Source organism: Narcine bancroftii, chromosome 4 (assembly GCF_036971445.1).
Source record: "Narcine bancroftii isolate sNarBan1 chromosome 4, sNarBan1.hap1, whole genome shotgun sequence".
Classification (NCBI taxonomy): Eukaryota; Metazoa; Chordata; class Chondrichthyes; order Torpediniformes; family Narcinidae; genus Narcine; species Narcine bancroftii.
In genome coordinates, this window is record NC_091472.1 from 223,234,564 (window position 1) to 223,493,441 (window position 258,878).

The window sequence follows — 258,878 nt, forward strand, 5'->3', positions numbered from 1 at the left end:
TGTTTAAAATTTTTGCCTCTGTGCCGCACGTGGTCAGTGCCACCACGCAGCTGCCACGGATCTCTGCCGAGTGGGACTTAGAGGCCAAGGAGACCCTGTAACTCACTGACCTCACCGCAAGGGAGTAAAGCTGCACCATGTCAGGCTGGATGAAGGTCTCCATGCTCCTACAATTGAACAGGCAGCTCGTCTTCTGTCCATTTACCTCTATGTCCATCAATGATCTGGCGATCTTTGGCTGCTTTGGTCGAGCATGACTGAAGCCAGAGTGGCGTCGTTGTCTGATCCGTTGGACCGGCTCATGGTCTGGTAAGATGGAGGAGTCTAAGATGGCGACCCCCATGGCGCACACACGGTACTGTTGTTTGTAAGTAGTGACGTCATTCAAAATGGCAGCAGCCCCCACTGCCCGCACACGGCATTGCTTGGGTTAGAAGGTTGCTTGGATTGGCATGCCTTCACATAATGTCCCTTTCTCCTGCAGCTGGAGCAGACTGTGTCTTTCGCTGGACAGTACTTCCTGGGCACTTCTGCTGGCTGCAGATGTAGCACTTTGGGTGCTCATTGCTGCCAGCAGCCGTAGTCAGGTTGGGACATGGGCAGCCTGCAATCCTGCATTCCAAGAAAGCAGTGCCTACGTTCCCCACCCGACGGCCACATTATCGGTTTAGAAAGAGTCCACGATGCGGAGGGCTACTTCCAGATATGTACCAATCAAAATAGAGGAGGAAATAACAGATTCAGCAGAGAGCTATGTAATGATAAAGTGTCAGATATACTCAGAATTTTGGAATTTGCTCAATATATATGCACCTAACAATGAGGATCAAAAGTTTATGCAAGATTTTTTTTGAAGATTGCAGACACACAAGGAAATATTCTGATAGGAGGGGATTTTAACCTAAATTTGTATCCATTGTTGGATAAAAATGGACAAAAGACAAGAAAAAAGAATAAAGTAGCCAAAATAATGGTTAAATCAATGCAGGAAATGAAAGACGGATATATGGAGGAGGCAGCACCCAAAAGAGAAGGAATACTCATATTATTCGAGTAGGCATAAAACATACTTAAGGATTGATGTGTTTTTGTTGTCAGTCCATATTCAAGGGAGAGTTAGGAAAACTGAATATAAAGCTAGATTACTATCTGATCATTCACCCCTGTTATTAGCAATAGAACTGGAGGACATCCCATCAAGAACATATAGTTGGAGGTTAAACTCCATGCTATTTAAAAGGCAGGAATTTAGAGAGTTTATTGAATGCCAAATTAAAACATATTTTGAAATAAACACAGAATTGATGAAAGATAAATTTATACTATGGGACACAATGAAAGTTATGTGACTAAGATAAAAAGGGTTACAATTGGGAAATAGAGCAGCTGGAAAGGGAGATAGCAAGTGTAGAAAAGGAACTAGTGAAAAGGGACGATATAAAGAAAAAGAGAGAATTGGTGAACAAAAAAATATATAAAACATTACAAACGTACAAGGTGGAGAAGAACATAATGAAAACAAAGCAAAAGTATTACGAACTGGGAGAAAAAACACATAAAATATTAGCCTGGCAACTTAAAACAGAAGATGATAAAATAGAGGAATTTTTAGCTAAAATTGAACTGCTGAAATTGCAAGAAGAGGAACAAAACAAACTGATAAAACCATTTGAAATAGAGGAAATACAGGATATATTAAAAAAGCTGCCGAACAATAAAACACCAGGAGAGGATGGATTTCCAATAGAATTTTATAAAACATTTAAAGAGTTATTAATTCCACCCCTCCTGGAAGTAATGAATCAGGTAGAAGAAAAACAAAACTTGCCAGACTCATGTAAGACAGCAATAATTACAGTAATACCAAAGACGGGAAAGGATCCATTAACACCAGCATCATATAGACCAATATCTCTACTTAACTCAGATTATAAGATAATAGCAAAAGTATTAGCAAACAGATTTGCCAACTGTGTACCAAAAACAAGATCAAACTGGATTTATTAAGAAAAGACGAACAGCGGATAATGTCTGTAAACTTATTAATCTAATTCACGCAGCTCAAGGAAATAAAAAAACAATGGTGGCTGTTACTTTAGAGGCAGAAAAAGCCTTTGACAGAGTAGTGGAACTACTTATTTAAAGTATTACAGAAGTTTAATCTGCCAGAAAAATATATTAATTAGATTAAAGCATTATATAACGGACCGTTGGCAAAGGTAGTAGTAAATGGATATGTATCGAACCAATTCAAATTAAGTAGGTCAACTAGACAGGGATGTTCATTATCCCCCTCACTGTTCACTTTAGCAATAGAACCATTGGCAGAGCTGATAAGAATAGAAAATAAAATAAAAGGGTTAAAAATAAAGGAGGAGTATAAAATCAGTTTATTCGCAGTTGACATCGTAGTATACCTAACTGAACCAGAGATAGCAATAAAAGAATTACATAAGAAATTGAAGGAATATGGAGAAATATCGAGATACAAGGTCAACGCAAATAAAAGTGAAGTGATGGCAATGAGTAATGCGGATTATACAGAATTTAAAAAAGAATCACCATTTAAATGGCAAGCACAAACAATCCGATACCTTGGGATCAGGTTAGATAATAACTTAAGCCACTTGTACAAACTAGATTATCAGCCATTAATAAAGAAATTGCAGGAAGACTTAGAACATTGGAAAGAATTACCGCTAATGTTGATAGGGATGGTAAACTGCATTAAAATGAATGTCTTCCCAAGGATACAATACTTATTTCAAACGTTACCAATTATCTTAACAGAGAAATTCTTTGATGAACTAAAGAGAATAATAAGGAAATTATTGTGGAAAGGGCAGAAACCGAGGGTAGCATTAGATAAATTAGCAGAGAGGTATAATCAAGGTGGTTTACAGTTACCAAACTTTAGAAATTATTATAGAGCCGCACAAATAAGGTATTTATCAGATTTTTACCAGACAAGAGAAAAACCCAGACTGGACTAAGATAGAATTAGATAAAATAGGGGAGAAGGTATCGGAACATATACTTTATAAGTGGGATGAAAAGCTGGTGCAATATAAAAGCTCACCGGTATTGCATCATTTATTTAATATATGGAAGAAGATCCACGTAGAAAGGAAAAAAATGAATTACCAAATACCAAAATTATTATTGATGCAAAATCCACGAATCCCTTTTACAATAGATAACCTTTCCTTCAGAGAATGGGAGAGAAAAGGAATTAAAAGAATATAAAATTGTTTTTTGGGAAATAATTTATTAACATTTGAACAGTTGAAGGACAAATATGGAATAACTCACTGTACAATGTTTGCATATCATCAACTGAAAGCTTACTTAAAGGATAAATTGCGAAACAGATTGAGATTACCAGAAGGAAGCAGCTTTGAATATGTGATTACAGACACAATGATAATTAAAAGATTTATAATGAATATGTACATTAAGCTGCAAGATAAGGAAAATGATGAAATAAACTATAACCCTAAACAGAAGTGGGAAAAGGATTTAAACATAAAGATAAAAAATGAAGTATGGGAAAAGTTATGTTCTGGAACTATGAAGAATATAATAAACACAAGATTACGCATGATACAGTATAATTGGTTACACAGAGCGTATAATCACTCCTCAAAAATTAAAAGAATGGGATTTAACGTTATCGGATAGATGTTTTCGCTGTAAGAAGGAAACGGGAACAACAGTACATGCAATTTGGGCATGTACAAAATTGAATACATTTTGGGAAGAACTAAATCAAATATTAAATAAAATCACAAAAAGCAACATACCAAAAAATCCAGAGATCTTTCTTTTAAGTAACATAAGAAGTAAAGAATTAGGCCTCAAATTGGATAAAGTGCAAAAAAGATTCATTATGATAGCCTTTGCAGTTGCAAAAAAATGTATAATCTCAACTTGGAAAATGGTAGAGTGCCTGAGAATACAGCAATGGTACATGGAAATGAATAAATATATTCCATTGGAAAAAAATAACATATAATTTAAAAAATAAAGTCACATTGTTTGAACAAATTTGGGAACTGTACATGAAATATAACAGAGAGGGCTTGCCTCGGACCTCTATCCCCTAAAATGATAAGAAGACAAAACTATTTGATTTAGTGTGTAAAAGTAGATGACACATTTTTCTGTTTGTTTTTTCTTTGTGTGAAGTTGTTTCATTGAATTGTATATGTTGAATATTTATTGGCTTTGGAGGGGGTTGGGGAGGGAGGGAAGGGGGAAAAAGGGGAAAAATGCCACTGTGTATATTTAATAAGAAATGTTTGTACACATTTTGGTTGATATGGTTCACTGTGCGAAAAATAAAAAAAAATATAAAAAAAAGCTTTTGACAAGGTGCCACACATGAAGTTGCTTCACAAAATGAGAGCCAATGGAATTACAGGAAAGATACTAGGATGGGTAGAACATTGGCTGATCAGCAGGGAACAGAGAGTGGGAATAAGTGAACTCACTTTGGTTGGTGACCGGTTACCAGTGGTGTTGGGGGCCACTTCTTTTTATGTTGCATTTTAATGATTTGTATTGCAGAATAAATGGCTTTCTGGCGATGCTTGCAGATGACACAAAGATAGGTCAAAGGGCAGGTAGTGAGGAGAAGCTGCAGAGAGACTTGGATAGAATAGGTAAATGGACAAAGAAATGGGAAATGAACTACAATGTTGGAACGTGTACCATCGTGTACCACTTTGGTAGAAAGAATAAAAGGGAAGACTGCTATTTAGATGGATAGAAAATTCAAAATTATGAGGTGCAAAGGGACTTGGGAATCCTTGTGCAGGACACCCAGGTCCTCCAGGTTGAGTCGGTGCTGAAGAAGGTGAATTCGTATCTAGAGGGATAGGATATAAGAGCAGGGATGTGTTGTTGAGGCTTTGTAAACACTGGTGAGGCCTCACTTGGAGTATGGGGTACAGTTTTGGGCTCCTTATTTAGGAAAGGATGTACTGGCATTGGAGAGGGTTCAGAGAAGTTTTATAAGAATGATTCCTGGAATGAAGGGAATAGCATATGAGGAGCATTTAATGACTCTTGGGCAGTACTGTTTGGAGTTCAGAAGAATGAGGGGGACCTCATAGAAGCATTTTGAATATTGAAAAGCCTGGACTGAGTAGATGTGGCAGTTGTTTTCCATGGTAGGGGAGTCTAGGACAAGTTGGCACAACTTCTGGATTGAAGAGCCCCATTTAAAACAGATGCAGAGGGATTTATTTAGCCAGAGAATGATGAACCTTTGGAATTTGCTGCCATGGGAAGCTGTTGAGGCCAGGTCGTTGGGTGTATTTAAGGCAGAGATTGATAGCTGTCTGAATAGTCAAGGTATCAAAGGATATGGGGAGAAGGCAGTGGAATGGGGCTGAGTGGGAGAATGGATCAGCTCATGATGTAATGGTGGAGCGGAATCAACAGGCCGAATGGCCTACTTCTGCTCCTATATCTTATGGTCTTTTGAGCAGCATCAGGCAGAGATAGAGGGGTGGGGGGGGGGGGGTGATCGTGAAAGCCCTCCCACATTGTAATTCCATTGATACCAGAGTGCCTCATCCTTGGCACCATATCTCCTTGGCAGCTTACCCAACCCCTCAATGCTGTTTGTAAAGTGAGCTAGCCAGAATCAACACAGTCCCACCGTGGCATGCGTGGAATTTCAATTAATCATGTGGAATTGAAAGGAAACCGGTGAGAATGATGAAGCAAAAGGACTGTGGTTAAATGCCCATCTGCTTCACTGAAGGGATTGTGAAAGGGGAATTATGCTTGACCAATCAACGGTTCAAGGTTCCTTTTATTGTCACGTAATATACATGAGCTTTGGTCTGCCATAAGGCAAACAAAGAGCCGTCATGAGCATTGCCCAGCGCCCCTAACAATAGGAGAAAGAGAAGCAAAAGAGAGTCCCTTCAGAGACGCTGAGTGGATTTTCCTCCAGCGCTTCTGCAGCCACTCAGACTCCTGTTCAAACCATCGGCAATTTGAACTCTCCAATCCAATACAATCAGGAAGCCTTCAGCACCTGAGGCCCTTTGGGAGCCTTTCTTGCCCTCAGAATCCTCTCAAATCCCAGTTCTGATACCTGGTTTGCATGAGCCAGTCTCCAACCTTCCCCAGCCTTGAGTGGCTGAACCTTTGTGGGACTTCAGCGGCTGAACCCCTTGTTAGTTCATTGCCATAGTCACCTTCCCTGTAGGATTGTCCCAAGCTTCTCCTTCTCATCAGGGGGGGGGGGGAAATGGGGGGTGTTCACACCAATCCATTGCCCCCCAAGAATCTGCAACCTTTCGTGGTACACTGCCCAGCACAGATGCCACCACTTTGGCCGCAGACCCCGTGGCTGCAACCTTGACTGCATTCTTGATGTATTCTGCAGAGAGATAACAAATGTGAAGTGCTTGGACTTCAGAGTACTCCAAAAAGGTCCCATTTTAAAGATTAGTGTGCAAAATTGAGCACGTGGGATTGGGTGAAGACCACTGACAAAGGGAAGGGAACTACTTGGCTGACAGCAAGAACAGAGAGAGAATAGCGTAACAACTGTGTCGTAGTGTGAAATGAAGAACAAGAAAATGATCACACATATTTGAGTCGAGCCTTGACGTCACTCGGAACCACCCGAGCCAGTTCGATTGAGCCTCGGATGACAGACAATGACAAGTGAGCTACCAGATGGATCAGTATTGAGGCTCCAGTTACAAACTAATTACAATTATGTACTAATGATCTGATGAGGGAATTAAAAGTTTAATCTCCATGTTTGCCATGGGTGGAAAGGTGTGTCTTGCAGAGATTACAGAGAAGTTCCAGGTTGATTTGGATGTTGAGGGAGTGGGATGTGGAGTAACGCAAATAAATGTGAGTTTATTTACTTTGGTGATAATAACAGGAAGGCAACTTATTATTGATGGGTTTAGCCTTGCCCCAATTAAGGACATTCACTTGCGGACAATCTTCTTCCATAATTATTTCAGAACTAATTGAGTCACTGGCACCAATGTGCTCTCTTATTTTCACCTCAGTCCCTTGCCCTGGCATGTTTCCCAATGGAGGACCAGTGTTTTGCCCTCTCTAGTCTGGCCATCTACATATTGTTTGAGAAAACTTCCATAGACAAATTTAACAAATTTCACCTATCCAATCCCTTTGTATTGTCCAAGTCAATACGAGGTAAGTTAAAATCCACGACTATTATGACCTTGTTATTCCTGCAAAAGGTTAGTCAGTTGAGAGGAAATTATACAGACAATTGCTGTACTATATTAAGTTTAAAAGATGAGAAGTAATCTCACTAAAACAATCAAAATTCTTAGAAGGCCTAGCAGTGTAGATGTAGAATTGATATTTTGTCTGCTTAGTATTTAGAACAAGGGGTCACAGTCTTAAAATAAGGGGTTGTTCATTCAGGACAGGGATGATATATTTCTTCATCCAAAAGGGCTGTGTAGTTTCAAGGCTGAGACCGACAGATTTTTAAATATATTGGGGTTCGAGGGATATGGAGTGAATGCTGTGAACACATGAACAGGGATGAGGGTTGGCTGGTCAACTTCTTACATTCCTAGTGGGGGACAGGTTTCCAAAGCTGACCTATGATCTGGAGGAAGTGGAAAAGTTATTCAGTTTGAGAAATGTTCAGCCAGGGAAGGAGGGAGGACTAATTGATCTAGTCACCTGATTCTCATGCTGATTAGGATGGGACAAAAAGAGTTGATGGATTGGATGTCCATGGTGAAAATTAGGTGGTTGGGGTAAGTGGAAACAGTCAAAGTTGGAAACACGGTCATTGTAGGTATGTTTCTATTTGCTCATCATGACACTGGATCGAAGACCCTTTTTCTGTTCTGTAAGATTCTGTGTCTTTAAACTCTCTTCTGATATTTCATTCCATTAATCTTCTCGCTTTCACATCATGTGTGTGTGTGTGTGTGTGTGTGTGTGTGTGTGTGTGAGCATGCACACACACACACACACACACACACACACACACACAGATATAAAAAAATTAAAGGTTGATATTACATTTTTGCAAGAGACTTATTTAACTGAAAAATAACATCAAAAATTAAAAAGAGATTAGGTAGGTCAAGTGTTTGCTTCTTTTTTTAAATTCTAAATGTAGAGGTGTTTCAATTTTGGTTAATAAAAATGTATCATTTAGTTCAGAATCTGTATATAAATCATTTGGTAGTAAATTGTAAAATGTATTCAGATTCTTGGACATTTGTGATTATTTATGCACCAAATGTTGATGTTGAGATGTTTATTCAAGATGTTTTTCTTAATTTGGCACAGTCCTATGATCAAATTATGATTGGGGGTGATTTTAATTGTTGTTTAGATCCTTTAGTAGATAAATCTGGTAAAACGGTACCAAGAATAAAGATGGCTAAAGAATTAATACCTTTAATGAAAGAAGTGAATTTGGTTGATATATGGAGGAGATTAAGCCCGAAAGAGAGGGATTATTCATTTTATTCGACTCAATATGATATTTATTCTAGAATTGATTATTTTCTGTTACATGCTCAGTTATCAGATAATGTATTGGGTGAATATAAGTCTAGAATTCTGTCAGATCATTCACTTGTTTTATTGACATATACAAAAATGGGAAAAAATGAATTCTACATATTGTTGGAGATTTATTAGTAAAAAAAAATGAGGAATTTTGTAAATTTATTACTGAAGAAATACAAGAGTTTTTAGATATAGATAGACACTCTGTGGATAGTAAATTTGTATTATGGGACGCATTAAAAGCATATTTAAGAGGCCATATTATTAGTTTTAAGTCTAAACTTAAAAAGCAATAATTAGTTGATACAGATACATTAGAGAAAGAAAGAAATATTCTGGAAAAAGAAATCCATTTAATAAAGAGAAAAAAGTACAAATAACGAAGAAATTGGAATATATGACAAACTTCTAGAGGCTGTAATATACATGCTATCACTTCTGAGATTCTTTTTCCTGCGGCTGGGCAGAATTACACTTTTCGTCGGTGCAAAAGAAAAATCGGAGCAGCGAGGACAGAGCGTGGGCTGGGTGGTCTGGAGATGTTCTCGATGGTGGGGAGGGTTTTGCCTGTGATGGGCTGGGCTGAATCCACTACCTTTTGCAGGGCTTTGCACTCAGGGGAATTGGTGTCCCCTTATACAGACTCATACACACACAAGCAATGGATGACAGTCCTCACTCTGCCCACCCCTTCCATATTTGGCTGCTCTGATGCCTAATTGCCCAACCCCTCCCGCGCCTGCTCGGGGAACCAACTCTGCCAGTGATGAGTCCAACTTGAGGCCTTCTGGGTGCTGCTGGGAAGAGTAGCACCAGGGATGGTGGACGCATGGGGCCAGTCTCGACCCACCGCAGGTTGAAGCTGCCGTCCCACCGCTGACCGCACGGCGGCGCAGCCGCTGAGCATGCGCATTGTAGAAGTGGCCGAAGAGGGTGTTCAGGATGGCGTACGGGTGCCGAATCGGCCCGTCCATTCTCAACAGTGACCTGGCACGCCTGGGCACCGAGTGTCGCCGCATGCTGGACTGCGGGGCCGATTACCTGCACCTCGATGTGATGGACGGGTGAGGAGAGGCCTGGGACAGTGGGGGGCGGGGGGGGAATGCAATGATGGTGATGGTGGCGACTGCGGTGATGAGGACGGAGGTGGGAGGTTGAGAGGGTTGGAGAGGACAGTGGAGGGGATGGAGGTGGGGGTTGGAGAGGACAGAGGTGGGAGGTTGAGGGGGGTGGAGGGTTGATGGAGGTGAGAGGGTTGGAGAGGACGGAGGTAGGGGGTGGAGGGGACGGAGGTGGGAGGTTGTGAGGGTTGGAGAGGACAGAGGTGGAGAGGATGGAGGTGGAAGGTTGCAAGGGTTGGAGAGGACAGAGGTGGAGAGGATGGAGGTGGGAGGTTGCGAGGGTTGGAGAGGACAGTGGAGGGGATGGAGGTGGGGGTTGGAGAGGACAGAGGTGGGAGGTTGAGGGGGGGTGGAGGGTTGATGGAGGTGAGAGGGTTGGAGAGGACGGAGGTAGGGGGTGGAGGGGACGGAGGTGGGAGGTTGTGAGGGTTGGAGAGGACAGAGGTGGAGAGGATGGAGGTGGAAGGTTGCAAGGGTTGGAGAGGACAGAGGTGGAGAGGATGGAGGTGGGAGGTTGCGAGGGTTGGAGAGGACAGTGGAGGGGATGGAGGTGGGGGTTGGAGAGGACAGAGGTGGGAGGTTGAGGGGGGGTGGAGGGTTGATGGAGGTGAGAGGGTTGTAGAGGACGGAGGTAGGGGGTGGAGGGGACGGAGGTGGGAGGTTGAGGGGGTTGAAGAGGACGGAGGTGGGGGGTTGAGGGGATTATAGAAGATAGAGGTGGGGGTGGAGGGCTGTGGAGGGGGTGGAGAGGAAGGAGGTGGGGGTTTGAGGGGGGTTGGAGAGGGTGGAGGTGTGGGCTTGAGGGTACAGAAGGTGGGGGGTTGTGGGAGGTGGGGAGGACGGAGGTGGGGGTTTGAGGGGGATTGAAAAGACAGATGGGGTGTTGAGTGCGAAGGGGGTTTGACAGCGATGGGAAGGATTGAGGTTGGAGAGGATGGTGGTGAGGGGTTGAGGGCAGTGGAAGGGGGAGAGAGAGGGAGCAGCGGAGGGGGGGATAGGGCAATGGGGGGAGAGCGAGATCGGAAGGAGAGGTCATGGGGAGAGCAAGGTTGTGAGGGGGGAGGGAACGATTGTTAGGGCATAGGGAACAATTGGTGGGGGTGGGGGAGAGGGAATGCAGCAGAGGTGGGGAGATGGGAGGGGAGAGGTGGTGAGAAGTCATGGGTGAGGTAAATGGGTTGGGAGAGGGGCAGATGGAGAGAGAGAGGGAAGAGGGAGAAGTAAGAGGATGGAGAGTTGGGAGAGGTCAGAGGGGAGTGATGTTGGAGTTTAAAGTGCCAGTTGACACTCCCCACAATCATGGTGCCTGGTGATATTTTGTGTTTCACATTTGTTCCTTCGGTTTAGACTTGGCTATTGTTGATTTCAGTCACACTCTACAAAGCTTTTCTGTCAAGTCTGGAATTTCCAATCAAAATTGCACAATTCCTCACTTTGTCTGTCTTGCACCGTTTTCACTGAGGCCCAACCCTCAGGTAAATTATTTTAGACCAATCCTACAGAACTAGTGAAATGCCTTGCTAGAGTATTTGTCGCATCTATGGCATTTATATCAACCGTGTAGATCCTACCACTTCCAGAACTGGTCCCATTGCCAGGGATCAAAAGACCTCTAGGCTTTCATTTCATAAGTGCATTTATCTCTGCTGGTGTGGCCACACCTGCAGCAGTACCTTCCTGCTCTTAATTCAATCCCTTTGGCAATGAAGGCCAACATCCCATGTGCCACCTTGATTACCTGGTGCATCTACAAACTAATGTTTTGTGATTCACGTCCAAGCACGCCCATGTTGCTCAGCAATTTTGTGTCATTTAAATAACCATATAACCATTTACAGAGCGGAAACAGGCCATGTTGGCCTTTCGAGTCCGCACCGGTTCACTGATTTTGTGCGCCCTCTTCAGGCATTGGTCCCGGTAGATCTTCATTCAGTAACGATGGGCATGTGTGAACCTTGAGGTCGGCTCACGAGCTTGGGCCCAGCACAGCCTCAGAACTTTGGTAGGCGCTGTCCGAGGCTCGAGAACTGGAGTCACTTCTGGGGGGGAGTGGGGTGTTGACCAACGTCTAATTGCTGGAGATGAGGGTCCTCGGAAGAGGATGCACAAATCAGTATAGGACCATAGTTGTCGATTTCTAATTTTTCTTTCCAAATTGGATGATCTCACCTTTACCAACATTGTATGCCATCCCCACTCAATTAATTCATCTATATCTCTATGTGAACTCTGCCCTCAGCACAATTTGCTTTTCCACTCAATTCAGTGACATCAGCAAACTTACATATAGGACACTTGTTCCCTTCCACCAAATTAATTCTGTACAGTGAACAGTTGTGGGCCCCCTCCAATCCCATAATAGCCTTAACCGCTACCAACTAGAGAAACCATTCACTTATCCTAACCCTCAATCTTCTTTTGGTAAAATAAGGAAAGAGGAGCAGGTGTAGGCCTCCCGTCCTGTGAAGCCTGCTCCGCCATTCAACGTGATCATGGCTGACCGGATAATAGCCACCTACTTGGCTTTTCCACATATCCCTTGATTCCTTTACTATAGAAATCTCAATGAACAGCAGGCCTAGACTATGTCGGGTCGTTCTCCAGGTAGATCAGAACAGAGCAGAGGGTCAAGTCAAGGCGAGAGCATCATTAGTGGAATGGTTTCGTCTAAAGGCAAAATGAAATGGGTACAATGTCTCTGGGAGGTGCAGGTTTATGCATTTCATCACCAGATGCTCGAAGCATTTCATAATGGTGAAGGTCAGTGGCACAGGGTGGTAGACATTGAGGCCTGTTACTGTTACCCTCTTGGGTACCAGGATGACATGACTATCTTGAAACCTATGGAAGCGATGAACTGCTGCAGTGACATGTTGAAGATGTCTGTACGGACCACCATCAATTGGTCTGTGCAGTGTTTCAGTACCCAAACAGGCATGTTGTCTTTTGTGGGTTCACCTTGGATAGGGTTCTCTTCACCTTGCCCATAGCTATTGCCTGTTCATCATAGGGATACAGGGCTTTCTTCAGTGACATTCGGTTCTTCTCATTGAGCCTTGAATAGAAGATGTTCAGTCTATCTGGAAGGGAGGCGGCGTTGTCTTTAACTCTCAAGGTTAACTTGCAATCCCTAATAGTCTTGATCCCTCACCTCATGTTGTACAGCTGTCTAGATCTTCTCTGCGTACCCCTGCTTTGCACTTTCAGATTGCACAAGAATGATCTTAGTGCTGTCATATCCCGTGTCCTGAAGGCAGCATCATTAACCTGGACCTCTGCATCCACCTATGGTTTCTGGTTAGCCCTGGTTGTGAAGCATTTTATCTCGGTGACATCACTGAGGTCATGTACTCCTCTCAATGACCATTGAAAGTGGCTGCCTCCCAGAAAAAGCTCCAGTCCGTGGTCTCAAAGCAGTCCTATAGCACTCCTGTGCCCCCTCCCCATTTATGGTCATGTCCTGATCTTCCTGTAAACTGGCTTGGATCATTTTGTCAGTTAGCAGAACAGATATTGACCTGAATATCCAAGGTCAGGGCAAGGGACAGTCTTTTACGCACCAGGTATATTGGTGTACCCCCAATCCAGTGTGTTTTATCCTCTGGTGACGAAGTTGACATGCTGTTGAAATCGCGGTAAGACCGTTTTCAGGTTGGCGTGGTTAAAATCCTCAAAGAACCCCAGTAACTTAGTTAAATGTGACCTACCCTTCCTGAATCCATGCTGCGTTTGCGTGATGGAACCATTTCTATCCTGATTCTCACTTCTTCCTTCGTGATAGGTTCAAGCATTTTCTGACAATTATCTGGCCTATAGTTGGATCTATATCTTCTGTAATCTCTGATATCCCTTTCAGCTCCCTGGGGTGCATTCATTGAGACCAAGGGTTTATCTACCTTCAGGCTTATTAATTTTCCCAGCACTAATCTTTTAGTTCTCACTTCCCATTACTTCCTTAACATCACTCCTTGGAGCGTTTCAGATGCTTATCATCTTAAAATCAACTGTCCTCTATCACCATCCATTGGCCAGATCCATGGATTTTCATTCATTCGAAGATGTCAACTTCTCAGGCTGAGCTGGCATGTGAGCTGTGTTCTTGAGGTGGAGTCAAAAGAACATAAGAAATAGGAGCAGGAGTGGCCATCCGGCCTGTCAAGCCTGCTCCATCATTCAATGAGATCATGGCTGATCTGATGATAGATAGGTAGAGATGAACCTGTCTTTCCGCTTTATCCCTTAATTTCCCTATTATGTAACAACCTACCTAACCTTGTTTTAAATATTTACTGAGGTCACTTCCACTGCTTCAATGGGCAGCGAATTCCATAGATTCACCGCCTTCTTGGAAAAGTAGTTCCTCCTCATCTCCACCCTAAATCTGTTACCCTGAATCTTGAGGCTATATCCCCTAGTTCTAATCTCCCCCATCAGTGGAAACAACTTTCCTACCTCTGTCTTATTTATGCCTTTGATAATTTTATACTTTTCTATATGATCCCCTCTCATTTTTTCTAAATTTAAGCGAGTATAACCCCAGACAACTCAATCCCTCATTTCTGGATTCAACCTGGTGAACCTCCTTTGCACCATTTCCAAACCAGTACGTCCTTCCTCAAGTAAGGAGACCAGAACTGTATGCAGTACTTCAGATGTGGCCTCACCAGTACTTTGTACAGTTGCAGCATAACCTTTGGGTATGGGTAAACCCACTGTTGTTGGGCAGGGTGTTCCGGCATTTAGATTGCAATGGTGGTGGAATTACACTAGAACTCCAGGTCAGGGTGGTGAGCTGCTTGGGAGCAACTTCCAGATGGTGGTCTAGAACTTGTAGATGCTGCCTTTGTCCTTCATGGTCGTAGTGGTTTGAGGTTTGAGAGGTTTTGTCTAAAAAGTCCAGGTGAGTTGCTGCAGTGCATCCTGTAAATGGTGCAAACTGCTGTGTGTCGGTGGAGTGATTGGTGTGGATGGAGTTTCCCCCGGAGGGGCCGGTGGTCGACAGCTCTGATTTGGGACAGCAGTGTTTTAATGTTCTGATTCCAGGGTCATGATTGAATCTTCAGTTGTGGACTTTCTCCTACAGCCATTTTGTGCCTAATATCACCTTCGGTCACCCTGTAGTGGAATGTCTTCGGAAAGAACTTGGGCAAGAACCCTTCTTTGGTAAGCTTGCACTCGCAGTATCTCTGTGTGTGGTTGTATAAGATTGAAATGGTGGCAGAGAGAAATGTGGTTCAGTGTATTCCCACTGCAAACGATGGGTATTGTAACTACCCCCTCCATCCCCACCACCCTTAATCGATCAATTTATTGTACATAATTGCTCTGTTCATGTTGTGATGGTTTGGGTGTCTGGAGACCACCTGATTTCACTATTTGAAAAGTAGGCAGTGCTGTGCCAAGGAGGCTGCTGAGAGCTGAGCTTTCTTCCTCACAAGGTTTGATTTGACCTCTGACCTCTGCCATTTCCTGAGCCACAATCACTAATCAATAATTACAGGGCAGCTCCTTGGAAACTGTAAAGATGCCAAATTCAAAAATTCCCCTTGTGCATTTGGCCAAGATAAGTTTCCTCAGAAAGAACCAATAAAATAATGACTGCCACTGTAAGTTAAAGCCCACTAAGAACCCCAGAGTTGTTTGTTGGAATGTCACAACTCCTCCAATAGTCAACCAGCAGGAATTCTAAACATATTTCTCCTCTTCAACCTATGCATTTACAAGAAATTACAATAAAATCCCTGGTATCCGGAACTCAAGCAACCAGCAAAAAAAAAATCATGGAAAATAAATAGGTCAAATATGTTTGATTTCAAAATTAGTGGGCAGCTCATTGCAAATGTGAATTTCAACATTTGTTGGAAGTTGAGCACCTTGTTGGCAAGAGGGGCATAGCAAAGTCATTGCAGCATCACTGAATGGTTAACGTTCTTTTTCTAACCTGACTGCACATTGTTCAAGCAGAACCTTTCATTTATTTAATAAAAGTCAAATCTGTATTGGCGTCTGGTTTGCATTCATATTACAGGTGCTCCTCAAATCATGATGGGGTTGTGTTACGGCAAACCCATCATAAGTTGAAAAAACTGTTAGTCGGACCAGGATAAGCAGGGGAGCACCTGTGGTGCTTTTCTCAACAACCTCTGAAGCCTGTGTTTTGTGGAACAGGCCCTGTAGCAGTCCAGTTAACTGGATGATTCGATGTGCTGTTCTTGGAAAAATAATGGCTTTGAATTATTTGGAGTGGACTGAGTTGGGCCAGAGAGGTCAACCCACTGCCTTTGGCTACCCACATAATCAAAGGTTCAGGAAGACCAAGGCACACTCAACTTTTGCAAAGAACATTTCTATCGCTAATAAGTTTTGAATATGAAAACTAAATTCACACTTACTGTGCCATTATTACTGTCTGCTTGAATTGAGATTTTTTTTAAACACTTTATTTTAAAGTTTGCATACATGTACATATAATTTACATACACCCATCATTTTAATACGTTGTTACTGACTACAAAACCAAAATATACCCTGTCCCCTTAAAAACTAAAACCCTCACTAACCCCAGCCCCCAAAAAAATAAATAATTACATACATGTTAATAACATATAATAACATACTAAAGAAAGAAAAATAAAGAGAGTAATAAAAATGATGGATTGTACTAGGTAAGGCAGATCAGAGAGCACAGATGACCTAACAATCAAATATTTTCTTTACTATCTGGTTAGGTCATAGGGTACGGGAAGGAGGGAGACTAACCCACAGTTCCCATCTTATGGGCTCCATATTTGTAGGTATGTGTTATATGTATTTCTCAAATTAAAAGCAATTTTTTTTCCAATGGAGTGGATTTTTGTATTTCCGTAAGCAGCCCGGGTAGGAATCCGACTTCCAGGTAACAGCAATACATTTTCTTGCTGCTGCCAGTACTATTTTCACAAACTTCTGTTGTGTAGGTGAAAGGACTAGTTTAGGTGTAGTTCCCTCAACATTCCCTAACAAAAATAAATCGGGGTTTTGCGAATATGCAATATTAGTAATTTGTTCCAATAGTTTTGCCCAAAATGGTCTTACTTTTGGACACATCCATGTGGTGTGCAGAAAGGTACCTTTCTCTATACCACATCTAAAACATTTATTTGGTAAGTCAGATTTTTATTTTATGCAACTTGTACAGCGTGATTATAGAGTTGATGTAAAAAATTGTACTGTACTACTCTGTAATATACATTCATTGTGTTCAACATGCAATCTCTACACAAATCCATCCATAATTGCTCATCGATTGTAATATTAAGATCCTGTTCCCATTTCTATTTAGATTTGTATAGTCCCAGTTTGGATCTTGCTCTCTATAATAACAAGAACATTGCAGAGATAAATTTCTGTACTGGCCCTCGTCGAATAAGAGTTTCCACATTGCTACATGGCAGTAATAAACTTTCTGGTCCCAAGTTGTTCCTTAAAAATCGCTTTATTTGAAAATAGCAAAAAAGCATATTTCTAGATATTCCATATTTATCCTGCAATTGAATAAAAGACCTTGTTCATAATAGTCTTCTATATTCTTAATTCCTTTATCACACCACAATTTCAAAAAATTATTTTAATTTGGGAAAGGGTATCAAGTTATACTGGAACAGAGGGGTATATGATGATATTATATCCCCCCCTCCCCGTCCCAATTTCCCCAGATATCTTGACCCAGATATCTATTGAAGGTTTCAGTAAAGGTGTATCTTTAATTCCTGACATCAATCTTGAATTCCATTTATAAAAAAAACTTCTCTCCAATTTTCTCCATTTCTAGGTTGATCCATGTCAGACTAATTCCCTCTTCAAAGAAAGATGTAATAAAAAGCATTTGAGCTGATCTATAATAATTGTAAAAATTAGGCAGTTGCATTCTCCCTAATTTATATTTCCATGTTAATTTCTGCATAGATACTTTAGACATTTTACCCTTCCATAAAAATTTCTGAATCCATTTGTTTAGCTCTTTAAAAAAAAACTATTGAGGTACTGAAATAGGTAATGTTTGAAAGAGATATTGAATTCTTGGGAAAATATTCATCTTCATACAATTAACTCTTCCTATTAAAGTTTGTAGGTAGCATTATCCATTTCTTTAAATCCTCTTCAGCTTTATGGAGCATAGATAAATAATTCATTTTATACAGTTTCTTTAAATTATTGTCTGTTCTGATCCATAAATATTTAATCTCATTTTTTTGGCCACCTAAATTGAGTATTTCACTGGCAGGTTGTATAATCACCTTTTGTAAATGGTATATCTTCACTCTTGTCCCAGTTTATTTTTATAACCTGAAACTCTTTTCTATACTCTTCTAATCGGACATAGAGTTATCTCAAGGAGGAATCAGGCTCGGTCAAATATATCAATAAATCTCCTGCAAATAGACTAATTTTATGTTCCTCACTACCAACCCTGAATCCCTTAAACACATTCTGTCTAATCATCTCTGCAAGAGGTTCAATAGCCAGTACAAATAATCCTGGTGATAAGGGGCATCCTGTCTACTAGATCTCTGTAAATTGAAGTAAGTTGAGATTTGTCCATTAGTTAACACTTTTAAATCCAATTAATAAAAGAATGTCCCAAACCAAATTTGTCCAATACCTTATTTAATCTATCGAAGGCCTTTTCTGCTACAGCAACACTTAATTGTGTAAATAAGTAATACTTAACACTGAATTATCAGATGCTAGTCTCTTTTTAACAAAATCTGTCTGTTCGGCATAAATTAACTTCAGTAGCAATCTCTTTATCCTATTAGCCAAAACTTTTGCAACAATTTTATAAACCGCATTTAATAATATGTATAACGTCTATATGAAGCAGGCTTTAAGGGATCTCTGAATTTTTTTGGTATTATTATAATCGAGAAAGATTTAGGTGGTGTATGGATCAATAAAGCCTGTTGGATCATATCCATAAATAAAGGAAGAAATAAATCTTTAATCTCCTTATAAAATTTAGCTGGAAAACTGTCTTCTCCCAGTGCCTTATTGGCCTGTAATGTACTCATTGTTTTTTTTTAAATTTCTAACTGATTCATGGAGAATTCAGTTCTAATTGTTCTTCCAAAGATAACACAGGCAAATGTATTTGGGATGAATAGTCATTAATTTTATTGTTATCTTTTAAAGATTCTGAGCTATACAATTTTGAATACAAGTCCCAAAAGGAATTATTTATCTCTTGTGGTTTATAACTAATATGAGTAGGATTTTTCCGGATAGCATTTATAATTCTGGAAATTTGTTCCATTTTCAATTGCCACACTAGCACTTTGTGTGATCATTCACCTAATTCATAGTATCATTGTTTAGTTCTCATTATTGCTTTTTCTGTTCTATAAGTATGCAGAATATTGAAGTTTTTTTGTTAATTAATAACCACCTTCTATCCTCTGACCTTTGAGTATGCAAATCTCTTTCCATATCAGTTATCCCATGTTCATGTTTATCCAGTTCCTTCATATAGTTTTTCTTTATCTTGGAGGTAGACTTATAATTTGTTGCCTCAAATATGCTTTCAGTGCATCCCAAATCACAAATTTGTCAGTTACTGAATGTAAATTAATCTCACAAAACAATCAAATTTGCTCATGTACAAAGGCATTGAAATCCTCAATTAACTCAATCTATAGATTTTTTTTTCTTATCAGGCATTTCAATCTGTAACAATAAAGATGAATAGTCAGACAAAAGTCGCATTTTATAGTCTACCTTGAAACTGTGCTGAAAGTAAAAGTCTATTCTGGAATGTGAATCATGTTGATTTGAATAAAAAGAATAATTCCTATCAGTTGGATGCAGCCTCCGCCATGTATCTATTAACTTTAGATCTTTCATTAAAGTTATTGTGATTTTTTTTCTGCTCTGCTTCTATTAGTTCCTCTTGAATATCTATCTAATAACAGATCTAAACATAAATTAAAATCTCCTCCTACCACTATATTCTCATGAGGATTCCTGTATAAACCTCATCATCTGTATTAGGTGCATTGATATTCAAAAGAGTTCATAGTTCAGGATAGATTTAGCAATGAACCATAACAAACCTACCTGCTGGATCTGTCTCAACATGTTGAACGTCAATTGGAAGATTTTTGTTAAATAAAATTTCTACCCCCCCCCCCCGACTAATCACTTTTTAATATTAAATGCTCTTTTTCTGTCAAATGTGTTCCCTGAAAAAAGGCTACATTTGCAGCCATCTTTTTAATGTGCAAAAGTCTTTCCTTCCATTTAATAGTCCCATTAATCTAATTTATATGAAAATTTAAGAGTTTTATCGTCACTCATCACTGTGTATTTAACCTTTATTTCATCACCTTGTTCCGCAAACCTCCACCCGGCAGTTAAATAATTCTGCGTCCTCTGCCCACTTGACAATCAAAGAATGAAAAGGAAAAATATGAATAGAAAGTACATTGCTAAATATGATGCCATTTAACAGTATGTACAAAAAAGGAACACCCTCCCTACCCCGTTGCATTGCTAATCAAAGCAATACTAACAGCCTCCCTTGTGCAGGCATGATCAAAGTCACAGATATACACATGAATCAGCGATGGTCAGCACCCTCCTCCACCTCTCCCCACCCCCCTGAAAATCTTAATACATTTCTTTTATTACATATATGGGGAAAAAAACATTCATAATCATAGTTAAACTCCATCTCAATTTTATAGTCAACAGCGCACACACACAAAAAGCTTTGCTCTTCATCCTCAAGGCCTTCAGCCTGATTGCTGACTTGGCAAGTTTCCAACAAATTCCTCTGCCTCATCATGATTTTAAAAAATTCTGGTTTGTCCATTTGGGAGAAAAATCTTCGAGGTTGTTGGGTGTCGTAGAAAAGAATGATATCCTTTCTCCCACAGAGTCTTTTTCACAGGGTTGAATAGTTTCCTTCACTTTAAAACGTCTTCACTGGTATCTGGTTAAAGTAGAATTTTACTCCCCTGATTTCAAGCGGTCTTTGTCTTTGACAAGCTTTGCTGTGCAACTATTCTCAGTATCTCTTCTTCATCCTGATAATGCAGGAATTTTAACAGTACTGAATGTGGGTTTTGATGGGGGGTGGGGGGGGGGGGTGTGGTTTATGTCGAAGGGAGCTCTTTCAATTTCTCCCACAAAGTTTTGAAAAAATTGTGGCATATCTTGTTGTTCCACCCTTCTTTCAAACCCACAATCTTAATATCATTCCTCTACTGTAATTTTCCAGAACATCAATTTTTGGCACAGCTTTTGATTTAGAATAGTCAAGGCAGTCTCATTATTTTCCATACACCACATTCTTTCTTTAACTTGCTCCATATCTTCTTTCAATTTATTAACTTCATGTTTATTTTGATCAATATGTTGCTTTATAATGTTCATAACTTCAGTTATTTTATGTCTTTCATACTTCTAATCTCCTTAAATATATCCCCATTACTCACTTCCCTGGATATAGTCAATTCTGTATCTTCTGTGTCTGCTTCTCCCTGGTTGCTGTCAGAAGAGGAACTATCTGACTTCAGTGCTGATTTGGACGGACCTGGTTGACTTCCTCTTCAGCACCATCGTCCCGTTTCTCACCTTGCTGCAGCAGCGGAGGCTGCTCACCTATCTCTGGGGCAGCTGAAGCGCTAGTCCCTGGCTCTGGAGTCAGCTAGGTCTCATTGTCCATTTCTTCTTGTTCTCTTTACGTTGCACGGGTAAGTCAACAGTGATTTTTTTTTTCTCCCATGGTTCTGAGCAAGTGGAGATACTCAAAGTTTGTTTAAAGGAGTTTCATGTAAATTACATTGCTTTTAAGGTATCTTTTAAGCAGATTTTCAGGTGGGTCAGGATTTAATTCCACATCATCAAGTGACATCCACAAATTGAGTTGTGAAGGGAGGAAAGTTTAGGGGAGGCACCAGGGGTAAGTTTTTTTTTTAACCTAGAGAGGTGTGGGTGCCCGGAATGCCTTGCCAGGGGTGGTGGTGGAGACTGAAACATTATGGGCCTTTAAGAGACTCATTAACAAGCACATGGATGAGAGAAAAATAGAGGGTTACAAGGTAAGAAAGGTTTAGCATTTTTTTGGGTAGGAATATATAAGTTGGCATAACATCGAGGGCTGAAGGACTTGTTCTGTGCTCTTGTGTTCTATATGACCTATCTATAGACAATCTATCCACACCAGTCGTGGTATCCCTCAACCCAGTCTCAGTGGTGGAGCTGAAGTTTTAATCGGTGTCTTGGTGCTTCCAGGCTTGTCTGTTCCGGTAAAAGCACAAAAATGATGGAGGTACTCAGCAGGTCTTGCTGCTTCCACAGGAGGTAAAGATATATAATTGTTTCAGACCTGAGGCCTTCCTCAAGGTATGAATGAAAAGCAGGTAAGCGTCCGAATGAAAGGCTGCGGAGAAGGAAAGAAAGGGCGGGGGGAGGAGCACAGATCAACAGACAAATGTGTTAATTAGGCATGGATAGGAGGATGGGGAGAGGAAAGGTGAGAATGGATTGGGAGAGGGGCTGTGTTTGCCTCTGTGAATGTAGAGCTGGGGAAAAGGAAACAGGGAAAAGAAAAGAGAGAGAGAGAAAGACAGAACTAGAGAAAAAGAACCATGGATAGATGGGGATGGAGGAGCTAACTGAAATCTGGTCAATTAATGCCATCTGGTTGGAAGGTGCCCAAATGCATTATGAGCTGTTGTTTCTCCAATGTGTAGGTGGTTTCAGTCTGGCAGTTCATGAGACCATGGACAGATGTATCGGCAAGGGAATGGTTGGGAAATTGAAATGAGTGGATCTTTTGTAAACTAATTTTTTGAGAAAGGGCTCAGGCCTGCTAAGTTCCTCCAGCATTTCTGTGATTTTACTACAATCACAGCATTTGCAGACTTTTACCTTTCTCACCTTGTCTATTCCAGAGCACTCCTGGCTGGAATCCATGTTTCTCTCCCTAACCTTGAAGGCTTCCAGAACTTGACTACCAGTCAATGATTTGCAGCATGTCTTGTCTGCCCATCATCATGTTGGACCAATGTTGAGTCCTAGTTAAAATCTCAATCCCTTGTCAAGCACCTTCCAACTGCCTGATGATCTCGGATCCCTTCACTTCTCCAGTTTTGGCCTCCTGATTGTTCCAGGATTTAATGGCCGCTGTACTTCAGATGATAAGGCTCTAAGTCTATAGTCTCCACCCAGATGTTCTCTGTCTCTTCCAAATCAGAATTACTGCATTCCTAATATTTAAATTCTGTCATTTTCAGAATCAGTATTTATTGTCATGAACATGTGTCACAAAATTCATTGTTTTATGGCAGCATTTTGGGGCAAAATTGCTATAAATTACAGTTTTAAAAATTAGTACAAAAAGAAGAGAAAAGTGAGATTGTGCCTGTGGTTCAATGTCCATTCAGAAATCTGATGGCAGAGGGGAAGAAGCTGATTTTGCACCATTGTGTGTTTGTGTTCAGGCACCTGAACCTCCTTCCTGATGGTAGCAATGTGAAGGGGGGCAAGGCCTGGGTGGTGAGGGTCCTTGATGATAGAGGCTGGTGTCTTGAGACACCACCTCTTGTAGATGTCTTCAATGGAGTGAAGACTGGTGATGGCGCTGGTCGAGTTCGCAATCCTCCGTCATCGTTCCCTGTCCTGTGCATTGGCATCTCCATACTAGACAGTGATGCAACCAGTCAGAATGCTCTCCATGGTACATCTGTGGAAATTTACAAGAGTCTTTGGGGATATACCAAATCTGCACAAACTCCTCGCCAAGTATATAGCTGCTGATGAGCCTTCTTCATGATTGCCCGACATGGAGGCCCTAGGACAAATCCTCAGCGATGTTGACACCCAGGAATTTAAGTTCTTAACCCTAAGGACTGGTTTCTGTTCTCCTGATTTCCCCCTCCACAAACAGTTACTTAATTTTACTGACGTTGAGTACAAGGTTATTACAAGCTGATCTCTCTCACTCCTGTACATCCCTTGTGATTTTGCCAATGACACTGGTGTCCTCAGCAAATTTGTAGATGGGATTTGAATTGTGCCTCGCCACACAATCATGGATGTAGAGCAAGTAGAGCACTAGGCTATGCATGCATCCTTGACGTGCACCTGTGTTGATTTTCAGTGAAGAGGAGCCATCATCACCGTTTCACATTGACTGTGGTCTAACGACTAGAGACTCTTTCTGTCCTTGCAACATTCCTCAGAACCTACCTCTTTATTCCAGGTTTTGGTAGTCATCTTGTAATCTTTGATCCTGTGGAGTGTTTGCTATGTTTTGATATATTAAAGTTTCTGTATCAGTGGAACGTTGATATAGTGGAACCCCATTGTAACCTGATCGTTTGGGTCCAAAAAAAATCACATCGCGATAAAAACGGAGTCGTGCTAAATCGGGGTTTCAGTAAAAAAAAAACACAAATTAATTTTTAGTAACCCGACTGTCCCCGATCCCCAGAGCAGTCCGATGTCTGTCCAATGACTCATCGCATTATAATCCAGATTCGCGTTAAATCAGGGTTCCACTGTAATTACTTTCTTCATCCTCTGATAAGCTTGGTAGTTTCTGGAAAAGTTAAAAATGAAGCTGGTGATGATTGGAATGTGGTGGTACACCACCGGCCTACTGCAGGGGGCAACCTCTGTACCTGCAGGAGTGTAAGGGGACAGGACAACACCTGGCCGGCTGTCAATCAGTCGGCCTAAATGAATCAAGCTCCACCTGGTCGGGTGTCACTCACCCTCCGGGTTACAAGCCTGAGGCCTCACTCAGAGTGGCTGCAGACACAGCCAGCCTGGTTCTATGGAAGTCTTTGTGGATTAAAGCCTGTTGTACAGTCTTTATCTTTGTGTGTCTGATTCTGGCTAACAGTGCACCACATGGAATATTTCAAACTTTCTGCCTACAAAGGACAGAAAGTATGATGTTTCGGTCAGGATGAGCAGTTGTGTGTGAGGCTTGGGCAGCACATCTAAGCATAACGTCATGAATCAGTGTTGAAAATGGCAGCCATGTGATGTGGAAAATCAACAAATTGCGCCATTGTTATCTAACTGCAACAAAGATGGGGAAAAGTAGTCTTTCACCTGTTTAAACTTGACCCTCTGCCACTGGACCTGGCATGGTGTTCCACTACAGCTTGTTTTGTTGCTGCAACTTTGGCCAGCAGATTTTAAGAAATGTTTATCATCCTGTCACCAACAATTCTGTACAGGATTGCAAAGGATTTGTGGATTGGGTATTTTTCGACAACAGCTATAATTAGGATCAGCCACTTATTCTGCATAGTGTTTGAATTTATGTAAACACTCTAGATAAAATTTCTGTTGAACCTCAAGGTATTTTCAATGAAGAATACCATAAGATGAAGGGCAACACATTTAGTTCAGGACAGGTGTTTCAAGTTATGATCAGCAGCTGTGACACGTGTTCAACAGTTAATCTACTTAGTATCTTTCTCTTCCTTTGGGACTCCACTTAAAACCCAACGGTTGACTGTGTTTGTGGTGGGGTCCACACTGAGGTTTGTGGGCTTTTTACTTTGTGAAGTGTTATGCTTGTAAATAGTGCCTCCCATTTGCAGAGCAGTTATCTTCATTTGCATCTTTAAATGGCACAGTGATTGCGACAAACACTTGTGCTGGAAACTTACTGTGTCATTTGTTTTACAGACATGCACATGATGGTCTCAAAGCCAGAGCAGTGGGTGAAGCCAATGGCAGTTGCTGGAGCAAACCAATACACATTCCACCTGGAGGCTACAAACAACCCAGGGCCACTCATCAAGGACATACGAGAAAGTTGTATGAAGGTAACGTGATAGGAAATGTGACTTTTAGAATTGTATGGGGTCAGATATGTAAATCGCTGCTCTCCGGAGTATTTAATTCATGTGGCGATTCATTGTGTAAAACTTCTCTTCAACTGTGGAAAAGCAGTCACAAATCTGGGTCACGTTTCATACAAGCATTTGAGCTATGCCTGAGTAGAGCACTGACCAAAGTAAAGTACATGAGAGGAGTGTACAATACTGAGTTCAGTATGACAAGAAACAGGATATTAACAAAATACGAGGACATGCTGTGGAGTCTAGATCTCCCTGCCTCTCTCCCCACCATTTCATTCAGGTGCCTGCCTGCTTTTTGATCATGTGTTGACAAAGGCCCGAAATGTACATCTTTGCTACGTAAAGAACGCTGCATGACTCCAGCACTTCTGTGTATTGAAATTCCAAATTCCTTCGGGTTTTCTTGGATTCCCAAAAAGCCATTCATTACCCTAAATTTGCAACCTCCAGCTCTAGACTGCTCTACCACTGGGTAAAGCATCTTGCGATCTACTCAATGCCCCTCATAATTTTATATATCTCTATTGTCTCCCTTAACATCTCTTCTTAAAGGAAAGCAAACCCCAGCCAATCCAGTCTCTCATAATGTGTTCCCAAATTGTGGCCTGCCGGTGGGGGCCTCCCGGTATTACGGCGTGCTCGCAGGGGCCACCCCCAGAATCCCAACCTTGACCATTCCCACTGTGATATCTGCCTACACTAACTCCAATTTCCTGCATCAGTTTAATCCTCTCTATTCTTTCATGATCCAAGAATATGTCCTAATGCCTTTTAAGCATTTGTAATTGCCTTTAACAGGCATTTCATTCTAGATGCTCACCGCTCCCTATGTGCAAATATGGTCTTTAAATTTCTTCTATTTCCTGCCTGATGTGTACAGTGACAGAAGTTTTACAAGAGCACCATTTTTGATTGGCTCATCAAGAAGCATTTGTTCAAGTTTATTGTCACATGTGCAGAGGTCCAGTGAGAAAGTTCATTTTGTACAATCCAACAAGTCAACTTGTACGTAGTACAACAATAAAACCGGTAGAGTTGCAGGGAGTGCTCGGTTAGAGCAGAGCCATGGCAACATTGTTGTACTAGTGTGAGATTCGTTCAGGAGTCTGATCAGTGGGAAGAAACTGACCTTGAATCAGGCAGTGTGCAATCTCCTACTCACGAATCCTCATCCTGACGAGAGGCAGGAGAGTGTGGTGTTGGTGTGATGGGATGTAAAGGCAGCGGGAAGTGTGGATGGAGTCGCTGGAGGGTAGGGGATCTGGATTGTGTGATGGCTTGATCCGCCTTCGCACCTCTGCAGTCCCTGTGCTCGGTCGTGATGCATCATGAGAGATACTTTCATTGGTGCATCTGTAGAAGTTGTTGAGGGACACAGGTGACATTTTGAACGTTCTTAGCCTTCTAAGCAATTAGAGGCACTGGTGTGCCTACTTGACCATTGGCTGGACCAGCGTAGGTCACTGGAGATGTTGGGGAGGCCACTCTTTTTCAGTGTTCCCTCTAAGCCATGTGTGCACACACACACAAACCAGACTATGCATGTGCACAGCTTTGAGCGAACACTACTTCTCAAGAATTGTATCTTCTAATCTGAGGAAGGACATTCTTACTATTGAGGAAGTGCAGAGAAGGTTCACCAGAGTAATTCCTGGGATGGCAGGACTGACTGATGAAGGAAGACTGGATGGAATTTAGAAGAATGACAGACATAACATTCTGATAAGCCTAGATAGATTAGATGCAGGAAGAATACTCCAGATGTTGGGCAAGTCCAGAAGAAGACTGAGGTAAGGAGAAACATCTTCACTCAGAGAGGTGTGAACTTGTGGACCTCCCTACCACAGAAAGTTCCAACTCATTGTGCTGTCTGCTTCTACAGGTTTTCTTCCTTTATCAATGCATGGAGCTTAGGTGGTGAGCTGGATCATATCGTCATCTTATTGCATTTTTCCTCTTCAGGTTGGGCTGGCAATTAAACCAGGGACATCTGTGGAAGAGTTAGCCCCATGGGCAAATCAGATTGATATGGCTCTGGTAATGACGGTGGAGCCGGGGTTCGGAGGTCAAAAGTTCATGGGTGATATGATGCAGAAGGTAAATCTTCAGCCATTTTTCTGTTTTAAGTTATTTTGTGGCTTGCGATGCTGTATAAACCGTGAAGGACACTCTTGTTGCAAAACATGGACAAGCACCCTTCTGGCAGGATATGTTTATCATGCAGACATAGGAATTTAAGAGTAGGGACATTGATGCAACTTCACAGAACATTCGTTAGACTGCCCAAGGAGTATTGTGAGCAGTTTTGGTTGTTACAATACAGGGGAAGCCACATTTTTGGAAGGAGGAGAACAGTAATTTCCCAGTACATTGTTTGACCTGCTGAGTTTCTCCAACATTGTGTTTTTACTTCAACCACAGTGTCTGCAGATTTTTGTGTTTTACTTTTGTTTTCTGGGGGGAGACCTGTTAGATGTGCGCAAGATTGAGAGAGATAGATAGCGTGGACAGTCAAACTCTTATTTTCCATGGCAGGAATATTTATGCTGAAAGAAAGATTTTTAGAGGGGATTTGAGGGGTATGCTTTTTTAGAGTGACGATGGCACTGACAGGTGGTGATGGAATCAGATACTATCACTGTTTAAGAGGCATTTAGTCAACTAGGGTTTGTGCAGGTAAAAAGGTTAGCATGGCTGTGGTGGGCTGAAGGGATGTTTCGTATGACTTAGTGAACCAATTTAAGTTGAATTATTTCCATTGGACAAGTCTGGTAAAACTTGATCTGTCAGTTATAAGCTTTCCTACTTGGCTGTGGGTCAGTTTAGGGATATTTCTTACCGCCATCAGCTGATAATTTGTGAAATAGCTTTGGAACAAAATAAACTCTTTTTATTTTTGTTTCAGGTGCACTGGTTGAGGATGCAGTTTCCCTCTCTAGATATTGAAGTTGACGGAGGTGTAGGACCAGACACTATACATAAATGTGCAGAGGTACATAATCCATATATATTCATGTGCGATGGCATTAAATAAAGCCCATTGTTGTCCTCACTTCCCTTTGGCTACTCTGTCCTCTCCTGACCATGCTGGAATCATTATCCATTTGATATCACACACTTTCACTTTTTACATTAACCGAGAAAGTGAATTCATTGCATTATGTCTGAATCCAACTCCAGCCCATTTGTGAAGACCAAAATGCTGATTGCTAGCTTTTTAAGATTCATACATTAGAACTCCTTGAGTGCAGTCCCTCTCCATTTAAATCATGTTTTTGATTTCTTTCACTGAAGTGTGTGACCTCAGACTTCCTTACATTAACATGTTTTCCCACTATCCATCTGGTATCTTTCTCACATTGTATTCTTCCATCATTTTTTTACTGTCAGCTGTTCCTTTCTCCAGGTCAATAAAGTGAATTGTGTGCTCCCCTCTAAGATCCAATCTGACAAGGACCCATTTATTCCAACTCCATTCTTAATGCAACAGCCAGGTTTTAATACATTCGAACACAGCTCTGGGCATTTGGAAATTTAAATGCACTGCATCTATAGGTTTTGATTTAAATTCTCATTTTTTTTCCCTCAGGCCGGAGCGAACATGATTGTGTCCGGCAGTGCAGTTATGAAGAGTGATGACCCCAGATCGGTGATTAACCTGCTCCGAAATGTTTGTGTGGAAGCGATTCAGAAGCGCAGTCTGGACAGGTGAAAACTGATGAGTGCAACTACACCAAGCCTGTTGCTTGTGGTAAGTGTATGAATTTTCAAACACTTGATTTAATACTGTTCTCACAATGTGAAACTAGTTCCAGTCAGCAAATGTCTGCAACCACTTTGCTTCATGTTCCTGACCCTTAGTTTTTGCTGCCCTATGGAAAGATACTCTTCTTCAATTAATTCCTTCCTGAAAAGGATTGATTGTTAATATTTATAACAGCCTACTTAATTTACAATGATAACATTAAAGGTGCTTGAACTGGAATTTGAGCAGCTACTTTCTGAAGATTTATGGGAAAGAATTTTACAATGTCAAAACTTCAATTTCTGATTCATTTCAAGGTAGTGCATAAGGCACATAGGTTTGTTTTTTTTCCCCTCCAAGTATGGAAATGTTGAATTAATTTGAAGGTGCTTGATTGTTACATTCAAGGACAATGTATGTGACTTTTTCATGTTTTCTGAATATTATTTCAATTTTTTTGTGGAAAATTAATAAAAAGATTAAAAAAGGATAAATTAGTAGGGTAATTGTAGGATAAATAGTAAATAGTAGGATAAATTAGTAGCGATTGACAAGAAAGGTGGGAAGCTAGTCAAGAGGAAGGAAGCATACGTAAGAGATCATAGGAATTGTATGGTAGCCAGGAAGGACCTGGAGCTTGAAGGGGTCATGAGAAACCCATGGCCAGTTGAATCAAGGAAAGCCCTAAGGCGACAAACATGTTTGCCAAGAGTGAGGGCAGATTAGGAACAAAGAGGGGAGATCCTAAATGAATACTCACGAAATTCACAAGGGAGAAATTCACCTTAGTCAATGTGAGGTTAGCATAGAACAGATAAATGTGCTGGACTATGTTGACTTTAAAAAAGAGGAAGTGCTGGATTTTCTTAAAAATATTCAGATGGATAAGTCCTTGGGACCAGATGGGATATACCCCTCCTACTTTCAGAACTGAGGGAAGGGTTTTCTGGGGCATTGGCAATAATCTTGGCCTTCTCCAAGGCCACAGGAAGGTACTGGAGCATCGGAGAATGGCAAATGAAGTCCCCTTGTTTAAGTAGAAGAGAATTCTGGCAATATAGGCTAGTGAGTCTTGCTTCAAGGATGGGCAAACTATTGGAGAGGTTTTGTAGGAACAGAATTTACAAGCATATAGAGGAGCATAGCTTTGTAAAGGCCCTCCATAAGTCATGAGATCCAAGGAGCCGTGGCTGCTGAAGTGGCTTGCCTGCAGAAAGCAGCGGCAGATGGAAAAAATTTTGTTCGCGGGGATCTGTTATCAAACTCTACTCTTTGTGATGTTTATAAATGACTTGGAAAAAGAGAAGGGTCCTGACTGTGTCAGGACACAGTCTGGAGGAACAGAGGGATCCCTCAAAGTGGCCAGGATGATCAAGGTGAGTGGTATAATGCTGCAGCTCTATAAAACTCCGGTTAGACCACATTTGGTATTCAGTCATGACTGCATCATTTCACAAGGATGCAGAGGAAATTTATCAGGCTGTTTCCTGGAATGGAGGTGTGTTTTGAAGCAAGGTTGAGCAAGCTAGGGCTTCTTTCTTTGGAATGATGGAGGAGGAGAGGCATATCAGATTGAGGGGCTTAGATAGAGTAACAGTAACATCTGTTCAAAGTGAGTGGGGGAAAATTTAGAGATGTCAGAGGTAATTTATTTTTAAACACACGGTATGGTGGGTGCCTGAAGTGCATTGCTAGGAGTGGTGATGGAGACTGGTACAATCTATACATTTAAAAGAATGATAGGGAGTTATGGAAGGGTTAGCTTGATGTGGAGTAGGTTTATATTGTGGGCTGAAGGGTCTATACTGTAATGTCAATAATCTTTGGTAAATTGCAGGGAAAGTGCATTTTTAAAAAAAATCAGTGTAATTATCAGCCACTCCTGGGTACGCTGCAAACAGAATAATATGCCTTCCAGAAAGAATGGAATGTATCAGAATCAATTGTCCCACCCATAGAATAACTGCTGCACCTGACAGTAACGGCACAAAAATAGTCCTTGCTACAAAATTGAAAATCAACTTACAGGCAAAGGGTATAACTAAGTCATTGTCTCAAGTAAACATAAACCATGCCAGAAATACACAAGAGTGTGGTTTTGGATCCTGTGCTCAAGGTATTGAATACTGGACCACCACGTTACCCCTCTTTGAATTGCAGTCCCACTGCTGAGGATCGGAATGTTTTGTGCACAAGACAGGCCAATGAGAGATGTTTTAGCAAAATAATTTTACTTTTTAAAAATTAAACAAGGCAATTAGGTGTGAAAAGAAAATGAGCAGTTTTGGAACAATGTTAAAACATTTTCTTGTGATCTAACTATTAGGACCTCAGAGCCAGCTGCTGGTCAAATGATCTTGGGATACAGAATGTTTGGATGTTGCAGCCTGTTAATGCAGTCCATTTCCTTCAAATGCTAATGTCCAGAGATTTACAGCAATACTCCAGCAGTTGTAGGTCTGCAGTGATGTCAGCTTCAGAACATTTGTGAATTACTGATTTTTAGGTGTCAGTCAATACCATATGATGGTTTCTTGAAGTGAACAGCTTCTATTTAACACCTGATGGGGGGGGGGGGGGGAAATAAAGCATTAATTATATTTAATACTTAGAAGTTAAAAAGTAAACGACTCTTAAGTTCATTTTCACAAATGTAAAGTGAAGCAAGAAGTGGATAACTGGCCACAAATTCCCCTCAACAGGGTAATAGTGGGGATACAACTGGGTTGAGCTGAAATGATTTTTTCCCCCCAACAGAATTAAGCTGATATTACTTTCTTGAAATGTTAGAAGGCTGCCAATGGCCTTTAACTGTACATTAAAAATCAATCAAAAAGAAATAAATGTTTGCCTCATTTATTGCAGTCCATTTCAAAACTTGTGTAATGCCAATGTATAGTTTTAACACTGACACCACGAAATTAAAGTTAATCTGTAAACAAATAAACTGCATGTCCTACTTCCATAAATATTATGCTCAATAAATGAATGAATGTGTATCTTTTTTTTTCAGTGACTGATGGAGAGTTTGGAACTTCCCAAAGCACTTTGTCGTATCAAGGAATGGTTTAAGCTTTACTACCTTTGTCAATATTCAACAAGATACTCTGAAGAGGAAGCATTTGGCCGCATCTTACCGTTTTTGTACATTAATTTGGGCAGGATGAGCCGTCTTAGGCTACGAGAGATAAAGAACCGAACCATGATTCTGAGGTTTTCTTGCATCTTGTGCAACTTTCAATGGAACAAAGATTTGGCTAGAAAAATTGAAATATTTAAAAGGAAAATTACCTTGTGATAATCTTTAACTTTGTTTCTCAATAAACCCAGACTTAATGGCAACTATTGCTTTGCTCTGTTCTGTCCCCAGATTGAGAGTTTACATTTTGTTTCTCCAGCAGATAGCACTCCCTCTGAAGCTGCCCGGCCATTTTCTCTGAGTGAGTGTAACCTCGTGAGAGGCCTGAGACCTTGCTCAACTGGAGTCTCTTCCTCTGGAGGATTTAAGTGTTTTATTTCTTCACCACTCAACGGGAAACAATTCCATGGTAGAACAGCCTGCAATAAAATATAATTTTTACAGGAGAAAAATGTTTGATTTTTTTTCTATTGTGTCGGTCCACAATGTCTTTGCCAACGATCGCCAAATTAAATTAAAGCCTTGCTGCTTGCGTTTGATACGTGTGTGTAAATCATTATTCAATATAATGCTCACAAGGGCTTGCAATGCAAGGTTTCCATCTTTCATGTAACTTCCCAAAACTGGTGAAGCTGAAATACCGCTAGAACTAGTTTTTTTCAAACCATCAGATTTGGGCACATTAAGTCTTAACAATCTCACTGCCCCATTTATTTCCAGTGAAACCTGCACACCTCCACATTTACTGCAGTCAACCATTAGTTACACAGTACAGATGATGATACAAACATTACATTAATGGTCTATAAGAGTATCATTTTCTCACCTTTGCAGCAGGGTCTCCCTCTGTGTGTAAAACCTGCATCTCTTCATTATGTGCCAATTCAGAAAAGCAGCGTACTGAGTCGTAACGTTTTTCACTATCTGGAGGAGGTGGAAGGTGAGGATTCAAATGCTCGTCATTGTTCTTAATGAATGATGATAACCTGAAGGGAAATACTGAAGTGAAAAGCTGAATTCCTAACAATGAGAGGATTTTTAACATTGGAGGGAAATCCTAGCCATTTTCAGTGCAAGCTACTTTTTAATATTTATCAATTGAATATTGGGAATGAGTTTAACATTAAAATTATTAATGGCATGCTCCAAAGTAACAGGGTTAGCGATTCCCAGGAGTGGGAACAAACACCACCTTCCCAACTGATATTTTTCCACGACGACAAGTAAAAGGATACAATTACCCTAAGTTTTATTTACAATCATTCAAAACTAAAAGCATGTACGTCGGAAACATCTGCAGACTGAAGCACATAAAATCGAGTTGACTCTGCTGTTGTGTGACAGGCTGCAAAGCCTCACAATAACAACTGTAATCTGACTGATATTAGTCAAGGCATAGGAAGGCTTCCAACAGCAGTGTGCAGCGCAGGCCTGCTGACCTACACCACAACAATCTAACCTTCCCCTCCCTTACACAAGTCTTTTAAATCTCTATTGGACCACCCCCAGGCACTCAACACTCGATGTAAAAGAAAACTGGCCTCTGGCATCTCCCCTAAACCAGGATCATTGCAATGTTTACAAAACATTTGGATAGGTGCATGGATAGGAAAGGTTTAAAGCAGTGATTCTATGCCACAGGTGCTCTGTGATAAGGGATTACTTGAAGTGGTAAGTGAGTGGGGGGGAAGAAAAGGTTGAGAACCACTGTCTTAAACAAATGTCCTCTGATCTTTGCTACTGTCACCTTATCTTTGCCATTCATAATCTTAGATATCTGTATTAAGTCATCTTGCTTCAAAAGATATGTTCTCCAATCCAGGCAACATTCTGATCTCATCTACACCTGCTCTAAAGTCTCCACATTATTCTTGTAGTGAGGTGACCAGAGCAGAACACAATATCCAAGTGTAGTCTGATCAGTTTTATAGAGCTGCAACCTTCATAGCTCTTGAACTCAATCCCCAGCTAATTATGGCCAGCACCTCAGAATCCCTCTTCAACCTTGTCAAGAATGAAATAAGAGTAGTGTTTGGAGCACATTACAAGATAGGCCGAAGACAACATGGTTTCCTTAAGAGAAAATCTTGCTTGACAAACTTATTGGAATTTTATGAGGAAGTGAAAAGCCGGCTAGATAGGGGAAATGCAGTAGATATTGTGCATTTTTTGGCATTTAGCAAGGTGCCGCACATGAGACTACTTGACAAGAGTCCAAGTATAACAGAAAACACACTAAAGGTAGTATCTCAGTGGTGGAGATGTCGCCACGACTGATAAGTCGCGGCAACTCGGGTGACCAAAACATGGTTTGCGGTCTCACCAAGGCGATGTCTCTTTCAGTCGGGGCGACTGATGGAGACGTTGCGGAGATCTGCTGAAGACTGGAAAAAGTCTCCAGAAAAATCAAACCAGCAGAGACTCGAGTCGCCAGCAGATCTCCAGGCCAGTGAGATAGCCCCTTTACATGGGTAGAACACTGGCTGATTGGCAGGAAGCAGAGTCGAAATACAGGGATCATATTCTAGTTGGCTGCCTGTTACTGATGGTATGTTGTATGTTAATGATTTGGATTATGGAATCAATGACTTTCTGAATAAGCCTTCTATGGTCAAACACCTTACCAAATTTCAGATACACCACACCCACTGCCTTAGCTTCAATTTATTTTGCCATCTTGAAAACCAAAATTAAGCTTGTGAGGCATGACCTGCCTCTTACAAAGCTATGCCGACTATCCCTGAGAAGACTATGCACATCTCTCTAAATATTTCTGTCCCTAAGAATCCTCTCCAATACTTTTCTCACCACTAATACTCACTGGTCTATAATTTACGGTAAACACAGAGACTACATTTGCCATTCTCCAATCCTCCGATACGTCCTGTGGTCAGGAAGGACTCAAAGATGATTGACAGTGCCCCAGCAATCTCTTCCTTCGCCTCCTGTAAGTCACCTGGGATACATTCCATCCAGTCTCAGGGATTATCTATCTGAATATTTTAAAGAGGATCCAGCACTTCCTCTTTTTTAACCTCAACATGCTGTTCTACCCTGACCTCACTTTTTACCCAAGGTCCCTCTTCCCAGTGAACACTGAAGAAAAGTATTCATTTAGGAATAGACCTATACAGCACAGAAACAGGTCCTTCTGACCAAGTCACCAAACTGAGCTGGCCCTGTTTCTCCACAAATAGCCCATATCCATCCAAGTCTTTCCTATCCATACCCATCCAAATATTGGACTTGCTCTCCAACCTTCTTTCAATTGCATACCTCCCAGTGTGGAAAAAGTTGTCCCTCAGGTCCCTTTTCTATCTCTCCCCTCTTCCTCATAAACCTGCACCCCTGGGCTTTGAACACCCCTCCCCTTGAAAAAAAAGTCATACTCAGCTTCCTAAATTCCAGTGATAAAAGACCCAGCCTTTCCTCATGTCAAGCCCTCCAGGATTTAAAATGACCCTCCACAACTCCCATTCTGTATCCTCCACTGTAGCCAATTTAGCATTCTCTGTACATTGTCAAAAGTCTTGCCATGTCTATGTAGACCATATCCAGCACCCTTTCCTCATCAATTTTTTGATTACTGCATCAAAAAACACAATCAAATTCATCATCTGATGGATGAAGTTGAAAACTGGATGAGGAACCACTGTGATTTCAACGGAGGTGACTGGGTTTAATTGTATGTTCAGTTAACTGATGAGTCAGAGCAGTTGGCAGATGCTACTCCATTATGGGAAAGGAAAGAAACTAAGTGTTCCTACAGACCATTTAACAAGCACTGTAAAATAATCATGTACAGGAGAACAAGGGGCTTAGTGGTGCATTTCTGGACATTCACTGCCAAGGCTCACATGAAACTGGCCAACTGGTTGAAGGTACCAAGACTTGTAAAACCAGTAAGTTAAGAAATTTTACCAACTCATTATGAAAATAATTAGGTATAAACTGATAAATGTATTATGACAGATTAAAAAGTATGAATGACATTCTAATTGAACACTCAGCCCTTTTATATTACCAATACAAAATTCATAAAGAGACACTAAAGTTGAATTTGTTTGTTAAAATATGATTCTCCACACTCCACACCATTTGTTTCAATACTTGGGAGAGAGCGACACAATGGTGGTGGATTAGAACACCTGCCTGTTGCCCCTTCGATGACATCTGCTTTGCTCCCACAACAGCCACCTTGCCTGCTCCCTTACTTCGTGCTTTTTATGCCGTAAAGCAAACGCTTCATCTGAAGTGTCCTCCAACTGTAAGATAGACAATGACCGATAGAATTTAGCATCTTATTTCTAAGTAGATCCTATTAAAACACTTTTAGACATCAATCAAGCTAAACGTTTTGAAAACAGAAAATGTTGGCCAAGTCCAATGCTTATGGTAAGAAAGTCATGGTGCAACTTAAGAGTGTGCTGTGGCTGGGGAAGAGGTATTCCCATAGATACTGCTAGGACCATATCATCATTCTGTTTCCCACCCCTACCTACACTCATCATCTCAGCCCAAACTCGCATCCTCTTGCCTGTTGAGGGTATTTAATAAAGGTCAGAAGATTTGAAAAGTTGGTTTGCACTGGCCTGTGAGCCAGTACTTTTTTTAATTGTCAAATGGATTGCTTATCCATCATCAAATGATAGGAAACAAAATAAGATGTAGCAGTGAGCTGGAAACAAATTGAGAAGTGTGTCAGCACAAAACAAAATTGGTGCGTCAGATGAAAGCAATGAGTGGGTCAAATTGACAAGATAAATTTTAATATGCATGATTAATCATAGGGTTATTTCTAAACATCACAGTGTGAGTGCACAATCTGGTGTACACCTCAAACCTACCTCATTCTCTTGCAGGTGTTCTTTCTTGAGTGGTTGAAAGGCCATAATTCGCCAACTGTTGATGCAAAAGAAAACAGCTGATCAACTACATGGAAAACTGTAGTTCGTGATGCTTTTTCCAGCTCAGTGAAGAAACTTTCCAATAACCCACACTCTGGGTTATTCCCCCAATTTTTTTTCTATAAGTATGAATCCAACATAGGAAGTTACTATTAAAATTTAAATTTAGATATATAGCACAGTAACAGGCCATTTCGGCCCACGAGTCCATGCTGCCCAATTTACATCCAATTAATCTCCACCCCTGTTATGTTTCGAACAGTGGGAGAAAACTGGAGCCCCTGGGGAAAACCCACACAAACAAGGGGAGAATTACATAGCGTGGGATTTGAACCCAGGTCCCATTTGCTGACGATGTAAAGGGGTTCTAACCACTACACCAACTGTGCAGTCATACCAGCTCATTTACAAGATCCATGAACCAGTCTCATCTCACATTTCTCAGAATTGTATGTGATCTTTGACATTAAATTTGAATTTTGATTCTGTTCCCAGTTATTTTAAACCAGTATCCCTACCAATGGGATGTTTATCCCAGTCTTCCTTGAAAAATGACAATGTTGCAAATGCTGGAAAAATGAAGTAGAAAACACTGGGAACTTTAAGCAGGTCAGGGCATCATCATCAAACAGAAAGAATTTTGTTTCATGAATCTGTCACCAAAACTGCGAAAATTTTGAAATTAATATTTTTTAAGTTGCAGAGAAAGGCAGAGAGAAGAAAGGGATCGTTTGTGATGGGATGAAGAGCAAGAGAAACTAATGGAACATGTGTCAGCTGAGGGGGTTTTGTGAAGACCTGCTCTGCATCTCAGTTCCAACATGGATTTCCTCCTCATCCATCTCTTCAAAGAACATCTCCAGATATTAAAAGAATAGAAAATTGTTTTTCAGGAAATAGATTATTATCCTTTGAACAAATGAAAGATAAATACAATATAACTCAAGATACAGCACTGGCATATTACCAATTGAGATCCTACTTGAAGGATAAATTAGGAAGCAGTTTGAGTTTGCCAGAGGGAAGTAACTTTGAATATGTGATTACAGATACAATGATAATCAAAAGATTTATAACAAATATGTATATTAAACTGCAAGAAAAGGAGAATGAGGAAACAAATGGTAAAACTAAACAAAAATGGGAACAGGATTTAAATATAAAGATAAAAAAGGAAACATGGGAGAAGTTATGCTCTGGAACGATGAGAAATACAATAAATTTAATGCTGATAAGTGTGAGGTGCTTCATTTTGGTAAGAAGAATCAGAATAGGACATACGTGGTAAATGGGAGAGCATTGTGGAATACAGAAGAGCAGAAAGATTTAGGAGTAACGGTACATCGTTCCCTGAAGGTAGAAACTCACGTGAATAGGGTGGTGAAGAAGGCTTTTAGTATGCTGGCCTTTATCAATCATTGCATGGAATATAGGAGTTGGGAGGTGATGTTGAGATTGTATAAGACGTTGGTGCGGCCTAATTTGGAGTTCTGTGTGCTGTTCTGGTCGCCTAATTATAGGAAGGATATAAACAGAGTGGAGAGAGTGCAGAGAAGGTTTACCAGAATGTTACCTGGGTTTAAGCATCTAGAGTATAGGGAGAGATTGGACAGATTAGGTCTTTATTCTTTGGAGCGTAGAAGGTTGAGAGGGGATTTGATAGAAGTATTTAAGATTATAAAAGGGATAGACAGAGTGGATGTGGATAGACTATTTCCATTAAGAGGAGGAAAGATTAAAACAAGAGGACATGAGTTAAGAATTAAGGGGCAGAGGTTTAGAGGTAACATTAGGGGGAACTTCTTTACTCAGAGAGTGGTAGCCGTGTGGAATGATCTTCCGGGAGAAATAGTGGCGGCGGAGTCAATTGTATTATTTAAGAAAAGGTTGGACAGGTATATGGATGAGAAGAAGATGGAGGGTTATGGGCATTGTGCAGGGAGGTGGGACTAGAAAGGGGTGTTTGGTTCGGTGCGGACTAGAAGGGCCTAATGGCCTGTTTCCGTGCTGTAATTGTTATGTTATGTTATATCTGACACATCTTCAACACTTTCTATCGGCCAGTTCTGCCTTGATTTGTGTCATTTAGTCAGAACACTGACATTCCCTTTGTTTTCTCCATCAATGAGGCTGCTAAACAAGTTGGAACACATGGCATTATGGAAAATGTACTGGCATGGATAGAAGACTGGCTGACTGGTAGAAGGCAGAGTGGGAATAAAGGTGACCTTATCTAGCTGGCTGCCAGTGACCAGTGGTGTTCTGCAGGGATCGATGTTGGGTCCTCTATTCACAGTAATTTAACGATTTAGATGATGGAATTGATGGCCTTGTGGCCAAGAATATGAATGATACAAAGGTGGAGGGCAAGTTGTGTTGAGGAAGCAAGTAGTCTGCAGAGGGACTTGGACAGGTTGAGAAAATGGGCAAAGAAGCAACAGATGGAATACAGGGTTCCAAAGTGTATGGCCTCCACTTTGGTAGAAGGAATAAAGAAGTAGATTATTTTTTAAATGGAGAGAGAATTCAGAAAGTGGAGGTCCAAAGGGACTTGGGAGTCCTACTGTATGTAGGTTTCCCTGAAGGTTAACTTGCAGGTTGAGTCAGTGGTAAGGAAGGGAAATGCAATGGTAGCATTCATTTTGAGAAAACAAGAATATAAAAACAAGGTTGTCACGTTGAAGCTTTATAAGACATTATTAGTCAGACCACATTTAGAGTACAGCCTCTCCCCTACTCATGACATATGTGACTTACAACCATCCGTACATACGACCAAAAAAAAACTGTATACAGTATTTGTCACCAAACATAACTTCTATCATTCAGCCGACGGATCAAGGAGCGATCAGTGGAAATGTTACAGCATACTTGAGTGGATCAAGAATATCACAGCAGCATGGGAGGATGTGACTAAAAAATGCATGAATGGAATTTGGAAAAAATGTTTCAAACATTATGTATACACATTTAAAGGCTTCGATAAAGAGAATGCGTTTGATGAAATTAGAGAGAAAATTGTGAAACTCGCAAAAACCTGAATTAGAACTCGAAGTGGAAGAGTTATTAGATTTTGAATCAAAGGAATTGACCAATGAAGAGAAATAGAAGAAGAAAGATTTGTGGTGAAAGAGGAAAGAGGAAGAGAAAGAAAAGGAGAAGCCACAGAAGTGGTTCACTGTAAAGGGGTCGGCAAATGTGTTTTCACAAGTGAATAAAGCCCTTGTTGATTTGGAAAGCATGGACCAGAATGTCAAAAGATTCGTCAAGGTTGTTCGTCAAATTCAGGAAACTTTAAATTGGTATCATCAAATCAACGTGGGGAAAAAAGCAAACAATCCAAACAAATTTAAGCATATTCTTCAAACATGCGACTCCCCCCACAATCCCCTGCCCCTCAACCCACAGTCTTCATGACCCACAGCCAAGAACAAGAGTATTTATATATTGAATAGGATAAAAGAACCATTTCTGGAGATCTACGACCGCTGTCCCCAGTTATGGAGTGGTGCGCCCTGAAATCGGCCTGCGTGCATTTATTCCTGACACGGCCAAGTAAAGGGGATACAGCATTGGTTAAGGATCAGAAAGAAAAGTTCTAATAGAAAATTTTTTAAGTCTGGAGAGAACGCTGCAATGGAGTTCACAGTTGTTAGTGTTTAGACTATTGGTTTTTGAGGTATCTATTAAACTCTGAGATACACTAAACAGTTCTCATTGGCCACTCCCGGCCTGGGGCTCGGCTGCCAATGGTCAGGTTGTGCGGGCTGCCGGGGTTTGCCTGGCGACGGCGGCCTGTGTTCGGTGCTCGGGCAGCGGTGCGGGCAGGCCCGGTCTCGGCTGGCTGTCTCTCCCCGTGATGCGGCCGTTACCTCAGGCGGACTCAGGCAGGACCTCGGGCCTCCAGTTTACCTACCTCGGCTGCATCATTTCATCGGATGCAAGGATCGACAACAAGATAGACAACAGACTCGCCAAGGCAAATAGCGCCTTTGGAAGACTACACAAAAGAGTCTGGAAAAACAACCACCTGAAGAAACACACAAAGATCAGCGTGTTCAGAGCCGTTGTCATACCCACGCTCCTGTTCGGCTCCGAATCATGGGTCCTCTACCGGCATCACCTACGGCTCTTAGAACGCTTCCATCAGCGCTGTCTCCGCTCCATCCTCAACATTCATTGGAATGACTTCATCACCAACATCGACATACTTGAGCAGGCAGAGTCCGCAAGCATCGAATCCATGCTGCTGAAGACCCAACTGCGCTGGGCAGGTCATGTCTCCAGAATGGAGGACCATCGCCTTCCCAAGATCGTGTTATATGGCGAACTCTCCACTGGCCACCGAGACAGAGGTGCACCAAAGAAGAGGTACAAGGACTGCTTAAAGAAATCTCTTGGTGCCTGCCACATTGACCACCGCCAGTGGGCTGATATCGCCTCCAACCGTGCATCTTGGCGCCTCACAGTTCGGCGGGCAGCAACCTCCTTTGAAGAAGACCGCAGAGCCCACCTGACAAAAGACAAAGGAGGAAAAACCCAACACCCAACCCCAACCAACCAATTTTCCCTTGCAACCGCTGCAACCGTGTCTGCCTGTCCCGCATCGGACTTGCCAGTCACCAACAAGCCTGCAGCAGACGTGGACATACCTCTCCGTAAATCTTCGTCCGCGAAGGCAAGCCAAAGAAAAAAAAAGGATAAAAGGATGCTGTAGGAATACAACTTTTACATGCCATGCTAATATATCTCCGACTTGCATCTATTTTAAGATTCGACCGGTCAGTCAGAATGCAACTCGGATGTGTGTCAGGGAATGGCTGTAATGTGAGCAATTTTGAGCCCCATATCTAAGGAAGGATGTACTGAAGGGTCCAGAATGATCCCAGGGGTAAGATATATGGCTCATTGGAGTTTAGAAGAATGAAGAGTGGAATCTCATTGAAACATTCCAAATATTAAAACAACTAAATAGAGTGGATGTGGAGAAGACAAGCAATAGTGGGAGAGTCTACAACCAGAAAGCACAGACTAAGAATAAAAGAATGTCCTTTAGTATGGAGACGAGGAGAAATTTGTTCAGCCAGAGGATGGTAAATCTGTGGAATTCATTACAACATTATGAATGTGGAAGCCAAGTCATTGGGTATATATAAAGCAGAGATTGATAGGTTCTTGATTAGTAAGGGTGTCAAAGGTCATGGGGATAAGTCAGGAGAATAGGAGTGATGGTTAAAAAAAATACATCAGCTGGAACACAGAGGGCCTAATTCTGCTTCTACATCTTATGGCCAACAGTCTTTTCTCTGGAATTTAGAAAATTTGATTTCTAACCTTTCCTGGTGATGATATGAGAATTGTTCATCCACAGATGCTGTCCAACTGCAGAATTTCCAACATTCTCCATTTTATTAAAACTCTCCAGGATTTTGATTACTATGAAATCTTCCTTAAGCTTTGCTCTAAATAATGTGAATCTAAACGATCAAAACAATTAGACCCCAAATCTAATTTTCGTAGCAGATTGCAGAAGGCGGCCTGGATCACATTACACTCTGTGCCACATTCACATGTTTGTAAGCCACGCCAAATAACACTACACAGCCAAAATACCTCTGTAAGCTGTATATTCATGTCAAAGAGCCACATGTGGTTTGCGAGCCATGGTTTGACCAACCCTGGTCTAGGATAAAGGTGATGTCAAATGTTGACAATAATAATTAGAAAATTTAAATTCAATTAATACAATAAATTTTAAAAGGAGCTCATAGCTATGAAATTCATTGGGTTACCTATTTTGAGGCTAGTTATTCTAATGTGACTGCCAAATTTCTCTCAACTTCTCAACTGTTTCCTGCCTCGGGAATGCACCCACCATTTGATGAAACTTATTTATTTGTGAATATTAATCTTGGAATTGTAGTTCAGTTTTACTTGCTCTTGGTTTCTGGTCATCCTGAATTCAGGTTCTGGTATTTTATATTTTTTAAAGAGAATGCCAGCTTCCACTTCACAAATTAAATTCTGCACTTCCCAGCTTTGACTATCAGCCAATGACACACGGGATACACAACATTTAACAAGCAGCACTTGCAAATTAGTAGGAAAGTTGATTTAAACTTCCTGCACAGCCAAGGAGGTTCAGTGATATGCTTCTATCTTCACTGCAAAGATATAAAGCTTTTATGCAACTGCTCTGAATCATAATATTACACATTGACACTGCCCATAATAAAACTAAGAAAGAAAAGAACAATGGGTTATTGTAAAAATCTGGTCCAGAAATTTCTCTTCCTACTGAGTATGGTTATTTCTTTTATCATTCGTTGAAAATTGTGATCAAGAATAAAATTAATGAAAATCTTTAATGACTGTGCAAATGAATTGGAGTTGAACAATAATGCTCTTTACAATGCCCAGCTTCCTTATTGACCATTATTATTAAGTTGCATATGGTAGGTAATATTCTCTTATTTTTTTCATATTTAATTCTACTTCACAACATTAACCTAGGGTCCTTAGAAATCTGAAGTCAGAGACCATGTTCTGAATGCACAACTCTATAAACACTTGTGTGCTCCCTTAAAGCTGCTGCTCTTACAAAGAAAAATGTTCATGGGGGAAGAATCTGTACCTTGGTGTAATTATTTCCTTGTACTGGAGCTTCTCAATCTTGGAAGTGGCGACCAATGACATGGGCACTACGATGTTATCAATATCGTAACAACATTCACTCTGCTGCCTTTGACGTAAGGGAATCTGGAAGACACAATACATAGTCTTTTGTTATGAAGGCTTGAGATGGAGTCCACTCAATAACTTAAAGCAGAAATGTAAACAATGACTCCGGTTTTAGTATTAGAATTGAAAAATGTCCTGCCATTTTCTGATCTCCCAGATGTTTTCAGTTCTGTGGATACATGTGAACAGGATTAATTAAGGGTACCATTACATTGCACCTGTGAAACTAATATTCCAAGAAGTCTTTTGAATCTGTTTATATAAAACTATTTCACATCAGAGAAGCCAAAGGCCATCGATTCGCCATTACAGTAATCTCTGGAAATCATGAAGAGTGAGGAATGGGTTTCCATCTCATCACATGAGTCAAAACATTTTGTCATTTACTGTTTCAACACTAATGTATCAAGATGTACTTAGGATAGTGGGTGATGGGTTGGAAACCCATCATCACTCTTATGGCATCCAGAGATCACTGTATGAGTAAATCCATGGGCTTTACTTTCTCCGATGTGGATCCATTCAAGTAAAGCAACACCAAAGGCTTAGCTGACAGAGTGGGTTATGCAAATATCATAGTCACTGCAAACAGATTCAGAAAAATTCATACAACATCAAATTTCATGGGTTCGATGTAATTGCGCCCTCAATTAATCCCGTTCATGCGTACTCGTGTTACATTTTGAAGTTTATTAGTAGCTGGGTCCTTGATCGATATACAAATGAAGATAACCATCCAAAGCCATTCAACACCCTACTTCCCAGATGATATGAAAATAGTATTTTTAAACAAGGGGAAATTCAGACACTAATTTCATACAGTAGGAATAAATCAACACAATTACAAACTTTATCATAAAGAGGAAATGACAGTATCTGTCTGATGAAACCTCCTTCCACGCTGGCTGCTCTGAAATTACAGAACTAAGCATAACATTGACCACAGTAAATTACTTGTTATGTTCTTCCTCTCTCCCTCCACTACAGGGAACAATTCCATACGAACCCATTACAAACTGAACACCAGAGGTAGGTTTAGATTAATCTAATAAATGCTGAGCATGTCCATTTCATCTTACATCTTTCGACTGCGAAGGCGCTCTTTGGGACGGTGTTGATCTGGTTGTCCAGCTATCTGTTGGGCTGGAACACTGAGTTCGTTGAATAAGGTCTGATGTCTGCGTAATTTTCACTGAAGAACCAGGACATTCCTCAGAGTTCAGTAGAGCACAGTGTTTTTTATTTACAACTGAAATATAAAAATAAATTTGCTCAATTTTGTGGAGGACATAAAAAGTTGGCAAGATTCTACAAAGCAATTTAACAATTTAATCAATTTGGTTTCAGGAAGCACTATTCAAACCTTCGGTAATCTTCAGCCGTGATTTCTTTTGCTATTTAACCATTGGATCAAATTGGGAGGGCAATAAATGGTATAAAGCCTGCTGAAAGATCTGAACAAGACTGAAAGATTGGAATAACAATTTTGTTTGAGATGTTATGTATCTTGATAATTGCAAATGGACTGAGGGTCAAAATAATAAATGCAAAAAGTGGAAACTGTTCAAAGGAAAGAACATAAGAAAGGGATCGATGTGGGAATCCATAGTAGAAGATATCCATAAATTATTAGTGTGACCTGTATCATTGAAGATAAAAGTAAAACGGGTCTTCAGCAGATTAGCATTAGAATCACCAATTAATCTGCATTTTACAGATGTCAGCTCGTTCCACACTCTCACCTTTCTTTGAGTGAAGAAATTCCTCCAATGTTCCCCTTAAATATTTCACCTTCAACCCATGTTCTCTTGTCCTTGTCTCACCAAAACTCAGGCTTACATTTACTCTATCTACATCCCTCAAAATTTTGTACACCTCAACAAATCTCTAGGGAATAAAGTCCTAACCTATTCAACATTTCCCGATAATTCAGCTCAAGTCCCCGCAACATTCTTGTAAATTATCTCTGGATTCTTTTCAATCCTATTGATATCTTTCCTGTAGATAGGAGACCAAATCTGTACACAATACTGCAAATTTGGCCTCATCAATGTCTTATACAACTTCAACATAAAATCCTAACTCCTGTATTCAATAATACTGGAGAAACTCAACAGGTCAAACAGAATATAGCAAAGATAAAGATACATAACCAACATTTCGGGCTTGCACCCTTGATCACGTTGTAAGCAAAATGCAGGTAGGCACCTTTGACCTGCTGAGTTTCTCCAGCATTGCTTTTACTTCAATCACTATGAAGGCAGATTTTTGTGTTTTACTGCTCTATTCAATACTTTGATTTATAAAGGCCAATATACTTAAATCTTTCTTTACAACCCGATTACCTGTGCCTCAACTTCCATGGAATTATGTACCTACATTCCCAGATCCTTCTGTTCTATTGCACTCGTTTACTGTGTAAGTCTTACCCTGGTCCGTCATTCCCAAATGTAACACTTCACACTCGTCCACATTAAATTCCACCTGCCATTTCCAGTCCATTTTTCCAGTTGGTCCAGATCCCACTGCAAGCTTTGTCCACTACACCCCACAGAATTCATGCGTTATCTGTAAATTTGCTGCTCCAATTTACCACATTATTATCCAGATGTTAGCGAACTTTAAATAAATATTCATATAAAGATCCCCTAACAATGGTGTGAGGCTTAATAAAATATATTTGTGTGATGGTAAGGAAAATGTGTAAAATTCCTTTCTCTTCCTTGAACGTCAAGAGATTCTTTACATCAGGATATAGACAGGATGCAGAGATGGGTGGAGAAGAGAAGATGGAGTTCATCCAGATAAGAGTGAGGTGAAGCATTTTGGAAGGATAAACCAGAAGGCTGAGTCCAGGGTTAATGGTAGGTTACTTAAGAATGTGGATGAACAGAGGGACCTACCTCGGTGTCCAAATCCATGCATCCCTCAAGGTTACCACACAGGTTGATAGGATAATTAAGAAGGCTTATGGGATGTTGGGTTTCATTAATAGGAGATTAAGTTCAAGAGTAGAGAAGTCATGTTGCAACTCTACAAATCTCTGGTGAGACCACACTTAAGAGTATTGTGTTCAGTTCTGGTCACCTCATTATAGGAAGGATGTGGAAGCAATGGAGAGGGTGCAGAGGAGATTTACCAGGATGTTGGCAGGATTGGAAAATAAGTCTTATGAGACAAGGTTAGCAGATTTTTCTCTTTGGAGTGTAGAAGGATGAGAGAAGGTCTACAAGATTTCCCAGGGCAGGAAGACGTATACAAAGTGAAGTTTATGGGAGACATCAGAGGTAAGTTTGTTTTATACACAAGAGTTGAGAGTGCCTAGAATGCCTTGCCAGGGATGATGGAGGAGGCTGAGACATTAGGGGCATTTACAAAATGTTTAGACAGACACATGGATAGAATAAAAATAGAGGGTTATGGGGTAGGGAGGGTTTCATACTTTTTTTTTAAAGGAATATATGGGTCTGCACCTGTGTACAGGGAATGTGAAAAGATGGCTCTCACTTAGTGCTGAGCAAAAGTGTAAATCAACATTTCTCTATGGCTTGCATAGAGAAAGAGAGAGACAACAGAAAGCAAATCTAATTTTTTTTTCAAGCATCTGTTATTGTAAATAGCACTAAGTACTGTTAATTGGTTGGGGGAAATGTCACTCCCTCATTGTAGATTTGTAATTTAGGGAGGGTAGCTGATCATGTCAATTTGGGAGTTAGACCATCACTTGTGAACTCAATACATAATTCTGTAACATCTCCAGAGTGGATCCCAAGAAACAAGGGTCCTCCTCACCAGTAGTTTTTTCATTTGAATGCCTTCTTTTCCTTAATTCTCTGAGGGACTTCCTTGTTGCTTCTGCTGGTGTATGTAGCTCAGGGATAGAAGATGACTGGTTCCAGTGCTGCCCCAGTACCTCTGCACAGTGTTCTTTGTTAACTTTGCACCCTGAAGATTAATTCAACATAGATAAAGATTTTAGATTTGCATTAAAAGATAAGAAGCTATGACTTAAAATAAAATGACAAACTTTGCTGGCTGAAGTAATTTTACCATTCATTCTGAAATCTGTCTATTTTAAGTGCACACTCTTTGAAGATATCAACAGAGAGCTCAGCTCAGGCCTTCGGCCCATGAGTCTGTGCCGTACGTGATGTCCAACTCAAACTCTGCTGCATGCTAAAATAGGGGCGCTTCCAGAGTCACTGTAATGGCAGCACTGCCACAGACCTGTGGGGCAGCGAGGAGTAGAGATACAGCGCTCCCACAGGGTCCAACTGCCAGATCAACTGCCGCCAGCTCCGCACAGGTTATGAACGGCCTGTTAAAGGAGCCGATGGTAGTTTTATTTAAAATCCCGCGACCACAGGGTCTGCACCCCAGGTGGCAGCACCTCTGATTGGCAGCAGCCACAAGGAGTTGCAGATTCCAGAGGACTGGCACAAGGCATCGGAAAATGGGGAGACCATCCCTTGTCTAAGAAGGAGAAGCAGAAGAGACAACCCACGGGGACGTTGATCACAGCAGCGGACCAGTGAGGGGGTTCTGCGACTGAAAGATCCTCGCATGCAGCAGGCTGCTGGTGACTCTAGGCGGGGAACCCACAGAGGTTGTGGGCTGCTGGAGACTGCCGTTGGGAGACTCGCGCTGGGCTGCAGACTGCTGGAGACTGGCTCGAAACTGAGTAAAGGGGTACCAGGTATTGGAAACGGGAGGAGAGGGGATGCCAAAGACGCTGAAGGGTTCCTGACTGTGTCAGAGGTTCGGATCTGGAGCTCGGGTTGCCAATGGTTTGGACTGGACTCTGTGTGGCAGCAGAGGCTGTGGAAGTGCTGGAGGCAAATCTACGGACACTCAGTGACTCTGGGGAGGGGGATCTCTCTTTTGGTTCTCTTTCTCTGACTGTAAGAGGCAATTTCTGCCAATGGTGAATCTGTCTGCCTCACAGCAGGCAAAAGCAATTTCATGTAATACAACACTGTTTTATTACAGTGACAATAAATTTAATAGCTATCCTTCCATCTCCTCGTGTTCTGTTCATGTTATCAAATAAAATACATTTTAAAACTTCCTGCCATAGTTCATTTGTCTCTTCCTCATCTCATACCCTCCTGGAGACATACATCTTGGATTTAATGTCAGAGTACATGACATCACATACAACCCTGAGAATCTTTATCCTGCGGGCGAGGTAGAATTACCACTTATTGGTACTGCAAAAAACTGTACTCAATGTACACATAAAGAAATAAAAAATTAAACAAATACAGAGAAAAAAATCAGTATAGTTACTAAAATTAACAGTGCTGTTTACACATTCAATTCTGGGTGCAATCTTGGTTTTGAGATACAGTGTTCGTGGCTGACATAACAGGGGAAACATGCTTGGCAGTTGCACTGCACAAGTTCTCAGAACACTTCTTGATCCTCCATGAGTCTAGAGGTCCAGTACTAAAAGCTATCAACTCCATTCTTGTTACAATACAGTGGAGTTCTCTGTCAGGTCTTCCTAATAGATATCAATCAACGCTCTATATCAGAGGGCTGTCATGGTTAGATGAGCTATTCAACAATGAGGACATAATCGTTACTATGTGGAATACTGCTGGTGAAGACTGCATCTATGGCCCAGCTCCAAATGTTCCATAAGATTTAGGAGTAGAAACAGGTAATTCAGCCAATCGAGTCTGCCCCACCATTAGATAATGAAATTATCCATTTTCCCACTCAGTCCCATTGCCTGGCCTTTTCCCCATAACCTTTGATGCCCTGGCTAATCAAGAATCTTTGTCTTAAATATACCCAACGACATGAGCTCCACAACCACCCTTTAGTTGCATCAGTGTTCTAAGCGGATGCCCTTCAATCTTGAAGCTGGGCCCTCCTGTCCTTGAATCACCCACCGTGGGAAACGACCTTTTTACAATTATACTGTCCGCTCCTTTCAACATTCGATATGCTTCAAAGAGATCCACCCCCCCACCCTCCTACATTCCAATGAGAACAGACCAAGAGCCGTCAAATGCTCATCATATAACCCTTTCATTCCCGGAATCAATCTTTAAACCCTCTCCAGCATCAGAACATCCTATCTTAAATGTGGAGCTCAAAATTCCCTGTGAGGTCTCACCTGTGCCTTACAAAGCCTTAAAATCACATCCCTGCTCTCCCTGTTTCCTCAACACTGCCTGCTCTTCCCTCCTTTGTATGATCTGTAAACTTGGCCACAAAGCCATTCAATCCATAATCTAAATCATTAAAAATAGGTTAAAAAGTGTCCCCAACTCCAACCCCTGTGAAACACCACTATCAACCGACAGCCAACCAGAATATGACCCCCTGCATTCTGACTGCTTCCTGCCAATCAGTCAATGCTCTACCCACCCTAATATATTTCCTGTTATACCATGGGCACTGATCTTGTTTAAGTACCCCCATGGTAGCATATTGTCAAATGTCTTGAAAATCCAAATACTGAAATCCACTGCATTTCCCCATCTCGCCTGCTTGTCACTTCTTCAAAGAATTCCTTAGGTCTGTCAAACAAAATTTTCCCTTAAGGAAACTGTGCTAGCTTTGTCGCATCTTGTCATGTGCCTCCAAGTATTCCATAACCTCATCCTTGGCAATTAACTCCAACTTCTTCCCAACCATTGATGTCAGGCTACCGATCTATAATTATCCTTTCTGCTGCATTCTTTCCTTCTTGAATAGTGGGTGATGTTTGCAATTTTTCAGTCTATTGACTCCTGAAAGATGATTACCAAATTCTCCACTACTTCTTTCAGAACCTGAGGGTGTAATCCATCTGGTCTGGGAAACTTATCTGTCCTTAGACCATTACACTTTCTGAGCACCTTCTCCCTTGAATCAATAACAGCATTCATCTCCCTTCCCTGATACCCTTTGACATCTGGCACATAGCTAATGTCTTCCACAGACTGATGTAAAATACTCATTTGGTTCTTCTGCCACCTCTTGTCTCCAGTATCATTTTCTAGTGGTCCTATATCTACTCTCGCCTCTCTTTTACTCTTAATGTACTTGAAGTGTCCTCTGATATTATTTGCCAGCCTACTTTCATACTTCATCTTTTCCCTTCTTATGAGTATTTGTGTAACTTTCTGCAAGTTTTTGAAAACTTTCCAATCCTCTAATCTTCCCTCTAATGTTTGTTTCTTTGCATGCCCCTTTTTTTGCTTTTACGTTGGCTTTGACTTCCTTTGTCAGCCACAGTGACATTTTTCCATTTGAATATTTCCTCTTTTTTATTATGCATTTATCCTGAACCTTCCTCATTTCTTGCACAAACTCCATCCATTGCTGCTCTGTCGTCTTCTTGATTAATGCCCCCTTCCAATCTTCTTTGGGCAGTTCCTCTCAAGTTATACCTCACCAGCAGCAATTGAGAGATGCATAAGCAGATAGGTTCAATTTAACACAACATTTATTTATTAAATTAATAATTATAGAATTACCTCAATAAACTCTACATTAATAACAGATATTTATAAGGTGTATGAGGGGGGAAAAAAACACACAGTCCAATCCAAGCTCAAAATGCCCCAAAAGAAAACTCCCAGAACAAAACCTCATCAGTCACGTCAAGTTTGTTAGTCAAAAAGGAACAGCTGGCAGAGTCTGGTCTCCAGGCTTGGGTTTCCAGTTTGGTTGCACGCTGGTCTTTTAGTTGGATGTGGAGACAGATGGCCGTGATCACTGTAGACTTACAACTTTCCTGAATTTTGAAAATGACAACAATCACCTTTCATTTCTTCGTACGGGAATTTTCACCCAGTGACCTCCTAGTCACTACATGAGGTTCACACCTCATGGTTAACAAGTGACTTTCTGTCACACAAGCCTTCCCCTCTAAACACCCTGTCTTGGGTCATCAAGTGACTCCTGTCACACAAATTCCTCCTCTTGGAAGGGGACTGGGGAAGCCCAGGTCAGGGACACTCACTCTGGCTATCAGAGCAGTGCAAAGTGCTGTCAGGACAACAGTGCTAGCATCCACAGACAAAGTAGCTCAGTCTTTTTATTTTGACCATCCCTACCTTGTGGCACCAGGAGTAATCCAGATGTTACCACCTCTTCAGCCTCTTTCATAACTCGTTAAACTTACTCAAGAGAGCAGTAATGGTGAGTCACCTTGAATGTATTCACACAACAATAGCTTAGTAGGTACTCCCACAGATACATGATTTTAACTTAGTAATGTTGAAATTATGTTGGGCTTTTGGTAAGATCACAGCTGGAGCTCCATGCAGCTTTGGCCTCCGTACTTGCCATAAATGGAATTCAGCAAGGTTCACCAGATGGATTCTCAGGATGATGCCAGCACACCAAGGAGCAGTTAAGTAGGCAGGTATTGGAAAGGTGTAAAAATAAAAGGGTTGCTGTCATGGGAGACTTCAAGTCCCCTAATATTGATGGATTCCTCCTTGGTCAGATGGGGCAGGATTTGTCAGGTGTGTCCAAGAAGGATTCCTGACACAGGATGTGGACAGGCCATTGACAGAAAAGGCCGCACTATATCTAGGGCTGGATAGTGAACCAGGTCTGATGACAGATCTCTTGGTGGGCAAGCATTTCTGTGATAGTGACTAAAACTCTCAGATCTTTAGCATTGCCATGGACAAGGATAGGAGCAGATAATATAGGAAAGTGTGTATTTGGCATAGGGTTAATTATGATAGTATTTGATAGGAGCTTTGGAGCGCTCACTGGTAATAAATGTTCTCTGAGAACAACAGAAATGTTGTCATTTAGGGGCCATATGCAAGGGATTCTGGATATGTGTGGTATGATAAAGGAACTATGGTTGACAAGAGACATGGTACATGGGACAGTTTTTCAAGAGGAAGAGCCAGGAAAGAGCTTAGGAAAGGACAGGAGAACTAGAAGGGGTCATGAGAAGGCCTTGGAATGTTGGATTAAGGAAAGCCCCAAAAAGTTCTGGATGCAAGTGACAGGAAGTTGAGAGAACAATTCACAGATAAAGGTGTAAAGTTGTGCCTGCAGGTAGAAAAGGCAGGGGAGGTCCTTGAATACTTTGGTTCAATGTTCACTAGGGAGAGGGACCTTAATGAATGTAAGGTCAGCATAGAACAGGCAAATGTGCTGGATCATGTCATGGTTAAGAAAGAGGTAGCATTGGAGTTTCTGAAAAACATTAGTATAGAATGGCCTCCGGGGTCAGATGGATTCACCCAGGTGACGACAGAAAGCAAGGGAAGAGATTGCTGAGATGTTGCCGATGTGTCCTCCCTGACCATAGCAGTGGTACTAGAGAACTGGATGGCATAACAGAAGATGGCAAATATTTCGCTGTTCAAGAAGGTTAACAGGGTAACCCTGGGAATTATATATCAGTGAGTCTCATTGGAGAGGATTCTTAGGAACAGAATTTACGGGCATTTGGAGAAGCATCATCTTAGGGAAGAGTCAGCATGGCTTTGTCAGGAGATGGTCGTGCCTCACTAACCTAATTGAGTTTTTCAAGGTAATAAAATAAATTTTAGTAAGGCTTTTGACAAGGTAGCTCATGGCAGATTCATTCAGATGTCATAATGCATGGGATCCATGGAAACCTAGCTAAGTAGATTTGGAATTGGCTTGCCCACAGAAAGCAGAGGGTTATACTAGATGGCGTGTATTACACCTGGAGGTTGGTGACTCATGGTGTTCCATCGGGATCCGTTCTGGAACCACTACTCTTTGTGATTTTTATAAAAGAGTTGCATGAGGAAGTGGAGGAGTGTGAGTAAATTTACAAATGACACAAAGGTGGAAGTAATGTAGGTAGTGTAGAGAATAGTGTAGGTTACAATGGGATAGAGACAGGATGCAGAGGTGGGCAGAGAAGTGCCAGACAGAGTTCAATCCAGAAAAGTGTGGTGTTATACACTTTGCAAGATCCAACTTGAATAGGTGGTTAATGGCAGGATTCTTTGCAGTGTGGAGGAACAGTGAGATCTTGTGGTCCAGATCCAAGGATGCTGCACAGGTTGATAGGGTGGTTAAGGCAGCAAATGGTTAACTTCATTAGTCAGGGAGTTGAAATCAGAAGTTGCAAAGTAATGTTGCAGCTTTATATTTTGTTCAAATCTGTTCATCACGTTAAAGGAAGAATGTAAGAATGTAGAAGCTTTGGAGACAGTGCAGAGGAGATTTACCAGGATGCTGCCAGGAATAGAGAACATGTATTATGAGAAAAGTTTGAGCGAGTTAGGGCTTTTCTCTTTGGCAGATGGGAGGCAACTTAATAGAGGTGTATAGGATTATGAGAGGTATAATTCGAGTGACAGCCAGCAGCATTTTCCCAGGACAGCAATGGCAATACCAGAGGACATTTGCTTCAGGTGAATGTTTAGGGATATGTCAGAGGTAGTTTTGTTTTTAAAAAAAAGTGCTTGAAACATACTGCCGGGGATGGTGAGAGAGACTGATGCAATAGGGGCATTTAAAAGATTCTCTGGATGGAGAGTTGTTGGCTGTGAGGGAGGAAAAGGTTAAATTGATCATGGAAATTTTATATAGGCCAGCTGAAGGGCTTGTTCTCTGCTGTTTTATGACAGAAGTTAGGATGACTTTGTCAATGGCCTATCAGGATGTTGCGGATTTCCCCAAAGAAAAAGAGGTAATTCTCCCATAAAATGTGACAAAATCATGTTTTCCAAAACCAATGTTCCAGATTCTGAGGAAATTATTTTGACTAATAAATGCAGTTAGTTGTCTAATAATAATAAAATGCACAGTCCTGACAACATTTTGTTAATTTACAAGGCTATTCAAAATAATTACTTTTGGATTTTAATCAAATGTGTTATAGCCTGCACAGAATATTTCCAGTTGACTAATAATGTTAAAATATTGGAAGATCAAGGAGTGCTGATGCAAGGTGAATTGCTTAAAAGTTTGTAAAGCATGAACAAGCAGTGCAAATATTCAGGTGCAGTTCCCAAAAGTTCTGGAGAAACTCAGCAGGTCATGGAGCATCCATAGAAAGCAGAAGGCAGTTGATGTTTCAGGCCCTTCTCCTGAAGAAGGTCTCAGGCATGAATCAACTGCTTCATGCTTTCTATGGATGCCAAGTTACCTGCTGTGTTTCTCCAGCACCTTTGTGTGCTGCACTAGACCTCAGCATCTGCAGATTTCTTGTTTACCAGCTATCACAAAAATGATTCTCTCGCAAGTAAAAAAAAAATTAGTTACTACTTACCAAATGAATCTAAAATATCCTCATGTGGATGCCTTTTACATAAAGTATTGTTTGTTAAGGAACCCTTTATATTATTCATTTCTGGTGGAAAGGATTGATTGTTCCATTCTTCCTCATTCAATAAAGTTTGAAAGTGGAGAATAAGAGGCACATCTACATAAAAAAAAGTTACATCTTTAGCTCCAAATTAGTACCAGGTGGAAACTACACACAAACTTTCTCCTTTTTTTATTTAGACATACAGCACGGTAACAGGCCATTTCGGCCTATGAGTCTGTGCTGCTCAATTTATCCCCAATTAACCCACACCTCCAGTACGATTCGAACAGTGGGAGGAAACTGGAGCCTCCGGAAAAAATCCACACAGTCACGGGGTGAATGTACAAACTCCTTACAGACAGCACGAGATTTGAACCCTGGTCCAGTCCCAATCGCTGGCACTGTAAAGGGGTTGCGCTAACCGCTACACCAACCGTGCCCCCCTTTTGAAGTCTATAATTTTTCCACATGTGCATTCATTACTTAAAGCTTTTGGAAAAATAATGGGACAAATAAAGCAAAATTCGAACAATTGCAGTAGTACATAGTGTTATGCTAATATTGATTTTAGACTCCAATTCAAATGCACTGTATGGTTAAATGGAGAGATATTCATTTCTTACATACTTTTACCTTTGTATAACGAACAAAGGCCTTTAAGGCAATTACTAACCATAGAAAATATAGAAAATTGAAGTAGTCATTCATCTATTCCGCCATTCAATTTGATTATTCCTGATCACCCAAATTCTGTATCTTGTTCAAACCTTCTTGGCTTATTCCTTGATCACTCCAGCCATAGAAACAGAACCTTAACTCCTTCTTGAATCTATTTAATGATGCGGCTTTTGCTAGTTCAGTTTTCAAGAATTCCACAAGTTCACCACATTCTTCATCCTAGTCTTAAATGGATTGCTCCATATCCTTGGGCTGTGATATGTGGACTTCTGTTTTCTGACATTAGGAACATCTTTACTACATCTAGTTTGTCCAGTCCTATCAGGTTTCTATGATATATATCCCTATCTTTATTAAATTTTAGCCAGTATAAGCCTAATTGACTTAAGCTCTCTTCATCCATTAGATATGGCATCCCAGGAATCAGTGTGGTGAACCTTTGCTGAATTCCCTCACAGCAACAATATCCATCCTTCAATAAAGAGACTAAAACTCTAAGCAGTGTTCAATCAAGGTGTATATGTACTGCCATTATATAGTAAGACAGTAATTGACCAACTGCACAAACCCAGTGAGGCCCCTAACTCCTGTATTGAAATCTTCTTGCTATGAAAGCCAACATACTACTTGTCTATAAAACACAGAAATACTGGAGAAACTCAGAAGGTTTTGCAGCATCCATAAGAGGTAAAGATATATAAGTAACATCTCTACAATCACAGCATCTGCAGACTTCCATGTTTCACCTCATACTTGTCTATGTGTTTCCTCCTGTACTGTTAGGTCTGCTTTGTTCATGAATGAGTGAGACAAACACCAGGCTGAGTCGAAATCAGGGTTCTTTGTTCTTTATTACCGGATTGTAACACTTGCGACTAACAAAGTTAGTCGGAGAATGCATTCTGCCGTTATCAGCAGAATGGTGATTTTTTATACCCTTGGATACATGCTTAGAACATCATCATATCATTACTTGTCCAATGACTAAAACTGTTGCTATCCTTTCCCTGCTAGCTTCCTGCCTCTCAATCCATCAATGTCTCTCTTATCTTGTAAGTACAAGGATGCATTCTGTTACTCCTTAGTACTGGGTGACTCCTTCTCCGGTCCCATCTCATGATGTTTTACCTAACAGTACCTGTATGCTTACTTTCTTTGACTATTGCAGGATATCCAGCTCTTGGTCCATCACTTCCTTTACTAATCTTTTCTGTTTAGCTATAAATGATTTCCTGTTAATATCACATGATGCTGCATTAACAATTTATTTGCATGCTCCTTCAACCTATCAAAATCACATTAGAACTTTTCCACATCCTTATCAAGGCCATTTTCCCACCCTGCTTTAGCCATTCACAAATCGAAGAAATTGCACGTAGGACCCTCATCAAAATTACTAGCGCAATTCTCGTAAACAGCTGGAATCATTGTTCCAATCCCTTTGGTAGTCCACTAGTCACTGCCATTTAGTCAAAGATTCCCTGTTGGACAACTGGTTCTCCATTCACATCATTACCTTTCCCCCACCCAATCCCACGTACTTTTGATTGCTACCTGTTTATGTAGGACCTAGTCAACAGCTTTCTGAAAGTCCAAATATATCACATCCTCAGGTTCTTCTTCATGAAATTTCAGTAAATTAATGAAGAATCATTTCTCTTTCACAAATCTATAATGATATTGTCCGGCCTGGAAAATCTTTTTCAACGTTTTTATATTGTATAATGGATTCTAGAATTTTTCTGACTAAAGTAGGGTATAATACTTGCACTTTTTATAACCAAAGGCAAACTAGCAAACAAAATTATGTGTTTAGAGATAGCAAATTACTAATTCTATCACATTTATCTGACTGGTTCATATTAATAACCTTAGATGTACCTTGTCTGAAGTGTGATTTTAATTCTAGGCTACTTGTGAAGTTAGATCAATGTAGCATGAAGAGATAGAAAAAAAAATTGGAACACCTTTACTCCAGAGTTTAATTTCTATTTCTGGGTTACTGGTTAACACACTGCCTTAATTAATGCTTTTAAAAAAGATGGAAAAAGCTCAGAACTTTAAGAGAACCCAGGAACAATAATTCAAATGATTGTACTCTTGTACTCAATGCCAGAGCTAATGAATGCAAGCATACCATACATCTTTTTCACCATCCTGACTACCCATGTCACCTTTCATACTGTTTTACTAATCTACAACACTTCCACAGCACTGCCATTCACTGTGTACGTCCTGCCCTGGTTCAACTTTCCAAAATGCATCAGTTTGCGTCCAAGTTAAATTCCATATGCTGTTCCTCGCCCCACTTTCCCCATTTAATAATAAGCTAGTGTACCCTTAGATAACTTTACTGCCCACTGTGCAACCAATTCTGGTGTCATCTATAAACTTACTAATCATGCCAGGTACATCTTATCCAATTGATAAAGGGGACCAAGCACCTATCTCTGCGGCCTACCACTAGTCACAGACCTCCAATCTGATAAACAATCTTCCATGACTTCCCTCTACCATCCAATTTTAATTTAAATTGACTAGTTAACCCTGAACTGAACCTTCCAGACCCTCTGGAACTATGGCCAAGGAAGACAGAAAAATCTTTGACAGGACTACATCATGTCTACCCTTGCTTGCCACAACATCTATAGAACACATTTGTTTAGGCACCTTTATGTGCTTCAAGGCCACCAACTCAAGTAATACCGGTAAGTTTTGGGATAACACTGATCTTTTCTCTAAACTTGACAGCTTCCATGCCCTTCTCTATAGGAAATACAGATCGGAAGTCTGGTAAACACAGAAGCACCAAGGATTTGCTGAAGCAGTGCCTTAAGGATATTATTTTTCTTTTTTTTCCTCCGAAGTCAAATAAAGAAATTAAAAATTTGAGAATTATTTTCATTTCAGCAGTAAGAAGACAACAAAAATTAGACTTAAAGGGCATTTATTTTAATAATTTGAATAGGGATGAAATAGTTTAACTGAAACTTAAATCTGGAAAAAATAAACAATACTAAATGCAGATTACAATCCTTGTCAAGAAAGTGAACCTATAAATTAATTTCACATTAAGTAACCCAGTTGCAAATTTATGGTTTCATTGCTTCTGTAATTAGTAAATTTCTCTCGTACTATATTCTCTGCTCACATATTTAAACTGCTGGAATTGTTAGCCTAATTCTGCTCTTCTAAGAATCATTCAAAGCTGGGGAGGTCCCCAAATTTTTTAGACTAGCAACCCTTTCATAGAATATTTGATCCCTCATTGACCCCCAGGCATGGAATCCTGATGCTGGTCAGGGGGGTGGGGGAAGAGTGGCAGTGCTGGATGGGGGGGACTACTGGGTGGGGTAACAGCGCTGGACCAGGGGAGGGGAGGGGTGCTAACATAGGTACCTCAGCTACAAGCCCATCCGTTCTCCCGACACTCTGACCATGGATCCTCACCCCTGATGCCTGCCCATTTGAACCCCCAACCACAGATCCTTGCCCTGGCGCATGCCCATCCAAACTCTCGACTGCGGATCCTTGCCCTGACACCAAGCCATACGAACTCCCAACCATGGATCATTGCCCCCACTGCCCTCCGATCCGAAATCCCAACAGTGGATTCTTGCCCCAAAAGCCTGCCCATCCAAATTCCCAACCACAGATCCTCACCCGGATGCCATCTGAGTTACCAACACCCCAACCACGAACATACCACCTGGATCCAGCCATCCAATCTCCTGATGCCTTGGATCAACGTAGGTACTCCATGAAGTCAAAAGTATGACCCATGAAAAATGCCTACACCCCCCCTTTCCCCCAAAAAATGGTCCAAAAAAATTTGACGATTACACATGTATAAAATATAGAACATGTACCTCTTTTCATCCTCCCATTCGCTCTAAATTAATTCAAAGGCTGAAATCAAATACAACATGGCAGCCACCAAAGCCCCCCTCTCACGAGTGGTTGGTCAACACTGCCTTTGGCGCTATTTTCAATTGACCCCCCCCCCCACCACATTATCAACTCCCCATCGGCACTATTGACCCCCTGGTATTTATTGACCCCCTTGGGTTGATATCAACCACTTTGGTGACTCCCTAATTCAATGGAATGCCTTGAGTTTGAAAACAAAAGCCTTTCCCCTTTTTTGTTTAATACATAATTTACCCACAATAATTTATGAGACATGCTATGATAAAGCAGGTGACCCAAGCAATTTCATAAAAATTGGCGACAGTGTTACTGATCCTGATGAAGAGTTTCAGCTTGCAGCATTAACCATTTTTCTTCTCCCAGTGATGTTGCTTGACCTGCTGAGTTCCTCCAGCAGGTTGTGTTTGGCTTCAGATTCCAGCATCTGCCGTCTCCTGTGTGTTTAGTTTTAGTTCATCTCAGCCATGATGGTCAGACTGTATGTAGAAATGAGAGGCAGAAATACTGCATTGTTTCATATGTTCCCACAGAGCAAATCGTGATCACAGTTAGAGATGCAGAGGATTAGGGAAACAGCCAGGATTGCTGCTCCAGATTCTGACTGTGGTTCTTGCAAATAGCAGGTTATGCTCATGACTTCCTTCACACTTAATTAACCTGTGCTTATCTGAATGATGTCCCAGAGAGTTGCCAGCACTTGTGGTTCTGAACCACAGAGGCAGTTTTATTTTCAGTAGAAAAAGGGAACAATCAGAAATGTAACACAATATATAATTAAAATCATGTGTAAAAATTAGATATGCAAAAAAAACTAAAAAATGTTTCAGAAAGATAATCATACCACCATGAAGTGACAATACTGGATGAAAGCATGGGTCCAGAAGAGCTACTTGATCCTTCCATGTCAATGTCCTTGGGTCTATGTCACAATTTTTACAGCATACTGGCCAGCTACATTGACACTGCATAGCAGCAGCCTGAACCTGGAAAAACAATGCCTGTGTTAAAACAAATCAGTATATTTTGGCTTCACATATATATTGTCAACTGGAGATATTGCAAATTTAAACAAGCAACTACACAATCAAGCTATATCACGTCCTGCTATGTATACATCAAAACCTCGGACCGGAATACCTTGCAAAAGGGAGTGGACGCAGCCCAGTGTAGTACAGGCAAAACTCTCTCCACCATCAAGAAAATTAATGGAATATTGCTGTCGGAGAGCAGCAGCAATCATAAGGGATCCCCATCACCCAAGACGTGCTCTGTTCCTGCTGCTGCCATCAGGAAAGAGGTCTAGGTGCTACTAGACTCGCACCACCAGGTTCAAGAATAGTTGCTACTTCTCCACCATCAGACTCCTCCACAACAAACTCAATCAGAGACTCATTTAAGGACTCTCACTTTACACATTATTTATTATTGAATATTTATTTTCTGTATTAAACAGTCATTTTATTTAAATTTCTTTCTCTCTTTACATTTCTCTATTTTGTATATGTATCTTTTCTTGAGTAATTTTTTTGGACTACTGGTAAGTAGAAATGCTGCCTGGCCCGCAAAAAAAAGGTACTCTGAATATATATCTGAACTTCGAACTTAAGTTAACAGAAGGAATAAAATAATTAATCTGATGTATTAATGTCATTCCAATAACTCAGCAAAGTCTCATTGAATCTATCCATGTTCTATGGACATAAAACTGATGGTACCTCTGGACACCAATTTCCTGCAGCATTTTCCTTCCATAGTGCCCTTGATTCAGTTTTGCATGTTTGAAACAAAGACTGATTATGATGATCAGATAATCCCTACGTACTTAGTAGTTAATAAATTATTTTCACTACATTGAGAACAAGTTTTACAGCAACGTTCAGTGGAGTAAAATAGAGGATGCTTTGTTTTAGTGGTGTTAGTGGCAGGATAAAAGTGGCCAAAAAAAAGCAAAGCTTCAATAAAGATTCCTCACACTATATCGTGTTCATTTGAATAAGCAAAGAGCAGCCCTGGTTTAACATTTAATGCAAATACCAGCACTCACAGCAATGCAACAGTGCATTGGATAACCATCAACAGGAATGAAAACAAGTGGTATCAAGATATGGAAATTCATCCTTATATCAACATAATGGAACAATATCCAAAAATAAAAGCAAAATTTTGCAAGTATGAATTCAAAAGTCAGGAGGCAGGTAGCTGGGTGACTGTCAGGAGGGGAAAGGGGAATAGAGAGAAAGAGCAGAGTACCCCTGTGCCATTCCCATCAACAATAAGTATACCATTTAGGATACCAGGGACAGAGACTGGACCCTCAGCTCAGAAAGGAAGGAGGGAAAAGAGGAGAGCAGTCGTGATAGGGGATTCAATAGTAAGGGGGACAGATAATAGGTTGTGTGGGAGAGATCAAGAATACAGGATGGTCTGTTGCCTCCCTGGTGCCAGGGTCCGCAATATCTCGGATTGAGTTCTTGGTATTCTCAGGAGGGAAGGTGAGCAGTCAGATGTCGTGGTCCACGTAGGGACCGATGACATGGTTAGGAAGGATGAGGAGGTCCTACAAAGAGACTTTAGGGAATTAGGTACAAAGTTGAAGGACAGGACCTCCAAGGTTGAAATCTCAGGAGTGCTACCTGTGCCACGTGCTAGTGAGGCTAGAAATAGGAAGTTAATGCAGCTCAATACATGGCTATAAAGAGATGGTGCAGGAGGGAGGGCTTCATGTTTCTGGACAGTTGGGCTCTGTTCCAGGGAAGGTGGGATCTGGTTTGATGGGACAGCTTGCACCTGATCTGGAGGGGGACTAGCATCCTTGTGGGCGGGTTTGCTAACGTTGCTCCAGGGGTTTTAAACTAGATTTTCAGGGGCATGGGAACTTGAATTTTAGAACAGATAGTGAAGTGGAGGAGGATATTTATCATGCAAGGACTGCCTGTATAGACAAAAATCAAAGCTTTGTACGTGATAGAAATGTTCACAGGTTTATTTATTTCAAAGCAAGTAGTACTGTTGGAAAGGCAGACGATCTTAGGACGTGGATTCACGTGGATATTGCTGTTAGTGAGATTTGGTTGCAGGAGGAACAGGACAGCTCAATGTTCCTTGGTTCCATTTTTTCAGATGTGATAGAGGGGGAGAGATGAAAGGGGGAGGAGTGGCATTGCTAGTCAGGGAAAATATTGCAGCTATGCTTAGACAAGATAGCCCAGAGGACTCTTCTACAGAGGCCATATGGGTGGAGCTGAAGAATAGGAAAGGAGTGACCACATTCTTGGGGATATATTATAGACCATCCAATAGTCAGACAGAATTGGAGGAGCAAATTTGTAGAGAGGTAGCAGACCGATGTAAGATACAGAAAGCTGTGATAACAGGAGATTTTAACTTACCACATATTGACTGGGATTCACATACTGTAAAAGGGCAGGAAGGCTTGGAGTTTGTCAAATGTGTTTGGAAAATTTTTCTAAATGAATATATAGAGGTACCAACAAGAGAGGATGCAATACTCCATCTCCTATTAGGGAACGAGACAGGTCCAGGTGACAGAAGTATGTGTAGGCAAACATTTTGGGTTCAGTGAACATAATGTCATTAGTTTCAAGTTAATTATGGATAAGAATAGGTATGGGCCTTGAGTTGAGATTCTACATTGGAGAAAGGCCAATTTTGTGGAAATGATAAAGGATCTAGGAAGAGTGGATTGGGATAAGTTGTTTTCTGGCAAGGATGTGGAAGGCATTAAATGTTTTATAAATCTATTTATTTAAGGGAGTCTCGCTTCTTTTGAACAACTGTCAGTTAAATGTAGTTTACCAAGTACTCATTTTTTTCGTGAATTATTGATTAGAATTTTTTTCGATCACACTTACATACATTTCTTAAGAGTTTTGATAAGAATTTAATACATATAATTTTTAATTTGCAATCTTTTTACAGTGTTTCAATATCTAACATTTATGGCATGTTGTGTGAATAAGATGGGCTCCTTTAGATAAAATTTAAAAATCCTGGGAAATGGACCTACAGTTTTCAATCACTGAAGAAACTTGGAATGTAATTTTTAAGTTGGTTAATGCCTAAACTTTGTGCTCGCCACTCCCTCCTACAATTTTAAAATATATTTTTTATTTAATACTTCACTGGGAACCATGTCAATAACAACATATACAAATATCCATCATTAAAATAAACAGTGATATTTTCATTCCCCCCACCCCCTATAATGTGAAGAAATAAAAGACAGAAAGAAGAGAAATAATAAATAAAAGAACACAAAAGAAAGAAAAATAAATTCTTTGTCCAAAATTCCATATTTAAGTATTTTCGTACTTGTATCTTAATTATTTTAAGAGATGGAGGTCTGAAATCGGCGGTTTCTAATATACTCTATGTATGGTTCCCAAATCTGTTCAAATAAAGTATATTTGTCTTTTATATGGTAGATTTTTTTTTCCGATGAAATACACTTGTTCATTTCTATTGCTGTATTTTTAAGGTTACTTCCGTTTTCCAAGTTATCATTAGGCACTTTTTTGCTGCTGCAAGCGCAATCATAATAAATCTTTTTTGAGCCCTGTCTAATTTTAGACATAATTCTTTGTCTTTTATGTTGTTTAACAGTAAGATTTTTGGTATCCTATTTTTTGTAATTCTATTTAATATTAGGTTTAAATTCTCCCAAAAAACTTTCACTTTTGAACATACAATTTTGAACTATCTGTCCGATATTGTTGGATTCCATTCTTTTAAATTTTGAGGTGTAACATATAATCTATGTAGCCAATTATATTGTATCATACGAAACCGAGTATTTATTGTATTACTCATGGTTCCTGCTCATAGTTCCTTACATGTGTCATTCTTTATTAGTATATTTAAACCTTTTGCCCAACATTGTTTGGGTTTGTACATTGCTTCATCATTTTTCTTGTATTGCAATTTGCTGCACATGTTTGTAATAATTTTTTTTACGATCGCCGTGTCTGTAATTAAGTCTCCATAGCAGCTACACTCAGGTAATCTTAGGCTAGTTCCCAACTTTTCTTTTAAATAAGTTTTCAACTGATAGTATGAAAACATTATACCATATGATATTCCATATTTGTCTTTTAACTGTTCAAAAGTTAATAAATTATTTCCCAAAAAGCTATCTTTTATTCTTTTAATTCCTTTTCTAGCCCATTCCATAAAAAATAAATTGTCTATCATAAAAAGTATTAATGGGTTAGTAACATTTTTGGTATTTGATAATTTATCATCTTTCGCTCCAGATGTATTCTCTTCCATTATGATGTAGTATTGGTAGATTGTTGTGTTGCATCAGTTTCTCATCCCAATTATAGAGTAAATGTTCCGGGACCTTTTCTCCTAATTTATATAATTCTATCTTGAGCCAATCTGGTTTTTCTCCCATCTGATAAAATTCTGATAGATATCTTAAATGTGCTGCCCTGTAATAGTTTTTGAAATTTGGTAGCTGCAATCCTCATTATTTATACACCCATGTTAATTTTTCCAAAACCAGTCTTGATTTTTTACCCTTCCGTAAAAACTTTAAATTATTTAATTTCATAAAAAATTCCCATCAAGGGAATCGGTAGTGCTTGTAACAAATATTGTAGCTGTGGAAATACATTAATCTTGATGCAGTCTACTCTCCCTATTAAAGTTAATGGTAAATCTTTCCATTTCTCTAAATCTTCCTGTATTTTTTGTTATTAACGGTTGGTAGTTTATACAAATAATTTAAATTATTAACTATCCTGATACTAAAGTAACATATAGTCTGTGACTGCCATTTAAAAGGGGATTCCTTTTTACATTTTGTATAATCAACTTTGTTCATTGGCATCACTTCACCTTTATCAATATTAATCTTGTATCCTGATATCTCCCCATATTCTTTCAATTTCATATATATAACCTTTTTATTATTTATCTGGATCTGTTAAATCTACTAATTTGCAAATAAACTAATTTTAAATTCTTCCTCTTTTACTTTTGTTCCCTTTATCGAGAGGTTATTTTCTTATCAGCTCTGCCAATGCTTCTATAGCCAAAGCAAACAGGGAAGGTGATAATGGGCATCCCTGCCTAGTTGACCTACTCAATTTAAAGTGGTCTGAAACATATCCAATTGTTACCACTTTTGCCAAAGGATCATTATACAGTGCTCTAATCCAATTAATAAATTTTTTTATGGTAATTTGAATTTCTGTACTACTTTAAATAGATAATTCCATTCCACCCTGTGGAAAGCTTTCTCTGCATCTAGTTACTGCCACAGTTGGTGTTTTATTTATTTGTGCTGTATGGATTAAATTAATAAATTTACAGATATTATCTGCCGCTCTTCTATTTTTAACAAATCCTGTCTGATCCAGCTTCACTAATTTCGGTACACAGTTTGTCAATCTATTCGTTAATAATTTTGCTATTAATTTGTAATCTGTATTTAGTAAAGATATCCCCTATATGATGCCGGTGACAGTGGATCTTTTCCTGTTTTTGGAATTACTGTAATTATTGCCATTTTACATGAGTCAGGCAAATTCTGGGTCTCTTCCATCTGTTTCATTACCTCCAAGAGGGGCAGAATAGATTATTGAATACCTTATAAAATTCTGTAGGGAATCCATCTTCACTTGGCGTTTTATCTTGGCGCCTCACAGTTTGGCGGGCAGCAACCTCCTTTGAAGAAGACCGCAGAGCCCACCTCACTGACAAAAGGCAAAGGAGGAAAAACCCAACACCCAACCCCAACCAACCAATCTTCCCCTGCAGCCGCTGCAACCGTGTCTGCCTGTCCCGCATCGGACTTGTCAGCCACAAACGAGCCTGCAGCTGACGTGGACTTTTACCCCCTCCATAAATCTTCGTCCGCGAAGCCAGGCCAAAGAATGTCATTAATGTATCCTGTATTTCTGTAATTGTCAGGGGTCTTAGAAATTTATTTTGATCTTCCAATTGTAATTGGGATAATTCAATGTTTGATAAAAATTCATCTATTTTGTCATTCTTCCCTGGGTTTTCGGTTTGATACAATTGCTTATAGAATTTTTTTAAATTTCCATTAATCTCTAATGGGTTATACGAGATCTGTTTATCCTCCTTCCTTGTTGCTATGAGAGTTCTTGCTGCTTGTTCTCTTTTTAGTTGCCAAGCCAATATTTTGTGGAACTTCTCTCCTAATTCATAACATCTTTGCTTTGTTTTCATCATGTTTTTCTCCACTTTATATTCCCTCCCACAATTTAAAGTAGGGCTCACAAATCCAAAGTCAAAATATCTCGCTTTTATGCAGATCTATCTCCTCGTTGTGATAGATGCAACAATGGAGATGCTTCACTAATTCATATGTTTTGGACATATCCAACTCTTGGGAAATTCTGGAATGGAGTATTTTTAAAAGTTAATTTTAAGCCTAATCCTTTAATTGCCTTGTTTGGTATTGTTGGAGAGAGAGGCATAACTTTAACAGCATCGGATTTTTATGTATTAGCTTTTCTTTCTCCTATGGCTAGGCAGGCAGTGTTGCTCAGATGGAAGGACATTGCTCTGCCTACTCACACTCAATGCTTACGTGATATTATGTTATGCTTACATTTAGAGAAGATTCGATGCTCAATATCTGATTTGAATTTACATTTTCAAACATTTTGGGGATCCTTTTTGAATTACTTTCAAAATCTTTGATTTGGTATTAATGCAGAGGTGTTGGCTAATGAAGTAATTCATTACTGCAACAGGGATATTTTTTTCCTTTGTCAAACAGCTTCGGTTTTGGTAGTGGGATTAGATTTTCTTTCTTTAGAATAAAATTTTACTATAATTTGTTTGATTAAGAACGGGAGATGCTGTGGATGAAATAGTATGATCTGAGTGTAATGTATTCTGTACTCTTATTTTTTGACTTTTAATGTGTATTCTTATGTACTTTGTATTCTTTTATAATGTGGAATTTCAATAAAAATATTGAAAAAGAAAGTAAGTGGAAGACCTTCAAAGGTAAAATTTTGAGAGTGCGAAGTTTGCATGTTCCTATCAGGATTAAAAGCAAAGTTAACAGGCAGAGGGAACCTTGGTTTTCAAGGGATATTGGCTATCTGATTAATAAGGGTGGGGTGTATAGCAGGTATAGGCAACATGGAGCAAATTAGGTATTTGAAGAGTATGGAAAATACAAGAAAATATTTAAAGAGGAAATCAGGAAGGCAAAAAGAAGACATGAGGTTGCTTTGGCAAATAATGTGAAGGTAAACCCAAAGGGTTTCTACAAGTACTGTATATTAAAAGTAAAAGGATAGCAAGGGACAAAATTGGCCCCCTAGAAGATCAGAGTGGTCATCTACGTGTGGAGCCTCATATAATGGGGGAGATCTTAAAAGTTTTTTTTGCTTAATCAATATTTACTCAGGAAACTGGCATAGTGTACAAGGAAGGAAGTGAAACAAGTAGTAGTGTTATAGAGCATATAGAAATTAAAGAGGAGGTGCTTGCTGCCTTACAGCAAATAAAGGTAGATAAATCCCCTGGGCTTGACATGATATTCCCTTGGGCCTTGAGGAAGACTAGTGTAAAAATTGCAGGGGCCCTGGCAGACATATTTAAAATGTCCTTAGCCATGGATGAGGTGCCGGAGGATTGGAGGTTAATTCATGTTGTTCTGTTGTTTAAAAAAGGCACCAAAAGTACTAACAGAGAGCAGAGGACAGTGAGCAGGAGACTTCATGAAGATTTCTAACTCCCCCAATGTATTACTAATATAGATTAAATATGACAGGTGCTGAAAAGAATTCCAGCCCCAGTCTATCCGGCACCTTATTCAACAAAAAAGCATCCAATTTTACAGGTCAATGTGGACAAGGATTATATCAGCCCAAAGCTGTCCACTCTGTTACCTCCACTTGAGCCACCATAAAAAAGCAAAGGACTGTTACTGTGTGACAAGGCTATCAGCTGCTGACGTGACTTAGGAACTTGTTATGTAATTCAGACAAGGATAAAACTCTCATGACAGAAGTAGCTTAATCCACTCCAGGGAGCAACATTCTCAATGTAAATCAGTGTTTTTCAAACTGCCCCTCTAAATTCACATTCCACGTTAAGTAATCCCTTTGCCATAGGTACTCTGTGATTGGTAAGGGATTGCTTAAGGAGGTATGTGAACAGGAAGGGAAGGTTAAGAACCACTGCTCTAGGCCCAATTGTTTACTGAAATATTTTGCTTGAGAAAAATTGTCATTGGCCCATTTCCTTTGGAGTTAAGAAACCGTGAACATAACGAGTCAATTAGGTATGATTAAAACAGTGGCTTTCAAACCTTTTTCCTTCCACTCACATAATACCTTAAGTAATCCCTTACTAATCACAAAGCACTTATGGCATAGGGATTGCTTAAAGTGGAATGTGAGTTTAGGGGGATCAATTTGAAAACCACTGGTAAATCATTCTATCACTCTTACTAAAGCAATTCACTGCCTTGTTCAAGTATTTTTTTATACTGCCAGGACTGCTGGTTTGCTATGTTGCATAACTATACGTATAAAATGAGCAACAGTGAGAAAGGGAAGGGAGATGACATCTATGAATGTCTCTTTATGGGCAGGTTTCTCAAGGTAGAAGGAAACATGACCCCATTTTCTCCTTCATTAACAATCCTACACCTCTGTTTTATCACTGACTGTCAGCATCCCTTCTCTACAATATAAAAACCAAAACGAAACATTGCAAACCATTCTTCCACAAAAAATTGCAACTTTAATTAATCACACTGTAATGTGTTCCTCTTCCATGTACCCTTGCCTGCTCGAGGATTCCTTGGAAGGGCTGCCTCAGTCGTTAGAGGGATGATTTTAATGTGGGTGACTATATAGCTTAGAGGGCTCCTCTGAATAACAGGCAAGAAAGCATAATTTAATACTGCACCATCTCAGCATTGGTAGCAGCAGTGAGGGACTGGATAGCTAGTTGACAGGCTGATGAAGTGGAAACGATATGATCCGGGTGCAGGCTGATGGGACGAGGCTGAATAAATAGTTTTGCATTGATTAGATGGGCTAAAGAGCTTCTTTTGATGCTGTGGTTTCAGAGAGGACCAGATTTAAGACATACTATGTCCCACCTCAGTAATACTACAAATCCGCTGAAAATCTCCTTTCAGAACTTACATAGCCACAAGGCGAACTTGCATGACAGAAGTGTGACTTCTGCAACACCCAATTGGGTACTTTTGATGGAACTGCATAGGAAACAGTGCCATCAACCACTGCATCATAGCTGGGAACAAATGTTTGACAATGGAGTTGACATCTATATCCATGCTGGAACAAGTTGGTCCAAATTTTGCTCATTTGATGCCAGATTCCACATCATCACACATAACCTTTCATTCAGCCATTAGCTTTTTTTTTGGGGGGGGGGGGGCTGGCCTACTTAAATCATTCTTTCATACCACAGAGCATTCGCCTCCCATGATCTTTTTCGTACAGTTCCTACCTTGAGTAGGCTATGTCTAAGTTGCACTCTGAAATACATGCAGTGTCAGTATCTGTGCTTGTGTCTGAAAATTCAAAAGCAAGCAATGCTGTTTTTTCATTCTTGCTGCTTTTTTGTTCTACTGCCACCTACCTGATTGACCACACCACTAGTCACGGGCCTCCAACCTGAGTAACAATCCTTCACTACCACCAAACCAAATCTGTATTGATCCAATGTTATCTGACTTTCCAGAACAGTCTACCATGGAGGACCTTGTCAAATTCCTTGGTAAAATTTACATAGACAACATCTATCGCCCTACCCTTTTCAATCCTTTTCAAAATACTGAATCAAGTTTGTAAGACATAATTTCCCATGCATAAAGCTATGCTCACTATCCTGAACCAGTCCTTGCCCTTCCAAATGCTTGTAGATCCTGTCCATAATCCCCTCCAGTACCTTTCCCACCATTGATGTTACATTTACCAGCCTTTGATCCCTGAGGCCTTTTTTAAAATAAGATTGGATTTAAAAATTTCAGGTATTTTATTTAAAGTTGTGTATATTTATTGTTCACACAGGTACCTCAGTATGAATGCAATTATTGCCAAGCATTTCCACATGGAATTTGAACCGATATGCATTTAGCTCCAAATAGCAAATAATCTAGACTCAACAACCAAGTTCAATTAATTTGTGTGAGATTCCTGTAAGAATACTTTCCAGAGCTGACACAGTAAATAGTAAATATGTCCACATTGAGGAAACAAAGACTGACATAAAATAAATAACTATATCAAAATAACTTAAAGCAATAACTGATTCATTGTAAACATCCTAAGATTTTAATTTCCTTTACTGGTCCAGTTTCATTTCCTCTGCTGAGCCACTGTATTATATTTTCAGGATTATATTAAAATAATTCAAAAATAATGCTTAGTGTCACATTTAGGACAATGCTACCAAGGGAATTAAATTCTGATATAGATGGAGGCTACATTTGAATTTAAAGCCATCATGATGGTCAAGATGGCAGAAAGAGATTGCAATAATGAACAGAGGCTCTTCCATGTGGTGAAGTATAAAGGCATGTAGACGTAAACTACATCCAGAAATTGTTCGAACTTGCATATTCCTAAATAACAACTATGACTACAATTGAATAAACTATTTTCTGATTGTGAAAGACTTGAGCATTCAGAGAATGTGAAAATCCCTCCATAGATACAAATCCTCAGTCCTTATCATTTTGACTACCAACTGCAGGAAATTCTTATCATACTTCAGAAAATACATACATCTTTCTCAAGTTTAACGTTTTAATGCACATTATAGTTCTTGCTGCTAAAAAAAAGTCAGTCACAAAAATCACAACACAGGATTCCCTTGTCCTCCCACCAGCCTCCGAATCCAAAAAATTATCCTCCGGAAATTCTGGCACTTACAACAAGATCCCACTACCAGACACATCTTCCCCTCTCCTTTCTCCCTTCCATGCGACTCTCTCATGCACTCATCCCTCCCTACCAATTGCCACCCTGGCACTTACCCATGTGACTGCAGGAGATGCCACACTTGCGCCTCCATCTCCTCCCTCACCACAGTCCTGGGCCCCAAACAGACCTTTCAAGTAAAGCAACACTTCATTTGTGTATCTGCAGGATTGATTTACTGCATCCAGTTCTCCCTTTGTGTCATTCTCTAAATCAGAGAGACTGGACGCAGACTGGGAGATTGCTTTGCTGAGCACCCTCACTCTGTCTGCACCAGCGACAGGGTCCTTCCAGAGGCCAACTATTTCAATTCTGCATCCTACTCCCATACTTGTATGTCTATCCCTGGCCTCATGTACTGTCCCACCAAGACCACCCATAAATTGGAGGAACAACATCTGATTTTCCGCCTGGGCACTCTCCCACTGGATGGTATTAACATCAACTTTCCCTGTCTCTGCTAATCTACTCTCCTTTTCCTCTCCCTTCCCGCCTTCTTTCCCTCAGCTCTCCACCCCTTTCTCTCTCTATTCACTTAACCATCCCTCCTTCCCTTACTTGTTGCTGTGCCCTCCCTCCCTTCTCCACCTATTACTTCCTGCCTTTATTCCATGCTTCTCTCCATACCCCTCCTCCCATACCATTTTGTTTGGATACCTGCCGACATTTTTCGATACCTTGAGGAAGGGATCCAGCCCAAAATGTCAGTTATGTATTTTTATCTTTGCTATATAAAAGACACTGTTGAGTTTCTCCAGCACGGTCCTTTACAAAATTGTATCTGTATGGTTAAAATACACATTTTGCAGCAGTTGACCTCAAAAGAAGACAAGAATATCACAACACTTGGCCAACAGATGAATTCAAGTGCTCATCTAAACACTTCTGATGGTGTGTTCCAGGTATCTACCACTCTCTGGGTGTAAAAAAAAGTCCAACTCGGATCCCCTTTCAATCTCTTTTTTTTTAAATATCTATACCTGTTTTACTCAGCTCTGATAAGGAGAAAAGATTCCTGCAGTCTACCCCATCTGTACCCCACATAATTTTATATACATCAATCATGTCCCCTTGTAACCTCCTCTACTCCAGCACTATCTTGTCCATCCTAAAGTATGGGGACCAGATGAGGTCTGACCAATGTATTATAAGGTTCAAGCACAACCTCGCTGCTCTTGAATTCAATGCCTGACTAACAAAGGCATTGACTCACATGCCTTTTTAACCATCTTGTTCAAGGACTTTGGATAGGTTCACTAAGGACATTATCATTCATGATGTACATCTTAGCATCATTAGTACTCTTAATGTACATCACTTCTTATTTGTCCAGATTAATTCCAGCTATTTCCTCACCCATTTCACCAACACATCGATATCTCCATGTGGACTATTCTCCACAATGTCAGCAACTTCATCCATCTTCTTGTCATCTACAAACATACTGATCTTGCCCCCCAACATCCATTTCCAATTCATTCATGTACATTACAAACACCAAGGGCCCTTTGGATCTGCACTAGTCAGAATCCTCCAATCACAAAACAACCCTGTCTCCCACTACATACCTGACGAAGGCTCCAGACATAAAACATTGATTACTCTTTACTTTTTATGGATGCTGGGTGACCTAGTGAGTTTCTTCAGCGTGTTTAATGCACTTGTCTCCTACGACCAAGCCAATTTTGGATCTACTTTTCCCATGTCAGACCTTGTCAAAAGCCCTGCTGATGCCGACATAAGTTACTTCTGCTCATCAATGCTCTTTGTTACTTCCTCAAAAAATGTAATCAAATCGGTCAGATTTGGATCTTGAAAGATTCTGCTCTTTACTCTTGGTTTCAGCATCAAAACTAATAAGTCCACACATTAATTATATCATTAATCTCATCAAAGTGACAACCAATATCACACGAGTACATTGATTCTCAGCAATGGCATTTGACACCCTGAGATAATTTAGTTGACAAAAATATACAAATAAAAAAAGACTTGGCATGTTGGCTTCTATTATAAAGCAGGCATCCTCAGGATAGTCACGACTCCCAACAAGCAGTAGCCCATGACATGCTTTATTTGAGTGGCAAGTAGGAGGAGGTGTTACTGAATGCTAAGTGTTAACAAGTGGGGCTTTCATTAAAAAGTTTAGAGTTTGAATGAATGAAGGCTCACAGAGCGAATGAGACACTGATCTTTTTACTTCTAGATCCAGAATCTGTTTCAGCTCACTCCTGTATCTGTCCTTATTGTAGTGTTTACTTTTTACCGACTAATGAAAACCTCAAATAATTTAGCCTTGACACCTAAAATGGGAGGAATTCAAATTCTAAAATTGTTTTAATGAATACAAAATTCCTATTAAAAAAAAATTGGAAAGTTTGACCACAAATGAAAAACATATTCCTGCTACATTTAAGCAAACAAACTTACCTTTCTACTTGTATTATTAGCAAAAAAGAAAAGTCTGCGTTTATTGAGTGTTCGGAGAGGCCTAACTCTCGCTGATGTGTCATTCACAGAAAGAAGCTGTTGCTCCGTCCTCTTCAGCTGCCATTTCTTGAATAGGATTTCCTCAGAACCAAAACTGTTTGAAGAGACAGGTTTATCATCATCTAAAATACTAACAGCCATAGTTGCTTTTAAGTCTTCTTACTTAAAAGAAAATTATTTTATTTCTAATTTTTAAATCTATTTCAAAAGGATACAATAATTGCAAAACCCAGATTCTATGATTGGAGGTACAAGAAATCTCCGTATCAGGAATTCAAGCAACTGGCAGCCACAAGCAACCGTTTTTTTTTAAAAAAAGCAGAAAATAAACAGACAAAAATTACAAAAGTTTAAAATTGGCACCCCGAGAAGTCAGTTTGCCAATTGCGCAACACACAATCTCAAGCAACTGGAAATTTAATTTATCTGGCATCTACCAATCCCCCATAAGGTGCTGGATGCCAGGGGTTTTACTGTACAGATACTCCCTATCCATATATACAACTGAAAAAAAACACTGTAGAAATTAAAAATAAATAAATAAATAATATTTGCGAACATAAAAATTACGCTTGGACATATGCCCACTAGTGCTAATGGCTGCGTGTATACGACAGTGACTGTTAGACGATATCGCAGCATTGTGTACATCACTGCAATTCTCTCAGTTCTCAGGATAAAAGAATGCTGTACAGGTACAGTGGGCTGTCGTGAAAGCACGGGGCAGTGGGATCAGTATTGTGACTGATAGCAGGCCGTCGAAAGAGCGTGGTGCAGTGTGATCAGTGTGGTTACTGACAGTGGGCTGTCGGGAGAACACAGGGCAATAGGATCAGTGTGGTACTGATAGTGGGCTGTCAGGAGAGCGCAGGGCAGTGGGATCAGTGTGGGGACTGATAGGGTGGGGACTACATGCCATGCTAACATACTCCTGACTTCGGACCATTTCAAGATACGACTGATCAGCCAAACAGAATTCAGATGTCGTCGGGGAGGATCTGTACTTGTATCTTACAGAAATTGTAATTTTCATCCGATTATATTTATCACAGATGGCAAAACTAGTCTGATTCTCAACAGATGAATATTTGAAAGTAAGACATTTGAAGCATAACAGGACCAAACTGATGAGGGAAAGTTTAACATTTTGCAACATTTTGAACTTTTACAAATTATACACTATTTTTCCCATTGTCTGATGCAGACAATTAGGATTTACAAAGGTTACAGAAGTCTCGTGTGTCACCATGTTTCTGCCTACTGAAACATGCACTGTTGTCTGCTTACGTATTTCTGTTGCATTAGAATTTGTTAGATGAAAAATATTAAACTTCTAATAAATAATTTTTATAAACATGTTTTGCCTATCACATACAAGTCTTAAAACTTTAACTTTCACAATATCAAAACCAATAAAGAGGAACGTATGGGAGTAAAATGACATGCTACCCTCAAGCCCTGTTTGTTTAATTGATACTTGCTTTTATGGTTCAGTGTTAAGTAATAGTTTCTCAGGAAGTTTCTACATATTGCCACTAGCTAGATTAACATGTTCTGATTGTAGCCTGATAAGCCTGGAATAGTGAAGCAAAGACAAGAAGAATTGGCAATCTCCTTCTCTAACATTGGTTACTGTTCAGCATCAAAATGAGAACTTTTCAATTCACCAACTTTTGAAGTTGTTAGACTGGCTAACCATTTCACTACTTCTTAAAGACAACAAACCAAGATAAAAGGATAACTTTAAAAATAATCTTTTTATTTTGTTAAATATTTAAAATACTGAAGATGGGAAATTGCATGTAAATTTAAACAAAAACAGAAAATATTATTGACAACCCACATTCATAAAACTGGATTTTATCAGACCACTGTACTTATGGTTGAAAAAACACACAAAGGCTGGAGAAACTCGTGCCTTTATGTAGCAAAGGTGAAGATACATCACCAACGTTTCGGGCTTGAGACCTTACCTTCACCTTTGCTACATAAGGCACAAGTTTCTCCAGCCTTTGTGTGTTTTTTCACTTAACCATGGTGTCAACAGAATCCTGTGTTTTACCACTGTACTTATGGTTAGTGCATTGTTAAAAACTCTCAAACCTTATGCAACATAAGATTTTCAAAAAGTCACAGTAAAACAATCTTTTCAATATTTCAAGTTCTACACAGAAATTCCAAAGATGACAATGTAACAATGATGAATTGGCAACAGTTTCACCTCTGCTAACATTGGGTGTCATTATGCATTATATTATGAGATGCATTTCACATTTCTACTCACAATGGAAACTGACTGCAGGACAACATGACTTGCATCTGAACGCATGAGTGCATGTAAATATCTTCAGAATCAAATTTGTAGGTTTTTTGGTAAGGCGTCTTCTAATTTCCACCTTCCTATTCACATCACATGTGAAACATAAATTGTGTTCATGCCAATTTTTCTTTTAGTAACAGTCTGACCTCCCTGAGCCTGAGCATGAATTATTTCTGTTCTGTTTGAACTCTTTGTAGTACTGCTTGTCTTTCAGAAGTTCTATCATTAGGAGTAAATGGAAGAACTCAAATATTTGAAACGGCGATTAGATTTGTGCTGGGTAAACCATGATTTCTTTGTCATGGGTTGACTCCTGAAAAACATTATTAATATACTAAGAAATATACTAGGCACAATGAGAAATCTTCTGATCACATTATTCCAGCTCAGGACCAATCTGTAAAGGTACGATCACAACATAGAAGACCAAGGACTCACTCTGGGAGATCAAAAAGATGTAGATTAAAATACTTTAATTATTTTTTTTAATTCAGATCAAGGGGATACATGTTATATCTCAGACATGATTCCATTCAATACTGCATTAATCTTTTTCTCACATCATATTTTTCTTGTCAATTCATCAAATACTACATTGACAAGAAGAATATGGTACTCCAATTTGACATCAAAAACATTTATTAATCATCCATGATTCTGTTCTCATGTAGGAAATGCAAAATAAATTACCAATGTGATTTAAAGAGACAAAATAACATGTGCCCTACCTGCTGACAGAGGCATCAAGGTGGTTGCATGTCTTACGGGATACAGGAGAAGAAGCAGGAGATAAATTGAGTGGAGGAATCAAACTGTTGACTGATTCTGTTAACTGAGCACTCTGCAGGCAATTAATAAACAATCCTTTCAAATTTTGCCTCTCAGCACACAAAATGATGTATGTGAAGCAAACACCTAAACAGCAATTTTCTAGCTTAAACCATCCTTAACATATTTTGAATCAAAGATCATTTTACAAAACTCTTTATCTAACTTATTGATTTGTTTAATAGACTGACAAATTATAATAGAACATTCCTGGCAGTGCATGTAATCATCTGGTTCCACTTTAAACTATTAGACATTTCTTTCTACCTGTTTATCTATATTCCTTAGAAGAAGTGAAGGGCTGCTTGGTGACATTTTGAAATTGCAATCCAGGGTTGAATACATTATCTCTGCAGGAGTTTTATTATCCTCAGCTGCTACTAATAAAACTGCTGCTTCTGTCAACTGCATCTGCTGTTTAAGAATGTCTTTGGAAGGCCGCAAATCATCCAGGATTACCATCTCCTAGACAATGATTACAAAGAATGGCTGGAGTTAGAAAGCATTTGGTTTATCAAATAGCTTCAATAGTAAGTAAAGTTATTGATCTTTGAAAGATTATTTTGAAGTCTACACAAATTACAGGCACAAGCTTCTATTGTCTAAGGTGATCTTCAGTAAATGTGATCCCATAAAAAGTCAGACAGACAGGTTCAATCTAATTCTCAATCAACATAGACTTTTCAACATGATTATTGGGCAATCAAAATGAGAGAAAATCCTATTCGGTTTTATTCTTCATCTCAAGACATTGAAGTATGTCAACTACAGAACTGAAGTAGTTTACTCACAGGCCAGTGATAAAGCCTGGAATTTAACTGGTCTACACAGCTTGGAACCATGCCATTAGATGCAGTTTCCAATTAAACTACAACATCACACAATAAAAAAATGTATTAGCTACAGCCTTTAATTTTCAACTTCATATGAGCTAATCTGTTTGTCCTCTCTCTTCACAATATCCGTTCCTAAGCCATTAAATGGATCACTCTCTCTGGCAACTATCTAAAAATAGTGCTAACCTTGGTGTCAAATTGATTGAATGGTGAATTTCTGACTTAAACCTCACCCAACAATAAAACTGGCTGTTTTTATGTCAATAAGGCCAACTAAATTCATCCCTCAGGATATCATCAGATATTGAAATCCTCATCCCTGACTTTGATGACTCCAACACAATGCTCAGCAACTTTCCAAAGTTTCTGAGTAAATATGACATTGTTCAAAACTCTCCAGTTTACACAAACCAAGTCTAATCATTGGTATTGGTTATCCATTGTGCTGATGTTTACTGAACCATATTGGCTCCCAGTTAAGCGTCGAGTCATAGAAAGGCCTTCAGCCCAACTCATCGATGTCAAGATGGAATTCTGGGTTAGCTCCATATGTCTGCATTTGATTAAATGCTTCTAATCCCTTCCTTTAGGTATATTGATTGCTTCAATATTAAAATTGTCATCCTTGCTTCCAAATTCTTCTACGGTTACTAACTCTGTAATCTCTTCCAGCCTTAGATTTGAAGGTGACTTGTTTTTATCCCTAACTTCAATTACTTCAAAACTGGCAGGTGGGTCATGCCCATATGGTCTGGAAATCCCTCTTTCACCTCTTCTTTCCTTTAAAATGCAAAGTAATCTTCTAAAGTTAATGTTGAGAAAAAAGTAATGTGAAGAGAGCTTCATTCTACACCCAGCTATTATTATGTCTAGTGGCCTGATGCTATTCAAGATTACTAAATTTAACAAACCTGCAGAGAGTGACACAATGTCAAATGATTCATTGTGGATACAATCATGTTCTCAAACTGTACATCACATCAACGATTTTCTTTATATATGAAAATTAAACCATGATTTTGACTTGATCTCTACCTTGGTGGAACGCACGTGCCTGTAGATGTCACTCATGCGTCGTATCCTATACTCCAGCTCTGATATCTGTGCCTGAAGCCACGTCCACCGACTTGCAATTTTGGCTCGATCAACAGCCCATGCCCATTCAGATCTGTGCTTACTGTAAAAAGAGACAATTCTCTTATTTTGTTGTTATTGATATTTTGTAGCAAACTTCAAATAGCAGTGTTTTTCAAATTTTAATCTTTGTGCCAAATTTTATATCCATCCTATAAGATCATGTAGATTAACAAATACACATCTATTAAAAAACTATTCTCTTGTTAAAATATACTCATTCAGAAATTTGGTTAAAGTATATTCACATCTAAAGCATCATTTTTAGATGTGAATCTTTTGGTAAATTTCTGGATAAAATGAGTTTTTAGGATTCCTCATTTTAAAATGGCTATTTTTTTAATAAAGGCTTAAACAGTGTTGGCAATTACTAAAGATCAATACTTGAAAGACATACAGAGGAGAGACAGTTATTCTCAAACAGGCTGGGATACATCATTTTTTTTAACATTATTTTATTTAGTTTCATTTTGAGATACAGCATGGTAACAGGCCTTCTGGCCCACAGGCCCGAGCCACTCAATTATACTGATAGGACCAGATAACCTACTAATCCTATTCAACTTTGGAACATGGAAGGAAACTGGAGCACCTGGACAACATACAAACTCTTTACAAATAGCGGTGGATTTGAACTCAGGTCGTTGGCACTGTAATAGCATTGTGCTAACCGCTACACTAACCATGCCACCCTTGCTTTGCTAACTATTTGGTTTAAGTTCTTTTGTTACAAAATACATAGTACAGTGAGAAGGGTTCATCTGTAAAATAACCAAGAGATCTTCTCGAATTTTCATGTAACCATGTAAAGAGGACACTAAGATTACAATTAAAGATCAATTAGCCCAATGCAAGGGCAGCAATGTTAGCACTAATTATAGGCTGCAGGGAAGAAATTCTCTTTATGCCTGTTGGTTCACAATTTCACACTTTTAAGCCTTCTCCCCAACGAGAGAAGGATTCAAGATTCTTTTATTGTCATATAATAGAAAATGTAATATCACACAAAATTTCCTTTAGTTTACTGTAAGGCAGACAAAGATTCACCATCATTAGAAATTGCCTGGTCCCCTTACAAAGAGAAAGAGGAGCAAAATAGAATTCCATGATTTGCCTCCAGTGATCCTGCAGCCACACAAACCTTAGTCCAAACCATCAGCAACCTGAGCTCCAGATGGATCAGGAAGCCATCAGTGCTCCTGGCACCTTCTTGCATCTCAGATGAGAGACTGATGGGTCTCTCAGTGTGTTGGATGTATTTCCTCGGCAGTGGGAGGGGTAGCTCGTGCACAGAGGGGAAGGGAGTTTGTGCTATATTCTGAGCTGCATTTGCTATCTTCAGTAGTTTCTTTACAATTTTGAAGAGAGGAGCTCCCCTACTGTTCTGTGATGCATCCACAGGTCTTCCTTCATTGGTGAACCTATTGATCAAGGGGAAAACACTGAACTGCCTTAGTGACAAAGAAGTATAGGCAATGGTGCTTTTTTTTGACCATCATGTTAGCTTGCTTGTCTTAGGTCATTAAATATTTATTCCCAAGAACATGAAGCTATCTACTCTTTCAATTTCAGGGACACTAATGTGGATACTAGTGTGGACTCTGCCCCCACTCCTGGTCAATGATTTAGACATGCATACAACACGTTAACAGGCCACTTCCGCTCACAAGTCCATGCAGCCCCATTGACACCCAATTAACCTACACCCCCAGTAAGTTTCAAACAGTAAGATGAAGCCGGAGTCCCTGTGGGTAATCAACACAGACGTGAGGAGAACATACAAACTCCTTTGAACCCCGGTCCCAATCGCTAGCACTGTAAAGGCATTGCGCTAACCACTATGCCAACCATGATGACATTGAGAAAGAGGTTATCTCAGCAACATGCGCTAGTCTTTCTATCTGTTTCTTATATTCCATCTGCTGTTGAACTAAAACCATGTCTTTGACTTGAATCCACCTGAACAGAACATACAACATGTGCCTATAGATGTTGTTCACGTTTATAAACTATACTCCAACTCTGATATCTGGGCTATTCACAGACCACAGAAATGGACCCTTTGGCCCTCCAGCTTTTGACCTGACACTATAAATCCATTTGTCCAGATCAGGTATTTTTATCCTTCTACACCTTGCCCATTGAAGTGCCTATCTAAATGTCTCTTACATATAGTGAATGTATTTGATACCACTTCCTTCTCTAGCAAAGAATTCCTTTTTTTATATAACTTTATTTATTCGTTCAACAAAGTTATTACAATAAGAAAAATACATATTATGAATGATAATTTTTTAAAATTTATATATTAAAAAAGGGGAAAAAAGAAACCCGCCCCCTCCCCCCTCTCAGCTAGCTCTCTTTAGGAGAGCCAAAGAAAGAGAAAAGAAAACTGAAATATATTTACTAAAATCTAATCAAGGTAAATCTAAGTGTAAATATTCTAAATATAAAGACCACTTATTAAGAAAAAATAATCATGTAAAACGTAAATTTTTCCATTACCAAACAAATTTTCATCTAATTATGCCATCTATTAATATCAATCACATTAGCATTTTTCCACGTACTTGCTTTACATTTTTTTGCTACAGATAAAGCTAAATATACAAAAGCAATTTGAAATTTATCTAATCCCAAATCTTTCAAAGGCTTCAACTTACCCAACAAAAATATTGTCGGATCTAAAAGTATTTTAATCTTATACAAATGTTCCAAAAACAATTGAATTGCTTTCCAAAAAGATTGTATATGTTCTTTTTCTTTGGCTTGGCTTCGCGGACGAAGATTTATGGAGGGGGTAAAAAGTCCACGTCAGCTGCAGGCTCGTTTGTGGCTGACAAGTCCGATGCGGGACAGGCAGACACGATTGCAGCGGTTGCAGGGGAAAATTGGTTGGTTGGGGTTGGGTGTTGGGTTTTTCCTCCTTTGCCTTTTGTCAGTGAGGTGGGCTCTGCGGTCTTCTTCAAAGGAGGTTGCTGCCCGCCAAACTGTGAGGCGCCAAGATGCACGGTTTGAGGCGTTATCAGCCCACTGGCGGTGGTCAATGTGGCAGGCACCAAGAGATTTCTTTAGGCAGTCCTTGTACCTTTTCTTTGGTGCACCTCTGTCACGGTGGCCAGTGGAGAGCTCGCCATATAACACGATCTTGGGAAGGCGATGGTCCTCCATTCTGGAGACGTGACCCATCCAGCGCAGCTGGATCTTCAGCAGCGTGGACTCGATGCTGTCGACCTCTGCCATCTCGAGTACTTCGACGTTAGGGATGTAAGCGCTCCAATGGATGTTGAGGATGGAGCGGAGACAACGCTGGTGGAAGCGTTCTAGGAGCCGTAGGTGGTGCCGGTAGAGGACCCATGATTCGGAGCCGAACAGGAGTGTGGGTATGACAACGGCTCTGTATACGCTTATCTTTGTGAGGTTTTTCAGTTGGTTGTTTTTCCAGACTCTTTTGTGTAGTCTTCCAAAGGCGCTATTTGCCTTGGCAAGTCTGTTGTCTATCTCATTGTCGATCCTTGCATCTGATGAAATGGTGCAGCCGAGATAGGTAAACTGGTTGACCGTTTTGAGTTTTGTGTGCCCGATGGAGATGTGGGGGGGCTGGTAATCATGGTGGGGAGCTGGCTGATGGAGGACCTCAGTTTTCTTCAGGCTGACTTCCAGGCCAAACATTTTGGCAGTTTCCGCAAAGCAGGACGTCAAGCGCTGAAGAGCTGGCTCTGAATGGGCAACTAAAGCGGCATCGTCTGCAAAGAGTAGTTCACGGACAAGTTTCTCTTGTGTCTTGGTGTGAGCTTGCAGGCGCCTCAGATTGAAGAGACTGCCATCTGTGCGGTACCGGATGTAAACAGCGTCTTCATTGTTGGGGTCTTTCATGGCTTGGTTCAGCATCATGCTGAAGAAGATTGAAAAGAGGGTTGGTGCGAGAACACAGCCTTGCTTTACGCCATTGTTAATGGAGAAGGGTTCAGAGAGCTCATTGCTGTATCTGACCCGACCTTGTTGGTTTTCGTGCAGTTGGATAATCATGTTGAGGAACTTTGGGGGACATCCGATGCGCTCTAGTATTTGCCAAAGCCCTTTCTTGCTGACGGTGTCGAAGGCTTTGGTGAGGTCTTGGAGCTGTCTGAGGGCAAAGACCATGTCAGTAGTTCCTCTGTTTGCGCGAAAGCCGCACTGTGATTCTGGGAGAATATTCTCGGCGACACTAGGTATTATTCTATTTAGTAGAATCCTAGCGAAGATTTTGCCTGCAATGGAGAGCAACGTGATTCCCCTGTAGTTTGAGCAGTCTGATTTCTCGCCTTTGTTTTTGTACAGGGTGATGATGGTGGCATCACGAAGATCCTGAGGCAGTTTACCTTGGTCCCAACAAAGCTTGAAAAACTCATGCAGTTTGGCATGCAGAGTTTTGCCGCCAGCCTTCCAGACTTCTGGGGGGATTCCATCCATACCTGCTGCTTTGCCACTTTTCAGTTGTTCGATTGCCTTATATGTCTCATCCAGGGTGGGAACCTCATCCAGCTCTAGCCTTAGGGGCTGTTGAGGGAGCTGGAGCAGGGCGGAATCTTGGACTGAGCGGTTGGCACTGAAAAGAGATTGGAAGTGTTCTGACCATCGGTTGAGGATGGAGATCTTGTCGCTGAGGAGGACTTTGCCGTCTGAGCTGCGCAGCGGGCTTTGGACTTGGGGTGAGGGGCCGTACACAGCCTTTAGAGCCTCGTAGAAACCCCTGAAGTCGCCAATGTCCGCGCTGAGCTGTGTTCGTTTGGCGAGGCTAGTCCACCACTCATTTTGGATCTCCCGGAGTTTGCGCTGAAGATGGCTGCATGCGCGACGGAAGGCTTGTTTCTTCTCTGGACAGGACGGCTTTGTAAGGTGAGCCTGGTGGGCAGCTCGCTTCTTTGCCAGCAGCTCCTGGATTTCCTGGCTGTTTTCGTCAAACCAGTCCTTGTTTTTCCTGGAGGAGAAGCCCAGTACCTCTTCAGTGGATTGCAGTATGGTAGTCTTCAACTGATCCCAGAGGGTTTCAGGGGACGGGTCCATGAGGCGGGTTGCATCGTCGAGCTTTGCTTTGGGGTTTGCCTGGAAGTTTCCTCTCGCTTCGTCTGACTGCAGGTTTCCAACATTGAACCTCTTTCTGGGGGCTTTATTGTTCCTGGGCTTTGGCTTGAAGTGAAGGTTGAGCTTGCAGCGAACCAGCCGGTGGTCAGTGTGGCATTCTGCGCTAGGCATGACCCTGGTGTGGAGCACATCTCGTTTGTCACTTTCTCGCACCAGGATGTAGTCCAGGAGGTGCCAGTGCTTGGATCGGGGATGCATCCAGGTGGTCTTAAGGCTGTCCCTCTGCTGAAAAAGGGTGTTTGTAATGAAAAGCCGCTGTTCTGCGCAGAGCTCCAACAGGAGGCGCCCATTGTCGTTGCACTTGCCGACGCCATGCTTGCCCAGGATTCCTGGCCAGGTTTCTGAGTCTTTGCCGACACGAGCGTTGAAGTCGCCCAGGATGACAACCTTGTCGGCTGTAGGGGTGCGTTGGATGAGGTTGCGCAGGTCGGTGTAGAACTTGTCCTTTTCTGCTGGTTCCGCCTGGAGGGTTGGAGCATAGACACTGATGAGGGTGATGTGACGCTTGTTTTGAAGGGGGAGTCGCATGGACATGATTCGGTCCGAGAGGCCTGTCGGAAGGTTTTCGAGTTTGGAGGCAATGAAGCTCTTGACCATGAAGCCTACACCAGATAGGCGTCGTTCATCCGAAGGCTTGCCAGACCAGTAGAGTGTGTAGCCCACGCCGCGTTCTTGGAGGCTGCCTACATCTGCCAGGCGGACTTCACTGAGAGCGGCTATGTCGATGTCAAGTCTGAGGAGTTCATGTGCAATGAGGGCAGACCGACGTTCAGGTCGGTGGCTGTCAGCCTTGTCTAGCATGGTTCTGATGTTCCAGCATGCTAGCTTGAGTTTGTGAGCATCTTTTGAGGGGGAGGACGTGGAGGGGGAGGACGTGGAGGGGGAGGACGTGGAGGGGGAGGACGTGGAGGGGGAGGACGTGGAGGGGGAGGACGTGGAGGGGGAGGACGTGGAGGGGGAGGACGTGGAGGGGGAGGACGTGGAGGGGGAGGACGTGGAGGGGGAGGACGTGGAGGGGGAGGACGTGGAGGGGGAGGACGTGGAGGGGGAGGACGTGGAGGGGGAGGACGTGGAGGGGGAGGACGTGGAGGGGGAGGACGTGGAGGGGGAGGACGTGGAGGGGGAGGACGTGGAGGGGGAGGACGTGGAGGGGGAGGACGTGGAGGGGGAGGACGTGGACCTGTCCTCGGGCCTGCGCAAAGGAGCTTTTAGGTGGAGTGCAGTGCGCGCAGTACTGGCCCCACCCTTTACACCCATGGTTCGTGTGCCGTGGCCAAGCAAGCTGGGACGTGGCAGCGAGGTCCTTGGGTCGTAGGTTTTATATCGGAGTGGCCTTCTCCTATGCAGGTTTCTTACCCGGGCTGGAGGGGCCTGCCTCCCCTCCTAGGTCGGTCCATACCGACCTAGGTATGTGTACATACCATTGTATATGTACACATAACCAAACAGCATGAAAAAAAGTTCCAACCGAATTACCACACCTAAAACAAAAATCTGATTCACTAAAACCATATATTTTTAAAAACTTTTCAGGTGTTAAATACAATTGATGTAAAAAATTATAATTAACCAATGCATAACGTACATTTATCAATCTAGTAACACTATCATGACAAATACCTAACCAATCATCCTCAGAAAAAATAAAATTAATATCCTTTTCCCATTTAATCTTAGATCTATCCCATCCCTTTTTTTCCACACTCTCCTGTAATATTTGGTACATCAATGAAATGTATCCCTTCTTTGGTGCAATCACAAGAAGAGATTCAAATTTAGTCAAATCAGGTAAAATCACGTTTCTACCAAATATTTGTTTTACTAGAGATCAAAGTTGATAATAAACAAATAAAAAATTCTCATTAATACCAAAATCTTCCCTCATTTGATTAAAAGATAAAAATTGACCTTCTTTAAAACAATCCCCCAAGTTTTTTATACCTTTAGATTTCCGATGTAATAAGCATTGATTATACATTGAAAAAGGAATAAGTTGGTTATTATATAACAGTGTTAAAGTCAGTAATTTACCCTTAGTACCTATCATTCTATTTTTCCTCATCCATAACTTCATTAAATGTTTTAGTATAGGCACATTATGTTGTTGTAATAAATTTAAATTCCACCGAATCAAAAATTGATGTGTTTCAAATTCAGAAATATTTGCCATCTCAATTTTAGCCCAACTAGGGGGCCATTCCAAGTCCATTAATAAACTAATAAATTTAAATTGAGCTGCCTCATAATAATTTTGAAAATGTGGTAAGCATAATCCCCCTTACGCATATTTCAAGGTTAGCTTATTCAAAGCTACTCTCGAAAATTTACCCTTCCATAAAAATTCCCTAACCATTTTATTTAAATCTCGAAAAAAATTCTTATTAAGTAAGCACGGAATTGATTGAAACAAATATTGTATATGTGGAAAAATATTCATTTTAATTGTATTTATTCTTCCAATTAAATTTATAGGAAGATCCTTCCACTTAATCAAATCAGCTTTAATCTTTTTCATTAACGATACATAATTTAATTTATATAAAGATTGATAATCAACTTCCACAATTATACCCAAATATTTAATTCGATCAGTCCACTTCAAATTAATAATATTCTTATAAACTGAATAATCTCTTTCACCTATCGGTAAAATTTCACTTTTTTCCCAGTTAACTTTATATCCAGACAAAGATCCATATTGTATTAAACATTCCTTCAAATATAAAAGTGACTGAGCTGGGTTTGTTAAATACACCAATACATCATCAGCAAATTAATTAATTTTATACTCCTCATCTAAAACTTTCTTACCTTGTATCTGTATATTTTGTCATATCAACTGTGCTAAAGGTTCAATTACTAATGCAAACAAAGCTGGAGACAAAGGGCAACCTTGTCAAGTTGATCGAGTTAATCTAAAAGGTTCCGAGATCTGACCATTTGTCAATACCATGGCTATTGGTTTATTGTATAAAGCTTTAATCCAACCAATAAAAGAGGGACCAAAGTTAAATTTCTCTAAAACTTTAAATAAAAAGAATATAAATTTCTGCATCAAGAGATGGTCCATCGGATCATCGGATCCATATACCATCGGATGGTCGAGACACTGTCGATGTTTGTTAATCAAACTAGTTACTCGAAGAATATTATCTGAAGCATACCTATTCTTTATATCGACTTCGGTAAAAATTTAGTCAATCGCTAATACTTTAGCTATTATTTTATAGTCTACATTCAACAAAGAAATTGATCTATATGAGGACACCTTCAACGGATCTCTATCCTTCTTAGGAATTACAGTAATTAAGGCACTAGAGCATGATTCAGGTAAATCATAATGTTCCTTAATCTGTCGTAACACATCTCCAAACACTGTAGATAAATCATCATTAAATACCTTATAAAATTCAACCGAAAACCCGTCATCACCAGGTGATTTTCCACTCAGCATTTCCAACATAGCCGATTTAATTTCTAAATCAGTAAAAGGAGCCTCCAGCTCTAATATGTCTTCTTCTCCTAGTACTGGTAATTTCAACACCAATAAAAAAGAGTCAATCGAACCGTTCTCCTGTTTTTCCTCAGAAATTATAATAAAATGAATAAAACTCATCATTAATCTCACGAGGTTTGTAAGTAATAGTCAAATTCCATCTAACTGCATTAATAACCCTTGATACCTGTTCTTTCTTTAACTGCCATGCAAATATCTTATGTGCTTTCTCACCCATTCATAATATCGCTGTTTAGATCTATTAATCAAACATTCAAATTGATAAGATTGCAATGTATTATATTTCAATTTCAATCTAGACAACTCTATCTTCTGATTTTCTGTCGCATCTCTCTGTAATTCCTTTTCTAATTGATCAATCTGTTTCTCTAATTCAAGACTCTCGGTCAAATAGTTCTTTTTAACCTTAGAGGTATAACTAATTATTTGACCTCTCAAGTAAGCTTTCATAGCATCCCACAATATAAATTTACTCTCAACGAAATTAACATTTTCTTCCTAAAACAAATTAATTTGTTTCTTAACAAATTCAATAAATTCCACTTTTTTTTAACAACATCGTATTAAATCTCCAACGATAAGCTACACGAACTTTTTTAGAACTCTCATAAGTAAAATACAACAAAGAATGATCTGAAATTACCCTACTTTTATATTCTGCTTGCAATATTTTCCCCTGTAAATGTGCTGATACTAAAAAATAATCAATTCTAGAAAACGATTCATGTCTAAATGAATAAAAAGAAAAATCCTTCTCTGTTAGGTTAAGACGTCGCCAGATGTCCACTAAATTAAAATCTTTCATCAAAGCTCGAATTTGAATTGCCATTTTAGATTTTTTAACATTTTTTGGAAATTTATCTAGTAAATGTTCCAAAACAGAATTAAAATCTCCTCCAACCAAAACATTTTCATTAGCTTGTCCCAAAAGCAAAAATGCATCCGAAATAAATACTTCATCATCCATATTTGGTGCATAAATGTTAAGTAAAGTCCAAAATTCATTAAAAATCTTACAATTCAACTTAAGAATACGTCCTGCATTCATTTCCACTGATTGTAATTCAAAAGATTTTTTATGTATCAAAATTGCTACTCCCTTAGCTTTAGAATTAAATGAAGAAAAAAAAATGTCCAACCCAATCCCTCTTCAATTTTATACTTTCTTTTTCATTCAAATGCATCTCCTATAAAAAAGCAATATCAATCTTCATCTTTTTGATGTAAGCCAAAACTAGTTTATGCTTGATCGTATTATTTAATCCTTGAACATTAAAGGTGGCAAATTTCAAATTCGACATATCTAATACAATTACTAAATACCAAAAATAGTCACAAAATTAATAATAACAAAAAAATAAAGAAATTTTTTCTCAAATTAATATATAGGCCCTCCAAATAGAAATAATATTCGTTAATAAGAAAAAAAACAACAAAAAACTACCAAAAGGAAGTAACTCCCTAAAAAAACCGGGTGGATTACCTACTAGTGACTGATGACTAATAAAGAAGTTAGTGCAATCCCCTCCTCCCCAGCCAGCCAGTCAGAAATATTAATATATTACAAAAAAAATTTTTTTTTAAATTCAGCCTTAAGATGGTGAACTAATTTCAAGAGTAGATGAACTCTTTCCACTCCCATTCTTCCCATTTCTGTCATTTTGTCCATTTCCAAGTCCATCAGATTTTCTTTTAGGAGATAATGGTGGACTCTTTCTTTGTCCTCTGACATCCGGTAACGAATTAGCAAAAACCATTGCCTCATGCTCACTCTCAAAGAATTGAGACTGATAGTTTCCATAAAACACTTTCAACACAGCAGGATAACGAAAAGCAAATTTATAACCTTTATGCCATAAAACATCTTTAACTGGATTAAATTCACGTCGGCGTCTGATGATATCTTGACTAGAAGGGTAGAAGAAAACTCTACTATTCTGAATCATCACTGGGGCTTGTCTTTGTCTTGCATTTTGAACAATTTTCACATTATTTCTTCTGCTTTGATTTTCCAAATAGTCCATTTTTCTTATTAACTCTTTTTCCTGGGGTCCTAAATCTTTAACTGATTTTTCCACCTTCGCTATTGTTTCTGTATTGGATTGTACCTGTTGTTTACATTCAGAAAAAGAAGCTTCAAATTTTTTGAAGTTTTCCCAGTTTTCTTTAACTTCTGCCTTAACCACATTTGTCTGAAATTATATCAGTATTCATTTGAACCACCTGATTGAATTGACCAGTAATAACATCCAGATAAGAAACATTACCTTCAAACATCATATAAACAAGCTGAAGTGCAGTTTGGAATGCAGGATCCGGTTCCATGATTTGTAACTCACTTTCTTCCAGTTCTTCTTCCATTTACTGTACAGTGGCAGAATAAGGTAAGTCCTCTTCTTGTTGCTCTTCAAAAGGTAGCATTCTGATCGTTTTGCTGCGGATTTGGACACCCAATGACGACGCCCCGATTCCTCAGGGGGTCGTCGCTGTCGTCCCCCCGCAGACCATTTTTAAATAAAATTACAGAATTCTCCGTAGTTAACAGCGCTGCCCAAGCGCATAGTTGCTGCAGACTGCGTGACTGCCATCAGAATCTTCTTCCTCCGCGCTCCTGTTTCTTCCAACGGGAGAGTTCTTTGTAGCAGGCCTCCAGAGTCGTGCCCGACTTCTCGGGAGCGCGCTCCTTCCTCCGTAGAACGGGTCGAACCAGCGCCATCTTGAGACTGGTGAGTAACTGTTACCTTAGGTTTTGTCCCCACTGGCAATCATTGAAGCTTGGGGATAGCTGAAAACGGATCTGACGCTGTTCCAGGTTGTTTAGGCCCCAATTCTTTTGCACTTCAAAACTGTATTTTCTTTTGTAACTGAGACTTAATTTTTTTTACATTAGTAGCCATAATAGCTCACCAAAATATCAAACTAAAAATTAAAGTTTTAAAATTAAAAATAAAGGGTTGAAAAATGGGAATTTAAAAATCTGACCAGAGAAGGCAAGGATTACACGTCTGATCTTTACGCCATCTTGCCACGCACCCCCACCAAAGAATTTCTGAACTGGATTAAAAAAAACCCTTTCCCCTCACTTCGCCCGAGAACAGCAGTACCTCCTACCAGATGGCAGAAGGGAGAACAGTTTACTTAAGGGGTGTGTGGAGTCCATCACAATGTTTATTGCCTTTTGCCTGCATCAAGTGTTGTAAATGACCTTCATAGTAGAAAGAGAGCCCCCACTGATCTTTTCTGCTCATTTCACTATCCTCTGCAGGGTCTTGTGGTCTGAGAAGGTACAGCTTTCCAAACCAGGTGGTGATGCAGTTGCACAGGATGCTCTCAATATATATGCTCTGTAGAATGTAGCAAAGATGGAGGGTATGAGATAAGCTTTGCTCAGCCTTTGCAGGAAGTAGAGGCACTGCTGGACTTTCTTGGCTATGGACCATGTGAGGTTCTCCGTCATGCACTCCAAGGAACTTGATACTCTTGATGACCTCAATGGTGGAGCCGTCAATGGTCAGTACTATGTGGTCCTCCCAGGCCCTCTTGAAGTGAACAACCTCTCTTGTTCTTTTGTTTTTTTGACATTCAGCTACAGGTTGTTGACTCTGCACCAGTCCATTAGCAATTGCACTTAATCATTCTTACTGATCAGGCTCACCATGGTTGAGTCGTCAGCGAACTTGATGATGTGGTTCAAGCTGTGTTTGGCTGCACAGTTGTGGGTCAGCAGAGTGAACAGCAGTGGACTCAGCACACAGCCCTTGGAGGCTAATGTGCTCAGTGTGATGGTCTTGGAGATGCTGTTACCAATTCCCTTCATTCATTCTGCAGTAAAGTTAATGAATTAGTCAAACATGAGTTCCCTTTCCTAAAATGTCATGTTGACTTTGCTTGTCTTATGTATTTCTCTTTTTTAAAAAAAGATTTTTATTGAAGCAAAATAGCCATGATTTTATAAACAGATACACATAAAAAAACACAAAAAAATGAACAAACAAAATGCTTCCCCTTCCAACACCACCCCCCCCCACCCCACCCCTGCCACGTATGGCAAAATTTCCCTCGCATTTAAATTGAAAAATAGCTAAAATAAAATTCAATCAAGTATAAGGTATACATTAGAACATTAAGCAGATAGTAGGAGAATGGGAGGAAAGGAATCCGTACTAATTCATTAGTTGAGGAGGTAAAATGATGGCAATAAGGCCAAAAAAGAGCCCCATATTTTTTCATATGTTGCATATTTCCTCCTCATACTATACAAGATCTTTTCAGGTGTTAACTGATATTAGGATCTTAACTCATTTAACCTTTGCCTTTGTGAAACAGGCAATTCAGATATCCAATTTTGTAGGATACACTTTTTCCAGAGCTGTGGTCACAAACAATATAAAGTATTTTTTTTTATTGTCGATCTCCCAAAATCCAGACGATTGGTCAAATGAAATTTTGGTTTTTATAATACAAGATTATTCTAACAATGTATTTCCAAAAGTTTTCCAGATGAAAGCAGAGTAAATCTCCATCACAAGTTTTACATCTTCCAATTGGGAGAGGGATTATGGTATATTTTGTGCAGTCAATGTGGAGTGTACTAGGTCCTATTAAAGATATTAAATTGTATTTGTCTTTGTTTAGTTGAGATTAATACAGTTTGAGACATTTGAAGGAGTTTACACCAATCAGCATCATCGTAATGGCATTCAAGATCTGATTACCACTTATTTTTAATATCACTCTTAGTATAGATTGGCAAGTTACTGTTTAAATTAATATAAATAGATAATGTCAGGCCCTTTGTAGTGTGCAGGGCTTCACTAAGCAAGTGCTATTTCAAACGGGGATTCTGTTGGAATTTGAGGATGGTCTGTATAACTGTTACAGACCCAGTGTCTAATCTGAAAATATTTGAATAAATTATGATTTGGTGGATTGAATTTACCAGACAATTGTTAAGAATTGGCAGTTATCTTGGCTATATAAATCTTCAACTGTTTTTATACCACTATTAACCCAATTTTTAAAAATTCCATCTGCATCAGGTAGGGTGCGAGTTACAGGCTGTCAATAACACTTCAATACAGACTTATAGCATCCATGATAGCCCCCTCCATTTTGGCAACCACCGCTTCATTTGGCAATTTGTCTTAGCAGACATCTACCATCCTCTCCTCAGGGAGGACTTCCTGAGGGCCAATTCCCTCCTAGTCTACGTCAAGGGCCATCAGCTAGTACATACAAAGACCTTTCAGACCCTTGCGCTGGTAGGTACCAAACTGACCGCTTCCCACCTACATTTGGTGGCAAGTCCAAGCAATGAGTTTGCCAAAATATAGACGAGTTCCCCTCCATCGCATCGCCACACTTTAACTCCACTGAGCCCGAACACAGGGTAAGGCATCACATCCTCACTAAAGGCCCCCCATTTCACGGTAGAGCACGGCTCCCACCAGATAAACTCAACCTCGCCAAGGAGGAGTTTTTTTTAAATGGATTATCTTGGCATTGTCCGCTGCTCCAACATTCCCTCGGTTTCCACACGGTCCCTAAGGCATCAGGGGGTTGGAGACCATGCGGGGACTACCGCCGGCTAAATGAAACCACCACGTCGGATAGATACTCCATCCCACATATTCAGGACTTTTCCGCAAACTTGCAGAGGGCACGGATATTTTCAAACTCGTCAACTTAATCCGCGACTATCATCAGATCCCCATCCACCCTGAGGATATCGCAAAGACTGCCATTATTACACCATTTGGGCTGTTTGAATTCCTCAGAATGCCTTTTGGCCTAAAAGAAACAGCGCACAGACCTTTCAAAGGTATATGGATGTTGTGGCCAGGGATTTGAAGCTTGCATTCGAAGCTTGCATTCATCAACCAAGACGACGTTCTGATTGCAAGCTGTGACCGTGCAGAACACACCGCTCATATGAGACAGCTGTGCCACAGGTTGAGTGATTTTGGCCTGACAATTTATCCAGAGGAAAGAAGAGGTGAGCAGATAAGAAGTATTACTCTAAGGGCATTTTTGGGGCAGGTCCAATTAATTAATTAGTTAATAGGTTAATTGATTATTAGGCCAAAAAATAAGTGGGGAGGTACAGGGAGCAGCCAGCAAAGGAGTGGGGCTTCGGCTCATCAGGCTTCAGAGAAAGGTGGACTTTCTTATTTACCCTTCATAGGTGAGTTTCCATTAAAGGGCTCAGACATATCTATGGGGTTAATACTCTGCTCAAGTTTCCAGATGTGGGAACCATGGGAGAGTTCCTTCCTTCCAAGTGGCCATGTCTATGCCAAGTGCGACGAGGTGAAGTTCCATAGAAACCGGGTTAGTGATCTGGAGCTCCAGCTTGAGGACCAACAGCTCATCAGGGAAAGCGAGGAGGCAAGTGAGAGACCCTTTCCCCTCCCCAGAGTGCATGCGTGCGGGGGGGGGGGGGGGGGGTGGGGTACCGGGACGCGACTATTAAAGAATAATGAAGAAACTGGAGCTGCAACATGATAATCTGAAGCTTATTAGGGAAAGTGAGGAAGTTATTGACATTACTTTCAAGCAGGTGGTTACCCCCAAATTGGGGGTTGTCAGGTAAGTGGACTACTGTCAAAGATGGGAGGAAAGTTGCTCAGTTAGTGGAGAGCACTCCAGTGGCTACTCCTCTTAGCAACAAATATAATGGATGATGTTGGGGAAGATGATCAGTCTGAGGTTGGATCAAGGGTGCCAGCAGTGCAGAATGGAAGGAGGAGGGACAAGGTGGTATCATCAGGGGAACAGACAGAAGGTTCTGCGCACCTGACAAGAATTCCCACATGGTATGTTGCCTTCCAGGAGCCAGAGTGCGGGATATCTCGGACAGGGTTCATGGTATTCTGAGAGGAATGTGTGTGCAGCTGGACATCCTGCTACACGTGGGTACCAATGACATTGACAAATTGAGGGAGGAGATCCTGAAGAGGGAGTACTGTGAGCTAGGACGGAGATTAAAAAGCAGGACCTCCAGGGTCATAATCTCAGGGTTGTTACCTGTGCTGCGGGCGGGAAGGGGAAAAAATTAAAAAAATTAGGAAGTTAAATGTATGGTTGGAGGAATGGTGCAGGGTGCAAGGTTTTGGGTTCATGGACCATTGGGATCTCTTCTGGGGAAGACATGACCTCTACAGGAAGGATGGGTTGCACCTGAATCCAAAGGGGGCCAATATACTTGCAGCAAGGTTTACTAATGCTGTTGGATGTTTTAAACTGAATTGGCAGGTGGAGGGGAACTAGACTGATAGTGAAATGGATAGGAAGGAGAACATAGGGGTAGTTCCGATAGACTGTGAATCTCAAAGCCAGAGGGAGCAAAGAGGGATAGGAGAGTTTCAGAGAGGGTGTCAGGCAGCACATTGGAGAGAGCAGGATGGTACAGGTTCAAAGTATTGTATATGAATGCACGGAGTATAAGGAATAAAATGGATTAGCTTGAGACGCAAATGGACATTGAAGGATATGATGTTATCGGAGTAATGGAGACATGGCTGCAGGAGGGACAGGATTGGGAAATTAATGTTCCAGGGTGTACGTCCTATCAAAAAGACAGAAAGTTGGGTAGAGGAGGTGGAGTGGCTCTGTTGGTGAAGAATGAAATTCAAGTGCTGGAAAGGAAAGACATTGAATCAGGTGGAGTAGAGTCTGTTTGGATAGAGTTGAGAAATTGCAAAGGCAAAAGAACCATAATGGGGGTCATATACAGATCTCCGAACAGTGGCTCTGATGTGGGAATCAGTATAAATAAAGAATTAAGAATGGCATGTCAGAGTGGTAGTGATACAGTAGTTATGGGTGACTTCAACTTGCAAGTGGACTAGGAAAATCAAGTAGGTGTGGGAAAACTAGAGAGTGAGTTTATAGAATGTCTCCGAGATGCATTCTTGGAGCAACTTGTGATGGAACCTACCAGGGGGAAGTCTATTCTGGATTTGATACTGTGCAATAATGTGGAGTTAATAAGGGATCTTGAGGTAGGGGTGCTATTAGGTAATACAAGTACAGAATCATTTATCCGGAACCATTGGGGGATAGTGTGTTCCGAATTTTGGATTTTTCCAGATTTCGGAAAGCCAGATTTAAGCCCACCGGAATTTTGCTGCCCTATCCACTCCCACCCTCTTCCAGTTGTGCTGCCGTCTCTTCCCCACCCCGCCTGACTCGCACTGCCGATCTCCCCCCCAAGTTGCGCTGCCGGTCTCACGCCTGCCCGAGTCATGCTGTCGGTCTCACACCTTCCCAAGTCACGCTGCCGTGTCCCCCCCACTTACCCACCCGAGTCGCGCTGCCGGTATCCAAACTCCCCCCCCATCACCTGCCTGAGTCACGCTGCCAGTCTCTCACCCGCCCACCCGACTTGTGCTGCCGGACTCCCACCACCCCCCCCCCCCCCCTCCCCTCGCCCGACTCACTCCTGTCTCTCTCCCCACTTGCAGTACTTTGGAGCTTTCCGGATTTTAGATGTCCGGATAAAGGATTGTGTACCTGTAGTGACCATAGTATGATTACTTTTAATCTGCAAATGGAAAGGGAGAAGAAAAGGACATTAGAAACATTAGTGCTACAGCTAAATAAGGGTGACTATACAGCTATGAGGGAGGAGCTAGCCAAAAAATAATGGAAGGACATTCTAGCTGGGAGGACAACTGGGCAAAAATGGCAAGTATTTCTAGACATTTTTCACAGGATTCAGAATATATTCATCCCAAAGAGGAGGAAAGGCTCCATGAAGAGCAAATGGCAGCCATGGCTGACAAAGGAGATCAAGAGCAGTATTAGGTCTAAAAGAAATAAGTATAAGATGGCAAAGCAGAGTGGAAGGTTAAAGGATTGGGAAGCCTTTAAAAAACAGAGAGAAACTAAGGAAGTCATTCTGGAGGGGAAAATGAAGTACGATAGTAAATTGGCAAGTAATATAAAATGGGATAGGAAAAGCTTCTTCAGTTATGTAAAAAGGAAGAAATTGGTTTGGGCCAAAATTGGGCCCTTAAAAATGGAGAAAAGTGAAATTATCAATGGGAAATTATCAATGGGGCTGATGAACTTAAATACTTTGCATCTGTTTTTACCAAGGAGGATATAGGTTATGATCAGATAAGGGGTAGGGGGTCAAACAGAATCTAGGGACTTGGTGAAATTACCTAAGGAAACAGAGAATCTGATGGATATTCAGATCCAGAAGCAGGAGGTTGTGAGCAAATTGTTAGAACTGAGGCCTGATAAGTCCCCAGGGCCTCATGGGCTGCATCCCAGGGTACTTAGAGAGGTTGCTCTGGAAATTGTGGAAGCACTGGTCAACATTTTCCAAAGTTCTTTAGATTCTGGGGAAGTGCCTGCAGACTGGAGAGCGGCTGATGTTGTACCACTTTTTAAGAAGGGAGGAGAGAGAATATGGGAAATTATAGACCAGTCAGCCTGACGTCGATGGTGGGGAAGATATTGGAATCCATCATTAAAGGAGAAATAGCGGAACACTGAGGAAGGAATAATTGTGTAGGTGCTAGTCAGCAAGGGTTCCTTAAAGGAAAATCTTGCTTGACTTATCTCCTGGAATTTTGAGAGGCTGTAACAAGGAGGGTGGACTCCAGAAAGCCTTTGATAAGATCCCACACAGGAGGCTAGTTAGCAAAATCAAGGTGCATGGTATCAGGGGTAGGGTGCTGTCATGGATAGATAGTTGGTTGAGAAATAGGAAACAAAGGGTTGGGATAAAAGGGTCATTTTCTGGATGGCAGAATGTGACGAGTGGTATCCTGCAGGAATCGGTGTTGGGTCCTCAGTTGTTTATCATTTATGTGAATGATTTGGATGAGGGGATTAATAACTACATATGCAAATTCTCAGATGACATTAAACTTGGTGGTAGTGTGAAGTGCGAGGAGGATGTCAGGAAATTGCAGGGGACTTGGACAGGTTAGGGGAGTGGGTGGAGAAAAGGCAGCTGAAATTTAATGTGAGTAAATGCAAGGTTGTCCATTTTGGAGGCAGAAACAAGAGAGCAGAATATTATTTAAGCTGGGGAGTGGGGTAATGCAAAGGGATCTGGGCATACTTGTTCACTAGTCATTGAAAGCTAGCATGCTGGTTCAGCATGCGGTGAAGAAGGCGAATGGTATGTTGGCTTTCATAAAGAGGGGATTGGAGTATAGGAGTAGAGAAGCCCTCCTGCAGTTGTACAAGGCCCTGGTGAGACCTCACCTGCAGTATTGCGTCCAGTTCTGGTCCCCATATTTAAGAAAGGACATACTTGTTATAGAGGGAGAGCAGTGCAGATTTACAAGGTTAGTTCCTGGGATGGTAGGATTGTCATATGCAGATAGGTTAGAAAGACTGGGATTATATGCGATGGAGTTTAGAAGGATGAGGGGAGACATGATTAAGATATTTAGGATTATCAAAGGGCTCGACTGGGTGAAATCAGAGTACCTGGTCCCAATGATGGGAGAGACTAGGACTAGAGGGCACATTTTAAGAATACAGGGAAGGCCATTTAAGACAGAAGTGAGGAGAAATTATTTTACCCTGAGTTGTGGATCTGTGGAATACATTGCCAGAGGGTCGTGGGGGTAGATTCGCTGGAAAGATTTAAGAGAGAGTTGGATAAGGCTCTTGTGGGCAGGGGAGTTAAAGGTTATGGGGATAAGGATGGGATTGGTTATTGAAAGAGAAAGATCAGCCATGATCTGATAAATGGCAGTGCTGGTTCAATAGGCCAATTGGCCTACTCCAGCACCTATTATCTATTGTCTAAAATGCCAGTTCGGCAAAGTCTCAAATGACTTTTTAGGTCACAGGATCAAATGCCATGGGGTTAAACCACTACTTGACAAGGTAAAGGCCATTCTGGCATTCCCCAAGCCTACAACAGTAAGGGAACTACAAGAGTTCACCGGCATGGTGAATTTTTAATCGCAGATTCCTGCCAGGGGCGGCTCATACCCTGTAACCTTTATTCTCCCTTATGACCGGTACGAAGAAGATGATTTTGTGGAACCAAGAGGCATCCAATGCGTTCCAGGCAACAAAAGACGCCCTGGCTAACGCTGCTCTCTTGATACACCCCAAAGCTGATGCCCCAACACTCTCACAGTGGACGCTTCTGACACAGCAGTAGGAGGAGTCTTGAAATAGTGAGTGAGTAGACACTAGCAAACCCTTGCATTTTCAGTAGAGATTTGCCAGTGCTGGAAATGAAATATAGTGCTTTTGATAGAGAACTCCTGGTATTGTAACTGGCAATCAGACATTTTAGATACTTACTTGAGGGCAGGAAGTTTCAAATTTTTACAGACCACAAGTCCCTCACCTTCGCCTTCACTAAGGTTTGGCCCGTGGTCATCCAGACAACAGAGGCACATTTCATAAATTTCAGAATTTTCTACTGACATTCAGCATATTGCGGGAAAACCCAATGTGGTGGCCGATGCCTTGTCATATCCCACATTCTTTGGCTTGGCTTCGCAGACGAAGATTTATGGAGGGGGTAAAAAGTCCACGTCAGCTGCAGGCTCGTTTGTGGCTGACAAGTCCGATGCGGGACAGGCAGACACGATTGCAGCGGTTGCAAGGGAAAATTGGTTGGTTGGGGTTGGGTGTTGGGTTTTTCCTCCTTTGCCTTTTGTCAGTGAGGTGGGCTCTGCGGTCTTCTTCAAAGGAGGTTGCTGCCCGCCAAACTGTGAGGTGCCAAGATGCACGGTTTGAGGCGTTATCAGCCCACTGGCGGTGGTCAATGTGGCAGGCACCAAGAGATTTCTTTAGGCAGTCCTTGTACCTTTTCTTTGGTGCACCTCTGTCACGGTGGCCAGTGGAGAGCTCGCCATATAACACGATCTTGGGAAGGCGATGGTCCTCCATTCTGGAGACGTGACCCATCCAGCGCAGCTGGATCTTCAGCAGCGTGGACTCGATGCTGTCGACCTCTGCCATCTCGAGTACTTCGACGTTAGGGGTGTAAGCGCTCCAATGGATGTTGAGGATGGAGCGGAGACAACGCTGGTGGAAGCGTTCTAGGAGCCGTAGGTGGTGCCGGTAGAGGACCCATGATTCGGAGCCGAACAGGAGTGTGGGTATGACAACGGCTCTGTATACGCTTATCTTTGTGAGGTTTTTCAGTTGGTTGTTTTTCCAGACTCTTTTGTGTAGTCTTCCAAAGGCGCTATTTGCCTTGGCGACTCTGTTGTCTATCTCATTGTCGATCCTTGCATCTGATGAAATGGTGCAGCCGAGATAGGTAAACTGGTTGACCGTTTTGAGTTTTGTGTGCCCGATGGAGATGTGGGGGGGCTGGTAGTCATGGTGGGGAGCTGGCTGATGGAGGACCTCAGTTTTCTTCAGGCTGACTTCCAGGCCAAACATTTTGGCAGTTTCCGCAAAGCAGGACGTCAAGCGCTGAAGAGCTGGCTCTGAATGGGCAACTGCAAAGAGTAGTTCATGGACAAGTTTCTCTTGTGTCTTGGTGTGAGCTTGCAGGCGCCTCAGATCCCACATTACAGGTGGTACAAACCTCAACATCTAGCATTGACTATAAGGCTATGGCTGAAGCATAGGCATCGGACAAGGACATCAACGTGTATCATGTAAAAAAAGCATGGGATGTGAAATCAGTAGTGTGAACTGATACACTTTAGAAATGCTAATTTTCTTTGGCTTGGCTTCGCGGACGAAGATTTATGGAGGGGGTAAAAGTCCACGTCAGCTGCAGGCTCGTTTGTGGCTGACAAGTCCGATGCGGGACAGGCAGACACGGTTGCAGCGGAAAATTGGTTGGTTGGGGTTGGGTGTTGGGTTTTTCCTCCTTTGCCTTTTGTCAGTGAGGTGGGCTCTGCGGTCTTCTTCAAAGGAGGTTGCTGCCCGCCAAACTGTGAGGCGCCAAGATGCACGGTTTGAGGCGTTATCAGCCCACTGGCGGTGGTCAATGTGGCAGGCACCAAGAGATTTCTTTAGGCATGCTATTAGAAATGCTAATAAAGAAAGACTATAAAACGTGAATGATCTGATTTTCCAATGCACATACACAGAAAGGGAATAGTCTCAAACATATGCAGTCAAAGTGTACTTCTAACATATATCATAAAGACAAAGGTTACAGAAATTTACTTTGAAGTCTCAAAGACATTATTGCAATGCAAAGGGGTTTAGTTGGTTGCAATGATGAAAGGAAGATAAATGCACTAATGACTACAGTTAAGAGAGGGTGGCAAAGATGGAAGGTACAATGAGCAGGATCTGGTCTGCACCGGAGTAAAGATAAGGGTGTCAAACAAGAAAGTTTGCAGACACTGTGATTGTCGTGCAATACACAAAAGTGCTGGCGTAACTCAGCGGGCCACACAGCACCTATAGGAATTAAGGGTTAACTAGCATTTTGGGCCTGATCCCTTTGTCAACAAACGATTAAAAAGCAGGCAGGTGCCGAATATAAAAATGGGAGGGGGGGGGAGGGGAAAAGGAGCAGAGGAGGGAGAAAAGGGCAAGGAGCAGAGAAGGGAGGGAAGGGCAAGGAGCAGAGGAGGGAGGAAAGGGCAAGGAGCGGATTACAGGCTAGATAAGGCTATCTAGAAATTTATTTAGAAAAGTGGCAGCACAGCTGGCGGAGCAGTTGGCACAATGCCTTTACAGAAGCAGCGATCGGGACCAGAGTTTAAATCCTGTGCTATCTGTAAGGAGCTTGTACATTCTCCCCGTGTTTGCCTGGGTTTTCTCCATGCGCTCCAATTTCCTCCCACCATTCAAAAAACGTACCGGGGGTTTAGGTTAATGTGGTGTAAATTGGGCGGCACAGACCCATGGGTCGAAATGGCCTGTATCGTGCTGTATGTCTAAAATTTTTTAAAAGTCAGTCAGAACCTGACAAGAGGGATCTCTTGCGAGTGAGCAGAAGGTGGAGGTGGATCATATCACAGAGATGAAATAGACAATCTGCAATGATTCTCAAGTTATATTTTAGTTACACATACAGGAAGGTAACAGGCCCTTCCAGACCACAAACCCATGCCACCCAAATACCCCAATTAACCTACAATCCCTGTACAATTTGAATGGTGGGAAGAAACCCACGCAAACACAGGGAGAACACACAAACTCCTTACATACAGAACCAGATTCAAACCCAGGTTGTTGAAGCTGTAATAGAGTGGCGCTAACCATGCCTATGTAGTCTGGAATGGAACAAGAGTTAAAACAATCTGGCTCCGTCTACAAGAAGTCAGTGAGGAACCTGAATCCTGAATAAGAAAAATTATTTGTTTTCATGTATTCTGATTTAATTTTTAAAAATGAACTGTGTACCACTGACCATTTAAATTCAAGCTCTCTTTCTCCAAATATGAGGTCACAAGTTAAAGTAATCATCCTAGTGCTTTTGAATAATGATCTTCAACATGAACTTTCCACACTCAATATTACAAAATTTTCCAGCAACACAAACTTTCCATTTGACTGAACTTTGAAATATTATTTTAAACTGTTACCAATTTACAAATTCCTTTCTTATTTAGGGAGTTCCAAATTGTGCCAAATCATATCACTAGTAAATGTTCAGTGATTTAAGCAGCCTTATCAAGCACAGCAGATAAAACTTAGCACAGACTTTTCTTAAATTAGCTCCAAACTTTTAACCTTTGGCTACCAAAATAAGAAAAATGACCATCAAAAATGTTTTTTTTACAAAATCTTTCAAATTCTACTTTCAAACATGATAGGAACAGTTATAAATTGGATTTTGATCTTATCTTACCAATAAATCTTATTCTTTCTTTTGTTGTGTATGTTTCAAAGTGTTTGTGAAATGCCTTAATACCTTCCTTTGTGTTTTGCAGAAAAATAAATGAGATTTTTTTTTAATTTAAATTTAGACATACAGCACGGTAATAGACCATTTCGACCCATGAGTCCGTGCAGCCCAATTTACATCCAATTAACACCCCTGGTACATTTCAAATGGTGAGAGGAAACCAGAATCCCCAGGAAAAACCCATGCAGACATGGGGAGAACATACAAACTCCTTACAGATGGTACAGGATTCGAACCCCGGTCTCGATTGCTGGTGCTTTAACGACGTTGCACTAACTGCTACACCAACTGTGTAGCACCAGGAGATATTCAGGTGCTGCAGGCAGTGAGTGCAGGGAAGAGCTACAACATAATCTGAAAATAAGACCATATTAGGTTCCCTAGAAAGGATGAGGTTCTTTCAGGTTTAAACAGTAGACACGGCTTTCTTTTTACAGCAAAAAAGTTTAGAGGAGATATAATAGATGTTCAAAACCATGATAATTTTGATAAGAGTAAATAATATTTCCACTAACAGAAGGGTGTGCAAAAGAAGTTAAGGTATGCTGTAGAAAAAAAACAATGCTGGAGATATGAAATCCAACCAGATGGCAATGAGGAAGCATACAGGAATGGGATAGATCAGCTAGTTGAGTGATGTCGCAACAACCTTGCAGTTAACATCAACAAAACAAAGGAATTGATTGGGGACTTCAGGAAGGGGAAACAAGAAGTACCCAAACCAGGCTTCATCAAGGGGATAGCAGTGGAGCGGGAAGAAACTTCAAATGCCTGGGTGTCAACATCTCTGAAGACCTTCCCTGGGGCCACCATGTCAATGCCATCGTGAAGAAGGCACGGCAGTGGCTATAGGGGTTTGAGGAGAATTGGAATGTCACAAAAGATTCTTGCTTTTCTATAGGTGTACTGTGGAGAGCATTCTAATTGGTTGCATCACTATTTGATATGGAGGTGCCAATGCACAAGACAGGAACGCATTCCAGAAGTTTGTAAACTCAGCGGGCATCATCATGGGCATTAGTCTTCACTCCATTAAGAACATCTTCAAGAAACCAGCCTCTATCATCAAGGATCCTCACCCAGGCCATGCATGCTCTTTTCTCATTGCTACCATCAATAAATCAATAAGGTAGAGCAGCCTGAAGAGACAACACTCAACATTACAAAAATACCTTCTTTCCCGCCACTATCAGAATTGTGAATGGACAATGAACCTTTCTTGCACTAATTATTTATTTTTTAAATCTTTGCGGAATTGTAATTCATTTTGCACCTTGTACTGCACAATACTCTTACTACAAAACAACAAATTTTGTGACATGAAATGGAAAGGAACTGGTCAATAAGACTTTAAACAGAGAAATGATGGAGTAATTAAGTTGAGTGAAACATGTACAGAAGGTTATAAATTCAGGGAAAGAATGGATCAAGAAGGTGTAAACTTAAAATGACTTTTTAAAAAATATTTGACAATTTCCAAAAGGAAATTTGATTTCCAGTCGTCGAATGCTTGATCAAATTTTTTTAGAGGTGCACTGTGGAAAATATATTGACTAGTCGCATCATGGCATCATTTGGTCATTTGAGTGCCAAGAAACGTAGAAGGCTACAGAAGGTAGAAGGCTACAGAAGATAGCAAACAAAGTCAGGTGCATTGAAGACACCTATGTGAACGCCACGTCAAGAGGTCAGCCTACATCATGAATAATCGTCATCACCCTGGTCACAACCACTTCCCACTGCTACCTTGGGGAAAAAATCCAGCACCTTTATATTCAAGAAATTTCTCCCCCCCCACCCCCCAAAGCTATCAGGCTCTTTTTAAAAAATATTTTATTTGTATTTTCACACAAGCTTGTACAGCCATATACAGTGTCATGCTAACAATGGCAGTTCAGATTCAAATATGCATATATTCATTTTCTTTATGATTATATATAAAAGCCCATGTCTACCACCCCCCCCCCAACACATAAAACAAGACTATTCACTCAATTTCAATCAACAACAAAACTTTAACACTGGGAAAATAAATAACAAGGGACAGGGATTGTCGCAGCTCAGTGGGCGGCCTCTGGACCGATATTCATTCCTGACTTTCCTTGATCAGGATCAGTGTGAGGGAGAGGAAGCCGCAGCAAGGAATGGGGAAACCAATCACCACCATGCGCCAATGTAGTGCAAATATGGCTGCCAGATTTTACGAAAGGTACTGTATTTGTTTCTCAGGTTATGTTATTTTCTCCAGGGGAATGCAGCCCTACATTTCCCTGTTCCATCGTTCAATATTAAGACTAGAGTCGGTCTTCCAAGTCGCCGCAATGCACTTCCTGGCCACTGCCAATGCGATTAACACAAATTGGATTTGAAATTTGGACAGCTTCATTGTAAGTCTTATGTCCATTATATTTTCCAGCAGGAACAACTCTGGGTCCTGTGGGAATTGCTTGCCTGTAGCTGACTGCTACAAAGAAACATACACATTCGCAGTGTGGGAGGTTAAGTTCTGAGATTTATTGAGGTTGGAAAGGCTCCTTTTATACAGTTGGAGTTCCTACCGTTTGTTTGATTGGCTGACATCAGCCACATGAATAACAATAGCAGGTGGGAGCATTCATGCATGTGAATACCCTTCTTCCCCAGCCTGTTATTGATATGTTAGCTGGCAGCTTGGTCAACGCTATTTTAGGGATGCTGGTCTTGTACTGCTCCAGCTTTCAACGGCGCCGGTTCACTGTGTTAAAGGACATGTAATAGTGTGTTATGATGCTGTTTACTACTATGCGCAATGCACAATGTGCTGGTTCAATCTCCACGATGGCGGGCCGCCACATGACCCACCCCCCCAGAACCAGCGCTACAGTTCATAGTGTCCTTGGATACAGTCCTAATGTCTTTCGTGGTCTGTTTCTGAGTCGAGGTGGTGGCATCTCCACTGGTTGTGTTGGGTCCGTGTGTGCCGGCTTGAGCCTGTCTGCAGTGAAGACCTCTGGTTTGCCACCGATGTCCAGTTCAAAGGTGGCCCCGTTGTTCCGGATGACTCAGAAGGGGCCTTCATAGAGCTTCTGTACTGGTGGACGGTGTGGCCCTCTGTGCACAAACACATATTCGCAGTATTGCAGTTCTTTAGGGATGTTGAACTTGGCTTGCCCTTGGCTGGAGGGTGGGATCATAGCCAAGTTACCAACAACCTTCCCGTAGCCTGCCCTGGAAGGTGGTTGTATCCTCCTGTTGACTTCTGGCTGGTGGTACGAAATCCCAGGGACCACGAGTGGAGTTCCGTAGACGAGCTTGGCGGAGGATGTGTGGAGGTCTTCCTTCAAGGCTGTACGAATCCTCAGCGGTGCCCATGGCAGTTCGTCCATCCAGTTTGGGTCCTTGAGTCTGGTCATAAGGGTGGCCTTGAGGTGCTTGTGGAAGGGCTCAACTAGCCTGTTAGACTGCGGGTGGTATGCTGCCGAGTGGTGTAGCTGACCGCCCCACAGGCTGAAAGTGAATTATGGACCTCTGTCGGAGGTTAAGTGGCATGGTAGCCCGAACCTTGCTACCCAGGACGAGACGAGTGCCTTGGCGCAGGACCTGGTGGATGTGTCGGCCAGGGGGATTGCTTCTGGCCACCAGGTGAAACGGTTGACCGGTGTGAACAGCTAGTGGAAATCTTGTGAGACTGGTAAGGGCCCCACTATGTCCACATGAATGTGGTCAAACCTTCATTTTGTTGGCTCAAAAGGCTGCAGGGGGAACCTTGGTTGTTTGGCCCACCCACTGACTTGTTTCTGCAACCCATGCAACTCGTACTTGCTGGCCACCAACCAGAATGTGGTCCTGATTGATGAATGTGCCAGCCCGTGGATAGAGTGGAAAACTCATCGCCTCCATGCCGTTGGGACGATGGGTCAAATCTGCCCAGTGGCCTCGTTGCACAGGAAGATAGCGTTACCTGTGCCGATTGGGATGTCCAGAAGCTGCAGCCCCGTGACGGTGGTCCCGTAGTGAGGTATCTCATCGTCCTGCTGCTATGCCTCTGCCAGTGCCACGAAATCCAGTCCGTTAGCCAGAGAGTGGATGCTCCGTCTTGACAAGGCGTCCGCTACCACCTTGTCTTTTCCCGAGATGTGCCTCACGTCGATGGTGTACTCCAAGACGCAAGATAAGTGTCTCTGCTGGCGGGCTGACCAGGGGTCAGAGATCTTGGCCAGGGTGAATGTCTGTGGCTTGTGGTCCATGAAAGCCTTTCCCTCTAGGAAGTACCGGAAGTGGCGGATGGCTAAGTACAACGCCAGTAGGTCTCTGTCAAAAGCACTGTACTTTATCTCAGGTGGCCGCAGATGTTTGCTAAGAAAACTAATGGACACCAACTTCCTTCTATCTGCTACTCCAGAACTCCACTAATCACCGTTCCTGAGGTATCGACTGTGAGGGCTGTGGGTGCATCTGACCTGGCATGGGCAAGGAGTGCAGCATTAGCCAGGGCTTCCTTCGCTTCCATGGACACTCGTGCAGAGTCATTGTCCCAGGTCAAGTCCTTCGCCTTGCCAGTCATCAAAGTGAAGATTGGGTGCATGGTTCGAGCCGCTGCAGGGATGAATCTGTGATAAAAGTTGACCATCCCCACAAATTTCTGCAGTCCTTTGGTCGTACTGGGCCTCGGGAAGTTGAGGATAACCTCCACCTTGTTGGGTAGTTGTGTGGCCCCGCATTTGGTAATCCTGTGGCCCAGGAAGTCAATTGTGCTCAGCCCAAACTGGCATTTAGCCAGGTTGAAAGTAAGGCCAAACTCACGTAGATGACTGCAGAGGCTTCGGAGGTGTTGTAGATGTTCCTGCCGGCTTCTTCTCGTCACCAGGATATCGTTTAAGTAGATGAAGGGGCATCCAGGTCTTGGCCCACCGTGTCCATCAGTCGCTGGAAGGTCTGTGCCGCATTCTTGAGCCCGAATGGCATTCTCAGGAACTCAAACAGCCTGAATGGAGTGATGATGGCCGATTGGAGATATCGTCAGGGTGCACCATGATTTTGTGGTACCCTTGCACCGTCCACTTTGGAGAAAATCGTCGCTTCGTGCAGGTTTGCCACAAAGTCCTGGATATGCAGCATGGGATAACGATCTGGAGTGGTGGCAGAGCTCGGCCCTATGCATACCTTTGGTCCATATGCTGCTGTTGTTGGCAGCCCTCAACACAGAGCCTGCTTACCTGCATCTAGTGTCCAAACCTGTCAGGAGCATCACACTGACCTCCGCTCCTGTATCCACCAAGAATCGTCTACTGGAAAGGCGATCCCATACGTACAGGAAACTCTCGATGGCTAGCTGTAGTGGCCATCAGCGACAGCTGGCCTTGTCGTTTCCCTGAAACTCACAGGGCGACCGGCATCGGCAGGCCTAGGAGCCCCATCTTTGGTTGTAGAAGCACCATCTCTCCTTGGACTGTCCCTGCCGCTCCTTTCCAGGACACTAGATGCAGGCAAGCGGGCTCCGTGTTGAGGGCTGCCAACAACAGCAGTATACAGACCAAAGGCACGCGTAGGACCATTATGATGCAGGGCTCGTGGTCTCCCAGGAGGGCCAGCATCTCGTTCATGAGCGCCGATGGGAATCTGTCCCCTAGCCCATCCAGGTGGAGCAGCCATACTCCTCACTTTCGCCGCATGGGTCCAAAGGTCTCAGTTAATTGCTCTTTGAAGGCAGCGTAAATGCCTTCTGATGGTGGCCTGTGGATGAAGTTGGCCACTCTGTGTGCAGTGTCTGGATCCAGGTCACTGACACATGGTCTCAGATGTGATGCCCGAATCTGGAACTGAGCCTCAGCCTGGTCGAACCACATGCCAGATCAATCTGTCCAGAAGATTGGGAGCTTTTGGCCAACTACACTGACTGCTGCTTCGCTATCCATCGCTGGGCTTAGATGCCTTCTAAACCATCAGGGTCACCAATTACAATTCCTTTGTAGCCGATTGCTCTGTAGCTCTGAGATTTATTGAGGTTTGAAAAGCTCCTTTATACAGTTGGAGTTCCCACCATTTGTTCGATTGGCTGACATCAGCTGCATGAATAACAATAGTGGGTAGGGACATTCTTGCATGTGAATACCCTTCTTCCCCAACATGTTATTGATCTGTAAACTGGCAGCTTGGCCAGCACCATTTTAGGGCTTCTGGTCTTGTACTGCTCCAGCTTCCAACCGCACCAGTTTGCCGTGTTAAAGGATGTGTTACATTGTGTTATGCTGCTGTTTACTACCGCACAATGTGCCGGCTCAATCTCCATGGTGGTGGGCTGCCACATGCTTATAATCTTCTCCAGGACTTGGCCTGGATCTACCCAAAAGGCTCTCACCTTGGTACATGACCAAGTTGCATGCACAAACGTCCCAGTTGCAATGCCACATCTGAAGCATTGGTCTGAGAGTTCCAGTTTTGATCTGTTTATTTTCTGTGGCGTTATATACAACTGGTGCAAACAGTTATACAAGGTCTGTACCTTGCATTGATGACTGTGATCATGCTTTCCAGGCACAAGTCGGACCAGCATCTCTCATCAATTGCAATGCTCAAGTCTGATTCCCATCTTTCTCTCAACCAATGAAGGCCTGGTTTTGGTCCCTCTGACTGGAACAGGTGATACATTGCCAAAATAAATTTCTTACCACTCCCCCTTCGAATCAAGGCCTCTATGTTACTGCATCAAGGTAGGGCCATACCTACCTAATGGCCTGTTTCCATGCTGTAATTGTTATGTTATGTTATACTTAGACCCAATATGTCCCGAAGACCTTATTTGAAGATAACAACGGAATGTCTGATTTGGCAAAGCATATTTATTTTTTTTAGCTGCTCAAGCAACATTAATTGCCCCTGCTCATAACAGTCCTACATTTCAGCCGCAGAATTCTAGGATCTTGTCATCTACCGTTAATGGTATTAATTTATTAGGAGTCAGGGTGTTATTGGTGACAGCTCCACTTTAGCATTCAGATACTGGTTAATTTTGGTCCAGATATTAATCACTTGTTTTAGTATGAGGGCGTCCTTCTTCCCTGACAGCAATTTGGCGTCGCATTTGTAAATAAAATCCTCTACCATCTACTCGCCCATCAAGTGCAGATCAATTTGTGCCCAGGATGCTACACCTCCTCCCTGAGAGAGGCGACGTATCTCGACTGAGCTGCCCAATAATATTTTTTGAAGTCTGGCATTCTCAATCCACCTAGACTATAGTCCCATGTTAATTTTTCCATAGAGACCCTTGGCACCTTACCACTCCAGAGAAATTTTCTAACCTTATGTAGCAGCTGTTTAAAGAAACCCCCAGCCAACAGCACAGGCAATGTTTGAAAAAGATACTGGAATCTTGGCAGCACATTCATTTTGATGCAGTTAACCCTGTCCACCAATGTTATGGGCAGGGACATCCACCTATTTAGGTCCTCCTTGACTCTCTGCAGCAAGGGGGCATAGTTTAACTTGTATAGATTATTCAAATTATCATCAATATGAACTCTTAGGTATTTGATCACCTCCTGTGGCCACTTTTAATTACTATTTTCTTTAAATTGACTATAATACCCTCGATGAGTGGTATCACCTCGCTCTTTTCCCAATTATCTTACACCCAGAAAATTTCCCATAGTCCTCCAGTACCACGTGTAGTCAAGGCAGAGAAGTCATAGGTTCTATTAGATATATCAGTACATCATCAGCGAATTAGTTAATTTTGTGATCCTCCTGGCCCACTCTATAACCTTTAATGTTTGGATCCTGATGAACGGCCTCCGCCAGAGGTTCCATTGCCAGCACAAAGAGAACTGGTGACAGTGGGCACACTTGTCTACTAGATCTGGTAAATGGGAAGGCTGAAGAGACCTGCCCATGCCTTGGGTGAATGATAAAGTGTCCTGATCCAATTTTGAAGAGTTGGTCCCAACCCCACCTTCTCCAGCACCTTAAATAAAAATTCCTACTGCAGTCTGTCAAAAGCCTTCTCTGCATCCAAGGAAATGGACAATCCCCTCTCATTTCTAGATTGTGCCAGATGCACTACACTCAGCAGTCTACCAATATTGACCGCTGCTGGTTTTTGTTTATCAATTTTGGCAAATGCAACGCGAATCTGTTTGCCAGGGCCTTGGCTAGGATCTTGTAATCAGTATTCAGCAGGGAAATTGATCTACAAGAAGAGGGCATGAGTGGACCTTTACCCTTCTTCAAAATCATCATAACAATCTCCATTGTGAAAGATTCCAGGAGGGTCCGTGTTTCTCTAGCCTGGTCTCTCACCTCCATATATAGAGGCATTAACAAGTCCCTAAATTCTCGATAGGCGAGAATCTGTCCTCCCCGGAGACTTGCCTACTCTGAGAGAAGCCTTGCTCTATACTCGGCTTTCATGATCCTACCTTCCAAATGGGTTGAAGCCAGCAAAAATCTATTCTCGAGTAGGCGTTATGTTGCTATGAGTAAAACGAGTAATCCCTCTCTCGGATGCTTTTTCCGGCACACATCTATCAAATTCAGCTCTCTCATGCAGTCAATGGTGGCTTTCGCCGCCCTGGTCCTAATTATCCATTTTGTTGGTTTATCTAGCACAGGATCCAGACATAGATTAAAGTCGCCCCCATTAGAACATTTTCATTCCCCTCGCCTCAAGTCACCCAAAGCTGCCACCTATGCGTTCTTCAGATGCAGAGCCTGTCGCTGGCCCACCTCTTCTGCTTCTCATTCTCAAATGGGGGAGGGGGGGTGGTTCTCCACATTTTCTGATGCCCTGGGTTAGTCCTCTGATTGAGTCTGCAATCCCGAGGCTGCGGCCAGTACAGACTTCACAATCTTGGGCCAAGTCTTTTTCTTTATTATCTTTTTCATATGGTAACAATGTATCTGTATATCAAAAGATACAGGAGGGGAATTAGGCCATTCAGCCCATGGAGTCAGCTCCGTTATTCCACCATGAGCCAATTCATTCTCCCACTCAGCCACTCATCTGCCTTCTCCCTATACCTTTGATACGCTGACTATTCAGACAGCACAGTCCAAATGGTTAAGAGAACAGGAGAGAGGAGAGGTGAGAATTGATTGGCAGAGGAGTGGGGGTTGGCTCTGTAAATTCAAAGCTGAGGGAAAGGGGAGGTGGGGGAAAAGAGAGTGAGAAGATAGGAGACATTGGGATAGATGGGGTAGGGGTGAGGGCTAACAGTTTTCAGAAGTCAACGTTAATGCAATCCAGTTGGAGGGTGCCAAAACAGATTATAAAGCATTGTTCCTCCAATTAGCAAGTGGTCTCTGTCTGGCAGTGCACAAGACCATGGGCAGATATGTCAGCAAGGAAATGGGATGAGGAATTGAAATGGGTGGCAACTGGGAGATCCTCACTATTGCAATGGACAGAGCCTAGTTGCTCAATGAAGCGATCGCCCAGACTGCATTCAGTCTCTCCAATGCAGTGGAGACCACAACAGGAGCACTGGATGCAGCAGATTCACACAGGATATGTTGCTTCTCTTGGAAGGACAGTTTTAGGCCCCAAATGGTGGTGAGAGAGAAGGTGTGGGAACAAGTGCAGCAAAGGTATGGAGGCCAAGATCAGATTAGTCATATTCTTTCTGAATTATGGAACAAGCTGAGGGGCCAAGCACCCATTCCTAACTTGTAATGACTTGTAATGACTTGAGCATAATCAGCAATGTAATCTTGTCCGAATTAGGCTGCTGCCCGCCAAACTGTGAGGCACCAAGATGCACGGTTTGAGGCGTTATCAGCCCACTGGCGGTGGTCAATGTGGCAGGCACCAAGAGATTTCTTTAGGCAGTCCTTGTACCTTTTCTTTGGTGCACCTCTGTCACGGTGGCCAGTGGAGAGCTCGCCATATAACACGATCTTGGGAAGGCGATGGTCCTCCATTCTGGAGACGTGACCCATCCAGCGCAGCTGGATCTTCAGCAGCGTGGACTCGATGCTGTCGACCTCTGCCATCTCGAGTACTTCGACGTTAGGGGTGTAAGCGCTCCAATGGATGTTGAGGATGGAGCGGAGACAACGCTGGTGGAAGCGTTCTAGGAGCCGTAGGTGGTGCCGGTAGAGGACCCATGATTCGGAGCCGAACAGGAGTGTGGGTATGACAACGGCTCTGTATACGCTTATCTTTGTGAGGTTTTTCAGTTGGTTGTTTTTCCAGACTCTTTTGTGTAGTCTTCCAAAGGCGCTATTTGCCTTGGCGACTCTGTTGTCTATCTCATTGTCGATCCTTGCATCTGATGAAATGGTGCAGCCGAGATAGGTAAACTGGTTGACCGTTTTGAGTTTTGTGTGCCCGATGGAGATGTGGGGGGGCTGGTAGTCATGGTGGGGAGCTGGCTGATGGAGGACCTCAGTTTTCTTCAGGCTGACTTCCAGGCCAAACATTTTGGCAGTTTCCGCAAAGCAGGACGTCAAGCGCTGAAGAGCTGCCCATTCAGAGCCAAAGAAAAGGTACAAGGACTGCCTAAAGAAATCTCTTGGTGCCTGCCACATTGACCACCGCCAGTGGGCTGATAACGCCTCAAACCGTGCATCTTGGCGCCTCACAGTTTGGCGGGCAGCAGCCTCCTTTGAAGAAGACCGCAGAGCCCACCTCACTGACAAAAGGCAAAGGAGGAAAAACCCAACACCCAACCCCAACCAACCAATTTTCCCTTGCAACCGCTGCAATCGTGTCTGCCTGTCCCGCATCGGACTGGTCAGCCACAAACGAGCCTGCAGCTGACATGGACTTTTTACCCCCTCCATAAATCTTCGTCCGCGAAGCCATGCCAAAGAAGAAAGAATCTTGTCCGAATTGACTGAAAAAAATCTGGCCCGTTATCTTTAATATTATCTGTATTCACACTGCATGGCAAATTCTTGAAAGAAAAATAGCAGGAATTTACAGAAGTTTTAAAATCCTTCCTCTAAATTCCAGTGTTCATGTTCAGTGTTGCCTGATATCCCTGGAATTAACCAAGTGAAACTTCATATTTACCAGTAAAGCAAGTTTGTCATTACTCAAATAAGGGGGCCTTGGAGAAGGAGCCACAGGGTAGAAAAACGCATAATGGACCAGGTTCTAGCTCAGAATTCAGCAGTCAAAGACCTTGCACCAGGATTTGGGAAACTGGTGTCAGGGAACCTGGTATCAGGTCATGGAGTTGCAAAGGTGAAAAGGAATTCAGAAGGGCCTCAGGTGCTGATGGCTTTCTAGAGTTTGGAATCAGGGGTTGAGGAGGTGTGTCAGATGGCCAGGGCTTGGTTCACTGCAGAACAGGACAGAGGCTGTGTGGATACAGACTTCAAGAAAGCTGATAGTGGCACTGTAGTGTTGTATTAATAGAGCCTCTTTGTCCACCTTTACATGGCAAAGTTTTTTTTGTGTACATAACAACAGATGGGAATCTCAGAATGTAGAATGCCCATTGCTGCAGATGTGGTCTCTTTGCAGATTTAGGAAAAATGATGAGGCATGGCAAATTAAATGTAGCAAGAAAAGTCAGATGACCTGGAGCAATTCTGAACACATACTATTTTCTCCCTGTAATTTGACGTTTGCTATCTCCATTTTATAGGTCATCTTTTTCACAAAACTAACCAAAATATCATTTATTTTCACCTTTGCAAAGATTTATTGCATGAGATTATCATAATGTTATGATTAATTTCTTAATAACCCTAAAAAGTTCATTTTCAAATTAAAACGAAGGATACAACAATTTGAGAAACTCAGCAGGTCAAGCAGTATCAGAGGAAGACAAAGAATGGTCAATGTTTCAGGGCAGAACCCTTCCTCACACTCATTGATGCTCCAGATTTAATTATCTCCAATCTCCATCTCTCTTAAAACCAAGTGAAACACAAACATCTGCAGACGCTGTGATTATACTAAAAACACACCAAAATGCTGGAGGAACTCAGCCGATCTTTTCAGTGTCTGGAGGAGAGAAAGATATATTTCACACCATTTTCGGAATTCTGAGACTTTGCGATTTCCTGCTTCTGGCTTATTTCTTGAAGAAGAGCTCAGGCCTGAAACATCAGCAAATTATCTTTGTCTCCTAGAGACATACATACAGTGTGGTTAGGCTGAGTCTTCAGAGGTTGGGGAGGTACAGGACACTGGGACGTAGGAGAAAGAGCTGCTTGGGATGCGCACGAAGCCTCTATAACATCTTGCTGCTTTCGTAAAACAAAAATCCTTTCGTAAAAGCGAACACAGGTTTTTTTGTAAAAGCGAATTTACGCAAAGCAAATATTCGAAAACCGGGGTATATCTGTATTGCCAAATGTTTTTCATCAGGGTCATTTACTACTTCCCTCCACAGCTGTTGACCATCACAGCTATTAATTTTGGTTTTTTTTTTAAACTTATTTTGTGGCAATTACATGCAGATTACAAAAGTACTTGATATATTTAGTCTGCATTGTTTATAAAACCAAAGTGATTTAATCACACAAATACTGAGTGAACCATGTAAAATAGCACATTATCAAAGAAAATGTGGAAAATTTATTACTGAGGATGAAACCAACAAAATAGTTTTACCAATTAGTTCTACAAAACAAATTTTGTACTAGTGGCTGCAAAAGCAACCTGTGTTGGTTTAATATCAGAATCATACAGCACCGAGGCCCTTTGGCATAACACATCCATTCTGACAAGGTGGACATTCCAAGGCTAGTCATATTTGCCTGTATTTGGTCCAGTAGCCTTCCCTTCCACCTACAAATTTGCCAAATGTCTTTTGAATTGTCCCCACCTCCACAGATACCTCTGGCAGTTCATTCCAGATATGGGCTATCCTTTGAGTAAAAAAGTTGCCCCTAGGTCCTTCCCAAATCTTTGTTCTCTCACTTTAAACCCATGCCCTTTAGTCCTAGAATCATCTACCCTGGAAAGACTGAACATTTATTTTATCCATGCCCTTCATCTCTTCAGAATAAAGCCCAAGCTCATGTAACCACCACCCCACCCCCCACCCCCCACCCTCCACTTAATATAACTTAAGCCCTCTCATCCTGGCAACATTCTGGTAACTCTCCTTTGCACCCATTCCAACTTATTGATGTTATTCATGTAAAAGGAGCAATTTGGTTGCTGAGCTACAAGTGTGACTTCACTAAGGCCTATAGAGCTCAACCATAAGGCCCCAAGTTTTTTTTGTACTCAGTATCCTGCTCAATGAAGTCAAACATGCAAAACACCTTCTTCAACAGTCCATCTGAGTTGCCACTTTCAAGAAACTATTCACCTATACCCCTTGGTCTCCCTATTCTATAACATTCTCCAAAGCCTTGCCATTCACCATCCAAGATTGCCTTGGTTCTACAGACCAAAGTGCAGCATCTCATACTTGTCAGAGTTTAATTCCATTTGTTACTCCTTGGTTCACCTACCCAACTGACTTAAGATCTTGTTTTAAAACTTGGATATCACTCCTCACAGTCCACTACACTACCAATGTACTCATCATGTTAACTACATTGCCATCTCAGTACTGAGCTCTGGGGCACACCACTTGTAACAAGCCTTCAAATAGAAAAACATCCCTCCATTATTATTCTCTGCTTTCTTCCAATGTCAATTTTTAATCCCATACTCCAGACCCCTTGGATCCTCAGTGAGCTATCTTTCCAGACTAATCTGCCATGTGGGATCTTGTCAAAGGTCTTACTAAAGACCACATATACCTCGTCCACTGATCTGCCCTCATCAATCCTTTTGCAATCCTCTTGGTCATCTATCTTCAAAAATCTCCATCAGATTCCTTAGATACACTCTGCCACACACACACACACAAAGGCATGCTGACTACCTCCGATCAGTCCCTATCGAAATGCTAGTACATCCTGACCCTCAGAATCTCTTCCAGCAATTTTCCAACCACTGATTTCAGGTTCTGCCTTATAGATCCCTGGCTTGTCCTTGTTGCCTTATTTTAAATAGCTGCATAACATTAGTCACCCTCCAGTCTTCTGGCCCTTCAACTGAGACCAGATATATTGCCAATAATCTCTGCTAGGGCTCATGCCTGAAATATTGGGTTACCCTTTACTTCCTATAGATGCTGCATGGCCAGCCAAGTTTTTCCAGCACTTTTGTATACTGTATTGCACTACAATCCCAGAATTTGCAGACTTTCCTGTTTAACCCCTCCAATTAAGCATTAGACCTTATGCCATAAGTTGTATGTGAATGCAAAAAAAAAGTTGAGAACCACTGCCCCAATGACTTCTACATGGATACACCTATCCTCAACCTTATCCATTATCAGGATTGGCCCAATGTAAACTTGAGGAATAACACATCATATATGTGGGGAAAGCCTTAAACCCAACAGCATCTACATCATTTTTTCCAATTTTAGAATCCCCCACCTGGTACTACTGTTTTCATCTTCAGATACAGCAATGAGCTCTCTGAACCCTTCTCCATTAACAATGGCGTGAAGCAAGGCTGCGTTCACGCACCAACCCACTCTTCAATTTTCTTCAGCACGATGCTGATGCTGAAACAAGCCACGAAAGACCTCAACAGTGAAGACGCTGTTTACATCCGGTACCGCACGGATGGCAGTCTCTTCAATCTGAGACGCCTGCAAGCTCACACCAAGACACAAGAGCAACTTGTCCATGAACTACTCTTTGCAGACGATGCCGCTTTAGTTGCCCATTCAGAGCCAGCTCTTCAACACTTGACGTCCTGTTTTGCGGAAACTGCCAAAATGTTTGGCCTGGAAGTCAGCCTGAAGAAAACTGAGGTCCTCCATCAGCCAGCTCCCCACCATGACTACCAGCCCCCCCACATCTCCATCGGGCACACAAAACTCAAAACGGTCAACCAGTTTACCTATCTCGGCTGCACCATTTCATCGGATGCAAGGATCGACAACGAGATAGACAAGAGACTCGCCAAGGCAAATAGCACCTTTGGAAGACTACACAAGAGTCTGGAAAAACAACCAACTGAAAAGCCTCAAAGATTAGCGTATACAGAGCCGTTGTCATACCCACACTCCTGTTCGGCTCCGAATCATGGGTCCTCTACCGGCATCACCTACGGCTCCTAGAACGCTTCCACAGGCGTTGTATCCACTCCATCCTCAACATTCATTGGAGCGACTTCATCAACATCGAAGTACTCGAGATGGCAGAGGCCGACAGCACTGAATCCATGCTGCAGAAGATCCAACTTCGCCGGCTAGATCACGTCTCCAGAATGGAGGACCATCGCCTTCCCAAGATAGTGTTCTACGGCGAGCTCTCCACTGGCCACCGAGACAGAGGTGCACCAAAGAAGAGGTACAAGGACTGCTTAAAGAAATCTCTTGGTGCCTGCCACATTGACCACCGCCAGTGGGCTGATCTCGCCTCCAACCGTGCATCTTGGCGCCTCACAGTTCGGCAGGCAGCAACCTCCTTTGAAGAAGACCGCAGAGCCCACCTCACTGACAAAAGACAAAGGAGGAAAAACCCAACACCCAACCCCAACCCACCAATTTTCCTTTGCAACCACTGCAACCGTGTCTGACTGTCCCGCATCGGACTTGTCAGCCACAAACGAGCCTGCAGCTGACGTGGACATTACCCCTCCGTAAATCTTCGTCCGCGAAGCCAAGTCAAAGAAGAAGACCTACCACTGCACTTACTGTACTTTTTTTCCCTGCATCTCTAACTCTTCTCCCCTATTCCATTCCCTCTACCTGTCTCTCCATTTCTCACACATTCTATCCTAACCTCTGGCCTCTCCCCAGCTTCTTTCCCCCATTATGTGATTTTCCTTTTTATTTTTATCTTGATAAAGCATCCCAACCAAAAATATTGATATATCATTTCTAACATGGATGCGCGTCTGACCTGCAGAGTTCCCTCAGCAATTCTTTATATTCACAAGATGCTGAATTACCTCTTTTTGTGAAATCATGATTCTGATGCATGAAACCGTTTCATAGAAAACCTACACAACATAAAATGGAAAGTTTATGGAAAACACTTTAGGGAAAAAATGAACATTGGAATGGTATGGGTTAATCAATGAACATTAATAAATATTTGTCAAAAATGCAAACAGGTACAAATACGGCCTTTCAGACACTATTGAACAATTTCCACATAAAAGCCTTTAAAATGAAGAGGGAAAATGATGGCACAGAAATAAAATTGGCTGAGCGACAGAAATAATTGGTTTTGGGTGGATAGTCTGAAAAACATCCTGGGAGGTGGCTTACACTCATTTTCCATAGATCAGTTTAAGGTTCATTATTCAATTTTTACAAACAACCTCAATTTGGATTTAGCCATCAGTATTACAAAAACTTTGAAAATGGTTTGAAGGTTTGAATAATTACAGGTTCGAACAAGCACACAAGAATGTCAACTGGAGTTCAAAACAGATGAGTGTGGCATGATGCACATTGGAGGACAAAATTTGACATGTATCATAGTAAAAATTTTGAAAGTTTAGACCTGGATTGAGTATGTATTCAAATCTTTTATAAGTGACAAGACAAATTAATTACCGTAGTTAGTTTCAATGCATTGGGTTTTAGAGGAATAGAATACGAGACAAAATAATGCAACTTTCCAATTCATTAATTGTGCCTCAGCAATAGCATAATCCTAAAGTTAAATTTCAGATTTATTGTCACAGTGTGGCACAGTACGAAATGAAGAACGAGAAAATGATCAGACGTAGTCGAGTCAAAGTTCAGTAAAAGTCGTTTATTCAGTCACACGCAGCTTTTTAAAACTCCGTGGGTTCCAAATGACGTTATCGCATTGTGATGTCACAAAGTCACTCGGAACCTCCTGAGCCAGTTCAATTAAGCCTCTGGTGAGCTGCTACATGGCCCCCTACCCAGCGATAGGAGGCTAAATCTCTGGTGCCATTACTGTCCACCTCTCTTGGGCAACTTCGCTTCAGGGTCGTAGCAAGGGCCAATCAAGGTGGAGATGTGTGGGCTTTAGTCAATCAATCGTAATATCTCTGGATGCTCCCCAATGTCCAGTACACAAGTTGTACAATTGTTTTGTAGCACTTTGAAGAGGCCCTCATTTGGCCTCTGTAAGGGTGGCCATGTGCACCTCTACATACAATCACAAACTCAGTCCCAGAGTTCCTTTGGGATGAAGTGTGTGGTTGTTCCATGCCTTGATGTGCAAACTGGGACCAATTTTCCAAGCCACTCCTGCAGTCTGCCTAAGACTTCAGTCTGTAGCACCTCCTGTCTGTGTGCTGTGGGCACAAACTCCCCAGGGCTCCATAAACCAACTCTGCTGATGAGGAGTTGAGATCTTCCTTGGGTGCCGTTCTTATTCCCAGGAGGATCCAGGGGAGCTCATCTGCCCAATCAGGTCCCAGGAGGTGGGCCATCAGTGCAGCCTTCATGTGCCTATGGAACACCTCCAACAGGTTATTGGACTGTGGGTGATAGGCTGTCGTGTGGTGGAGCTGCATTCCCAGAAGTCGCGACAAAACGTCCCAGAGTGTAGAGGTAAACTGTGGGCCTCTGTCGGAGGTGACGTGTATGGGTAGGCTGAACTGAGATACCCAGGCAATATTCTGGCACATGAATTGGTCAATGAGTCAATCATAGGAATTGCAGCCATCTAGTGAATCTGTTAATAAGTACCTAGACTCTCGTTACACCAAAAGAGGGCTGACAATGTCCACAAGCATGTGGTTGAATCTGCGCTACGGTGGCTGGAAAGACTGAAGTGGTGCCTCCACGTGTCTTTGCACTTTTACAGATTGGCAATCCGTGCACATCTTTGCCCAGTACGTGACCTGCTTTTCGAGTCCATGCCATACAAACTTTTCGGCAATCAGGTGAGCGATTACTTCAATGGAGGGATGGGACAGTCCGTGAATGTTATTGAAAATGCAACGTCTCCACAAAGCAAGGATAATAGGGCGAGACTGACCTGGGAAACGTTTCACAGGAGTGTGGTCGCAAAGGCTACATCCTTGAGTTGCAGGCTCGTGACAGCAGTTCGATAAAGACAGTTCGTTGTTCTGGCACTGAGCTTTGGCAAGCGCCATGTAATTGACACCCCGGAGAGAGGGCACATACTGCTTGAACGAAGAAGTGGAACAGGGCATAAGGCACCACATTACTCTTACTGGAGGTGTGTTTAATCCTGGTTAAAAACTCGGATACGCAAGATAGATGGGGTTGCTTGGCGGGCTGACCAGGGATCCGATGCCTTCGCAAATTGTTTGTGGTAAGTAAAAACCGTGAAGTCCCAGTCTTCCAAAAAAAAACATAAGTATCTGACCGTTAGGTACAGTGCCAGTAGTTCCTTATCGAATGTGCTGTATTTCATTTCCAGAGGGCAAAGGTGCCTTCTATAAAAATGGTAGAGGCTTCCATTGTCCACTGGTGTACTATTCCAAGACCCCACTTACTGCCGTGCCGGACGTGTCCAACGTTAAGGGTGGTGGTGCATCCATTTGTGGATTGACCTGCAATGTTGCCTTCGCTAGGGCGCCTTTGGTTTGCTGGAATGCTACAGTCATCTCCTTGGTCCACTCAAGTTCTTTGGCATCACTGGACACTAGGTCAAAGAGGCATTTCATAATATGAGCTGCAGAGGGTTGAAAGCAGCAATAAAAATTGATTATCCCCACAAATTCCTGGAGTTCTTTGATCGTATTGGGCCTCACAAATTTGAGGATGGCTTCCACCTTGCTAGTCAATGGAATGAGACCCTGGCTGACGATCTGATGTCATAAGAACTCAATAGAGGACTGCACTTGGCAGGGTTCACAGTCAGGCCAAATTCCTGAAAGCGGCAGCAGAGTAAATGCAGATGCTGCAGGTGCTCTGTGTGAGTGGCTGGCAACGAGTATGTCATCCAAGTATACGAAAAGGAAGTCCATGCCACGACCCACTATGTCCATTAGTTGCTGGAATGTTTGTGCAGCATTTTTGAGCCCAAAAGGCATTCTCAAAAATTCGAAGAGGCCAAATGTTGTTATGATGGCAGTCTTGGGCACATACTCCAGGTTTACAGGATTTGGTGGTACCCACGCACCAAGTCAACTTTAGAAAATATTCTGCCCCATAAAGATTAGCTGTATGTGGGGCACAGGGTAGCAGTCTGCAGTGGTAGCATCGTTGAGATGCCAGTAATCCCCACAAAGTCTCCAGCCTCCTGTGGCTTTGGGAAACATATGTTACGGGGAAACCCACGGGCTATCACACCTGCATATGATTCCAAGTTCCTCCATTTTGTGGAACTCTTGTTTTGCAAGCCACAATTTGTCGGGCAGCGGGCGTCAGGCTCGGGCATGTAGAGGAGGTCCTTGGGTAAGGATGTGGTGTGCGACTCCATGCTTTGGTGTGGCAGTAACAATGTCCAGGCACTCTGCAAAGAAGTTTGTCAGATTCGTTCTTCGAGTACTCCATGGCGTCTAGGTGCTGGATGGGTAGTTTGGCTTTCCCAAGACAAAGTCTGGAATGTTGTGTTCACCAACCGGCACCCTGTCAAGTCCACCATCAGTGAGCTCTGAGGAAGTTGGCACACAGCAACAGCCAGGACAAAGCAGCAAGAATGAACTTCCATGTGAACTTATTGTCGCTGAATTTCAGGGGCATAGTCTGTGTGTCGTATGTAAAAATCAAACTGTTATTCACTGTAGCGGTCACTGGACCTATGATACTGGTATGGGTATCAAAGCACAAAGGAAGAAGGACACTAACCTCCACACTTGTGTCGACTAGAAATTTGTGCTGGGAGAGTTCATCCCAGTTGTAACGATGGCCAGCCGCTGTAGCCATTAGCAACAACAGGTCACAGTGTTTCCCGGAAAAGTGCAAGGGGGTCGGCAGCAGCAAGCTCCAGTGTTGATGGTAAAAACACCAGGTGGTTGTCATGGAGTCATGCTTGTCTGGCGGAACGTGCACTGTACTCATGGAGCCTGGGCCTTTGGGTGTGACACAGCACTAATTTCTGTGGGACTTGCTTTTCGTGCACCACAGAATGTCTGCATGGGCAGCCTCTGTTCAAGGGTTATCTAAGTCCTTGTCAGCCAACATGAGGCTGATGTCTTCTGGCATATGCTCTAAAAACAACTGCTTGAAAAGCAAGCAAGGCCTCTGGCTGTCTGCCAGTGCCAACACATCGTTCATTAACTTCGAAGAGGCGCGGTTCCCCAGGCCATCAATATGGAGGAATCATGCAGCTCGCCGATGCAGTGAGAGACCATAAATCCAGAGGAGGGCTTTGTACTTGCCGAGAGCTAGTGGGTCCTGAAGGAAATCCACTACTCAACTGGCCGTGTCCTGGACTAGGGCATTTACCACATGATAGTACTTAGTGGCGTCCACATCCATTTTGCGAATGTGGAACTGCGCCTCAGCCTGCCCGAACCAAACTTCAGGTTGACTGGTCCAAAAGATAGGCAGTTTGAACAAAACCACTGCGTCGTTCATGTTGGGTCCAAAATCCGTTTGGCCTGTCAGGGTCACCAGTGTAGCAACTGTGTTGCAGTGCAAAATGAAGAATGAGAAAATGATCAGACGTAGTCGAGTCAAAGTTCAGTAAAAGTCATTTACTCAAACAGTCACACGCAGCTTTTTAAAACCCCACGTGTTCTAAATGACGTCATCACATTGTGATATCACAATGTCAACTGGAACCTCCCGAGCCGGTTTGATTAAGCTGCTACAACATCACAGACATCCCTGGACATAACACTTTAGAAAAAATTGAAAAGCTTTAGCATGGACAGTTAACAAAATGAAGGATGAGAGTCATAAAAACAAAGCATAAAAATAAGCCCTTTGGTCCATCAGCCATTGAACCTATCTAAACTGATCAAATTTTCCAGCACTTGATCCACAGCCTGCAATGCCTTGGTGATTCAGATGCTTACTTTGGAGCTTCTTAAATGTAATGAATGGTCTACTCATTTGTTCTAAGGCAGTGCACTCCAGATTGTAATCACCTACTTTCTCAAATATCCTCTAAACCTTTTATTCCTCATTGTGTTTTAGATATTTCTACCACAGAGAAAATGTTTTTACCATATGCCTCATCTCTGCCTCTCAGTTTTGTACATCTCTATCAGTCCTATTCTGCTCCAAAGAAAACAAGCCCAGATTATCCAGTTCTTCCACATCAGATGCTCCATTCCAGCCAAAGATTAGTGAATTTCTTCTGCACATCCAGTGCAATTCTATCCTTCCTATAGCATGACTAATAGAACTGCAAACAATATTCCAGCACTGGTCTAACCAATCTTTTGTAAAATTGTACTGTAAATTTCTCTTCTCTCATATTCAATGCCTTAACTAATGAAGGCTGGGAGCCCAATGTCTCCTTGACTATCCAATTTACTGTCCACATCTTTAGATTATAAATCTAGGTTCTCTTTGTATCTCAATACTCCCTAGTCCTACCACTCACTGTATATATCCTATTCTTAATGACCTCCAAAATTCCAAAATTTTTTCACCTATACATCAGGACTAAATTTTATTCAGACATTGCATTATCAACAGTGTAAAGGACGGGTAGAAATGTAATCACTTATTTCCTCAGAAAAAGGATGCAACCCAAGAGTTTTTCAAAAGCTTAAAATGGCCTTGAAAAATTAAAGAATATTTCTCTCTGATATATTCATCCTTTTTAACTGCCTCAGTACTTGTTAAGCTTTAAAAAACAATTGTCAGTTTTGATGAAGATCCATAACGCAAAATGTCACAAAGTTAGACATTTTAGTTGAGACAAGGAGACTGCGTGGTGATCTGCTAAAGGTCTCAGCTTTGGACAAACTTAGAATATAAAAGTGCAAAGTATAAGATAGACACCAATAAATCCAACAAAAATTTAGACAGCAGGGCAAAAAAAAAAGAGAATGTGTTTAGGGAGTTGGACCAAAGTTGGGAGGCCCAAATGTATAAAAATAGAATGAGAAGTTGAGTGTCACTGGATTCCAGTTGCAAGTACAGTATAACCATTTTGATCCATCAATAACGCAAGCACAGACACCTTTAAGCAGATGAATGGATCAACTTTTCATTTGTAGCCTTGAGGCTACATTAAATAATAGAACTTGAGCAGATAATGTGATTCTGGTAATAGGTTTGTAGCGGCGCCACACTCCCAGAAGACATCTAACCGGCCATGTGACATCAGTGCATGATGATGTCAGCGTGTGTCGAGCATGTGATTCGGGCTTTTAAAAGGTTGCATGGGTGATGAAGAGCAAATTCATTTGATTGATCCTAAAAACGCCTCGTGTGCTTATTTTGTCATGTCCACTGTGATTCCAGTGGCCACAGCTTCATAAAAAATTTGATGGTACATTGCAAAAATTGTTTAGATCATATGTAGCACAATATTATCTTTATATTGAAAGATTAAGTAGACATCTATTGACAAGATGTATAATAACCATTGATTTTTTTTAAAAACTCACCATTTAAGTTTTATTTTCAAGATGGTTACTTGGTGTAATGACCCGGTCACATTATTTAATAATTTTTTAAAAATTAATTTAGAAGTACAACAACACGGAAGAGCGCACAAACTTCTGACAGACAGCACCAGATTTGAAACTGTATCGCTGCCAACCACTACACTAAATATGTCACCCTATTTTTCTCTTTTTGAAAAGCCTTGTTTTGCAAGCCATACAATAAAGTCAACTTAACCTTGACAATGAAAAGGCAAATTTATTATATTCTTCCTCCCTCAAAAACTTTGTAGAGTCTCCACACAAATAGCTTTGCCTGATATTAAGTGGTCATGCCTTATGGTACAGACTATACGGTGTGTTCTCTTATTTCAGCTAACGTGCAGTGACCTCTAATTCCAATAGTTTGGATTCACTCCTCTAGCCAAAACTAGAATTTCTTCCCGAGATTAAATTTTAATTTTACTTTTACCTATTGTGTCAACTTTTATTTCTCCTGGTCTGTTTAATTAATTTAGGGTTTAAAACATTTTATATTCATCGCAAGATCATCTATAAGGATTGGGACCAATTATCGAACAAACTAGAAAAGATTAATCATTTCACTTTCTTTAATGGAGGACTGTCAGTATTTTTTCTAACCTTTCTTCTGATTGAATCCTTTTTAAATTCATATCCAGTCTCCTGGCATGGCTTCAAAACCATTCTAGGAGTGTCCCTTGCAGCCACAGAAATGCCTACCTGTGCCCCTGACAATAGAGTCTCCTATCACCATCTTTCTACCTGACTTTACCCTTCTCCACTGAGCCTCAGAGCCAGTCATGGTGTCAATAACCTGCTAACCTCTGATAGGCCATCCCCCATGGCAGAATCCAAAGCAATACACGTATTACTGAACAGAACAGCCACAGGGAACTCTGCCCATCTCCCTTCACTCCTTATAGTGGTCATGCAGAGTGCAAGGGCCTGGCAGATGGTGAACAACATTGGTAAATGTGAGGTCACCCACTTTATCAGGCTATTATTGCAGCACACACTTAAGCAGAGAACTGGCTGTGCACGTAAATGCATTTCAAAAAGCAAGTTTCCATCTGCAGCAGCTAATAGAGAAGGTAAATGGGGTGTTGGCATTCATTGCAGCAGTTAGCATAGAAGCATGTCCCATTTGCCTTCATGTGGTTCCGTATCCTATTAAGTCCCTCTGAACCACGTCTATCCAAATATATTTTTAATGTCAAAATTGTGCTTGTTTCTAGTTTCCTCTGGCAATTTGGTCCAGATATGGACTACTCTCAGTGATTTTATAAACCTTTGAAAGATTACCCCTCAGCCTCCTATGGTCTTGAGAATAAGACCCAGCCTATCCAATCTCTCCCCAAAATTCAAGCCCTCTCGTCTGAGCATTATACTGTTGAATCTTCTCAGCACCCCTTCCAGTTTACTGACATCCTTCCATACCTGCATATAGTACTAAAGAGGGGTCTCATTGTCTTGTACAATTGGATCATGAGGTCCCAACTTTTGTAGTTAATACTCTGCACAATGAAAGCTAATGTGCCAATCACTTTCATCATCACCTTGTATTTAGCAATATAGCACTAGCTCTTCTGGACCACGAGCCTTTGCCGCCCATTTACAAAAGTGGCCAATCAACCTACCAACCATGAACATCTTTGGAATGCAGGAGCAAAACCCACGCAAACAGGGGGAGAGTTTACAGTTTCCTTACAGACAGCCCCAGATTCGAACTCTGATTGCTGGTACTGTAAGAACGTGCCACCCCACGTCCACATGAATTTCCACTTTCTGGGAACTATGCACTCGTACTCCTAGGTCTCTCTGTTCATTCACTGTACAAGTCCTACCCTGGTTTGACTTACCGAAATGCAATAACTTTCTTGTCGGAATTGAATTCCATTTGCCACAACTTGGTCTAGATCCTGTTGTAATCCTAGATATGCTTCCTCACTGTCCACGACACCAACTTTGCTGTCATTTGCAAATTTACTAATCAATTACATTGCCCTACAAATCATTAATATAGAACAGAGGTGGCCAAACTTAAGAAAGCACAAGAGCCACATATGATAAACTTCAGTCATTTGAGTCACAAGACATGAAAAAAAATTGCATACACATTTTTAGTCTTACATGCACACATTTTATTACAAAACATTTCTATAAATATTAAAAAATAACTTTTAATTTAGACAGAGCATGGCAACAGGCCATTTCAGCCCATGAGCCTGTGCCACCCAATTGACATACAACCCCGGGTACGTTTTGAAGGGAGGGAGGAAACTAAGCCCTGGAGGAAACTCACTCGGACAAAGAGAGAACGTACAAACTCCAGCGCAGGATTCAAATCTCGGTCCCCAATCACTGGTGCTGTAACAGTGTTGTGCTTACCACTACACTAACTGTGCCATATATATATATATATATATATATATATAAAACGATAAATCTACATGATAATGTTTATTTATATATGTAATTTTTAAACCTAATTTAATATTAGTTTCATCAATCAAAAGTACACTTACTGTACACGCGTGTAATAGTCGAATTTTGTGGACCAATTCTTAGGGTAAAATTTAGGGAGTCCACTATTACATGCACACTATTTTTGACAGCAGTAAGTAACTGCGTCATTTGGTACATGGGAGCTTGGATGAGCGGGCAGTCGGCCGGGACCAAATGGCAAGTCCGTATTTGGGGCATCGGGAGCTGGGAAGGGTGGGCAGCAAGTCTGCGATCAGGGCATCAGGGGCTTGGATGGTTGGACAGACGAGCAGCCACGATCAGGTGGTAAGCTCGCATTTGAGGCATTGAGAGTTCAAATGGGCGGGCGGATGGCCCAGACAGGGTGGTAAGACTGCAGATGGGGCATCAGGAGCTTAGATTGCTGGGTGGGTGCCAGGAGCTTGGATGGGTGGGTGAGTGGCCAGGACCAGGTGGCAAGTCCTATCTCAGCAAACATATTTTCGCAAGCCAACCATTATACTGTATGTTAAAGAGCCGCATTCTGCTCTCAAACTGCAGTTTGGCCACTCATGATATAGATAATAAACACCACAGACCTGGCAATCACAGGCTTTCAATCACAGAAACATCTCTCCATTATTACCAAGCCAATTTTGAATCCAATGTACTAACCCCCTTGACTTCCAAGTAACCTTCCAGAGTCAATTCCATCTTTATTACTTTCAATTTATTCACAATTATTTTCAATCAATTTACAATTCCATCTGTCCCATCCTCAATTCTCTTCATCACCTCAGCAAAAAAGATTCGTGAGACAATTGTCCACTCACAAAGCCATGCTGATGACTTCCAATCAATCCCTGAATATCCAAATGATAGGAGATCCTCAGAAATTCCACCAACAATTTTCAGACGACTAAAGTCAAGCTCACTGGTCTGTAGCTTTCTGTCTTGCACTTGCTAGCCTTTGTTTAAAAAAACCCACCCTCTTGTCTTCTTGCACTTAACCCAAGACCAAAGATGATACAAAAATCTCTGAAAGGGCCTCCTCACTTCATCAGGCCGTAGGGATTTCTCTACTTTAATAAACTCCAAGTCCACTAAGGACTCAAACACAAAGTATTGCTGGAACTTGAGGATGTGAGTTACAAGATTAAATACGTTAAGACTTTATTCCCTGAAGCATAGAAGAATGAGGGGATATTTGATAGAGGTATGCAAAATTATGAGGGGTAAATGAAAGCAGGTTCACTCCTCGAGAGCAAGTTCAGGAAGCTCTCATGGTTTTGAGATACAAGCATTTATTGATGTAGTTTTATCTACTTTTTTCCCTCATTGGCTTTTTTTTGCATGCTTATTTGTGTACAAATGAATTATTATGCATTGTCAATTCTATATTCATGCTTATATGTTAAACTCAATAAAAATATTTTAAAAAGAAACGATTCAGGGGACAAGATTCAAGAGAGATGAAAAGGAACTGCTTGTCCCAGAGAGAATTCTCCATCCAATGCAGTAGAGGCTGCCTCATTAAATGTACCATATTTAAAGGTCATGGATACATTTTTAAATATTTAGGGAATTCACAATTCATTGAATGAGCAATTAAGAGGAGTCCATGGCCACATCAGTGATGACCTCATTGGTTTTTTTTTAAAAACCCCACAAATTTGCCTCAGAGTGGCAAGTACCTGGAACACAGTCCTGTTTTGGGATGGAAGAAACTACAATGATGTTTAGAGGCATTCAAACAGGCACATGTACATGCATGGAAGAATATGCAACTTTATTCCATATTTTATGTTCCAGAATATCTAATGTGCCAGAAAGTAAGAATTATATTAAGGTCTATCATCATGGAGAAGAGATTAAATCAGTTTGCATTACAGCAAGTAGAAAATTAGTCCCCAACTGGAATATAAATCAGAAATGTGATTCCTGGGAATCATTCACATGCCAGAGATTACCAGTATTTGTCAAGCAACTGAGACAGCACCTCCAATAGTATTCCACTCTATATTACAGATAAGTAAATAATCATGTCTGGAAGAGAGTCCACATTATAGGAGAGGCTGAAGGTTTTTAAAATGCATAAAGACAGGCAAATCCCCCAGACCTGTTGAGTCTATTCTTAAACATTATTAAGCTGTGGAAGAAATTCCTGTGATACTTATATCTTCCTTAGGCAAGGGTGAGGTGCTACAAGACTGAGGTTAGATATTGCTGTGTCATTATTTAAGAAAGGCAAGGATAAGAGCAGGGCTTTGTGCAAAGCAACTCCAGTCTCACAAATTTGATTTTATTTTGTGAGGGCAGAGATTTAATGCAAGAAGGTATAGATTCATAAGGGAACTGGGGGCATTTCTCTCCCTCCCCCCCCCCCAACCACAAAGAATAGTAGATATATGGAATGAGTTCCAGAAGTAGCTGTGAGGAGGGTACTATTGCAACATTTAAAATAAATTTAGAAAGGGTTTAGAAGGAAAATTAGATGGCATAGCCAAGAAGAGCTTAGTTGTCATCTTTATCAACTATCTGGATGATAGTGGGGTAAACTAAACAGCAAATTTGCAGATGACACTAAGATTGGTGGTGTAGCAGACAGCAAGGAAGATTTTCAAATCTTGCAGCAGGATTTGGTCCAGCTGGAAAAACAGGCTGTAAAATGACAGATGGAACTTAATGCAGACAAATGTGAAATGTAATACTTTGGGAGGACAAACCAGAATAGGACTTGGAAAGGCACTGGTGAATGCAGTAGAAAAAAAGGGATCCTCGAAAAATGGCATCACAGGTACATATGGTTGTAAAGAGAGGTTTTGGCAAACTGAACTTCATAAATCTCTACATAAATTTTAAAACTATTACACATTCTGAAATAAAACATAAAATCTATGTGGGAGGGAAGCATTAACAGTAAGGCAGTTGAAAGAGGAATTTATTGCAGACAGAATGCATTTCAAAGCAAAACACCAAAATGAGTGCATTCACACTGTTATTTGTGTACTTTTATCATCACCTTGCTTTTTTTTAAGAAAATGTTCCATGTGCATTTAATTTCAGTCACAAATTTCAACTTGGATTGCATGATTTGTCTGATTCTGTGGATAAAGGCCATTACTTCCCTAGCTTCATACAGCAAAAGTGGCAAGTTATTTGCAACAAAACCAAGCTTTTGAGCAAAAATCAAAACAGTTACTCATGCCCCCAAATGCTAGTTGTTAATGTTACCAAATTTATTAACATTCTTGTGATTTCCATACAAATTAACCTTCACACTATTTATACAGGAAGAAAGATATGCTTGACAAGAAACAGGCCATCATAGACCTAGCAAGGGATAAATACTCCTACAAAGGCCCTCCCACAAAGGAAACAGCATGGAATGACTTTTGAATTTAATGCAAAATTCTATGCAACTCAATCTGAAATCAAAGTTTTCAATCTAAACAAAGGAAACAACAATTGGGAAACCACAGTCAACATTGGCAATTTTATAAATATGCTTTGTGACAAATATAAATTCCTTCAAGGAAAAAAGTGGACCAAACATACACTACAGGAGAAATTAAAGAGCATACTAAAATCTAAGGAAAAAGCTCACAAAATTTGCCTGAAAATCCAGTGAACCTGACTGTTTTAGAATTAGAATTTAATAAAAAAGGAAACAGAAAGCAAGTACATTTTCAGAAAGATAAAAATGGCCTAAGGAGTTCTAAAGCTACACAAAAAATAAAAGACCAGAGAAAGCTGATGTAGCTTCTAGAGATAGATGAGAATTTATACATTGTGAGTCAGTTGGCTGAGTGGTGTCACAACAACCTTGCATTCAATGTTAGCAAAACCAAGGAACTGGTTGTGGACTTTGGGAGGGAGTAATCAGGAGAATATAAGCCACTCCTCAACAAGAGGACAGCAATGGAAAGGGTTTAAAAACTTCAATTCCTGGGTGTCAACACCTCTGAAGATCTATCCTGGGGCCTCCATGCTTGCCAGCAGCTATATTTCATGAGGAGTTTGAAGATATTTGGTATGTCACCAAAGACGTTTGCAAATTTCTACAAATCAGATTTATTGTCAGAGTATGTAAATGACATCACATACAACAGATTCTTTTCCTCCGAGCTAGGCAGAATTACAACTCATTGGCAAATAAAATCTGGATTCAACATACACTTGTAAACAAAAAGAAATGTAAACAAACTAACTGCCATATAGCAAAGAAAAAGAGTACAAAACTAAGTCCTTAAAAAAAAAGTCCCTGATTGACTTTGTTCTAAAGGAGTCTGATGGTGGAGGGGTAGCAGCTGTTCCTGAACCTGGTGACATGAGTCTTCTGGCACCTAGACCTCTTTCCTGATGGCAGCAGTGAGAATAACGTGTGCTGGGTGGTGTGGATTCTTGGTGATCTCTGTAGATGTTCTCAATGGTGGGGAGGGTTTTAATCATGATGGCCTGGGATGTGTCCACTACCTTTTGCAGAGCTTTACACTTGGGGGCAATGGTGTTCACATACCAGATCATGATTCAGCTGGTCAGCACACTTTCCACCATGCAACTGTAGAAATTTACCAGGGTTTCCAATATTATTCCAAACCTCTGCAAACTCCTGAGGAAGTAGAGGCAATTACATGCTTTCTTCATGATGCCATTTATGCGTTGGGTCCAGAAAAGATCCTATGAGATAGTGACTTTCAAGAAATTGCTCATCCTCTCCACCTCTAATCCCCCAATGATTACTTACTGGATCGTACACCTCTGATTTTCCCTTCCCGAAGTCAACAATTAGCTCCATGGTTTTGGTGACATTGAGTGCAAGGCTGTTAGTGCAGCATTCAGCCAAATTTTCAATCTCCCTCTGTATTCTGACTCATCGCCCCTTTTTATATAATTGATTGTGACCTATAGGTGAGGATATCCAGGATCCAATTGCACAGTGGTGTATTGAATCCCAGGTCTTGGAAGTTTGCTGATCAATTTTGAAGGGTTGATGGTGTTAAATGCCAAACTGTAGTCAATAAAGAACATTCTGACATATGCATCTTTGCTGTCCAGGTGTTCTAGGGCTTTGTGTAGAGCCAGTTAGATGGCATCTGCTGTAAACCTGTTACTACAATAGGTGAATTGGAACTGATTGATGTCACCACTCAGATAGTAGCAAATGCTTCGACACCAGCCTTTCAAAACACTTCATCATTATTGATATACCATGGAGAGCATCACTGTCTGGTATGGAGGTGCCAATGCACAGGACAGTAAGCTATAGAGTTGTGAACATGGCCATCATGGGCATTAGTCTTTATTCCATTAAGGACATCTACAAGAGGCATGTCTCAAGAAAGCAGCCTCTATCCTCAAGGACCCTCACCATCCAGGCCATGCCCTCCACACTGCTACCATCAGGAAGGAGGTATCGAAACCTGAAGATGAACACCTAACATTACGAAAATACAACTACTTCCCCTCCACCATCAGATTTCTGAAAGGACAATGAACCACAGGCACTAGCTCAGTTTTCTTCTTGCACTAATTTTTTAATGCAATTTACAGCAATTTTGGATCTGTAATGCTGCCGCAAAACAATGAATTTTATAATAGAAGGTAAGGTAATAGAAGCTTGCATGACTAGATTGATCATGAATTTAGTCAAAAATCAGACAGGAGTCCAGGAGAAACAGAACATGACAGCACAGTAGAGGCCCTTTGCCCCATGACATTGTGCTGATCTGTATAAACTTACTAAATAATTGAAACCTTTTCTATTTCACACCCACAACCCTCTATTCTTTTTGTATCCATGTGCCAAAGAGTCTTTTAACTGCCCCGATTGTGTCAGCCTCCTCCACCACCACACCAAGCAATGCATTCCAGGCAAACCCCTACTCCATGTAAATAAAAACACCATCAATATCGCTCATGAACTTTCCTCTTGCACCAGGAAAAAGGTGCCAGCTCTTATAATCTTGTCTACCTGTGTTGAGTCATCTCTCATACTTGAGCTACACCATTACCTTGATACTCTTGAACTCAATCTCCTAATAAAGCCCAGCATATCATAATCTTTCCTATCCTATCAACCTGTGCAGCAAACTTGAGCAATCTTTGGATTTGGACCCCAAGATCCCTGTTCTTCCACACCTGTTATCCTACAAAGTTTGCAGGAAAGAGCTTAGCAGGGCATTTGGAAGGCCAAAAGGGGCCATTGAGCAGGAATTTTAACAGTCCAATGGAGTTTTGCAAGTATAAAACTGGGGTAAATTTAGGCATATAGCAAGGCATGAGATACAAGAGGTGAGAAATTAAGATGTTTTCTCTAAAGCATAACAGGCTGAGGCCCCCTCCCCCATACACTACCTCAGGGTAAAAATGACATACCAGATACATGTTTCAGGTCAAGGGGTTGAAGGCAAGTTTTAGTTTAGTGGTATACAGTTTGCTCCAGACACCTGGGATAGTGGTGAAAGTAAATATGACAGTAGCATTCAAGAGGTTTCTAGATAGAAACGAGTATGCAGGGAATAGAGGGATACAAATCATGAGCAAGCAACAGAATTTAATTTGCTCGCTCTGAGGCGCCTGCAAGCTCACACCAAGACACAAGAGCAACTTGTCCGTGAACTACTCTTTGCAGATGATGCCGCTTTAGTTGCCCATTCAGAGCCAGCTCTTCAGCACTTGACATCCTGTTTTGCGGAAACTGCCAAAATGTTTGGCCTGGAAGAAAACTGAGGTCCTCCATCAGCCAACTCCCCACCATGACTACCAGCCCCCCCACAACTCCATCGAGCACACAAAACTCAAAACGGTCAACCAGTTTACCTATCTCGGCTGCACCATTTCATCAGATGCAAGGATCGACAACGAGATAGACAACACTCGCCAAGGCAAATAGCGCCTTTGGAAGACTACACAAGAGTCTGGAAAAACAACCAACTGAACAACCTCACAAAGATTAGCGTATACAGAGCCGTTGTCATACCCACACTCCTGTTCGGCTCTGAATCATGCGTCCTCTACCAGCATCACCTACGGCTCCTAGAACGCTTCCACCAGCGTTGTCTCCGCTCCATCCTCAACATTCATTGGAGCGACTTCATCCCTAACATCGAAGTACTAGAGATGGCAGAGGCCGACAGCATCGAATCCACGCTGCTGAAGATCCAACTGCGCTGGGTAGGCCACGTCTCCAGAATGGAGGACCATCGCCTTCCCAAGATCGTGTTATATGGCAAACTCTCCACTGGCCACCATGACAGAGGTGCACCAAAGAGGTACAAGGACTGCCTAAAGAAATCTCTTGGTGCCTGCCACATTGACCACCGCTAGTGGGCTGATATCACCTCAAACCGTGCATCTTGGCGCCTCACAGTTCAGCGGGCAACAACCTCCTTTGAAGAAGACCGCAGAGCCCACCTCACTGACAAAAGACAAAGGAGGAAAAACCCAACACCCAACCCCAACCAACCAATTTTCCCCTGCAACCGTGTCTGCCTGTCCCGCATCGAACTTGTCAGCCATAAACGAGCCTGCAGTTGACGTGGACATTACCTCTCCATAAATCTTCGTCGGCAAAGCCAAGCCAAAGAAAGAAAAATCTAGGAAGTATCCTGGTAAACCTTTTCTCTACCCTTTCCAGCATCTCCATAGCCTTTCTCAAATGGGGCATCAGAATGGCACATCACAAAGTGCAGCCGAACCAAAGTTTTATATAGCTGCAATACAACTTCTTTACATTTATACCCATTTCCACCCCCAATAAAGCCTAGAATAACATATGCCTTCTTTACCAGCCTATTTATTTGTGTAGCTACTTTCACTGAGCTGTGGATTTGGACCTCCAAATCCCCTTACACACCAATAGAGATTCCTCTTGCATTTGAATTCCCAAAGTGCCACACCTCACTTGTCGGGATTAAACTCCATCTGCCATTTTTCTGCTCATATTTGATCCATACCTTTTTGTATTCTTTAATAATCCTCTGCACTGTCTACAACTCCAATCTTTGTATCATCTGAAAACTTACTAACCAACCCATCTACTTTTTCGTCTAAGTTATTCACATACGTCACAAGTAACAAGGGTCCCAACACCCATTCCTAGGACACACAACTAGTCACAGGCCTCCAACCCAAATAACAGCCTTCCACCACTACCCTATGTTTTCCATAACCTAATTTCATATTCAAACTATTAACTCACCTTGGATTCAGGCATCTGCACCTTCTGAATCAACCTATCATGAGTGACCTTGACCAACATTAGTAAAATCCATGTAGACAACATCTACTTCTACCGTCAACAACCACCGTTATCACCTAAAAATCAATTAAATTGGTAAATGACCTGCCTCTCAAAACCATATTGTCTGTCCTTAGTCTGATCATGACTTTCCAAATGTGCACAAATCCCAACTCCAATAGCTTCTCTACCACTTATGGGCTTGTTGGCCTGTACGTTCCTGGATTATCTTGTTTCCCCTTCTTGAACAAAGGTGCCTTAGCCACTGTCCACACCTTTGGGGCTTCTGTCACCAGTGAGAATGCAAAGATCTTTGTCAGTCATGGCAATTTCTTCATTTGCCTCTTTCAATAACCATGAATATATCCTGTGCTCACGAGGTTTGTCCACCTTAATGAACCTCAAAAGATCCATCACCACTTTTCTTGAAATGAACTTGTATATCAGCATTCTCTGCATTATGCTCAGTCACTGTCCATGACTAAGTAAAGACTAATACAAAGAATTCATTTAGTACTTCTCCAACCTCCTCTGATTCCAAATATAGATTCCCTCCTTTGACCTTGAGTAGTCCCATCCTTGCCTTAGTCATCATGTTTTTAATGCAAGTAGAAAATGCCTTCAATCTTGCTTACCAAGAATATTTCATAGCCTTTTTTGGCTTCCCCAATTCCTTTTTGGGCCGTCCCTACAATCTTTATATTCCTCCAGAGCCTTGTCTGATTGCAGGCAGCTTTCTCAACCTTACATACTGTATACCTTTTTCTTTTTGACTAATTTCATGACCACTCTCATCATCCAAAGTTCTCTTACTTTCCCATCCTTGTCCTCCTTTCGCAATGGAACACACTGATCCTGGACTCTTAATTAGTTGTTCATCAAACTACTGCATGTCTTTTGTGAGCTTGCCCAGTAACAACTGCTCCCAATCAACTTCCCCCAGCTCCTGTTTAATCATGTCATAACTTGCCCTCCCCCAATTTAACACTTTTCTACAAGCTTATTGTTGTTTATAATTATGAAAGTAAAGGAAGAGTGATCACTAATCCCAAAGTGTTTCCCCATTGAAACTCCGTTCGCCTGGCTGGGATCATTTGCATTGCATGATCGTTCCAGTTGGACCATCTACAAACATGCTCTGCTTCTTGGCACACTTAAATTCTGCCAAAGCTTCTGGCACTAAAAACAACCCAGTCAATATTGGGGAAATTAAAGACTCCACTACAACCCCATTGCTTTTGCAAATTTCCATAATCTTTATTACACATCTCCTAAAAGTAATGGGGTGTGGGGCTATAATATAGCCCTACAGTGATTGCACCTTTATTTCAAATTTCTACCCACACTGCCTCAGAAGTCGAGCCCACCATTAGCTCTGAAGGCAACTGAGACACTTTCCCCGATTAACAGTGCTATGCCACCACCTTTTACCTCCTCTATCCCATCTAAAACAATGAAACTCAGGGATATTGAATTCTCATTCCTGCCCCTCTTGCAGCCATGTTTCCACAACATAATTCCAAGTTCCCAAGCTCATCTGCCTTTCCCACAATACTTGCACTAAAATTAACTGTCAACACAATTACCCCTCAGTCTTGCTGTGACCATTCACCCATTCCTCTTGTCCTTCCTTTCAGGCTTGGTTTCCCCAGCATCTGCCATCCTCTCAACTTCTTCACTTGCTGCCCAGGATTCCAACCACGATCTAGTTTTAACTACAATGATAAATATCCTTTCCACTGATTGAAGCTGATCCATTCTCATGGAACTGATGATTGCTTAAGCAATTCTACTTACACAGAGATATTTCTACTTACACAGAGATGTTCCTCCTCAATGACATCTCTTCCACATCTGAATCCTCATCTGTGCTACAAACAGTGGCATCTGAATCCACATTTTCTTCAATATGCGAAAGCACCGCTTTAGAAAAATGACTATACTTGTAAAGTTCAGAAATGACGTGATTTGGAACTGATCCATTCTGCACACTGCCATCATGCTTTATTTCATCCAAATTGGCAAGATTCGTTTTTGAGCTTTCAATTTTACCAAGTGCCTGCTGTCTTTGATAGCTCGATTCTATCAACTGCTGCATTTGGTGTTTAATATGATGCGTAATGTGTTTTGCCTGTATTATCTGCAGGCGGTTTTTAAGTCTGCTAGCCTTTTTGGCTAGTTTTTGCTGTCTGTCAAGGCACTCAAGCAGCTGAGCATTCCGTTCAATTTCTTGTATATTGGAATCACCAAGTTGTTTCTCTTTTTTCTGTTGGATCAATTGCCTGGAACAATTCCGTAAATTTTTAGCATGCATGGCAGCATTACTCCAAACTTCTCTTGGTTTCAACTCTGCGTTTTGATTTGAAGTTGTGTCAGTGAAAGCACCGAGGTTCATTGAAGTTGAAACACAGGCCATATTCATCTCTCCAGCATCAGTTAACATGTTCTTACACTTCAAAGAACTGTTTGTCTGGCAGTTCAAACTGGTCATGCCATTTTTATTACCATTTAGCTTTGCCTCAGGTACACCACATGTTTTGACAGTATTAAAAACAGATGTCTGCTTAATTCTATCATGTGTAAAGTTATTTTTGGTAGCAATGTTTGGTGAGTCTTTGCTGAACATTTTCTTACTTGAAAGATTTAAGTTTAATGACAGTTTGTCTATTAGAGAATTAGCACTAGTTAACATAGCTGTATTTTTTGGGATGGAGGTGTGCACTATTGTAGATCTATATGGTAAATTCTTCAAATCAGTTGGATCATGGCCAAGCGCATGTGCTGCACAAGGATTCGCCAATTGTGACCAAGCAGGCTGCGGGTCACAATTTCCATTCTGTTCTGCAATGGCATCATTCTTGCACACAAATGTGTCTGATTCAATGGAACTGGAAGGTAAAGATGATGATGACAGCTGGAATCCATGTCCTTCTGTAGCCGGTTCTGTGAGAGCAGGAGCCATTGCAGCCATGCAGTGTTGTCCCAATAGTCCAACTGCAACTACAATGCTGCACCTATGAAACAATAAATAAATTTCAATGGCAAAACAGAAAAAATTCCTGGTTGATAATTTTAAATTGCTCTACAAACAAACCAATTACTTTTAATGGCACAATATTTTAAACTGAGTCCAAACATTCTTCTGCAACTTTAATTTATTGTTAAATCATACACATTTTGCAAATAAAGTATCAAATTGGTAGTGGAATGAACAAATAACCAATTTATGCAGATAGATGAAGAATTATAAGTATAGAGGATAATTCCAAGGAAAGTAGTAATCAACCTCCAAATGATAACTAAAGTTGCAAACGAAACTATGCTCTCACAAACTTTAAATAACGTACAAAGCCCATCTACGAAACTATGCAGATGTGACTGGCACTCAAAGCTGCTATCAGGGTTTTGTCCAGTGTTGGCCAGGGCAGAATAATAAAATTTCTCAAGGTTTAAAAAAAACCGGAAGCCTAGTGAAAAATGTCACTACCATGAATGCTCGGATTTTCTCAAAAATCATGAAATTAAGTGGAGAAATGGTGCCGAGATACAAAACCATGGTCCAATGCAGCGATAGAACATGCTTGAAATGCCTTTTATTGTTATGATGGTTTTCTCATATTTTTAACATTTGGCTCAGCAATCCTATTTGGTCTCTTGCATGCCTGTTAACCCTTTCTCTCCTCCCTTTCACAATTTATACACCTCCAGTGACCAATTTACAGTAACCAACTGACCCAACACATCCATGGAATCATGTGGAAAGTCCACACACAAAGTGCACACTCACACACAGCACTAGAGATCAAGTCCAAACCTGGATTGACAGAGCTGCAAGGCACCAGCTCCATTTGATGCACCATTATTTGGTCCACTTAATACTTTACCATAAAACATAGCCCATTGATTTTTTTTTTTTTAAACTTAATTATGCCAAACAAGTGCACTTTTTATTCCAGGAATAAATTCATTCTGATCTTCAGCTGCTGAAGAACAAGAACTCAAGTTTACAATTCAGCATTCTTGACAATTTATTATGCTAATCTGCCATGGCTCAACTTCCCTTCAATTCCCCCATTTTGTTATTACCCAAGTATCAATCCTAGCCTTAAACACACATGACTACATTTACCTTGCAGTCACAGGGAATCTCAAAAATTTCAAACATCTATGCAAGGTAATTTCTCATCTGGTTCTAGAATCATAATCAGGAATAAACAGTTATTTAGAGTCAACCCTGCCAAATTCAATGTTTATGTTTCCCCAAGATCCTTTTAAGCCTTACAACGTGTTCTGTAGTTTATCTTCACTAGACAATTGCAGTCACAACCCACCTCCCACATTTCAGGAATCAGTTCATTCCTTGTATTTATTAAGGAAAAAAATCCCAATGTGAACACTCAAAAGTGTTGCATCACTGTCTGGAACGGAGGTGTTAATGCTCAGATCAAGAAAAAGCTCCAGAGTGCTGTTAACTCAGTCTGTGACATGAAGGGCACCAGATTTTGCTCCATCAAGGACATCTACACGAGGCTGTGTCTTAAGAAAGCAGCCTCAAGGACCCTCACCACTCTGCTACCATCAAGAAAAAGGTAGAGAAGCCTGAAGACAAGCACTCAGCTGCAGCTTCTTCTCTACTGCCATCAGATCCCTGAATGATCAAAGAACCTTACTTTAACTTTACATGCATTATTTTTTTTGTTAAGGTGGTTTATATGATGCTGCCACAAAACAACAAATTTCGTGACTTGTTCATGACATTAAATTCTGATTCTGAGCCTAATGAGGCATTCTTTTTTTCAAAACAGTCCCTAATCCTCCCCTGCAACACATTAAATATAAATTTCCTGCAATCATAAGGAGACGGCTGCAACTAAACCAGTGGTTATCAAACTTTTTCTTTCTGCACACATATCACCTCAAGTGATGCTCTGTGATTAGTATGTGAATGGAAAGAAAACCACTGAACTAAACAATTCAACATTGACTCGTTACTCCCATATGGGGCACTCCAAAACAATTTTTGTATAAAAAAAATAATTATTTTTCTTTGGCTTGGCTTCGCGGACGAAGATTTATGGAGGGGTAATGTCCACGTCCGCTGCAGGCTCGTTAGTGGCTGATGTCCGATGCGGGACAGGCAGACACGGTTGCAGAGGTTGCAAGAGAAAATTGGTTGGGGTTGGGTGTTGGGTTTTTCCTCCTTTGTCTTTTGACAGTGAGGTGGGCTCTGCGGTCTTCTTCAAAGGAGGTTGCTGCCCGCCGAACTGTGAGGCGCCAAGATGCACGGTTGGAGGCGATATCAGCCCACTGGTGGTGGTTAATGTGGCAGGCACCAAGAGCTTTCTTGAGGCAGTCCTTTAATTATATAGTTGCATTATCACCATGACTGACCTTTTATCCCCCAATCCAGATTATACAATTTTAATTCCCAACTCAAAAAGTTCCAATCAAATTCACCACTACCTCATTTTCAAATGAACACCCTCATCTTATAAGGCAAGATACTGTGCACTCAGCAGCAGAGGGACAGCTTCTTCCCCCTCTTACCAGCAGAGCCCTGAATGATCAATGAACCACAGACACTGCCTTACTTTGACTTTACATGCACTATTTTGATGCACTGTAGTGATGCTGCCACCGAACAACGAATTTCCTGACAATAAATTGATTCTGAAAAAAATTCAGCAAATGTTACTGCAAGAAAGGTCGCCAAAGGAGATTTAGGATTGCGTTTTGCATAATGACAGGTTAAAAGTTAATCAAATCGCTTGATGCATCTGACCCCATTTTGAAGACTGCTTCAACTAAGTTCAAAAGTCAAAACGTCCCCTCCCCTCCCATTTCCCAGTCTAACCGAGCCTAGGCCGGCAGCAGACTACCCGCCCACCCCGCCAGCGACCGGCCGCTCCACCAACGCGGAATGAAGGCGGCCGCCAGCGAGGACGTGGATTAAATCTTACCACGTGACTCCGCGCAGCCCCGCCCCCGGGCTCCGCACCACGAGCTGCAGAGGCGAAAAAAACGAACGTGTCTCCGTCGCCCTTGACTCCTCCGCGCATAAACATCCAGCTACTTCGATCTCGTCCGACCCCAAATTATTCAATTCTCGTCAACAAAATCTTGGTTATACGACGAAAAGATCCATGTTCTCCTAAGCCGTGAGAGAGAGAAAGCAGCCCGTTGTTGCCGTACACACAGAAATGGCGCCCGCTTCTACTCCACCAGGACCGTCCTTTACCGCCAGCACCCGTCGTTATCTTCAACTCGCGCTCGTCACCGCGCTTTTAGCAGTAGGCGGGACAAACAAGCCGTGACGCGCGCTGATTGATGCCCCGCCCGAGCCAGTAACGAGACACCTTCCCGCCACGTGATGCCGGGACTCACCCAATTGCGAAGCGCGGGATCTGCCAATCACCGTCCGCGGACGCATGTCCCGCCCTCTCCGCTTCCATCTGAATGAGCTGCACAGGTGGAGCCGCACTTGACAGCGCTGTTCAATGACCTGAATGATACCGCCTCCCACCCGCTCTCCCTGCGCGCTCAGTGTCGAGAAACGCCAGCGCGTTCCAACGATCTGACTTGGCCCCAGCATCTGCAGACCTTGTGGCTTCGTTTTGCATTTTCGGAAAGGCAACATATTTCCCACCACATCGGCCAATGAGCATTACCTAGGCGTGTTATGTTACAAATCTGTGCGAAAATCATCGCCACAGAACCAACATGTGATTGGTCGGACATTTAGTTTGCCAATTCGACTAACTTTCCATTATTTTCGCGAAATGTGTGATTTGATTTTAGCCTTTAAAACATTCCAGCAGCCCGCGATAATGCTCATTAAAACAGACAATTCTTTCATTACCCTTGGAAAGTGTTACATTTTCAGGAAATTGTGTTACGTGGTCCATGGACAATCTACATCACATTTACAGTGGGAAAACTTCGGGTGAACGTCGAAGTTTTTTAATGGGCGGACTCCACTCCACTCCACACACCGCGGGAGGATGCCCCACTCCGTCAGTCCAGGCACTGGGAAGGAAGGAGGCAGAAGCGGTCAAATTCATCCTCCCAAAAACTTGAACCTGTTTCAATCGTCTAGTTTCATATTTTGGGGGCTCAAATGAAATCACGAAAACTTTATTCCACTGATTGTCACAATTCATGTTTCCTTACGAAAAGAAGCGCTTAGCGTATTAGAAATTATCAGGAATGAGGAGCGAATAGAAGTCTTATTTTGACTTCAATTTCTCAACTCGGCCTCTCTGAAGCATCCTTGACCAGAGCTTTTCGGCTCTATTGACAGCCAATGGATTTCGGTGAATTCCGTTAAAGAACAAAGCATCAAACCCAGTCGTTCCTAATATCGGTTCAAACCTATCGCTCCACCGCCTGATTCTTCGAATCAAACTTCAAGGTCCAGATACAAAACCAAGAGAAAAAAAAATCCACTCAACAAACGAAGTCATTTTGTCTACTCAAGGATCTCGTTGGCGATCTATTAATGGGTTTTCTCTATTAAGTCGTTAGGAGTGCTTTACTAGCTGACCAAGGCGGCCGGGCTGACGAGCTTTCGCACGCCTGAAGAAGAGTATTGAAGGTGACTATGTTTATTCTTCCGTTCGGTAGGGAAGAGAAAGGTAGATGCTCCTGAAGATGCTGTGTACAGAGGGGCCGGGATGTCTTGGTAGATGACGCAAACGTTTTCACATACATGTATAACTAATTTGGAAAGTGTGAGAATAAGTTGATGCTCACCCACTATATAAACTGCCATTTTTTAGATTTCTACATCTTTAAGTATTCCCTATGCCATAGGTGCTCTGTGATTGGTAAGGGATTGCTTAAGGTGGTATGTGGGTGGGAAGAAAAAGTTTGAAAATCACTCTTTTAATCATACCAAATTGACTCGTTATGTGCACGGTTTCATAACTCCAAAGGAAATGGAAATCGGACAATTTTTCTCAAGCAAGATATTTCAGTAACAATCGGTCTAGAGCGGTGATTGTCAACCTTCCCTTCCCACTCACGTACCACCTTAAGTAATCCCTTTGTAATCACAGAGCACTGATGGCATAGGGATTACTTAAAGTGGTATGTAAGTGTAAAGAGAAAGGTTGAGAACCACTGGTATACATCAATACTTGCAGTAGAGCTGCCGCTCTCAACAATAGGGGTCCAGGAATGTGTGTACATACCCCTGCAGGGACCATGTTTACAAGAGCCACCTCCCAATGATCAGGGGTCCAGGATGGTGTGTTGAACCCCTGCTTAATAGTGTGTGAATGTCTGCCTCACCTGTATGAATTAGCAATTGTGTACTTTCTAACATTCTCCCATTGGGATTTTCCCACGTTCCTTTATAAATTGTGTGCATGTTTTATTAAATTGTGTGCGTATTTTCCCATGCTCTTTTATTAATAGTTGTGTTTTATTCCCACTATGATTTTCTCACACTCTTCTATTAATAGTTGTGTTAATAAAAGTTACATATGATTGCAAACCCTTATGTCCAAACTCATCTTTCTGTGAACCCACCGAACCTCAGACTTTCTCAATGTTACACTTGTCTGCCATTTCCTGGTGGATCTATATCTATTCTCACCTTTCTTTTGCTCTTTATATACTTGAAGAATCTTTTTGTGTCCTAGTGGCATGTAGCATTAAATACAAAGAGATAGAGTAAACATATGCTCAGCTAAAATTAGGCAAAGGGCCATTAGACAGGTGGATTTTGTAGGAATCCATCTTTTAATATTCTGTGGTCAGTTTCAGGCCATAATCAAGATCTAATCTTTTCAAGCAAGAAAGATAATAAATTGTCACTTTGCTATTTTCAGCATGTTTTCAGCCTTTACCAATTTCATTTGACCATTTTTTCATTAAATTATTTTCTGAGATTCATGATCATTTGCTAACAGCAGTTGATTTGGCTACTGAGACCATCATTTAGTCCAGTCAGGCTGCTTGATCAAGCTCAGATCATATTATCTTCACATAGTGAAGGAGTTGCTTGGATATTCCATAGGATAATTTAAGACAGCATGCACCCACAATGTTTTGGAAAAGATTACATTTACATTTAAAATTTTAAAAACCTTCCTGCCCTGAATAGGTGTTGGAAGTTTGGTTTTTAGCATGGTCCTCATGTCTATTAGCAACCTTTTCTATTCTCAGATTTTTTTAAAAATGAGGTCCTACTGCCATATCATGGCTTGAGCTTCCTGAGAAGACTGAAGTGGGCAAAGCTACCAGCCACCATTATGACAACTTTCTATGGGAGCTCTATCACAGGAGTCCTGGCCAGCTGCATCACAGTGTGGAGCGGTTGCTGCAGAGAATTGGATCGGAGATCTATACACAGGACCATAAGAACAGCAGAGAGGATCACTAGGGTCTCACCCGTCCACTTGATGTGATCTACTGGATCATTGTCTGAAGAGGGCTCACAAAATTGTTAAGGACCCCTACCACCCTGCACACAGCATCTTCCAGCTGCACCTGTCAGGAAAGAGATACAGGAGCATCAGAGCCAGAACCATGAGGCTGAGGAACAGCTTCTTCCCACGGGCAGTGAGGATGCTAAATGATTGATGACCTGCTCATACAGTCCCTCAGAGATTCTACTATTTAGTTATTAATATAAATCACTTGTAAATTTGTGCTATGTCTACACAGTATAAGTATTTGCATGTTTTTGTACCAAGGACTGAAGAACACTGCTTCGTCCACTTGTACTTATACAATTGTATGATTTAAAAAAAAAACTTGAACTTGAATCACTGCTCTCTGATTTACTAACTCAGGCTGCCAGATATGATAACTAGCTTGGACTAAGTTATCAATACAATAGAGTTCATTCACATTCCCCTGTGATATGCTGCAAGGCTGATCTGTGAAGTGTGATACAACACACACCGCCATACTCCTGTGTCACACTGACAGATATGCTTTATGTCAATATTTTCCTCTGCTCAATATTTTATCTTTCTTTTGTTCCATTCCTTGGTTTTTACATTAAATCACATCAATTATTTAACAAGTACTATATCATTAATTGGCCCAGCACCAGTGGCATTATTGAAATATTTTGCTTGAGAAAAATTGTCATTGGCCCATTTCCTTTGGAGTTATGAAACCATGCACATAACGAGTCAATGAAGGATGATTAAAACAGTGGTTATCAAACATTTTCTTCCCACAGACATACCACCTTCAGTAATCCCTTATTAATCACAGAGCATCTATGCCATAGAGATTACTGAACGTGGTATGTGAGTGGACAGAAAAAGTTTGAAAACCACTGCTTTAAAAGATATCTCAAAAATAATCTTCCCTTGGCACATTCCATCAAATTAATAGGATAACCATTTATTTCAGAAAGCAATTCATAATTAGACTGCCAAATAAAGAAACATGAAAGAAGAAATATTTTTTGTTCTAAAAGTCAAGGGTTAATCTTTTTGTTTTATTTCAATGAGGTATACCAGTGGTAAAATGCTTGCTTGTTTTAAAAAATCTTCGTTATATTAGTAGTCTCTCAATCAGTGATGAAAGGTGTCCCTTACAGTGCTCTCCCTAGTCACCAAACCCAGAGCAAAAAAAACTGGTAACAGAAAAAGTTGGAAACATACCGTAGATTCAGATATAGAGTTAAATGTAATTTTTTTTTTAATTTAGAGACATGGCATAATAACAGACAATGATGAAGCATCAATATGGTGGGTGCCTGGAATGTATTGCTGAGGTGGTGGTGGTACAATGGGGACACTTAAAAGATTCTTACATTGGCACATGGATGTAAGAGAAATAGAGGGTTATGGGTGTGCGATAGAGCCATAGAGCATTACAGCATAGAAACAGGCCCCTTTTCCCCTTCTAGTCTGTGCTGAACCTTTTTTTTGCCTCATCCCATTGAGCTGTACCCAGTCCATAGTCGTCCATACCTCTCCCATCTATGTACCTGTCCAAATTCTTCTTAAACATCAAAACTGAGCCCACATTCACCATTTCAGCTGGCAGCTCATTCCACATAGGAGAAGTTCCCCCTAAACTTTTTCCCCTTGCACTCTGTAATGCGCGTTGAAAGAACCAAAGACTTGTGGATCCAAACCATGGCTTTAATTAACTAAAAGACTAGAGCATATCACAAGTAGGTCGACAAGTCCAGAATGACCTGGTCTGGCTAGGAGCAATCCTTTAAGACCTGCCAGTAGGTGTGGTTACACTCTCAGCCAATCACAGTCATCCTACACTACAATCTGTACATATGTACATATACACATTGGTGATAGCATCTGTACTATCACATTCACCCCTTCTTTGAGAACTGACCACAGGGTGAATGGAGGTTAGGGGCTGTACCGGTCAGGGGGTCTGACCATCCGGTGTGACCGCCATGGTGCCGGAATTGGGGTCGCCGGAGTTGTATCAGCGGCAGGCTTTTAGGGTGCGGCCACTGCTTTGCTCACTTCCCCAACACCGTTGTCGACAGTCTGGCCTGAGCTGGTGGGGTGTTACTAGTCCCTCTGTTCAAGCACATGACTTGTTGATCCAAACCAAGGCTTTTATTAACTAAACGACTGGAGCATATCACAAGTAGGTCGACCAGTCCAGAATGGCCTGGTCTGGCTAGGAGCAATCCTTTAAGACCTGCACTCTCAGCCAATCACAGTCATCCTACACTACCATCTGTACATATGTACATATACACATTGGTGATAGAATCTGTACTATCACACACTCTCAACCTAAGTCCTCTGGTTTGTATCTCTCCTACTCTCAGTGGAAAAAGCCTACCTAGATTTACTCTGTCTGTCCCCCTCATAATTTTAAATACCTCAATCAAATCTCCCCTCATTCTTCTATGCTCCAGGGAATAAAGTCCTATCCTGTTTAACTTTACCTTGTAACTCAGTTCCTGAAGTTCAAGCAACATCCCAGTAAATCTTCTCTGCACTCTTTCCATCTTCTTAATATCTTTCCTGTAGTTAGGTGACAAAAACGGCACACAATTCTCCAAATTTGGCATTTCCAATGTCTTATACAACTTTACCATCCTAACTCCTGTACTCAATACTTTGATTTATGAAGGCCAATATGTCAAAAATTCTCTTTACAATCCTATCGACCTATGACTACACTTTCAGGGAATTGTGTGTCTGCATTCCCAGATCCCTCTGTTCTACCGCACTCCTCAGTGCCCTCCCATTTACTGTGAATGTCCTTTCTTGGTTTGTCCTTCCAAAATGCAACACCTCATTCTTGTCTGCATTAAATTCCATCTGCCTTTTTTCTAGCTAGTCCAGATTCTTCTGCAAGCTTTGAAAATCTTCTTCACTGTCACAAATGCCTCCAATCTTAGTGTCATCTGCAAACTTGCTGATTCAGTTTACCACATTATCATCCAGATCATTGATCTAGATGACAAACAACAATGGTCCCATTGCTGATTCCTGAGGCACACCACTAATCAGAGGCCTCCAGTCTGAGAAGCAAACCATCCACTACCACCCTCTGGCTTCTCCTGTCCAGCCATTGTTGAATCCAGTTCACTACTTCACCATGAATCCTAGTGTCTGAACCTTCCTGAATAACTTCCCATGCAACAGATTTCTGCAGCATGAAAATAGGACCTTTTACTCGACTTGTCCATGCCCATGAAAGCTCATTCTATTTGCCCACACCCTCTACACCAGGGGTGGCTAACCTTTTAATTTTTAATTTGGACATATAGCACAGTAACAGGCCATTTCAGCCAATGAGTCCATGCCGCCCAATTAACCTACAGCCCTGGTACGTACTCATTGGCTGAAATAGCCTGTTACCATGCTGTATGTCTAAATTTAAAATTAAAAGGTTGGCCACCCCTACCACATTTCCTGTCTCCATGTATTTTAAACATTTAATTGTACTTGCCTCTACCATTACCAATAAGATAGAAGCTAATTTCCCATGCCCACCAGCCCATGTGAAAAAAATGCCCCTCACATCCCCTGGGTCCAGGGTGGTCAGTGGTGTGGGTGGGAGGGTATCTGGGAGAGTGGGCGTGTAGGTGTGGAGTGGGTCTGTGGGGAGTAGGGCCCTCTGGAGAGGTGGCGAGAGGGTGTCAGCTACCCAGGGGATTCTGGATGGACCAGCGGTGCCTGGGATGGGGTGGGGTGGCCCCCTGTTGGTGCCAGGTCCCTGGTTGAGACAGTGTCCTCACGTCCATTGGGGTACCTGATGTAGGCATAATTTGGGTTTGAATGGAGGAGGTGCACCTTATTGACAGGGGGTCAGATTTGTGGGTCCTCGTGTGTTTGCAGATGGGTAATGGTCCCGGAGACATCTGCCATGCTAGTAGGGAGACATTAGTCGCTGATTTCCTGGGAAAGGAGTAAAGACGTTTGTGAGAGGTCTGATTGGTAGCCGTGCACAAGTGTGACATGGAGTGATTCGGGGAGGGCCTCTTGCCAATAGTTGATGACCAGCCTTTGGATCTCAGGGCCAGGAGGACTGTCTTCCAGATTGCCCCGTTTTCACATTCCACCTGCTGGTTGTCCCTGGGGTTATAGCTAGTCATGCAACTAGCCACGGAGCCTCGTACCACCAGGTATTGGTGCAGCTCCTCACTCATGAAGCTGGACCCCTGGTCACTGTGGATAAATGGTGAAGATCTGCGTCAGCACCTTGATAATGGTGGCTGTGGAGGTGACGGGGCAAGGGATGGTGAAAGGAAAACGGGAGTATTTGTCTATGACTGAGAGGAAATAGATGTTCTTATTCGTGGAAGGCAGTGGTCCCTTGAAGTCGATGCTGAGTCACTTAAAAGGACGAGTGGCCTTGACTACATGGGCCTGTGGTGGGTGAAGGAAGCACGGTTTGCACTCTGCACAGACCCTGCAGGACCAAGTCATGGTTCCGGGACTTAATTAAGTGGTACAGGCGCATGACGCCCAGGTGGCAAAGGTTGTCGTGCAGTTCCTAAAGCTGTTTAGACTGCACTGGTGCAGATCCGGGACAGGCTTCCCTGGCCCTTACTGAATGTGGCCAGCTCGACTCTCCAGCGCAAAATCTTGTCGTTTTTGAACTTGCCTCTGTGGATGGTGCTGAACATGAAATCCACTGTGTCTGGTCAGTTAGAAGGGTGAACCTTCTGCCAGCCAGGTAGTGGTACCAGTGACGGATTGCTTCCACATTGCCTGGGCCTCCTTTTAGATGGGAGAGTGTCCGAGCTCGGAATCGTGGAGGGTCCTGGAGAAAAAGACCACGGGTCTGCCCCCTTGATTGAGGATGGCAGCAAGGGCAACATCAGGGGCATGACACTCCACCTGGGGTGGTCTCATCCATGACATGCATCGTGGCATTGGCGACATCCTGTCTGATGCGGGCGAAGGCCACTTGTGCCTCTGCGGGGAGGAGAAAGGTGGTGGCTTGGGCCAGTGGGTGGACCTTGCCTGAGAAGCAGGGGACCCACTGGCAGTAGTAAGAGAATAGCCCTAGGCACCTGTGGAAGGCCTTGACCATGTGGGGGAGGGGCAGTTCCATTAGGGGGAACATCCATCCGGGGTCAGGACCGATGACACCATGTTCCACGCTGCATTCCAGGATGGTGAGGCAGGTGGGACTGAACACGCACTTCTCCCTGTTGTAAGTGAGGTTCAATGCCTCAGCCATCTGGAGAAATCTCTCCAGTTTTGCATCGTGGTCTTGCTGGTCATGGCTGCAGATGGTGACATTGTCCAGGGACGGGAAAGTCACTCTTAGGTTGTGCTGGTCTACCATGCGGTTCATCTCCCGCTGAAATATGGAGACTCCATTAGTGACCACAAATAGGACACACCGGAACTGGTAGAGGCATGCATCTGCCTCAAAGGTGGTATAAGGTTTATCCCGGGCATGGAAGGGGAGCTGATGGTAGGCTGACTTCAGGTCAATTGTGAAAAGGACCTTGTCGGCAAAGCAGGGCAGTGGGTAGGCATCCAGCTGGGTGTACTATAGTCGATGACCACCCTCAGTTTGCTGCCCGCTTTAATGACAAGTACTTGGGCTCTCCATGGGCTGGAGTGGCAATCTACAACTCCTTCCACCAGAAGGTGTCTCACCTTGTCATTGATAAAGGTCCTGTCAGCCGCACAGTAGCAGCAACTCTTGGCAGTTACGGGCTTCCAGTCGGGCGTTAGGTAGTTGAAGAGAGACTACAGGGCACCCTTAAGGTGGAGAGCCCACAGGTGGACTGGGGGTGGTCATTGGATTTTGTGCTGTGGATGGTGAGTGAGGGGGAGTGGGCAAGGGTGAGACTGTGGAGGTGAAACTGGAAGTCTAGTCCCAGGATAACCAGGGCACAGAGCTTGGGCATGACCAGGAGCCTAAACCCTTGGTATGTCTCCCCTCCACCACTGTCAAGTTCACCAAGCAGCACCCTAGTGTGGGCCGCGAAGGTGATAGCAAAGTTCGTTGGGTATACTTTGAGTACGGACCACATTCAGGTCCACAAAGCTCTCAGTACTACTGCTATCAAACAGGCATTTTATTACCTTCCTGTTGACAGTGATATCAATCATCGAGCGCCCGAGTCTGTGGGGAATGTCCTCTGTTAGCATGGTGGATGCTAGGACTGCCTCGGGGTCCTGGTTGCTGCTCCCCGATGGTTGTGGTGAGCAGTGGCCAGTGGGTGTCTGTAGGAACATGGGTGTGATGAGTGAGCAGTTTTGTACATACGCGTGTTGACCATATCATCTGGTTGGCGAGTCGGGTGAGTTGGAGTAGATGGGGGTCGACTGGCCTATGATGGCAGCACCCAGGAGACACCGGCCGGAAGTGACATCATCCATGTGGACGGAAGTGACATCATTGGTGCGGGAGGATGTTGGATGATGAAAGATGGTGGTGCCCATGGTGAGCACATGAAGGCAGCTTGGTTGGACAACAGAGCCAGAGTGACATCGTCGGTGCGGGCAGAAGTGACGGGTGGAATAATGGCGCTGCCCAGCATCCACATGTGGGGGTGTCCAGAGAGTCGAAGGGGGCTCCTGGTTGGTTGCGGAGGGCTGCAGCATTCCCAGTAGGTTTGGAGAGGCACACTTTAGCGAAGTAGCCTTTCTTGCCTCATTGGGAGCAATGCAAGTTCCTTGCAGGGCAGTTCTTTTGGGAGCACCCGTCCAACCCACACTAGGACCCACAGTACTTACAGTGACTGTGTCAGTGGCAGCAATCATCTCATCCACGTGGGGCCCCTCAGTGACTGTTGTCGTCAGCGTCAGCCAGGTTGGAGGTAGGGGGAGGCGAGCATCGAAGGCCTCTACATTGGTGAGCTGCACCTTCTAGGGAGCGGACCACCTCCATGATCCTGGCAAGGGAGGCATTATTCTCCTCCAACAGTCTCTGTTGAGTTGCCCTTGACTTCAGCCCTCGCACACAGGCATCTTGGATGAGTTACTCCACTTCCCCAGCAGTCACCCCAGCCTCGATTGTGCATGGGTGTGCTGGTTCTTGCAGTGCCTCCGGGTAAGCATCTGCTGTCTCACCTGGCTGCTGAACCCTGATGCTGAGCAGGTACCGGGCAGAGAGTATGATACATGCCTTCCAGGATGGCCATTGCTGGTTTGAAATCCATGTAGTCTTGGATAGCCTGGAAAGCACATGAGCCCAGCTTGGTGCATAGTACCATGAGTTTTTTCTGGTTTGTATTGATGACCTCAGGCAGTGTGTGGATGATCGCCTCGATTGCATGCTTCCAGATCTCGAAGTATGCTGGAGCATGTCGATATCCAGCCTCTCAACGGTGAGGAATTTCTCCATGGTCCTTCAATTTTAAGCTAATTAAGTTGTGAGCACTGCTGCATGAATAATTCTGATGCAGAGACCACAGACTGTACAATAGGCGTTAATTAGCTTAAACTTGAACACACCAGGTCTCAGTACACTGCTGGCTCCACATGTCTGACCGTCCCCAAAGGGGCTGGCTCAAGTCTTTATACAGGCCGGTGATTGACAGCAGGCAGGCGGGGCCAGCCACCCAGTGGTTGTACCCTACAGTAGGCTGGTAGGAGTGCGGCCAGTGTAGCAGTTGTATCACCAGAACCCTACAGCCTTTGGTAGCTCCTTGTTTGTAGGAAGCAAAGTAAAAACAAATGGAGAAAGTAAGTGTTTCTTCTGGACAAACATCACTTTAAATCAACTGCTGATAATCGCATAAATGTGGACTTACTTAGCAATTGGATATTCCCACATATATCCCTATCCACCGTGGAATATATGTTGGCAGCATTATTCTGGAGCTCAGATGCTCTTTATGGAAAAAAAATAATTAAATCAATGCATTAGTCTTTCAATCTTTCAAATCCACATCACTAATGATGGGCCACATCATTTTACAGAGTAACCAAATGTCTAGTTTTTTCCTATTTTCTCCCACCAGGCTCCAAACCAATCCCAACACCCTTGTGTAAATGGCTAATCTTCACATCTCATCACAGGCAGCAAAGCTGGCAAGCTATTCAATCCACCAAGCAGCCACGTGTACCGACACTTAGACGTACAATTTTCTTGGAGATTTCCTAACTTGGGTGTGGTAAACCACTCTCTGTATATTTATCTGTCGGGACACACCCATTGGCCTGCTATACCTCCCATAGACTCCTGAATAAAGGTGACTGTTCCACAACCTCCTCCCCAGTTCAGGACAGTCGACCAGCATGGACGTGGCTCCATTCTATTGTGAATAAAAGTCTATCAGTTTTACACAACTTCCAGTCTTTTGGAGATATTGATGGTGCATCAATGTTATGCTCAAGTCACACTCCACCCCTTCCCTGCATGGTTGTAACCAACCAATTCAGCAGAAGCCAGAAACTAATCGTGGAATCACATGGCACCAATGACTCAGTTACACCCATTCTTGCATTAAATAACCAAGTTTTCTGAATGAACTGTAACACTTTTTGTTAATTAACAAGCTGGTTGGTACATGTTTAGATAATCATCTGTGTTGCTGCAACAAAACTATCGGACTTTACAATTATTTTCAATGTTATCAATTACTGAGAACAGTTTGAACTCATGAAGAGAATGGCAAAGAATACTTAGAATTTTAAATAAAAATTGGGAGAGGCTAGCCTTCCTCACAAAGGTGACATATATATAAAAAATATTTCAGAAGATTGATTCCATGTATATTACTTTATTGGAGTTGTTTTGATCATATTTTACAGGAGTCACTTCCAGTATTGGTGGAACTGTGCCTGATAAACTTGCTCTCACTTCATATCCAGTTTTGGTTCAGTTTAAACTTAATTTTTTTCTTAATTTTTAAATTTGGACATGCAGCAAGGTAACGGGCCATTTCAGCCCATCAGCCTGTGCCACCCAATTACCCTACAATCCCCGGTACATTTCGAACAGTGGGAGGAAACAACAGTCCCCGGAGGAAACCCATGCAGACACGGAGATAACATACAAACTCCTTGAAGACAGCGTGGGGTTTGAACCCTAGTCCCGATCGCTGGTGCTGTAACAGTGTTGCAATAACCGCTATGCTAACCTTGCCGCCCATTTTTTCATTTTTACTGTAACTACTTGCATGTTTATTTAAATTAAGGTTCCACAGTTTTGATCATGTTACAAGCAGGCATGAGCCCACAAACAAGCCTACCTCAAAACAACAATTAGTGTTACTAGTTTGGAAACAAGTGGAAATACAGCAGTGTAGGCAGGATGAAGCTGAACTCTATATTTGCTGTGCTTTACCTGAACTGGGACGTACCAAATGGTGGGTATCTATTTCATGACCTTGCACATATTTAAGCAGAGTGGATAGTTCAATAGCAAATAACAGAGAAATTGTAAGGTGAGTGAAGGAAAGTTTAGGGGAGATGTCAGAGGTACGTGTTTTACACAGGGAGTGCTGGGTGCCTGGATTGCATTGCCAGGGGTGATGCTGGAGGCTGGTGCAAGAGAATCATTCAAAAGACCAGATAGGCACATAGATGTAAGGAAAATAGGTGGCTGTGGGTGTGAGATAGGGAAGGGTTAGGTAGTTGTGGAGTAGGTTTACATGGATCAGCACAACATTTTGGGCTGAGGGGCCTGTATTCTGCTGCACGTTCTATGTTTAATTCTGCCTGACCTCCCAGAAATTGTTGACAAAATCCAAGCATCACGAGGAGTTAAGATGACTGAAAATGAGAACATTTGTTTGCAGCTATTGAAAATGCAGATTTCCTAGAGGTTCCAGCAAATCTGACCTACATGACTGACTAATACCTTTTAAAACCCACACTTATAAGTTTTGTACTTGTAGCTGTTTTTTAAAGATCACTTAAGAATCAAGTATGTAGTTGTTACATAGAAAAGGGTCTAGCAAAGGTTACTGGAAGAAATTATTTAGATACAATGGCCTTGAGCCACTGAAAGCTCTCCATAGTTCCATAGTTACATGAGATGAGAGGCCTCTGTTTAAACAAGCAGTTTTTAACTGTTTAAAGGACTATTTACTCAAGCCTTTCACCAGCTCTGCTCAGAAAGAAAATAGATTTATTTAAACGGAGCATGACGCTAAACAGAGTTCAGATTGCACAAGACCTGTTTAGTTTCCTTTAATCAAACCATTACATTTGCTCAGAAAGGACTGGCCTTCAATTTTCAATGTCAACACTATATTTCTTCTGCTTGTGACTCTACAAAAACAAGAAGGAAGGCCTCTGCAACCTCACGTATCCCCAGGTTTGCACTCCCTCGACATGTCAGTTAGCCAAAAATAAATCTTTTCAATGATTTTACCTCATTAAATATGTTCAAGAAATGCTTAGAAAGTTATGCTTTTAGTTTTTAATTAAACCTTATAGAAAAGATCCATTAATATTCACTTATTTTACATTCTGATATTGACAATTTTCTTTACATTTTAGAATTCCAGTTTCTTCATTCAATAGCAGGTAGGTTTCCTTCATTCAGAAAGGGTGGACATTAGAGGCAAGGCAAGCACGTATTATCCATCCCTAATTGCTTTTGAAGAGCTCTCCATGAATAGGCTGGTGGGTGGGTTGCCTTGCCCCGTGTTGACACTGAACCTCCTCAGACTTGCACTAATCTGAGACTTCTCCTTTCATTTTGAAGATGGAAAGGCTTTGGGCAGTCAGCAGGCAAGTTATTTGCTATAAAATTGGACTTACTCTTGCAGCCCCAGTATTCATGGAGGTGATCCAAATAAGTTCCTAATCAATGGTGACACCCAGGATGCTGACAGTGTGAATATTATAAAATGTAATGGGATTAAATTTTAAGATGTATTTGTAAGACAGAACATGTGAGGCACAAATATTACTTTGTCTTGTCGGGCCTATAATGAAAGTTACTTTGATCTTGCTGCCCACAGGAACAGTCTGCTTTATTGTTTAGGAAATGCAGATGGTATATTTATCAGGAAACATCTTCACCTCCGTTAGTGAGATGTAACTAATGACCACCACTGCTCTGAAGATCCTGGGGAGCAATGCACTGAAGTTGAAGGCATCAACCTTCAACAACTGCATTTATTTTCCTTTGGGTCAGATACAATTTCAATGGAAGATATGTTTTCTCCAATTCACACTCATTCTGATTGTCACTCACAGTCAAGTGATACATAATCTTCAATGGCATTTGTTATATGTGGATTGCGGAGTAGCATGTGGCCCTCCCTGCCTGACTAAAATACTGTGGATTGTGGGTGATCACGTGTCCTCCCTGTCTGAAACTTATTTGGAAGTCACATCACCTGTCAGTCAAGGTTGGACTCTGGCCACCCATTAGTGCACACCTTGCCACTGACTCATCTAAATTACCTAGGGTCATTATTGGCTAGGCACCCAGATCAGAACTGTACATAACATCAATGCATTGCACATTCTTTCTTTCTGCCTCATGGAGCAAGCCCCAGACATCGCTCCACGCCAGGATGCTACTGTGGACATCGCTGGAAGTTTCGCAGGTAAAGTGTGCACTACACTTGGTCAGACATAAATGTGATAATAGATGAGAAGAATTGGGCTGATTTATGTCAAGACTGTATAACTAAAACAATAAATGTAAGATATAGACTGGTACAATATAATTTTTTACATCAGTTATACCTCATGCCACAAAAAATTAAATAAATTGAAATCAGATTTATCTGATCAGTGGTCTAGATGTGGCAAAGAAGTAGGAACTTTTTTACATTTCACAAGGTCTTGTGATAAAATACTTCTGGCTGGAATTAGAAATTTTTTTAGAACAAATTACAGAAGTCCAATTTCCACAAAATCCAGAATTATTTTTATTAGGTAACATTATAGGGATCAGACCTAAATTGAAAGGAATTAAATACCAGATAGAATTTGTTAAAATTGCAGTAGCAGGGCCAGAAAGTGTGCTGCCGTTGCTTGGAAATCTGATTCGCACCTGAGTTTGGAACAATGAAATGGGGTATCGTTGTGTTCCCCTTGAGAAAATTACATATAATTTAAGGAAAACATAAGATATATTTTTTACAAATTTGGCACCCATATTTTCAAAAAATAGGATTAAACTTTTAACTTTTTAGATTTCTAAATGTTCTTCTTAGCCTTTAAGACCTGCGTGGAATCCCATTAATGATGAAATAGATATGAATTTTAGACCAGATGTGATTTAATACTTTCAGCAGTAGATTCGCATTCTTATTAATTTTTTTCTAATTTCATATTTAATTCTATACACTTCTTTTCTTTTTTCTTTTATCTTTTCTTGGGACTGTAGGGGATGGAGGAGGAGGGTGTTGGGTTATTATCATCAGATATTTGATATTGAATACATTATTACATCTGTATTTTGAAATATATTTGATTGCACGTATGGTTAAAAAAATTTAAATAAAATATTCAAAAAAGGTGTGCATTACACTTAAGCTGAGCTGTAGTACTGCGATAGATCAGTGCTTGCAGAGAGCCGCACCCCTGTTGGTACAGGGGACCAGGAGTGTGTGCGTAAGTCCCTGTCTGTACAGTGTATCGGGTATAAGAGTCCAACCTGGGTCCAATGTGAATGGCTGTACAGTTGTTTAGTAACATAGTAACTAAGTATCGTTTGATGTTCTCCCCTGTTTGTCTCCTATGTGTTCATTAAAGTTACGTGTGATTGCAACTCGTGTCCAGACTCGTCCCTCTGTGAACCCACCAAACCTGATATTCTTCCCACCCACAATATTTACCCTCAATAATAAATTATACTGACTCTGTTCCATTCTTTCCATCTCTTCTTTACATTTCTCCCGAGTACAAGAGATAACAAGAAATTCATTCCAAAAATCGATTCAACTGATTTTTTGCAAAGCTACTGAAGCCGTCAGGAATAAAAAAATATAGACTTTGCAGGTGAATCAGAATCAGGATTTATTGTCATGAACATGTCACAAAATTCAGTGTTTAGTGGCAGCATTACAGATGCAAATATTGCTACAAATTACATTAAAAATAAATTAGTGCAATAATGTCTGTGGTGCACTGTCCATTCAGAAATCTGATGTCAGAGGAGAAGCTGTTTTTGTATTGTTGGGTGATCATCTTCAGGCCCTAGTACCTCCTATCTGATGGTAGCAGTGAGAAGAGGGTATGGCCTGGGTGGGGAGAGCCCTTGATGGTAGAGGTTGCTTTGTTAAGACACCACCTCTTGTAGATCTCCTTGATGGAGTGAAAAGACTGATGCCCATGATGTCGCTGGCCGAGTTCACAACTCTCTGTAGCCTCTTCCTGTTCTGTGCATTGGCACCTCCACACCAGACAGTGATGCAACCAGTCAGAATACTCTCCATGGTACACCTGTAGGAATTTGCAAGTCTTTTGCAAATCTCCTCAAACTCCTCTCAAACCCTAGCCTCCGACAACCCTTCTTTGGATTGCATTGACATGGTGTGGCGTAGATAAAAGCTCTCACATGACTGGAGGGAGAACAAATGCTTTTATTAGCTTTCAACAATGGGAAAGGTTCACTAGTTAGCTTCAGAGGGGTTCTGGGTTTAGGCGGGAAACCAGGATTATATGTTTGTAAATGGGGGTGGAGCTGGGAGGCAGGGCCAGTCATCAATACAGCACTCTCCCAGTGAATCCCAGTTCACTGCATTCACCGCTTCCTGCAGAATTAAGGGTCTGTGGATGAAGAGAACATGGAATCATAAACCACCAGAAGACGGTAAAAAATATACAGTACATACACTATTTACAAATTTAGGTGGTCCGGGGGTCTGGAGATCCTAGTGGGTTGCCTTAACACTGGGGGGCCTTGGGTCTTCTGTGATGGAGGAGTAGTGCGTTGGGGCTCTGGCTCAACAATGGAGGGAGGGTTCACTCTCCTCTTGAACTAGATCTCCTGAGGTCCTGAGTGGGAGAGGAGAGAAAGAGCTTGGTAGCTTGTGGGGCATCTGAGGCAACTGACCCACTGTTCTGGCAGGTTCCAGGTCCCTGATGGAGACAGTGTCCTCTCTGCCATCCGGGTACTCCACATAGGCATACGTGGGGTTGGCGTAGAGCAGTTTCACCCTTTCTACCAGGGGGTCAGTCTTGCTTTTTCTCACATGCTTCTTAAGAAGGACCGGACCAGTACTAATGAGCCAGGCTGGGAGTGTCGTCCCCGATGCTGACCTTCTGTCAAACGTGAAAAGTAGCTCGTGAGTAGTATTGGTAGCAGTACAGATTAGCGAGTGAATGGAGTGGAGCGCAATGTGGAGGACATCCTGCCAGCGTGAATTTGGAAGGCCTTTTTGTTTCAGGGCAAGTTTGACAGCCTTCCAGATCGTGGCATTCTCTTTTTCAACCTATCCGTTCCCCCGGGGGTTGTAGCTGGTAGTCCTGCTTGACACGATGCCCCTCACCAGCAGGTACTGACACAGATCGTCGCTCATGAAGGATGGGCCCCGGTCACTATGAATATAGCCGGCATACCCAAACAGGATGAAAATGACGAGGTGGACGTTATGAAATCCATGTCTGAGCATGGATTGGTGAATAGGAAGTGGGAGTACTCATCGACGACTGAGAGAAGTAGATGTTCCTGCTCATGGAGGGAAGAGGTTCTTAAAATTGATGCTGAGCCATTTGAAGGGCCTGGATGACTTGATCAGGTGCGCTTTTGCAGGGTGATAAAAGTGTGGTTTGCAATCAGCGCAGACCTGGCATGACCTGGTCATTTCCCTAACATCTTCTACAGAGTCGGGCAAATTGCGGGACTTGACAAAATGAGCCACCCGGGTGACCTCTCGATGGCAGAGCTCATTACGTATGGTCTGCAGTTGGCTGGTGTGTGCAGAGGCACAGCTTCCTCTGGATTAAGCATCTGGAGGGTCATTAAGGGCCCCTGGCCGATAGGCAATGTCATAATTGTAGGTGGAGAGTTCGATCCTCCACCTCGCAATTTTGTCATTCTTGATTTTGCCCCTCTTGACGTTGCTGAACATGAATGCGACAGGGCGCTGGTCAGTGAGGAACGTAAATCTTCTACTAGCCAGGTACTGCCTCCAGTGTCTTAAGGCTTCTACAATGGCTTGAGCCTCCATTTCCACTAACGGGTTCCGGAGCTTGTGACCTTTTAACGACTGAAAAAAGGCAACTGGTCTGCCCATCTGATTGAGAGTAGCGGCCAGGGCTATGTCTGAAGTGTCACTTTCCACTTGGAAAGGTACATTCTCGTCCACCACATGTATGGCAGCTTTTGCAATGTGGCTTCGGAGGTAATTTAAAGCCATCTAGGCTTCAGCCAAGAGGGGGGAAAGTAGTGGCCTTTAAGAGTGGGTGAACCTTGTCGACGTATTGAGGGACCCACTGGGCGTAATATGAGAAACACCTCAGGCATCTCCTCAAAGCCTTTGTGGTTCCAGGGAGGGGGTGCTCTAACAGGGGGCACATCCTATCAGGATCGGGGCCAATGACACCATTGTCCACTATGTAGCCAAAGATAGCCAATCATGTAGACCTGAATACACACTTGTCGGAATTATGTGAGATTCAGGGCTCTCGCCGCATGGAGAAAGCTCTGGAGATTGGCGTCATGGTCTTCCACAGTTTGGCCACAGATGGTTTGTGTTCTCCTGTATTCCTCCTCGTGAAGTCCACAATTAGTTCCTTAGTTTAGCTAACATTGACTTGAAGTTTATTGTTATGACACCACCTAACCAGCTGATCTATCTCCCTCCTGTACGCTTCCTCATTGCCGTCTATGATTCTGCTGACGACCTTGTTGCCATCGGCAAATTTGTAGATGGCATTTGAATTGTGCCTGGCCACACAGTCGTGAGCCTGGAGTGAGTAGAGCAGTGGGCTAAGCACACATCCTTGAGGTGTGACTGTGTTGATTGTCAGTGAGAAGGAAACTTTTCTGATTCGTACTGACTGTGGTTTTCCGATGAGGAAGTCAAGGATCCAGTTGCAGAGGGAGGTGCAGAGGCTCAGACACTGAGGGTGTGATGAAAGCTGAGCTGTAGGGATGAAAAACAGCCTGATGTCAGTGTTGCTGTTGTCAGGTGATCCAGGCCTGAGTGGAGAGCCAGTGAGATTGCATCTGCTGTGGAGCAATTGTGGTGGTAGGCGAATTGCAGTGGATTCAGATCTTTACTTAGGTACGACTTCATTGTGGCCATGAACAACCTCTCAGAGCATTTTGTTACAGCTACTGGACAATGGAGATGGAGATGACAATTATATGCAGAATCCAAGGAACTGGAATTATTTTCACAGAAGCAGAAGAAACTAGGAGGCAATTGAATATGAATTTCTAAAATCATCAATTTATACAGCAAGCAAGGAAAGTAAATAATATCAATTTAAAATTCTTTCAATTCTCACCATCATATCCAATTAACACCTTTTGACTTTTGGTCTGGATTCCAATCCCCTGCCATTCTTCAGTCTTTACTCAGACGCCTTCCTGTTGTATTCTTATACCTTGAAGAAGGGCTCGGGCCTGAAGTATTGGTCATATATCTTCATCTCCTATGGATGCTCAGTTCCTCCAGCATCTCTGTGTGTTTTTAATTTAAAATTCCTTCCAAGTAACTTAGGAAAGGACAATGTACAAGTACCTTTGGACTGAGGATTACTGCAAAATAAAGCAAATATTTAAGGCCTTGCACAAAATGGGGAACATTTTGAAAAGAAGAAGACTCAAAAGATTTTGAAGGTCAGTGGATTCATTTTCAGTTGTTTCAGCAGAGAGCTGGTGGATGCTATGAGCTGAATGTTTTAAACTCAGTGAAACCTTTTGATGTCAGACCAATTGCCCCACCATGTGGCCTGTAAAATACAATGAGCTATTTCAAATGGTCAAAGGACCCAAATAATAACAGCATAAAGAGCACAGTGACACCGAACCTCTTCTTAGATATAGGTCTTATTTCCATCATTTTCACAAAAAAAAACATTTTCTAATTGAAAGATCTATTAGGTGCAATTTCAACAGAGCACAACCAATCTTTTTCAAGCAGAATAAATTGCTCTTTTTAAAGTGCAGTAACTGCTGTGTTATGGCACATTAATGAAAGTAAAACAACCTTGTGTGTGGATTTATGGATTCCTACAGATTCCTACTTCTTAATTCAATCTATAAAGCTGATGAAGAACAAACATCATGAACATAACCCAGGAAAAGCTCACATTTTATATAATGTATAAATTAATATCATCACCTGCAAAATTTAAGTTATTCGCATTTGGGAAGTGTTCAAGTAATCTTTAACTACATGTTTTAAGTTTAAACTATACTGCACGGTAACAGGCCCTTCCAGCCAATGAGCCTGTGCCCCCCAATTACATCCAATTAACCTATAACCCTGTCGTTTTGTAAGGGAAACCCACACAGACATGGAGAGAGCGTACAAACTCTTTATAGACAGCGCCAGAAGTGCTACCCCTGCATAACAATGAACCATGCAAAAACATGGAAATGTCACACATTAACAAGGTCACTTCATTGCTGAAGAAACAGCCTCAAAACAACTCAACCTGCAGATTTTTAGTGATACACAGCTCTTGTAGGAGGTGACATAGATAAGGGGGGATGAAGGGTGAGATCATGTACTGATGTGAAAACAAGATTGAGAATTTTACAACTGAGGCATTTTGTATGAAGCCCTAAGGAATTAGATGTGTAAATAAGACAATTGTCAGCAAAATTAAAATCTCAAATGTAGAGAAGGGGGAAAAAAAATAAGCTGACATTGACGACATAAGTGAAATTTTCCACAGTGGATGGACTGAGGTGGGCAATATTGAACTGTAAGCCAGTCAGAATGATGGGGGACCAGGGATTGTAAAAAAGGGGCAAAAGAAAATGACCTTAATCTTCACAATGGATGTCCTTCTTGACTTTAATTTTGGCTGAAGGTCTGCAGAAAACGAATTCAAGGTTTACATCCTTAAAACTATAGGAAAAATGAGGTTAAAAGAGGAGCCTGCAGATGCTGGAGATCTGGAGCATGTTAATGGGTGGGAGAGAGCATTATCTGTGGAGAGCAATGGCCAATCGGCTTTGGGCTAAGCCCTTCACTGGGGATGCCAAATGGGCAAATGCCTGAATAAGGTGGCGGGGGAAGGAGAAGGAGCATGGCTTACAAGTGAATGGTTGAATGTCAGTGGGAGAGGGAAGAAAGGAAAGGAACTGGGAGGTGATGGGGTAGAAGCAGTCTGACAAAGATGTTCTATGATAGGAGTAAGGAAAGGAAGGAGGTGGGAAGCTGGAGGTAGGGAGGTATGGGTGACAGGCATGCAAAAGAGAAGGGAAGGAAATAGGTGGCCTTTAACTTGGAAATACACAAGGCCATGGACAGGCATGTCCATGCAGATATGGGATGTAGAATTGAAGTGGCTGGAGAATGACGCCTCATGCGCCAGGCTGCTGTTCATTGACTTTCGCTTGCCATTTAATACGATCATTCCCCAAAGGATGGTGGAGAACTGTCCTCACTGGAATTAAATACCCCTCTCTGTAACTGGATCCTGGACTTCCTAATAGAAGACCATAGTCTGTCCAGGTTGGCAACAGAACGTCGAGCACCATCACACTGAGCACAGGTACACCACAGGAAAGTGTGCTCAGCCTGCAATGGTTCACACTACTGACCCACGAATGCATTGTCAGATACTGTTCCAATAGAGTCATTAAGTTTGCAGATGACACAACAGTAGTTGGCCCTATCAGCAACAATGATGAGTTGCATGAGAGAGAAGAGGTGGAAAATCTTGTGATATGTGGACAAGACGAAGGAGATGATCATGGACTTCAGGAGGACCAAGAATGACCACCCTCCACTACACAATAATAACTCAGTAGGGGAGAAAGTGAACAGCACCAAATTCCCTGGCATCCTCTTAACAAGTAACCTAGTGCTTCTACACTTCCAGAGAAGACTGAAGCAGGCAAGGCAACCGGCCACCATTATGCCAACCTTCCACAGGAACTCTATCAAGAGTGCCCTGGCCAGCTGCATCACAGTGTGATATAGTTCCTGTAAATAATTGGATCACAGGTTAATCCACAGGACCATAAGAGTGACAGAGAAGATCACTGGGGTCTTTCTCCCACCCATTAACATGTTCTATTGGGATCATTGTCTGAAGATGGCGTGCAAAATTAATGAGAACCCCTACCACCCCACACACAGCATCTTTCAGCTGCTCTCGTTGGGGAAGAGATACAGGGGTATCAGAGTTAGCACCACCAGGCTGAGAAACAGCTTCTTCCCACGGGCAGTGAGGACCCTGAACGACCAAAGGAACAACTTACACTAATGATCTGAGACTGAGACTACTATTTAGGAAACTATTTATTTATTTTTGTATTTGTATATTTGTCCTGCATATGTGTTGAATGTCTGTATGTGTGTTATGTCTAGGTTGTGTCTTCCTGTTTTGCACGGAGGACTGGAGAACACTATTTTGTTGGGTTGTACTTGTGTAATCTTGAATTTGAACTTAAAGTGGTTGGCTACTGGGAGGTCCTTGCCATCACAGGAGACAGAGGGAAGGTGCTCAATGAAGCAGGTAGTGTAAACTCACACCTACACCTCTTCCCTCACCACCATTTGGGGCCCAAAACAGTCCTTCCAAGTGAGGCAACACTTCACCTATGAATCTGCAGGGGGCAAATGCCTCCGATACTTCTGATACGGCCTCCTCTACATTGGGGAGACTGAACGCAGACTTGGAGACCACTTCGTTGGACCCTCACTTTGTCCACTGTAACAACAGCCAGTGGCCACCACTCCAATTTGGCAAATAAAATTGGTCAAGGTGGTCTTGAGAAGGAGTTTGTAGAATGTATCCTTGTTAGCTTTCTTGAATGGCATGTTACTGAACCTATAGGGGAGCATACTGCTTTAGATCTGGTCCTGTGCCGTGCGACAGATAAAATTAATGTTCTTGTAGTAAGGACCCTCTTGGAAAGGGTGATCACTGAATTTCTTATAGAAATGGAGGGGGCAATAGTTTGCTCTAAAACCAATATATATTATCCTAAACAAGGAAAACCACAACAGGTCGGGGAGGAGTTGGCCTGCCTAGACTGGGAAGATAGTCGAGCTAGTGGGATGGTTGAGGAACAATGGAAGGCTTTCAAAGAGATTTTTCAGTGTCTTAGAGTCAGAAAGCATGGAGACAGACCTTTTGGCCCAACTGGCCCACTATGACCACTATTTCCACCTGCCTGCATTTGGCCCATATCCCTCCCATTCTATCATGTATCCGTCCAAATGTTTTTTAAACATTGCATTAGTACCTGCCTCAACCTCCTTGCTCTGTGTAAATAAGTTAACCCTCAGGATCCTGTTAAACCTCTTCTCCCTCACCTTAAACCTATGTCGTTAGGTTCTTAAGTTCCCTACTTTAGGCAAAAGACCATTCATCTGATCTATTCCTCTCATTTTTTTAAATGAGATCACGCCTCATCCTCCTTCACTCCAAGGAATAAATCCCTAACCTGTTCTACCTCCCGAGAGCCCAGACCTCCCCCCATCCCGCACTTCCCTCTTCCCCCCACACTCCCTTGCCATCCAGGAAACATCCCTGTAAATCATCTCTGTACCCTTTTCAGCTTAATAACAGCTTTCCTATAGCACGCTGACCAAATCTGAACACAATACTCCAAATAGGATCTCACCAACGTCTTATACAACTGCAACATGTCCTCTCAACTTATATGGTCTGTTTAAAAAAGGATATAAGCAAAAGCCAGGTGTCTATAGGCCAATTATCTTAATATTTGTAGTCAATAAATTGCTTGAAACTATCATTAAAGATGAAATAGCGAGACATCAGCAGAGCGCCACAGGGGTAGGGGTGTTCACGGTCTACGTTCATGATTTTGAAGAAGAAATTAGATGTAATGCATTGAAGTTTGCACTAAATTGAGTGGAAAAGCAAATTGTGCAGAGGACACGGAAAGTCTACAGAGAGATATAGATAAATTAAGTGAGTGGCCGACGGTCTGGCAGGTGGAGTACAACATTGATAAATGGAAGGAAAAATAGAAGATCCGATTTTATTTAAATGGTGAAAGATTGCAGCATGCTGTTGTGCAGAGGGAGATGGGAGAGTTTCTGCATGAATCGCAAAAGGTTGGTTTACAGGTGCAGCAGGTTATAAAAAGGCAAATGGAATGTTGGCCTTCATTGTCAGAGGGATTGAATTTAAAAGCAGGGAGGTTTCACTGCAACTGTGCAGGGCACTGGTAAGGCTGCACCTGGTGTACTGTGTGCAACTGGACTGGCTTTGGAGACAGTGCAGAGGAGGTTCACCAAGTTGATTCCAGAGATGAGGGGTTAGCCTATAATGTGTGAAAACCTTTTTAAATTGTGAGTAATTAAGGCCTGAAATGCAAAGACTATCTTCTAGAAAGGAGCAAATCCACTGCAGTAATTATGCAAGGGACTACACCTCTGTTTGACACAGGATCTGCCCCTGTCATGTGCAGAGTTGCTTCCCAAACTGCAGTGTGGATTCTATCTTTCCGGAGGCACAGAACATCATGGGCTTCAACATACAAAAACTCCAAGAGAGCACACTGGCATCATAGCCATTAAACGCGGATAATCTCGAGGTCACATTATCCTATGTCAATATCTCCCAAACTATTCACTTATATGTCCTGCTCAATACTTATGGATAAGTCTGTGAATCTCACAATGGCCTCATCAGCTAGCTCAGAACCCATAAAACTGTGTGAAAGTGAATCATCCTTGATCTAAATTTCATTATAACATTCACAAGAATCTGAAGGGAACAAAATTTCAGAGCTGGGGGAAGCTGGCGAGCAAGTGGGATGAGCTGGATTGCTCTTACATAAAATACAGACTTGATGGGTTGAATGGCCCCCTTCTGTACTGTCATCATTCTGTGATATGTTGGGAAAAAGTAATATTATTCAGTACCTGCAGAACTTTAAAACTCCCAGTGAAAAGTTTATTTCCAGTGTTATGTTTCAGAAAATAATTAGTTGTGAAACAGCAACCAAATCTTCTTGTGTGGAATGATCCAGGATGGTTCCCAGAGTAGGAGATCATTGTGTCCTCACGATCACATTGAACCGTATGCCTTATCCCACAAATCCCTTCACTTGATATTAATTATATTTAAGATAATGGCACATGATCCATAAACAATATATACTGTTAGAAGGACATGGCAAAAGATGCCAAATCTGCAGTTAGACCTGTGAATTGTATTTTGGAACTTTCTACTGCATAGTCCACTGATGAAAGTGATCTTCTTAGTCGCTTGTAAATATATCCCAGTTGACCATTATTTTCCTTTGGAGACCATTTGTGAGGTAGGAGTGATGGTTTTGAAAAGGGGGAAAAGTAATCTGTCCTCAGCTTCCAAAGTATCCACAAGACCTTGTTCTGTCCTGTCCACTGCAATTGTAACTAGTTGTTATCCGAGTAGTTACGGTATTGTGAGAGCTCAAGGGCTAATGACAAAAATGTTGCCTTTGAAATTTATAGCATGTGTTGATAACAAGTCCTGAGTTGGATTTAATGTGCATAGTATTGGTATTAAAACTACAAGGAAAGGTGGGTATAGTCCATTGAGTTACAGTATTAGAATTGTCAAATTAAACTCACCACGTCCCCTAGACTCACTATCTCAAAGAAATAATTGAGACTAAAAGCATACCATATGTTCTTCTAAAAGCAAGTCATGAATGATTCTCCTCCTGAATCATGAATGAACTAAAAGTAAGAGGTTTGGTGGACAAAATTGCTTGAATTGGCCAAGGATGATTGAGGTCAAGTGTGTTAGGATTGGGAATGGGTGATGTTGAGTAAAAAAGGGGGTTTGGCTGAGTTTCATTAAGAGCTGCAGCATTTAAGTGATTTTATGAGGTTAAGACAGTATTGGGCCTGGTTGTGTTTGAGACTTAGGGTAGTGGGCATGAGCTGGGGCTCCATTCAACAAGGTCAAAATCTGTGGTTGGGAAGTGCTTGGGATTAAGGAGTGTAAGCCTATGTGTGCTCCAGATTGATGGATGATATCTAAATACAGATTTATCTGAACTTCCCATCTTACATTTTCCATCTTCACAGGCCAGGATTGAAGGAGATACAGGAGAAGATCAGCTTATTGGAAAGGTCTTCACCTATACCCCATGCTGTGTAACAAGGTGAGTGTAACTTTAAAGGATTAGTATTAGTTATTCAGGCATTACATCTGTTCCTACTTGCAATTTATAGTGAATCATTGCAGTACTACTGGCAATAATGGATATCTGAGCATTCCTATTGTCCACACACCCGTCTTCATTGACGGGACAGCAATGGTCAGGGTTAGTGCCTTCAAGTTCCTGGGCATCCACATTTCTCAGGATCTCTCCAGAGCCAGTACATCAAGGCAACTGTGAAGGCACACCAACACCTTTACTTTCTTTAAAGTCTAAGGACATTGACCTGTTGTCGAACACTTTGAACTTGAATGTCTGGAGGTGTACTGTGGAAAGAATACTGACTGGTTGCATCATGGCCAGCTTTGAAAATTCAAGTGCACAGGAATGCAGAAGGCTACAGAAAGCATCAAACCTGGCCACGTCCATTACAGGCGCTGCCCTTCTGTACATAGAATCTAACTGTGTGTGGTGCTCTCAGAAGATAAGCAACATCATAAAGAGTTCCCCCCCTCCCCCCTCCCCCCTCCATTCACCCTTGTCATGATCTCTTTTTTTACCATTATCTTTATCCTGGTCGGCAATCTCAAATAGACCCAGTTGTGGTTTTTTTTTCCCAAACAGTTATCAGGTTCTTGAACCTCTCCAAATTACTTCAAACATGAACTGCTTCAGGACCAACAAAGGGTCTCTCTGCACTAGTCTAACATCATGTTTTCTTGCACTGACTCAACTGAGCATTTAGCGACCAACCCTTTTATAGTTGCTATCTATTTTTCTTCAGCATAATAGATTATGGGAATTTAATTGATACTATTGTGTCGGTGCATCTTATGTATCTGCATGGCTGCAGAATTTCAATGTACTGATGGAGACATCAATAAACTCTCTTATTGTATCATATGTAACAATTGATAACTCAGTGAAATTACCCTAATAACCACCAATTATTTTTGAAGTCCATGCAGTGCCTCCTTCTGCATCCCAACCCCCCCTCCACTTTAACTGATGGTCACAGGATCAAGTAAACCAATCAGAAGCCAGAAATACGAATGGTGTCTGGATAAGTGGAGGACTTTCCAGTTTAATGGAGAATAATGAATGAAGGGAAGAATCTTACCAAAAAAATAGCAGAACTAGATTGTGTGGCAGGTAAAATGTCAGCACACTACCCGGCCCTTCCTGGGATTTGAATGCAGTCAATGCTGACATTCAACTTGTAACTTTTCTGTCGTATCGTATTTAGAAATGGAGTCTCCCGCATGTGGGGATATAACGTGGACAACACAGCAGAGATTGACCACGGAGCCTTTATTGGATGCTGACTTCCGTGTGCACTTTCTAACCACGTCAAACATCGTGGACAAACTAAACTGTTTTATCCATTGGGTTTGGTACCAAAAATATCAGGTTCTTGTTTTCTTTTCCCTCTTTTGTTGGTTGAAATTGAGTCCATTGGATGAGTAAAAAAACAAAGTGGATCTTGTGCAGCCCGAAATTAGACTGAGTTCATTGGTGGGACGGTTCCATTAGGTGATGTCTTCGCTGTCGGGTGTTCGGCGACTGAGAACCATAAGCACCAATTCTGGGAAACTAGTGCCAGAATAAAGAAGATGAGCCAGGTGTGAAATTCAAGCAGTACAGAATATACTGAAAATCCCCCGATGAACATGCCATTCATTTCTAAAGTACTCACATCTTGGCCCACCTTAATCATCTTATATTACCTCTTGCCCTCCTCCCTGATAACACTGGACAACAAAGATTTTGCTTCCTGAACTCTTCTGGGTGTATTTTATGGAGCTTTGGCTGCTGATCACGAAAACCACCTGAAAATTTTCCTATCACGTTACTTTCTTTTTAGATGTAACCTGTTATTGTGATTTTCTGTCATATTTTAAGTCCACTTCAAGCATTCAAAACCATGAAGGGCAACACGTCAATGAAAATTCATTTTCAGCATTCGCACTTGGATTTCTTCCCTGCTGATCTTGGTGCAGTCAGTGATGAACAGACACTGACACAAGAGGCATCAGATGCTGAGTACAAGCGAGAATTATCGGCAAAACATTTTTAGGTCAGTTGAACTATTGCAATGCGTAAGCATCATTATGTGATTAAACATACTAAATTCAATAAAAGTTAATTTAATGTTTTTGATACAGCAAATCTGAAATTATCTTTGAATTCAGCTTGAAGCTGCCCATCATAATTCCCAATTTTCAGGAAGGAAACCTTCTGAAAAACATTATTGTCCAGTGTAATAAGAACTCCATCAAAGCACTGTGCAGCATCAACAGGACCCACTGCTATAACATGAGCAACACACACAACCCCCACCATTGTGTAGCCCCTTTAGCTTGCAAACATGCTTTCACTTTAAAGACCTTTGATGCAACATCCAGTAACTAGGATTAATACTTTTTGCTCAGTTCAAATATTAGGTCATAAGAAAGGACATTCCTCACACCCTGTCCCTGCAAGGACTCCATCCCCTTCCCTCAATTTCTCCATCTCTGCTGCATCTGTTCCCAGGATGAGGTCTTCCAGTCCAGAGCTTCTGAAGCGTCTGCCTTCTTCCACAAACATGGCTTCCCCACCACCATTGACTCAGCCCTCACCTGCATCTCCTCTATCTCCCGCTCTATCTCCCACCCCTCCTGTCCCCAGAAGCAACAGACATAGAATCCCCCTCATCCTCACCTATCACCCCACTAGCCTCCGCTTCCAACACATTATCCACCAGAATTTTCGGCACGTTCAACAGGACCCCACCACGAGACACATCCTTCCTTCACCTCCCCTCTTGGCCTTCCAGAGCTGCAAACATTCAGACATTTCCTCCTTCTGTAGGTCCTAAAATCACTGTGCTCTACATTAAGAAGCTCCAAGTCCTGGTTAGGAAAATAACCCACACCCAAAAATACCCTGAACCCACTTGGTGCTCCACCCAGTCACATTTCTCCCACTTTGCACTTCCTCTTTCTAAAGCACAAACCACTGAAGCGTTGCTGACGGCATGGGGTCATTTCTGTGCAGCCAACAGGTCACTGACAAGCAACAAGTAGAAGTCACACATTAGAAACTATGGAAAATGAAACCGACCACAATCCAAAAAGACAGCTGAAGAAAGTGAGCATACCATGGGGATCCCTCTTAAACAGACATGATGTGTTTGACAAAAGCTGAGAGGAAAATAAGAGTGAATTAATAAAATTTTCAAAATAATATACATGAAACATCAAAAAAGAAATGCCAAGCAATTGAAGAAAAATAACTGAGTTAATTCAAACACATACCCTCATAGTTTATGCAGCCATTGCCATCTTCTTGTCCTTTCAGCAGCTCTTCCACCTGATCTTCTGTCAACTTCTCACCTGACGCACACAGCAACAATTGCAACATCATTCCCTCCATGACAAAGGACAAACTCCCCTCTTACCCAGACCACCGGTGCACAGCTCCAACTTCTCACAGTGGGACTCAGCAGAAATATTAACCGTTCCACCCTTGGGAACAAATGCACACTGGGGTTGAACAAGAAATGCTGGGGTCAAGTGCAACACACACACACACGTGCTGGAGAAACTCAGTGGGTCACACATCATCCATGGGAAGTAAAGGGTAACCAACGTTTTGGGTCTGGGCCCTCATCAGGAATGGGTACACTGAATTTAGGAAGGTGCAGCCCTGGGACACCAAGTCAGAAAATGGGAATATATTCCAGGGATAGGAAAATATGTCAGGAAATTGTATGATTAAATATCTACTAAGAGCAAATACTACACTCCCAGCAAAAACCTCTGGGCAATTTGGTCGACTTTGTAGGAAAGGACAAATTGGTCTGAACTGGCTTGTGTTTCATAGAGAACTTCTTGGGATGGATAAATCTGAAACAAAAACTGAACTGATAACAAAAATGGACAGTGAGCCAGAAACAGTACAGTAAAATTCAGAGGATGAAACATGAATTAAGCTAACAAGCAGTGAGCCCCTCTAATTGTTTATCACGATATTAGACAGAATGATTTAGACTAAAAACAGGCCCTTCGGCCCTCTGTGTCTCTGATGACCATCATGCCTGCTTTAAAACTCTATACAGTAACTCAATGAGGATTTTGTGTCCCCATTGAACAGAACTTCTGAGAGTCCTGAGTACAGGCCATTGGTATGTATGGTAGGCGAACATTTTGGGTCCAGTGACCATAATGTCAGCTTCAAGTTAATTATGGAAAAAGATAAGTCTGGTCCTCATGTTGTAAATTTGAGGAAGGCCAGCTTTGTGGAAATGAAAAAGGATCTAGGAAGAGTGGATCGGGATAAGTTGTTTTCTGGCAAGAACGAGTTCCATAAGTGGAAGGGCTTCAAATGGTGAAATTTTGAGAGTGCAGAGTTTGCATGTTCCTGTTAGGATTAAAGGCAAAGTTACTAGGCAGAGGGAATCTTGGTTTTCAAGGGATATTGGTGATCTAGTTAAGGAAAAGGGGGAGATGTAGAGCAAGTAAAGGCACTAAGGAGCAAATGAGGTACTTGAATGGTGCAGAAAATGCAAGAAAATACTCAAGAAGGAAATCAGGAAGGTGAAAAGAAGACATAAGGTTGCTTTGGCAAATAATGTAAAATTAAACCCGGAGGGTTTCTACAAGTATATTAAGAGTTAAAGGATTGTAAGGGACAAAATTGGTCCCTTGGAGGATCAGAGTGGTTGACTATGTGTGGAGCCTCAATAAATGGGGGAGATTGTAAACAGTTTTTTTGCATCAGTATTTACTCAGGGAACTGGCAGAGTGGATAAGGAAGGAAGGGATACAGTCGTGTCATGGAACAGATGGAGATTAAGGAGGAGGAGGTGACTGCTGCCTCACAGCAAATAAAGGTAGATAAATCCCCTGGCTGGATATGATATTCCCTCAGACCTTGAGGGAGACTAATGCAGAAATTTCAGGGGCCCAGGCAGATATATTCAAAATGTCCTTAGCCACAGGTGAGGTGCCGGAGGATTAGAGTGTAGCACATGTTGTCCTGTTGTTTAAAAAAGGCTCCAAAAATAAACCAGGTAATTATAGGCCAGTGAGCCTGATGTCAGTAGTGGGTAAATTTTTGGAGGGAGTTCTGAGAGAGAGGATATATAGGTATTTGGACAGCCATGGGCTGATCAAGGACAGTTAGTATGGCTTTGTGCGTGGTAGGATGGGTTTAACAAATGTAGTTTTTTGAGGAGGTTACCAGGAAGGTAAATGAAGGAAAGGCTGTGGATGTTGTCTACATGGACTTTAGTAAAGGCTTTGACAATGTCCCACATAGGAGGTTAGTTCAGAATGTTAAGGCACTAGGTATCCATGGAGAGGTTGCAAACTGGATTTGAAATTGGCTGTGTGGGAGAAAACAGAGAGTTTTAGTGGATGGTCGCTCTTCAGACTGGAGGCCTGTGACTAGTGGTGTGCTTCAGGGAACTGTGCTGGGACCATTGTTGTTTGTTGTCTATATCAATGATCTGGATGATAATGTGGTAAACTGAATCAGCATTGCTGATGACACAAAGATAGGAGGTGTTGTGGACAGCAAGGAAGATTTTCAAATCTTGCAGAGGGATCTGGACCAACTGGGAGAATGGACCAGAAAATGGCAGATGGAGTTTAATGCAAACAAGTGTGAGGTGGTACATTTTGGAAGAGCAAACCAAGGCAGGATATACAGAGTAAATTGTAGGGCACTGAGTAGTGCAGAAGAGCAAAGAGATCTGGGAGTACAGATACATTGTTCCCTGAAGGTGAAATCATATGTGGATGGGGTTGTAAAGAAAGCTTTTGGCACCTTGGCCTTTATAAATCAAAGTATAGGGTATAGGAGATGGGATGTTATGTTAAAGTTGTTTAAGACATTTGTGAGGCCAAATTTGGAATATTGTGTTCAGTTCTGGTCTCCAAACTACAAAAAGGATAAGAATAAGATTAGAAGAGTGCAGAGAAGATTTACTAGGATATTGCCAGGTCTTCGGGAGTTGAGTTACAGGGAAAGATTAAACAGGTTAGGACTTTATTCCTTGGAGCAAAGAAGAATGAGGGGAGATTTGATAGAGGTTTACAAGGCTATGAGAAGTATAGACAGAGTGGATGCGAATAGGCTTTTTCCACTTGGATTGGGTGAGATAAATACGAGAAGTCATAGCTTTAAGCTGAAAGGAAAGAGGTTTCGGTGAATTTTGGGGAAAGTTCTTCACTCAGAGTGGTGGAAGTGTGGAATGAGCTGCCATCTAATGTGAATGTGGGCTCGATCACAAGTTTAAGAATAAATTGGATGAATGCATGGATGGAAGTTATCTGGAGAGTTATGGAGTGGGAGCAGGTGAATGGGACTAGCGGAATAACTAGAAGGGCTGAATGGCCTGTTTTCTATGCTGTAGTGTTCTATGGTTCTAAGGTATCTAATTCCAGCAGGGACACCAAGGACAATGCTTTACATAATCCCACAATGCTCTTTCACTTTGACCAACTCCTCTGCACATGATGACCCACACTGTCACTGGCAGTACTCTGCACTGTCCAACACACCCAGACACCCACACTTTCTGACACTTTCCATAGCAAGGCCTTCCCAGTGTCATGAGCTGTACTGCCCTACTACCCACACTGTTCTCATGTTGTCGCAGAACTGCTTCAATAATACCTAAACAATGCTTCCCCATACAAGTGAACATTGATGATTTGGATGCAGACCTAGGTGGCATGATTAGTACTGTAAGTCTGCAGATGACACCAAAATTGGTGTTACAGCAGACAGTGAAGAAGGTGGTCTTAGGTTACAGCAGGATAAGAGAGTTAGACAAAGAATAGTAGGGGGACATTAACTCAGACACGTGCCAAGTAATGCAGGTTTGAAAGTAAAGCCAGGACGAAGCACACACAGTGAATGCAGAACCAGGGGGAGTAATGTTGAACAAAGACACATTCCCTGAAAGTAGCAACAGAAGTAATTAGGGTAGTGAAGAAGTCACACTTGCCTTCATTGGCAAAGGCATTGAATCCAAGAGTTGAGATGCAATATTACCGTTATTCAAAACATCGTCTGGCTGAGAATTGTGTGCAGTTCTGCCTGCCACGCTACAGGAAGGAGTGATTAAACTAGAGAGGAAGCAGAAAAGATTCACAAGGACATTGCCAGGATGGGAGGGCTGAATTATAAAGTCACAAAGAGTTTGAATAGGCCAGGTCTGCTTTCCCCGAAGGGAAGGAGGCCGAGAGGTGAGGATATCGAGGTACTCTATATAAGATTATGAGAGGCAGAATTTGTTTTCCCAAGGTAGGAGTGTCTAAGACTAGAGGGCATAGGTTTAAGGTGAGAAGGAGATCTGAGAGATAACATTTTCATGCAGCCATTGGTATCTGGAACAACAACAACATCTGGACAGGTACTTGACTGAGCAAGACGTGGAGGAATATGGAATTAATACAGGTGAGAAGGATTCAAATAGGTAGGCATGATGGTTATCAGAGACATGATGGGCCAAAAGGCCCATTTCTATTCTAAATGACTCAATGTCTAATATCCTGATAAACAATTAGAGGGGCTCACTGCTGTTAGCTTAATTCACGTTTCATCCCTGATTTTTACTGCACTGTTTCTGGCTCACCGTCCATTTTCTGGTATCTGTTCAGTTTGTGTTTCAGATTTATCCATACGAGGAAGTCCTCCATGAAACACAAGAAGGTAAAAATCATAAGCAGCAGAATGCGGGAGGAGTCACGTGATGGAGTAGTGGCCGGTCGGGGAACTCCAGCCCTCTCCAGAAAAGTTAAAAAAAGATAGAGAAAAAACAAAGGCACAAACTTAAAAACCAAAACAAAGTGAAAGTAAAAATGTGAAGACAATGGCAGCGAAGAAAGAAAAACCAAAAACAACGGGAAGAAAAGAAGAAGGAAAGACGTCGGAAGAAGGTGAAGGCCTTACCTGTCCGAAGAGGCCCGCTGCGGAGAGAGAGGCCCACTCCCACAGGTCAGTGGAGGTCCCGGGCTCGGGACTACAAAAATGGCTCGCAGAGCCGAGTAAAAGTGCGCAACCGCGCATGCATGAGGAGTCGCGCATGCGCGATGCGCATGAAAAAAAACACACTGACGGGAGGGGGGAACAGCTGCGGAGTCGATCTCCACAGCTGAGAGAGACACCTGCAGCACAGCAGCAGGTGCAGAACAGAGACAATAACGACAACAAGAAAGAAGAGGGTAAAAGGAAAACAAGGAAACAACAGATGGTCAATCCAGAGGAAGAAGAAGAAGAAGAAGAAGAACAGAAAGAAGTGGAAGAAGAAGAGAAAGGCAAGACAATGGATGTATCTTTTTTTAAAGAATATATGGAATCAGTGAAAGAATGGCAATTACAAGAATTTGATGAGATAAAAAGAAGAATTAAGAATGCAGAAGAAAGAATGAATAAAATGGAAGTGGCCATATCAGAATTGGCAAAAAGAGTGGAAAATATGGAAAAACGAGAAACATTTGTAGATATGGAAGTAAAAGACTTAAAAAAGAAATTAGAAGAATCTAATAAAAAAGCTAAAGAAGTACAGGAGCTGTTAGCTCAGAAGATAGATATGATAGAAAACTATAATAGAAGAAATAATATAAAGATAGTGGGCCTTAAGGAAGATGAAGAAGGCAAGAATATGAGAGAATTTATAAAAGCAGCAGAATGCTATTTAGTTCTCAAGCCTGCTGTACAATTCAATCAGACGTCAATTCCATTTTCCCGCACTATCCTCACATCAAGAGACATTTCTGGATGAACTCAATGACCCTGTACAGTCTTCCAAAGATCTACCACTGCCGGGTGAAGTAATATCCCCTTACCCCTCTCTTCAACTGCCTTGTCTTTATTTGATTGTGACCCCTCGTTCCAGATAATGTAACTAGGAGACACAACCCCCACCTTTCTCAAGAATGTTGTGAGTTTTAATGAGGCCATCGCAGAATTTCTGAATTTCATTCTCAGCCTCTCTTCCTCTCACTGGGCAATGAACTTATGTCACATTCCCTTTATGCCAAGTTAATTCTATCAGGGAAAGAGGAAAAAACTGCATTCAGTATTCCAGGTGTGGTCTCTGCCAGTCAGATACAATTGCAGTAAAACATTCTCCTCCTTGCACTGGAATCCTGGAGCAATGGAAGGCAATGCACATTTGCCTGCCCACATGCTCACTGCAATTGCTTGTTAGTCCACAGTGACATACCGGTTCACTTTGAACATCAACAGTTCTCAGTCTACTAGCATTTAAAAAAACATTCAGCATTTCTGTTTTGTTTAACTAAAGGGTAACCTTTCAATGTTGTTGGGAGGCATTCTGTATCCCCTTAAATTGTATTCCTTCTCACATTTCCACTTAATTGTGTGTGATTCACAAACTTGTGCTACACCTGATTCTCTTGTTGACATTGGTGATTAATCACTGGGGCTTGAGCAGTCCAATGGCACCCACTGGACAACAGCAAAGGAGCAGAAATGGGAACCAAGGCCACCCATAAATTGGAGGAGCAGCACCTAATATTCCGTCTGAGCGCTCTCCAACTGGATGGCATTAATGTCGACTTCTCTGGTTTCCGTTAGACCCTTCCCCTGTCTTCCTCTCTTTCCCTGTCTTCTTTCCTCCAGCTCCTTACCGCCCTCCCTCTCCATCCTCTGCCCCTACTACTTCCCTGCTTTTTTCCTTCTGCCCTACCACCTCTTGCCTGAGGGCCTGTGGTCTTCCCCTGCCCCTCCCCCTGCCTGCCACTATTCCCTCTAAGCTCTGCACACACATGCACACGCATTTTGCAACCAGCACACAAAAGAAATTGATGAGCGCACAAAAATTCTACTTGTATGATATTAAAACATGCCAATAAAGTTTTATTGGCCATGAGAGATAGGCTGTGGCAAAATTATCTTGAAACAATTTCAAGTTTACATTTGCACAAGCATACAGTGCGCACACACTTTTGTCACAGGAAAAAAAAGTTGCACAATCTAAGATTTTTGTCCACACTGACTACTAAAAATTAGAGAAAACATTGCAGCCTTCAATTTGCTCAGGCCTGAAATGTTGGTTATGCATCTTTAACTTTGCTACATAAAGAAGGCTGCGAGACTTGTTAAGTTTCTCCAGCACTTTTGCGTATTAAATAAATAGTATTGTGGATGAATTCATGGAGTATATTTGAGAGGATTTTTCTCGATCAGTACACTGAGCTACCAACAAAGCAACAGGATAACTTTGATCTAGTATTACATGCCCTGTATCCCTGTTAGAGTTTGTCAAATACAACATTAACCACATAAATGTTATATATTTTCTTATATTTTTTTTTAAATTCGGTCATATGTGCAGATGAATGCAAGTCCAGTGGGTCGTACGTTGGGGAGTACCTGTATTGCATAAGGGATGACTGACATATAACCTTCGATAAGCTCGTCCCTTAGCCTCCTATGCCCAAAGGTAAGCAGTCCCAGCCTATCTAGTATTTATTTATAACTCAAGAACCCCCCCCCATCCCAGCAACATCCTTGAGAATCTTTTCTCAACATCTCAAGCTTCATCATATCCCTCCTATAGTACAGCGACTTGAACTGCATACATTTTGCAGGCGCAATATCACTAAAGTCATGTAATATGACATCCCAACTCTTGTTCTCAATGCCCCATCCAATTAAAGCAAGTGTGTCACATGCCTCCTTCACCATCCCATTTACAAATATGTGTGTTCACTTTTAAAGATTTCTATTCTTGTACCCCTAGATATCTCTACAACACTCCCCAGAACCCTATCATTCACCATCCTAGTTCTGCCTGGTTTAACTTCCCAAAATGGATCTTTTCCTACTTGTGCAAGTTTAATTCCACCTGCCATTCTGTGGCCCACTTTCAGGGTTTTTTAAAAATATTTTTTTATTTAATACTTCACTACGAAGTATGTTAGTAATAATATGTACAAATATTCAGCATTAAAATATACAGTGACATTTTCCTTTTTTCCCCCTCCCCCCCACCCTCCCCACTCCCTATAACTTAAAGCAAGAAATGAAAGAAAAAAGGAAGAAATAAATAAACAATAGAAGAATAGAAAGAAAAAACGAAAAAGAAATCATATCTTCCAATATTTCATATTTAACTATTTTCATAAATGTAACATCACGTCAAGAGATGGAGGTCTGAAGTTGGCAGTTTCTAATAAACTCTATCTATGATTCCCCAATTTGTTCAAATAAAGTATATTTGTCTTTGAGATTGAAAGTAATTTTTCTAATGGAATACACTTGCTCATTTCCATGTACCATTGTTGAATTTTTAAGGTTGCTTCCATGTTCCAAGTTATCATTATGCATTTTTTGCTGGGGCAAGCGCAACCATAATAAATCTTTTTTGAGCCCTGTCTAATTTTAGGCCTAATTCTTTATCTTTTATGTTGTTTAACAGGAATATTTTTGGGTCTTTGGTATCCTATTTTTTGTAATTCTATTTAATATTAGGTTTAAATCCTCCCAAAAAAACTTTCACTTTTATACATGTCCAAATAGCGTGTATTGTTGTTCCAATTTCTTGTTTACAATGGAAGCATCTGTCCAATAGTATTGGATTCCATTCTTTTAAAATTTGAGGTGTAACATATAATCTATGTAGCCAATTGCATTGTATTGTATGAAACTGAGTATTTATTGTATTACTCATGGTTCCTGTGCATAGTTCCTTTGATGCTTTATCCTTTATTCGTAGATTTAAACCTTTTTCCCAACCTTGTTCATACATTGCTTCATCATTTTCCTTGTATTGCAATTTGTTATACATGTTTGCAATAATTTTTTTTACTATCACAGCGTCTGGAATTAAGTCTCCATAGCAGCTACTCTCAGGTAATCTTAGACTAGTTCCCAACTTTTCTTTTAAATATATTTATGTCTGTTTAAATAATATGAATAATCCCTTTCTTTTGGATGTTGTTTTCTCCATATATCAACTATCTTTATATCATGCATTGAGTTCGATGTAAATTTAGCTGCTTTATTTTTTATAATAGTTTTCTCAGTTTTATCTATTGATGGGTCAAGGTTAAAATTAAAATTGCCCCCTAGTAAAATGTGCCCCTGTGTATCTGCTATCTTTAAAAAAAAAATGACCTGCATAAATTCCTGGTCATCTTCATTAGGTGCATAAATGATCAACAAGTTCCAAGATTCTGAATAAATCTGGCACATCATCATTACGTATCTACCTGCTGGGTCTGTATTACTTTCTTTATCTTAATTGACATATTCTTATTAACTAATATAGCAACTCCCCTGGCTTTTGAGTTCTATGATATGCAACTACGTGACCTACCCAGTCCCTCTTCACTTTGCAATGTTCTCAGTTAAATGTTTCTTGTAAGAATGCTACGTCTATTTTCTCCTTTTTAAGTAGTGTCAGTAACTTTTTTCTCTTAATTTGATTGTGAATTCCATTAATATTAATAGTCATGTAGCTCAATGTATTCATTTTACCCATAAATTTTCACCTCTATCCCACCTCTTCAACCCCTCCATCTCCCTTCTTCCAAAATCACTTAGATTTTTCTTTACTATACACGACGACCCAACTATTAGGAAAATAACAAAAACCAGAAGAAAACCAAAGACTACTACAAAAGAAAACAACATTAAATCCCCCTTTACTGAGTTGCCCTTGCCACCTCGCAAGGCAACCACAACTCCATTTTCTACGTGAGTTGCCGTATATAACCGCAAATGTCAACAGATTTCACAGTGCGCAAATCCTCCCCCCCGAGAATCACTATATATTCTTCTTAAAAATATATTAAAGCCTTTTTTTTTAAAAAACTATTTTTTTTCTTCTTTAGTCTGTATTCAAACTATTAATATTCCAACTTATTTATATACATTATCTTAACAGTCCTGTTATTATTTCCTTTACTCCTCTTCTTGTTGCTTATTTGTTAATTGGGCTGAAAAGCGACGGGCTTCTGGATCTGAAAACAGTCTATTTGCCCACCAGGGATGAATATTTTCAACACTGCTGGATGTCACAACACAAAGTTATAACCTTTTTTCCATAATACAGTTTTTGTGAAATTAAACTCCTTTTGCTTCTTTAAAAGTTCAAAGCTTATATCTGGTTAAAGAAATATTTATTTCCCATTGTACTCCAATTTTCTTTCACTCTTTTCATCGCTAGCTCCAATATTTTTTCTCTTGTTGTATATTATAGTAGTTTTATTAGTATGGAATGTACTTTATGCTGTGGCTATGGCTTTGGCACAAATGCTCCGTGGGCTCTTTCAATTTCTATTTCTTCTTGGAGTTCTTCTACTCCCAAGATCTGTGGGATCCATCTTTTTATAAATCCTTTTATATCTGCCCCTTCTTCACCTTCTTTCAGGCCCACTATTGTTATATTATTACATTTGCTGAAATTCTAAAATGTCAATTTTTTGTGCCAATAAATCATGTGTCATAATCTCCTTATCTCTATCTTCCCATTTTTCTCTTAATTCATTCACTTCCACACCTATCACTCTGTCTTCCACTTCATTCTCTTTCTCATTTCTACCATAGCATTCACCATTCTTTGGTTTTTACATCGGTCTCTTGCATGTTTTTTTTTAAATAGTACTGAACTCAGCCATTATTGTTTCCATTAGAATCTTTATTTGACTGTCGAAGTATTCCTTATCTCCCATCTGCGTCTGTTTTTTACCTTGTACTTTTTCTTTTATTTCTTTATCTTCCTCTTGATCTTCTTTCTCTTGCTCCATTTCTTGGTTCCGTGTTGATCTTGCTTCTATCATGGTCTTCTCCGTGGCTTCTCCCATTACTGAGTCAGCGTCTTGCTGTCGGTGTCCATTCCCTTCGGCGTCTTCTTTAGAATGCGTACCATGCATGCGTGAGGAGTCATGCATGCATGCTGGCATTTCTTTTTCTGGCTCCACAAGCCAGCATTCCAGACCACCTCAGGGGACATTGCCACTGAGCTACCCGCTTACCAGCTTCACCGCTCAGGCCATCCTCTTCGGGAGAGCTCCCTGTTCACGGACTCTGGTAAGGCCTTCCTCTTTATTTCCCAGTGATTCCTCCACCTCCTCTTTGCTTGCCATTGTAGTTTTTCCTTCTTTGGAGCCATCCTCAGGATCTTCTTATACTTTTTATTTTGAAACTTTTTTATGTTTTACTTCTTTACTCTCTCTGTGGAGGGCTGGTTTTCCCTAACCAGCCACTACTCCATCACATGACCATCTCACTTTCATGGTTGATCTAGATCCTGTTGTAACCATAGACAATGTTCTTCCCTGTCCAATAAGCCACCAATTTTAGTGTCACCTATAAACTTACTAACCATGGTAAGTATTGTTCAAATCATTAACATAGATGACAAATAACAGCCGGGCCAGCAAGGATCCCTGTGGAACTCCAAGCAGATCCTTATAAAAATCTTTGCTGGTGTCCAGGTAGACAACATTTGCCACTCTGCTCTGGTCAATCTACACGGTTACACTACTCTAATACCACATGTATAACCTTATTGAAAGCCTTCTTAAAATCCAAATACATCACATCCATTAACACCTCCTCATCTAATCTACTTTGATACATCCTCAAATATATCCAGTATTTTCAAACATTACTTCCCATTCATTAATTTATGTTGACTCTGCTCAGTTACGTTTTTCTTTCAGTGCCTTGACATCACATCCATGCTATAGAATTCACTGCTTCCCCGTGACCAGGTTGATTGTACCTTTTTTTTAATCTCTTCCTCTTTTCTACAAGGGTGGGGATTCAATTGCTACCCTCCAGTCCACAGAAACATTTCCAGAATCTTGGAAGATGATAACCAAAATATCCTTATCTCCACAGCCACCTATTTCAAAACTTGGCAATGTACATCACTGGTTCCTTGGGATTAATTTCCAGGCTCATTAATCTCTCTGGTAGTATTCATTTACATTGAAGGATCTTAACTGTCTGTTCCAACGTGCAATAAAAATTCCATACACTTATTCTAGGAAGGGGGAGAACTTTTCCTGACTGCCAAATTTCTTTCCCATACAACACTTCCCAGGTACTAGTTACTTGCTCCTATGTGGGATTTTGCTGTGGGCCAATGGGGCAGATTAACCCAATAGTGACTACAAGTAATTTGTCTACAGTGAGGCTGTATGTCTGCATGAATAGAAGACAAGTTACATTCCAGATTTAGGCAAAGTTCCTCAAAGCAGAACACATTGGCAACACAACTGTGTTTAAACCACAACCACAAACACAGCTGGAAATATCTCCATATACATTTAAAGATGTATCCTTCTATCCTTTAAAATTCTACTTTGCTTGAATGGGTTAGCCTTTAAAGTTTAATTTCAGCTAATGTTTTAACATTGTGGACATGTGCCTGCCTTACCTAATGTGGCCAGAACGTGGCGGAGTTCAGCGCCCATCACTGTGCCATTCCCTTCCTTGTCAAAGACACGGAGACCCTCAACAAAGTCCTCAAAAGATCCCTGGTCCTTGTTGTTAGCCATGGTCTGGAGCATGGGGAGAAACTGGTCAAAATCAATGCTTTTGTTGGCCATCTCTAAAGAAGGAGACATCAAAATAAATGTTTACAAATAATCAGGACTTGGTGCTCAGAATAAATGAATTTTGTAGAATTAGAGCTGCACAACACAATAGACCACTCATCGCATCCAACCAATCCAGGAGACCTACCCTCTGCACTGGGGTTGCTGAGGATCTTTTTCACTTCAGAATTAGTTGGATTCTGCCCAAGAGCACGCATGACATCTGCAACTTGGCTATAGGTGATCTTGGAGTTGCCAGTCCTGTCAAACAGGAGGAAAGCCTCCTTGAAGTCTAAAGGGTAGAGAACACAACAACACATACAAGATTGGAATGAGTACATTGAACTTTGCTGCATAAAAGCACTGATCCACAGTTACCCGAAACAACCCAAGTACAGATGGGCATTCAGGAATTATGCAGAAAGCAGAAGCTGGAGGAATCAATGTGTAATGCAAAGTGTAATGCAAAACGTGCTCACTCTCGTTTGTGGATCCACTTTTAAATATATTGACCCATCTGGTTAAAGAGGAAAATTCCACCAGCTGCAAATGGTCGATTCACAATCAAAGACCCACAGATATTTGTAAGTAAGTGCACCAGGCACAAAGCATTGACTGTCTGAAATTGACCTGCACCATTGGAGATAGACAATGTTGTCTAATAATTGAGCCTTCTAAATCTTACTAAAATGCTAAAGAATTGGGAGTTCTGAATGAAAGGACGTTGACTGGACACTAACTGCAACACCATGACATCCATACCAGCTCTCGGAGCAATCTGATTTCCTACTAATTTTCTCATATGTGCAAACCGACACCCACCTTCAATTCTCCAACCAGCCACCTACATTCACTGTAATTTACAGCAGCCAGTTAATCTATTAACTCATACATCTTTGGGATATAGGAGGATATCAGAGCACACAGTGTGGTCCCAAGTGCAAAGTACCCACAGGAAGCACCTGTGTTAGGACTGAAGCTGGGACACTGGGACTGCGAGACAGAAGCATTATCTGTGTTCCCACATGCAATCGACTGAATATTTCCAGCACCTCTCATTTTATTTGTTATTTTCTTTTCACATAATCCTGGGTGAGCCAAAAACAGCAACATAACTGTAGATATTCAGGAAAGGGAATGGTTCACAAAGCAACTTTCCCCACTCCCCCCCCCCCCCCCACCCCCAGCCCTCTCCATCTCAACAATTCCTCATCTAAAGTCACCACAGCAGAGTTTACACCCGAAATGGAGATGAGGGGGGAAGGGAGAGAGTCAGAGACAGACAGAGGGAGAGAGAGAGAGAGAGAGAGAGAGAGAGACCAAGGGAACTGCTCATCTAGGTACAGTGAAGGAGCAGGTGGCCAGACCACTGTTGTGGGCCACGGATGTCACCTCAACACAACTGTAATTATTATCTTCAGAACTATCAATGCTCCACAATGTTCCAGACTTGCCAACTAGAGCCCACAGCATCACCAGTCTTGAGCAGCAAAAGCCCACCTGAGGCAGGAACGCATGCCGCTTCCTCCAGCGCACACACGTGCCGGCATCCTTTTCTCCTGTTGTCCTCAGCTTCAGTCCCCAATAACTTGTCTTACAATCTCCACTAACACGCCTGTCCATGCGTGCTGACTCCACCTGCATCTCAAAGCCCCTGCCCCACCCACTGACAACCACACCACATCCAGACACCCGCGTCCCAGGGCAGATCACCCACCCATAATCGTTTCCAGTCAAATGCAGTGCCCTCTGACCCCAGTTCCCACCGACCCTTGCCCACAGACTTCAATGCCTACAGATCCCAATCCCCAGTGATCACAGTGCCCACTAAACGCACTGACCATATCTTCGCCACCCACCGACCCCTCATCTCTCTACCATTCCATTTCCCATCCCCTCGTCCCGTCCCGGGCTGTCGACCGCCTCCTGCACCGGGCTCTCTCGGGACAGTGTGCGGTGCGGGCCGGCCACTGAGAAAGTCGCTCGCTGCTCACCTTCCTGCTGCTCCGCACTGAACTCGATCTGAAAGAGAGAAAGAGGCAGAGGTTTGGAGCGGCGGACAGGGCGCCCGGGCCGGGGGCAGCAGCGGGCAGGGGGGTTAACACTTCCTGCAGCTGTCCCGACCCGGGACACTGGCTTCACTTACCGGCGAGCTCGTCTGTTGAGAATGACTGTAAAAGAAGAAGAAAACAGAGGTTGGACACATTGCAAATGCAGCGGGAAGGCAGCGAATTGGCGGAGGGCGGGAGAGCGACCCACCATGGCTGGCGAGGGGCGAGGGGCGAGTGGAGCTGAGCTCTTCCCACGGATGCAGCTGCTGCAGGCCCGGTGCACGGACTCTTATTGCAGGCGTTCGGTGACGGGGCGGTGGATCGGGTATCACCGCGGAAAGGCCCTCCCCCTCCGTCCCAGTTCTTTTAACTTTCTTAGGGCAGAAGCGTCGCGCCTGAAATACTCGGGCCAGCTTATTTTGGGAGCGTGTCTGTGGCATGTCAGCACTTTCCTGGGTCCGCCTCGCCTCGCTCCGCCCCACTGGCCAACTTAGCGTTGCCCCTGCTATAAAAGGAGTCCTTGGTATTTTTACGGGCAGATGTTGGTGCCAGAGGAATATGACAGGTGCACCGCAGGAGCCGGGTCCTGGGGGAGGGGCAGTATGGCTTCAGGGAGATGGAAATTGGACAAGTTGAGTGGACGAGGGGAAGACTTGATGGAAAGTAAAAAAAGAGAAGAGCGTGCAATTCCATATAAACAACGTGAGCCCCTCTCCCCTGGACAATGACCTCTCGAATTTGGGGCTGAAACATTAGTGATGCGTTGACGTGTTGCAGGGGGGTGTACAAATATGGATGTACCCTGAATATAGACAATGTCACATTCGGGACTGCAAAACCATATAGTGTCCGAATAAAATATGCTTTTGGAGATACATTGTTTAAAACGGTAAGAGATTGCGAACGGAGGAGGTACACTGTTGAATGTTAGAGGACAGTTTAAAAAATCCCGGTAATCGGGCAGTTATCACAAGGTTTTGTGAAGGGAGACACAGGCTGTTGTCACTTCAGAGCGAATTGAAAACAATAAACGCTCCTGGTGCAGGAGGTGATCTGTATTAGGGAGCGTACAAGGACGGGCGGGTAACAACATTGTGGGCACTTGGTCTTTTTCAGATTTGCTAGATACGGAGAGTGAGGGCGAGGCTTCAACTTTTCACAAATGATATAAATGGTGGATGAAAAGACTGTGGTGTCGGAGGTTCTTTGGGTTCCTGGCGGAGCTAAAGATCTTTTCAAATGCCTGCATCAGCTCTGCACTTCCTATCTTCCGCCAACCCATCTCCTTTGTAATGTCCATGCCTTTCTCTGCCATGGCCCCATAACACTGACACTGACACTTCTATCTCCTCCTCCCTCACATATTTAAGATGCTCCTTAAAACATTGACCTATTTCCCTGGGCTCAATATCAAATATTAATAAGGTTGAGCGAAGGTCACTTGGGATGTTTTAAAATGACAGATGGTATATAAAAATATTATAGAGTCATGGAGTTGTGGGATAGAAACTGTCCCATTGGCCCAGCATGTTCAACCATGCGGTCCTCATACCGGTGAATTTGAATAGGTGTTTTAAAATCCTGCAACCATATGGGTCTGTGTCCAAGATGGCAGCATCTGTGCTCTGTAGCGGCCATGAGGGGATGCAGACTCCAGGAAGCAGTGGACCGGTGCAGGGCACCAGAAACAGGGAGAACAGCCCCCATTGTGAAGGAGAAACCGAGGAGACAACCTTACAGGACGGTGACCACGGCGGCAGACCAGCGAGGGGCTCAGCAGCTGTCGGGAGACCTGCACGGGCTACGTGTTGTTGGAGACTGGCTCATACAAACCAAGTATCGGAGCTGGGACTCGAGAGGGTGCTGAGGGCAAGAAAGGTTCCCGAAGGGCCTCGGGTACTGAAGGTTTACTGATCACATTGGAGGTTTGGATCTGAGCTCGGGTGGCCAATGGATTGACAGAACAGCTGCAGAGGCTGCGGGAGCACTGGAGGCGAGTCCACAGACACTCAGCGACTCCGAAGAGACTGCCTTTTGCTTCTCTTCCTCAGGGGTGCCGGGCGACACTAATGGTGATTCTCAGGCCAAAAGCAATTTCATGTTCGGTACTATTACATGACAATATAGGAATCTTGAATCTTAATTCCATATCCCTCTACAGTTTGCAGTACATTCCAGATGCCTTTTAATTATTGTTCCTATTCCTGCCTCCACCACCCCCTCGGACAGTTCATTTCAGATACTCACTGCTCTTTCTGTGAAAAATCTATCCTATGGATCCCCCATTTAATCTTCTCCCTCTCATCGCGACTACTTTTAGACATCCCTATCATGGGAAACGGACTCTGCATACCTACCCTACCATAACTCATCATTTTATAAACTTAGTTAAGGTCACCTTTCACCAGCCTGTTCAACATCTTTTTGTAAATCAAGCCCTCCAATCAGGCAATATCCTCCTGACTCTCTTCTGCTCCCTCTCCATCTTAATTCCTGCAGGGTAGTCACCAGAATTGCACATAGTCTCCAATGCAGACTAACCAAAGCTTTGAACAATTGCAACATGACGTCCTAACTCTACAGAACTGAGACATTTTCAAACTGATGGAAGCTGCATCAGCTACTGAGTCATAGATTCATATGCCATGGAAACAGACCACCATATTCACATCGACCTGTGGGAACCCATCCATGTCAATCCCATCTTACAGCACTTGAACTATAGCCTTCTATTCCTGGGCATGCCTTAAATGCTGTCAGTAACTCTGCTTCCACCACTCTATCTGTAATGAATTCCAAGTACTCACTATTTTCTGGGTGAAAAAGGTCCCCATCAGATTCCCTTTAAATCTCTTATGTCATACCCCAACAGACATGGGGAAAAATTTCCTACAGTCTATCATTATCTCCAGTCTCTTCTCATAACTGAAATGATTCACCCCAGGCAAAATTCTGGTGAATCTCCTTTGCACCTTCACCTGCTTTATCATAACTTTTCTAAAGTGTAGTGGAATGCCAAATGACACAATGAAGCCAAGTCTGGGGTTTGTTGTGAGCATTCAACTCCAGACATCACCACAGCTTTGTTCAAATATGGCCAAAGAGCTGAATTCCACAGGCCCTAGACATTGAGGCAATGTTTGACCAAGTGTGGCATTATGAAGCTTATCACCATACACCATACAGGGAACCTCGTCAGCCAATGTACCATCTACAAAATACTCTGCAATTTCTCACCCAGGCTATTCCCAATCCTGCAAACTCTCTCAGGAGATCAAGGACAACCTGGGCATGGGGAAACCATGACCTGTAGGTTTCCCTCCAAGTTACACACAGTAACACTGGACAACAAAGATTTTGCTTCTTGAACACTTTTGGGTGGATTTTATAGATTTTGAGCTGCTGTTCATGAAAATCACCTTAAAACTTTCCTATCAAATACCGTTTTTTAGACATAACTTATTTTTGTGATATTCGGTCATATTTTAAGTCTACTTCAAGCCTACAAAACCAGGAAGGGCAACATGTCATTGAAAATCCATTTTCTGCATTCGCACATGGACTTCTTCCCTGCTGATCTTGGTGCAGTCAATGGTGAACATGGTGAAAGGCTTCACCAGGACATTGTGACCATGGAAAAGCGGTATCAGGGCATCTGGAATCCATAAATGCCAGCCGACTATTGTTTGACACTGACACGAGAGGCATCAGATGCTGAGTACAAACAAAAATCAGCGGCAAAATATTTTTAGGTCAATGCAATGCAATGTATCAGCATCATTATGCGATTAAACATGCTAAATTCAATAAAAGATAATTTAATGTTTCTCCAACTAAGTGATACAGCAAATCTGAAATTACTTTTGTGTTCAGCTTGAAGTTGTCTATTAAAATCCACAATTTTTATTAGGAAGCAAACCTTTTGAAAAATGTTGTTGTCCAGTGTAATCAGTCCTTCATTCCCTGGTTCCAACTCCTGCAACTCCCTCCCTAATGGAACAGTGGTGGAGGGCCCTGATCAGAAGAAACGCAGCAGATCAATGCAGCACCTCACAACCACCTTTTCTTGGTTAATGTGCCAAGGAATCTTTGAGCACCCACAAACTAGATTTAATCCATGTAAATGCCACAGATTTACATATGGCTTGCAACTCAGACAAAGGGTTTTTTCCCCATGTGTTTGTTATGTGTGATACACACACTCTACTCTAGCCTCTCATCTCCACTCTTGATCAAAACTTAACAACAAATTTGCTATTCCTTGCCTTAAACATTTTTGCCTGGTTTTCCTTTGAACTCATTGTGCTACTCACTTCAACTGCTCCAGACGCTAAAGTTCAATTTTTTGGAGACACGAGAAGCTACAGAAATTGGAATCTGGAACAAAAAATAAATAAACTGCTGAAAGAACTCAGCAAGTCGAGCAGTATCTGTTGAGGCAAAGGGTTGGTTGATGCTTTGGGTCAAAACCTGCACTGGTCCTGATGGAGGGTTTCAAACCAAAATGTCGTCCATCCTTTTGCCGCTGCAGATGCTGCTTTTCATCCTGCTGAGTTCTTCCTGCAGTTTATTCTCTGAATTTCTTATTGTATTAATGAATAACCATTTTTTAATGATGTCCTAATTCTTGACCTGCCCACTTGTGAATATCTCCACATCTATCTAAATCACTTTCTAATTTTACAGATATTCTTACCTGACATCTCAGCCATTTTTGTTTTGGTTAAAGGAACAATCAATTCACCAGTAAATTAATATAAAAACCCCTGTTAATCTTCTCCAGAGCAACCATATCCATTTTGATGGTCCAGGACTATGTGCATTATTTTAAGCATGGTATAAGCAAAGTTCAACACAACTTCACTCAACAATCCCACCTACACCCCCAGAATGTATCTCCACATGATGAAGTGCTTTGAGAGGTTGGTTATGGAGCAAATCAACTCCTATCTCAGGATGGGCCTGGAGTCATTTAAAATTGCCTATCACCACAACAGATAATTGGCAGCTGCCAACTTGCTGGCCCTCTACTCTCTATTAGATCACCTGGACCACACCAGACTGCTGTTTATTGACTTTAGCTTATCATAGCTGCAAAACCTATCTGCAACTGGATCCTTGACTTCCTCATCAGGAGGCCAGGGCTATCAAAGGCTCCAGCTTCCCATTCATTGAGGCGCTGCATTGAGAAGGCAGCCAACATCATAAACGACCCCCATCTCCCTGGTCACAGCCTCTTCTCACCACTACCTCTGGGCAGAAAGTAATGAAGCCTTAAAATCACCACTTCAAAAACAGTTTCTTTCCAACATTTATTAGACTCTTTCCCCTCCCCTTGTTATGCTAATCACGAATTTCTCCAACAGCACAAAAAATGCAAAAGAGTGCATTTCCTGCACCGGGGTTACTGTGAATATTTATTATCTTTCTTATTTGGTTAATGTCTTTTTAATTCAATTATTATCATTTTTGACATGTACCTGCTGTGCTACTGAAATTTAGAATTTCAGTACATTTTCATGGTACAAGCATTATTAACCATCACAACTCATTAACACGGACATCCATTTGCTCATCTGTTCCTCCTGCCAATTGCTTTGCTTCATTACTGAATCTTTTTATTTCCCCAAGGAATAGGTTCTCTCCTGCCTCCAACTGAAATTTATCCTCTCTTAAATCTTTGTTGAAGAGTATTTTTAATTAAGAAAATGATTTTTAGTCATTTGGAAGTAATGTCTTCTGGTCACAATTCAAATGTCTTTCCTAATGCTAATATTAATCTAATTAATGCTTCATTCTTGGGAGTTGTTCTGGTTTCCTTTCTGCATTGATGAATAAGTTTGTGGATGAATTTTAATATCTATAATAATGCCACTTTTCCAGATATCTGCTACATTTTTAGTGTGTGATTTTTAGTGTAAGAGTGTAGAAATTGAATTCACAGAGGGCTTTGAGCTGAGGCTTCGCATGTAGTGGAGAATAACATGTTCTTGTGAAATCAGTCTGAAAGTGGAGTTGGGAATTTTATGACACAGAACAAGGACCAGAAGGGAGGTTTAACTGGTTCGATTTCATGACCTGTTTCGCCTTAGCACGTGGGTATGGGCCGTGTTGGAACGCACCTAATCTGCCAGGGTTTCACGGGATGGTGAAGGATATGGGCGAGGTTCACATTGATATTGACAGGTTTGTCTGAGGTTTGACAAATAAGATGTGTCCCACAAACCAGCCAGCACTGAAACTCACCAAAAAAGATGATTGCACTGTTTGAGGTCCAGTGTTCAGTATGGTTTCAATTGTGAAGCTTTTGAGGGAGAGGGAGAATTTGCATTTTTGTTGTTTAAATTACTTCAGATTAATTATTCACCCAAAATTCATTAAGCTGTGAGAACGCCTTCCTCTGTCTCTCCAATCCAGTGATCAGGGGCTACTTCCTCTCACGGGATTTTATAGTGATGTAACGCAGACGCATTTGCAATGTTCTGTTTCCTTCATACAGTTCTCAAGAGACCTTTTACAGAGAAGGAATGCACAGGCAGATATTACTATCGTTAAACATTCAGCAATAAACCAAACAAACGATAAGGAACACCCCTCAGCCACTGAAAGCATCGAAGAAAGCAATTACTGATGCGGTGTCGGTTAGTGAAAAATAATTTTGCAACAAAAATACAAAGTGTTGAAAATCGTTACTGCAACCATCATGAACGTTAATTGAAAGATTTTAATTTCTCAATGATTAATTGACGTGGCAAATCAAGAATAACCAGATGAGCCCACTGAGGGAGAGAGTGCCAGAGCAGAGCCCCGAGGGACATGGAAAACGATAGCCTGTGGTGTCTGCAACATCTGCAGGCAAGAGTTGAGATGAAGGCAGCACCACCTCAGACCCAGAGACACGCAACACACAGCAGGCGCTGGAACGCGAACCTTGATGAAGGACTTCAGCCTGATATGTCGACCACTCCACGGATGGTGCTCGACTCTCCAAGTTTCTCCAATAGATTGTGTTTACTATCTAGGACCTTCCCTGCCCTGTTCGTGGGATACAGTTCAACTGCTTAACTGGGTTTCTGGGAGAACCTGAACTTCCCAGCTGCATTGAGTCGTTTCATTCTGCACCAGCACATGAGGCTGCATCAAGGTTGTATGTGAGGACACCATGGAGGTAAATGTAGGGGGCCCCTTGGAGTACATGGAGGGGGGGGGAGCACCGTGATGGGGGAACCTTGGAGGTATCGGTAAGCAGTGTTTATGTTCCGTCCCTTATTTCCATCCCTGATATAGCCCACATCTGATACACCTCAGGGAAAAACTCAGAAATGCTGGAGGAACTCAGCAGGTATAAAAATGTAACCGACTTTACGGGCTTGAGCTCTACCTGGAAGAAGGGCTCAGGCCCGAAACGTCGCCTACCGTATATATCTTTACCAGCTCTGGACGCTGCGAGACCGGCCGAGTTCCTCTGTTTTCACTGCAACGACAGCGTCGTGTTTCACCCCACTTTACCTCACCACGAAGGCCCTTTAAATACGGCCTAACCAGAGCCCCCTTACGTCCCCCAAAGCCGCCTGACATATCCTCACGGCGCCCCTTTCAAATACCCACTTACGTTTACTCCTCGGAGCCCCTGACACACACCTCCATGATTCAGAGTCGCACTGGGACCTGAGAAACGGGAACCCCTCGTTTCGTGCCCACCTTGGCGCTGGGATCTGGGGAGGAACGGGTTCGGTGGGAGTTTGTGGGGATCCGACCTCTTGCTGAAAAGAGAGCGAGCTTTATGCTCGGATGCACAGTCGGGCCAGAGATGGTCCGGGGAATCGAGCCTGGGAGACGGTCCGCCTCAGTGCCCCAGATGATAGAAGCGAATGTGAATCGTGAAACACGAGAGACTGGAGATGCTGGAAATTGGATGAACAAGGGAGGAGGGGATCGCCGACGTTTCGGACGGAGATCTGCATCGGTACGATGTTTCTCCAGTTTTTTTTTTGTTGCTTAAGGTGAATCTGGTTCGGAACACGAGGCGAATTCCTGAACCACGATCCTGACGTTTGATAGCGGCGAATTGGAGAAACACCGAAGGCTGCAGATTAAACACGGCAGCGTCAGTGGGAGAGAAATGATTCCTCCTGCAGACTGAGTTTAGCTCAGGTACGTGTGGTGAGGATGGGTGTCCGTGCGGAGACGTGGTGTTCAGCCGGACAGTACAGTGGAGGAACAAGTACTGGCCATCCTATGAGTGAGAGCTGCCAATTCGGGAAACCGGCGCATTACCGGGTCATGAGAACAGTTATAGCCTTTTAAAGCAACCTCGTCTCGTTCGTAACACGATCTGTCACTCCCGGCTGTCGCTCCCATATTTGGCGAAATTTCTGTCCCCTGGGTCACTCTTGGCGGCCGGAGCGGGGACTGGTCATAATTCAGGCTGGTGGCATTCCCAGGATCCGCGTGAAATCCGCAACATGCTGCAATACTTCGCCAAGTGTTCAATGGGGTTCTTCAAAATCAAACGTTTTAAAGTGAGACCGACATTCCAATTTCCCCAAAGCTTCGAAGAATGATCAAATGGTGCCGAAAAGGAAGCGGTCACAACGGTTTCATCTGGTGGCGGGTCATTCTGAACGCACGCACTAAACTCGTCTGGCCTGTGGGAGGAAAAGCAAAGCCAAGGTTCCCTAAAACACCCAGCAGAGCGATCTGCCGCCCAGCTTACGATAGAACGTACCCACCTTGACTGCGGACAAGTTGATGGCAGGCTCCTTGGGTTTGACGGGTTCGGGAGCCGGGGCAGGAGCCGCCTTGGGCTCGGGCTTCTTGGCGTCTTTCTTGGGTGCCATTTGGGATGGAGGTTGGGGCAGATGCGGACGTGCGGAGGGTATAAGAGGCTGCCGGCGTGGAGCGGGGCAGATTCTGCCTGAGCGTGGAGGTATTTATGCCCCTTACCGATAAGACAAATTTGTCACATGCGCTCGATTGGACAGTGGACAGGAAGGGAGATAATCTGCCCGGACTATAAATGGATCTGGGACTTCACCAAACCTGCCGGAATTTCTGCAGCCAAACCGCCGTCGATCAGCAGCCGCAGTCGGAGCCCAAAGCCGAAGATTCCGCGCCTCTTTACTCGCTGACATTGTGAAACGTTTTAACCGAATTCCCATCCGCTGAAGTTACACATTCCTGACATCATTACCAGTCGATAGGGTTTCACCTGGCATTTCGGAATGAGGGGAATTCCGCGGGTCGCAAGTGCTCCACTGCACCCCCCCCCCCCCCCCCCCCACTCTGCAGAAAGTGTTGATTAAGCAGAAGAGCGTTTTAAAAATAAAATGAAACCTATCCTGGGCTGGTGAGTCTGCCAGTCTCAAGTGCGCAAACCAATCCCCATGGGCTTTACAGACCCTCCCCAGCTCGGCAACTAACAGGGCAAAAATATTGAGTCTCTATCCTGGGGTAAGGGGCCGCAAAGTCCGGTCTCACAACGGTACGCCGGAATCTAACGACGACGAAACGCGTATCAACCTGTATACCTGTATCAACGCGCTGTGGAGAGTGTCCAACTCCCTCCACCCAACCTCGAAGCAACTGTGAAGACCCCATCACAAGTCCTAATATCTGCACAGATGTGCAGTGATTTTTGCTGCATCGTCTCAGGCTGGATGCAGATGTGCAGAGGGCCGGCTGCCTGCTCCAGCTTCTTGCAGAGTGCGCTCCCAGCTTTTGGACAGATGTGCAGAGTACCGCTGCGACCCACAAGGCTTTGGCAAATGTGCAGTGCCACTGCGCGCCCCCGGCCTTTGGACCGAGGTGCAGAGAACTACACCTCGGTTCAGTTCACGCACTGCGCACAGCTGGGTCCAGCCTCTGGACAGATGTGCCATGTGATCGTTGCACTGTTTCACCCGAGCAGATGCGCAGTGCCCGCGGCCGGTGCGGGTCTCACTCGGATTGCTCGGCGCACAACCCCTGCAGCAGACGCAGGTGCCCCGTTCCAGCGTTTTTATATGTGCCACAAGTTTGGGTTAAAATGAATGAAGGGAGGGCCTGTGAGAGGAAGCCTCGCGCTGTCCCGGAGGCGGGTTCAGCGGAGTGACAGGGTCGGGAAAGTCCCCGGTGGTCCAGAGTGTGTCGAGCAGCCCGGATGCCAATCCCTGCACTACCGACATTCCCTAGCACCTGCCACTGCTTCTTCCACAGGGGAGGGCTATTTGACAAAACTCTGGTCCCGGATCGCTCTCCCCGGTTGGCGCACCCATCATCTCTCAGCGCCAGGCAAACATTAATGCAACGCTTACAAAGAAAGTTTAAAAAAAAATACCATTATGCACACGGTGACAATTATAAACCACACAAGTGAGGGATGTGTGTGGGAAATCGACGAAGCACGGGAGTTCTACTGCCAGTGGACATGTCCCTCTGCTGAGCCCCCCCCCCCCACCCCACCAAGTTACAGGCATCTTTCCTACCCACCCTGATAATTCCACATGGAAGTCAGAGGAAGATCTGGTCCACCAACCTTTATCTTTCCATTCACCTCCGACACCATTAGTGCTCTGCGATTAATAAAGGATTGCTTAAGGTGGTATGTGGGTGGAAAGAAAAAGTTTGAAAACCACTGTTTTAATCATCCCTAATGGACTCGTTACATGCACGGTTTCATAATTCCAAAGGAAATGGGCGATTTTTCTCAAGCAAAATATTTCAGTAACATTTGGGTCTGGAGCAGTGATTTTCAACCTTCCCTTCCCATTCACATATGTGAGAAACAGAAGTACCTTCACAGATTTCGCTTGAGACAAAGATTGAGAACAAAGAACATTTATTGTACAACAGTGCAAAGTTGGGTGCTTCCCCTTACCATAGGAATACACACACATACTGGGGCTCACCCAACTTTTATACAGTTCATTTCTTCTTTCTTCTTTGGCTTAGCTTCACGGACGAAGATTTATGGAGGGGTAATGTCCACGTCAGCTGCAGGCTCATTTGTGTCTGACAAGTCCGATGCGGGACAAGCAGACGGGGTTGCAGGGGAAAATTGGTTGGTTGGGGTCGGGTGTTGGGTTTTCCTCCTTTGTCTTTTGTCAGTGAGGTGGGCTCTGCAGTCTTCTTCAAAGAAGGTTGCTGCCCGCCGAACTGTGAGGTGCCAAGATGCACGGTTTGAGGCGATATCAGCCCACTGGCGGTGGTCAATGTGGCAGGCACCAAGAGATTTCTTTAGGCAGTCCTTGTACCTCTTCTTTGGTGCACCTCTGTCTCGGTGGCCAGTGGAGAGCTTGCCATATTACACGATCTTGGGAAGGCGATGGTCCTCCATTCTGGAGACGTGACCTACCCAGCGCAGTTGGATCTTCAGCAGCGTGGATTCGATGCTGTCGGCCTCTGCCATCTCGAGTACTTCGATGTTGGAGATGAAGTCGCTCCAATAAATGTTGAGGATGGAGCGGAGACAATGCTGGTGGAAGCGTTCTAGGAGCCGTAGGTGATGCCGGTAGAGGACCCATGATTCGGAGCCGAACAGGAGTGTGGGTATGACAACGGCTCTATATACGCTAATCTTTGTTAGGTTTTTCAGTTGGTTGTTTTTCCAGACTCTTGTGTAGTCTTCCAAAGGCGCTATTTGCCTTGGCGAGTCTGAGGCACCTGCAAGCTCACACCAAGACACAAAAGCAACTCGTCCGTGAACTACTCTTTGCAGACAATGCCGCTTTAGTTGCCCATTCTGAGCCAGCTCTTCAGCGCTTGACATCCTGTTTTGCGGAAACTGCCAAAATGTTTGGCCTGGAAGTCAGCCTGAAGAAAACTGAGGTCCTCCATCAGCCAGCTCCCCACCATGACTACCAGCCCTCCCACATCTCCATCGGGCACACAAAACTCAAAACGGTCAACCAGTTTACCGATCTCGGCTGCACCATTTCATCGGATGCAAGGATCGACAACGAGATAGACAACAGTTCATTGCAGTGTAGTTCATTGCATGCCTTCCGTCGCGCATGCAGCCATCTTCAGCGCAAACTCCGGGAGATCCAAAATGAGTGGTGGACTAGCCTCGCCAAACGAACACAGCTCAGCGCGGACATTGGCGACTTCAGGGGTTTCTACGAGGCTCTAAAGGCTGTGTACGGCCCCTCACCCCAAGTCCAAAGCCCGCTGCGCAGCTCAGACGGCAAAGTCCTCCTCAGCGACAAGATCTCCATCCTCAACCGATGGTCAGAACACTTCCAATCTCTTTTCAGTACCAACCGCTCAGTCCAAGATTCCGCCCTGCTCCAGCTCCCTCAACAGCCCCTAAGGCTAGAGCTGTATGAGGTTCCCACCCTGGATGAGACATATAAGGCAATCAAACAACTGAAAAGTGGCAAAGCAGCAGGTATGGATGGAATCCCCCCAGAAGTCTGGAAGGCTGGCGGCAAAACTCTGCATGCCAAACTGCATGAGTTTTTCAAGCTTTGTTGGGACCAAGGTAAACTGCCTCAGGATCTTCGTGATGCCACCATCATCACCCTGTACAAAAACAAAGGCGAGAAATCAGACTGCTCAAACTACAGGGGAATCACGTTGCTCTCCATTGCAGGCAAAATCTTCGCTAGGATTCTACTAAATAGAATAATACCTAGTGTCGCTGAGAATATTCTCCCAGAATCACAGTGCGGCTTTCGCGCAAACAGAGGAACCACTGACATGGTCTTTGCCCTCAGACAGCTCCAAGAAAAGTGCAGAGAACAAAACAAAGGACTCTACATCACCTTTGTTGACCTCACCAAAGCCTTCGACACCGTGAGCAGGAAAGGGCTTTGGCAAATACTAGAGCGCATCGGATGTCCCCCAAAGTTCCTCAACATGATTATCCAACTGCACGAAAACCAGCAAGGTCGGGTCAGATACAGCAATGAGCTCTCTGAACCCTTCTCCATTAACAATGGCGTGAAGCAAGGCTGTGTTCTCGCACCAACCCTCTTTTCAATCTTCTTCAGCATGATGCTGAACCAAGCCATGAAAGACCCCAACAATGAAGACGCTGTTTACATCCGGTACCACACGGATGGCAGTCTCTTCAATCTGAGGCGCCTGCAAGCTCACACCAAGACACAAGAGAAACTTGTCCGTGAACTACTCTTTGCAGATGATGCCGCTTTAGTTGCCCATTCAGAGCCAGCTCTTCAGCGCTTGACGTCCTGCTTTGCGGAAACTGCCAAAATGTTTGGCCTGGAAGTCAGCCTGAAGAAAACTGAGGTCCTCCATCAGCCAGCTCCCCACCATGACTACCAGCCCCCCCACATCTCCATCGGGCACACAAAACTCAAAACGGTCAACCAGTTTACCTATCTCGGCTGCACCATTTCATCAGATGCAAGGATCGACAATGAGATAGACAACAGACTCGCCAAGGCAAATAGCGCCTTTGGAAGACTACACAAAAGAGTCTGGAAAAACAACCAACTGAAAAACCTCACAAAGATAAGCGTATACAGAGCCGTTGTCATACCCACACTCCTGTTCGGCTCCGAATCATGGGTCCTCTACCGGCACCACCTACGGCTCCTAGAACGCTTCCACCAGCGTTGTCTCCGCTCCATCCTCAACATCCATTGGAGCGCTCACACCCCTAACGTCGAGGTACTCGAGATGGCAGAGGTCGACAGCATCGAGTCCACGCTGCTGAAGATCCAGCTGCGCTGGATGGGTCACGTCTCCAGAATGGAGGACCATCGCCTTCCCAAGATCGTATTATATGGCGAGCTCTCCACTGGCCACCGTGACAGAGGTGCACCAAAGAAAAGGTACAAGGACTGCCTAAAGAAATCTCTTGGTGCCTGCCACATTGACCACCGCCAATGGGCTGATAACGCCTCAAACCGTGCATCTTGGCGCCTCACAGTTTGGCGGGCAGCAGCCTCCTTTGAAGAAGACCGCAGAGCCCACCTCACTGACAAAAGGCAAAGGAGGAAAAACCCAACACCCAACCCCAACCAACCAATTTTCCCTTGCAACCGCTGCAATCGTGTCTGCCTGTCCCGCATCGGACTGGTCAGCCACAAACGAGCCTGCAGCTGACGTGGACTTTTTACCCCCTCCATAAATCTTCGTCCGCGAAGCCAAGCCAAAGAAAAAAAAAGAGATAACCCCCCCCCCCCCTTAACATTCTTCTGCCTCCTGGATTGGTTTGGCAGGTAATTCTGTCTGCCTACGTGCAGTTTCTGTAAACCTGAAAGACCATGGGGTTATCCTGTCTGGGTCCCATCATGTCATTGTCCTTATTCATGAATCTGCCTTTGTCCTTATTCACACCTCTCAACCCCCAGGACTTACTAATTCTATATGCAGAACCTGCTAATTCTTTCTATCACTATAGACCTTTCTTCTATTGTACTTGTGTAACCCTTCCTCACACTCTTATCGGAATTCATCCGTATTGAGCACTTACTTAACTTCCTCTAGTCTAGTCTATTATTCTTTATTTTATTCATACTAACTTTACTTCCTATAATCTATTCTTTGGCTTGGCTTCGCGGACAAAGATTTATGGAGGGTTAATGCCCACGTCAGCTGCAGGCTCATTTGTGGCTGAGAAGTCCGATGCGGGACAGGCAGACACGGTTGCAGCGGTTGCAAGGGAAAATTGGTGGGTTGGGGTTGGGTGTTGGGTTTTTTCTCCTTTGTCTTTTGACAGTGAGGTGGGCTCTGCGGTCTTCTTCAAAGGAGGTTGCTGCCCGCCGAACTGTGAGGCGCCAAGATGCACGGTTTGAGGTGATATCAGCCCACTGGCGGTGGTCAATGTGGCAGGCACCAAAAGATTTCTTTAGGCAGTCCTTGTACCTCTTCTTTGGTGCACCTCTGTCTCGGTGGCCAGTGGAGAGCTCGCCATATTACACGATCTTGGGAAGGCGATGGTCCTCCATTCTGGAGACGTGACCTACCCAGCGCAGTTGGATCTTCAGCAGCGTGGATTTGATGCTGTCGGCCTCTGCCATCTCGAGTACTTCGATGTTGGAGATGAAGTCGCTCCAATGAATGTTGAGGATGGAGCGGAGACAACGCTGTTGGAAGCGTTCTAGGAGCCGTAGGTGATGCCGGTAAAGGACCCATGATTCGGAGCCGAACAGGAGTGTGGGTATGACAACGGCTCTGTATACGCTAATCTTTGTGAGGTTTTTCAGTTGGTTGTTTTTCCAGACTCTTTTGTGTAGTCTTCCAAAGGTGCTATTTGCCTTGGCGAGTCTGTTGTCTATCTCGTTACCTCTCACACATACCACCTTAAGCAATCCCTTACTAATCACAGAGCACCTAAGGCATAAGGATTACTTAAAATGGTATGTGAGTAGAAAGTAAAAGGTTGAGAACCACTGCACCAAATGGAATGCCTGAATCAAGACCAACACAGCAGAGGGATTAATTAATTGATTAATTGATGAGGGCAGGGGCTTCAATTGGAGATTCAATTGCCACACCTTTCAACAGTCCTCAAATAAAATAACTCCTCTGGATCAATTTTCCTATCACTCTCTTCTCACTCCATCTCTCGTTCCAATCTCTTTCAATATCTTCTGACTTTCTTTTAATCAGAGAGTCATACAGTAGGGAATCAGGCCCAGGGCCCTATTTTGCCCATGCCCAACAACGTGTCCCAATACACAAATTGCTGGAGAAATTCAGCACGGTCCAAAGATACACAACCAACGTTTTGCGCCTGAGCTCTTTGTCAAGGTATGAGCAAACAGCAGGCAGGCACCTGAATAAAAAGATAGGGGGAGGAAGGGGCAGGGGGAGGAGCACAGGCCCACATCGACAGGAGGGCAGGAAAGAAAAGCTGAGAATTAATCCCGGTGGGGGGGGGGGGGGGGAGTAGATCTGTGAATGCAGAACTGCAGGAAAGGAGACCGAGGGAGAAGGAAAGAGAGAAAAAAGGGTAGGGATCTGGAGGAAAGGGGTCAGAGGGATGGGCACTGAGGGAGGTGGAGTTGGGTCCTAATGGAAACCGGAGAAGGCAATGTTACTGCCTTCTGGTTGGAGGGTGTCCAGTGCAGGAGCAGTGGAGGGTATGGGGCTTTGTTCCTCCATTTTGTGGGTGATTTCAGTTGGGCAATGCATGAGATCATGGACAGTCAGGAATGGGGCTGGGAATGCAAATGGGTTGCCATTGAGAGGTCCATGGCATCACAGTGGACAGAGTGATCAATAAAGCAATCACCCAGTTTGTGTCCAGTCTCCCTGATGTGTCCTGCCACAGTGGAAACACCAGATGCAGTAGATAGCCCCTGAAGATTCACAAGTGGAGTGTTGCTTCACTTGGAAGGACTATTTGAGGCCCCAAATTGTGATGATGGAGGAGGTGTGGGTGCAAGTGTAGCATTTCCAGTGGTCATAGGGGAAGATACCAAGGGGATCATTGGTGGGAAGGGAGGAATATGTGAGGGAGTCACAGAATGAATGGTTCCTGCAGAAGGTGGAGCGGGGAGCAGGGGAAGATATGTTTGTTGATAGGATCACGTTGTAGGTGGAAGAAATTGAGAAGGATAATATGTGGATGTGGAGGCTGATGGGATGGTAGGTGAGGACAAGGGAATCATGTCCTTCTGTCTGTGACTGGAGGGATAGGGTAGATGTGCAGGTAATGGAGACGGCAGTGGAGGGGAAGCCATGTTTTTTTGAAGAAGGATGACATGTTAGATGATCTCACATGGAAGACCTTGTCCTGTGAGCAGATGCATTAGAGACAGAGTAATTGTGAGAATGGAATGGAATCCTTACAGCGGACAGAGTGTGAAGAGGTGTAGTTGAATAATTGTGAGAGTTGGTGGGTATGTAAAAAATGTCTGTTGAGTGTTTGTCTCCCAAGACAGAGACAGAGAGATCGAGAAAGCGGAGAATGCTGCTAGAGATGGACCAAGTAAATTTGAGGTTGGGGTGGAAGTTGACAGCAAAGTGGATGAAGTTGACAAGCTCATCATGGGTGCAAAACCCATGGAGTTGTCAATATAGCAGAGAAGGTATAGGTGCCACAGGACTCATACCACCAGGTTCAGGACACAGTTGCTATCTCTCAAACATCAAATCCCTAAGCAGCAGCCTCAATGGGAGAATCATTTAAGGACATTTACTTTGCACATCATTATTGAATTTTTTTTTCTGTATTTGCACAGTTTACTTACATTTCTTTCTTGGTTTACATTTCACTCTTTTGTATACATATTTTTCTTCTTGAGTTTACAGTTATCAGTGAGTAGAAATTCTTCCTTGTCTGCAAGGAAAAAGAGTGATATCATGTATGTGATGTATGTACTCTATCAATAAATCTGAATGTTGAACTTTGTTGAGAGCCTAAGCTGTGTCAGCACGAACCATGGATTGCTCCAGTGCCTATCAATGATACATTAACAGTTTCTTGTTCCATAGCCAAACTTGTTGAGAGATTCCAGAATTTTCTGTTTTTATTTCCACGAACCTGTACATCTTGAGCTGTGGGAGGAAACCACACAACACGGGGAAACCCATCAAGTGCTGGAACTGACATGGCAGATTTTGAACTGATTACTTGCCAAGTGGACTAATGTGTTCTCTGTTAACACTGCTTGCATCTGCTGGGGACTGCCTTTCCTGACAAACTGCAGATAGCTCCAGTGGCAACTGTCACAAAATAGGGAAATTATTGAAGACCAATCTGCAACATTGGCTGGATTATTGTCAAGAATGTGGCACAGTTAGAGTAGTGGTTGTTACAACACTACTTTTTTTTTCTTTGGCTTGGCTTCACGGACGAAGATTTATGGAGGGGTAATGTCCACGTCAACTGCAGGCTCGTTTGTGGCTGACAAGTCCGATGCGGGACAGGCAGACACGGTTGCAGCGGTTGCAAGGGAAAATTGGTGGGTTGGGGTTGGGTGTTGGGTTTTTCCTCCTTTGTCTTTTGTCAGTGAGGTGGGCTCTGCGGTCTTCTTCAAAGGAGGTTGCTGCCCGCCGAACTGTGAGGCGCCAAGATGCACGGTTTGAGGCGATATCAGCCCACTGGCGGTGGTCAATGTGGCAGGCACCAAGAGATTTCTTTAGGCAGTCCTTGTACCTCTTCTTTGGAGCCCCTCTGTCACGGTGGCCAGTGGAGAGCTCGCCATTTAACACGATCTTGGGAAGGCGATGGTCCTCCATTCTGGAGATGTGACCTGCCCAGCGCAGTTGGATCTTCAGCAGCGTGGATTCGATGCTGTCGGCCTCTGCCATCTCGAGTACTTCGATGTTAGGGATGAAGTCGCTCCAGCAACCCTGCTTTGAATCCACCACTGTCTGTAAGGAGTTTGTATGTTCTCCCCATATCCATGTGGGTTTCCTCCCATATTCCAAAGACCTACAGGTTTGGTCACATGGGTACAGGCTCATGGGCTGGAAGTACCTGTTACCTCACTCAATATCTAAATTTAAAAAATCAAATTAAATTGAGCAGTGCCATAAATGACACCAACCAGAATGCAGACTGTCTTCAGAACTATGAAATAAAACACTGAGGCAGCAAGCGCAAGTAATGGCAACTCAGAGCATGAAACTTGCTTTATTCTGTCAAGTGCTGATGATTAATTCACCTGTTTTTTTTTTTGTCGATTCACATTTCCAACACTTGTAGTGTTTTCTGTAAATCCTGCGGAGTAAATTGTTGGCTTGCTACTCCACTTGGGTCATTGTCCAATTTCAGGCTTAGGGTGGGAGTCATGAAAGAAATAAGTACTCTCCAGAAACTCTGCTTATTTTTACTGCCATGAGTGGCATTGCCCACATTGGGCTTTCTCAGCACCTGCACTGTGACATGTTTTGAGAACAGGCATTTCATGTATTCAAGATAGGACCCCAAAGACTCATTAAAATTTAGGAACTGACTCATCAAAGGGTGACAGGTGCAGGAAGGGTAGAATGGAGGCTAAGTGTAGAATCTTCCACTTCCTTTGAGTAGTTCCAGCAGGATAGAGTTGCAGATTTACAACATGTTGCTATTCCATTGATTACCAGGAGACTAGTTACTGGCATCTTATTGCTTGCACCTTCACACAGAGAGGACACATTTAGTAGCAGCAATGATAAGTCAAATTAGAACCTCTTCATCTCAATCAAATCCCCTTCTCACTAATCCAAATACAAACTAGGAGTAGGAGGTGGCTACTTGGCTCTCGGTCCACCATTCTGCAAGATCATGACTGATGCAGTCATTTCCTTTCATCTCTTGTCTATTTACTTTTGCCTTTAAAATATTCAAAGACTCTGCTTCCTTTCCTCTTTGAGGGACACGGGTTCATAAAATTGGAGATCCCAGGAGAAAAAACAAAATTGCTTCACTTCTGTCTTAATGAAAGGGCAAAGACAGAGTCGACCATCAGAAATCGGTAAAAATGTCGCACATGAAGGGAGGGAAGATTAAAGGAGAAGTGCGGGGAAAGCTCAGTAGGTTGACGGAGGGTCCCTGGAAAGAGCTGCCGTGGGTGGGCGAAGCAGGTTCAATAGCAGCATTGCAGAGACTTCTGGATGAATAGATTAATATGCAGGAATTGGAAGGGTATGGATCATATCCAAGTGAAAGCAGTCGGTATTTTGTTTAATTTGGCACCATGTTCAGCTCAGACAGCCTGCAATGTAGGGCCTGCTCTTGGGCAGGCCTGTTCTATGGTCTAAATGAGTGATTGTTTATATTAAACAGTGACCATGGTTCAAGAGTCTTCGTCTCCACATCCCCTCTGCCAAGACTCCTCAGGATCTTATAGGTGTCAGCAAAAGTACGGAATGGTTTGTTGGATGAGGTGCACTTGCTAGCCTGATCCAGAAGATTAAGGCTAATTGAATCCAAAATTGACTTTGTGATGGAAGGCAGAGGGTGGTGGTGGAAAGATGTTTCACTGATTGGAAGTCTTGTGACCAGTGGTGCACCATAGGGATCTGTGCTGGGATGTTTGCTGTTTGTGGTATACATCACCACCTTGGATGTGAATGTAGGAAACATGATCAGTAAGGTTTTGGACAACTGGTGGTGTGGTGAGGTTGGTTGTCCAAGCTACAGCAGGAAATCACTTTGGTGCAGCATTGGCAGTTAGAATTTAACCCCATCGAGTGACAGATGATGCAGTTTGGGAAGCCAAAAAAGAGGTGGGACATATACAATGAATAAATCCAAGTCCCAGTGTTCCAAGTCCATAATTACGTGAAATTAGCAGAACAGGTGGACAAGAGGTGAAGAAGACATATGACACATTTGCCTTCATAGGAAGTGGTATACAATATAAAGGTTTGGATATTATATTGCAACTTTACAAAACCCTGGTTGAGCTGTGCTTAGAATATCCTATGCACATCTGGTTGCCACACTATACGAAAGATATGATTGTGCTGGAGCGATTGCAGAGGAGAATATCTAGGATACTGTCTGGATTGGAGGAGTTTAGTTATGGGAAGAGATGGAATAGATTGGACTTGCTATCCCTGGGGCAATGGAAGCTGAGGTGTGACCTGATCGAAGTATATGATTATGAATGGCAGGTAGTCCAATTTTCCTCAGGCCTGACCTACTGAACACTTCCAGAATTTTCCAATTTAGTCTTAGACTTCTTGCATCTGCAGTGTTTTTTATATTTTCTATTTCCCTATGATAGAGGTATCAAAATCAGTACAAAAGATGAAGGTGAAAGGAAGCCATTTTAAAGGGTGCCCAAGATTAAGATTTTGTACACAAAGGACGATTGCTATCTGCAATTTCACCTGTCAGGGAAGTTGGTGGAATTAGGTACATTTAAGAGACATTCACACGAGGTCTAAATTGGCAAAAGATGGAAGGATAAGGTCCTAATGCAGGCAAATAAATTTAGTGTAAATTGACAAAAAGGTCAGCTGGAGATATTGGGCTGAGAGCTCATTTCTGTGCTGCATGATCTATAAACAACTAAAGGATTCCTTTCAATCATATACAGTTGGTTTTATTCCCGTTCATCTTTCCTTTCACCCCAATCATTTTCTTGAGAGGTGATGTGATTGAACCCCAGTCCAGATGGTTGAAGCTTCGTGAGCTCCTCCAACATCTGGTTTGTGATAGACAGTGAAAGGCTATGCTGCACATCTGTAATGCCTCATATGGGACAATGTGTGCACTTTCCACCCAACCCTGGTAGTTTTATTTAAGCCTACTTAATCAGCAATTACATGAGAAGCAATCTTACCTGAGATTCAGTATCTCTTAGCATGTGAGCGATGGAAACTGAACATTGTAATCTAAGAAGGGCTCAACTATGATCTTGCACAAGGAATCATGTGATGGAGTAGTAGGAGAATACCAGCCCACTCCAAAAACGAAGAAATAAAGTGAAGAAAACACAAATACAAAACACAACAAATAAAAGATAAAGGTGTGGAGAAAAGAAAGAAAATGGCACCCAAGAAGGAAAAAGCAAAAACAACGGGAAAAAAAGAAGAAAAGACGCCGGAAGAGAAAGGAGAAGGCCATACCTGAATGAAGAGACAGGGAGCCACCATGGAGAGAGGAGCCCGCTCCCCGAGGTTATTGGCAACCCTGCAGAGTCATGACCTCCCAATCACAGGACTGCAAAAATGGTTCTCTGAGCCAAACAGAAGGGCGCAATGTGCACACTAAGGAAAAAGAAAACACCGACAGGAGGGGGGCCCAGCTGAGGAGTGAACATACACAGCGTGACCAGCTGAGAGATGCCCGACAGCAGGGCTCTTAGCTGGAAGAAGAAAATGACAGGAAAGGGAGTGATAGGAAAGAAAAACAGCAATAGGAAGCACAGAAGAAGAGGACCAACAACAAGAAGCTAAGCAAAAAAAAACACCCAACAAACTGAGACAAGCAGCTCAACAAGAAAGTCAGAAGAGACACAGATACAAGGAAGAGAAGTAGAAGACACAAACACAGGTGCAGACACAGAAGAAGAAGAAGACCAAGCCCTGAAACCACAGTCACAACAAAAATCAAGATCCATTTTAGTAGTATTTCTGAGATACAAGACAAGAGAAAATATATTGGAGAGGGCAAGGAATAAAATTAGAGAAGACAAAAAAAATCATTGAAATACAAGGGTCAAAAAATATTTTTTTACCCAGACATAAGTTTTGAACTCCTAAAGAGGAGGAAGGAGTTTAACACAGCAAAATCGATCCTATGGAAAAAAGGCTATAAATTTATGTTAAGATATCCAGCTGTTCTTAAAATATTTATCCCGGCAGAGCAAAACAGACTGTTCTCGGATCCGGAGAAAGCACGAGAATTTGCAGAATGCCTGGAAAACAGAAAGAGAGATGAAGACAAAGTACATATAAAGATGTAAAAATAATGTATAAGTAAGAACTAAAGAAGGGAAATAAAAGGGAAGTGAGGGGGAGAAAAAAAGGAGGGGAAAAAAGAAGAGGGTGAGCTTTGTTAAACATAAAGATTAACCCCCTTTTCTGGAGGGGGTTGGGTGGGAGAGAATAACAGTCACTGTGAAATCAATTGACACTTGCAAGCAGGTTCGCAATCCAAATGGAGAGGGAAGTTGTGGTTGCCCGGCAAGGGACCGGGGGAACTCAGAGATTGGGGGGGGGGACATTTGGGGTTAAGGGAATTTTAGATGTGGGAGTTGTTGAAGTATTTTATGTTTTAGAAGTGTTGTCATACATTGAGTTCAAAAAGGGAAAGCTGAGAGATGAAAATGGGGAGAAGGGGAAAGGTGGTGGTGAGGAAGCGGAAATGAGGTATAAACAGAGTATGAGATGGCCATGTTGAACTATATTACTCTAAATATTAATGGAATACATAACCAAATCAAAAGGAAGAGGCTATTAAATTTACTGAAAAAAGAAAAAAAAAATATAGGATTTGTGCAGGGAATGCATCTAACTGAAGTGGAACATAATAAATTAAGGAGAGACTGGGTAGGGCACATAACAGCAGCATCATATAATTCAAAAGCCAGAGGTGTAGCTATATTAATCAATAAAAAGTGTACCAATCAAAATAGAGGAGGAAATAATAGATCCAGCAGGGAGGTATGTAATGATAGTGTCAGATATATTCAGAATTCTGGAATTTGATCAATATATATGCACCTAATGAAGAGGATCAAAAGTTTATGCAAGATATTTTTTTGAAGATTGTAGATACGCAGGAGAATATATTGAGAGGAGGGGATTTTAACCTTAATTTGGACCCAGAATTGGATAAAACTGGACAAAAGACTTGCTAAAAGAATAAAGTGGCCAAATTTATGATTAAATCAATGCAGGAAATGCAACTTTTGGACATATGGAGGAGGCAGCACCCAAGGGATAAGGAATACTCATATTATTCGAGTAGACATAAAACATACTCAAGGATTGACATGTTCCTGTTGTCAGCCCATATCCAAGGAAGAGTTAGGAAAATGGAATATAAAGCTAGATTACTATCTGATCATTCACTCCTGTTATTAGCAATAGAACTGGAGGATATCCCACCAAGAACATATAGATGGAGGTTAAATTCCATGCTACTTAAAAGACAGGAATTTTATTGAACGCCAAATTAAAATGTACTTTGAAATAAATACGGAATCAGTGAAAGACAAATTTATATTATGGGATGCAATGAAAGCCTTCATTAGAGGGCAGATAATAAGTTATGTAACTAAAATGAAAAAGGACTACAATTGGGAAATAGAACAGTTGGAAAGGGAAATAGTAAGTACAGAAAAAGAATTAGCAACAAGGGAAGATACAACAAAAAGAAGAGAATTGGCGGACAAAAAAAAAATACGAAACATTACATCATGAAAATAAAGCAGAAGTATTACGAGCTAGGAGAAAAAACGCACAAAATATTAGCCTGGCAACTTAAAACAGAACAAGCTAAAAGAACTGTATTGGCATCAAGGAAAAAGGACAAACAAATTACATATAACCCAACAGAGATTAATGAAAACTTTAAGGAATTCTATGAACAATTATACCGAACTGAGAACGAGAGGAAAGAAGACAAAATAGATGAGTTTTTAGCTAAAATTGAACTACCGAAATTGCAAGAAGAGGAGCAAAACAAATTGATAAAACCATTTGAAGTAGAGAAAATACAGGATATATTAAAAAAGCTGCCGAACAATAAAATGCCTGGAGAGGATGGACTCCCAATAGAATTCTATAAAACATTTAAAGAGTTATTAATTCCACCCCTCCTGGAAGTAATGAACCAGATAGAAAAAAACTTGCCAGATTCATGTAAAACAGCAATAATTACAGTAATACCAAAGATGGGGAAAGATCCACTAACACCAGCATCATATAGACCAATATCTCTACTTAATTCAGATTATAAGATAATAGCAAAACTATTAGCAAACAGATTGGCCAATTGTGTACCAAAAATAGTAAAACAAGATCAAACTGGATTTATTAAGAAAAGACGAACAGCGGATAATGTCTGTAAATTCATTAATTTAATCCATGCAGTACAAGGAAATAAGATACCAACAGTGGCTGTTGCTTTAGACGCAGAAAAAGCCTTTGACAGGGTAGAATGGAATTATTTATTCAAAGTATTACAGAGGTTCAACCTACCAGAAAAATATATTAATTGGATTAAAGCATTATATAAGGGACCACTGGCGAAGGTGACAGTAAATGGATATGTATTCAACCAATTTAAATTAAATAGGTCAACTAGGCAGGGATGCCCACTATCTCCTTCACTGTTCGCTTTAGCAATAGAACCATTAGCAGAACTGATAAAAACAGAAAATAAAATAAAAGGGATAAAAATAAAGGAGCAGGAGTATAAAATCAGTTTATTTGCAGATGACATCATAGTATACTTAACAGAACCAGAAATATCAATAAAAGAACTACATAAGAAATTGAAGGAATATGGAGAAATATCGGGGTACAAGATCAACGCAAATAAAAGTGAAGTGATGCCAATGAATAATGCGGATTACACAGAGTTTAAAAAAGAATCACCATTTAAATGGCAAACACAAGCAATCCGATACCTAGGTATTAGATTAGATAATAATTTAGGCCACCTATACAAATTAAATTATCAGCCATTAATGAAGAAATTACAGGATGACATAGAACATTGGAAAAAAATTTCCACTAACATTGATAGGGAGGGTAAATTGCATTAAAAAGAATATCTTCCCAAGGATACAATACCTATTTCAATCATTACCAATTCCTTTAACAGAGAAATTCTTCAATGAACTAAAGAGAATAATAAGGAAATTCTTATTGGAAAGGGGGGAAACCGAGGATAGTGCTAGATAAATTAAAACAAGGTGGTTTGCAGCTACCAAACTTTAAAAATTATTACAGAGCAGCACAATTAAGGTATCAATCAAATTTTTATCAGACAAGGGAAAAACCAGATTGGACCAAGATAGAGCTAGATAAAATAGGGGAGAAGGTATCGGAACATATACTTTATAAGTGGGATGAAAAACTGGTGCAATATAAAAGTTCACCAGTACTGCATCATTTACTCAACATATGGAAGAAGATTCGCATAGAAAGAAAAAAAAAACAAATTACCAACTACCAAAATTATTATTGACGCAAAATCAACTAATCTGTTTCATAATAGATCACCTTTCTTTTAGAGAATGGGAGAGAAAAGGAATTAAAAGAATAGAAAATTGTTTTTTGGGAAATAATTTATTAACATTTGAACAAATGAAGTACAAATATGGAATAACTCATGGTACAATGTTTGCATACATCAACTGAAAGCCTACTTAAAGGACACATTGGGAAACAGATTGAGATTACAAGAAGGAAGCAGCTTTGAATATGTGATTACAGACACAATGATAATGAAAAGATTTATAACAAACATGTACATCAAACTGCAAGATAAGGAAAATGATGAAATAAGCTATAAACCCAAACAAAAGTGGGAAAAAGATTTAAACATAAAGATAAAAAATGAAATATGGGAAAAGTTATGCTCTGGAACTATGAAGAATATAATAAACACGAGGTTACTCATGATACAATATAATTGGTTACACAGGTTATATATCACGCCACAAAAATTAAATAAATGGGATCCAACATTATCAGATAGATGTTTTCACTGTAAGAAGGAAATGGGAACAACAGTACATGCAATTTGGGCATGTGAGAAAGTGAAAAAGTTTTGGGAAGATCTAAATCAGGTATTAAATAAAATCACAAAAAGCAACATACCAAAAAATCCAGAGATCATTCTTCTAAGTAATATAAGAAGTAAAGAATTAGGCCTCAAACTGGATGAAGCACAAAAAAGATTTATTATGATAGCCTTAGCTGTTGCAAAAAAATGTATAATGTCAACTTGGAAAATGGAAGAGAGGCTGAGAATACAGCAATGGTAATAAATGTATTCCATTGGAAAAAATAACATATAATTTAAAAAATAAAGTCACATTATTTGAACAAATTTGGGAACCGTACATGGAACACAACAGAGAGGGCTTGCCTTGGACCTCCACCCCCTAAAATGATAAGAAGACAAAATGACGTGATCCAGTGTGTAAAAGTAGATGACACAATTTTCTTGTTTATTTTCATTGTGTGATGACATTGTTTAATGGGTTTATTGCATTGTATATGTTGAACATTTAATGGGTTTGAAGGGGGTGGGAAGGGGGGGAGGGAAGGTAGGGGGGGGGAAAGGGGAGAAAATGCCACTGTGTATATTTAAGAGGGAAATATTTGTATGTATTTTGATTGATATAGTTCATAGTGTGAAAAATAAATTAAAAAAAAAACTGTGATCTTGCACAAGGTCTGTGGGAAAAGGTTTCTGTTACAGAAACAACTCAATAGGATCTTTGCTTTCTGTGCTGCTCAGCGCAGAGAAGAACTGGTAAAGGGTCCTCAGACATGACTTTCTCACCAGATTATGGAATTGAGTGAACTTTGCAAGATCACAACTAGTCCAAAGCTGGGTGGCATTCTGAGTGTGGGAGGTAAGAGCAGAGGTTACAAGCGGATACAAATAAATTTACAGATGTGTTCCAATGTTTGTTTAAAATGTTAACTTTTAAAAAAAAATCAACAGCTTCAGCAATTTTCTGTTTATATTTCCAATTATACAGGGCTCTTGTGAGGGATGTCAGGAACATTATATGCAGACCAGATCTCACTTCCCAGTGATTTAAGCCTTGCAATGTAAATGTCGTCAGTTGCTTTCTGGAGTGGAGTGGTAGTACTGTGAAGCAAGATTAAGCAGACTGGATCTTTACCCTCTTAAATTTGGAAGATTGAGAGCTGATCTCATTGAAAAGTATAATATTCTCTGGACGAATCTACCATTATACTTGACATAAATGGCTTGCCTCTCACTTTACAAATGTCTGACACATACACTGTAATTTGACTTGCAATCTTACTGTCAAGATTTGCTTTTCATTTGTAAAATTTGAATTCTTATTTATGTCAGCTAATTCTCTGGCCACTGTGGCACAGTGATGTAACTAATAAAGCCATAGTCTGGTAGCTTCAGTGACTCAGGTTCAATTTTGAGCTCTGTTTCTGTCTGTTGCAGTTGTACCTTCTCCCTGTGACATGTAGGGGCTTCAGCTTCATCCCAAGTCCCAAAAATATGCCTCTTGATGGGTTGAGAGGCCACTCTAAATTTTCCCAAATAAATTAGTAGTTGCTTCCTCCCATGTATGGGGTGGGGGGAGAGATTAGTGTAAGGAATTGTGAGGCAGCAGAAAAGGAGAGAAATGGACAATCAGTGTTTCAGCTTGCTCTTTGCTCGAGATACTTGCTGTGTATGTGTCAGAGAAGGGAACAAGTGGGAATGCAGAAGTGCCCAGAGCACTTGCATCACTTCTGTGAGAATGAGGTTAGGGTAGGATTAGAGTAAAAATCGAGGCTTGATAGTCGTCTCAAATTCACTGGGATGAAGAGCTGTTTCCACATGGCATTTCACTTTGACTCTATTCTTATGGGGCTTCACAGGTAGATGCAGAGTTGTTTCTCCTGACAGGGGCATTTAGAAACCAGTATCACAATCCTGAAATACAGTGTTAGCCACTTAGGATTGGGATGAAGAGAAAATTTTCATCTAAAGGGTGGTGAATCTTTGAATTGTGAGGGGGGGGAGGGGGAGGGTTTGGTCTATTTTCAAGACTGAGATCAATAGATTTTTAGATATTCAGAGAACAAAGGGGCAATTAGCAGAATAGATGAGAGGAAAACCAGAGGGACTTAGTTTAGGAAAAGGGGCAGAGAAGTAGCAAATGAAACACAATGTCAGAAACTGTATGGACATGCACTTGGGAATAAAAAAAAAATACATGGGCAGACTCTTTTCTAAATGGGAAGAAAATTGAAAATACCCAGATGCAAAGGGACCTGGGAGTCCTCGTGCAGGATGCCCTGAAGGTAAACTTGCAGGTTGAGTCAGTGGTGAAGAAGGCAGGTTGAATGCTACCATTCATTTCTGGAGGAACAGAATAGAAGAGCATGGATGTGACGTTGAAGCTTTATAAGGCATAGGTGAGCAGTTTTGGTAGAAGAACACACAAATTCTGAGGGAATGCACGAACTTTGCGCAGACATCACCAGAGGTCAGGAATTGAACCTGGTCACTGAAGCAGAACTAACTGGTACATCACTGTTCTGGGGCTATAAATGTATAAGAAAGAGTGCACAAGGTTTATTCATCTATCTTTTTCTATTTATTATCTCTCTTTCTGTCTTGCATATTGTGGTAAATTAATTTATACTATTGCAGATGGTGTGTCTTATGGACCCGTGATGCTGCAGCAAGTAAGAATTTTAGTGCATCTGTACATTGTATGTGACAATAAAACTCTCATCTCAAGCTTCATTCGTGTCTTGAACAATCCAAAAAATGGAATGCATTTATCTGGGCTGGTGTCTGGGATGGGAGTGATGAATAAAAATGAGTGCAGCAAAGACACAAAACTAGCATTAACAGTGATCAGAATTACCCCCTTAGATTAGTTGAGTTCTGATATCTGAATTCACTTTACAACTGACATCAATCAGTCTGAAACTTTAAAATCAAACACCTTGTCCTATTAACTGTACCCTTTCACAGTTGTGTCATAAGCCACAGGAGATTCCCTGAATTTGGTGCTACTTATAGTCGTCAGCTGACTATGCAGTTCAGGCCACCTGTCTGCTGTATCGTAGTTTCTAATTCTGGAATCACTCTTAAGGACAGCCGCTGCAGACCCCTCTGCCTTTTCGGCACCTTGGATATTCCAAGCCACCCAGGCATTAAGCTCCTGTTGTCCTCAGCCAGTGAAGGCAGAATCAGATCGGGACAGAATGTTTCTTCACATACTCTCCAAAGCATGCCCAGCAGCATCGAGAATTTCCTCCACACCTCTGCACAAAACCCCAGCACAATATTCATGTCTAGATAGATTTTTAAAATAGTTTCAAGTAATACTTTCTTCATTAACTTCCAGCAGGATATGCAGACCATGAAGCTTAACATAAGAAACACGAGCAGGACCAGGCTGCTGAAGCCTGCTCTACAGTGAGATCATGGTTGATCTAATCTTGGCTGACTTCATTTCCTTTAATCCCCATAATCCTTGTCTTCTCTTTGGGGCCAACAGTATGTCCAACTTCACCTTGAAAACCTCCACAGCAAGAGTTCCAAAGACCACTGCCAGAAAGAATTCCTCTCAAGTACAATCTTATATTTATTTATAAATTTAGAGATACAGTACAGTAAGAGGCCCTTCTGGCCCATGAGCCCATGCAGCCCAATGACACACAGGTGACCAATCAGCCCACTAACTCCATATGTCTGGAATGTTGGAGGAAACCAGAGCAACTGAAAGAAACCCACATGGACACGAGGAGAACGAGCAAACTCCTTACAGACTGCAGCAGATTCGAACTGGAGTCACTGGTGGTAATAACATTGCATCAACCACTACACTAAATATGCCACCATTTACCAACGATGGATTAATGACAAAGGGTTCAGGCCCAAAACATTGACCGTCTTTCACATCCTATGGATGCTGTATGGCCTGCTGAATGTCTCCTGTACTTTTGTTTATTGCACTAGATCCCATTATCTGCAGCTTTTCTTGTTCAATGCCCTTTACCTTTACCCTGAGGGTATCCTTTGTAGTTCACGAGGGAAAACAACTCCTAGTGCCATTAAGCTAATGTGGAAAGTTAAATAAATCTGGAGTAAATAAAAACTAGGCCTGACTGAATTGCCAAACAAGTTACCTATCGAGTCTAGGCTTTATCTGATCCTGGATTTCCCAGATCATAATTTTGACAGTCCCATGAAACAGAACATGTTACTTAAATCCTATTGCCCCTATATCCTCATCAACTCCTCCCTCCACCCCAAATTCTATCTCCACCAACATGAGGTCAATTGTGCAGAGCCACACAGGATTGTCTGAAACAGATATTTCGCATTTTCATTGATCATGGAGAAAGACAAGGATACTAGGGAACTCAGGGAAGATAATAGTGATTAAAATAAATTTAAATTTAGACATACAGCATGGGAACATCCTTCTCTCCCTGAAGAATAGGCTCCTTGCACAGATGTGGCTAAGGTGAGGAGTATCCTATCCAGGGTGAACCCACACAAGGTGGTAGGATCAGACAACATACCAGGTCAGGTACTGAAGTAATGTTCAGACCCATTGACTAAGTTCCTTATGGAGATCTTCTACACGTCCATCAGTCTCACAGGCAGTTACCATAATCCCAGTACCAAAGAGATCAGCAGTAACAGGCCACAATGAGCACCCTCCAGTGGAACTGACGAAATGTTTTGAGCATCTAGTAATGGAACATATCAAAGTGCACTTTGCAGGGAAGCTGGACCCATTTCAGTTTGCCAACAGACAGAACCATTCCACTGGCGATGATGTGGCCTTGTCCCTCCACTCCGTCCTGACCCACCTGGAAAACAATGCCTCATTCACCTGACTTGAGAAGCAGAGGCTGGTGGAGAAGCTGTTCTCACTCATTGTCCTCAAGTTTCCAGATGACACAACAGTAGTTGGCCTTATCGCAACAGCAATGTTGCAATACAGAGAAGAGGTAGAAAATCTTGTGATATGGTTCGAGAGTAACAACCTGAGTCTGAACTTGGACAAGATGAAGGAGATGATCATGGACTTCACGAGGACAAGGAACGATCACTCTCCACTACACATTAATAGCTTGTTAGTGGAGAGCATTAATATTTCCTCACTTGTCTGGAAGGAGCACTTCCTTAGAAGGCTGATGCAGACAAGACTACTGGCCACCATTCCGTCAACTTTCTACATGAGCTCTATCAAGTGCGTCCTGGCCGGCTGCATCAAGTGTGGTACAGTTACTGTAGAAAATTGGATCAGAGGTCAATCCACAGGACGATAAGAGTGGCAGAAAGAATTACTGGGGTCTCCCTCCCCATCATCCCCCATCTATGTGATTTACGGGATCATTATTTAAAGAGATCAGCGTGTACAGAGCCGTTGTCATACCCACGCTCCTGTTCGGCTCCGAATCATGGGTCCTCTACTGGCATCATCTACGGCTCCTAGAACTCTTCCATCAGCGCCGTCTCCGCTCCATCCTCAACATTCATTGGAATTACTTCATCACCAACATCGAAGTACTCGAGCTGGCAGAGTCCGCAAACATCGAATCCACGCTGCTGAAGACCCAACTGCGCTGGGTGGGTCACGTCTCCAGAATGGAGGACCATCACCTTCCCAAGATCGTGTTATATGGCGAGCTCTCCACTGGCCACCGAGACAGAGGTGCACCAAAGAAGAGGTACAAGGACTGCTTAAAGAAATCTCTTGGTGGCTGTCACATTGACCACCGCCAGTGGGCTGATCTCGCCTCCAATCGTGCATCTTGGCGCCTCACAGTTCGGTGGGCAGCAACCTCCTTTGAAGAAGACCGCAGAGCCCACCTCACTGACAAAAGACAAAGGAGGAAAAACCCAACACCCAACCCCAACCAACCAATTTTCTCTTGCAACTGCTGCAACCGTGTCTACCTGTCCTGCATCGGACTTGTCAGTCACCAACGAGCCTGCAGCAGACGTGGACATACCCCTCCATAAATCTTTGTCCGCGAAGCCAAGCCAAAGAAGAAAGAAGAATTTAAAGAGAGCCTTCAAAATGTACAAGGACGCTTACCGTCCCACACACAGCATCTTCCAGTTACTCTCATCGGGAAAGAGATACAGAAGGTTTAGAGCCTGATCCTCTAGGCTGAATGACTGCTGAACCTGCTAAAACATCTCTATTATTTATTGATAACATTTATTTTTAACATATAAAACGTATATAACTTCTGTGTATATGTATCATTTGTCTCTATGCCTATTTGCATTGTTTTTGCACCATAGACCAGGGAACACTGTTTCGTCAGATCATACTGTAACAATCGAATGATAAATAAATTTGAAGTTTAACAGGTCCTTCCAGCCCAGGAGCCCATGCCACCAAAACACACCAATTAACCTACACACTCCATACCTTTCTGAAGGGTGGGAGGAAACCAGAGCTCCCAGAGAAAACCCACACAGAAACAGGGAGAATGTACACACACCTTACAGACAGTGTCAGATTTGAATCCGGGTTGTGCTAACCACTTCACTAACCGTGCCACCCATTAAGATGTCTTAGTGAAGAAGGGATGCTGGATGTGTTTGTGGTAGAACCATTATGTAACTGCTAGTGCTGTCCAATACGAATGTTTTGTATAGGTTGGTCCGCCCCTGTACCTTTAACTCCCCTGAGAATCCCCATAAAGGTGGTAACACCCAAATCCTTCCCTCAGTACCTGCCTGAAATGTGGCCAGAAACATGTGAGACATGTCTGCAGTTTATGATGATTAAAGCATATTAATCACGACTTCTAGTCTGATGCGAGTCATTGATAGTGTAGCAATCTAATTTCCATACTTTCATGCCATGGGCAAGGCAATATGGGCAGCTAACTTGGACATTCACCCTGAAGTGCTGGAGGCTTCCATAAAGTTTGATCAGTGGCTGCACTGCCTCAATGCCTTCAACGTACAGAGCGAAGAAGATCTTCGCACAAGTCAGCCACTGCATTTTTCAAATGATCAGAGACTGCAGTACTTAAATGGTCACTATGGAGCTCCTGCAGTAACAGTACCGAACCCTGACGAACATCAACTATGCCAGGTATCCTCCAGGCCATCGCCGACAAGTGCCTGGTGAGTCAGTGGACAAGCCTATGCAGGTCCTGTGGGAGCTGGGGTGAGCCTGTGGCTGCCAAGAAGTTTTGGCTGCCGTCCACTTAGAGGAGCTGATCCGAGACACATGTGTAGTTGGCTTTAGGTCCAATCATATTTGATGGAGACTCCTAGAAAAGGGCAATCAGAGCTTGCAGGAGGTCATGGATCTGGCCAAATTGTTTGAAACAGCCCAGCAAAATGTCTTCTCCTCTGGCAATGCAGCCACCATATGGGGAGCATGGGCATCATCATCTTGGGACATGAGATCCCAAGTCATTGCCATTGAGCACCAAAAGTTCCACTTCTGTGGGCATATGAAGTATCTATGTAGGAGCTACCTGGTCAGAGATGTGACTTGTTTCAGGAAGAGGGGGCACTATGAAAGGGTATGTAGGTCCAAACCATCCTCCTGCAGTGCTGTGTTTGGTGGGCAGCTGTTGCCATCTTGCACCACATCACTTCCGGTTGGGGAGGATGGCTTGGAAGGACTATGTGGACGACAACATGGGCAGCACCACTTCCAGCGGTGAGACACAGCACCACATACGCAGCGATGAGGGCCGCCATCTTGGAGGGTGCCACCGAGCCAGTACAGTAGCAGTAAATTATAGACAGCGACCTGATGTTGGCCTCGATCATCCTGGACTAGAACAGCCCACATCATCCAGCCAGGTCGATGATGAACATTGAGGTAAATGGTTGTGTTACTGGGAGCATGGAGAGCACAGTATGATGCTACTCCCTCATGGTGACTCCAGCTAAGTAAAAAGTTTCTTTGGCATCCAGATCCCACTTGACGGAGATCTACAGTAGCTGCACTGTGACATTGACTGTGCATGGCACTAAATGCAAAAACTTTAAAATCCCCGCTATGCTACAACTCTGCGCACCGGTTATATTGGGATTGGACTATCAGTGCCTACTCAAAAATGTCCTAATGGAATATGACGGGCCTCACCCCTCCCTCACGGTCTGCAGCAACCAAATTTTAAACTACTAACCCTCCCCTCTGAACACGGCCAATTGGCATTCCGAAACCCCCCCATTGCATACAACCTGTGGTTTGTCCACCCTCCAGGTCCCACCGCTGCCCATGTTCACGAACCTCACCCTGAATGTAAGCCTGTCACCACCAAAAGCAAGCATTACAGCCCTGGGGATAGAGCCTTCATTAGTGTATCAATTTTGAAACAAATAAATCCAATGGTCCTCACAACTGAACTCCCAGCAGGAACTGACATCTGCACTGAAACTCTGTAGATAACTGTAATCAGAGTTGTTCTGGCATGTGTGCTTCCAGAGCAAGTCAGTACAATCTGTTCCTTGAGTGCAAAGCTCCTTGAAGCCAAGATGCAAATGGTGAGAGAGAAACTATTTTGCTCTGCTATTTTAAAATCAAATATACCATAATCGCCTAGCATCTGAGAGATCTCGTCAAAGCATCCATCTATTTATCAGCTGCAGCAGATGAAATGCAGGTAGGATGTTTGCTCTGGCTGAATATTCTAGAATGATAGAGAACAGTTTGAAAATAAGGTGTTTAGAGCAGAGATGAGGAGAGATCTCTTCAAAGAGGGTGGTGAATATTGGAATTCACTACCCTGGATGGCTGTGGAAGCTTATATTATGATATTACATTATTAGCTTATGACATAATATTACAGAATAGTCTCTGGAATCAATATGGAGTATCAGTTTCACACATCAGTCTCAAGACTGGCTTTTATCTTGGGTGCTATTTACTGAGTTGTCCTTGCCGAGGGGATTGAAAGCGAGACTGATAGATAGCATTTAGAGAATCTAGGGATATGCGGGTAATACTGGAAAAGTATGCTGGCTCAAAGGGATGAATGACCTTTCCTATTTCTATATCTTATGCTCTTAAAATATAATGGCACCCCTCTGTTGCTTCCTATCTCAAAGCAACTGGACAGCAAGGATTTCATACAATGCTGTTCACCATTATGAGACTGATATACCTGCGCTGTCTCTGACGGGGCTATCTATTTATTTTTTCTGCCAAATATTTCAGATTTTCCCTTTTCAAGAATGGAAAGCAGCAGAGAGAACTTCCGGTGAGCAGGTGTTTTGGAGAAAGATGCAAGAATCTCAGGATGTGGACAAGATGTGGGATTAGTGGCCCAAACAGAACATCTGCAAGTAGTATTTGAATGATTGCCAAGGACAGAGATGGAATGAGATCTCGAGTGCAGAACCCCTGATGGAAGTTATACAGTATCAGGGAAGAGGGTATTAACAGACATCCTGTAGGATTCAACTTTCCAGGGTAAGGATTGTGCTCCCAGGTGGAGGTCTTCCATGCGAGATCATCCGAGATGTCCTCCTTCAAAAAATGTGGCTTCCTCTCCACCACCATCAACATCCCTCACCTGCATATCCTCCATTTCATCTACAATTGTCCTGGCCCCCTCTGATCCTAGATGCAACAAGGACAGGATTCCCCTTGTCCTTACCTACCACCCCAACAGCCTCCACATCCAACGTATCGTCCACTGCAATTTCCACCACCTACAACATGATCCCACTACCAGACACATCTTCCACTCTTCTCCCCTTTCCATGACACCCTCGCCCATTCACCTCTTCCATGAATTTCCCCTTGGTACTGTGACTGCAGGAAATGCTACACTTGTGCCCACATCTCCTTCCTTTCTTTTTAAAATATTTTTATTGAGTTTTAAGAACAATTTGGATAGATGCATGGATGGGAACAGTCTGGAGGGGTTATGGAATGGCAGCAGGTTATTTGGACTAGCTAAACAATGGTCAGCACAGACTAGAAGGGCCGAACGGCCTGCTTTATGTGGTGTAGTGTTCTATGGTTCTAATAAAGAACTTATACAAACAAAAAAGCACACTTCAATATGATATGGACAGTTACACAAACTGAATAAGACATTCCATATAACACTTACATACATAAATTGTAACTCATCTATAATTCATATTCTAAATAGAATATACCTTTTTAAAAAAACCCTAATAATGCAAAAAAAAGAAAGGAAACAAGAAAATAGTAAAGGATTAAAAACTCAAACCTCTTACCTAACTGCATTGCCAGATTCTACATATGACTGGTATTAAAAGAAAATCGAAGGTTAAAAAGTGGAAAGAACTTGGAAAAGTCACGAGTCAGACAATTTAATTATATTGGAGTAAAATTATAAAGTAAGATAGTGAGTCATAAATTCTGGAATCTTAAATCTGAATTATTAATTGAATAATGAATCTTTTCCATATTTAAACAGGACACGACGTCACGCAACCAATGATCATGAGTAGGCGGGGCAGAATCCTTCCATTTGAGTAAAATCGCATACCTCGCCAAGAGAGGCAAAAGAAATAGTGTGACTCTGAACCAGATACAAAGAAGAATCATCCCCTCCCATTGTACCGAAGAAGGCCACCAAATGGTTTGGTGTTAAATCTATATTGAACCTCTCTCCAGTATTTTTCTAGACTAGGACACGTCCAGAACATATGAATTAATGATGCTTCTCTGCTCTTACACCTGTCACACCAGGGAGTCATATCAGAATAAAAGCAAGACAATTTAGCCTTAGACAAATGTACCACTTTATATTATAATAGACAATGGTGAGCACATAATGAAGAGCTATTAACCATCTTAAGAACTGTGTCCCAATTCACATCCGATAGTCAATTTAAATCCTGCTCCCAAGCATTTTTGATTTTAACTAACAAATACACCTTCTTCCTTACCACATTCACTTGTGATTCTGCAGAGGGGGGATCTACTGTATCAGGTCCTCCCAGTGTGGCCGCCTCTACATCGGAGACTGGGTGCAAACGGGGAGATCACTTTGTTCTCATGCCAACATGTCTGTTCATGGTCTCATCCACTGCCCATTTGAGACCACTGACAGACTGGAGGAACAACACCTCGCACTCTGTCTGGGCCCCCTCCAACCAGAAGACATAACATTGACTTCTCCAGTTTCCATTGGCTCCCCTCTCACTCCCTACCCCTGTCTCTTTTCCTCCTGCTCTATATTCGCAGAGCTACTTCCTGCCCCAGTCAATTCTCAGATTTTCTCTTCTGCCCACTTATCCATGCCCATCTATGGCCCATTGGCTGCTGGCCTGTGCTCCTCCCCATGCCCTTTCATCCTTCTTCCCCCCACCTTTTTATTCAGGTTCCTACCTGCTATTTGCTCTCATCTTGACGAAGGACTCAGACCCGAAACGTGGGTATTATATCTTTGCTTCCCATGGATGCTGCGGGACCTGCTGAGTTTCTCCAGCACTTCTATGCATTTACTATAGACTTCTGTGTTTCACAAGGATTGTGCAATTTGTGTGGGAGAGCTGCCAGTTTTGAAGTGGCCTATTATAACAGCCACAGTACACTGAAACCTGATATTTCATTATTAGCTCATGACATGATATTACAGAATAGTCTCTGGAACCAATATGGAGTATCAGTATGACACACCACTGCCTCAAGACTGGCTTTTATCTTGGTTGCTATTTACTGAGATGTCCTTGAAAGGGTATCATGTTAAAACATTCAGATAGTTCTTTCCATCTGTAGACCATAACTTGCTCTATTAGTGTGGGTGAATGCTATTCATTTTCCTTTAATTAAGCGCAAGTAACCAAATGTCAAATAACCAAATCTGCCAAAGGCTATAATCTAGCATCATCTAGGTTAAAGAGCATTACCAAGAAACTCCCATGTTCTCTACCTAGAGTGTGAAAAGGTCAGATGTGTGCAGCAATCATTCTTTTTGTTTAATATTTTATTTATAGTTTTTCAAATTTGGACTCAAACAATTTACAGCATTGTTATTACCGGTAATTACAGATCTATACTGATTGCAACTTATCCTTACCCATTCTAATATCAGTTCCTCTATTGAGTCCAAGCCTAACCTCTCTCTCTCTCCCTCCCTCCCTCTCCCACCCCCCCCCCCCATTTCCCTCAACATCTAACACTTGACACTCCAGCAATCAAAGAAAAAACACAAAACATTAGAAACGCTTACTAGAAAGGAGTAATCATATCGGGGAGCTGTAGGTGTGGCATAGCTCAGTGGCATGGCATTGGGCCGATTTTTTCTTTTACTCTGATTTGTCCTGGCTGCAATGAGATGGACCCTTAACCCTCTCAACTCCCCCCCCCACCAGAAAGGAATTGGGGTGGGGGGAGGCAAAATTGTCCTCTTCACAACCATGCTCCCATGTAGTTCAGGTACAATTGCCAAACTTTTTGGAAGGTGCCATACCTTCCCCTTAAGTTATAGGTGATTTTCTCCAGGGGAACACAGGCTTGCATTTCCTTGCTCCACTGCGCAATACTCAGACAAGAATCAGACTTCCAGGTAACTGTTATGCACCTCCTGGTCACCGCCAATGCAGTCATTACAAATTGAATTTGGACCGCTTCATTTTAAGTCATGCCCATTATGTTACTCAACAGGAACAACTCTGGGTCCTGTGGGAATTCCTTAACTATAATTTTCCCCAGGATATGCCTATTTCCACCCAGAAGAGTCTCACCTTGGGACATGTCCAAGTCACATGCACAAAGGTTCCAGTCTCGATGTCACTTCTGAAACACGAATCTGATCGTTCTGGCTTTGCTCTATTTATCTTTTGCGGCATCAAGTACAGCTGGTGCAAGAAATTGTATTGCACCAGCTTGTACCTTGCATTGATGACTGGAGTCATGCCAACACCGGTCGGTCAATCGTTGTTCCCAAGTTTGACTCCCACCTCTATCTTGATTTATGAAGGCCTCATTTAGGTCCTTCCGCTTGGAGCAGAAAATACATTGTCAAGATAAATTTCCATGTGTTACCCCTTCGAATCACGGTCTCTATGTCACTGCACTTTGGTAGGACCGAGCTTGTCCTGTAGAAAAGATCTTATCTCAAGGTAGCAGTGGAATGTCTTATTTGATAAATCATACTTCTGCCTAAGTTTTTCAAATGACATTAGCTGCCCCTGCTTGTAACAGTCCTCTATACACCTGATGCTATTTTGACGCCAGGTATCCAGGATCTTGTTACCCACCATCAAAGGTATTAATCGATTTGGAATCAGGGGTGTTTTTGGAGACAGCCCCAGTTTTATTCCTAAATATTGATTTAAGTTATTCCAAATACAAATAATTTGTTTTAGTATAGGGCTGTCCATTTTTCTAGATAACAATTTGGCATCCCATTTATAAATAAAGTTCTCTGCCACCCTCTCACCCACCAAATGCAGACCGATTTGTGCCCCGGATGGTAGCCCTCCCCCACCACCCCCAAAGAGTGAGGAGATGTATCTCGACTGGGATGCCTAATAATATATTTTTGAGTTCCAGCATTCGCAATCCGCCCAGACTATAATCCCAGGTTAATTTCTCCATAGAGACCCTGGCTACCTTCCTATTCCATAGGAATGTTCTTAGTGGTGAGAGCAGGGTTTGGAAGAAACCCCTGGGCAACGTCATGGGCAATGTCTGAAAAAGATACTGAAGTCTTGGCAACACATCCATTTCCACACAGCTGACCCTGCCCATCAGCATTATGGGCAGGGATATCCACCTGTTTAGGTCCTCCTTGATTTTTCCCAGCAAGGGGATGTAATTTAATTTGTACAAATTGTTTAGGTTATTATATATTTTGACTCTTAGGTACTTAATCTTATTTTGTGGCCACTATTCTCTTGACATTGGTTATAGTCTCCCCTCGTAAGTGGCATAATTTTGCTCTTGACCCAATTGATTTTGTACCCAGAGACCTCCCCATAGTCTTCCAAAGTAGAGCACAGTTTGGACAACGAGTTTACTGGGTCTGTCAAATATATCAGCACATCATCAGAAAATAGGCTGATCTTGTGTTCTTCTGGCCAACCTATGATGCCTTGATCTTGGTGAATGGCCTCAACCAATGGTTCTATAGCCAATACAAATAGAGCTGGAGAGTAGGCATCCCTGTCTAATTGATCTTGTTTGTGGGAAGGCTGAAGGAATTTGTTTGCCTGTTAGTCACAACTTTTCCCTTGGGCACATGGTATAGTGCCCTTTTCCAATTAAGGAAAGTTGGCTATAACCCTATTTTTTTACAGCACTTTGAATAAAAAGTCCCACTCTAATCCATCAAATGCCTTTTCTGCCTCGAGGGCCATGGCAAGACCCCTCTTGCTTCTAGTTTGTGCCAAATGTATTATTCTTTCTTTGGCTTGGCTTCGCGGATGAAGATTTATGGAGGGGTAAATGTCCATGTCAGCTGCAGGCTTGTTTGTGGCTGACAAGTCCGATGCAGGACAGGCAGACATGGTTGCAGCAGTTGCAGGGGAAAATTGGTTGGTTGGGGTTGGGTGTTGGGTTTTTCCTCCTTTGTCTTTTGTCAATGAGGTGGGCTCTGCGGTCTTCTTCAAAGGAGGTTGCTGCCCGCCGAACTGTGAGGCGCCAAAATGCACAGTTTGAGGCGAATATCAGCCCACTGGCGGTGGTCAATGTGGCAGGCACCAAGAGATTTCTTTAGTATTATACTTAGTAGTCAATCCCCTCTTTTAGCCCCACTATTTTAATATTATTTCTTCTCCTACTTTAATTTTCGAGGGAATCTAACTTCCCCATAAACAGTCCCTCTCCTTCATGAGTGTGTCCATACTATGTATGGAATCTTCTCTTTCCCCCATTCTTTCTTTTACCTCTGACATCCTTCCCATCAGTCCTGAGAGGACACCCTGCATTTTATTTATTTCCCCGCCCCCACCCCCCCCCCCCATGTCCTGAGCCCTTTTATCCATTTCCTGGGAGAGTCTGTCCTCTATGAGGCCCAAAGCCTACATCACATCTCTCAGGGAGGGCTCTGGGGCCCCCTGCATGCTTTGCCTAATTAGAATTTTTTTCTGAGCCTCGTAGCCCTTTGGAGCCTTCTTCTGTTGTCTCCATTACTGTCTGGATCCTCATCATGGCCCCAGTCTCATCGTTCCTACTGTTGGTACTCAACACTTCGGACCCAGCACTGGACCTGCCGCTGAAGCTCGTTTCCGCACCCAACCCGATGCCGCCTACTCCTTCTTAGCCTGCTGCACCACTCATTCTGATGCTGGACCCGACACCAGTTCCTCTCGGCTTCTTAATTTCTCAGCCCAGCTCCTTCTCCACGCTCCCAGGCCTCTTTTCCCCGCGACTGTTGCACTTGTCGGTGTCACTGCGGGTATCACGTGCAGCCCAAGGTCGCCCGACCTGGCATTATCATTGTGGAAGGGCGGTTCTAAGCATTTCCCTCTCTCCAAGACTTCCTGCAGGGCTTTCAGCCACTACTTGCCAGTTTGAAGCGACATCTCCTCCTGGGTCCTGTCTCTCTTGTTGGGAGGGCTGTTCTGTTGGGGCATCAACTCCTTTAGCGGGCCTCGATGCAGCCCTGCCATTTTCCCCACCATGAGGCACCTCGAGTCGGGTTTCCAGTTTCAAAGCCGATTCCTTTGCGTTTTTTTGCTTGTGTTTGTTTTTTTTTGGTCTTTATTCTATTCTAGAATAGAACATCCCTTACAGGTATTTTGGCGATTCTTTTGAAGTTTTTCTCAGTTTATTTTCTTACAATCCTGGGAGCTCTGGGATTCTATCTCCTCCTACTCTCCCCTTGCCACGTGTCCATCCTTCAGCAATCATTATTGAAAAACTGGTGACCAAAATGCAGCAAAAAGATCAGAAACATGAATGCTACATATGTTACCTCAGGACCTTTCCCGCAGACTGAAGAGATGTGTTTACACGAATATTTATCAATGTCGGATACTTGATTGCAATTTAAACTGTTAGCCTAGAAATGCATTCTATAAATATTATGTAAGAGAATTTTCTCAGGTACTAGTCCTTTTTCAGTTAAAAATAAAAGTTGTCCTAGTCCTTTTCTTGGTGATGCAGCTAACTTTACACACAATCCAAGCATCCAGGTTGATCGACTTTTTCTATTGGCGAAGGTTTTGAGCAGTGCGCATTGTCCTACTTCATGATCAAAAAATAATAAAGAATAATTCATGTTTCTTGAGTTTTTCTAATCTTGACAACCTGGCCAAGAGCCCGATACTTACAAACAGCAACAATCCTGCAGTTGTGAGAGTAATTAGCCTCAGAGTGGTCTGTTTGTAGGCCCTTTTTACAGCGATTTCAAGTTCAAGTTCATTTGTCATCTGATTGTATTTGTATAACCCAATGAAGCAGCATTCTCCGGTCCACGGTGCCCAAAAAAATGCAAACACACATACCATACAGAAACTACACACAAATACTAAAATAAATATTGTTATGAGCCCAGAGGATCCATAAACCCAGCAGCAATAGATATTCACCAAGACAAATGGTTACTTAAACAAAAGTTGCTTTTAATTATCTTTAAACATGAAAGCAGAATCACACTAAATTATCACTCTTAACTAACCTAACCTCCTAATTGTAAGTGCACGTGTATGTAGTGTGTGTACATTCAGAAAAGTTCTTTGATTCACAGTCCAATCTCATTTCTCATTCCCCCAAGTTCATTGGTTGCAGGCAATTCTTATACTGTGCACAGAATTGAACATTTATGAAGTTCACCAGGGTTTGGTGCTTGAAAGGTAAATAGTTACCGTTCAGGAAGGTTCTTGTTGGCTTTCAGAGAGAGATTTGTTGTTTGCTGGACACCCACAACTGATTCCTTTTTTAAATCAGCCACTTCAGTGTCTTCCCGAAAAAACTTGCCCCTCAGGGTTTTCTAGATAACCTCTTTCGTTCAGGTCACCATAGAGTTCCTTTTTGTTTCTCTTATTTCAAATGAAACATTAGGCAGCCAGTCCTCTCCTCTTGTATGAACCAGAAGGGCTTTGACCAGGCTGACTAAACACTCACAATCCATCTTCCAAATGGGGTTTTCCACAAGCTTTCCAGCTTGTCCTGTTCCAGTCCCAGTTGCTGCTGCTGCTGACTGTAGCACTGTGGAACTGATCTCTCTCTCTCTCTAAGAAAAAACCTGTTTGACTCTCTCTGCTTGGAAAACCACATGACCCTTTTAGAGCAGCAAGTTCCACTCCAGACAGCCTGAGGCTCCGACGAGTTCTTTCATCTGTTGCCTTTTTTTAAAACAACAATCCATTAGTGAAGTCTCTTGGGCACTCTCCAAAGCTTTTGCAAAGGCTTTTGGCACCAGCCTGTCCAGCATGAGCAAAGCTCCAGTATTTTAAATAAGATCTGTTTTAAAGTGTTTGTATGTGACCTTCACTAAAAAAACCTGCCCCAATTTATCTCCCAAAAACATATCTATAATCTGTCACAATATTATTAATAAACACTGTAGTAGACATGGGGAGTTGTTTCAGCAATTCAATAGTCAATCAGCAGTTATTCCTGCTGAAAGTATGTGTGTCGTGGTTATAAAGGGAAAAGCCAGTTGTTACACATCTTTCTCTGATCCGGACTGCAGTCTCCCTGTATTGGTCTCAGAACTTCACCTGGTTCCCTGCAGCTAAGGCAACTTAACTACTAATTTCTTCTGGAATATGACTTGAATTGAACATTTCCTTCCTGAGTCAGTACGAGGACTCCAGGTGTTTACTATAATTTAACCCACAGTGTTGGGTGGAAGCCCCTCTGATTCCTGGTTGGTATGATCACCTGAGAAGTGGATTTGGAAATTTAAGTCTAGTGCCATCTGGTGTTAAATTGTTTCCTTAAAATGAATAAAATACCACTGAGCTCATCAGCTTGTGGACCACTGACCCAGAGACACAAGAAGGACAATTTAAAATCATTTTAAATTTGTTATTACAATCCAAAAGATCTACTGAAAAATTTTCAATCTGAAACGCTGATGTAGAAAAAGAAAATAGAGGGCTATGCATGTGAGGTAGGGAAGGATTGGATTGTTGCTGAGTAGGTTTACAAAGGTCAGCACAACATCATGGGCTGAAGGGCCTGTACTGTACTGGAATGCTCCATCTTCTATGTTGACCCTTTCTGTCTCCACAGCTGCTGCCTGATCTGCTGAGTATTCCCAGCATAAGAGGGTAAGAACATAGGAGCAGAAGTGGGACACTCTACTCAGCAGCTTGCTCCACCATTCAATAACATAATTGTTTATCTGCTCCAGGTCTTGCCTCCTTTTCTGCAACAATTCCTCAACACTCTCAGTGTCATGATAATGAATATGTATGAGATGTACCGGAAGTCACGTGGTTTGAGAGAGAGATAAGAACACAAGCAGGAGAACAAAGGAAAACCGGAGAATAAAAAGACACTAAGAAGTTTACCTGATAAACTTGTGTTTAATGTTTTATTAACTTCACATTTCGGGCCACAAATGTGACATTGGCGACGAGGATGAAAGAAGCTTGAAGAAAATTAAAGACTAAACTAGATTACAGAGGTTTACAGACAACTTCAAGGTGATAAGAATTTTCTCTTTGCTTCAGTAATTTTGGGGCTGGAATATTTCCTCATGGCTGGTGCAAACTGTGACTTTCTAACACATAGTGGAATTGCTCATTTTGACCCAACGGGTGATGCAAGCACTGTAAGTGTGAAGTGGAAGGCATGGCTGGAAGAATTTGAATCCTACGCCGACAGTCGTGGCCTATTTCTAGATACCGGTACAGTTGAACAAAAAGCGCAGAGAAGGGCGTTACTTCTTTTCACTGCAGGACCCTCAGTTCGGGAAACATTTAAAACACTTTTAAATACTGGAAGAAAGGATGAGTACCGGAAAGTGGTAGATGCATTAAATGCACATTATGTAGTGACACCGAATGCTACATTTCAACGGCATTTGTTTCGGAGAACGAGACAAGAAGATGGCCAGACAATTGCTCAGTACGTGACGAGACTACGCCAGCTAGCTGTTGGATGCAATTACATGCCAGCTGATTTGGACAACCAATTAACCAATCAAGTCGTACAGCACTGTAGATCAGATAAACTCAGAAGACGTCTACTGGAAAGAGGGAATGAGTTGGAACTCACCGATGCTTTAGCTATTGCTGCTGCATTAGAGGCTGTTGAAGGGCAATTTCATACCATGACCCTGAAAGACAACGCAAACCAGCAAATTAAGAGGCTCTCACATCGCCATAATCAGCCAAGATATACGCTGACACACGACGTGGAATGTTATCGATGTGGAAACCGAGGTCACTTTGGAAAAGACCCATATTGCCCGGCCAAAGGCAAAGTTTGCAGAAAGTGTGGAGGTAAGGACCACTTTGCAAAGAAGTGCAAAAGTAAGTCCAATGCAGACCAGAAGAGGAAGAATACAACTTCCAAAGGCAAAGCCTGGGGGAAAGGAAAGTATCCTGGAAAGAAAGATACCATTCGCCAAATGGACGGTGACGATGATGATACCCAGGAGGAACAGAGTTGTTACCAACTTACGTTGAATGAAGGACATCATGAGAAGGTCCCAGTGATCATTGGTGGAGTGACAGTGTAGGTCATTGTAGACTCAGGCAGTGACAGTAATGTGATTGATCGACATTTATGGGAGAAGTTGAAAAGGAAAAAGATCATCTGTACCTCAAAGAAGTGTTCAAAGAAACTGTATCCATACACAACAACCAAGTCATTGCAGACCATTGGATGTTTTACTGCAACTGTTGAAGCTGGAGATAAGTACACCGAAGCAGAGTTTATGGTCATAGAAGAGAGGGGAGAACCATTGCTGAGTAGAAGCACAGTGCAAGACCTGGCAATACTTCATATTGGAGCTTGTGTCAATTCAATTCAGTCATACGAGGATATGAAGCAAGAATTCCCCGCAGTCTTCCAAGGAGTAGGAAAGCTGAAAGGTCGACAATTGAAGCTAGCGGTAGATAAAACGGTCAAACCCAAGGCACAACCAATGCGCCGAACTCCGTTTGGACTTCGTGGGAAAGTCGAAGCCAAAATTAAAGAATTGATCGAACAAGACATTATTGAACCTGTGGAACATTCGACACAATGGGTCAGTCCCGTAGTGATTGTGCCCAAACCAAAGGGTGACATAAGACTATGTGTTGACATGAGAATGGCCAATGAAGCTATAATTAGAGAACGACATCCTATACCAACAGTGGAGGAAATACTTCAAGAACTAACTACCAGCAAGGTATTCTCAAAAATTGATCTGAAATGGGGGCTATCATCAATTAGAGCTGGATCCAGGTTCCCAAGATGTAACTACATTTGTGACTCACTGTGGATTGTATCGTTACAAGAGACTATCATTTGGAATTAATGCAGCTTCGGAGATCTACCAGTATGAAATCCATCGAGTGATTCAAGGCATTCCTGGAGTTGCCAACATTTCTGACGACATCATAGTCCATGCACCAACGAAGGAAGAGCATGACAAACGGTTGAGGCGTGTACTATCTAAACTACAGGAAGCAGGTCTTACCGTGAATGGAAACAAGTGCCAGTTCGGTGTGTCAGAAATGGACTTCATGGGACACAGACTTACACGGGAAGGACTAAACCCTGCAGAGGCCAAGGTGAAAGCTATTGAAGAGGCACGTGCTCCTCAGAACGCAACAGAGGTGAGGAGTTTCCTGGGATTGGTCAATTTTTGTGCAAAGTTCATTCCTAATTTCGCTACAGTGGCAGAACCACTAAGGAAATTAACCAGGAAAGGTGTACCATTTCATTTTGGATCTGAGCAGAAGAAAGCGTTCATAGCGTTGAAGCAAAGCCTGACAGATGCAAAAACTCTTGGATATTACGATCCGGCGGCATCAACCAAAGTCATAGCGGATGCCAGCCCGGTTGGTTTAGGAGCAGTGTTGGTCCAGATGCATGATGGAGGACCAAGAATCATTGCCTATGCCAGCAGATCGTTATCAGATGTGGAAAGAAGATACTCTCAGACAGAGAAAGAAGCACTCGGACTTGTATGGGCCTGTGAGAGGTTCCATGCATATTTATACGGCATTGAATTTGAACTCATCACAGATCACAAGCCATTAGAGGTGATCTATGCACCTAGATCCAAACCATGTGCCAGAATAGAGAGATGGGTACTCAGACTACAACCCTTCAAATATAAAGTAATCCACATTGCAGGGAAAGCAAACATTGCTGATCCGCTGTCCAGATTGGTGAAGGATGGTGGTCCACAATCCAAGTCAGAATTGGGAACAGAAACAGAGAGCTTTGTACGCTTCGTAGCTATTCAGGCGACACCGAAAGCTGTGACTACGAAGGAAGTCGAGAGAGAATCCGAACGTGATCCAGAACTTATGGAAGTAAGAGAATGCATACAGAGTGGACAATGGGACAAGTGTACTCACAAGGCTTACATTCCCATTAGAGACGAACTTTGTTGCATCGGTCAGTGTGTATTAAGAGGTTGCAGATTGGTGATACCGCAAAGATTGAGACCGAAGATCGTATCCTTAGCGCATGAAGGACACCTAGGTATTGTTGGTACCAAGCAAAACCTCAGGACCAAGGTATGGTGGCCAGGTTGTGATAAAGACGCAGAGAAATTTGTTAAAACTTGTCACGGATGTCAAATCATAAATAAGAGTAATCCGCCAGAACCGAATCGGAGTATGCAACTTCCGACAGGACCATGGATCGACGTAGCTGTTGATTTTCTTGGACCTTTACCGACGGGTGAATCAATTATGGTAGTGATAGATTACTACAGCAGATACTATGAGTACGTGGTGTTGAAGTCCACAACCACTGAAAAAAAACAATACAAGCGTTAGCAGAGATATTCGCAAGATATGGATTACCTGTTACATTATACTCTGACAATGGTCCACAATTCATTTCAGAGACATTTACAGAATACATGAGGACCACAGGTATCCACCATCATGAAGTAACTCCGAAATGGTCGCAAGCCAACGGAGAAGTAGAGAGACAAAATCAGTCCATTGAAAAACGATTGAGGATTGCACACGCAGAAGGACAAAATTGGCGAGAAGCATTGCTATCTTATGTGGCTGTCTATCGAGCAACGCCTCATGCAACCACTGGAAAAAGTCCTGCAGAAGCATTTTTTGGGAGAAAAATCCGCACAAAAATGCCAGAAATAAAGGAAATCCGAGACGACCAGGAGATGAGGGACCACGATGCTGAAAAGAAAGGTGCAGCAAAGCTGTACACAGATTCGAAACGTGGAGCCAAATACTCAGACATCATGCCAGGAGATAATGTTCTAGTGAGGCATGAAACTGGTGGTAAGCTAGACACACCTTATTACCATCAACCCTATACTGTCGTATCCAGAAGTGGCAGTATGGTGACAGTCAAGTCTCCGACTGGAGTCCTGTATAAGAGAAATGTCTCAGGTGTAAAAAGGTACCAGTCCAGAGATACATCGAGCGAAGAGGTTGAAAGGCCAATACGAGATGCTGAAACTGAGAGACCTGATGATGTTCCAGAGGCAGTTACCAGCACTCCTGATGAAGTGACTAGAGCGCCAGAAACACCTGAAGCCGTGGCGAGCAGTATTGCCGACGCCGAGAGTGAACAACCGAGAAGCGACGACAATATCGCAGGCAGGCCGAAACGAAACCGGAAAGTGCCCAAACGATACGAAGACTTTGTGCCATAGTTTTGATAAGAACTTTGGGACAGTATTTTAATCTTATATCATAAAGTGCATGTATGAGTGCAGTAGGAAGTAAATTTTATGTAGTTGAGTTGTAGTATTACCATTAGTTACGATGTTTGTATGTTTCCGAGGGATATTGATAAGTGAAGGTAAAGTTTATTTCTGATTAAAGGAGGGATGTCATGATAATGAATATGTATGAGATGTACTGGAAGTCACGTGGTATGAGAGAGAGATAAGAACACAAGCAGGAGAACAAAGGAAAACCGGAGAATAAAAAGACACTAAGAAGTTTACCTGATAAACTTGTGTTTAATGTTTTATTAACTTCACATTTCGGGCCACAAATGTGACACTCAGATCTTTCAAAAATGTGTTACCCTCCTTGTAAAGTAGCCCAATGATCTTGCCTCCACAAAACTCTGGGATAGAGAATTCCAGAAATTTACCACTACAGAACAATCCAGGGAATTTAATGTGGACAAGTGTGAGGAGTTGCACTTTTGGAGGACAAACGAGAGTAGGACTTACATGGTAAATGATAGAGCACTGTGGAGTGATACAGAACTAAGGGATCTGGGAAATGCTGATACACAATTCCTTGAAAGTGGCATCATAGGTAGGGTTGTAAAGAAAGCTTTTGGTGCATTGCTCTTCATAAATCAAAGTATTGAACATAGGAGTTGGAATGTTATGTTGACATTTGGAGATCAAATTTGGAGTAGTGTGTGCAGTTTTGGCCACCTACCTACAGAAAAAAAAATCTACGAGATTGAAAGAGTGCAGGGAAAGTTATTGCCAAGATGAAGGCAAGATTTAATAGGTTAGGTCTTCATTCCTTGGAGAATAGGGGGGCGGGGGATATGATGGAGACATACAAATATAGGAGGGGTATAGACAGTGTTAATGCAAGCAGACTATTTTCATTGAGTGAAACAAGAAAGTCTGAAGATCTGTGATTGTAGTTAATACACAAAAGTGCTGGAGAAACTCAGCAGGTTCCTCAGCATCCAGAGGAGGCAAGGATATATAACAAATATTTTGGGACTGAACCTTTTGTCATGAATAAAAAAAACTAGGCAGGTACCTGAATAAAATGGTGGGGGAAGGAAGGAAGGGGCAGAGGTAGAGCATGGGCCACCTGCCAAGAGGCCATGGACTTGAAAGGTGGCGGTGGGGGATAGTGGCTACCCACTCACAGAACTGGTTTGGGGTTGTAACCCAAGAATCCTGAAGATTCTTTTCATGCCAGCCTCAGAAAATAGAGCAGGAGAGTCACAGGGGGCTGTGGGTGCTCCTGTGTTTACATCATTATTTTCTCTTTCAAAGCGACCATAGAAAGCATTACGCTTGTCCAGTAGAAATGTATCACAATTAATGATACTTACTTTGTTTCACACAGCTGCCGAGAGTCAGTCTGAGAATTTAATAGGAGCAAGAATAGGCCATCCGGCCCATCAAGCCTGCTCCATCATTCATGGCTGATCTGATTATAGACTTGTCTCCACCTACCTACCTTTTCCCCATATCCTTTAATTCCCCTACTATGTAAAAATCTATCCAACTTTGTCTTAAATATATTTACTGAGGTCGCTTCCACTGCTTCAATGGGGAGAGAATTCTATAGACTCACCACCCTCTGGGAAAGTCAGTTCCTCCTCATCTGTCTAAAACTACTCCCCTGAATCTTGAGGCTATGTCCCCTAGCTCTTGTCTCCCCCATCAAAGGAAACATCCCCCACCTACCTCTATCTTATATATACCTTTCAAAACTTAAAAAGTTTCTATAAGATCCCCTCTCATTCTTTGGGGAGGCACGGTTGGCGTAGCATCTAGCACCACGCCTTTACAGCGCCAGCAATCGGGACCAGGGTTCGAATCCCATGTTTGTACGTTCTCCCTGTGTCTGTGTGGGGTTTCCATGGGCACTCTGGTTTCCTCACACCATTCGAATTGTACTGAATTGGGCAGAAATGGCCTGTTACCGTGCTATATATCTAAATTTAAATAAAAAAATAAAATTTAAATTCTAACTTCCAGCGAGTATAGATGATTCAATCTCTCCTCATAGGCTAACCCCCTCTTCTATGGAATCAACCCGGTGAACTTCCTCTGCACCGCCTCCAAAGCCAGTACATCCTTCGTCAAGTAAGGAGACCAGAACTGCATGCAATATTCCAGATGCGGCCTCACCAGTCCCTTGTACAGTTGCAGCAGAACTCCCTGCTCCTAAATTCAATCCCACTCGCAATGAAGGCCAACATTCCATTTCCCTTCTTCATAGCCTGCTGCACCTACAAACTAATCTTGTGTGATTCATCCACAAGTACTCCCAGGTCCTTTTGCACGTCAGCATGCTGCAATCACATTGCCATTTAAATAATAATCTGATCTTCCATTCTTCCTCCCAAAGTGGGTAACCTCACTCTTGCCAACATTGGACTCCATCTGCCAGACCCTTGTCCACTCACTTAACCTATCTATAGTTCTCTGCAGACTCTTTGTATCCTCTACACAATTTGCTTTTCCACTCAGTTTAGTGTCATCAGCAAACTTGGATACACTGCTCTCTGTCTCCTCTTCCAGATCGTTTATGTATATCATGAATAGTTGCAGGCCCAGGCACCGACCCCTGCGACACCCCACTCACCACTGATTGCCAACCAGAAGACAACCCTGTAACCCAACTCTCTGCTTGGTTAATCAATCTTTTATCCATGTTAATAAATCACCTCCAACTCTATGCATCCTTATGTCTTTTATGCAGCACCTTATCGAATGCCTTCCGGAAATCCAAGTAAACAATGTCCACCTGCTCCCCTCCATCTACCACACTTGTTATATGCTCAACGAACTCCCATAAATTTGTCATACAGGGCCTGCCTTTGCTGAATCCGTGCTGCGTCTGCCTGATGGATCCATTTTGCTCCAGACACATTATTTCTTCTTTCATGATAGGTTCAAGCATTTTCCTAACCACAGATGTTAAACTAACTGGCTATAGCTCCTTGACTTTTGCCTACATCTTCTTTTGAACAGTGGTGTGACATTCTCCATCTTCCAATCTGCTGGGACCTGCCCAGAGTCCAGATAATTTTGGTATATTATCACCAAAGCCTCCAGGACAATAGAACCATAGAATGCTACAGCACAGAAAACAGGCCATTCAGCCCCCTCTAGTCTGTGCCAATCATCATCTCCCTAGAACCACTGACCTGCTCCAATACCATAACTCTCCAGTCCTCTCACATCCATGTACCTATCCAATTTACTCTTAAAACACACGATTGAGCCATCATTCACCACATCAGATGTCTGTTCATTCCACACTGAGTGAAAAAAAGCACCCTAATGTTCCCTCTAAACCTCTCCCCTTTCAGCCTAAAACTATGACCTCTTGTATTTATCTTCCCTAATCTAAGTGGAAAAAGCCTATTTGGATCCACTCTGTCTATATCTCTCATAATCTTGTAAATCTCCCCTCATCCTTCTTTGCTCCAAGGAATAAAGTCCTAACCTGTTTAATCTTTCCCTGTAACTCAACTCCTGAAGACCCGGTGTCATTCTAGTAAATCTTCTCTGAATTCTTTCAATCTTATTGATATCCTTCCTGTAGTTAGGTGCCCAGAACTCCATACAATATTCCAAATTTGGCCGCACTACTGTCTTAAACAGCTTCAACATAACATCCCAAATCCTATACTCTATACTTTGATTTATAAAGGTTAAGATGCCAAAAGCTTTCTTTATAACCCTGTCCATGTAGGACACCACCTTCAGGGAACAATGTATCTGTACTCTTAGATCCCTCTGTTCCTTTGCACTACTCGGTGCTTTATCATTTACTGTACATGTCCTACCTTGGTTTGCCCTTCCAAAATTCATCACCTCACATTTGTCTGCATTAAACTCCATCTGCCACTTTCTAGCCCATTCTCCTAGCTGATCCAAATCTCTCTGCAAGCTTTGATAACCCTCCTCACTGTCCACAGCGCCTCCTATCTTTGTATCATCAACAAACTTGCTGATCCAATTCACAATATTATCATCCAGTTCACTGAAGTCTACAATAAACAATGATCCCAACAAGGATCCCTGAGGTACACCACTGGTCACAGGCCTCCAATCTGAGAAGCAACCATCCACTACCACCCTCTGCATTCTCCCACATAGCTGTTACAGAGTCCAGAGAATCCCAAAACCCAGCAGCAGTAGAAATGCACCACAACACAGGGTTACTTAAACAAAAGTAGTTTTTAATTATATTTGAACAAGAAAATAGAATTAAACTTTAACTTATTACTTAACATACTTACTTAATCTAACTACTTAATCCCCCCTCTAATACTAAGTGCAGGTGTGTGTAATGTATATTTAAGATTAGAAAAGTTCTTTGGATCACAGTCCAATCTCACTGGTTGCAGGCAATTCTTGTTCTGTGCACAGAAGTTAGCATTAACAAAGTTCACCAGTCTTTGGTGCTTAACAGGCAAATGGTTACCACTCAGGAGGGTTCTTGCTGGTTTTTAGAAAGAGATTTCTTTTCCAGGACATCCACAATTGATTCATTCTCAATCAGTCTTGCTGACAAAACTTGCCCCCTTCAGGGTTCTCCAGACGATCCTCTTTCTTTCAGGTCACCTTTCAGACTGCCAGTCTTCTCCATTGACTAGGTAGCCTTCCAAAGTTTGCCAGCTTGTCCTTCCAGAACTGATTTCTGTCTCCTCTCTCTCTGTTTCACACCCTCCCTGAGGGCAAAACTGTTCTCCCCTGCCTACAAAGATCACATGCTCTCCCAGGCAAGCTGCTGTCGATACTTTGTTGCCTCTTGCAAAAAGCACTCTGCACAAGTCCTGCAAATATTGTGTTTTAAAATGTGTGTGTGCAAGCTGCTCTAACAATTCCTCCCAAGCCAACTCTAAATACTCTGTCACACAGCCAATTTTGAATCCAGTTTATCACATCTCTTTGAATACCTAGTGTCATAACTTTCTGAACTAACCTCCTATGTGCGACCTTGTCAAAGGCTTTACTAAAGTCCACGTAGACAACATCTACAGCCCTTCCCTCATCTACCTTCCTGGTAACCTCCTCAAAAAAACTCTACAAGATTTGTTAAACATGACCTTCCACACACAAAGCCATGCTGACTATCCTTAATCAGCCCATGACTATCCAAATACTTATGTATTCTGTCTCTCAGAACTCCTTCCAATAATTAACCTACTACTGACGTCAGACTCACTGGTTTAGTTTTGGAGCCTTTTTTAAACAACAGGACAGCTATCCTCCAATTCTCCGGCACCTCACTCGTGGCTAAGGACATTTTGAATATATCAGCCAGGGCTTTGAAATTTCTACATTAGTCTCCCTCACAGTCCAAGGGAATATCATTTCCAGCCAGGAGATTTATCTAACTTTATTTGCTGTGAGGCAGCAGGCACCTCCTCTTCCTTAATCTCCAGATGTTCCATGACACGACTGTTTCTCTTCCTTCCTTGTCCACTCTGCCAGTTCCCTGAAGCAAAAAAAACTATTCAAGATCTCCCCCATAGTCACACACAGTCGACCACTCTGATCCTCTAGGGGACCAATTTTATCCTTTTTTATCCTTTTATTCTTAATATGCTTATCAAACCCCTTTGTGTTTGCCTTCATATTACCGTATCTGCCAGATCAACCTCATGTCTTCCTAATTTCCTTCTTGAGTATTTTCTGTACCCTTCAAGTACCTCATTTGCTCCTTATTACCTTTACTTGCTCTACATCTCACCCTTTTCCTTAACCAGATCACCAATATTCCTTGAAAACCAGGATTCCCTCTGCCTAGTAACTTTGCCCTTAATCCTAACAGGAACATGCAAACTCTGCACTCTCAAAATTTCTCCCTTGAAGGCTTTCCACTTTCCAAACACAACTTTGCCATAAACAACATATCCCAATCCACTCCTTGTAAATCCTTTCTCATTTCCATAAAATTTGCCTCCCTCCAATTTAAAAACCCCAAACCCCAACATGAGGACCTGATTTATCCTTTTGCATAAATAACTTGAAGCTAATGACATTCTGGTCACTGGACCCAAAATGTTACCCTACACATAGAGTCCCCTAATAGGATATCAAGTATTGCATCCTCTCATTGGTACCTTTATCTACTGAATTAAAAAACTTTCTTGACCTTCTTACAAACCTTCTTACAAACTTCAAGCTATCCATCCCTTTTACAGTATGGGATTCCCAGTCAATATTTGGGAAGTTAAAATCCCCCACTATCACAATGTTCTGCTTCCTACATCAGTCTGCTATCTCTCTACAGATTTTCTTCTCCAATTCTCTCTATTGGGTGGTCTATAATACAACCCTATCAATGTGGTCATACCTTTTCCGTTCCTCAACTCCACCCATATGATCTCTGTAGACAAGTTCTCCTGGCTGTCCTGACTTCGCACAACTGAGATATTTTCCCTGGCTAGCACTGCCACTCCTCCCCCTCTCTCACACCTGAAGCAATGGAACCCCGAAACATTAAGATGCCACTCCTGTCCATCCTACAACCAAGTCTCACTAATAGCAATAATGTCGCAATCCCATGTGTCAATTCATGCCCTAAACTCATCAACCTTACTAACAATACTTCTTGCATTAAATACACCTGAGAAAATTTCTATAATGTACAAATCTTTGATTTCTGTCTGTACATTCAATCCTTGCATGAACTTTATCCCCCTCCACTTCAGTATTTGCTCGAACATTCTGGTCCCCTCCCCCTGCAAATCTAGTTTAAATCCATCGGAGAGGACTAACAAACCTACTCGCAAGGATATTAATCCCCTTCCAATTCATATGCAATCTGTCCTGTCGGTACATATCCCACCTTTCCTGGAATACAGCCTAACCCTAACCCTAATGTCTAGAAACTTGAAGCCCTCCCTCCTAAACCATGACTCCAGCCACGTGTTAAATAAACTGCCTTATCCTCCTATTACTAATCTCTCCATCATGTGGCACGTGAGGCAATCCTGAGATCACTACCCTGGAGGTCCTCTTCTTTAGCCTAGCACTCAATTCCCTGAACTTTCCTTTCTGGACCTCCTCACCCTTTCTACCTATCTCATTGGTCCCTACATGGACCACTACATCTGGCTGATCACCTTCCCATCTAAGAATGTCATGAGCTCAATCTGAGATATCCCATTCCTTGGTACCAGGGAGACAACATACCATCCGGGATTCACAATCTCCTTCACAAAACCTCTCATCTAATTTCCAATGGAATCCCCTATCACTACAGCTGCCTCTTTTCCTCCCTTCCCTTCTTAGCCACAGTGTAGACTCCATACCAGAGACCTGTTTTGCCATGGCTTGTGTCCAGTAAGTCATCCCCTCAATAGTATTCAAAGTGGCATACATTTTTTGGGGGATGCCCACCAGGTGGCCCTGCTCTACCTGCCTGCTCCCTCTCTTAACTGAAACCCAACTACCCTCTACCTGTCTCCTAGGTGTAACTCCTATCTATCATACCCTCTGGCTCCTGAATGCTCTGGAGCTTATCCACTGCCTGCTCCAAAGCCTCAACATGGCTGGTCAGGAGTATCAGTTGAATGCTCACGTTTGTAATATTCAGGGAAACTATAGACTTCCTAACAATCCACATCATACAAGAGGAACATTCCACTGCCCTAGGCTTCATTCTCCTACGCTCTCTATCTCTATCCCACCTTATCTCATAACAGCACCACTCTGCTTATTTATGCTGGTAATGTGGCTCTTGGGGTGGGGGGGGGGGGGGGTAGGCCAAAAAAAACTTCTGCCATTTTTTTAAGTACCCTGGGACCCTCAAGTTTTCTGAGTACTACCTCTTTAGTGATAGCTATTACATCCAGGTCCTCACCTCCCATCACAACCATAACTTGTGTCTTTGGCATGTTCGACATGTCCTCCACTGTGAAGAATGACATAAAATAGTCATTCACAGCCTCAGCCATTTCCTCGTTACCCAATATTAATTCCCCCTTCTCATCCTCCAAGGGTCCAACCTTCACTTTAGCCACTCTTTTCCATTTTATATAATTATAAAAACTTTGCTGCCCACTTTTGTATTTTGTGCTAATCTTTTTTGATAATCTACCTTCCCTCTCTTTATTTCTCACTTCATGGTTCTTTGTTGCTTTTTAAAATTTTCCCAATCTTCTGCTCTTGGCAACTTTGTACAAACAAGCTTTTAGTTTGATGCCTACCTTCATTCTCTTAGTTATCCAAGGCTGGCTGTCCCCACCCTTACTGTCCTTGCTTTTAACTGGAATATACTTTTGTTGAGCATTGTGAAAAATCTCTTTGAAAGTCCTTCACTGTTCCTCAACTGTCCCTCCATATAGCCTGTAACCTGCATTCCCAGTCCATCCTGGCCAACTCCTCCCTCAACCCCTTGTAGTTTCCTTTGTTTAAGTATAATACAAGTGGTTTTAGACCAAACTATAGTACCCTCCATTTGTATGAGAAACTCAATCATATTGCGATCACTCTTTCCAAGAGGATCCCTGATGACAAGATCACTAATTTTAGCTGCCTCATTGCACAGTACCAGATCCAAGATAGCATGTTCCCTTATAGGTTCAGTAACCTGCTGTTCAAGAAAGCTATCATGGGTGCATTCTATGAAGCCCTCCTCAAGGTTGCCTCGACCAACCTGATTCACTCAATGTGCACGTTAAAGCACCCCCCCCCCTCGATAACTGCTGTTCCATCCTTACAGGCCTCTGATATTTCTTGGTTCATTGCCTGTGCCACTGTAATATTATTATTGGGTGGCTTAACTCCCACCAGTGATTTATTTCCCTACTCTACTCAGATTGATTCAAGATTTTGCTCCTCAAATCTTACATCATCTCTCACTATTAACCTGATCTCATCCTTAACTGCTACCCACCTCCCTTAACTTCCGGCCAGTCCTTCCTTATGACCTGATATCCTTGGAAATTTAATTCCCAATCCTCTCCGCCCTGCAACCACATTTCTGTAATGGCCACCAAATCATACCCTTTGTACTGATTTGTGCCTCAAGTTCACTGACCTTATTTCAAATACTATGGGAATTCAGATAAAAGTGCCCCTTATAGCCATTGAGCTTTTAAAATCTGGTAATCTTTGCTTCTTTGCACTTGACTTTTTATACTCTTACTTTTCTATTTTTTAACTTTTTATTTTACCTTATCCACACGCTTCTCTTTTACTTTCTCTATCCCTCTCCACTCTGTTGAACCCAGTTCAGTTTGGTCCAGAATGTCTTTTCTATGTTTGTTATGGCCTTCAATGCTTGATCCTCTGCCTTTGTGCCCTTTTCCTGAAATAAGGCATGTCTTTGCATTTGTTAACTTTTAAGTCTATGTAAATTTTTTGGCTGCCCTAATGACGGCAAATGAGCGAGTTCCTTTTCACCACTGCCATCGTGTGGTGAGTCAGCATTCAGTGTAAACAGATACATTGCAAAATACAGTGATTGAATATCTCAGCTGCGGTAGTTCTATGGCTTGGCCAACTGTGAATTAAACCTGGACACTAAGATTACAATTTCTGGTTTACTGAGAATTGGAAATGCAATACATTTACTTTCCAGAATGAATTCTTCTTATAAAGCCCGAGAATTCTTTAATTTTCATATGTTGCACCACCACTTACAAAAGGTATATTTAGGAAAAGCCAGCGGTAGTGTGGAGAAAACCAGTTATATACATTATAGCCTTTGACATGTATGAGTTAAATTAATTCCAATAAATATTAACTTGCATCAAATGATCATGGTTCAATCAAAATCTTTATACAAAGTCAGATTAATAAGGAATTTGCAATTCCGTACTGCAGAAACTCATCCTCTGAGGATATTCTGAGTAGATCGACAAATATTGGGATATTAAAGAAATGGAATGACATGTAAGTATCATACCAGAGAGTCTGAGAGATGGATCCACTATGATCACTGAATTGCTCATGTGCATTGTTTTTTATGATAGAGGATGATGGAAATATTTCAATACAAGAAAATACGAAAGCATATCAAGGAGTATCACTTATTCCATTTAATGTAGATCTCAAAGTAGCAATGCAATAAATCAGAGGGATTTGGGAATACAGATAGATAATTCCCTGGAAGACAGATAGGGTTGTAAAGAGAGCTTTTGGTACACTGGCCTTCATAAATCAAAGTATTGCGTTTAGGAGTTGGAATGCTATGATGAAGTTGTATAAGATATTGGTAAGGCCAAATTTGGAGTATTGTGTGCAGTTTTGGTCCCCTAACTAGAGGATAGATATCAATAAAATTGAAAGTGCAGAAGAAATTTACAAGTATGTTGCCGGGATTTGAGGAACTGAGTTATAGGGAAGGTAAAAGAGGTTAGGACTTTATTCCCTTGAGCATAGAAGCAAACCTTTAAAAAAAATGTCGCCGAGTGTAATCTGATCACTGTTTCTCAGTACTTATTCTAAGCCTCATTTAGACAAGACATTAACAGCTGAATTCCAGAGTACTGATGAGGAATGTTGCCCTCATTCTCAGTTTTGATTGGGTAAACTCAAGAAAACTAATATCAGTAAGGATGTCCTTGACCGTGTAGGGCAGGTTGCGAGATTTGACAAAGTGTGCGAACCTAGTGACCCCCAGATGACAGAGCTCCTCGTGGAGTTTTTGCTGCCTGTCCAGTTGCATGTTGGCGCAAGTCCCCCTGGAGAGTGCATCTGGTGGGTCGTTAAGTTTACCTGGCTGATACAGTATGTCATAATTAAAGGTGGAGAGCTCGATTCTCCACCTGGTGATTTTGTCATTCTTGATCTTACCTTGCTGGATTGGTCAGTCAGCAGCATAAAGCGCCTGCTGGTGAGGTAGTGTCTCCAACGACATACTGCCTCGACTGTGGCCTGGGTCTCTTTCTCGACAGAGGAACGTCAGCTCTCAGGACCCTGGAGGGTTCTGGAGAAGAAGGCTACCAGTCGGCCAGCCTGGTTCAAAGTGGCAGCCAGTGCAAAGTCAGACGCATCGCTTTTGACTTGGAATGGAATGGACTCGTCAATGGCGTCCAGCATTGCAGCAGCGATGTCCGATTTGATGCTGTCGAAGGCCGCTTTGGCTTTGGTTGACAGGGGGAAGGAGGTGGTCTTGATGAGTGGCCGTGCCTTGTCGGTATAGTGTGGAACCCATTGGGCATAGTAAGAGAAAAAACTCAGGAAGCGTTTGAGTGCCTTCTGGGATTTGGGGGGGGGGGGTGCAAGTCCATGAGGGGACGCATGCAGTTAGGGTCCGGCATGACCACCTTGTTCTCCACCACACAGCCCAGAATTGCGAGCCGAGTGGTCCGAAAGACACACTTGTCGAAATTGTAGGTCAAGTGCAGCCGAGTTGCAGTCTGAAAAAACAAGGTTGGCATCATGATCCTCCGTGTCATGGCCGCAGATGGTGACATTGTCCAGATACGGGAAAGTAGCAGTCAGCCTGTTCTAGTCTACCATCTGGTCCATTTCCCGCTGGAAGACCGTGATGCCATTTGTGACCCCAAAGGGTACCCTGAGGAATTGATACAGCCACCCATTCACCTCAAAGGCCATGAAAGGTCGGTATTCTCGGCGGATCGGGAGCTGATGATAGGCCAAACGTGTCAATGGTGGAAAATACATGGTATTGGGTGATCTGATTCACCACATCTGTGATCCGTGGAAGGGGGTACGCATCCAGGAGCATGAAGCGGTTGATTGGCTGTAGTTAACCACCATCCGCGGCTTCTCTCTGTTTGTAACAACTACTACTTGGGCCCTCCGTGGACTCAAGCTAGGTTCGATAATGCCCTCATCCAGCAGTCTGCGTACCTCATTTGTGATAAATTTCCTGTGTTCAGAACTATATTGCCGACTTTTGGTGGCCACAGGCTTCCAGCCAGGAGTGAGATTTGCGAAAAGTGCTGGCGGAGCAACTCATAGGGTAGAGAGACTACAGGTGAGGCCCCTGGGTGCGGGGGTGGGTGACTCGGGCTGCTGCTGGCAGGAGGTTCCCGGGGTGGAATGGTTACAGACAGAGAGCAGAGCGTGAGGCCCCCCAAAGTGCAGGGAAATGATTTGAAACTGGCACTGAAAATCCAGTACCAGCAGAGCAGGGGCACACAATTGGGGAAGGACTAATAGTTTGAAGTCTGTGAACGTGATGCCCTGGACTTTCAGGGTCGCCACGCAGTACCCCTTTACCCCAGTCGAGTGAGATCTGGTCGCCAATGAAATTCTCTGTGTAATATCAACGTCTTTGATTCTTTCAAAGCGCATTACAATTTTATTAACTAAAAGACTGGAGCATATCACAAGTAGGTCGACCAGTCCAGAATGACCTGGACTGCTTAGGAGCAATCCTTTAAGACCTGCCAGTAGGTCTCAGCCAATCACAGTCATCCTACACTACCATCTGTACATATGTACATATACACATTGGTGATAGAATCTGTACTATCACAAGGATAAATTGTTTCTTCTACAGGTAGTGAACCTGTGGAATTCGCTGTCCAATAAAGCAGTGGAGGCTGCCTTATTAAATGTATGCACGGCACAGACAGATATTTGAAAAATTAAGTATAGAATTAAGGGTAATGGGTAAGTAGAGCCAGATTAGCCATCATATTATTGAATGGTGGATCAGGGTCAATCTCCTAGATGGCTTCTCCTGCTTCTATGTTGTATGTTTTTTATGCTCTTATACTCAATTCCCTGACTAGCTAAGGATGAATATGATACAAGTCTTCTTTACCACTTTCAAGAAACTATGGACCAAGATCCCCCAGATCTCTCTGCACATCAAGGCTTTTTAGCACCTGCCATGAACTGTAAACTTTCACCTTACATTTGACCTCTCAAAATGCAACATCTTTGTCCATCCTTAAATGAGACAAATACAGCACACAGTATACAGGATGTGCCCTGAAATGGAACCCTCTGGAGCCAAAGTGGATGTTCAGGTCAATGATCTTCCATTAAAGAGATCACCAGATTTTAAGATGAGAATGTTTCTGATAAATAGGTGGAAGAAGGTGTCGAATATAAAAACAAGTGACACTTAGCCGAAATGATCACATTTAGAAAAAATGTTTAGAAATCCAGAATAAAAATGCTGGAAATGTCAATTATCCAAAGCAGCTGACAGCTAGAGCTTTAGAGATTTGAGAATGGAATGAAAAAAATGGCAGCACTGCTGTAAGTGTTGTCCTGGGAGAGCAGAGACATAGTGCTGCTCCGAAGAGTTCAACCACCCAGTCTTAATGCCATCAGCTTTATCCAGGAGTTAAATGGCCTTTTAGAGAAACCGATGGTTTTTTTCAAACTAAAATCCTGCAACCACGGGCCTGTCCGCAAGATGATAGCACCTGTTCTCAGCAGCAGCCACAAGGGGATGCAGACTCCAGGGGAGCAGCAGACCAGTTCAGGGGAGAACAACCCCATTGAGAAGGAGAGGCAATGACCCTACAGGGCAGTGACCATGGAGGTGGACCAGTGAGGGGCTCAGCAGCTGAGGGTAATGCAGCCGGGAGACAGGCACAAACTGCAGGCTGCTGGAGACTTGTTCATGGGAACAGGGTATTAGAGTTGGGATTCGAGAGGGTGCTGAGGGCAAGGAGGGCTCCTGAAGGGCCCGGGGTGCTGAAGGCTTCCTGATCATGTTGGAGGTTTGGATCTGGAGCTCAGGTTGCCAATGGATCAAACAGGAGTCAGTATGGCTGCAGAAGCACTGGAGGCAAATCCATAGACACTCAGTGACTCTGAAAGGACACTTTTTTGCTCTCTAACTATTATATGACAATAAAGGGATTTTGATTCTAGAATGTTGAAATGGGAGAATTGTTACGTGATGCCAAAGGATTGACACATAGGCTCCTGACTCACTCGGAAAATTAGTTTAAAAAGTTTTAAATAAGCACTGTTTAAAGTTTAAAATATTTTAAAAGTATATTTAAACCTCCTTACTTTACTCCTATAATGCCTCCAAAAAAAAGAAAAAATGATCGCCACATCAGAAACCCAACGGGAAGACAAGAAAAAAGTATATGGGCTACCTTGACAACAAAGCAGGGTGATGGCCTTTGTTCTGCCTCCCGACTTGGTGAGTTGCGAGAGGGACTCCAGTCGGTGCCTCCCCACTGCTAGTGAGGAGAGACGGCATTGGTGGAGAAGTGAACTGTGCAAAGCACTATTGGAAGTGCAGCATCCCTTGAAGAAAAGTCAGGGACCTCTACTTCTGCTCAGAAGGAGGAAGAATTAGGTTCAAGAGGAGGTTCTTCAACTGAAGAAGGGATACAAGAGGTAATGGAGGAAATTAAATTTGGATCTTGTATTAAGAAAGAGGACTTATCCATAATGATAATGGAACAATTTAAAGTCATGAAATAAGAGAAGGTTAAAGGAAGTTAAGACTGAGATTAAAGGTGAAATTAAAGAGATGAAAGAAGAAACTGATAAAATATTGGAATGTGGTAAATAAAATGAATAAGAAATTAGAGAGAATGGAAGAAACAATTACTGAAGTGCAAGATGATATACAAAGTGTTAAAGACAGGGTGACTAATGTGGAAGATACAACTACTGGTTTAATTACTTTCTAATAAAGTGTATATCTTGGAAAATATTAGCAGAAGAAATAATATTAAAATAGTGGGCCTGTCAGAAGGGAAAGAAGGCCAGATGTGACTTTTTTTAAAAAGATTATTGGATCTCTAAAATTTTTGGAGACGATACCCTGAGAATAAGATTAAAATTGAAAGAGCTCATAGGGCCCTGAGACCTAAGCTCTCTACAAATCAAAAACCACATTCCATATTAATAAAGTTTCTGCATTATCAAGATAGAGAGAATTTAAGTTCACGTTAACAACAAGGTCCTTTGTTATGGGAAGGGGATAGGACCTTGTTTTACCCTGATTTTTGTGAAAATTTGCTGGAGAAGGAAAGAATTTAATACTGCCAAGAAGTTATATGAAGAAGGTTACAAGTTTGTTCTTCAATACCTTCCTACCTTGAAGACCTCTGTTCCAGGACAAGAGAAGATATATATATATATATATTTTTTTTTTTTACAAACTTTGCTCAAGATGAAGAATAAGCTCGGAGTCTTCCTCAAGCTCAATCCTTAGTTATCACAGACTTGATGCAATGAATTTGTTCTTCCTTCTTTTCTTTTCTTTTGATTTCATAATTGAGATGGAAGAATTTGGTGATTTATTTCTTTTTAAAAAAAAAGTTAATCAATTCAATTAAGTGATTAAAGCTTATATATTGAATACACCAAGAAAGTTGGGTAGAGTGGGAAGTGTTGGTTTCTGCAGGATTATGTGTGTGCTTGTGACTTTGGCCACAACCCATAAAATGGAGGGAATTAGTGTTGTACTAGGTAACACTTATTGGGAGGGTTTTTCTTTATATTGTTATAGGTACATATATATTTCTGTATTGTTGTTTTTCTTTTTCTGTTTTTTTTTGGATTGCTAGAGGATGTGAGTGCAGATGCACAGATTTCTTTTGCTGGATTATGAGGAGTCTGCGGGACAGGGTGAGGGAGAGGGATTAATTAATATTTGGTTTTATGAGTAAAAGAATTAAGTTTGTAAATTTTAATGTGAATGGGTTAAATGGAAAAATAAAAAGAAAGAGAATATTAACATATTTTAAAAAATGGAAGTAGATATAGCTTTTTTTTAAACAAGACACTCATTTAACTGAAAAAGAGCATTTGAAATTAAAAAGAGATTGGGTAGGATATGTGATGTCTTCTTCATTTAATTCGAAATCAAGAGTTAGCAATTTTGATATAAAAAATCTTATTAAGGTTCAAAAATGTTATTACAGACCCTGCATATGTAATGATACATTGTAAAATATTTTCAGAAATGTATTTGTATGTTCCAAATACTGATGAGAAATTTATTCAAGACTCTTAAAAAATTTAGCAGAAGCACATGAAAATATGTTAAAAGGAGATTTTAATTTTTGTTTAGATCCCTTGTTAGATAGGTTTACTCGAGTAACAATGAGGATGAAAGCTGCTACATTTGGTTTGGTGAGAGATTTGAATTTGATTGATGTATGGAGAAGAATCCACCCTAGAGAGAAAGATTATTCATTTTATTCCTGTAGGTTTGATTCTTATTCTAGAATTGATTTATTTCTGGTTTTGGCTCAAATACAAACTAGGATTTTTGAAGCAGATTATAAACCAAGGATTTTATCTGATCATTCACCTTTGTTAATAACTATGGAAATGCCTGATAAGGAGAAGTTAATATATATAGATGGAGATTAAATTCTTTATTGTTGAAAAGGAAAGATTTTTGTGATTTTGTTCAAAATCATAGTAGTGTGGCAGCGCACATCCTCATGGCAAACCAGCCCCGCTTGTATCACCATGTGGCGGGGCAGCCATGGGGAAATGGTGTTGTCAGAGGTTTCGCTCTGACTCCAGCATCCCTTCCAGCGTGCACCCTGAGCAGCAATTATGAAGTCACAATGCACCAGGTGACTGAGCTCATGCTGCCCTTAAAGGGGCATGCTGAATTTGAATTTGGTGGTTGTGTCTCTCTCACTGCTCGCACCACCATATTAGAATATTTTGTGATGCAAATTTGAATTTGATAAATGATAAATTTATTATATGGTACACTTTAAAAGTATATTTGTGAAGGCAAATTATAAGTTTTACATCCAAAGTTAAAAAGGATTATATGAAAGTAGTTCAATTAGAAAAAAAAAGGAAATTAGTTTTAGAAAAAGATCTTCATAAGTCAGTTTCTGAAGATAAATGTAGACAATTTATTAATAAAAAGCTTCATTATAATACATTACAAATTTATAGAACTGAAAAAGCTATTATTAAGATGACGCAAAGATATTATGAACTGGCTGAGAGATAATGTTTTGGCTTGGCAATTAAAAACGGAGCAAACTTCGAGAATTAATGCAAGTAAAAAGAACCATAACATAATTACATATAAACCCCAATAAATAAATTAATCTTTTCGGAATTTTTATATGAAATTATATACTTCAGAATCTTTAGATTAAACTAAAATAAATGATTATTTAACACAGATAATATTACCTAGACTAACTTTAGAAGAACAAACTGAGCTTGATGTTTCATTTACTGAGGCAGAAGAGAACCAATGAACTCTTTACATAGTAATAAATCTCCAGAAGATGGTTTCCCTTCTAAATTTTATGAAGAATTTAAGGATTTATTAATTCCTATATTTATGCAAGTATTAGATCAGTGGTTCTCAACCTTTTTCTTTCCACTCACATACCACTTTAATTATTCCCTATGCCATTGGTGCTCTGTGATTAGTAAAGGATTGCTTAAGGTGGTTTGTGGGTGGAAAGAAAAAGTTTGAAAACCACTTTTAAAAAAAATCATACCTAATTGGCTCATTATGTGCACAGTTTCACAACTCCAAAGGAAATGGGCCAATGACAATTTTTCTCAAGCAAAATATTTCAATAACATTTAGGTCTAGAGTAGTCATTCTCAACCTTACCCTATGCCATTGGTGCTCTGTGATTAGTAAGGGATTGCTTAAGGTGGATGTGAGTGGGAAGAAAAAGGTTGAGAACCACTGTATTAGATCAAGTTTCACAAACTTCTACTCTTACAGAATAATTTTCGATAGCAATAATTACTGTGATTCCTTAAAAAAGATAGAGGCCCTTTGAAATATTCATTTTATAGGCCTATTTCATTATTAAATGAAGATTATAAAAGAATAGCAAAGGTTTTGACAAATAGAGTAAAAATTTTGTTACCTAAATTTCGCCATACAAGTCAACCAGCATACAAGTCAACCCCCATTTTCAGCCTAATTTTAAGGGTTTTTTTTGGTATGTCTGCATTAAAGTCGATCCCCATTTTACAGGTTGTCTGGGTCTCCCAGGAACAACCCAAAATCTTTTCAAACACCTGAATTGTAAGAAACAAAGCTATAAAGTAAGTTTAAAAAAACTCAGCCTACCAGGCAGCAGTGGCAATGGCCTATAGAGCTGGAGCAGCGACATCATGCTCCAGGCGGCAGCAGGAACCTCAGCCTACCAGGCAGGAGCAGCAATGGCGACCTCAGGGTCCCAGGTAGGAGGGGTTATGGCGGCACCCAGTGGTGGGGAGGAGTCAGGGAGTGGCAGTGCTGGTGGTGAGGAGGTGTTTCCAACATCAACTTATATGCTGAATTGATGTCAATCTGTTTCTTTTTCAGTGAATTTAAGGTCTCAAAATTATATCTGGCATACAATTCGACCCCTCCTTTCTTTTTTGTAATTCTTTATTTATCGCACTATGAACCATATCAACCAAAATATTTACAGATGCATTTCTTTAAATATACAGTGACATTTTCTCTTTTTTCCCCCATCCTTCCCTCCCCCTCTTCCCACCCCCTTCCAAAACAGTAAATATTAAACATATAAAATACAACAATATCTTCATACAAGAGGAAAGCAAACTAAAAAGATGTGTCATCTACTTATACACATTAAATCTGACCATGTTTATCTTCTTATCATTTTAGGTGGTGGTGGTCCGAGGTCAGCTCTTTCTGTTATGCTCCATGTATGGTTCTCGTGTTTTTTCAAACACTGTAACTTTGTCTTTTAAATTATATATGATATTTTCCAAAGGAATACACTTAAATGTGTTTATGTATTCCATTATTGTTTAAAGTCATATAGTTCAACGTGGTCATCTTATATCTTTATTTTCACTTCTTTTCCACCTCTTCACCACCTCCATCCCCTTTTTTCCATTACTGTTCTTGAAGTTTTCCTTTTTAATCTCAATATATGACAACACACTTAAGACATGAAATACCACAACAATCCCCACAAGCAATAACCCTTTCAACTCAAATGAACTCCCCTCCTTGGGTTTCCCCTTGTCCCTTGACGGCAACCACGACTCCCCTTTCCATTCGGTTTGCGAACTTACTCGCAAGCTTCAACCGATTTCGTCGTGACCATTATCCTCCCACCCCCATCCACCCCCCCCCAGAGAACACTATTTTCCTATACATATAACTCTCTCTCTCTCTCTTCCCCCCTTCTCTTATCCATCTTTAAATCTTTATATATACATTATCTTTATATTATTACATATTTTTGTATATTTTCTTGCTGATCTTTCTTCTTGTCACTCCTCCTCTCTTCTCCTGTCCTGGAAACGTTCAGCAAATTCTTGGGCTTTCTTTGGGTCTGAGAACAGTCTATTCTGTTCCCCAGGAATAAATACTTTGAGTACTGCTGGATGTCTTAATATAAAGTTATAACCTTTCTTCCATAAGATTGTTTTCGCCGTGTTGAATTCCTTCCTCTTCTTTAAAAGTTTGAAGCTTATGTCCAGGTTAAAAAATATTTTTTGTCCCTTATATTCCAACGGCTTATTGTCTTCTCTAACTTTCTTTCTTGCATGCTCCAGTATGTTCTCTCTTATACATCTTAGAACTTTTACCACTATGGATCTCGGTTTTTGATGTGGTGGCGGTTTCGGTACTAGCGCTCTATGCACCCTTTCGATTTCTATTTCTTCATGCGCGTCTGTCATTCCCAACACCTTCAGGATCCATCCTTTTATAAATTCCTTCATATCTGACCCTTCTTTGCCTTCTTTCAGGACCACTATTTTTATGTTGTTTTGCCTACTGTAGTTTTCCAATATGTCAATTTTTTTGTGACAATAAACCCTGCGTCTCCTTAATTTTTTTTCACTCTCTTCCAACTTCCCTCTTAAATCATTAATCTCCATTTCTACAGCAGCTTCTCATTCCTCCACATTTTCTAATCTTTTCCCTATTTCAGTCATGACCAACTCTAAGCTTTGCATTCTGTCTTCCGCTCTTTTCATTTTTCTTTTGATTGAACTAAATTCTAATGATAGCCATTATTTTAATGACCTAATTTGTTCTTCAAAAAAAAGCTTTATCTAAATTTTGTCCTTCTATTTTACCTTCTTCTTTCCTTTGAAATTCTTGGTCTTCTTCCTCCTCTTCTTCTGTCTGTATCTATGTCTGTGTCGTTTTCTTCTCTTCTCTGTACATCTTCATCCTTCTCTGGTGAGCTGCTTCTGTATCCTTGCTGGGCCTCCAGCTGCTGTGACTCCTGTTGCTGACCCTTTGCCAGTTGCTGCGTTTCACTCACCCTCTTCCAGCCCTTCATTCTTACTCTTCTTCTTTCTTGCCTTCTTCCCCCAGCTGAATGCCCCGATGCTGGGCGTCTTTCAACTGGTCGCTCCGCAGCTGGCCGCTCCTCAGCTGAGTCTCCCTCCCTCCAGCATTAACCTTTTCTTTTACTTGCGTAGTTGCGCACCTTTTCTTGGCTCTAAGAGCCATTTTGAAGTCCACCGGTCGGGAGGACATCGCTCCTCCGGGGACTCACCAATGTTGGAGATCGGCCACTCCTCTTCCTGGTGGCTCGCTGCTCTGACTTGTAGATGGCCACCTTCTTTCTTCTCCAGTGATTTTCCTTCTTCCCTTTTCTCTATTATTCTTACTTTCTCTTTTGGGTGTCATCTTCTGTCTCTTCTCTGTAACTTTATCTTTCTCTTCCTGTATTTTATGTCTAATGAGCTGTTTTTTCAAACTTTTTTTTTCTTTTCTCTAAAGAGGGCTGGTTCTACTCGACCAGCCACTACTCAATCACGTGACTCCTCCGAGCCCCTCCTTTCTGAGAAATAACTTCACGACTCGACTTATACACCAAAGTATATGGTAACATGGATCAGACAGGGTTTATTTTAAAAAAATTCATAAAATTTGACCATTTTTGCATTTAGTGCAAAAAGAGGTGATTTGAATGTTACAGTGGCTTTAGATGCAGAAAAGGCATTTGATAGATTAGAGTGAGTTTTTTTGTTTAAGATTTTAGAAAAGTTTGGATTTGCATCAAATTTTTTAAATTGGGTTAAAGCTTAAGTAGTAACAAATGGACAGGTGTCTATGCCATTTAAGTTAACAAGATCAAGTAGACAAGGATGTCCCTTGTCACCAGTTTTATTTGTTTTAGCTATAGAACCACTTGCTAAGGTTTTTGTTCTATTTATAAATTAAGCACTTTAGGGTAAGTCAAAAGGAACATAAAATCAGTTTATTTGCAGATGATGTTTTAATATATTTGACTGAACCTGAGTCATATTTGTGAAGATTGCATCCTCAATTGGAAGAATATGGAAAAGTTTCGGGTTATAAAATAAATTAGGATTAAAATGTAATTATGCCGTTGACATTAAGTGACTATACTTAGTGTCAAAAAGATAGTTTAAATAGTCAAATGAAGGCATTAAATATTTAGGAGTATATAAAGATAACAATTTGAAGAATTTATATAAATTGAATTATTTGTTTTTACTCAAAAAGATTGAGGAATATTTTATAAAAAATTGATATTTACCTATAACTTTAGTTGGAAGGGTGAAATGTAGAAAGATGAATGTATTTCTAAAGCTACAATATCTTTTTCAGGTGTTACCAATATTAATACGTCAAAGAATTTTTCAAGAATTAAATAAACAAATAAAGACATTTCTTTGGAAAGATAAATGGCAAGAATTTCTATTGAGAAGTTACATGGAAATATGAACTAGGAGGATTACAACTTCCTAATTTTAAAAATAGGTTAATATAGAACTGAACATAATTGGAGAAAAGAAACCAGAAGAATTTATATACAAGTGGGAATCAAAATGGTTGGTTGCTGATAAAGACATCACTATTAAAACATTTACTTGATGTTTGGAATAAAATAAATCAAAATATTGATGGAGGCTCTTTATAACCTAAAATGCTATTGATTAATCCTCTTTTGTTTTTTAAAAAAGATAATCAGTTCTTATAGGGCAGCTACACTGCTAACTGAAGGATCGCACAACCAGACGGGTTGAGTTCAGTGAGCAAAACGATTTATTGTAGGCTGCCTGGCTGTTCTTATACTCCCAGCCAGGGGACGTCACCGGGGTGTCACGTGGGTCACCAAGCGCAGGCTTGAGCCTGGTGCCGAGGTCGGGAGGTCGGGCTGGCTGCCCCACCGCGTGGGTGACAAGCGGGGCCGGTCAACCTGCCTAATGGCGTACCGCCACATTCATAAATATTTAGTATCATAAAAGGATTGTTAATGTGGAAGACTGCTATGAAAGAGGGCAATTAAAGTCATTTGAACAATTGAGGAACAAATATGCTATACCACAAAATACTTTTTTTGTTATTTTCAATTAAGAGCATATCTGAGAGATAAATTAGGACCAACAATGTTTTTGTCTAATTGTACTGAGGTAGAACTTCTTATTAGGAATGGGATTGTCAAAAAATTCATTTGATATATTCATTATTACAACTCCTAAATTAGGATTGTATCGATCTAGATTGAGATGGGAAACAGATTTGAATATTACGATAGATCAACAAATTTGGGAAAATTTATGTAGAGATTCTATGACTAATACTTTAATGTAAGATATAGATTAGTTCAATATAATTTTTTACATCAATTATATTTTATACCAGACAAGTTTCTCTTGTGTCTTGGTGTGAGCTTGCAGGCGCCTCAGATTGAAGAGACTGCCATCCGTGCAGTACCGGATGTAAATAGCATCTTCATTGTTGAGGTCTTTCATGGCTTGGTTCAGCATCATGCTGAAGAAGATTGAAAAGAGGGTTGGTGCGAGAACACAGCCTTGCTTCACGCCATTGTTAATGGAGAAGGGTTCAGAGAGCTCATTGCTGTATCTGACCCGACCTTGTTGGTTTTCGTGCAGTTGGATAATCATGTTGAGGAACTTTGGGGGGCATCCGATGCGCTCTAGTATTTGCCAAAGCCCTTTCCTGCTCATGGTGTCGAAGGCTTTGGTGAGGTCAACAAAGGTGATGTAGAGTCCTTTGTTTTGTTCTCTGCACTTTTCTTGGAGCTGTCTGAGGGCAAAGACCATGTCAGTAGTTCCTCTCTTTGCGCGAAAGCCGCACTGTGATTCTGGGAGAATATTCTCGGTGACACTAGGTATTATTCTATTTAGGAGAATCCTAGCGAAGATTTTGCCTGCAATGGAGAGCAGCGTGATTCCCCTGTTCGGCTCCGAATCATGGGTCCTCTACCGGCATCACCTACGGCTCCTAGAACGCTTCCACCAGCGTTGTCTCCGCTCCATCCTCAAAATTCATTGGAGCTACTTCATCCCTAACATCGAAGTACTCGAAATGGCAGAGGCCGACAGCATCAAGTCCACACTGCTGAAGATCCAGCTGTGCAGGGTGGGTCACGTCTCCAGAATGGAGGACCATCGCCTTCCCAAGATCGTGTTATATGGCGAGCTCTCCACTGGCCACCGTGCCAGAGGTGCACCAAAGAAGAGGTACAAGGACTGCCTAAAGAAATCTCTTGGTGCCTGCCACATTGACCACCGCCAGTGGGCTGATATCGCCTCAAACCGTGCATCTTGGCGCCTCACAGTTCGGCGGGCAGCAACCTCCTTTGAAGAAGACCGCAGAGCCCACCTCACTGACAAAAGACAAAGGAGGAAAAACCCAACACCCAACCCCAACCAACCAATTTTCCCCTGCAACCGCTGCAACCGTGTCTGCCTGTCCCGCATCGGACTTGTCAGCCACAATTGAGCCTGCAGCTGACGTGGACTTTTACCCCCTCCATAAATCTTCGTCCGTGAAGCCAAGCCAAAGAAGAGAAAAAAAAGAATTTTATACCACAGGTGA

At 42.1% G+C, this 258,878-nt stretch overlaps 3 protein-coding genes and 1 long non-coding RNA gene across 12 annotated transcripts; 2 read left to right on the plus strand and 2 right to left on the minus strand.

Moving 5' to 3' along the window:
- The first annotated feature begins 9,441 nt into the window (after positions 1 to 9,441).
- rpe (ribulose-5-phosphate-3-epimerase) lies at positions 9,442 to 32,960 on the plus strand. Of its 2 annotated transcripts, XM_069934059.1 has the most exons (8): positions 9,442 to 9,614; positions 14,755 to 14,834; positions 16,400 to 16,465; positions 25,362 to 25,501; positions 27,500 to 27,634; positions 28,443 to 28,529; positions 29,127 to 29,288; positions 32,296 to 32,960. In XM_069934059.1, exons 1-7 carry the CDS (start codon positions 9,493 to 9,495, stop codon positions 29,247 to 29,249), a joined length of 753 nt encoding a protein of 250 aa, XP_069790160.1. In that variant the 5' UTR covers positions 9,442 to 9,492; the 3' UTR covers positions 29,250 to 29,288; positions 32,296 to 32,960. The 2 variants fall into 2 exon arrangements, with proteins under 2 accessions (XP_069790160.1, XP_069790161.1); XM_069934060.1 differs by lacking the exon at positions 16,400 to 16,465.
- kansl1l (KAT8 regulatory NSL complex subunit 1-like) lies at positions 23,482 to 142,406 on the minus strand. 5 transcript variants are annotated; one of them, XM_069934057.1, is made up of 16 exons: positions 142,098 to 142,406; positions 137,955 to 139,151; positions 79,425 to 79,566; positions 77,821 to 78,018; positions 77,454 to 77,566; positions 74,346 to 74,499; positions 60,782 to 60,923; positions 55,294 to 55,446; positions 47,862 to 48,014; positions 45,149 to 45,318; positions 43,963 to 44,087; positions 37,269 to 37,323; positions 36,574 to 36,686; positions 33,248 to 33,407; positions 32,420 to 32,539; positions 23,482 to 24,255 (listed from the first exon to the last, which is right to left on the minus strand). In XM_069934057.1, exons 2-15 carry the CDS (start codon positions 139,106 to 139,108, stop codon positions 32,456 to 32,458), a joined length of 2,916 nt encoding a protein of 971 aa, XP_069790158.1. In that variant the 5' UTR covers positions 139,109 to 139,151; positions 142,098 to 142,406; the 3' UTR covers positions 23,482 to 24,255; positions 32,420 to 32,455. The 5 variants fall into 5 exon arrangements, with proteins under 5 accessions (XP_069790158.1, XP_069790156.1, XP_069790154.1 ...); XM_069934055.1 differs by lacking the exon at positions 23,482 to 24,255 and adding an exon at positions 31,497 to 31,843; XM_069934053.1 differs by lacking the exons at positions 23,482 to 24,255; positions 32,420 to 32,539 and adding exons at positions 31,497 to 31,843; positions 32,574 to 32,840.
- Positions 142,407 to 143,081: 675 nt separating this feature from the next.
- Positions 143,082 to 179,999, plus strand: LOC138761630 (uncharacterized). 3 transcript variants are annotated; one of them, XR_011356401.1, is made up of 5 exons: positions 143,082 to 143,731; positions 156,021 to 156,047; positions 168,674 to 168,750; positions 179,105 to 179,212; positions 179,789 to 179,999. It is a non-coding gene; the product is annotated as an uncharacterized lncRNA (long non-coding RNA). The 3 variants fall into 3 exon arrangements; XR_011356400.1 differs by lacking the exon at positions 156,021 to 156,047 and having other exon boundaries at positions 143,089 to 143,731; XR_011356402.1 differs by lacking the exons at positions 143,082 to 143,731; positions 156,021 to 156,047 and adding an exon at positions 157,022 to 157,081.
- Positions 170,040 to 195,293, minus strand: LOC138761629 (myosin light chain 3, skeletal muscle isoform-like). 2 transcript variants are annotated; one of them, XM_069934061.1, is made up of 7 exons: positions 195,106 to 195,293; positions 186,317 to 186,344; positions 184,471 to 184,614; positions 184,163 to 184,336; positions 172,047 to 172,124; positions 171,890 to 171,932; positions 170,040 to 170,340 (listed from the first exon to the last, which is right to left on the minus strand). In XM_069934061.1, exons 1-6 carry the CDS (start codon positions 195,211 to 195,213, stop codon positions 171,904 to 171,906), a joined length of 561 nt encoding a protein of 186 aa, XP_069790162.1. In that variant the 5' UTR covers positions 195,214 to 195,293; the 3' UTR covers positions 170,040 to 170,340; positions 171,890 to 171,903. The 2 variants fall into 2 exon arrangements, with proteins under 2 accessions (XP_069790162.1, XP_069790163.1); XM_069934062.1 differs by lacking the exons at positions 186,317 to 186,344; positions 195,106 to 195,293 and adding exons at positions 186,469 to 186,493; positions 186,582 to 186,771.
- Between the last annotated feature and the right edge of the window lie 63,585 nt (positions 195,294 to 258,878).

Coding starts and splice junctions, on each gene's coding strand:
- kansl1l (XM_069934053.1), bottom strand. CDS start 139,108: ATGGCTGCAATGGCTCCTGCTCTCACAGAACCGGCTACAGAAGGACAT. Junction 55,447..60,781: donor AGTATTGTCACTTCATGGTG/GTATGATTATCT, acceptor TTTTTTATGTAG/ATGTGCCTCTTATTCTCCAC. Junction 32,841..33,247: donor AGGGAGACCCTGCTGCAAAG/GTGAGAAAATGA, acceptor ATTTTATTGCAG/GCTGTTCTACCATGGAATTG.
- LOC138761629 (XM_069934061.1), bottom strand. CDS start 195,213: ATGGCACCCAAGAAAGACGCCAAGAAGCCCGAGCCCAAGGCGGCTCCT. Junction 184,337..184,470: donor CAGCAACCCCAGTGCAGAGG/GTAGGTCTCCTG, acceptor CTCCTTCTTTAG/AGATGGCCAACAAAAGCATT. Junction 171,933..172,046: donor TGGCTGCATAAACTATGAGG/GTATGTGTTTGA, acceptor TTTTCCTCTCAG/CTTTTGTCAAACACATCATG.
- rpe (XM_069934059.1), top strand. CDS start 9,493: ATGGCGTACGGGTGCCGAATCGGCCCGTCCATTCTCAACAGTGACCTG. Junction 16,466..25,361: donor TATGGGCTCCATATTTGTAG/GTATGTGTTATA, acceptor TTTGTTTTACAG/ACATGCACATGATGGTCTCA. Junction 28,530..29,126: donor CTATACATAAATGTGCAGAG/GTACATAATCCA, acceptor TTTTTCCCTCAG/GCCGGAGCGAACATGATTGT.